The 288,358-nt window shown below is 43.0% G+C and overlaps 3 protein-coding genes across 3 annotated transcripts; all 3 read right to left on the bottom strand.

Annotated features, from left to right (window-relative positions):
• Positions 1-94,428: 94,428 nt before the first annotated feature.
• On the bottom strand, positions 94,429-110,115 carry TMEM174 (transmembrane protein 174). Its single transcript, XM_060235807.1, has 2 exons — positions 109,490-110,115; positions 94,429-94,596 (listed from the first exon to the last, which is right to left on the bottom strand). Exons 1-2 carry the CDS (start codon positions 110,113-110,115, stop codon positions 94,470-94,472), a joined length of 753 nt encoding a protein of 250 aa, XP_060091790.1. The 3' UTR covers positions 94,429-94,469.
• A 4,129-nt stretch (positions 110,116-114,244) lies between these two features.
• TMEM171 (transmembrane protein 171) lies at positions 114,245-124,494 on the bottom strand. Its single transcript, XM_060236430.1, has 3 exons — positions 123,788-124,494; positions 115,121-115,262; positions 114,245-114,488 (listed from the first exon to the last, which is right to left on the bottom strand). Exons 1-3 carry the CDS (start codon positions 124,416-124,418, stop codon positions 114,245-114,247), a joined length of 1,017 nt encoding a protein of 338 aa, XP_060092413.1. The 5' UTR covers positions 124,419-124,494.
• Positions 124,495-147,980: 23,486 nt separating this feature from the next.
• FCHO2 (FCH and mu domain containing endocytic adaptor 2) lies at positions 147,981-275,158 on the bottom strand. The gene is made up of 26 exons (XM_060235809.1): positions 274,995-275,158; positions 247,021-247,112; positions 241,537-241,611; positions 238,277-238,418; positions 238,049-238,201; positions 235,364-235,468; positions 234,019-234,117; positions 231,429-231,525; positions 219,211-219,255; positions 217,699-217,771; positions 215,151-215,175; positions 199,600-199,657; positions 199,323-199,501; positions 197,831-197,842; positions 196,199-196,223; positions 189,835-189,877; positions 185,505-185,599; positions 181,651-181,754; positions 181,434-181,563; positions 179,447-179,558; positions 178,871-179,026; positions 164,921-165,053; positions 162,536-162,735; positions 161,215-161,279; positions 150,805-150,969; positions 147,981-150,281 (listed from the first exon to the last, which is right to left on the bottom strand). Exons 1-26 carry the CDS (start codon positions 275,025-275,027, stop codon positions 150,259-150,261), a joined length of 2,439 nt encoding a protein of 812 aa, XP_060091792.1. The 5' UTR covers positions 275,028-275,158; the 3' UTR covers positions 147,981-150,258.
• Positions 275,159-288,358: the final 13,200 nt, after the last annotated feature.

Here is a 288,358-nt window from a genome sequence, read left to right as displayed (position 1 = left end):
AGAACACGGCACTTGAGCCCGAAAGATTCTACAAACCCTAATATTGTTATGTGCTTATACATTATATCTTAATATAGATATTTTCTGCTTATTAATATTTAGAAGCGTCCCTTGTTCCTTCTTGTATCTCCATGCTAGGAAAATGCTTCATTTGTGGATTTTCCACCTGCTAAAGACACAGCTCCTCTATCTGGCAGGCTCTGGTACTTTGAAATGGCCTTTGATTACTCTGAATTGCTCTTAGCAACCAGTGGGTCCCTTCCTGAAGAGCTAAAGCTGGGAGATCCTACTTGAAATAACTTACACAAGATTATGGCTGTATTGAAGATCAGGGTGATTAAAATGAAGTTTAAAAGGTAGTCTTTCACCTGGCCTTCATTGGTCTTCATTGATTCTAAACAGTATTGTGATTGTCTGTGGTAAAGTGTGTTTTTTTGTTTTTTAAATAATGTTCTCATTCAACAGCATAACCCCATGTATTGGCACTTCACATTCACTGGAATATAAAACTAGCCCCTTGAAAGTATAGAAATAAACAGTCCTATTAAAACATTGAAAACCACTGAGCTGTAAAACCCAAAAAATAGTTTGATGTTATTTTTTAAATTCTCATTTTAAAAACAAAAAGCAGCTACCCAAGATTCCCTTCCATGTATTCCTTTTTTGCCATTCAACTGAGCAAGATACTGATGAAAACAGCTATGTTTCTCTCCTATTCCTGCCTATTTCACTGTGGATCACCTCTTTGCTCATCAGCCCATTTCACATAATGCATTCCCAGATATATGCATTCTGAATGACTCAATCTAAAGCCAGATATCTAGGTATGTAGATACTGTGAGAAAAATGGGACTATTCCTACACTAGTAATGGTAGGATTAACTTGTACATAATATGTTTTTGTCCATGATTACAGCTGCCGTGACCACATTTTTCCCTGAACTGGGCCAGATAGGATGACATTCCAATGTAAATCCCACTCAGCTCTCTTGCTGTTTGGTCAGAAGACATGAGGGTGAGAAGGAATCAGGGAGGGAAGCTCTTTCTTTGGCTAGTCCTCTCCCATTCAGGACATCCACATCTGAAAATAATACCTCTACTATTTATGCACGTGGTCCTGTCGTGACCTCGTTGACTAGGATATATTAAGGGAATTTATCCAGTGTTTTCCTTTCTCCCTGATGGCTGCTATTGACATGGTTGTGTGAGGAAGGCTTTCGAAGGAGCTAAGTGTGCATCAGCACATAGAACTTAATGGCATCTGAACTCTGGGAGTGAGCAAGAGCTTGTTTGGAGAGCCTTCAAATGTGATTTCATGGCTGTAATCAAAACCCCTGAAAGGCTCAGAAAGGACTAATAAGTAAACCTGCCTTGCAGACCCTGAACTGGGTGAAAAGGCAGCATAGAAATGTTTTAAATAAACAAACAAAGTGGGGGTTCTTTTCTTGTAAGTAGAAATGAAAATGAATTTCTTAGAAAATACATCACGGGTTTTTGGGTCAAAATAGAAGATTGCCTCATAGACACAACAATTGAAATCCTGAAGTTTACCTTGAAGAGATCATTTTTATTATTGGCTCTTTAACAATTTATACAAATAAAGCAATGTGATAGCTCTGGATGATACTCTCTAACCTTCTATGAATACAAATTATAAATGTATGCATTCTTACACACCAAATGAAAGCAAAAATTATTACAGTTAGTTGGCAGGACAGGTTTCTTTTCTCATGGTTTCTTTAGAACCTAAAAAAAAAGTTCTATCAAGAGCAAAAAAAGAGAAAAAAGCTACAAGAATTCATTCCAGTAATTACAAAACCAAGAGGACAATATCTTCTCTTGCATTTGGTTGTGTTTTTGTTTTTCTGTAACTGCTCCTCCTTTGAGAGAGAAAGGCAGTGCATTTCCACTGTACTATGTCTTTCTCTGCCATCCTTTCTGCCCAGGTCTCTGTGGTTGGTGTGTCTGTATGTCCACTTGGGCGTGTGTGTGCTTAAGATGGGTGCTCCCGTGTACATGAGATATCCAGCCTGTTCTCTGCTATTTGGTCAGATGGCCAAAAAGTAGACCTGCCTTATTGCCATCATTCCTCTTAGTGAATACAAACAGAGAACACAGTAAAACTACAAAACACCTCATTAAAAAGGCAGTCTTGAATATATTCTGGAAGCTAACAATACCTATACTTCTCATACATTTCAACTCATCATTGTAACAGCTTTTTTATACATTATAAACTTTTAACTTTTAAAGGATATACATTCATGCATGTGTCATTTAAACAGGTCACTAATATAGAGAATATTGCTGTTTGCCACGCGGATGCCTTTCCGCAGTTAGCTGTTGTGGCATTGACAGGAACACTATTAATGTGCAGCTATGTGATCTCTTCTTGCTGCCCTAGTCTCTGCTTCCCCCTTGCCTGGTAAAAGTTGATGCTCCGTAGCTCCTGCCTTACCACCTGAAGACCCGCACCCTTGCTCAGTCCAAGGTCTCTGCCATCCTGTAAGGAGTGCCTCTGCCAAGTGGGCTGCAGAGACATGGTGTGTGTGTGGTTGTGTGACTCTGTGTGTGACTGAACTGGCCATGTGTCCTTCCCTGAGTTCACACCTAGCAAAAAGGGACATGGTTGCAGAACTCAAATCTACATCCTTGGCATCTGTTCATCCCACTCTTTCCTACTGGTCATTTCACAGTCCTCCTCACAGTGGGAGGGGTGGGCTGTGTTTCCTTTCCCCTCCACCATTGGTGAGATCTGTATGTGGGCAGTGGTGAACTGACATGGTGGGGAAAGATGGCTGCCTGTCAGTATATCATAACTAGTGAGTTAGGATAGGATTGCTATGAACTCTGATGCAATGGCTGTATTCTTTGTATGAGGGACCTCATCTGCAGAATAGCCTAGGATACTACTTCATGGCACTGCTGCCGCTCCCATGTCAGATGTGCTGGCACTGGAGTCTTTGGAAGAGGCTGCGGATCTGTCTTTTGATTCAGCCCTATAACATTTATAGCTGACTCTGCAACAAGATATACTACATGTCAGGTATGTCTAGCAGATACTTGCCTAAAATAAAGGAGTCCAGTAACACCTTAAAAGCTAAAAAATGTATTCCAGCATGAGTTTTCATTACTCAGAGCTCACTTATTCAGATGCTTATGGGAAGGAAAACATTGTGGAGATTTTTATAAGAAAAATCTCAGAAGGAAGAGAAAGAAAAGGAGTTTGCATCTGAAGAATGCACATGTTGGTGTAAGTTTTGCTGATTTTGAAGGTGCCACAGCTTTCTGTTATATTTTACTACCATAGACTAATGCAGCTACCAGTCCAAATGTTTGTCCAGCCTTTCCTCCAGCCTCCAAGGAAGAAGACATTTCAGCCACTGAATTCTGACTGTATTAAATGTTGGTTGGCTCTTGCAAGTAGTTTATTAAATGACAATCACAGGATTATTGGCAAAGATAAAGGGTTTTTATTTATCATCCAGATTTGCTTTAAAGAGCTTAGAATAGCTTTAATGACTTCTTGGTAATAACCCTTCAAGGTAGACAACTGAGAAAAAGAGATTGGCCCCAGTATTTGAACCCATATTCCTTGGGTGCAGGTTCCAAAATTTTTCTGATATGTGGTTAGATTTTGATGGGCTGGGAGCATGAATTTACATGAGTTTTCCCCTTAGCAACACATGGATGACTTTGTCTTTTCTCACAGTGCTGGAGTGAGTCCACCACTAACTGCTGATCCTCACTAGATTCATGTCAATCCCTTCCCGCAAAGACCAGTTGTAGGATATCTCCCTATCTACCCCCATATGTAGAACTGAATCTAGAAAAAAAGAATTGCATATCAAAGCTTATTGCTTTCATGTGAGGATCAACTTGGTTGTATCAGATAAACATTTATTTTGTCTAACTGACACAGATAAATAATTAATTGTTTGGAAAATAATTATTTCCAACATATTGTTTAAATCAAGAGATACATTCAGATGGTTTACCACAAATGCCATCATTAACCAACAGAAGGGACAGTTCCAATTAAGATGTGACTAAAAATCTGCATTTCAAAGCTGTAATTAATGGATCAGTCATATCCATTAATGCCTTCAGTCTTGATCAGCAGCAGGGAATAGAAAGCAGCAATCATGGGTTGTAAGAAATTTAAAAAGATTTCTTACAATAAATGATCCCCAGAAGTGATGATCCACATTTTCCCCATTAAGGGGCTCAGGACATTAGGGTGACAAGCAATATATTTTGTAAAACAACAGGGATTTAAGAGGCAGACATGTACAGATGTTGCATTTTCCATACATTTTTGTGGTCAGAGAGCAATGTTTGAAGATATATGTGTGAGGTCATTTGAATGCACTCTGCAATTGGTCCTTCTTAGACACACAAGACCATCTGGTGGTCAGATGTGGATGGCAGGTAGACTGATTTGTTTTTCACTGAAGTCACTGAGGAATGGAAATGTCAAGTACCCTAACAGGGCAGAGGAAAAATGGTAATCACCACCCGACACAGCAGCGCCTGCTTAGCAAGCCTCCAGAAAAGTAACCCAGTAAATGAAGTATGAAATTACAGGCATTGTTGTGTTTCTTTTTCTTCTGTGTAGAGGAAGGAGCATGCCAAGCCCTTGTTGGAGTGGTTAGGAAGAGTGATTGCTGAGTATCTGCTCATGGTGGTCTATATGAGTTGAAAGAGGGGTAATTGGAGAAATTGCTCTAAAATCACTTAGCCAGGAGGTTCTGGAGAGCTGTGATGAGTTTCTTGACATGTTCATAAATGCTACTTTTGCTTGTTATTTGAGGCTTACAGTAAAGTCTTTAAACTGGCTGCTCTGTTGGTGGTTTCAGGACTAGAAGGTGGGGATTGATGGTATGCATTTCCCAGGCTCTGAATCTAGTTCCTAAGAACTTCTCTCTGAGGACCAGACTACTTGGCATGCTGGAATTCTGTGACTGGAATTCTTGACAAGCAATTTGGTCCTAAAAAGCAAAAGGTAAGGACGGTGGACGTGGCACTGGCGAAAGCTGTGTTCCTGATCAGAAATGGCCTTCCCCTGGGTCTAGTTTGGGAAAAAGAAAGGAGCAATATTGTGTCTGTCTTTCCCCCACATCAAAATTTTAAAAGCCAGGGAAATCACACAGGACAGTGACCTTGAGCCACATCAATCCACCTCCATCCCTACCACTTTAGTAGTGTTTTAGGGTCATTTAGTGCATCAGGCATTCCTGTCTTGGAATTCCAGCACACCTCACAGTTTGGTTCTTAGACTGTGATGGAGACAGTTGGATGAGACAGTCAGCTTTTCAAGCCATAGGAAAGTTCCTAGAGAAACTATTACTATGAGTTACTGCCCACTTCACTTCTGCACAATTCCTTCCCTGGGAAGAATATGTAGGGAAATCTGTTAATTTTCCTTCTGCTGCTAAAAAGTCTTAATGACAAGGAAGGGAAAAGAAAGATCTACAATAACTCCTATGAGCACAATCATGGCTTTTCATGATCCAGCCTGAGAGCAGGCTCTTCTGCCCAACTTTTTGTGGTTAGACCTTGAGTGGCAAATCTCCTTCCCCCCTCTCAACCTACCCAGTGTTCCTTTCCTTCTCAGCATTAAATCCTTACATTACTTTTTTTAAAAAAAAATGTAGGCAGGGAGCAGCAGGGGAACCTGGAAGTAAATTTGCTGGGATGGAGGATAAGGTTTGGAAAGCAGCAGGCAAACAGGAAGTGCCAACTGCAGGACAGGCATTGGAAAGAGAGAGCAAGGCAAAGGCTCATTCAGGGCCAGCCCCTCCACTAGGCAAATTAGTCATTTGCCTAGGGCACCGGCCCTGGGGGGGGTTTGCCAAATTGAGTGCCCCCATATGACCTGTAGAGGCCTTCCCCTCCTGCCTTGCTGCCTCTCACACTGGCTTGCTCGCTTGTCACTCTTCCTGCTTGCCAGCTGCCTTCCCTGGGTGCCTGCTGGCTTTCCTGCTGGCTTGCTGCCCTTCTCGGGCCTCTGCTGGCTTCCCCGCTGCTCTTCTTGGACCCCTGCCGCTCATCCCATATCCTTCAGGCCTGGAATGTCTCACACATGCTGTGGCTGTAGCTTGCAGTCAGTCAGGGAAACCCAGAGCCTGCCTCCCTCCTCCCCCTTAAGGAACACTGTTTGTGTTCCTTAAAAGAGTCAGTTTGGTATAGTGGTTAAGTGTACTGACTCTTATCTGGAAGAACCAGATTTGATTTCTCACTCCTCCACTTGCAGCTGCTGGAATGGCCTTGGGTCAGCCATAGCTCTGGCAGGAGTTGTCCTTAAAAAAGCAACTTCTGAGAGAGCTCTCTCAGCCCCACCTACCTCACAGGGTGTTTGTTGTGGGGAGGGGAAGGTAAAGGAGATTGTGACTACTCTGAGATTCAGAGTGAATAGCGGGATATAAATCCAATATCATCATCATCTCCTCCTCCTCCTCCTCTCTTTGCACTCATATTAGGAAAAAGTTGTCTGACTAGCAGATGTGAAGCAAATGAAACAGAGACTACTAATAACAGCAAAAGAAAAGAAAACCATGGGAAATTTGTTTCATTTTTCATTTTAATTATGATAATTACAAAACACTCCACTTCCTTTTTAAAATGTGTTTCTATTGTAATATATACCGTAAATGAAAGGGTGCAGAAAAAGAAGGGGAAAGGATTTTTAAAAAATCATTAATCAATAAAAGCTTTTACATTCATAGAGGACAGAATCTAATATATAAAACATAGAGTAGAATAATTGAAATAGTTCTCTTCTCACCTTAGTTACCTAAATTTCTCATAATATCTCTATACTTTTTTTTAGATGTATCCCTTTTCAATGAGGAGGAGGAGGAGATTGGATTTATACCCTACCCTTCGCTTGGAGTCCCAGAGTAGTTTACAATCTCCTTCCCCTTTCCCTCCCCAGACGCTCTGCGAGGAAGGTGGGGTGAGAGAGCTCTTCGAGAACTGCTCTTGAGCAAACAACTCTGAGAGAACTGTGACTGACCCAAGGTTACTCAGCAGCAGCTTGTGGAAAAGTACGGAATCAAACTTGGTTCTCCCAGATAAGAGTCTGTGCTCTTAACCACTATACCAAACTGGCTCTATCTAATAATCTTTTCATACCATTTATGACTTTAACTTCAGAAAAGGGATTTAACATTAATTACTTAATATTATATTAAACCTTATTAATAAAATGGACATATTACACTAATGAGTAACTAAGAATAATTAAGATATAGTTAATATTAATGAACTACTATAGTTTCTTGCTAACTCTTTAATTATTTCAAGAGGTACATACTTATTATCAGTTATCATCAATTATTAGTTATTAACATTTACCCATAATATGAATAATATGCTTTCCATTTATGCTGAAATTCTTTAATTGGACTTTTGTTTACTTGATTTGTTAACTTTGCTATTACAGTATACTCCACTAATTTGTCACACCAAGCTTCTTTTGTTGACAGTTTTCTGTTTTCCATATAGATGCAAACTGTGCTCTTGCACGGTTAGCATGTATCTGAATAAGTCTTGTGATGTTTTTTCAACATTGTCTGGAATCATTCCCAATAATATAGTCTCTGGATTTAATGGAAATTTAGTTTTGAGAATTTTCTGGATTTCTGCAGGTATTTCAATCCAGTATTTCCCAGTGTGTGTGTGTGTGTGTGTGGTTTGCAAGTCCCCTACATATGATAGGAAGTGCCTTCTACTTCTTAACATTTTCAGCAAGTTCCTTTATCATTCTTGTCCATTTTTAAAAAATTAATTGTGGTAAGATACCAACAGAAGAACACCTTATACAATTCTCTCTTAAGTACTGACAAGTTCTAAATCTTATGTCTTTCATCCATAGATTTCCCCAGTGTTGGAAGGATATCTCTTTGTCAACATTCCACATCAATTTTATTATACACATTTTGACTTGTTTTGTCTCCTTTTTTAGTATTTGTGTGTGTGTGTGTATGTGTGTGTGTGTATCTTTGCACCTCGAAGTCATGTTGACCTCATGACTGACCCCCTACTTGGGGCCTGGAAGAGAAGCAGCTGAATAGAGCCTGCCCCTATCCTCTTGACTGGGTATTTCAAAGAAGTCTCCCATCCAAGTACTAACCACAGTCGACCTGCTTAGCTTCCGAGATCAGACAAGATTGGGCTTGCCTGGACTATCTAGGTTAGAGCAGGCTGGTTCTTTTTCTTAAAGACCCCCAAACACTCCATTTTCTTAGTTATTGCAATTAATAATGAAAAAAACGCACAAATCCACTAAGGAGCCATGTGGTACTTCCTGTTACTTGGGGTGGGGGGAGACTTGGCATGCTCACACTTTGCATTCACTGCTCCTAGACTCCCAGCAGTCCCTGCCAAGGAAGCAAGAGGAAGCTGCTAGCAGGCAGGCAATTTCATTGCAGAACTGATTGGGGCATGAACATGTGTGTTGTTACACGTTGTAACTGCCTCACAAGTGGCCTGCTTTATTTAAAGTAATCACAGCCCTGGGTTTTCTACATATACATACATACAGAGAAAGAAAGAGAGAGAGAATTAGCATTCCCATGGTATATATCAAGAGCAGATTTGTGAATGAAGAGGGAAGGAGAGCTCTTAGGGTTGCTGCTTTGAAGTTTGAGCTGAAACACGGCTCTGACACCTCTCTACTGACAACTCATTTGAACAGACTTGTGTCTGATGGCTTATTTATAATTTCATCAGAACAGCAGTTCCCTGGACAGAGTATGCTTTTGCTCAGGCTTGCTCCTTCCTTGCCCCAACCATGCTGCAAAACAATTTATCAGGAAGACGTCTCATAGGAAATTAGCTGAGCCGTTTGACTTATGGGGAAGGAAATGATGAGTTACAGCTCTCTTTCCCCATGAATTGCCCCAAGCATTGACTGAGCTAAAGTTTGCCATAACTTTCATAAAAGTGACTTGGGTTCTTCAGTCACTTTAACCCTGTTTTATATCACAATAGATCAAGCTCAGCAGAAATGGTTCACTATACAATTATCAGCTACAAGATGCCTGGAGATGATTGCATGGCTGATAACAAAAGACCTGACTCCCAAGGTCTGTCAATATTGTTCCATGAGGCTTGATTTGCATTGAAAAGCTATGGCTATGTTATGTATTGTGAAGACTTCATGCAATAAGAACAATGGCCATCTACCCTGCATGGTTGTTAAGGAAGCAGATTTTTTTAAGCATAAGTGACTCTACAAGTTTGGAGAGCCAGTTTGGTGTAGTGGTTAAGTGTGCGGACTCTTATCTGGGAGAACCGGGTTTGATTCCCCACTCCTCCACTTGCACCTGCTAGCATGGCCTTGGGTCAGCCATAGCCCTGGCAGAGGTTGTCCTTGAAAGGGCAGCTGCTGTGAGAGCCCTCTCCAGCCCCACCCACCTCACAGGGTGTCTGTTGTGGGGGAGGAAGGTAAAGGAGATTGTGAGCCGCTCTGAGACTCTTCGGAGTGGAGAGCGGGATATAAATCCAATATCTTCTTCTTCTTCTACAAGGACACTGAAGGGTACGTTGCAGCCTGGTAGCTACAGTGGCATCTTGTTGGGCAAGTAGGTCAAGTCTGTGGATACGTTTGTGCTGATGTGGCAGGCTTTGTGAAGGCCAAAAAGCCTCTAGTTCCAACTAGTAGTTCTGCATGCCCCTGACTTGCTGCATCTGGCCATGATGCCCGTGCCAAGTGCTATGTACTGTCCTGGGAGTGCCCAAATGTCACAAGTTGTCATGTTGCACTGGAACATCCATCTTGGGACTCTGATCTACCTAATTTCCCATTGTTTGCACATCAACTGATAAGACTGACAGCAAAAAGAGTATAGAACTTAGGTGTAATTGGCTCCCCAGTAGCAGCACAATACAAATTGGTTCCAATTATTGTGGGGCCTCAAACTAGGAAGCCCTATAGCTATTTGGATGTGGGACAGGCTTATGAGTCTTGTAAGATAAGGAAATATCTGGATGAGTCCCCTGCTTTAGGTAGCAGCACTCTTACTTAGGGCAAGTTTAGGAAGGTCACATATCATCTCAGACCTGGTTAGGTCAAATACTGACTGAGAATTAACAGTTCTGGCTCCTGATAGGTGGGCAATAGCTTAATACTACCAGCTTCCAGTGTCAATCAAGCAGGCTGATCACAATATAGCAAAAGCTGTTGGACTATAAAATGGGATCAAGCCAATGTGAGAGGGCCTATACTCCAGTGTGCCCTATACATATGAGAATGATTAAACATGGTTGGCTGTGGCTAAAATTTGATGAGGCTGAATAGGGACTAGTGCAAACTGGTTCATGAACTGAAATTCAGCCTGAACTTGGGCTGGTTTAGAGTTTGCAAACCAATGTCTGGGGAAAGATGCTTTGTGACTTGCGGCTGGTTTGGTTCAGCTGTTCGGGCCAGCCATTTAAATCTGAAATCTGAGTGGTGTGGGGTCTGCTGGTCAGCTGTTAGATTTAAATGGCTGGTCATCAGCTACGGACACTGGCTACAGGGCTGCCTGTGATGGATTGCACTTTTTGGTGTGTTTTTATTTTTCATGTGTGTGAACCTGGAAGTCATGTTGACCTCTGGTGACTGACCTCTACTGGGGACCTGAAGGATATTCAGGGAGGTGGCTGAATAAGACTGCTCCTGCCTCCTGGCTGGCTGTTTCAAGGACAGTCTCCCATCCAAGTACTAACCACAGTTGACAGCCTGCTTAGCTTCTGAGATCTGACAAGGCTGGGTTTGCCTGGGCTATCCAGGGCAGGACATGGACTGCAGTTTTCAATAGGCTTAACAGTGCTGCACATCAGTGCCGGATTAAACCCTATGGAGGCCCCTAGGCAGTCAAAATCTTGAGGGCCTCCTCGAAATTATCTGAATTGGAGCACCCACCCCACCACCCACAGCACCTGCTGCAGCCTGCAGGCACCTTCTCAAAAGCCCCTTTGACAAAGCTGTGGGGGAGGGGCAGAGGAAAACTTGGCAATGATGCCAGCAGCTCAGTTGCTGGTTGTGCATGCAGGCAGGGAGGGCTGCAAGCAGGGGAGAAACCAGGAGAAAAACTGGCCCGGAGCTCCTAAAGGCATGGGGGCCCATAGGCCAGTGCCTATTTGGTCTAATTGTTAATCCAGCCCTGCTGCACATACAGCTACAGGACTGTGAAGGGTTAATTCTTCATAAAGCCAGAGAGCCTTGAGTGACAAGCCACTCCAGGCAATCTGATTGAGCAGCTGAGCAGAAAAAAGTCTTGTGAGAGCTGTATGCTGAGGTGGATGAGTGAGATTCCTGTTTTAACTGATAAGAGATGTGTGCTGAGATCATCTGGGAATAGCCTGACAGATAAGAGTTTACTGCTGACAAGGTCAGATTTCAGCCATGACTGAATACAGTTTGAATTCAGCATTAGATGAGATCAGTTTGAGCGCTGACAGAGAACTGCGGGAAAGTTTGGCAAGGAAGTTTGGGTAGTAGAGAAGACTCCCATTCAGGCCAAAGGAAAGGGGACAGATCTTTTAGGGGGAGAAGAAGATTCCCTACCCAGACAAACAGGGAGAGTTATCTCTGAAGAGTACAGAGTTATCTCTGAAGAGAACATAAGAACATAAGAGAAGCCATGTTGGATCAGGCCAATGCCCCATCCAGTCCAACACTCTGTGTCACACAGTGGCCAAAAAACCCCAAGTGCCATCAAGAGGTCCACCAGTGGAGCTAGAAGCCCTTCCACTTTGCCCCCCCCCCCACCAAGCACCAAGAATACAGAGCATCACTGCCCCAGACAGAGAGTTCCAACAATAAGCTGTGGCTAATAGCCACGGACCTATGTGGTGGCTACAAGCATAGACACTGAAACTGTCTATGCTTATAGCCACACCTCCTGTGGCAGTGAATTCCACATGTTAATCACCCTTTGGGTGAAGAAGTACTTCCTTTTATCAGTTCTAACCTGACTGCTCAGCAATTTCATTGGATGCCCATGAGCTCTTATATTGTGAGAAAGGGAGAAAAGTATTTCTTTCTCTGCCTTCTCTATCCCATGCATAATCTTGTAAATCTCTATCATGTCACCCTGCAGTTGACGTTTCTCCAAGCTAAAGAGCCCCAAGCGTTTTAACCTTTCTTCATAGGGAAAGTGTCCCAACCCTTTAATCATTCTAGTTGCCCTTTTCTGCACTTTTTCCAATGCTATAATATCTTTTTTGAGGTGTGGTGACCAGAATTGTACACAGTACTCCAATGAGGCTGCAGCATCGTTTTATACAGGGGCATTATGATACTGGCTGATTTGTTTTCAATTCCCTTCCTAATAATTCCCAGCATGGTGTTGGCCTTTTTAATTGCAGTTTCACGCTGTCTCGACATTTTCAGTACCACAACCCCAAGATCTCTCTTTTGGTCAGTCTCTGCCAGTTCACACCCCATCAACTTGTACTTATAGCTAGGGTTTTTGTCCTCAATGTGCATTACTTTGCATTTGGCCACATTGAACCTCTTCTGCCACGTTGACACCCATTCACCCAGCCTCGACAGATCCCTTTGGAGTGCCTCAAAATCCTCTCTGGTTTTCACCATCCTGAACAATTTAGTGTCATCTGCAAAGAGTACAGAGATTGCTGGTCTGGTATGAATAGAAACTTCTTTTAGAACTCTGTTAACAACTCAAGAAGTATACTGGTGTTTCAAGAGAAGGGATTTGGGTTCTAGGAAGAGGACATGAGCCCTTCTGGGCACTGAAAAGGTCAGTGATTATTCAAATAAAGTATATTAGAGTGTTTGGGAAAACACTGGAACAAAAGCCTCTCAATATAATACCTTTACCTTTTTATAAGAACAAATGTCTGTGCTTGTTCTAATTTTACCTCAGTATTTTCAGCCACTGATTTTACCTGACCTTTTCCCCTTATGTTGAATAAAATCTTCTGTTATTTTTGAATTTTACAAGCACCTCAAGTGCCCTTTTCAGTGGTTTAAATTAAAGGGCAACCCTACCCCCTTCCCTCAGGTTCCTGGATTGAGAAACAGCCATAATATTTTATTGACAGAGATGAGGTACAGTAAGCAGAGTCACATATAGCTGGTGGGGTTTGGAATGCCAAGTGGTACAATGCCAAGGGGTCCAAAACACAGAAAGATCTACAAAACAACTATAGAGCAACTGTAAACACAGAGAGATCTTCAAAACAACTATGGAGCAACTGTAAAACCAGAGCTAGAAGATCAAAGATAAAGTTTTAAAGGGGTCGCTGCAAAATTGAAAAGGGGAGGAGCTCCGTGCCCCCCGCTGGCTACGACCCTGATCACAGGGTGTTTTTGTGAAGTTTTGTGGCATTCCTGTTTGTTTGTTTTTTTAATGTAATTGTTTCAGCAGCTTCTACAGAAAATTTCTGGTTAGGTTTTAATAATAATAATAATACTTTTTATTTGTATCCCGCCCTCCCCGCACAAGCAGGCTCAGGGCGGCTCACAACGTATAAATGCAATACAATACAATAAAATCATACATAGCAATAAAATAATCATAAATCAATATACAATTACATTAAAATTAACATTAAGGTGCTAAATAGGTCTTCATAAGTTCAGTGGGAAGAAAAAGAAAACATACACAGCGACATTATCTTAGCTCGGTATGGGCGAAGGCTATTTTGAAGAGGTATGTCTTACAGGCCCTGCGAAATTGGTCTAAACATCGCAGGGCCCGTACCTCCTCCGGGAGTTGATTCCACAGCAGTGGGGCCGCAATGGAAAAGGCCCGATTCCGGGTGGTCTTTAATCTGGCCTCCCTTGGCCCAGGGATATTCAGCTGGTGCTTACCAGCTGACCTCAGTGCTCTCTGGGGCTCATATGGGGAGAGACGGTCCCTCAGGTAGGCAGGCCCTCAGCCATATAGGGCTTTAAAGGTCATGACCAGCACCTTGTAATGAACTCGGTAGACCACTGGCAGCCAGTGCAGTTCGCGCAGCCCTGGCCGCATGTGCTCCCATCTTGGGAGCCCCAATAGCAGCCTAGCCGCCGCGTTCTGCACCAGCTGCAACCGCCGAGTTCGGCACAACGGCAGCCCCATGTAGAGGACGTTGCAGTAATCCAGTCTCGAGGTGACCGTAGCATGAATCACCGTTGCCAGGTCCCGGAGCTCCAGGAAGGGGGCCAACTGCTTTGCCCGCCGAAGATGAAAAAATGCAGACTTGGCAGTGGCCGCTATCTGTGCCTCCATTGATAATGAAGGCTCCAGAAGAACCCCCAAGCTCCTGACCCTGTGGGCCGCTTTCAGTGGCACACCGTCAAGAGCTGGCAAGGGAATTTCCCCTCCCGGAGCACCGCGACCCAAGCAAAGGACCTCCGTCTTCACTGGATTCAACTTCAGCCCACTCAGCCTAATCACAGTTAACCATACATGAGGGTTTAGGTATTTAAAAATAACACAACTTTGGTTTATCTGGGACTCTCTGGTTTGACATAGTTCCTATTGGGCTTGCCATATTGGCCTCTGTTCTGGCTGGATTTCTCTCTGGTTTGTCGTTGGTTCTGTTGGGATAGTTGGTTCTATTTGCATCTGGAGGCTTTTGGGCAGTGGTTGCTGTTGTGTGTTTGGCTATTCTTTGAATTCTGCCTCTCTAGCAAAAATGGAGATAAGTAGGAAGAAGGTCATGGCCTTGCTCCAATTCTTCTTGTGCTTTGTTATGTTATCTTAGAATCAGGGAACTGAAAAGTACAAGAGGGCTTTTTTTGTAGCAGGAACTCCTTTGCATATTAGGCCACACACCCCTGCTGTAACCAATCCTCCTAGAGCTTACAGTAAGAGCCCTGTAAGCTCTTTGAGGATTGACTACATCAGGGGCGTGTGTCCTAATATGCAAAGGAGTTCCTGCTACAAAAAAAGCCCTGAGTACAAGTATGAAAAACATAAAATGTACAGTGAGGAGGGTTCCTTCATTATGCAGGTCAGAGTCCCTGCTCTGCTATGGAAGTTTACAGGGTAAGTTATTCCTCTCTCTCAGCCTAACTTACCTCACAGGATTGTTGTCCTAAGGATACTGGAGAAAAGAGGAAAACCTTGGATGGATCCCTGTTCTCCTCAGAGGATGAATGGGAAGGATAGAAAGGTAATAGGCAGGTAGAGAAAGTTAATAACCTGTCCCTCCAGAAGGACTCTGTTGGAAAATGCTCTACTACTGAGTCACAGTCCCTCTGCAAATGAGCATTCTTGATAACATGGGCGGCGAGAGGGGGTGGGGAGGAACCACTTTTAGTTTTCCATGTAAAAACACTTCCAGAGCTTTCCCACACCAGGGTTTTACTCCAACTTGGCTTCTTAACTGCATTGGTTTTCTCCCTCCTTTACACATAGAATTGTTTGCCAGTCATTGCTCTCCTGTCCCCACCCCCTCACCAAGTTTTTCACATTATTTTCAGATCACCACAAAACTGGTCTGAAAAAAGGGGGGAACTCCAAGGAAACCAGGACAGCATCAACCAGAAAATGGTATTGTGTATAAAGGAGAGGGGAAACAATGCAGTTAAAAAGCCCAGCTGGATCAAAAACTCGGTATGGAAAAGTCCTTTGCTCTCAATATTTTCTTAATGCTAGGTTGGAGAGGCACAAAATTGTGAACAAGATGAGTTCCTTAATGCCAGGCAATAGGGGGAAAATCTCTTTTGAAGATGGACAAACTCTTCTACCTCCACAGACCTTGTTAAAACACACAGGCACGCTTCTGTAAGGCCCAGGACTGAAACTGGTAACAGGAAAGATAAAAGGGGAATGGGGGGAAGGACTTTTTGATATTCAGTTTCCTTCTGGAAATCAAAACAAGACATTAAGCAATGGGGGGTTTCTGCACTTGGTTGACTTAGAACAGCTGCTTGCCAATTTTTCTAGTGCTGGGAAGAAAAGCAGATTGCTGCCTTGGGTCTGAGCAGCTTTTCAGAAGCAATCCAAGTCAAACTTCCATGCAATGACTTCATTCAAAGCTGGTTTACATCACAAAGAGAAACTCCGTTTATTTATTTGTAATAACTTCAGGATTTTTTATGGACCCACAAGAGGATGTAATTTAAGAAAACATCAGCAAACTTTCCCAAATACTGGGGTTTCAAAATGAACTGTGCCAAAAAAATCCTTGTCGATGGAAAACACCAGTGATTAAACATTGAAAGTGGTGGCTAGAGGCGTTTGCAAGGGACCCTGGAGTGAAGGGCTCTGAAGTAGATATTTCCATGCACAATAAACATGTCTTTATATGGACAAAATGCAAGGCCAGGTAAATTGCTATGTATCTCGTTCTAGCTGAGTGCTTTGGACATTCCCAGCCTACTTAGATAAATAAGTTTGCACTCTAATGCTTAATTGTTTGTTTCCTTTTCTTTCTGGTGCTTCCCTCAATATTTTGAAGGAATACATTTTCCCCTTTTAAAGAATCTTTTCAAATTCAAATGATGGTTGTTATTTTTGTTGTATTTTTTTTTTTAATTTCTAGTCTAGGGACAAGCGCAGCACCAACTTTTTAAAGGACTGTGGGCACCAGAGAATTGCAGCAACAGGCCACTTTCAGCAGGTACTTTACCAGTTTAGTGTTATTTTCTGTTCAGTTGCTAAAGTTTTCCTTTCTGTCACAATCCTAAACATGAGCCCTCGGAGCTGAGCTCTGATCCTAGGAATGAGAAAGAAGCTTCTGTGTCTGCTGCTGGTGCCTTGTGTGTACAAGCACTTCCAAGCAGAGCTGATCTCAGCTTAGTGTTTCCAAACATATTTTAAATTTGGGAAGAGTCAGGCATTTTTTCTCTTGGAGTTTCAAGCCAGGCTTGCAGATTTTAGACTTTTGCAAGGCTTTGATATGACATTTCACTGGCTGACATCCTCCAATATACCCATGAGCCAGTGCTAGAATGTGTTTCCTTCCCAAGGCCATCTCCTGCTGGTTTGAGATCGAGTGTACAAGTTTCCCACCAGTATCAGTAAGGAAACGGCCTCACTTGGATTCACTGGTTGAATTGTTTTCCCAACAAAGCCTGAGCTTTGGCTGAAGGTGGCCAGAGCATTCCCAATTTTTCCAGGCCTCCTCCCTCCCCCAGCAATGGAGAACACATCGCCCAGTGTCTGTAAGGCTTCTGCTTCTTGTTTGACATCCCTTATTTACAAAGTAAACAGAATGTTCCTTTTAACACACATCGTGCTAACTTTATTAATGAAGAAAACAATCCCAGGGGGTCAACCCAGGAGACCCTTGGAACCTGCCAGCAAAAACTCTTCAAACACTCAACGCGTCAGATCCTCCAAAATGATATTTCACACAATGAAGTAAAAATAATATTTTCCTTTCAGCCTTTCCAGCCGCTTTTGTGGACAGCAGACAGAAATTATTTTCTTACTCTGCTCCCAGAGCAGAGATCTGTATGGAGCTGCGTTTATTTGTTTAACATGATGATTTCATCCTAAACGTCTCGACAGCAAATAGTTGGGGGTTTAATAAAGGCTCTTTGAAAAGAGGGTTTGAGCGGTTATTTGTAGAAGGAAAATGCAAAGTATGCAGCTCTCAGGAGGAGAGCCCAAAATGGCTGTTGTGATTGGGGAGGGGGGGGTTTGAGGAGGACCCTGATCAGTGCTGCGGGGGCCTGCCAGGAGAAAGCAGGAATTCCTGGGGTGCTATTTCCTCTCACCGATCAAACTCATCTGCTGCATCAGATCCTGGCAATGGAAAGAGGGCTGACCTTTGCATTCACAAGTGACTGATAGTCTCTCCCCACCCAAGAGGAAAAGCCGCAAAAGAAGACAAGGGGCCCTTTCTTTAGTCTCCACCACCAGACTTTGAGAGTGATCAACCAACTTGCACCTGACTCGCAGCAGGCTTGCAGTAAGTAGTCCATGAGACTATACTGATTCGTGCTTTATTTATCAAAGATCATTTTGGAGCAAATTCCTTCAGAGAGACAGCCTTCCAAATGACATGTGCACCTGTTTCATTTGTCAACTACTAATAACTTTTCCACAGCCCTCATGGGAGCAGCACATCCATACAAATAGGGTTCCCAGCTCCAGGTAATGCCTTGAGGAGGGGGGGGTAGGTTTTGGGAGAGAAAGACCTCAGTAGGGTATAATGCCATAGAATTCACCTTACAAAGTGTCCATTTTCTCCAGGTGAAGCTATCTCTGTCGCCTGGAGATCAGTTGTAATCCCAGGAGGTCTCCAGCCACCCCCTGGAGGTTGGCAACCCTACTAAAATTAACTTAATTTTTCTTTAATTTACAGCCCCACTGATTGAAAATGGCCTTCATGCTTGATACAAAGGGCAAGCCTAAGAGTTATGTACACAAATGTCTGGTGCACCTGTACTGGTGGCAATAGCCTACCTGGCGATGCAGAGTATGCTGACATTTCTGCCCATCAGAATGGGCAGAGGTCCACCTTGCCTTCTTCCACACTCTCACTTCCGTACCAAGGACCACTACTTGCTTTTTCCTCCTTCTGCTCTCCTCCCTGTCTTTTGAACAGGCTCTAGTTTGCCAGTCCTATTCATTTACCCAGCAATTCTTTGCTCTCCTCTGCTGATAAAACAAAACCAGAACAATGGTGGTTGCTGAAAAAATATAAAAACATAATTGTCCCACTAAATGTTGACCCTTCAAAATACTCCTTGGCATCTGTGTGGAGTGGCAGGCCATGCACTGAATGCTTCCTTAGTGCTCAGGCTCATGCATTTCAGGCACATGCATTACAACTACTCTTTGCCCAGAGACTTAACTTTGAAAGAGCCTGAAAGAGAGCTGAACACTGAAGAGGGAAAATTCTAGCAAATCACACTAGCAAAACATTACAAGGCATTTCCAAAAGGCAAAAATTAGATTGGAATATATGTAGCAATAAATGAGAAACAGGTACAAAAACACACAAATAGGGCTAGTTGGAGTATATGTTATTTTCCACCACTCACAAATACACAACAAAGAAGGAGGACAGATCTAATTCAGAACATGAAAACATTGCTTTGGTACTTCTCTGCAGAGACCCTTAGGAATAGAGGCAGGCTGATGGCATCACCTACCACTGACTTTAGGCACTGAGCAAACTCACTGTGACAATCAGCTGGACCTATAGCAAGTCTTCCTATTCAAAGCTCAGTGGTCATGGAAACCAGTTTTATATACTGTATAGGTATATATATATTTAGATTGTTTTTGTAGATGTCCTATAATACATGAGAATCTTCTTCTCTTTGGACTTATACAATTAAGTGATTAAATATCTAAACAGTAAAAACAGAATACTATATTTATAGGTGCCTGTTTACATGCATATTTAAACACATATATGTATGTATTTAGATATGTGTATATGTTTGTGTGTGTGTATATTTCATTTTATATTTCATATAAAATAGTTTCATATGAATTATCTAATAATATAAAATGTGTTTTACACACACAAACACATACATGGTGATAACTCTGATTTTTGTTTACAATCCCATTGTGTGCGATGCACAGAGTTAATATAAAATGAAATATTTTCTGAATCAAGCACTTAAAATAAAAAGAAAAAGGAAGCTACTGTATCGCAGAAGAAAACCTAAAAGAAAATACTTTGTTTTCATTACTATTTGTAGTTGATCAAACAACTACATCCAAACAGTGGAGCACTCCCTTGCAGCTCTCATTCTTTTCATTGGTGCTCTTGTACAGCAAATTCCCAGTCGGTTGCACTCTATATGGTCAGTCAGAAATGCCTTCTGGAAATGAAATATGAAACAGTGTGCTTGGACAACTTGCTAAGAGTAAAAGTAAAATCTTCAGTATGTTTCTACTTCAATAATTTATACAGCACCATTTAATTCTACATTTTAAACTAATATTGACAGATTTAGAAGACATTGTCCACTTGGGTAGCAGTTTCAGAACCAGCAAATACTACAATCCACCTTCAGCCCCAGTGAAGAAGGCGAAAGACAAATAGGATGATTAAGTAAGTAGCAAGGGCAATATAGCAGACACAGGAGAGAGTATGATGAAGTCAGAGCAAGAAAAATTCTGACAGCTTGGGCCAGCTGGATAATTTGCTGCTAGTTATTGAATAAAGTGATCATTTATTCCATACATCAAAAATAGATTCTTTGTAAATCTACAGGAGCTATGCTTTATGCACATTTATCACAGATAGCCATGTAATGTGTGTCTTCTGTACATTTAGTTGTGTGCCTTGAGATGTTCTTCTTGTGGTACTACTAGCAGCAGCCTACACAGCAGCACAGCATTGCCATCCTGCTGCTCTATCCCACGAGCTGCTTTCTGGGGTCACATCATGTTCCCACCAGGCCCACAGGACCTTTGCCTAGTCTGAGCAGAGGAAAACATCCATAAGCCTGGATAACTGGAGTATTTCTTTTTGTTTTGACTTCAGCCTTAATGTTAATAATGCTAATAAATGGAGGAACCCAACCATCCCACACAAACCTATATGGTGTCTCAATCATTCCTGTGGGAAAACTACCCAGAGAATGGCACTGGCAATGCATAGCAAATGCTATTGTTCCCACCATTTCTATGAAAAAGTCCTATATTCTGGACTGCCATCTACTGGCACATTTTCTAGTATTGTAAGCAACCTGAACAGTGAGAAAATTCAATGGCCCCATTTCTGTATCAGCTGCCAAACAATTGATTGCAGAGACGTATATAGTGATCACACAGACACAGGTATGTGTGGAGGAGAAAACTAGAACCCCCACAGAGCTGTGAATGTGCTGATTACTGTACTGTGTTCTTTAATATAAAAAAAACCCAACAATCCAGTGAAGGGGCTGGAGTTGCTTCTAAACAGCCAAACTGCTTGATGACTAATCAGTTCCCTGCTGAGTCAACAGGTACTGAACATCCCTTGCTGTAGCCGTTTATTATGTGTGTTTCTGGCATTAAAAATTTTGTCACAAAACCAGAATTAACTGTCACATTTTTATCACACCTCATCACCAGGCAGCATACATAAGATTCATTTTATCCTCTCCCAGTAAGGATGGTTGTAGAGCTTTGGGAATATGGGCTGCTGGGTGGAGCAATGAAACTATTCAGTTTGCATGCTTGGAGGACTGTGTGTAGGAGTGACTGGAAGGAAAAAGAAAACTGAGTAAGGTGTGGAGCATGAGGCCTTATCTCTCCAAGGAATGGATTGCTGAAAGGCCTGGGCTGAAGAAGTTTTTGTCTGGTGTGGACCCTTCCTTGATGGAAATCACTTCTTATGGAGGAGGTTAGCCCCCAGATCATCTATTTCTGAACTGAAGCTGATTTCTTCTCTCGGATGGTGAGGTGGGAGGCCCTGAGAACTTTCCTTCCTACTAGAGGTTTGCTTCTGAGGGACTGCAGCAGGACCAGCTTCAAAAAAAAAAAAAAAAGAAGACAGTAATTCTGGGATACTGACTCAGGGATGTCAAACTCATTTGTTAGGAGGGCCAGAGCCCTCCTAACGTTGTGGGGCTGGGCCATATGTGTCATAAAATATAATGTGAGGTGGTGGAGATATAAACTTTATATAGGACACAAACACAATTAAATATATTATTTTAAAACTTAATATACAAACCTGCTTAAACCTCTTGCAATATTTTGTTTAAAATGGTAAGGTGGGGGAATAGTGGAATTTGGCAATGCAATGTTTAGAATAAAACATCAAGAAAAAGCACAAGGATCACAGCAGAAACTAAAAATAAAAAATGCTCTGAACTTGGGAAAACAATGAAATGGCATTGCAAGCTTTCCCCCACCCTGGGTCTACTCAGATGGCAATGGCTCTCCAGTGTAATATTTCCCTTTGGCTGTGGGCTTCCAGGTTAGAGTACTCACTAGGTCAGATCCATTGAGCAGAGACAAGCTAGCTCAAAGCATCAACCCTTTTTTTGCAAGGACACTCCACAAAGCATGAGCTTCAGCTGCCTATAGGAATGCTGAAAGTAAAACTGATTTCCAGTCAATTGAAACACATTACAAAACAGACAAAGTTACAAGAAAAACATGGAATGGATTTTCCATTAAGGTCTATGGACCCTATCTATCTGGGCACAGAGACCTTAGTGGAAAATCCATTCCATGTTTTCCTTGCAGCTTTGCTTCCTGCTTCAGTTGACAAAGATAAGGTAGAAAGAGCAGGGAACTTTATCAGCCTTGGAGTTTCAAAGGGTGAGGGAAGGGGGCAGGGGGGAGAAAAGAGTCCCATGGGTCTGATTAAAGCCCTGGACGACTGGACCTTTGGTTTGGGAAGGGGAAGAAGTTTGTGCATACCATACAGTATGCACAAAAAGTGTATTTTCCCTGTTGTAATAAATAGTTACTTTGCTTAAACCAAGGTGTGTGAATGGAAGGGGGGGCTTTAAGAAAATGAGGCCCTAAGTCTTGAACGTGCCATTATTTCCAACACCTGGGTTACATGGTTTGGCTAAAAGAAAGTGAGGGATCTGTTATCACCTGGTAAACTAAGCTTCATGAGCCTCTCTGGATCTAATTTAGGGTTGCCAGTTCTCCTCTCCATCATGATAGGGGGATCTGAGGGGCATTCTAGGGGTGGACAGGACATTGCCAGAAGTTTCCCCCCTCCAGCCAGCTGGCCAGTGGTGGATCAAAGCCCCTAAAAGCGGGGGAACTGCTGCTGGGACCTGGGAGCTACAAATCAAAAATACACTACTCCAGGCACATCAAGAATTACAACTTAGTAACAGCCAGTCATTTGTTTACAAATATACAATGCACATATCCCAAATGTAAAGTAAGGGCTGCAGTGGGTGCGTAGATCCAGTACACTGTTTCAAATCTTCCTCAGGTCCAGGGATGAATAGATTGAATCCAAAGAACTGATAGTCCTATTTGTTGCTATCACTTTGAAGTGGGAGCAAACCAGACTTCAAAGAGCTTACAATCTTAATAACAAGAAGTTGTGTTTATTTGGGAATCACCGCAGACATTCACCAGTAGCTGAAGCCTACAATAATTACACAGGGAAAGATTGTCCCTGGACCTGAGGGCTGGCAGCCCTGTATTGGACACTGTAAATTTGTCATACCACACTGACTTACTGTTCGTTCAATACATGTAGGCAGGGCTTTTTTTGAGCAGGAACGCACAGGAACTCAGTTCTGGCTGACTTGGTGTCCGGGGGTGTGGCCTAACATGCAAATGAGTTCCTGCCCGGCTTTTCTCACAAAAAAGCCCTGTGTGAAACAATAGTGATGTCAGGGGGTGTGGCCAAATATGCAAATGAGTTCCTGCTGCTGCATGCAGGGTGGTTTATTCTCTCTTAGTTTAAAAACTATGGACACATACTAGCCTGGGACTCCTGAGATAAATCAGTGATCTGCTTCTGATTCGCTTTGGCAACTCTACCTCCTAAAAGGTCATCTTCCTGATATACCATATACATCACATCTTTGTACCCCATGTTAATTAATTTAGAAAACTGTCACTCTTGGTTCTGTACTCACAATGGCTAAAGGACATACCCTTTTACCACTCTGGCTGCAAGATTGACTTTAGAGGCTTTGCAGAATATTTAATCTATGATACATGATCTTGAGTATGCACTATTAGAAAATTGTGTTTATGCAGTCCCAATAAGGACTGAAATGTAATATAGTTTTGTGCCGCTGAGAGTTAAAGGATTTTGGCTGCATGGTTCTGGGAATAATTAGCCTCTTGAAGACCAACTCTGTAGTTCATGAGAACTTTTCCTGTGAAAACACATGACAATTTGTCACAACCCTTATATTATAATAATATAAAATTAAGCTAGTACTCTATACACCACCTTAAAGAAAATCAGCCAATTTATAATAATGGCTGGTATCTTTTTGATTCTTGCATACTCTTAGCTGTGTAGACCCCTCTGCAGAACTACATAGCTATGTCAAGAAAACCACAGAACAATAAATACTTGCAGCATAATCCAATAACTCTATTTACAATAATTGACTCTTTTAATTAGACACAGAGAGCTGCAGTGAAGTAATGGTTTAAGGAGCATGAAAGCTGTTAAAGGCTGAAAATGGTTTCCAGAGCATTAAAAAAAAGCTTATGTACATTTTGCTGAAGAACATAATGTGACAATCTAATTAAAGGGTTACATTTTCCTCAATGAGAAAAGCATGGGTGCAAGATGCAACAGAGACCCCACACAGCTCTGCTCCCACTTACCTAGTTCCCACTTTTTCAAAACTGCTTTTTAAAATAGGACTCCCCTCATGGTATTTCTTTATTCAGCTAAATGAACACATTTGAAACAAAGTTTTGCATTTTGGAGCTTGTACTATATAATTGATTACTCTGTGTGTGTGTGTGTGTGTGTGTGTGTGTGTGTTTTGTCTTTCAATATGCTATCAGTACCCTAAAATATAGTGAGTAATTAACATTTTAAAATCCTAAGCATATGCAGTAAAAATAAGAATATTATTTTTGTAGATTCACTGATTTGAATAGAATGCCCCCATCAAGTGCTCCTGTGCCCGCCATGTTCTCCCCTCCGTTGTGTTCTTCCTCTATATGTGTAAATAAAGCAAAATGCTATAGGTCTCCAGTCTGTCTGCCAAAGGGAACCAACCAGCCCAGTTGAATGCAATACCTGGAACTTCTCACTGCTCAGAAAAATAGGGGTGCATCACAGGATGCAAAAAAATGCTATACCTCTTCTTAGGTTTGCCAGCTGTCTGGGGAGAAATGCCCTGTCCCTATAAACAGAGGCTTACTGGATGCTATTTACCAGATGAGGTCATTTACCTCCATGATACAAAGGCTTTAGCTGTGCATTTGTACACTTGAAGCCTTTATTAGAAGGACAGGACATTTTTTTCTCCAGGCCTGTTAGCAGCACACACACACAAAATACAAATCCAACCACACTCAGAAAAACTTTTGTCCCATTGATTTAAATGGGAAGAGTTTAAAAATGAGTTTCAGATTGCAGTCCTAAAGGCACTTTTATGGGAATGAGATGTATTGATTAATATGGGACTTGATTTTGAATTGATTTTATTAGGATTACTCCCTCAATCTCCCAATGTCCATTTATGTCCACTACATTACTTAGTTCAGAAACAACACACACACATTTGCAAACAAGTTTATCATATTATCCAGGTATACTCACGGCAAATCTTTTCGAGGCTACATACTTTTCTAAGATTTTTTAGGAACCGGTGAGTCAAAATGTGGGCATATCAAATTGTAACAAAAAGTTTCTGAAATATCAATTACAAATTCAATTTGCTTGTTGTATTGACCTCAGCATTTTAAAACTTGAATTTGAAAATAAGTCTCAGGTCCTAACAAGAGCAATGTATCTCACATTCCCATAAGTAGTCTTACAGAGCAATCCTGTGAAGAGTTAATCCAGTCTAAGCCCATTGATTTCAGTGAGTTTTGACTGTAGTAACTCTGCATAGGATTGCACTGCTAGAAACGTAATTGTATACCTAATTCTAAACACATTGTGTTAAATTCAAAGCCTTCCTTTCAGCGGGTGAGGAGCCTTGCTCTTGGAGAACACAGTGAAAGGGATTCATAGGAACCATCCTGTTTACTTCTAAATATCTCCCACTCATTCCAGTGGAACCTACTTCAAAGTAAAATGCACTTAGAATTGCAGCCCTGAAAATAACTTTTATTGAAACCAAAAGGGCTTCCATCTAACCAAATGTGTTTAGAATAAGTGTGTCAATGATAAAATGATTGTTACATGAACGTTCCTATGCCTGGTGGTGTGGGGGTGGTCACATCTTTGAGGCAAAAGTTAAACATTAATGTTTATTATCAGTACTCTTCACATTAAAACACAAAAAGTTGGAAAGTGAGACGGGTCAAAGGGGAATATGAACTTAACCCAGCAAAAAGCAAACCTACGATCATTCAGCAAATGCTTTGTCATTCCTTGTTCCCAGAGATGATGCAGTCCTCTATTTTCTGTCACCACTTTGACTGGCCTCTCTCCTCCCCACCCCTCTCCAGGAAGAGAGAGTTGACATGAGACTGTAATAAACAGATACTACCCCTTGGCTCCAGTTAGCACCAAGTCTGTTTATGCCCTGATTGTATTTAGCTCCCACAGGGTTAGTAAAAAAAATATTTCCATTAAAATACAGTAATATTCTGCTTCATTTAAATCAATTAGAGTCTGTTCATTGGCTTCAATGGAATTAAAGAATTTCTTAAAATCTAGAAATGAGCGAACTGGCCCTGTAAATAGGCCTCTTGACTCAACAGAACAGGGTTAGGCTATAATTTTTCCTCCTTTTCGCTAAGGATGTTCAACATGTAGATTAGCATGTGTGCTCATCACCCCAATAAACAGGTTACTGGCAAACATCAGCCAGTTCTTATCATCTGCTCTTTCCAGGGCACTTCTCAACTAAATATCATTTCTGTTATTATCTATATACTGTTTCCCAAGTGTGCCACCTATCTAGGGATACCTAAATCTGCAGATCAGGGCCACACTTGGCTCTAAACAGATTTTTCTGCAAACTTGCCGGGGGGAAGGGGGGCTAGGTTTGCAGAAAAATCTGACTTTTTTTTTTAAAAGGGCAGGTAAATTTCCCCTCCACCAAATAAAGGAGTATTCTCTGTACAAGTGCAGTGGACACACCTACCTGAGGCAGTGCAGCCACATCCAAAGGCCACATCCCATATTACAAAGAGGCAAATTGGGGGGGGGGGGGCAACAGCCACTATTGCACTGGGCTGTTTGCATACTCCCTTGCCAGGGAGCCTCCTCCCCCCTGGTGGGGATAAGGCACACCTGTAGTTTGGGGTGCCTGGCAGATGCCCCACTGTCCTCTGTGGATCAGCCAGACAAGCAAAGATGGGGCCATTGACTTGCAGGATCAGAGCTCTATGCAGCAGCAGCAGCAGATAGAGCAGCTTCAGTTGCAGAGCACTTTCTCAAGAGACCAGGAGGTATTTGGAGGACTACAGCATGCACCTGGGGGAGGGGGGAATTCTCTGGCAAATGGAGTTCCCCATGGGAGTGGAACTGCAGACCTTGCTGGGGCCCCTCCGGCACAGCTGTGGCCACCATGCTGTCTGTACTGTTTGCTATCATTGCACATATTTCTGTTTAGCATCTGTGCAGGTGCTGATTCAATAGGAAGACTTGGGAGCTTGACCAGTGCACTTCCTGCCACTCTGCTCAGTCACTTGTTTCAGCCTGGCTCCTGGAGCATCCTAACCTTGGACACCTGACCAGTGAATCTACCTCTCTCAGATGTGTGCTGTGCTAGGGACAACTCAGGTTGTCTCCTCATGGGCACTGGGAGCAGCTTGTAAAAGCACAGGTGCCATACCAGACAGAGGGATTTGGCAACCTGATATCACTGGATTTCCTTATGATTTGCTGTTCAGTAGTCTGGGGTGTTCTACAACTCTTCTTCAGCTGTGAGGCTTTTGTTGCCAAACTATTCCAGTGCCTTGCCACTGAGCTACACCTGTCTGTACAGCAGTCTCCACCTGAGCCCATGTGGCTGGAGGTGATGTCAGAGCTGCAGTGGAGTGCCAAATGCCTGCCGGCAAGCCTCCTTGGAACTTACCCTCTTAGTCCAGGGGTTGAAATACTGGTCTTGGGTCAGAGGTGTGGGTTCCAGCATGGCCTCTGTCTTTTTTTTTTTTGGGGGGGGGGGAGGTCTTTTCTCTTTTTTTCATTTTTCATGGCAAGGGTGTATGAGGCTTGGAGCAGGAATAGTTGCACATGGGAAGCACTTTTGGTGCCAATTAGGCCCATGTTGGGGAAGGAGCGGGCATCCTGTCCATGTTGGGGGGGGGGACTGCTTGAACCACAGTGTTGATGTTGCATTGTTGCTGGTATTTTCCCTCTTTCTGCTGGCTCGGGTGAGGTGGCATCAAAGGGCTGTGGCTATATCAGTGAGCAGTGATTGGCTGCACTCACCACTCACCAGGGCATCATCAGCTGCTGTTGTCTGATCTGTGGATGTTGTTGAATGGATCTGGACTCCGGCATGCTTGCTATGCCATCGGTACCATGCAAAGAAGCATAAGTTGTTACTTCCCCCTGCCTGAAGGCACCCTCACCCCAAATGCAATTTTTAGAATGCTAATATGTACCATGATTTTTCTGAAGATTTGAATTGGCTCAAAATTTTGGCTGCATAAGATAGGAAAGATAGGGAGAGGCCCTTTCTTTGTTCTTTTTTCTTTTTTTGCAGGGTTACTGTGACTACTTATCTCTTGGGGCTCTTAAATGCTTGTAACAGAAATAAGCCCCTGCAGTTAAGATAGTTGTTTTATGGATGTAGTTATTTTTCTCAGTGGGCCTCCTGTTAGGAAACTATGTGGGGCCTCTTAAGTTTGGAAACTTCTGCTTAGGTTTTGTACTGCAGTAAAGATTCATCTGCCTAGCTATGGTTTCCCTTGGCTTACAAGTCTGCACAAATCCATTTTAAAAGATTTGAAGAATCTTTCTTCAGATACACTATTCTACCATTGCTTGCCTTTATCTTCATTTGAACTACTCAACCCTGCCTCAAACCCCAGTCAAGAAGACAGCAAGCCTGTAGGGGTGTCAAATATGCATTTCAGGGGCCGAATCAAGCCCCTGGAGGGCTCCTATAAGGCCCCCGAGCAACTGGCTGTCATCTGCTTCCTTCTCCCTCTCTCTTGCTGCAGTCACACACACATAGGAAGAACAGCTCCTTTTAATTTCTCCCTAGTCATGACCACCTTGTAGGCAGAAGGTCCTGGCCCATCTGGGTTCTGGATTCCAATGGCAGAGCCTGCCTTAAAGCAGTAGCCAATAGTCAGGTACCCCTCATATCAGAGGGATTTTCTGTTTTCCTTGCAGGATGTGAAAAAATATTGATCCAGGAGAGATGGGATTTTCCTGGCCAGGATGTCTCTGTTCTTCCTCATGAATGTCAGTCCTTCCAAAGAGTAAAAGGTTTCTCCTGTACTCATCCACAACAATCACAAGCTTTGATTCCTTCTGCAACTGGGCAGAAATTTAGGATCTGGGCTGTCATTGGGGAATATGGGTTGTTTTTTGATTGGAAAAAAATTAGAATCCATGCTTTTGCTTGGGGATGTATCAGTCCAAGCTGTTATTGGATGATTTGAAATTTTAGTTGTGTGAGATGCTAATGTGTTTAGATGATGCAATGGGCAGGGTAGCTGAGTCTTGCTGAGATGATTGAAAGTTGATTAATACTTTAATGTTATTTATTTGTACCCCACTTTTGTCCCAGTGGGGACTCAAATAGGCTCCCATCTTCCTCCTCTCCTCCATTTTATCCTCACAACAATCTTGTGAGGGAGGTGAGGCTGAGAGAGTGTGACTGGCCCAAGGTGAGTTGGCATGAGGGAGAATGGGAATCCCAGTCTCCCAGATATTAGACACTCTTAGCCACTCAACCACACTGGCTCCTGACTCATCAACAGCAGGCCAGGAGATGGGTAGATGGACCTATTTGATTAGGTTTCCAGTGAAGTCAGCATTGTAAAAGAGTCCTGAGAGGTCCGGGAGTGTAAGTTGTTGTCCTGTTAGTCCCAGCTATTAACCGCAGCCTGGAAGCTGATGAGTCTCAGAGGAGCACAGGAAAGACAGAGCCTTTGAATAAGGGGTCTGAGTTCTCATGGGAACTTGACTGCTTCATCTTGCCATCATCTTGATTGCACACAGTTTCATCTTAATTCCCTGAATTCAATATCAAAACATGGCCCATTCCTACAACTCAAGATACCATGGAGTCTGTGGTGTTAAAAAAGAGAGACTTTCCTGACCGGGCATCATTGACTCATTTTAGTCAGAAAAATTCTTCAATGGAATTTTCAATTTTTTTAAAAAATTCCTATGTATTTATCATTCAGGCATGCATCCCTCCTCTGCTGCATCCTCAGGACTGCCCTGCCTTACAGGGTAGTTGGTGTCAAGCATGGTAAAATTCCATTGATAATTGATTGTTTTAGGATCCTCCATAACACTGGTTTGTGAAGTATCTTGGACGACCAAGGTCTGTTAGCTCTGTTATTCTTTCCCCTCCCCCTTCCCCCTTCCTGCTTTATTGCTTGCAAAGTAGAAGTAAAGAGAAACGAAACTAACTTGAGAAGAAATAATCAGTACCTTCCCATACATTCCTGTTAGGGAGTGCGACACATCTGAGGAAAGCAAGGACAGAGACCTGATAATACTATGAGAATGGAGACATTTATGATAGTTTATGTGTGTAAGCTATCCCTTGCCCCCACCTTTTGGAATCCTTTTGAAGTAAGCCTTAAAAGTATTGTATCAATGTATTTGCAGCATCACTCTCAAGAATCTATTACTCTGAAAGTATCGGTTTATCAATAAACGTAGTTTTGTATCAACCTCAACTCATCATTGAAACCGCATGCTTGACATTTTGAGAATGATCCTATAAGCAGTTTCACTGCCCTGGCAACTTTATAACCGAATGGCTGAAAAGATTCCAGGGAACAGTGAACTTCCAGAACCTGAAAAAGGGGTGAGAGCACCAACACCGCAGTGGCACGTGCTGGACGCCCGGAGAGTCACTGGAAAGGGCTCCCCTCTCCATATTCAACAACTCTTGGTCACCCCGCGCCAGTGGCAACTGCATACCTCCACCACCACAATGGATGAGGCCCCGGTGTGCAGAGATGCCATCCTAACCAGGCACATGTGCCAGGTGAAGATGGCCAACGAAGAGGGCGAGGTGGCTGAGCCTGGAGAGGAGGGGAGCGCAGCAGCGACCAGCGCGGAAGCCGACCCACCTCTGGCCGAGGTGGAAGCAGTTGGGACCCACGAGTTAATGGGCCCGAGAGAGCAGGAAGATGAGATTGCTCGAGAATTCCAATCGATGGTACAAAAGGTCGCCAAGGGTTTGCGGGATGAGATGCAAGCGATGACCACCATGATGGCCGGAGAGTTCAACAGGCAAGTCGACCGGATTCTGAGGACGACTGACCTGAGAAGAGCCCTGCAACCGTCTGCAGCTAGACCCTCAACAATACTGCCACCGGTGCAGCCGACAGCACCCCTGGCCCCTCAGGAAGGGGGCTGAGGAAGGGAGTTGGAAGCCACCTTTGATGGGGACCCTAAGGAGGTGGAGTATTTCACAATCCAGGCTAAAAGCTACATGCATTATTGGGGGAACACCTTCCCTGATGAGTTCAGTCGTGAGGACTATCTGGGATCGAAGCTGAAGGGGGCTGCCCAAAAATGGTACGTGAGTCTGTACGAGGCCATGAGCCCGGAACTGGACGACGTGGCCACTTTCCTACAAGCCTTACTGGCCCAGTATGAGGACCCCCTACAGGAGATTCGTGTGATGGCCACCCTGAGGGACATACAACAAGGCTCTAAGTCGATCCGTGAGTATGCGGCTGAGTTCTGCATCAACGCGGCCAAAGTGAGGGGCGGGGAGTGACCTGATGAAGATTGATCATTTCACCCGCGGGCTGAACGCTAGTGTCCTGGATCGAGCCCTGCAGCAAGCAAGGCCAACCACCCATTATGGAATGGGTGAACGCACTTTTAGAACAGTATTTACAGTGTTACAGTGTTATGTGAACCACCAACAGTCTAATTGGGTGGACCTCTTGCCGTTTGCCAACTATGGTTACAACAACAGTGTGCATAGCTCAACCAAAGCTTCCCCATTTCAGATTGTAAATGGGTATGAAGGCAAGCCTGTCCCATCGTTGCCGGGGGGAGAGCGAACCCGAGACCCCACCTCTTTCGAGCAATGGCGGGGCAAATTGGAGGGCAGCTGGAAGGGGATCCAAGAGAACCTGGAATTGGCCAAGGAAGCTTATAAAAAGCAATATGATAAATCCCATGTGCCCGTTTGGGATTTCCAAGTAGGGGATTTTGTGTTTGTGTCAACAATAAACCTTCCCCTGAATCAGCCTTCAAAGAAGCTGCTTTATAGATTTCTGGGCCCTTTTAAGATCAAGAGGGTAATCAATAAAGTGATAGTAGAACTGGAGTTGCCCAAGATGTTTAGTAAAATACACGCTGTCTTTCATTGCAGTCTTTTGCAAAGAGACCCGGGTGGTACTCCTTGGCACCCTCAACCACCAGCTCCACAGCCTATCCAGATTGGAAATCAGAGTCATCATGAAGTACAAGAAATTTTAGATGCTAAAGTAAAACGTGGAGTGTTGTATTATCTGATTAAATGGAAACATTTCCCGGGCAGCGAAAATGAATGGGTAGCAGAACAAGATGTTTTAGCCCCTGATTTGATAAACAAGTTTTATAAAGCATTCCCTCAAAAACCCCGACGCTGATGTTAAGGGGGGCAGTATATCAAGCATGGTAAAATTCCATTGATAATTGATTGTTTTAGGGAACTCCATAACACTGGTCTGTGAAGTATCTTGGAGTATTCTTTCCCCTCCCCCTTCCTGCTTTATTGCTTGCAAAGTAGAAGTAAAGAGAAACTAAACTAACTTGAGAAGAAATAATCAGTACCTTCCCATACATTCCTGTTAGGGAGTGCGACACATCTGGGGAAAGCAAGGACAGAGTCCTGATAACGCTATGAGAATGTAGACATTTATGATAGTTTATGTGTGTGAGCTATCCCTCGCCCCCACCTTTTGGAATCCTTTTGAAGTAAGCCTTAAAAGTATTGTATCAATGTATTTGCAGCATCACTCTCAAGAATCTGTTACACTGAAAGTATCGGTTTATCAATAAACGTAGTTTTGTATCAACCTCGACTTGTCATTGAAACCGCATGCTTGACAGTTGGGTTGAGAGAGAGTGACTGGCCCAAGGGCAACCAGTGAGCTTCATGCCTGGTGTGGATTTGAACCCTGTAACTGCTACACTCCCCCCACCCACCCCTTCACTCTCTAACAACTCATGTCAGTTAAAGGGTCTAGGGGGTGGCCAAATTTGCTTAACATAAGAGCCACATAGAATAAATGTCAGATGTTTGAGAGCCGCAAGAAATGAATGTCAGATGTTTGAGAGCCACAAGACAAGAAGGAGGGAAAGCAAATAGATAGGGGGCAGGGAGGGAGAGGTGAAAAGAAAGCAACTTTATTTTAAAATGCATTCTCCGAGATGCTGACTGGCTTGGCTTGAAGAAATTATTTAGAGAAAGAAATGCCTTCTCGAAGCCGGCTAAGGGGGCCGTGGAGGCTTCAAGAGCCACACAACATGTGTGAAAGAGTCACATGTGGCTCCCCAGCAGCAGTTTGGCCACCCCTGTACTTTGCAGTATTGTCTCCATGCTGGGACCTTCTGCCTGTCCCTCTACTCAAATCAAATTGCGAAAGAACTCGCAACTTCAATTCAACTGGAATGCTGGGCTTTAAATAGCCCTTTCCCAGATTCAACCTAATCTAACATGGCAAACCACCCTGTAAAAAGTCTGCCATGAAAAGGTCGTGATGTAACGTCACCCCATCGGTCGGTTACGACTCCGTGCTTACACAGGGGACTATCTTTACCTTTAAGGTCACTCTGCTTGTTCTACATCAGTTTCTAGCACATTGGCTCTATGAATAATGTAGGCAAATATTCTAAACGACCACGCACAAGAACGGCATTTGGAGAAATTAAAGATCTACAGGAAATAATTAAGCGACGGAAGAAGTGGTTGGCTGAGATGGCACAACGTCTGCTTTGCACGCAGGCTGTCCCCTGTTCAATCCCTGCCACCTCCGTATAAAAGGGTCAGGTGGTGGGAAAGACGGCTGCCAGCTTGAGGAGAGGATGCTGACCTTGGCTGATCCCAGTTCTGACTCGGGGCAAGGCTACTCCAAGTGCCCAGTTCAACGAAAATAGAACTACTAACACCAACTTAATCAATACTCCTGTCTCCTTTAGGGGATTCGATTCGCCACCATCCAATTCAACGGGAATGCTGGGCTTTAAATAGCTTTGTGGCCTGATTCTAAACATCCTTCCTTACGCTGCAATCATGAGTGGAAATCAACGGGTTTAGAAGGGTTTAACTCTGCTTAGGACTGCATTGGTAGAAGACCGGTTGTTTTCCTTGCCCCTTATTTCCTAGTTAGCCTGCTTCCGTCTTAGCCTCATCCGCGACCCTTCAGCGCGGAATGTTCTCTTGCGCAAGAATCATTTAAGCAGGGCTTTTTTGAGCAGGAACGCGGCTCCGGCTGGCCTGGTGTCAGAGGGTGTGGCCTAATATGCAAATGAGTCCCTGCTGGACTTTTTCTATTTGAAAAGTCCTGCATTGAGATGACGCGGAGCTCCGCAAGAGCACTGCCTTCCTCCTTCCTTTGAGTCGACCAAGAAGTCTCCTACTGTCTTGGCAAATGGCATCCATGGGGCCAAAATTAGGCGCCTCTGCAGTTCTGTTGTCTTTCGTTTCTAGCCCAAGAGGCGCATATTTGTCCCCTTAAGAACCCCTCGCTAAATAAACTAATAATCCGATTTCTAATCAGAACCAATACATTTCCCAGATCGATCCTACGTACTTGTAGGCGAGCCTAACTCCCTTCGTTTCATAGACTGGGGGTGGGGGGCAAGCGCCCCAAAGCGAGAGATCAGCCTGCTTGCGCCTGTGCCTTCCTTGCGGGCTTTCACTGAGACAGTCCTCGTGGAGTAGCGGCGGCAGGAATCAAATTGCGAAAGAACTCCTGGCGTGATTCACAAGGCTCGTCGCCACCTCGTCCGAAAGTGCTTTTGAAGACGTTTTGTACACTTCTCGGGTAGTGATAAATAATCGATGTTAACGTCTTCGTTGGGAGATGTCCTTGAGAGATTTCGTTTTCCGGTTCTGTTGTTGTGACCTTTCCAGTGACGCAGATGTCTTCCACGAGGTTTCCAGGTTTGCCCTCTTTCTTAGAGTTGCCGACATTAGCGCTGCAAGGATGAGGTTAATAAGCTCATGTAATACTCTAAAGCTCATGTAAAAAGCTCCGGTAAAACATGCTTTGTTTGGCGGGGGTGGGGGGGCAAACTGCTCGTCGGATGGATGGCAGCAGGGCAGGTTTGGATTCCGCCCCAGCTGCCGCCATATAAACGAACCTAGTTCGAGCGGTTCCCAGTGCTCTCTGGATCCATTCCATGGCCATTAAGCTAAAGTAAGTTAAAATACATTCAGCTCCAGATTTACAAGAATGTCGGCCTCTGGGTTCCCTCTCGACCCGACAGCCTCCCGGTTGCGTTCCTCCTCCTCTGCGTTTGCTCGCTGCTGTCCGGTAGCCCGGAGTCGGGCAGAAGAACCTCGCTGCTCCGGTGGTTTCGGGTTTGGCAACCGTGTTGGTCTGAAGCAATAGAACAAAGTAGGAGTCAAGTGGTACCTTTAAGACCAACGAAGTTTTATTCAGAATCAGAACGTAAGCTTTCGTGCGCTAGAAGCACACTTCCTCATGATGAAGTGTGCTTAGAGAGCACACGAAAGCTTACATTCTGAATAAAACTTCGTTGCCTTAAAGGTGCCACTTGACTCCAACTCTTTTCTCGTTAGTTCTCGTTCCAGCGGGGCCCTTTTCCTGCGCTTTGGAAACTGTCCTTGCCCAGCAGCCGGTGCCGGGAGCCGTTTCCCTGGGACTGGACTGGACAAGGCTGGGCTCCTCCCTCCCTTGAGCATTCGACCGCCGCCTCCAACCAATTCTCCTGCGTGGCCTTCAGTGGGTCCCGTCCAGACTCAGCCCCGACTTGGACACAAGCCGGTGCCGGGCATCGCGGGATGGTGACAGCCCCCTTGGTGCTAGGAGGAGCCCGTCTACGGAGCCCTCGCTCAGCAGGGTCGGTCGGTCGGTCGCCAGTGCTCCCTCTAAGCTCTGGAGTCCTGTGAGCAAAAATTCTGCTTTGGGAGTGAGCCACTGGCATTCGAGTTCTGAGCTTCTGCATGGATTAGTTTGCTCTGGGGCCACATTTCCTGAGCGAAGACAAAAAGGTGTGAGCCAGAGGCTAAAAAAACTGTGGGCTAGCTCACGCTCACTCAGCCTCCAGAGGGAACACTGTGGGTCGCCTGTTCTGCGGTCTGGGCGCGGGTGCGCCTTCTTCATATGGGCTGCGAATGTCTTTTCCTCTCCGGTTCGGCTTTGCCCCACTTTCTCGGAAGCTGTATCGACATCAATAAGATCTGCCTGGAAGAAAACGCAATGGCGGAAGAAGCTTCCCATCCCAGGCCATATCGCAGGCTGGGGGCTTCGAGGGCAATCCTGAACAGAGCTGTGCTCTTCTAGCCCTCCCCCACCGCGCGACTTCAGTGAAGGTAGAGGGTGCCCTTGCATTGCCCTGTAAAGTCTACATTCACTCCAGGCTGCCTGGGCCTCAGGCCTTTTCATGGGAGGGGGGGGGGGGGGGCTGGCTGGCTGCGAACCCCTCAGTGGTCAGGAAAAGGTACTCTGCACGCGCTCAGAAGCCCTCTCCGTTTTCTTATTTGGTATGAACCTTGGCACAAATGAGCCCTGGAGCCTCTCCTAACTCGGCGGGGGTGCCCTGTTTAAAGCAGCTGTTTAAAGTTCTCAGCTGCTTTAAACAGGGCCCATTCAGCACTAGGCGCACTTATTTGAGAGTAAGCCCCACTGAACACAGGGGAGGGGCTGCTTTCGGAGTCAACGTGCTTAGGATTGGGCTGCCCCCCCCCCCCCAAGTCCGCGAGAAACCCACCGGATTCTTGGGTTTTACTTGTCTCCAGGTGCGGGGGAGCCAACGAGTCATCCCTTCAAAGGCCCTTGGCTGCCCGAGGACTGGAGCCTTCCTCCTCGGACGAGGCCTGGCTGGGATGCGCCCCGCTTGGCTGCAGCCTTCTCCTGCTGCTGCTGACAGCTGGACGGGGGGGCGGTGTCCGACGCCCCCTCCACGCCCGACAGAAGGAGCAGGATCTCTCGCCTCTCTTCTCGCGTCAAGAACTTTGCTCCGCGGGCCTGAGGCGCTGGAACCCCGGAGGAGCCGCCTCCGCCTCGCCCCCTCCCCAGCCTTCCACTTGGGGAAGCGCTTCGGTCCTCCTGGCTGCGCCGGTCTCTGAAGAGGCAGCCGCTGCTCCCAAGCAGGCAGGCAGGCAGGCAAGCGCGCCCGAGGAAGCGCCTTTCCCTGGAGCCCGGAGCGCCCACCCCCATCAGCTTCTGCCCTCCAAAGAAGCAGCAGGGCGTTGCTGGTGGAGCCAACCCATCAGACACTGCGCGGCATTGCTAGGAGCAGCAGTCCGGGCCCTGGCGGGGATTACGGAGACCCCAAGACTCAGGACCCGCCCCCCGATTATTTCTGCATTTTAGAGGACGGGCCAGGATCTGGGAGGAGACCCGAGTGCAAATCCCGCGGGTGCCACTCTCAGCCGACCCCACCTCACAGGAGCAGGAGAGGTCGATGTCTGTCTGCCGCCCTGAGCTCCGGGGACCAAGGGCGGAATAAAAATAGGTTGTCGCCCCTGTTCTCAATGATCCTAAACAGGCCCAGGACTCTCCTGCCACCTCCTTCCTGCCTCAGAGCCGCTTCCCTGTCCCTGAATGAAGGCAGATGGAGCCTGCTTTTCCGGGGCGGTCGATCCTCCCTCCCTCCCTCCATTGGGAGCCTCTGGCAGGGTCTGTCGCTTTCTTCTTCCTCCCCTGCCAGGTTTCTGCTAAACACATTCTTCCCTGACCTTGACAGGCGAAGTCCCTCACCTGCTAGTAGGTTTTCATCCAGAAAACGTGGCCTGTGGTCCCGCGCCAGAATCCAAATGGCACCACCAACACAGCCAGTGGTTGACCTCCATTATCCTCTGCTCCCATCGTATTCCCCCCCCCCCATGACAGGAAGGGTTGAAGAGAACTCCACCTGTGCCCCCATTCCCTCCATTTTCCTCCAGAGACCTTCACCGTCAGTCTTCACTCTTTCGATGGTGTTCACTGCGGCGGGGTTGGTTTCCACACGGGCCATCTGGAGTGCCTAAAGCTCTATAGGTTTGATGAGTTTGGGACCGGTCTATATCTTTAATTTTCGCCCGAGACAAACAACACACCTATGGGGGAAGGAGGCCAGGCCAGTTCCACGACCCTCAGCAGGGAGTCGCCGAAGACCACACCTTCCTTTTCCTTCCCTTTCTTCAGAAAGGCATTCCCGTGGAGTGAATATAAAGTGGAGTTTAAAGTAGGCTTCATTCATTGTGCAAAGTGTGTGTGTGTGTTTTGCATTGTGCTCTGATTTTTGTAATCCATTTTTATCATTCTGTTTATTGTAGGCAATGTCATGTTCTCCAGTCTTGCGGCTGTTGCTTTGCTGTCTGTGGGGTGTGTGTTGTTGGTTTGTTGGTCGCCTGTTCCTGCTGCTTAGGTTGTAGCCGCCATCCGCCTGGAGACTCGCGGGGAAAGGAAGGTGGACCACAGACGCCACTTGGCAGGGCTTCCAACAAGGAAGGAAGGAAGGAAGGAAGGAAGGAAGGAAGGAAGGAAGGAAGGAAGGAAGGAAGGAAGGAAGGAAGGAAGGAAGGAAGGAAGGGGTGGTCCCTGCCCGGAGGACTTTACAATTTAAACGTCCACCGGCTAGAAGAGAGAAAAGTTTAGAATTGTTAGTTGTTCCTATCACATGACAAAAGAAAAAGGCATTTTAAATAATAAGCGAAAGGGCGAAATAATGGTTGCAAAGGCGAGAGGGCGGGAGGGGGCGGGTGAGCAGGTTGCTTGGGTGGAGGCCGTTCCCGGGCGCTTGTTCTGGAGTACGGAGGGCGCCTTTCCCTCCCTCTTGCTGCCTCCCAGGGCGGGCGGTGTTGATACAGGGGCTGGCGGCTTCCCCCGGGCCGGCCGGGCCTTTGCAGTCTGCGGTGGTTCGCTGAACCCGCTGACCCCGGCCATGTGGTTTCACTTTCTCGTCTGATCTCCATTCCAGGACCAGCGGGGAATAAGATACAAATTGAATAGTAACCATTCACAGACCCTTCTTGGCCAACGCCTCTTAAGCCCTCTTTGTCTTGCCCGCAGCAGCAATTGAGAGATAAATGCCTCCCATTTGGTCCCATTTGCCTCGCCCCCCGCCCCCGCCTTCGCTCGAGGTGGGGTCCGCCGGTGGGGGGGGGGGGACAAAAAAGAAAACAATGTGCCCCCCCAGAGCCCCACTCCCCTCCCCTCAAGCGCTTCTCGCAGCACCGTGCGATCGCACGCACTAGATAATGCACTTTCAATCCCCTCTCTATGAACTTTCCAACTGGGTTTTACTGTGCGAACTGGCAAAATCCAGCTTGAAAGTGCATTATTTAGTGTGCGTGATCGCAGCCAAACATTCCCCCCTCCGCCACACACACACATTTGGCAGGTTTGCAAGGGGGGCGATGCTAAAGGTGGGATCTTTTCACTCAATCCAGGGGCGCGTCTGAGGGGGCATTCCCACGGCCTCTTTCTGCACAGCGGAAAGTGTAGACCATGTGGCCGAAGGGGAATCTGTCCCATTCCCCTGGCAGGCCCCCCTCCAGCTTTCTTGCCGCCGCCGCCAGTGTGCTTTCTGCCAGGGCAGGACTAGGGGCCGCTTTTGTGCGCCAACGAGAAGCCAAGGCGAGAGAGAGGCTGCCCTGCAGCAGCTTCTAGCTCTAACTAGAACTGCGGGGGGGAGGGGGGACCAGCTGCCTGGGCCGCGAGAGCGAAACCTCCCCTCCCTGCGGCACGTGGGAATCTGCTCGGCTGGAGTCAGGTGGTGATTTCTCGGGCGCCGAATCCGGCACGTTGCGGGCGGCTGGGCCGTCAGATCCACGCTCCTCTTCTTCTTCTTCTTCTTCTTCTTCTTCTTCTTCTTCTTCTTCTTCTTCTTCTTCTTCTTCTTCTTCTTCTTCTTCTTCTTCTTCTTCTTCTTCTTCTTCTTCTTCTTCTTCTTCTTCCTCTTCTTCCTCCTCCTCCTCCTCCTCCTCCTCCTCCTCCTCCTCCCTCCCAGACAGACAGCATCGCGTCTCCTGGGGCTAGCAGGAGGCTCTCCCCGGAGCTGCCTTTCGCTTCCCGGCCGCTCTCAAGCCCAGGGTTGGCAGCAGGGTTAAGGACGCGTAAAACGTGTCTTTGGGTTCCGTCTAAACTGACATTGATCTGGCTTCGGAAGTGTTCATTTTGTTTAGCTGCTACATTCGTACCGGGGGCTTCCAAGTCAACTGCAAAACTGACATTGATTTGAATGGTCCTTAGAGGCTCTCTCGGGAAACGGGGTAAGTGATTTTTCTCTCTCCCAAAGAATTCAGGGTTTATGAGAAAGAAACCAACAACTTAATAACCGCCGCCCCAGGCATCGGACTGTAGAGTTACATTCATTTACAACCTCTTCTAGAAGGCGTTTCCACAGATTTATCCGGAAATGTTCCTTGTGAAAGATCCCTTCTCATTAAAACCTTTGGGTGTTTCTGATGGATCCTTCTGCCTTATCTCAGCAACTTCCAGCGAGACCTTCCTTCGCGGCTGCTCTCCGGGAAAAGAGCTCTCCTCTGCTCTGGACCGTCCCGGCCGCAGTCTGATTAGCAGCACCTCTTTGGGGGGGGGGGGCGGAGGTCATTGGGCTGGCAGCTCCCCCACTGGCCGTAGAAGCCGGCCTGGCCTTTCCTGCCGCTCAGCACAGATATGGGCCGAGCTCCTTGCAAAATCCCGCCTGCCCAATGAGGGGGTTCAACAGGTCCCGGCGGATAGAACCGGGAGCGAAGAAGACCCGCTTCGGCGGCGGCATCCGATTCAACACGTGAGTGCCTGGAGGGAGAGCAGAGCAGACAACGAAGCGCTCAGGCTGAGGCTGGCTGGCTGGCTCGCCCACTAGTTTAACCGCAGCGGCTTGATCAGGCGGAGCCTTAATCCGGACTCACTCCAGAGACCTGAGAGAGGCGGATGGCAATTGGAAAGGGGAGTAACTCATCTGTCCGAGGGAATTATTTCGCTTTTGGAAGAAGAAGGCGTGCGAGTTGTCCTTTTAAAGGTTTGTGCCTCGCCTTTCCACCACGTGGTCGCTGAGACGCCTTGCAACAACTCCGTGGAAGACAACTCAGAAGACCAGACTTGCGTACGGTTTTTAAAAACCCTAAACGGACAGGCTCAAGGACAGTATAAAAATATAACTGGGCGGATTTACAGCCCTCGAAGTCCCAAAGAAAGATTCCCATCTAAGCACGTGGCTTTGGAAGCCAGCGGAGCACGTGGCAGGCAGGCAGGCAGGCACTTTCATTGGCACGCCAGGCGGAACAAGGGAATCCCGAGGCCGAGCAAGCGACGCCGTCGAAATGCCGTCTGGGAACTCGAGCTGGGAGGCTGAGGAGGGACTGACATTTCCGCAGCGATGTGTCCCGTCTCGAATATGAGCCACCGCCACCTTCCCCTGATCTCCAGAGGCTTCACTTCCCCGCCTGCTCCAGCCCTCTTTGAAAGGGGCGTCAGTCCGAGAGGAGGAGGGGAGCCTGCTTCCCCAGGAGCGCAGGGGGGACAACCTCCTTCTCTCCCGGTCCTTTGGGGAAGAGCCAGCCCGGGGGGTGCGGGGGAGTCGTGCCCATCGCGGGGATCCGGGCGCGGCCTACCTGAGGCGGGAGCGAGGCCCTCCAGTCCCCACCTGCTTCCCATTAGCGCTGCGCTCCCGGGCGCTCTTGTGCCGCCGCCGCCGCCTCCTCCTGCTGCTGCTGCTGGCGGGCTCTTCTCAGCTTCCCTTCGTTTATTTAGCCTGGTTCTCATTGGGGCCGTCGTGCCTGGCCGGCCTCGCTGTTTAGTTTATTAACCCACAGGGTTACTTTAACTAAATATTTGGGCGGAATGCTTTGGGATTGGATTTCAACGTTTTCTAACAAAATTACCCCGCTTTTGGAAGGCGAACAGAGCACGCGGTCTTGACTTCAGGAGGCAGTTGAGCGGCCGGTGGGGGGGAGTCGGGCTGGGCTCCGAGGGCCCCCCCTGCCCCCGGAAGGGCAGAGAGGGGGGACGGGTCCCGAGGCCAGCGGGGCAACCTCAGGGCCGCCTTCAGCCACAGCCCCGGGCTTGGAAGGCAACGAGGCAGCCTGGGGCGGGCACAGCCTCCCCCCCCCCCCCGGGTCAGAGCTTCCCTGCTTCCCCTCATGGGCTTCTTCGCGCCGGCTCCCGGGAGAAAGAGGCTGGAAGAAGCCCCCGGACGTCCCCTCCATACTAGAGCTGGAGCACAAGTGGAAACCCAGGAGTTCCCCCGTGCTTTTGCCCGGGTTCTCCTAGGGAATAACTCCTTAGAGCCGACTTTGTCCTCCCTGGCTCCTGAAAACCAACCAACCAACAAACAAAGCCCGAATCCGAATAGTCGGAGCCCCGGCAGACCTTCAAGGACTCCGGGGACAGCAAAAGACGACCAAAGCAGCGTTTGCTCTCCAGTGAAAAGTGGCTGGGAAACTTCAGCAGACCTCGAAAAGGCACTCTTCTTTCTATTATTCTTTGCCCGGTGTTGGTTACGGAATTAGTTTATGGGCGACATCTTTGTCTTTTTTAAAACCAGGCCTCCTTCTTGCCAAGATGCGACACTCAGCACCTGCAGAAGAGAAGGGGCGGGCGAGGCGGGCCAGCCAGGGCGGCACCCGCAGGCTCAAGCGGGAGAGAGGCCAGCCAGGGCGGGGCGGGGGGGGGGGGCTGCAGGTTTTCCTTCGGCCAGGCAGAGCGCCGCCTCGGAGAAGCAGCCAATCGGCTTGAATCGAAATGCGGCGGCATCGCCAGCTGCCCTGGGGTCAGACCGACAACACGCTGCGGCCTCTGCCACCTGAGCCAGCGCTGCACCTCCTCGGAAGACTCTCGGGCTGGGCCCCAGGAGGAAACCCCAAGCCCTCCCAGGGGCGGTGCCGCTGCCAGCCCCTCCTGCACCCCCACGGCTGCCTCGGGCGGGGCTGGGGACACAGAGAGCCTCCTCCGGGGCTCGCCCCTTCCCAAGCTAGAAGAAGCCCCACCGGGGGACGCAGGGAGGGAGAAGACGGGGAGGGGGTCCTGTGAAGAGAAGAATCAGGGACAGGCGACCCCTCTCCCGAGAGACGCGGGGCAACAGCCCACCTTTCAGGGGCAGGCGCCGGCCAAGAGAGCCTCTTGCTTGCTCATCCTGTCCTTCAAAGCCCCCTCCCCGCTCTCCGGCGCGGCTCTCTGCTGCTTTCCTCCCCCCCCCCCACTCTCCTCTGCCTTGCTCCGCTCTCCAGCCGGGCGTGGGCGGCGCCCCAGGGGCAGAAGGAAGGTGGGGCACTGAAGGGCAGCCATTGCGATGCCGCTGCTGGACTTCTCTGCTTCCTTCCCGCTGACAGGCAGGAAATCCTGAGGCTGAGAGAGGGAGCTGGCAACGAGCGAGGGGAGAGCTGGCTTCCCCCGAAGGCCGGCCATGCTCCTGAAGTCCCTCTGGAAAGCCTCCTCTCTGCCTCGGGGAGCACCAAAGGTAAAGGCCAGCCCAAGCCAAGCTGCCTCCCTTCCTCTCCCCCCCGCCCCAGCCCCAGGATCATTTCGCCAGGATTTCTTGCAAGCAGCTCTGCGATGGTCCTATAAAGCAGGCACAAGACTTCACGAGGACTGAAGAAATTGCACTCCCCCCCCACACACACACCCGGCAACAGGGATTTTGATCCGAGTCTGTCAGGCTTGAGTTGAGACCGTTTTTCTCTAGGACTATCAACCTACCACTACAAAGAAATAGTTACCTGTCTGACTTTCAGTCCATTTATTTTACTCCTTTATACTCCGCCTTTTCCCCTATGGGGACCCAAGGCGGCTTACATAATTCTCCTCTCCTCCATGTTATTCTCACAACACCCCTGTGAGGTAGGTGAGGCTGAGAGGAAGTGTGGCTGGCCCAAGGTCACCCAGCGAGCTTCCATCGAAGGGGTGGAGATTCGAACTCGGGTCTCCCGGCATACTTAACACTACACCACAGCAGCCGCATAAGACTAAAATGAAAGTATGGCTCTGCTTATTTTAAGCAGCAGAAGGACTCCAACGGTCATCTTTAGGATTTCCCTGGCATCTTTCGCCCTTCCATCTGCCACATCGTCCACTAGAGAAGCTCTGAGGCGGCGGCTGGGGGGAACTCAGCCTCAGCGCCTCCTTCCTCTAGCTGTGGCCGAAAGAAGAGTCTCCACCATTCAGCAGTCCATCAGCAAGGCAACTGCAAAAACGTCGGGTCATTTCAGCCAACAAGAAGAATGCCTTTGCGAGAAACTGCAACAAACTTGGCCGGGTGACCTTGACCGAAGGGCTGGAGTCGCCATCACCCCGAGGTCTGTGAACAGCAACGGAAACTCATAACTGGGCCTCCTCCTGTTTGGGGATGGGTTCTCTCCTGTCTTGGCTCACCTTATGAATACCCAGACATGCCCTTAAGCCTTCTGGGACAGTCTGTGAAGCAAATACATTGCCAGGGATGGCCCGGATGGGATCTAAAGGCCTATGGGAGGGATTCTACATCATGACCAGGGGAACTTTGCCCACCTAGTTCTCAAAGCAGCCTTCCTGCCTGCCCCCTCCAGCTTCCATGCTTTCCTAGCCTTGACTTCCCTTCTGGATTCTTCTTGGGTGTTCACTCAGATTGGTTTGAGAGGAGGTAATGTGGTCTCAGGGGAGGGAGAGCCTCTGATTTCAGTCATGCCTCACTCAGTGGGTGTCATTTTCTTCTAACCAGCATCACTGGAAGCAGGAGAAATGATGGGTGGAGGCAGTCATGCATACCATGCTGAGCACCTTGAAGGAAGAGTCCCCCCACCCCCCAAAAAGCCATAAATTAGATTTAGGGAGCAGCTCAATGCTATTCAGCATCAAGCTCAGACAAGATGGATTTCCCCCTGACTCCTAATCTCAGGGTGGAAAAAATCATGTATATCTCTTTTTAACCTGTACTTATTAACTGAGAAAATTAATCAACACTTTCCCCCTAATAATAATTTGAGATAGCACAGCTTAATTTTTTTATATTGCAGGTATGCTAGAATATGTCCTGCTCCTTTGCTGATGATGTCCAGTTGGCACATAGTTTATGAGTAGCATTGTTGTATGATACTAACTACACACATTTAATATCCTACTATCACACTTGTCTCCAAGACAAATAAGCTTTCATGGGACAGAGCTCACTTCAATAAATGCATGGAGAAGATCCTCTCTGGGTAGACATGCATGAGATTATGAAGAGAGGAAAATGGAGACAGTGGGGTTCAAAGTTTAGCAAAAATCAGCTTAGCCAAAGCTAGGAGTCTTCTGCTGTTAGCTAGCTTAACAGAACTAAGGAGAAAGAACTCTACTTTTCTTGATTATGTTTAAATTTTGTATCATTACATCTCATCTGTGCATCTTGCATTTTTATTTGCTGTACTTCTAGTTGTTGTATCGCGGGTGGACTGTCCAAAAGTGAACTTGTTCAGATACTTGCCCATACTCCTCTTAGCAATCCTAGTTGCACAAAAACCCATTCTGGCATTCTAGCAGAAACTTCAATGTAGTTGGGCTTTGGGAAAGCCTGTGTGAAAAGCAGCTTCAAATCAGGTTTTGGAATCAACTGCTAACCATGCAGGAAGACTGATTTACGATTGCATTTCAACCTTCCTGCGTTTTACAATGCATATGTGATTTGGGTCTCAGTCCTCAGGATTCTCTGTGCTGAAATTGCTCTAACAGGCTGGATGAGCTAGCCAAGACTGCAGAGTGCATTCCTGAAGTCACGCTGTTTATATTCCATGTGATTCTGGCTGGACTAATTCAGACTTTATAGCAAATTAACACACCTCTGGCAGCCTGTGTTCATCCCCCACAATCCAGACTCTGTTACCTTCACTCATGTCTTCTTCTGACTTACTTTTAAGATTTTTCAATGCTATAGGCTCACTTAGAATATTTGAAAAAATGATTACATCCAAAATTTAAAGCAAGTTGCATATTCACATTTTATAAAATATTTGATTTTTCTCCCCCATCCACTTCTCAAGCAGGTACATGCTACTGGTAGAACAGCCATGGCAGAACTGAAATTTCTGCAGCTACAGTTTTTCCTGAAGTTTCCAGAAATGTTCTTCCTGAAGTCTCTGTGGTATTGAATTCCTCCAAATCTCTGTTCCCTGCTTGGGAGGGGGGAGAGCTTGATCATCCCATTGTCTCAGTCTATTAGCATTTGTATAATGGTGGGCTGAGGTAATTCTGGAAAGCAACTGAACTAACTTCTCCCACTCTTGCCTGCTGTCTTCCCAGAAAGGGAAAAAAACTTTTAAAACTCAAAGTGAAAGCTTTGTTCTTTTCAAACCACCAAAGAAAACATGCATTTCTTCACAGTCTCTAAGATGTTTGTAGACTCAAACCTAGTTTATCTTAAAGAAAGCTCATTGTCTGGCAGAAGCTTTATTTCTAAAAGCTCAGCAAAAGCAGATATGAAGATGTCTTGCTGTCAGTTGTATCAGTAGGGATGATCTCTGTTTTCCTGGAGCCAGCTGCAAGGTGGAATTACTGGGAATATGCACATGGCATCCAATATTTTCTTATAAATTTTGCAGCCATCCCAGTCCTTGTTCACCCAGAAACAAACTCCACTAGATTACCAAGACTGCAGAAATACCCAACTGGAATATGGTCTTCAGCATCCCATTTCCCATGGTGGCCAAGTTGGTGTCTCCTAAAAGGGTCTATGGACAGGGGCCAAAGTTTTCTCTCACAACCAGCAGTCAGAGACCTCAGCAGGCTCCTCTGAACATGACTAAATCAAAAGACTACCTGTTTCATTGCCAAAGTTACTAGAGTGGGGCCTGTAGGTTTTGAGCTATTCACCCTTCCTTAATAATGATCTTCTAAGAATTTTTTCCTGGAGGCAGTGAGGGGCTCCCAGCTGAGTGGGAAACAGCACTCACTACCAAGGGATGGAGGCTTCCATCCTGCACCCAGTTAAAGTGCCCTTCCTTCATTGCTGACTTTACTAGGACTTGAACATGTGCAGTTGGCTGCAGGCTGCTGCAACCAATCAAGACTAAATTATGCACTTAAAGTGGACTTTCTTTAATGTCTAATTTGGAAAAATCTAAAAACTGCAAGCTATGCCACATTTAATAATTTCAGCAGAAAATGAAAGGTGGGGGGAGAACCCCAGCCTGTTTCTTCCATCACGCAGCCACCATGCTTAGCTACTCCTGCTGCTAAGTCCTCCAGCTTTTTCCTTGGCATTGTTTGTGATGCAGTTAGGCAATTTCCACAAAGCTTAAAAACAGAACATGTCAGCAGAACATTAAATACATTTAAATTCCAAAGCAAATGGTGCAGAGCTGCTGGGCTGACTGTATCTCTGAAGTTCTACAAGTGATAAATGAAGCAACCTCTGTGGCACTGCTTGGCACTTCTCAGAATAGGAACAGCTCCTGTCAAACTTCTCAAATGAAGCTCTGCAAGAAAGTACTTCTCCATAGCTCAGAAAAAGCCAACAAGCCAGAGAACAGTGAAATAGTTGGGATTACATTCACACAAAGAAATGCAAACAGCATTACATTGGGCTGTCACGTGGGAAGTCTCCCTTTATGGTAATTTTCTCACAGACAAGCACCTCAGGAATCAAGGTATATACTCAACATTAAAACATATTTGCTCCATGCACAGTGTGTTCTGATAGCCAGGAGTCCTGAGAAATAATTGTGTGGTACTATTAGCCAGGTCATTGAGGCAGTATGTGCCATACTTGCCAATAAACGGAGAGAGGCCATCGCTTGGAGACCTGTGTAGGAGTTTGCAGAAACATTTTACTGGTTGCAATTGGCAACACAATGCTGGAAGAAGAGAAAAAAGAAAGAAGATTTATACCCTGCCCTTCACTTAGTCTCTGAGCAGCTTACAATTTCCCTTCCCTTCCTCTCCCCACAACAGACACTCTGTGAGGTAGGTGGGGTGGAGAGAGCTCTGAGAGAAGAACTCTTGAAAGAACAACTTCAAGAGAGCTGTGGCTGGCCCAAGGTCACCCAGCTGGCTGCATGTGGAGGAGTGAGGAATCAAACCCGGTTCTTCCAGATTAGAGTCTATGCACTTAACCACTACATCAAACAGAATAAAATGAGGGTTAGTTCTGAGTAGACCTGCTTAGGCTTGCTCTCTAAATGTACTAGGCAGGTCTACTCAACAAAAGCACATTTTGTGTTCTTATGGGCTTCATTCTCTGTGGGGAACAGTAGTATCTATAACCTCCAAGTCTGCAGTGAAGCCCAGAATTATCCTTCCTCTGCAGCCACTCAAAAAGCTGGGGAAATTGAAAAGATGCAATACTGGACCTAACCATATGATTTGACCTCAGGTACTTATGCATGTTGGCTCTAATTAGCCTTTCCAGGCAACTAACCCCACCAGCTATATGCAATGGTTGAGGAAATTCTGTTTCCCTGTATTGAAGATGTGTGCTTGCACATGAAAGCTTATACACAGAATTAAATGTTGTTGGCCTTAGAGGTGCCACTGAACTCTTATATTATCCCTTAGTGGTACTATTAACCACTGCAAACATTCACACTCTTAACCAGTATGCCACACTCTTGACATTCACATTCTTAACATTCACATTCTGAACCCTTCTGCCACACCAGCCTTCAGCTTGTCCATCTACCAAAGTCATGAAACCTCTTTGGCCCATTTGTCTCAGTGGCTCCTTTTAAAATAGCTTTACCAGCCTAACCAGAAATCATAGAAGTAAATAGGTGGGAAACGTGGGTAAACAAGAAGTGCCTGGAATCTAATTGGAAATGCTGGGAACATTCCTGATTCCCCTGAATTGTACTTCAGGCCCTTGCTTGCTTTGGTCATTGGTTTTTGCAAACCCTCTGTGGCTGCTGCATCTGTGGCTGTTGTGTGATGCCATTTCTTCAGCAGAGGGAAAGCCCAAAGAAGCAAAAGGTTGTCTCTAGGCATATATACTCTCCCTCCTTTCCACTTTCGTGTCATTGGCTCAGTTAATTAAAATTGCAGTAATAAGGGTGGCTGAACAGTTTAGCTGATTGGTAATAGGATATATAGCCTTTCACCTCCAGGTCACTGGTTTGATTGCAGCACAAGTAGGTAGTGACTAAAAAATTATTACCATCCAATTGCTTTTCAGTGACCTCTATGAAATCTGTTGGAGACGTTCAGTTCTCTTCCTAACTGGGTAGGTGTCTGCATTGTAAAAGCTCCTCATGCAATTGGCACTAATTGGCACCTTGGCTGGCAGGCTTAGTGGAGGATGAAGATGAACCGAGTACGAGGAATGAGGAATGCATCACACCTTCCCGAGTGCTCTCCTCTTATGAAGGATGGAGAGATACAGCAGGCCAGTTGCAAAGGGAACTACAGATGAGAAGAATAGTGGGCAGCACTCATCATGAGGAAATGCAATTATTTTAAAAAACCAACCAGAATAACTCCATATTTGCCAAATTATTAACTGTTTGTGGAATTACTGGTGCTTCCTGTGCTATTTTTTTAAAAAAACAAAACTTTGCCAATTAAATTAATTTGATTTTTACCCACAATGGTAAAAATTAATTTGATTTTTACCCACAATTTGATTTTTACCCACAATGGTTGCTTTTCCTTTAGCAAAGTGAAAAACATATCCTATCCTTTAAAGCTGAAATCCTGAACATCTTGCTTGGAAGTCAGAAGTTAATGGAATTTATCAGTAAATATGTTAAGAACTGGTCTTTGGAATATCGGTGTGCTATTTCTTCTTCCCTCTTGTTTCTGCAGGATTTATGTAGGACCTTCAATTGCTACCTGGGGTTCTGGGTAATGCAAAAGAGATTGATCCTACAGACTGGTTTAAACTGCAGCAGCTAGGGTTGCCAATCTCCAGTTGGGCGCATGGGATCCTCTGGTTTTTTGGAGGCCCTTCTCCACTTCAGGGTTATCAGAAAGCAGTGGGGGGATGTCCACTGAGCACTCCATTATACCTTATGGAGACCAGTTCCCCATAGGGTATAATAGAGAATTGCTCCGTGGGTATCTGGGGCTCGTGTGTGTGTGTGTTTTTAGTAAAGGCACTAAATTTTCTGCATAGCATCTGGTGCCTCTTCTCAAATCCTACTCCCCAGATTCAAACAGACTGGACCAGGGGATCCAATTCTATGAGCCCCAAAAGAAGATGCCCCCGTCATTATTTCCAACGGAAGGAAGGCATTTAAAAGGAATGTGATGGCCAGAATTCCATCGTTCTTGTCACAACCTTGCTGCTGGCTTCATCCCATAAGTTTTCTGCCTCTGCCCCCAAAGTCCCAAGATAATTTCTGAGTTGAAACTGACAACCCTAATAACAGCACAAACAGCACTGTGATCCATCATAATGTGATTCTGTCCCAGCTACCACTGCCCAAATTCCCTGGAAAACAAAGCACTATCCTCCACCTTGTAATGGAAGCATTGGTGGAGTGGCCTTGTCAGTTCCTACAAGACAATGAGTTGTCCCCTATAAAGTTATGCAAACTGGCAGGGGTTATCTTGCCTGTCCTGGTTAAAGCATTGCAATGGCAGCATTTGGTATGGAAGCAGCATGAAATGTAGCTCCTCTCTTCACCCTTATGTTATGCCCAAGCTAGCATGGCCACAAGAGGATGCATTGCTGCTTTGCATGGTTAAGAACAAAGTTCTGTGGCCCTGAATATTAGAACACTGTTGGAACTGTGAGAACCAAAGTTTCTCTCTCCCTCTTTCTCAAGTGCACATATGTATTAGAAAGGGGGAACAAAACACTGGAAATGTAAGAAATTCTCTCTAAGAAAACCTCTCATTTATACCAGAAGTGCCATTTATACTTGGGTGATTAACATATGGCATTCACTGTCACAGGAGGTGGTGGCGGCTACAAGCATAGACAGTTTCAAGAGGGGATTGGATAAGCATATGAAGCAGAGGTCCATCAGTGGCTATTAGCCACAGCTTATTGCTGGGACTCTCTGTCTAGGGCAGTGATGCTCTGTATTCTGGGTGCTTGGGGGGCTCCATGGGAGAGTTTCTAGCTCTACTGGTGGACCTCCTGATGGCACTTTTTTTTACCACTGTGTGACACAGTGTGCTGGGCTGGATGAGCCATTGGCCTGATCCAACATGGCTTCTCTTATGTTAAGTCTGTGCTAGGGCTCTTATTTAGGCTTCCTGTTTCACCAGCAGTTGATTAAACCTCTGTGCACAGAGTTTTGCTTTAAGCATTGGAAAAGAGAGTCAGGAGTACTAACACTAACTTATTGTTTTTAGAATTTTAATAGTTTTTAATTACCTGCTGGTTTATATTGTTAATTATAACTTAATGTATTTTAACTCAATGTATAACTCAATGAATTTTGTTGTGAGCCGCCCTGAGCCTGCTCCGGTGGGGAGGGCGGGATATAAATAAAATGTGTTGTTGTTGTTGTTCTATAGTTCTGGAATCAGACTAGATTCCAGGAACCATTTCTTACCCAGGAGGTTGGGGCTTGACAAAAAGAGGGGAAGGTCCTGGTTTAGGGTGGCCAGGTCTGGCTTGGGAAATGCCTGCAGACTTTCAGGATGGATCCAGGAAAGAGCGGGGTTTGGGGAGGGGTGGAGCCTCAGCATAGTACAATGCCATAGAGTCCACCCTTCAAAACAGCCATTTGCTCCAGGGGAGCCGATCTCTGTCAGCTGGAGATCAGTTGTGAAAGTGGGAGATCTCCAGGCCCCACCTGGAGGCTGGCAACCCTACTTGAGCCTAGGCTTCTACATCTGTAGATTGACACAGCTATGAATTCCTGGTTCCTTAGTGTGCATAAGTACTGGGGGGGGGGGGGGGGAGAAAGGAACCTGCTTCTTCTCCCTGCATTTGTGAAACCAAGGAACTCATTCATTCATTCATTTGTTCGTTCATTCAATAGGCCGCTCTTCCCTGTGAGCAGGGCTCAGGGCAGCTGACAGCAGAATGAAATACAATATATTAAATTAAAAACAAGTTAATAAAACATTTATTAAATTACATTACAGATGGCAAATATAATTTCTTCAGTGCCTCCTGGGGGAGGCTTATGGGAATGGGGGGTATGAAAGTGCCAGACTACTCAACCAAAAGCCTGGTGGAACATCTCTGCCTTGTATGCCCTGCAGAAAGAAGTAAATCCCACAGGACACGGATGTCCTCTAGCAGAGAGTTCCAACAGGTCAAGGGTCAAGAAGACCCTAGTTGAGGACAGCCAGATCTCTCTTGGGCTAAGGACCACCAGTAAGTTCTTATTTTCGGAGTGAAGGGCTCTTCTTGGGGCAAACTAGGAGAGGCAGTCCCAAAGGGCACTGACACTCAAGCAGTCAGACTGTGTATGTGAATGGGTAATGATAGGTGTATTCGCTTGATTATGGTGAAGGGGTTTTTTTTGGGAGGGGAGTGTTGTAGCATCAAGGAAGGACAAGAGAAGAAACAGATGTCACATGTTGCCCTAGGCCCAAATGCAAGTCATGCAGGTTTGCTGTGAATTTCTGGGCTGGTGACCCCATTTAAATATGATGCTGCCCACAAGAGACCCTCCAATAGAGAAAGGATTTCTCTGTTTTTAACATATCCAGTGTTACTTGGTAACTGGCCCTTAAACTGATAAGTTTGCTAAAATTAGTTTTAAAAATACATGGGGGTGGGGGACAAGAGGAATCTAACCTCCATTCTGATGTTTCAAGTTTTCATGCTCTAAATGCATTTAATACAAAGTTAATGAAAATATTTCCTTTATTAGCCCGAGTTTCGGATCTGTTTCCATTTTGGGTTTTCAAAAAATTATTTTCCACTGTTCAGACATTCTTTTATTAGCTATTGTTCTAATTTGGTAGCTTTCCCCTCTTTTATGCTTCCCTTCTTAAAGCTCTTCCATGTTAATTTGAGGAATCCTTTCTAGTTTAATTGTAAACATTTTCTTCCTCCCAATGTTTTGGCAAAAGGCTTAAAAATGCTGAAGATTTTGGAGGGTCAAGCTAGTGGCTGCCACATCACTGACATGCTTGCTGCTTTCCCTTTTATTCCCTGATTATTTTTCTCCTTCCCTTTGTCTAATGGTGCCATTTCAACTCAAGTGCCTCATGGCTTTCTGGAAAGGTTGTCTGGGGTTTTGTTTTGTTTTGGGAGATATTGACTGTGTCTTCTTTTGAATATTTCCCCCCTATTCTTGAATAATCTGTCAAACCCTCCCCCTCCAACTGCCTGCTCTTTAAAAACAGGATTTAAATAATCTACTTCATGTATGACTACCAGTTTAATTCATTTGATGTCCAGTGCTCCTAATTGTTTGTTTTTCTGCTTCCATCAGCTATGGAAGCAGAAAAACAAACAGCAGGAAGGCTCGTCTGCAACTTTCCATATGCTGTTATTGTTAGACTTTGTTTCTCAGCCTTCCTCTGAGGAGGTCATAGCAGTCTTGGAAGCAGCAATCTTCTGCGTGCCTTCTTGGGAGTAAGTCCTGCCAGATTCAGTGAGCCTTTCCTTCTAAGGACATATGCCCAGGCTCAGCACTAAGCATCACAGTGGCTCTGCATGCCTATGCCCTGATCTGACAGGGTTGGTGTAATAAGCTTTACTGCCAAGAGTAAACTACATAACATGTCAAAGTTACTGTCACTCTTTTAATGAAAACTCCCCCCTTAATGCTATGGTTTTGTATAGAGGGTCAGTGGGAGAGTGTCTGTGCTTAACTTTTTTGTAAATTATGTACAGAGCAGCATCACCATGGTTGGATCCATGGTATTTTGATGTCAACATAAAATAGCACACAAGGAAACAAAGGCTGCTCCCTCACACACAGACAATAGAAGTGCTCTGGTGTATGCCTGCTGGCATCCTACGCTTTAATATCTGGATTGCAATTGATTGATCAGCTGAAGCTTTAGCTGGTAATTGCGGATTGCCTTCCCAACTTCTCAGCTGGCCTCCATAGCTGTGGAGAAGCCTGTGCATCTTGCAGTAGAAGTCAGCCTTTGGTCTGAGAAGACAATGTTTGAACTACGGTGATGAGAGTGAAGGGCATCTGTGCTGATCGGGGGAGGCTGCTTTAGTTCTTGTGTTTTGGTGTAGAGGGCAATGAAAAATCAGTGATTCAAGGTGGTCTTTTCTGTTTTTAATTCCAGTGGTTGGTTGACTTATTAAATCGTGACTTATCTCTCACTTCCTCCAATGTCTCAGAAAGACCCCCCCAATCTGATAGTGTTTAAACTTATATAAAATTAGGAAGACAATTAAAATTAGGCCTAACTGAGACATATCCTGAATGCATTTTGCCCAACCTGTCCATGCTACTTCCTTCTCTTCCAATAGTATGCCAAAAAGTTATTGTAACTGGACAGGTGTGCTTGATACCAGACAGGTATCCTTTTACTTACTCATGTACTTTGCTCACACTATTACACATTAAGACTTTACAAATCCTGGCGAACAGTTCTGGGGAATCACAAGACATGAGTAAGTTTTGAGTGTGCTAGTTGGTTCATTTTTAAATGGGGTGAATTAGTATATGACTGTTTATGGAAGTTTTCCCCTAAGAAGCAACATAGATACGGATAATCTGGCAATATATCAGAGTGGTCCTTATAATATCCTTGTAAGCCACTGCTATTATCATTGTGCTGCAGATGGGAAGGAGGTTGAACAAGCCTGGCTTGCCTAAAGCCACCTAATGAGCGGATTGCAGAAAGGAGATTTGAGGGGGGGGGGGTCTTCCTTATTCACAGCTCAAAGACCCACCCCACGCTACACCAGCTCTTGAAAAGCTGCTCTTTTATGTGGAACTATTTAATGAAGTGCTAAAAATCTATAATTCACGACAGATGTAGATGGATTCTGCACTGATGGTTCCCAGCTTTTAAAATATCAGATCTTTTGCCTGGTAAGTTTCCAGCAGACTCCCACACACACAGATCCTATCTTTTTCTTGCCATGATACTCGTGTATTGACAAAATGGGGAGTAAGTCAGGCATTATTAGCTTGACTGTAAGACTTGCCTCACACTCCTCCTGCTGTTGATTTAAAGTGTCTGGGTTTTCTGCTCTATAATATAAAGTATTCAGGTGAAAGGTTGACATAAACTCTTTGTATGTAGCCTGAGAACCTTACAAATTCTGAATATTGGCTGAGAGATTCCAGAATGAAGTAGCCCTCATTGTATCCTTCCAAAGCAGTTTAGAGAAGACGTAAACCCTTATCAGACATTCAAACAAGGTTGACTGGAATATATATGTACATTCAATTTATTCAGCCTATTTGGGTACACATGAATACATGCAAGACTCTCCTCATCTTACAAAGCCATATGTGAGTACATGTAGGATATTTGTTTTTACATCAGAGGTGATGTGCATGCTTATAAAAAGAAAGTCTACTAGTATAAAACATCAAGGGAAAGGAACTTGGGATAAAAGAAAATAAAACAATGCATTCTACATTATTTACTACATCCTTACAGGTACATGGCTACTTCACAATCTTTTGTTCCTGCCTTTCTTGTTTGCAGAGAGCACAGGGACTGGATACTGACCTGCTAAGCTTGCATACAAGATCAAAGCACAAGGTGTTAGCTAAGTAACCAATACTGAGGTTACATGTCAGACTATTTACTTCTAGATTTTCCTGGGCTTACAGCAGCCAGTTTGTAATTGGATATAAGCTACAATACATCGTACCCTATTTTCCAGTAAACAACGTCTGTTAACTCTATAACCCTGAAATGTAAATAACTTGAATTCCAACAGTACACCTGTTGACCAATGTTCCCTCTAAACTGCAGAGTCTTGTGAGCAAAAATTCTACTTTGTGAGCTATTGGCACTAAAGTTGTGAGCTACTGGCATAAAAGTTGTGAGCTACTGGATAAATTAGTGTGCTCTGGGGTCATCCTTCCTGAGCTAAGACAAAAATGTGTGAGCTGGAGGCTAAAAATCTGTGAGCTAGCTCACGCTAACTCAGCTTAGAGGGAACACTGCTGTTGACCTTGCCCACGCAAGAAAGGAGAGGATTGGCCCTCTAAAGGTTAGAGCTATAGGGGTATTATCACCATGTCAGAAGTCACTTAGAAATGACATGCATTGTCCTGCTGTTCCTCTTGGTATGCAGCCAAAGACAGGCAGGAGGCATGGTTTCCCTGGCTATCAACACATGTGTACTAGGAACAAGTCCTTCCACAAAGCAGCAAGACAATGGCTTTATAAGTGCTTGTGACTCAGAAAGTGGGCTTCTGTAGCCCACCTGAGGGTCTCAGCCCATGCACTGAAGATCATTGCACTACTGGATTGCCTCTACTAGTCATAAAGCCCCCAAAGATCTGTATGGTATTTAACAGAAGAGGGCAGGTCAATGCTTCATGGAAATTACACAGCAGTCCTCTCACAACGTAGCTGTGCCTTCCAACACCTGAAATGGGCAAACCCGGAAACACAGGAGACCTAAAGCAACATCTGCCCTGGGACTTTGTAGCAATATATACCGTAGATGTCTTTTGTTGGTGACATGACCCTTATGCCAGATGCTGAACTGTTGCCAAAGAGTAGGACAAGGAGAGCTTTGAACACAAGTAATGTTGTACGTGGCGGATACCTATCCCCAATATAGTATTTGGGATTCTTTCTCTTCCCATTTATATTGAGCTCTTACAAGGATATTTTTCCTTCCATGTGAATATAAAATTACAGTGACCAGAATGCTCATTCCCATCACAAATGTCTCTGCTTTCTTTTCTATGTTAACGGTAAACAAATGTTCACAATCAGTGATTTAAGCTTCACATATAAAAACTGAACCTACCTTTCCTCCCCTCTGTGATGTACCTACATTGGTAAACACCAAATAAATAAACAGATCTGTAGAGGGAGCATAGAAACCAGTAACAAAAGATTCTAAAACAGAAGCATATAGTGCCCTCCTAAACCCATTCACTTCAGTGGATCTGAAAAGGCATAATTCTGTTAGCATTGCACTGATAGGCACCTCCTGTGTGTAAATCCATAACAATAACATTGGCATATGAGTTCTCATTAAAGGCATTTCTACTATTTTACAAATATGTATTTTGTCGTTATTTCAGTTTGTTCCAATCACTGTATCTGAAATGTAAGACATGAAATGTGTTTTGTTAAATAGCAAGATGTCTGAAATGTAAGCAGGCACCATGCAATGTTCAGACCCTTACAGTGACACATGAAGTTGCCTTGCAGTGAGCCAGAGATCACTGGTCTGTCACTGTGTGCTCTGACTGGCAGCAGCTCTCCTGTGTCTAAGGAAAGAGGTCTTTCACATCACCTGTTACCTACGTAATTCATGGAATTGTAGGTCTGGATAATGAATATTCTATTGGATATTCAGGGAAGGATCCCAGGAAGCACAAAGCTAGTTCCATGAGCCCATATAAGCTTTGGATTTATTTTCTGTGCCCCCTTTGAAATGGAAGGAAGAGTTTGTGATAGGGTATTTTTAAGAACACTCCATGTGCCAGAACAAGTCTCTTGCATGAACAATGGTATAATGCTCACTAGGCAAAGTAGCATGGCTGCCCTGGTGCCAGAGATCTATATTAGAAGAGTGGGGGCCATAGACTTCTGCGGTCTGCTGTTGCTGTAATACTAAAGTTCTTACTGTAATTCCCTCCTTGAGTGAAGCAATACCCTGCAGTGACTCTTCCCCACCACTGGGGGTGCCGCACAGCCTCCCCTGCTGTCAGCTGAGTAAAAGGAAACAGAAGTCAAGTGGCAGTTTAAAAGGTGAAATTAGTTTTTTCAAGGTACCACTTGATTTCGGTTTTGTTTTGCAGCAACCAATTAACATGGCTACTCTGAAAACATAAATGAACAGAAATGGGACTTGCCAGCAGTAGTCCTGACAAATTCAGGCCTGTGGTCTCTCCAGGAACAAAGATTTGCATTAAGCAACCAGAAGTTGTTCTGGGCTTCAGAAAGGTTACTACAAGCTATCATAGAGTTGCCACCTCTAGGTTTGGAAATACCTGGAGATTTGAGGGTGGAACCTGGGAAGGTGGGCTTTAAAGAGGGGAGGGACCTCAGTGGAGTATAAAGCCATACAATTTACCTTCCAAAGCAGCCATTTTCTCCAGGAGAAGTAGAATACATGTTTAAATAAATAGATAAATTGCAGACAAACTATGTAGTCTGCAGATTAGTTATAATTCCAGGAAATCTCCATTCTCTACCTGGAGGTTGGCAGCCCTAGTCTATCAAAAGGGTAAGAGTTGTTTTATTTATTTGTTTACTTTTGTGTGATAAGAAATGCACTGTGCTTGTATTTGGAAGAACATTAGTGACATTGCTGTTTAAATTTAAATCTCGTTGGAAGGAAGGTGAAATTTAAATAAGGAGTTCGATATGCGCTCTGGTTGGACCTAATGTATCCACTTTATGTGAATGCAATATGAAGGTGCAGGGGTGGGGCAGCAATAATGGGCCCACAAATTCTTGTTACTCTACTGTGTGTGAGCCCTAAATAGCTGATCCCAGTCTGAACTGTGAACAAGCTAATTGAAGACAGGTTTGGACTGAAGACCAAATCCCTCAATATAATTTTTGACCTGTTTATACTTAAAGAAGTGGGTACAAAATGTTTGTTGCTGCTTTTCTCTAATAAATCCTTTCAAATACACAAACTTCAGTGAATATTCATGTTGTTCAGAAAACTTAGCTAGTAGTTTGTTTTTATATGGATACATACTGCTGAGAGCTACTTCTAACTGGAAATTCCCTGAAGAGTCTATTGATTGGAATGCAATTTGGGGGGCTTAAAATCTGTTTTTGCGTGTGCAATACAGGTACACACTGGAAAAATGTAACACAAAATTTGGCCTTACAAAAGAGAGATGAGGATGGGGGAGGAATCCCCTGATGTCCACAGATCATCTGGTACAGGGATGATTAAGTACGAACTGGAGGCGGAGGCAGATAAACTGCATCCTCAGCACATAAATCAACTTTCCTTTTCAGCTTGGTGGCAGAATTTTGATAAGGAGCACCTGGAAGTTCTCATGGGGTTCCTTCCAACATTGATACAATGAAGGTTTATGCTGTCTGCTTTTTATTTCTTTTCTACACTTGTTAAAGTAGACCAGTGAATGACAAATGTTGCCAGATTCTTATAGTATAACCTCCCACTGTAAAACTGGTTCAGCTTGAAAGTCTTAAAATAATGATCATTTACCATGTGTTGGCTATAACTTGAGGTTACGAAATGTGTCTTTGATTAAGCGTACAAATATATTCCACGACACACTGCATGGGAGTTGTTCCACTGAAGAAAAACAGCTTCACTCTGGTTACTGCTGTTACAGCAGAGTGGGACTTTCCCTTTGGGCTCGATCAGACAGCAGATCAGGGGTGGGCTTTCCGTGTGGTCTTTTCTGAACAGAAGGTGCTCCTTCTCGAAGCAGGAAGGCTGTTCCCACCAGGGAAGTGTAATGAGGTCAGTCAGAAGGTCTGGAAAGACTGACTTCACTGTAAAAGGCTTCTGCTGCAATATGTGGAGGGTTTAATGTGTGGAAAATGAGACTGTCTATGCCTTTTATATTCTTGATGTCTCTGAAGACAATGGGCTGTAGCTAACTGACCACAAATGGAATTCTGCTTGTGGGAGCAGAACTCCCACCTCCCCACTGCAAGCTCCCCCAAATACTCTTCTCCATGGTTCAGGGGACCCCCCGAAACAGCACTGGGAACTTGATCCATAACAGACCCCTTGCACCAGAGAAAGTCCCTTCTGCTGGGAGAAAGCCACTGCTGGGTACAACCAATTGGCTCTCAAGTGATTAAAGACTTTTAATTAATTAATGCTTAGCTAATTAATGTGTTTAAATAACTTTGCATATTGCCAAATTCTCAGCAAAACATTTTCAATTAGATCTCTGTATTTCATATTCTCTTATCTGAAAAACAATTACTCAGAAGTATGTTATATTGATTTCAATAAAATGTACCCCTAAATAAGTATATTTAGGACTGCGCGTCCTTAATTCAAATTAGGAGCTTGTTTGATCAGCTGTATCCAATTAGGAGCCTGCCATTGGTCCCTCTAGCCTTATACTGTATATTCTAATTGGCAGCAGCTATCTGTGGTCTCACTCAGTCCTGCTCTCTGAAAGTCTTTGGGTAAAGCTACACGGGATACTGAGTTCTGTGACATTTTAAAATACGTCTTCATGCCTTTTCTTACTGTAGCCTCTGGGCTTCCATTGGGAAACATGTGTGTGCATGTGCACTTCCCATTGGTGTACTGGATCCATTGCTATTTGCTTCCTCCTTACCTAGAGCTTTCACCCAGTCCTGAAGAAGTCATTCTACAAGTTCATTCAGTAACTATTATATAAGTTATCAGAGAGTTGATATCCAGGGTTTCTCGGCTTCCTTTTTGCTTCCCATCTCTCTCTTTTCCTTTCATATTGTATGCATAAAAAAGGTAAAGGTAGTCCCCTGTGCAAGCACCAGTCGTTTTCGACTCTGGGGTGATGTTGCTTTCACAACGTCTTCAAGGCAGACTTTTTATGGGGTGGTTTGCCATTGCCTTCCCCAGTCATCTACACTTTCCCCCCAGCAAGCTGGGTACTCATTTTGCCGACCTCGGAAGGATGGAAGGCTGAGTCAACCTCGAGCCGACTACCTGAACCAGCTTTTGCTCGGATCGAACTGAGGTCCTGAGCAGAGGGCTCCGACTGCAGTACTGCAGGTTACCACTCTGTGCCACGGGGCTCTTTTATTGTATGCATAGCAGGTGATAATTTGAAATTATAACTTGCCTTGAATGCAGAGGCACAAAGATGGTATATAAACGTAGCTGATACATGTGCATGCAATAAATTTGAGAAATGGTGTGCATATATTTGTAAAAGACATATTCAGATCCATTGGGTTAGATCCAGGCTAAACCAGCAATTTCCACCCGTTTTTCCTCAGGGTCTCCTATCCTGCAGGACTTGGAGCAGCCCTACTGTGGGTCACAATGGGAGGGAGGAGGCAGGAAAGTTCCGTTCTGCCATTGGAAAATGTAGTCAGAACCCAACCTAATATATTTTAACAACAGAGTTGAGTATCAGTGGAGTAAAATGGGTGGGAAATATCTATCAAGCTATTTTAGAGAGGTGCTGTAACCTGCCAAAGCAGAACTATTAACACAAATGTGATTTTTGCTGGAACCCAATTTGCACACAGCACCTTGCAAACTAATCTTCGGACCTTGGTATAAAAGTCAATGCTGTTGAAATCAATGAAATTTATTTCCAAGGAATATGTTTAGGGACTGGTACAAAGAGCCAGATCTGGTATAGCTTACAATGACTCAGAGTATACAGAACAGGCTGAAAACTGGCTATTGTCCTTTGCTTGTTGGTAAATCTTCTGTCAGACAGTAAGCATTCTGTATAAGAAAAATGTATTTGCACATCAGGGGATTCTTCATTTCCCCATTTAATATGGCAACCCTTTCTTAGATGTTAGGAATCATTCCTGCCACCCCCTTCATTTATCACCACTGTCATTCCACATGTAGCCCTGATTGGCAGCTAGCATTATTGGGGGCCACTTTAGATGAAGGGAGTGATGGCCAAGTAAAAGCCTTTAAAAGTATCCTCTAAGCAAGTCCAGTCTTGCTTTCTACCACCATTCTCTTCTCTTCTCTCCTCTGCCTCTCATCAGCTGGCAGGATTGGGAGATGGTACAAAGGTGAGCAGACAGGACTTCTCCCTCTTCTAATCTCTGTGCACCTTATACAGTCTCCTTGAGGACATAAAGGCGAATGTGAGATGAGGCAAAAAAAGTCCATCTTGTTCAGAATACTGTTTCCCACAGTGAGAAGCAATAGACCTTCCCTGCTGATGATCCACAGCAATTTATTTTATATTCAGAGAGACACTGCCTTTGAACATGGATGATTCCATTCAGCCATCACACCTACAAAATTAATATATGATGCTGCCTTATACTGAATCCACCTTGACAAGCATCACCTGTTTTGACAGGCAGCAGCTGTCCAGGCTTTTAGGCAAGAACCATTTCTCAGCCTGATGACCAGGTTCTTTTCTATTGAAGATACCAGGAGTCAAGCTGAGGACTTTCTATATACAAAGCATCCATTCCACTGTTTAACTTGACTCATCCATTTGCAGTACCCTGGGACATCAGCTTGGAATCCTGGGAAGGGTAGAAACTAAGACACATGAAAAGTTAACAACAAGGGATTCCCACCATCCAGGCCAGAGGTGGTCAAATTGTGGCTTGGGAGCCACATCTGGCTCTTTTATACATATTGTGTGGCTCTTGAAGGCCGCACTGCCCCATTGGCTGGCTTGGAGAAGGCATTTGTCCCTTTAAATCACTTCTCCAAGCCAAGCCAGCCAGTGGCTTAGAAAATGCATATAAAGTCAAAGCTGCTTTCTTGTCACCTTTCTCTCCCTCCCCATGTATCTTCCTTCCTTCCTTCCTTCCTTCCTTCCTTCCTTCCTTCCTTCCTTCCTTCCTTCCTTCCTTCCTTCCTTCCTTCCTTCCTTCCTTCCTTCCTTCCTTCCTTCCTTCCTTCCTGTCTTGTGGCTCTCAAACATCTGATGTTTATTCTATGTGGCTCTTCCATTACACAAGTTTGGCCACCCCTGATCTAGGCATTCCACTTTCTATCTTTCCTCCTCTAATATTTGATACTAAAGTTTGGGATAATGGAAGTGAAAACTCTGGCGATTTTCAGGGCAGCAGCAGTGTTGAGGGGGCTGGACTCAAGACCAAACTACTGTTACCCAAATAGGTACCCATGCAGGGGCTAAAGTATGCAAAGCATCCTTTACATGTGTCATACTGAACAAGTATCACCTGGGCAATTAACTTCAGGATGTGATTGATTTATAACAAGAATCTGGGATGTCAGTGAGATGCACTTAGGCTGGCAATGGCTGGGGCAGGGCTTGATGTTTATAAAAAGAAATTTATACAATTATGTACAACAGGGTAAAGAGAGCAAACAGAACTTTTTCCCCCTCTCCCAAAATAATAGGACAGGGCTTCCAGTGAAGCTGATGGGCAGTAAATTCAGGACAGAAAAATGAATTATTAAAATGTGGGATTCCTTGTCAGAAGATGTAGTGATGGCCACAGGTGTACACAGCTTTAAAAAGGACAGGTTCATGGAAGGCACGTCTATCATTGGCTTCTAACCATGGTGACTAAAGGCAGCTTCCAATGCTGAGGCATTAAACCTCTGAATACCAGTGCCAGGAGGCAACATTAGAGAAGGCCTTGATCTCTGTACCCTATTGACCTCTATACCTCCAGAAGAACTAGTTAGCCACTGTGTGGGAGAGGATACTGGACTAGATGGGCCTCTGGTCTGATCCAGTAGGGCTGTTCTTATATTTAAGTTCTTCCTAGAAGCCTAATTGAATTAAGTTGGGGAACAGAGGAGTTTTAGCAAGGTTGGGAGCCTCACTTATTGTAAAGCAAACCTGAGTCAATTATTCATAGCCAGGGCACGAGGGAGACAAAAGACCCTTTTATCAGTGGACTCCATCAAGCATTCCAGCTGCTGGGCTACTCTCTTCTTAGAGGGTTCAGTGGAATTCCTGCCACTTTCAGAGGCCCACAATTTAATATCAAGTGAGATATTTTATCCAGGTCTCTACTGGAAAAGAGTTCTGTTGGGAAAACAGTGCAGTGGTGGAAAATGGAACATGTTCCCTCACCTTGTCTTGGATACAACTCCCCAAACCCCCTCCCCCCTTTTAAGTTTAAATACACATCAGGTGATCTGATAACAGATCCGTAACATAAAATGTGGTTTGGCCTTTTAGTCTCATGGCTTCAGTTCTTAATCTCTAACATACAGCTGACGGGCAACCAGCTAAACGACAACATTTGGATTTAAGCCTTAAATCCTTTTCTGGGTTGTGGGCACCACCAAGAGATAGGAATTTAGCAAGGTTTGCTCATTGTGATCCAATTTCATCTGTATTTCTACTCCATTGGCCAGCTGAGTTATCCTTCCTTGGTTATTCAGAATAACTGTTTTTCAACCTGCTGGATCCAATGCAGATTCAGAATTCTTCTAGGGAAAAGACTCTGACATCATGACAACAGTCTGTAGTAACAAAAAGGGAAAAGTCTTCCAGTTTTCTACAAGATTTTCAGGAAATGAGAGAAGGTAATAAGAGTTTATATACCCCAGCAACCAGCAGCTGAGGTAATCCAATGTTGGTAGATCTCAGGCAGCTCAAGAGCTAAGGGTCTGTGTAAAAATTACATGTTGGGTGCATTAGTATATTGTGTGTAATGGCCCAGGCAACATCAGAGGTCATTCTCAGAGCATGGAAACAGGCTCACGGAACACTGAGCATTTAGGTCTTTATCTTCAAGACCGTTCTGAAGACACAAAGGGCATTGCTCAGTGTACAGAATATGTGCATCCGAAGGTTTGCATGGAGTAAAAGAAAGGAATCACAGCAAAATCCACCAAAGAAACAATAGTTTATGTTGTCTACACATGGTCTGATCAAGAAGGACTTTCTTAAGAACAGCCTATGCAGATTTTGCGGCTCATATTATTGCTACACCTAATTGTTTTTTCTTAAAATATTGTGTGTGCAATTCTAATCAAGCTAAAGTGGGAAAAAATTTTTTTTGCAGTGTAACAACCAAGCCTCCCATCTGAAATGTGCTCCAATGCATACATTATGATGAAATGCAAAGTGTGATTTCATTTCTTTAAAAGCCTCCTGGCATTTGAGGCTATTTGAGGATAACAAACGTCTCATCATGTGATGCTAAAGAAGCTGACATGTGAGATGCCCTTATCACACCACAGCAAAGGCTTAAGGGCAAACTTGCTATTTTGAGTGGGAGAAAAAATTAGTTCCTTCATTGAGGCAAAGTGAAACTGACCCTCTTTCTGTGTATCTGCCCCCCCACCCTCCAAATGTACTTACAATGTTTTTTTTAGCAATGAAATATGCAGGTAGGAAGTTTGGGGCAGTATCAAAAGCTGGTACACAGAGGATTAAGAAGGATTTTTACAAATTTCATCTAAAGCCTGCCAAAAAAATTACTCTTCTAGAAGAGCACAGATGTAAGCTGCCTCTGGCCTGGCACTGTGTTCTTTTCCAAAACAAAATGATGGGCTGAGAGGCAACAGTGTCATGAGGCATGGTGAGACAGTCACTTCAGTAGTCAGGGTGAGAGACACATTTGAACCAGGGGGCACTCTCCTCTTCTTGCATGGTAGTTTTCTTGTGGGATTTATACAGAAGAAACTCCAATGGATTGTGTCCCATGCTAATTACTTGGACAGGCGTGTGGCTTTCATGGGAATTTGTCATCCAACTGTCTTAGGCTGTTTCTGATGGCATTGCTGATTAAATATATTACCTTTCATCATGAAATGATGCTTGCATTCAGAAAGGGCACAATGTGCTAGTCCCTAAAACGTTAATGGTCAGAAGTTCCAGTTATTTCCATGTTCAGTTCTTTGGTAGAACTGCCATGGTAAAAAAGATAAGAGTTTGAGATTGGGGTTATTATTGCTACATCAATCATATTATACTGTTTACAGTACACCCTGCATTTGAACTAGTGAACATTGCTTTGTTATAAATGCTCAATTTAGCCTCCTTGGGATCTCTTAATTCCTAGAACCATAGAGTTTACAGGATTGAAAGAGCCTTTAGTCCAAACACCTCCTGGAAGGTGGTACTGAGAGCCAGCATATTGTGGTGAGTCAGAGTATCCAATTAGGACCTCGGAGACCTATGTTAAAGTCCCTTCTCCATTAATCTATAAAATTCACTTCGGCACTCTATCTCACAAAGTTGTTGTAAGGATAAAATGGGTGGGGAAAACTCATATATACCATTCTGAATTTCTTGAAGGAAGGGTGGGGTGAAAATGCGCTAGTAGAACCACTCATACAAATAAATCTATGTGATCCATGCTTCAGGATAAAAGACAGGCCTATACTATTTATTTATTTCTTTTTTTCCAATAAAGGCCTATACCATTTCAATGGTAAATCTTATGTGGAAATTAAGTCATCACATGAGCAAACCTTTTGGAGGGGATGCTACAGCATTCTTTGGAATTTGGGTGGGGGAGAGCTCTAAACAAGCAGCACTTTCAGTCTAGAGACTACACTTTTGTCTGTTGAGGCAAAAGTGGCAGGGAGAGAAATAGAGCCTGCCCAGCAGATCCAACCCCTTTGGCCAGCATATGAAGAAGTAAGAGGGGAAAAAGGAGGGACCATCAAGAGGAGGGCACTGCATTTGATTATCTGTGTGGAAGCTTGTTTCTGACATAAATGCATATAGGTCAAAGGTATAATATCCCTAATCAGCAGTGTCCTTTTGCCACTTTTGGGAACAGACATTCTGATAGAGAATTGTATGTGGTGTCTCTCCTGGGGCTGCCACAAAGCATCATAGGGAAATGTGTTGGTTTGTTTTGGGGGAAAGTACATACAAGAGCTTTCTAGGATAACAACAAAGGTAAGAAAGAAGGTGGAATCTGAGAAGCCAAGAAAAATAATGGAACTAAATAACAAAAAGGAACTCAAGGAGTATAGTTTGAAAAGAGAAAGATGAGTAAAGAAGGATGAAAGGGATTTGTCAGCACAGCAAAGCAGAAACATATGGAGCTTTGTACAGATTTTATTTAAACATGATGGCAAAGATGGTGGAAAAATGGCAGACGGATTTAAATTGATTGTGAGCCATGGCACTCCACACCTGTGATAAAGGCCTTGAAAATATTACCTACCATGTCTACACTCATGGCAGCTGCAGTAGGAATACAAAGGGCCAGCATGGAGATTAGCTTTCATTGGGTTTTGAACTGGAGGGCTGAGGAAAGACAGAGAGAATTCAACCTACCCAAAACCACTTGGTGGAAAGGGCTGTCAAATTGCTATGAACTTTTGGTGATCCAGTTGGGTTTTCAAGGCAAAGATGAACAGAAGTGATTTGCCATTGCCTGCCTCTGTGTAGCAGTCCTGGACTTCTTCCATCGTCTCCCATCACCAGCACTGAGCAGGACCACCCCTCCAAGATTTTACAAAAGTAGTCTACCTACCACCACTTGTCTCTGCTCAAAGTAGGAAACTACAGAGAGCCACAGAAGCCTCTTACACCGACCCACAAAGCTTGCCTCATGGTACTAATTCTGAATCTCATAAAAGTTTCTGGATTGTGCATTCTCACTATTCTAAACCTGCATGTTAAGACTTGCTCTTCATAAGCTTATTTACAGATCACCTTCTCAGGAGCCAAATCTGACACTTTCACATTAGGACACAATGGGCGTTTTCGCACTGACCTTAATCGGCAGCGACGTCCCTCTTCACCGCGCAGGATCTGCGCGGATTTCGCACCAATTGCTGCGGAGCACCCGGAAGAGCCGCAAAGTCCCGCGGCTTTTGCGGCGCAAATGGAAACTGGCAGTTTCCATTTGCGCCGCAAAAGCCGCGGGACTTTGCGGCTCTTCCGGGTGCTCCGCAGCAATTGGTGCGAAATCCGCGCAGATCCTGCGCGGTGAAGAGGGACGTCGCTGCCGATTAAGGTCAGTGCAAAAACGCCCAATGTTTACCTTGGCCCTAAGAGGAAGCTAGTAAAAATAGCTGGAGAGATATGTAGATTTTATGATGGTATATAAATTTACTCTACACACAAATACCAGAATCATACCAAGGTAGCTCTGTCACGTATGCCAAATGCATTGCAGACTTACTCTGGGCTCTTTCACAATTTGTGAAACCACTGGCTCATTGATAAGTAACTTGTATCCAGTTACTGTGTTCTGTTAATGCTGCCATTTTCCTCTGATACAAGGATCTTTCTGACAGTACAAGGGGTTTTTCCACATTTGAACAATGCAAGAGTCTTTTCTACCAATGGACAAGCCTGGAGTGTAGGTGGAAGGCATCAGAGAAAAATGGAGGCAATAGTGGAATGGAATTTTAGGATCTGACCAATGGCAGCAGCATATTTTTTCAGGAAGAATTTGTTGAGGACAAAATGAGAAGCCATCAAGTAAGATTTTGTACTAGTTAAAGCAACCAGACAGTCAACAATAGGAACTTAAGTACCCCAGTAGATATTACGGTTCTGGAAATTATTACTGTACTGCTCTCACAAAAGCAGTGAAATGTAGTCAAATAATTGTCATTGTTGTGATTAAAATACAAATTTCAAAAGAGTTTTTAAAAGTTAAATGTGGTTGTTTTTCTGTCAAAAGCAATCCATCTGCTTTTCTCTGACTCTTTTCTCTTTTTGCCCCCCAAAAAGAGCTGCATGAAGTTGGATTTTGTAGCTCAATAGGTTTTTGTGGTTTCAACAGTAAGGCCACTTAATAAAACATGCATCTTAACTGATTTTTTGTATTTCATTACAGATTATAGAACACACATATATTTCATATTGAACAGAAATATTAAAGGGCAGGAAATAACTTTGTGGCTCTGGTCAGGACAGATATTGTGAACATCTGTGATGCTGACCATAAAAAAGTAGAGACTTTAATTATTGATGTTTGCCCCAGTGGATGATTCAATACATTCCAGATGGAAAAGCTCCATGGAGTAGAATGAGGGTTTCTTTTGAAGACACTTTCTAGCCCAATCAATTATAGAATCAAATAAAACTACAGTATAACTATAACCATCCTTTTGATTACAAGGTTGATGTGTAAATTACTTTTCAGCCAACAGTGATGTCTCTCTTCATAGCTGAGTTTCTTCACTGTGGATGGAACTGTTCATGACAGAACATGGTCATTTTTTTTTTTTAAGTGAGTTGAAAGTGACAAATAAAGTTCTCCGACTGTAGGTTGCCAGTCTGACTGTGGACAAAACAGTTATCAGCTATCAAAAGGGCTCAGTGGTAAAGGATGAGTTTTTGTATGTAAAAGCTCCCAGGTTTTATTCCTTCCAGTTAAAATGATATCAGATAGCAGGTTTGGGGAAAAGATGGAGTCTGGAGAAATACACCACTGGGCTTGGCAAACTAATGGGTCACATGATCACGAAAAGCAAATGCTGTCCCTGTCAAAACCGTTTTGTCCCCCAGATTTTATCCCTACTGTAGCTTAATGCCTGTGCTGTTAGCTGGAGCATCTCAAATTTAGATCTCACCTTGACCATGGACAAATTCAGCGGACATAGACAAGCCACAGTGCCCAGCCTCACTGCCTTCTGCACCTTCAGGATAATAGTACTGACTTATTTTACAGGGATCATAGAAGGGATTGATATGGAACACTTGTGGGAAATGCCATTATAATCATTGTTGTTTATTGAGATTATTTATATCCTGCCTTTCTTCCCAATGGGGCTTATGTTGTTCTGCTTTCCTCCATTTTATCCTCACAACAACCCCATGAAGTAAGTTAGGTGGCTGAGAGTGTGTGAGTTGCCAAAGATCACTCAGTGTCAGAAGCCAAGGTCTCTAGGGCAAAGTTCCATGGATGTGGTAAGTGAGCAGTTCAGAAGTTGGTCTCTTCATGGAGCAGGGTTCAGTTCAGAGGGGTCATAGACAGAAGCATAGTCCAACAGTCTGAAGTCAAACACAAAGCAAACAGGGAATGTTCGAGAGCCAAGAGTTGTGGCCACTGGATCAAGGATAATGACAGTTGCTTTCATGCTGAGCAGCTCTCCAGCTTTTATCGAGGCCCCATTTCTGACTGGCTGCTTAGAAGCAGTCCTGCAATCCAGACTATGTGTTAAGAGTGGTTAAAAGTAGTGGTTAAAAGTGGTGAACTATAATCTGGAGAACTGGGTTTGATTCCCCACTCCTCCACGTGCAGGCGGCTGGGTGACCTTCGGTCAGTCACAGTTCTCTCAGAGCTGTTGTCTCAAGAATAATTCTCAGAGAGCTCTCTCAGCCCCACCTACCTCACAGGGTGTCTGTTGTGGGGAGAGGAAAGGAAAGAGATTGTAAACTAATTTCAGACTCCAAGTGAAGGGTGGGGTATAAATCCAACTCTCCTCCCCCTCCTCCTTCTCAAGCAATTGGCAATGGGCCAGGAGGAGATGTGTGCTCTGCCTTCTTTCTTGAAGCTCTGCTCTGCGCTTTTGCCTCCTATGTTTGTAGGGTATGGGTTACCTGGGAGGACTGGTATTAACCACCTGGCCTTCCAAGATGGAGGGTTAGAATATGCTGGTGAGTCAGCATCACCTGTTGACAATGAGCTCTAACCATCCTTCACCTTGTGTGCTGGTTTCTGCCTGCCCAGTGCTGCTTTCCTGAAGTTCCTTTTCCCTCCAAGCAATCTTCTTCTCTTAAAGCATCCTCTTCATTGCTCTGTTCCAGCTGGAGTCCAGGCTGTCCCATGACAGTAAGCATCCATGTCAGAATGAAGATTTGAACCTGAGTTTCCCAGACACCAGTCTGACACTTTGACCAGAACACCACCAGATGGAAAAGGGGGAAATGATGGTGGAAAGAAAGTGGAGTCAATAAATTCATGCCATTATTTATCTTCTGTTAAACCAGTTGGTACTCTTTGTGTTAGATAAGGAAACCGATAGATACATTTGTGTGTCGTTTATCAGAATCTATTTGATTTGAAATAAGGACAGTAAAGGACAGGGATGGGAAGGTAAACCAACTCTTTCGCCAATACTCCCTCAAAGCTGTGGAGTTTTGTGAGCAAAAATCGACTTTGTGAGCTACTGGCATTAAAATTGTGAGCTACTGCATAAATAAATTAGTTTGCTGTGGGGCCATTTTTCCTGATCTAAGACAAAAATGTGTGAGCTGGAGGCTAAAAACTGTGAGCTAGCTCAGCCCAGCCCCAGCTAATCTATATCATCACAGCAAGTGTTTGTATTTCCGGCTGCAAGTTCTGATCCCTGCATTTGTTCTTAATAACAATACTGTTATTAAGCAATGAACCTTAAGGGAGTTTACAGTGCAGTTGTCCTATTCAAACTCCACCACTCCACAAACATGTTCTCCTTAGGCCACCCAAATGCAATCTGGCAGCCTGTGAAACAGGAAGCCCACCTACCCCACAGGCTTGATGGCAACCACAAATGCAAAACACATTTACGCAAAATGTTGTCACCAGATACTGGGATTCATCTCATGCCTCTTGACATCTTCCGATTGTGTCATCTGGTTGAGATGGTTCTGTTGCTGTGGAAATAGCAGAGATCCACTGCACACTTGCTTGGGATGCTCTTGTGCTTGAATAAAGTAACCATTGCATAACACAACACACACACACACAGTTGCCCTCTTCCCATAGTTCACAGGTCTTCAGATTCAAGTGCTTGTGCTCTGTGATGCAAAGGTGACCCTCTATGTACATGAAAGGCAAAATGGACGTCTCCATTGTCTCTGCTCCATATTGCAAAGTCACACTTCGTTGGTGGTACTACTACTAGATGGTTATTGTAAAAGGATTTAACTTCCCATTTAGGAGTGGAAAAGGGTCATATGGTTGGGGTGAGGAATAGCTTTATTTTATGATTTAAAAAGCCAGGCTTGTCTCATCTCTGTTGAAATGCAATCCCTTCCCCTCAACAGGAAGTTTAGATGCCAGATGTGGCACTGCAAGGAACTGTCTAGGCAGACACTCTTTCTTCAGGTCAATCAATCAGTGTCATCTTTAATCCAGGGCTGGACAACAAAGGGACTCCTCCAGTGAGGATAAACATCACCTCCATCACATCCCTTTAGACCAGCATCTGCTTCAGTTCTACACCTGAAAGGTTAGGTTTGTAGAAGAGATGATCAGTGAAGAGAATTATGGAGGGAAGGATTAAAGTTTGACCACAATTCCTGTTACATTTGAAACACCTGTCCAAATAAAGGGGATGTGATACAGAGAGAGCTCCTGTCCCAGAATGGAGCTGGATTATATAAATTAGGAAGGGACGGTGCTGTTGGAGGGTATGTTCTCATAAGCAGCCTGGCAAAGCTGGATCCTGTGGAAATGTCACAAACTAGAGGCAACTGGCTGTTGCTATCCACAGACAGGGAATTTGCTATTCCTGATCTACCACTAATCTAGAAGAGAAGTAGCTTCTTTTTAAAAAAAAAAATCAAACTTTATTTCAGAATCAATACAGCAATATAAGTAGCTTAATCGAAAACAAGACATTGGACTAATGGCTTTTCAACCTGAACCAACAAATTAGTTCTTAATTATAGTATTTCGTTTTTAAAAGCACTTTAAAAGTGCCAACATCAACATGATGTAGTGGTTAAGAGCAGAGGACTCCAATCTGGAGAACTGGGTTTGATTCCCCACTCCTCCACATGACACCCATTGGGTGACCTGGGCCAGTAACAGTTCTCTCAGAAGTCTCTCAGCCCCACCTACCTACCAAGGTGCCTGTTGTGCGGAGAGGAAGGGAAGGAGATTGTAAGCTGCTTTGAGACTCCATAGGGTAGAGAAAACTGGGGAATAAAAAACAACTCTTCTTCATCAGTGCCACATACATAAAACCACCTAGACTTCGTGCTAATCAAGCCAGAGTTGGAGCAGCCACCCACTGTTTCTGTGCTCATAGTCACTAAGGCAGACTGGCATGCCCCCCTTCACATTTGAACAGGAATCAAGCATATGCATGAAGGGAAATCCACCCTAACTAGGAAGTGTGATGTGGTTGCTATTCTGTATTATCTATATTAGCAATCAAGCCTCAGTGTACTTTAACAACATGAAAGAACTGGGGGCGCAGAGAATCATTCCAATACCAATGCAACAATACAGATAAATGAAATTTGAAGTGTATTTGTGTGTGTGAATGTGCAGCATAATGAAATTTGTCTGTATAGTATAATGTACAAAACAGTCATCCTTCATACAAATTAATGACATTTTTTCTTTTATCATCTGTAGTAGATTTAAATTAGAATATAAATTTTAATATCTAAATGTTACAGCCGGAACTGCACAACTAACTACCCCCCTCCACATACAGATTCTTTTGGAAGTAACTTCTGAAACCAATTGTTTGTAATGCAGATCGTGAGGGTGAGTGTCAGAAGGCTCATGAGTAACACAAACCTTTAAGCAAGCCAAAATGAGCTCTGGGGATAGTGCTCCTTGTATTTGCAGATGGCATTCAAGCATCATAACGTGTTGAGCTCTCCTTTGGATTATTGCTCTGTGCCATTTTCTAATAATTTTAAATTTTCTTCCAAACAGCTGCATTTTTCCCCAAAGAAATGGACCATATACAATTTCCCCCTACTTTTACTGTTTTCCCTCAGAAAGAAACAGCTGATGGCAGTCAGTTGGAGTTTTATCTGGGATAACAAGGTCTGACAATATTGACCGACACCATTGCACCAGCATCATGAGCACCATGGCCACCAAAGATTTGTAATTTATTGATTTTATTGTATATTACTGTTTTAAAGCTTTATATTTTGTTGTTTTGATTGGTTGTTAGCCGCCCTGAGCCCAAAACAGGGAGGACAAAATACAAATTCAATAAAATAAAAAATACATTAAATAAATTAAGAATGAAATTGCTAAGTATGACATTCTTACCTTTCTGTTAAACTTTGCAAGTTTATAAGTACGGATACAACGAACGATTTTGTCATAGAAATGATTTGGCATAAGCTTGCCTGAGTCAGAGCCCCTATTGTCAAATGCATTGGTCAGAGTCTTATGAAAGCTTTTGCCATGATAAATCAGTCTTTAAGGTACTATGAAACTATTTGTTAGTTTGGCTAACAAAGAGTTTCATTGTACTAGACTAACACAACTACCCCTCTGATATAGATAAATCAGCTATGATTATAAATCAGCTATGATTATAGGAGCCAAATTCAGATACAAGCTAGTGCAGCTTATGGAATTCATGTGATTTAGGAAACAGATAGCATTTGATGGGCACTCAAGAGCAATGTGGAAAATGAAGAAAGGCTAGATCTGGATTTGTACAAGGATAAAAGAGGGAGACCACTGTCTCAATGCATCTCAAATTAGTAGATGCCACTAAATTCAATTATCTTTACTTTCAAATATGCCTGGGTTTGCATTTGCCTGGAATGTTCCTGTATGTTTCTTCCGGTGGGGCAAACAGCAGCTCTTAGAATGTAAGGTTAGGAAAGAATTAAACTCCATTCCTTGCGCTACAGGCTCAGCTTGAATTGGGGTTTCCTGTGACTGTTTCTTTTGAAAAGAAATGAAGTGCTGGAGACCCAGTCATAGAACTTCCAGTGTCTCAGCAGTAATCCTATGTATACTTAAGATATTGGAAGAAGATATTGGATTTATATCCTGCCTTATACTCTGAATCTCAGAGTGGTCACAATCTCCTTCCCCCCACCCCACAACAGACTCCTACAAGAGCTATGGCTGACCCAAGGCCATTTCAGCAGCTGCAAGTGGAGGAGTGAGGAATCAAACCCGGTTCTCCCAGTTAAGAGTTTACACATTTAACCACTACACCAAACTCTCTCTCACTTACTTGTAAAGATGACCCACTTAATTTAGTGGAACTTATCTTCTCAACCAGACATGGAGGATAGCATCAGACTGTATATCATCACACATATCAGATATGCAAGTCATAAGTAGCTTGTGCCATTTTTTAAAAATCCCATGACAAAACAATGTGGGGGGTGGTAATATACTTTCTTTTCTAAGTCACAAAACATCCAGAACTTTTTGGTGTTCTTTCTGTAGCTTTTTCACACAAACAATCTTGAAGGGTAACAGTACTTCATAACAAGGAAAAGCAGACAATCTAATAAAAATCCAAAGCCCTCTTCATTGTCCCAGGCTAAAATCTTCCCCAGAAGCTCAAGAGTTCCAGCTATTACAAGCTATCCTGAAAAAGAAAACTCCTCTGGCATTTCTATTAACAGGGCAAATAGTCTGCCATGCATATAATATTCATGCATATCTGCAGTGTCACTATTAAATGTTATATATTAGTGTATTACGTATTGGGAGCAGTTGGAGTTTCCTTTGTGATGGAGGGCTGCCCCAATTCTGATGCTGTTTTGTCTGAGAAGTATATTTGAGCTTGGATTTTTCTCTTTAGTCTAGAGTCACAGGAAGACTTGGGAAGCAGAAGAAGTGATCTAAGGGAGATAAATGTGAACATCAGTATTTCATCAGCTACAGACCACATGCTAACAGCAAGAGAAACTGGAGAAGCATCAGCTTCAGTTCTGAAAAACGTCTAGGACCCATTGATTTTGTTAGCACTTATGAGCAATTGGCTGGTTTTGAGTTCTCAGATGTAAATTAATCCAGATGCTTAAATTATAACTAATTCTGGTTGCTCTACTCTCATTACAGTACAGGGAACTCTTTAGAACTTGGCTAGAATTAGTTAGCCTTTGAACAAGTGAGATGAGAGAGCTCAAGTTGAGGGATTCCTAAAATCAGTTTTTTCAATGGATCTCCAAATTGACTAAGCCAGGTACATATACCAGGAGTCCAGTGTTTGATCTTCTGCTTAGCCAACAGAGACTTTAGATTTTTCCTGATCTAAGAAGCACCTACCTAATTGCTTCCCCACCTGGCTCTGATCCTGGAATTGTGTCTAACCTGCTATGGCCCACACCTAGTTACTCTGCCATTCTCAAACCAATTTACCCACTGCATGGTGCTGATCAGGGCTTTTTTCATAGAAAAAGCCCAAAAAGAATTCATTTGCATATTAGGTCACACACTCTGACATCACCATTGTTGCACACAGGGCTTTTAGTAGAAAAAGCCCAGCAGGAACTCACTTGCATATTAGGTCACACACCCTGACACCAAGCCAGCTGGAACTGCATTCCTGCTAAAAAAAAGCCCTGGTGCTAATGGCACAGTAAAGGTGGGGGGGTGGGAATCCTTCCTGTTCTCATTTTGCATTGTAGAATCTTTATAGCAGGCTTTACCAAGACAGGCAATTGTTGGAGTGTACTAGCACCCTTCCCTGCCCCCCCTGGTTCTTCTGGAGTTGGTGGGGAAGTGGAAACAGCCCTCAAGCAAGCCAAAATGAGCAGCTCCTCTAGGGCTACAAGCCCCACTGGTCACTCATCTCAGCAACACCAACTGTGGGCAGGTAAATAAATTAAATAGTTCTGATGCCTCAATAGTGACATATGCCAAGTGTTCAAGAATAAACAAGTGAATTTTAATTATTAGTGCAACAGTGAAAGGTAGAAACAGTAAAGGTGATGTAAAGAAAACAATAGCCCTGACGTTACTAACTAAACGCTCTTTTCCTCTAATGTCAACAAACTCACTATCCCTTGGGTGGGGGATCTCTTCCAGCTGCAACCACTCTCCAGCCCAGCCTTTCCAGAGAGAACACTTCCTTGTCTGTACTTGGTCTTTTATTTCCTTCCTTCAAGGTCCCTTCCCTCCAAATCTGCTGTCTACCCAATCAGAGGGACAGAAGTGATCCTGGGAAATGTTAAATGCCAATACAGACTTCCCTGGTGTCTGTAGGCCACACTAGGTAGGCCTAGGATCATAACAGTGCCACAAACACAGAATATGCACAGGCCAAGGGAAATGCCTGTAGAACACACAGGTACAAGTAGCTCAAGCCAGTGAGCCAAGTCACATGTGCAATTCCAATCCTTCAAAATCATCAGGCAATACAAGTGAGAGGGAAATTCCTTCACTGCCCCAAATATGAATAGAAAAGAGTAAGAGTCCAGTAACACCTTAAAGACCAACAAAATTTGTGGCAGGGTATGAGCTTTTGTGAGTCACTGCTCACTTCTTCAGATATAGCTAGAATGTGAGTCCATCTCTATACGTAGGAAAGTAGAGTGATTTCAGATGCCAAATGACAATAGCAGGTGTGATTGGATTAGGTGTAATATGTAGAGAGGTAGTAGACATGGAGAAATCAGCATTGGTGATGAGACAGGAAACCCATATCTTAGTTCAGTCCAGGTGGATGCATTGTCTTGAGCTTTGTTATAAGTTCCAGTTCAGCAGTTTCTCTTTCTATTCTCCTTTTGAAATTCTTTTGTAAAATAACTTTTACTTTTAGGTTAGCAGCTGAATGTCCTGGAAGGTTAAAATATTTCCCCTCTGGTTTATAGAGAGCCAGTTTGGTGTAGTGGTTAAGTGTGCGGACTCTTATCTGGGAAAACTGGGTTTGATTCCCCACTCCTCCACTTGCACCTGCTGGAATGGCCTTGGGTTAGCCATAGCTATCGTAGGAGTTGTCCTCTCAGCCCTACCCATCTCCCGGGGTGTCTGTTGTGGGGGGAGAAGATATAGGAGATTGTAAGCCGCTCTGAGTCTCTGATTCAGAGAGAAGGGTGGGGTATAAATCTGCAGTCTTCTTCTTCTTCTTTTTGAATGTTGTAGTTTCTGGTGCTAATATGTGGATTCTGGTGCTAATATGTGGACACCTGCTATTATCATTTGCCTGCTAATGTCATTTGGCATCTGAAATCACTCCAGTTTCCAATATATAGGACAGAATGCCTCACATTCTAGCTATATCTGAAGAAGGGAGCAGTGACTCACAAAAGCTCATAGCCTGTCACAAATTGTGTTAGTCTTTAAGGTGCTACTGAACTCTTGCTCTTTTCTCCTACTACAGACAGACTAACACACCACCCATCTTAATCCATCTCCAGATATGGGTGTCATGTGTCAGCAAAGCCCAGGGACAGCTCTGCCACTGAGCCAGGGCTCTTCCACTTTGCCATCAGGGCGGTGGCACAGCCTCAGATAACCCAGCTGCCTTGCATGAAGAGAGAAAAGGGTGGGGCAGACTGAACACTGAACTTAGAGGGGAATTTCCTGGTGGGCTGCTGAAGGCCAGGAGCAAGCAGAACAAAACAAACTCTAACAGTTCTCTAGGAGTGATTTGGCCTGAAATCTTCAGGGGCAACAATATCCAGTGTCAGCTGTCGTATGACTTCCTTTGACTGTGAGTTTACTGTATTTATGAGAGAAGGCAAGGGGTGAGCCACTGCCCACAGCTAGTGCTGCTGAGAGGAGTGACCTGTGAGGCTTGTAGCCCTAGAGGGTCTGCTCGTCTTGACTTGCTTGAAGGCTGTTTCCACTTCCTGACATCTGGGGGGCTCTGAGGTTGGCCTACTAAACACCAACAATTGCCTGTCTTAGTAAAGCCTGCTATAAAATAGTCAGCTAGAAGTGGCAGAATTGTATGTGCCCAAACTTGGCTTTTCTGTGCAGACTATAACAGCTTCTACAGTGCAAAATGTTGACAGGAAGAATCCCCCCCCCAATACACACACTTACCACTTCAGGAAGTGGTACCAGGAAGAAAGTGGAATTAGGAAATAGAAGAGTTGAGAGCAGGTCAAGTGAGAGCCAGTGCAATGATGAGGGTGTGTGAGGCCCAGGCCTGACTCCTGCTCTGCCTTGGTCTAGCCCCCCTCTCTCAGCCTCGCTTTTCTCTCAGGTTTGTTGTTTGGATAAAATGAAGGAGGGGAGAATGATGCAAGCCACTTTAGATCCTCATGATGAAAAAGCGGGTTATAAAGAAACAAACAAAGGGCTACGACCTTCTTAGCTGATGTAGTGAAATGGGTAATTCACCAGATGTCACCACCTCTGGCTTTGGGGCCCTGGATTCCCCATTGTTTCCCAAAGTGAGTTGGGTGGGTGACCATCAGTGGAAGGGGCCAAAGGGAAAGGTGCATCTTGCAACCCCACCGGCAATTATACCCACCACTGAATGAGAGCAAAGAAAGGGTCAGAGCCAGAGGGCCTGTCCCAATTCAATGACGCTTTGATTTAACAGCTCCAATGCCTTTGAAAACATTTTGCCAAGAAAAGTTTGCCATCAACCCGTATAATCTCTTATCAGAGGCCATTGAAAGTCTGGGCTCTGGGGTTAATTCTCCCATCGCAAAGCATTTGAATCAGCCCCTAAACTCACATTGAGATGAAAGCCATCAGGCCTCCCCCCTCGGCCGGCTTGTCCCACAAAACCCACTGAGATCAACCGACTGGGGAGGATTAGGGCATGTTCATCTGCTGGCTCTCCAGTGGGACTGGCCAGCTCAAAAGAAAAACAATAATTAGGGATAATTGCTTGTGTCCAAACACAGGCATTAAAGCCCCTTTCCCCCCTTGGTACTTTGTGAGCCGGAATGAAAGAGACACCCCCTGTTTTGACAGCTGGGCAGGCGAACAGAATGGGTGACAGATGAAGTGAGACGTCTTCAGAATTGGGAGGAGGGAGGAGGAAGAGAGGAGAGGAGAGAGAGGCTCCCAGGCAACCAGAGGATTCTCCCCATCTAGGCCTGTGATTGAAGGAGGGTCTCACCCGCCTGGCCACCGTCCTGCCCCAGACAACAGGCTCCCGGTGTGGACATTCTCAGCCACCCAGAAAGAATATTTGTCTTGCACAAGCAGCGATTTCCCTGAGGCAAGCCCTCTAGGGCAGGACCTGGGGACGGTTTCTTAAAGGGCTGCCTTTGCTTTTGTGGATTTCTCGTCTTCTTGATTAATACACTTGATACCGCATAACCACATAAAGTTTTGTGTTTTGTTTTATGTCAGCACCAAAGAAACCAATTGTTGCTCTGGTTAAAATAAAGCAATAAGTGCCTCATGGGAAAACTGGTATCAGGGGTGAGAGACTGTGATCTTGATTCTGGCCTCCTTTTCAGTCTTTGTAAATGGGGATGGAGGGATGGTTAAAAGAGGTCAGGCAGGAACAGACACCTAGGAATGAGATATGCTGGAAACCCCAGAAAGGAAGGGGATTCTACACAGCCTTGGTAGGTGGAGGAATCAGATATAGTGGTAGACCAAATATTTGGATTTATGACTTACAGGCAACAGAACGAAGTTTGAGTCGGAACAAGTTCCTTTTCAATGCTACTTTCAGCATATGATGAAAAGTAGGAAATAAGTTTCAAGTATTTTCAAAAGGAAAAAAAAGAATAGAATACCAGAAGAAAAAATTAAGTCAAGAAAAGATAAAAGAATAACTAAAACAAGATTGCATGTCAAAAATATTTTAAGAGGAATCAAGGAAAGAACTTTTTTAAAAAAATGGTGAAAAAAAGAATTTAGCATTAAATTGCCAAATTAAGAATTTAACACAAATCAAAATTTTAGAGCTTAAATGTAGGGTTTGATATACCAGTAAAAAAATGTAGGTAGCAAAGGGGGGGGGGGAGGTAGCAGGAATCCCCTAGGATGGATCTCTCATTTTTTGGGTTAAAAGTCCCAGGTCTGATCTGGATTGGTTTGTTAGCACTTTCCTTGGTAGTGCTGTTCAGAAGTTGCTGTACTGTCCTTTGGCAGTGCTTGGGTGGCAGCACTTGGACCTAAGACTAGGGATGTTCATTTGATATCCAGTATGAATATACGTACATCTGGAAAATACCTAATATGTTATTTCTGATACATTTGGGTGTCTGGATGGTATCTGGGATTTTCCAGGATACTAGGAAGTGGGTCATGAAAAATCCTGGAAATATTTGGAATAAACTGGGAATAATGGGAGCCGACAATTTTTTTCTTTAGTTTTATTGAATGTCTGTTTTTCCAGGCCTTGGTATTGGATTGCCATGCAGGCTTGGCCTTGAGTTTGTCGTTTGAAATTAACTTTGTTGGTCTTGTGACATTGTGTTCTTTGATTGGGTTGGTTTGTGGTGGATTCTTGGGATTGGCATTGCCTTGGATTTTCATTTTGTACAATAGCATGGATTTTCTGATTTTACATGTGTTGGACCTGCAAAGGCATTCCTATTTGGTTTTGCTTGGAGGGTTCTTCAAATTGACATTGGCTTGGATTCTCAGATTGTATATTTGTTATTTTCAGCTTGCCTTATAGTCTGCTGCTTCTGCTGGGGACCCCTGGTTCTGCATTGGTTCTTTGGGCTTATTAGTTCTGTCTTCTTTCAGACGTTTTTGGCCAGTTTGCTTTCCTTGCTGTTGAGTGTTTAGTTGCTGTTTGCCTGTGGTGAAAGTTCGGAGGTTTTTTTTCTTCCCCCAGGAAACAGTGGAGGATGGCTGGGCCCATAGAATTGGAATTTTGGTCAAGTTGCTAAGACGGCCAAAAAATACGCCCCCCCAGCCTTCTGGAAATATTTCCCATAGGGAATAATGGAGTCAAATATTATCAAGATCCTGAGGAAAAGTTGGATCTGAATACTAAAGTGGTATTTGGAAACTGGAAAACTGGGAATACTTATATTTTCCAGCTCTCTAATATCCAGATCTGAAACATACTGATCCTGCCCGCCCCCCCCTGCACATCCCAACTTGAAACCATTTGATTGCCTGGCCACTAGTGCCGTTTCCTTTACATGCTCCACAAATTTTCATTCTCCAGGTGGCAACACAGAAAATGTAGCAGAAAGGATTGGAATTGGAGCTATGGTGTCACAGTCATTCCTACAATGAGATGCATGACGATAAACAGACTTATGGTGCAACCAAAGCAGCCTTCATCTCAGGGCGGGACAAGCTAGTACTGCAGAACAAAACTTGGCCAGTCCCTGTCCTGAGACTTCCTTATTCTGAGCTCCCAACGATTTTTTTTTTTTAAGTTTGAATTTTAAAGAAATAGAAAGATAGCTGAGATATGGGATTCCCAGTCAGAGAACGTCTGGATTGGCCATCGTCGCGACGGGATGGAGCGGCTCTCTCTGGGCCGAGGGAGGCTTGAGCGGCGCTTGGGTCCCGCTGCCAGGCCTGAGGAGCAGACGGAGCGCTCCCTCTCCATTGGCCCCGGCGTCTGCGTGCGAAGGCGAGGCTGGCCCGTGGGAAGGCTCCGAGGCCCGCGCGGTGGAGGCGTGTCCAGCGGCCCCGCTGCCCTGGGCGCCCGGAAGGAAAGAGGCGGCGGGAGGAGGACTCTCCCTGGCCCTCCCCTGCTGCTGCCACCATCGCGGCTGCTGGGGAAGGAGGGAGGGGGGAGCCGAAGGCAACTCAATGGCGGGCTGCGCTCTCCTCTCCTGCGTGCGGGCAAATGCGGCTCAGATGGGACCCATGAAATCCATCAAAACCACGGACTGACTGACATAACACTCCGGAGCGGCAATGTATACCGGGGGGGGGGGGGGGCTCGCCAGCAGCCTCCTGGAGGGGAAGAAGCCACCTCCGACTGGGACGGGAGCCCCTCGCAGGGCCTCCTCCCCGCCCCCGCCGCTTGCTCGGGCGGGCCTGGCGAAGAAGGGCCCTTGGCCTGAACAGCTGGGCCTCGGGATCGCGGGCCAGGCAAGCGGCTGGACTGCTGGGCTCTTCTTCTTGCCGCGGGGCGTGGTGTGGTGGGTCGCGGCTGGAGGGGCTTCCGCCGCCCAGAGAAAGCGGCCCGTTTCTTCTCCTGTGAAGGACGAAGCTGTTGGCCCAGGAGAAGGGTGCCGGCCGTGCGTGCCTTTTGCAAACATCCTCTGTAACATCTTGTTTGTTAATCGGAAACGGATGCCTCCCTAACACAAGACAGCAGGCTGCAGGTGGGGGGGGGGGGAGCTCTTCTGTGAGGGAGAGGAGGGGGCTCCAAGGGGGGGGGGGGCAGCGGGCCCACAGGGCTGGGAGCTGGACTTCCTGTACACTCTCTCTCTGCTCCCCCTCCCACTTTTGTACAACTACTGGAAATAATCGGGCAAATGCAGGGCACAGGAAATTCGAGTTAGTAATTCATTTATTTGATTCATTTGTACATCACCTTTCTCCAGGGGGGGGGGGCAAAGCAGTTTATAGCAGTCTCCTTCCTCCATTTTATCCTCAGAAGAACCCTGCGAGGTAGGCGAGGCTGAGGAAGTGTGACTGGCATCCAATGGGCTTCCATGGCATGAGTGGGGATTTGAACCTGGGTCCCCCACCAGATACAAGGCTGACACTCTTAACCACTGCACCATACTGGATTTCACTGGCAGAGCCAGCCCTGCCACTAGGCAACCAGGCAATTGCTTAGGGTGCCAGCCTGCTGGGGGCACCACATTGGCCATCCCCATGTGACTTGGTGACATTATCAGTGCGGGGGGGCGGGTGCCAGAAATTAGCCTTACCTAGGGTGGCAGACAGTCTAGCCCTGCTCAGTGGGATGTTGAAAAAACATTGCCCCACAGACAGCAATATGATCAAGAGCCGCTACACTAAGGCATTCTTTCTGTGGCTTGACTCCTGATGTTTCAGACTTGTGCACACCTCCTTGAACTTTGCGGGATTTACTCCTGAGTAAGCCTCATAAGATTGTGCAAAGTGTGCCTGAGAAAAGAAAGAGACAGAGGTCTATGACAGGAGGAAAAATTATAATTCTGTTATTTGTTTTCCAGGCATCCAAGATGCAGACTTGTGCCTTTGTGAGAGATCTGCTATGTGATTCTCGAAGACTCCCAAGGGCAGCTTTCTGGCAACATTATTTTAAGGGGACAATCGCTTTCCCTCATAAATTCCTTTTGTAATGGTTTATGGCCAGTTGTAATCCATTGACAGCCTCCTCTTTTACAGCTGCAGAGGGGGAGAGGGACAGCTCCTGGGCTCTCCTCTCTATCAGCCAGACTGTCACCTCTTTTTAGTGTTTTCATTCATGAAACAGCCCATAAATAGTTCAGTCAAAGAAATCACTCTTAAAAGAGAGAGAAGCCAGCAGCCTCCCTTTGGTCCTTTTTGGCACAAGCACATTCCACATGGGGCAGTCCCATGTTCTTACAAGCCTAGGAGCTCACTGGCCAGGGGATAGAGAGATTTACTGTAGGTATTCCTACCCTGCACATTAAGCCATTGACTGCTCCCCAGATCAGCAGCTGACCACACTGCTCTCCATCTTATCTTTGCCACAAGCATGTGAGAAGCTGGGTATGGCTCAGAGTGTCTGTTTGGCCCCAGGCCACCAGGCAGAGCAGGGGGTTGGACCTGGGTCTCCCAGATCACAGGGCAGCATGTGTTGGAAGGGCATGGAGGCACAATGCTGGCACGACTGGGGGGGCGGGGTAATGGATGCTGCTGAATAGACTCCCCGTCCCAGCTCCCTGCCTCAGCTGTGGCCATGACACTATTCATGTAGGGTACCCGTTTTTGTCTTTTTTTCAGATACACCCATCAGCATTCTCCACTACCAAAAGTTTAGCATACAAATCTGTATAGACCACCTATTTATTACAACATGTGAACAGCTGGTTTGCTCTAAACAATTCAAGACCGTGCAAAGCAACTGGGTATTTGACTGTAGAATTCTGTAGAACATTGTAATGCCCATAACCGGAAGGGAAAAGTGTGTGTGTGTGATGTCTGGAAAACTTCAGGTTTTTAAAAAATATCTCAATTGCTAAATATCCAGGTAATATCTTTTAAAAACCATGTGCCACAGAAAACCGTAACAGGACATAGTACTCACAGTATTACCAGCCATATAAATCTGCTTAGGTCAGAGGACCAAACTATACATTATGTGGAGACAGTCTGATTATGTTTTCTTTCTGACTAAAATGTAGCCCCTGAGCTGGGAGGGGAGCAGTGATCACAGCGCTGGAGAACAGCTTTGAGACTTTGTCCTCACCAATTCCCCAGTAGAAATTCCTCCTCTGAGTCTGCCATGACAGAATTTTTTAAAAGACAAGCACAATATGGGGCCTGTTCTTTTTCCTTTCTGTGGCTAATAACAGTTTTAGAGAACAAAGTGAGTCCAGTGGCACCTTTAAGACCAACAAAGCTTTGTTCATGGTACAAGCTTTCGAGTGCCTTATACCTTGAATAAAACTTTGCTGGTCTTAAAGGAGCTACTGGACTCAAACTTTGTTCTGCTGGCCACCTGAATTTATCTTTTTGGAGAACAAGATACTGATGGGAGGAATGGCATTTGGCACCACCATGGTCCAAATCCAGTCTCTTAATCTCTCCCTCAGCTGCTTTTTAGCATGAAATATAACAAAGAAGATCCATGATTGGACTTTCCATTTAATGTGTCATTTGATTCAGAGAGAGTGACAAAGACTATATTGACAGTCATTGGGTCATCTGATAAAGGATTTCACTCCAGACAATGCATGGTGCTAACATTCAAACACAAGGCAGTAGGACTTCAGCATCCCAATAGCAGCAGAAGCTCCTGCTAGCAGCGGGCATAGGGAAATCAAGCTGCAGGACAAAACCTCAATGTGCTAGTCCTCACTGATAGTTCTGGGGGAAGCCATTCCAAATGGCAGGTGCAGACTCACATAAGTGGATGCTCTTCCTCCATACAACATTCCCAGCACATAGAAAAATAGCGGGGGGGGGGGGTGGTGGTGCAGCATTCCACATCTACGTAGTGCTAGATTTGAGTCCAGAAGCTCCTCAGAAATCAACAAGATTCTGGGGTACAAGCTTTTGAGAATCAGACCCATCTGTGCAGTCTGTTGTGTAGGCCAGATACAGATAGACCCTGTCATTGAGAAGCAGACCAGGCAGGCTGGCCATGACCATAGAATTCTTGGCTATCCTTCTTGACTTCAGTGAAAGTGATGCTCTTGGGGAGGAGAACCCTGTATGATGTGCTCCTCTTCCTAGTACTCATGTGGATATTAACATCACATTAATGAAGAATTGGTACGGAATGTCTAATGCTGTTTGCCTAGATTCACTTGAATGCAGCACTTCCACAGAAGCAGCCACATACCCTGTAGTAGGATTTCCCCCCACATGTGTATTGATGCATTTCCCCAGATTTTTTTTTATTCAGCCACAACTCTCAGAAGGTTAACATGGAACTCCTTCGCTGTCAAGCTTCATACCATGGCAGCCAGCTACATTTTTAAAAACAGTTGATTCCTTTGCAATCTTCTCTGGGGACTCCACTCCCCTAGGATCATTCATGCGGTTGTGGCATTCACACACTGAACAGCCATGTGGGATTGCAGGGCTCCTACCCGGCTGCGGGTTTGTGTTAAGGGGGCCCCTGTCTCCTTCTGTGGGACCAACAGGCCTACACCCAAGAAAACACTCTGATTGGCCCAAACAATGAGACTTTGTTGTAATCTCCCAACTACACTGGGAGTTAGAAGCTAGTGCAACCCATATGCGACCAATCACTCTGATGATCTATTGCTTGTCTATTCATTAACTTAAAATGCCACATAAGAATTTGTAATCCACAGTAACTCATCGCACAGGAATGATTAAATGTACTACCGACTAATGTAAAACAGCCTACTTTCCACAGTCCATCGGTTGCCAAATATTGTTAAATAGGATGGGGAGAGATGGGGCAGAAGGGAGGAAAAAGGAAAGGAAGGAGAGGATTTGTGATCTAACATGATATAAATTACAAGAGTTGTAAATCTTTAAATACATCAGTGGCGGCTTGCAGATTATTGGGTTTAAACTATAGGAAGATGAAATTAACTATCAGGAGGCATGCCAGGATTTGTGAGTGTTTCAAAGGGGGATGACTTGCAAAAAGTGTGTCCTGACGGCTTTTTAAATGCCCTGCTGTGGATCACCCTTGATGGCAGCCCTGGTTGCCCTGATTGTGGAGCATGGCCTTCAGGAAGAAGGGGAAGGGAAAGAGGGGTCCAGTTGCATCAGGCTCCTGGGTGTTCCCTCTGCAGGATGCGCACAAAAAGCAGAGGCAATGTACATTTTGACTGCAACTGTGGAGGCTAAGCCCAGTCTTGTATGTGGCACTTTTCAACACAAACAGAAGCAAAGACCATGACAGAATGAATCATCTCCTCTGGCCACACTGATGTGAGAATCTGGGAACTGCTGCTGCTGCTGCTGCTGAGATGCTCAGGTCCTTCAAGAGCTCTGGTGAGCCAAGCCGTGATCAGGGAGAGGGCAGCCGCAGTTCAGCCTTGCTGTGTTTTATCCTCGAAAAAGAGAGCCCGGGTGTCTCTCTGGAAACGCCACCTGCTGATCTTCCAACCTCCCCTCAATATCTGCAGGTGGGGGAAACCCTGCAGTTAGTTGTTGCCGAGGAAAATTCACTCTGTGTTTGCTCAGGCATACTTTGATCTGTTTGTGTTTCTCACGTTCCGAAACTAAAAATACAAGCACTGAAAACACACACTGGGTCTAAGTCCTGGTTAGTGTCAGCAGAAATGAAGCCTGGCTTCCAGGTATGAAATGAATGTGCACATTGCAGCCACTGAAATGGGAGGGCCCTCGAGAACATGGGGAATGATTAATAAAAGGTAACAAGAAGAATGCCCTGTTGTTGCCCCTGTTGGTAACCATCCAGAGGAATTGATTGGCCCCTGTGTGAGACAGGATGCTGGACTAGATGGACCATTGATCTGATCTAGCCGGGCTCTTCTTACGTTCTTAAGAAGCAGGGATTTTTTTTAAAAAAAGTCCTCTCCCCCTTTCCCTAATATGACATACAAAACCCGGAGGGTAGCAACTTGGGAAGAACTGGGCTGGCAGTCACCCTTGACTGACCATACAAATGCCATGCTGGGAATATTTTATCTTGGATAAAATTGCTCACAACCTGGGTGGTAGGATGAGACCAGGTTGCAGGAATAACCTTCTTCTTAAGTGGTTCCCTTTTCTAGATTATTTTGTTTGTGGCACTTTTTGGACAGGGCAAGTCTATTTCCAGTTTACTGGTTTGACATTAGAACAAAGTTTTATTCAGAATGTAAGCTTTCGTGTGCTCTAAGCACACTTCATCAGACAATAGTAAGGAATGGCAAGCAGTCCTAAATATAGAGAAAGTGGGTTGTGGATTAGTATGCAGATTCATGGAAATGTTTTTCAGCATATTAAAAGAATCATGAGTCGGGGTCTGGTGTTTGTTAACTGGGCTGAAACAACAACAAAAGGTGATATAAAGCAGATTGATGTCCATGTACTAAACCCATTAGTTATCCTGAAGTGAAGTGCAATAAAAGAGAGACTGTTGTAATGTTTTTGTTGTTCAGTCTCTGCGTTAAAATGAAGGCATGGGTTACTTAGAGATTTGATTTAAACATGTAACACACATATAAACGTAATTCTAGTTTGCCATTAAAAATGGGATTCATTAAAATATAGTGGAAGATGAGTTAGTATATATAATGAGATAGTATCCCTATTCACAAAGTACTTGTCACCTGCTGGGAACAAGGCAAATTACCACAGGACTTTCGCGATGCAATCATCATCACCCTATACAAGAACAAAGGGGAAAAGTCAGACTGCTCCAACTACCGGGGGATAACCCTGCTCTCCATCGCAGGCAAAATCCTTGCCAGAATACTCCTGAACAGACTGGTGCCCACCATTGCAGAAGAACTCCTCCCAGAGAGCCAGTGCGGCTTCAGAGCTAACAGGAGCACCACCGACATGGTATTTGTTCTCAGGCAGCTCCAAGAGAAATGCAGGGAACAGAACAAGGGTCTGTATGTGACTTTTGTCGACCTTACCAAAGCTTTCGATACCGTTAGCAGGAAAGGCCTGTGGCAAATCTTGGAACGTTTAGGATGTCCCCCAAGGTTCCTCAGCATGATCATCCAGCTACACGAAGACCAGCGAGGCCAAGTGAGACACTGCAACGACCTCTCGGAGCCCTTCCCAATAGGCACAGGTGTAAAGCAAGGCTGCGTTCTCGCGCCAACTCTCTTTACGATCTTCTTTAGCATGATGCTTCAAAGAGCCGCAGTAGATCTAGATGATGACGATGGTGTCTACATCCGCTATCGCACCGATGGCAGCCTGTTCAACCTGAGGCGACTAAAGGCACACTCCAAGACAATGGAAAAACTCATCCGAGAGCTACTGTTTGCTGATGATGCTGCACTCGTCTCCCACTCGGTATCAGCTCTGCAGCATATGACGTCCTGCTTTGCAGAGGCTGCCAAGCTATTCGGCCTAGAAGTTAGTCTGAAGAAGACAGAAGTTCTCCACCAGCCTGCACCCCAGGAAGATTATCACCCTCCCTGCATCACTGTGGGTGAATCAGTTCTGAAGACAGTCCAGCAGTTCAGCTACCTGGGGTGCATCATCTCCTCAGATGCCAAGATCGACAAGGAGATTGACAACAGGCTGGCAAAGGCAAACCGTGCATTTGGCCGACTGCACAAAAGAGTGTGGAGCAACAAGCATCTGAAAAAAGGCACAAAGATCAATGTTTACAAAGCGGTTGTGATGACAACCCTCATCTATGGCTCCGAATCGTGGGTTTTATACCGTCATCACCTGCGACTCCTTGAGCGCTTTCATCAGCGCTGCCTTCGCACCATCCTCAACATCCACTGGAGTGACTTTGTGACCAACACTGAAGTCCTCAAGCGGGCAGAGGTTACCAGCATCGAGGCACTGCTGTTGAAGACGCAGCTGCGCTGGGCAGGGCATATTTCTAGGATGGAAAACCACCGCCTTCCCAAGATTGCCCTGTATGGCGAACTCTCCACCGGCCATCGAAATAGAGGGGCACCAAAGAAGAGGTACAAGGACTCCTTGAAGAAATCCCTTAGCACCTGTCACATCAACCATCACCAGTGGTCTGACCTAGCCTCAGATCGCAAAGCATGGAGGCACACCATCCACCAGGCTGTCTCTTCCTTTGAGAACACACGCATAGCTGGTCTTGAGGACAAAAGGAGATTGAGGAAGAATCGCACTGCTACAGGACCAACCCTAAATCAGACTTTTCCCTGCAGCCGCTGTGGCCGGACCTGCCTGTCCCACATTGGTCTTGTCAGCCACCAGCGAGCCTGCAGCAAACGTGGACTATTGCACCCTTCTTAAATCTTCGTTCGCGAAGCCAAGCCGAGAGAGAGAGAGAGAGAGAGAGATCCCTATTTGAGTATGTCAGTACAGAGAACATTATAATGATACACTATTCTGGTTTGGCATTAATACCAATTATTTTTATATCTTATATTAACATATAAAAATCTATTTGTAAACTGTCAGTTTTGGCTTTGTATATTTGTTATCTTGTATATGACTTCTGAAATAAAATTATTCTGAACTTAAAAAAAAACAAAAACAAAGGTAGCCAGGTTGCCTCTCCTATGACGATGCAATGTGAATGCATCTCTTGTAATCGCTCTCTTCGGTAGCCAGGGCTGAGCTGGGAATCCAGATGTAACCTCCCTCTCCTGCTCCCTAGTGGCTATTGGTAAAAATGCACCAGATTGCCCGGCTGGAGGGAACCAAACTGCAGGACTGCTCTGCCAAGCGAGACTGAAGGCAAAGGAAGGGAACGCATCACATGATTGTGAGACAGAGAAATGACAAGTCACCTGCCTGAAAACGTCTTCCTGTCACTCCGTCTGCCGGGGGTGGGGGTTCACATCTAAGCCAATCTTCTAAGCATTACCGTCATTCTCCATTCCTGCGCAAATGCTATCCAGACCAAATGGTCTTCCAACTTATTACTCTATTTTGTCATTTGATCCTAACTTTGTATCAGTTTACATTCTTAACCCACCAGCTATATGTCTTTCAACTCACTGTACCCCATCCCCTCATCTGAAGAAGTATGCATGCATATGAAAGCTTACATTCTGAATGAAACTTTGTTGGTCTTAAAAGAGCTACTGGACTCCTGCTTTGTTCTACTGCTTCAGACCAACACGCCTGCCCATTTGGATCTAAACCTTAACAAAAATACCCTAAGAAAAGTGCCACCTTGCCTCTTTCCTAGTCCTGCACATTTTCCTGTATGCAGGGAGTTTTTAACATATGGGAGCATTCAGAAGTATTTCTCCATCATCCTTCAACTGAAGATGAGACATACATGTGGTGTCACACATGGGGGAGAGGGGCTGGTTATTTAATTTATCGGGAATTTCCCCGGTGGTCTGCTGCCACGGATGGCCAGGAGCAAGAAGAATAAAGTCCCAGTAACTCTGTCAGTGCTGCAATGGCCACTTAGATTGGCTCCTTCAGTGGCAACATAGAACAAAGTCAACATTGCCAGCTTGCACTGCCAGCACTTTGCGGGAAAAGCAATGGGTCGGCCATGCCCATTGCAGGTTAAAACAGGGAATCAGCTTGGTTAGGTCCTGGGTTATGTAACTTCCCAGTCCACCCTTGGAATAACACTGGTGAAGAGAATGACCAGGATGGAGGATCTCCCTAAGTTCAGAATTTGCTTCTGCTGTAGCCTCACAACATCACAAAAATATAACTGTGAATGCTTTCTAAATATTGGTCAAATGTAATAATTATCTGCACTTTATATGAAAACATTTGTATAATATTTAAAAGAAAATAATTTGACCAATATTTAGTAACTATTCATGGTTATATTATTGTGTTTTTGTGATTTTTGTTCCATGATTCTCTCATTTCTCTTTCTTGTCGCCTCACAAGGTGGCAAGTGACTCTCTTTCAGCCTAGGTTTGCCACCTGACTTGAAGAAAAAGGTCCTGTCCTTTTAATAGAGGCTTTATTACTTACCAGGTGATGTTATTTTCCTTCATGCAGTAGATAAAGGGGTTCTGATAAAGGGACAGGACATTTTACTCCGGGTATGCTGGGAACCTTACATCAGCAACCTTAATTCTCCATCTGCAATATGGGAGTAATAACGCTGGCCTGCCTTACAGGGCTTTTGTAAGCCCTGCAGAAAGATAATGTGTCTGAGGTTCCTTAGATGCTGAAGGCATTGTATGAATGCTAATTACTGCCTTATGCCTTTTAGGAAGCATTGATCATTCATTGCACCAGGACAGGATCATTGGATGCACCAGGACAGAGAAAGAAGTCAGGAATCGGCATATACTGAGATATGTATTTTCATAAATCATATTGGCTTCTAGGGTTGCCAACCTCCAGGTAGGTGCTGGAGATCTCCTGTAATCAGAACTGCTCTCCAACCTTATAAATTATTTATTAGCTATTTATTTAAAACATTTATTCCACTTTTCCTGGTGAAAATGGCTGCTTTGGAAGGTAGACTGCATGGCCTTATGCCCAACTGAGATCCCTCCCTAAACCTCACCTACCCAGGCTCCCACCCTCAAATCTCCAGGTATTTCTGAACCTGGAGCTGGCAACCCTTCTAGATTCCCTCATCTCTCAGTGTTCTGGGAATTAGTCTCTGGAGTTGCAGTTTCTTGGCTGGAATCTTGCAGATGTACAGGCTGCCATCTGTAGCCACTTTCTGGACATGCTGGTCATTCCACTTCTACAAGGTCCTCCAGGTGTGTCAATAGCACCTCCCAGCCAGTTGTGTCAAAGTCCACTGAGGCCATGTACAGATTCTAGGCTTTGTTCAAGAGGTGATGGTGGCATGATGGTAGTCTTGTTGCCTACAGCTACATGGCTTTGTGTCCTGCTATGTTCTTTGTTCGAACAGGTGGTGCAAGATGTGGAGCACTTCAAGAAACTGAGAAATTTGCAGCTGAGCAAGGAGAGCATATGCATCAAAAGGCCATGCCAATTCTCTCACCAAGTGTCTGAAAAATTATTGTAAGGCACAGCCTGCTCAACTTAACATCCGCAGCACTAATTTATCTCTAGGGGTGCCTTTCTCACTAACTCTGATGAAGGGATGCAACCTACACTATCACATGCCTGGTGGTCACTAATTGCACTCCAGTGTATTGGGTTTGCTTAAGGTTTGGGGTTTTTTTTTCCCCTTTTCAAAAAGAGCTAGCTTTTTGCACAGTCCTTCTCGCCAGCTGTTGTCCTTGTGGTGTATTTACTGTACACATTACAATGGAACAGTCTGTTCCCCCTCCCCCACATTGATATTTGTTTGTGTTGGTTTAGTCCCATGGGGTGGGGTTTCTGCTCTTTAGTTTTGTTACAATTGTAGACTGCATGAGCTCCCTTGTTCTGAAAGCAGCTGCTGCTATCCCTATACCTTCTTGTCAATAAATGGATTTTGCTTGGTACACACAGGTCTCTGCTCTGTGAACCGAAGAGCAGAAACTTCAGCGAATCCCCTATTCCTGGTCTGCAAGCAAAAGGGAACACTGCAGTCTTTTTTGTTCATCATTATCCGAACAATTGAAAAATGTGTTTCTAGGATTCCATGTTTATATCATTGTGTAACCTTTTTTAGCAGATGGTAACCATGGTGATTTTACATTTCCTGAGTCCAGCTTCATAGTTTCATTCCAAAATCTTTCCCCCATCATATTCATCAGCTTGTGATATCTGGAATCTTTTGGTGCTGAATTTCATGTAAGATCAAGCTGGTAGAGAAACCCGTCAGGTAGTCTTTCAGTCCAACAGATGGTCCTGTACCAAGGATGACAGGAATATCAGCCTTAGCAGGAGGCAGGAATAACGCAAAACTCAACATGGCCTACAAAAGTCACCCACTAGGCCAGATGTGGAGGTCACATGATGACATGCCTTGTCTTGTTTACTTCTGCTTGTTTTTCTAACAATAAAATTCCACGAGATGTTGTTCCACGAGAGAGTTCCATGAGAAAAATTCTATGAGAAAATACTGCAAGATACTTGGTAGAAAAAATATTACATTAATTGCTAAATCTTGGGGCAGGTGCATTATCCTCAAACAGCACAACTACTGGGCTGATTTACATAAATGGCCTTATAAATATGATTATGAGATCATTTCTAACTAATCTCACAACATTTCTCACATTACTTGATTTTTTTTAAAACTATCAGCAAAAAATCTAAACCAGGCATGGCCAGAGGCAATACTCACTTAACAGTTTACAGACAAATAGACAATACCAACGGTGGAAGAGAAGACAGGAGAGCTAGCATGTTCAGTCCTGGATAATTTAATGTTAGGTCTATACAACAATACAGAAAATTTTCAGCTGACTTAGCTGAGATAGTTCTTGGCATTCAAGTGACTGCTAATGGATCAAGATGCCTGCCAACCAGGCCAACAGCATGTATCCTATGGATGTTTTCCACTGATGAAAGTGCCCTTCCTTTGGAGGAGGAGTGGGTGATTTTTGATATTCCCCTCTCCTCCTCCCCCCTCAAGACCACCCACTTTGTCCCCCCTGTGGTTCATGGGTGGGGGATCGATGAGCTCTGGTGTGATGGAGAGGTGGAAAAGGCTGTTCCACAACCTTTTCACCACCTGCTGCTTGTTGGATCTGAGCCATTTCTTGAGGCATTCCTAGCAACTGAAACCTTCTTTAGTTTCAGTAAAGTGCAATGACCTGTGTTGATTTCTAAAATGGGATTAGGGCCTGCCTAGGATTCACCCCTTTGCATCTGAATGCCCTAATCCCAGATGTCTAGGAGACTCAGTGGCTGGGTGGACAGAGACATTTCCCTTTGTTCATTAACTTCATATTTTCCACAGGTGCTGAAGACAGGTTGCAGGACTGAGCCCAGATAACAGGAACTGTTATCATTATTTCCCCCCCTGCCCCAATGTGATCTAATAGAAACTAAATACCCAAGAAAAGTCACTCACACAAGGAAACAAGAAGCGTCTTCCTGGATCAGATAATGGTTCACCTATGTCCTACTTCTCATAATGGTCAACTAGACACCTGAGAAGACCCAAGAGCATAGATACAACAACCTCCCCATGTTGTGGTCCTTCGCAAACACCTCTGAATGTGGATCTAGCTGTTGATGAACTTATCAGAAAGAACATAATTTATGTGACACTGTCCATTAGAGCACATTCTCTTCAACTCCTGGAACAGATCCCATCCAGAAAAATTAGGTAAGTAGGTCTAGATGCTTTAAAAAGATGGGCCTGAGTTCAAAATGTTCCACACATGGAAAAATGGCTTCACATCTGGAACAAGGATCCAGAAAATGAGTGGGGCCACAAGAAAGCATCCTCAAGCTAAAGTCTTGAGACACATTTCTCTATCATATTGTTGGTTCATACTTGCTCAGTACATATAAATATCTCACAGAAACAAGCACAGTCCTTATGGAGTGTTAGGTAGACTTCCCTTTTAATATGTATGATGGCAATGAAAACAGTTTCTCATATGGTGGAGGTGAGAAATCACAGTAAACATCTTCAAACAAAGCTCCCTTGGGTTCGTTGAAGCTATCAGTTGACCTGGAAATGTGAAGGTGGGGAGAGACACATTTTATAAGTGCTATAAACATAAAGTGCAGGAAGCAAAGAAAGCTGGCAGTTTACAAAAGCAGATATTTTTAGAATTAAATACCATGTGCCGCTTCCAAAATCTCTGTTAGGCACAGATCATCAGTGAGGACATGTATTTGGATATTAACTATTTAAAACCTGATCCATAATGCCTGGTGTGTTATATAGCCCTTATAATTAATCCAAATTTGGTGGAGAGGAGTTAACAATAACCAGTGGTGGGATTCAAATAAATTAACAACAGGTTCTATGTCCTAATGACCATTTTAACTATACCAAAAGATATACTGAAAGGTAGTTTAATAATTCACGCATTAAATACTGCAATAAGAACAGTAAAAGAGGTAAAGACAACTAAACTGTTGTTAATTTATTTGAATCCCACCACTGCATAAGACCACCCACTAAATTCATTTATAGGTGAGATATGAACCTGGAGCTTTGTGGTTTGTGGCTGAGCCACTAAACTATACCAGCACTGCAAGTTAGGGAGCGCTCTGAAGGATTGTGTAGAAGAGCTCTTTAAAAGCTGCACCCTGCCACAAAGATTCCAGTTGTATATCGTTACAGTTGGATCAGTGTTTTTCACTCAGTGGATTGGAAGCCACATGTGGCTCTTTGGCATGCTCTTCTGAGTATTGTTCCCCAGTGCAGGACCTGGCCCATGTTTCAGGAAAGTAGACCAAAGATTTTGCCTAATGGGGCTTGTGGCTGATAGCTGGTTCTCACTTTGAAATAGCCACCAGTGGAACAGGTAAGCTGCAATCCTCCTTAAAGTGCAGTCCTCCTGCCAGGGATGGAAATAAATATGGCTCTTTTGGTTGATGGCAATCGTAGATGTTGCTCTCCATGAACTACTGAATGAGTACCACTGAATGAACCACTGAATGAGTACCACGGAGTTAAAGAGAACACCTTAAAAGAAACTTTTGCTTCACACTGAAAGAGACAGGGTGGTAGGGTTACCAACAGACCTGGAGGAAAATGTCCTGTCCTTTTCAAAGAGGCTTAATCTGTTATTTGTTATGACATGCAGGTAAACCACATCCTGTTAAACCTCTGTTAGAGGGACAGGGCATTTCTAGCATCTTTTTTCTCCAGGATGTTGGCAGCTCTAGGTTGGTCTTAGCTACAACTCAGTGCTTTCTGTCTAACCAGTCTCTTCATTTCTTTTGGACCACACACCTTATCTGGAATATCAAGTGGAAATGGAACTAGTCTTTATCTAGAATCATTTTGTATTTGTGGAGCTATTAAAAGGTGTTCTGAATTCATACATTTCCTGGCAAGAGTGACTCATGGGAAGACATAACAAACTCTGTTGTAAGCCAAGTGATAAAAGATAGATCTTTCTTCCCAAAGTGAATGTCTTCGCAGTGATAACGATGGGAAAACCACCAACCCATTTTGGAGAGTTCTACCCCTCCTTCCTTTCCTGAACAATTAAGACATGTGGATTTATTTAGCTATCCCTTTGCAAATGTCCCCAGGTTAAAAGACTGGCCAAACAAAAACTGACACAAAGAAAGTTTTTGACAGAGAGTGGAAAGCACTTTGGCAGTTCAGTAAAGCTATCAAAGCAGATCTCTTTACCCCTTCAAAAAACTTGGTGAGATAGAGCGGCTAAAACTGTGAGGCAGAAGTTCTTCATTCATATCTAGCTTTAGGTGTGCCAGGTCTGTGTTGGAAAATACCTGGAGACTTTGAGGATGGATCTGGGAGAGGGTGGGGTTTGGGGAGGGCAGGGGCCTCAGCATGGTCCAATGCCATAGAGTCCACCCTTCAAAGCAGCCATTTCCTCCAGGGGAGCTGATCTCTGCCAGCTGGACATCAGTTGTAAAAGTGGGAGATCTTCAGGCCCCATGTGGAGGCTGGCAACCCTGCAAAGTCACAGCAACTGCACTGGGTAGCTTAGGCAAGACATTTCTCCCAGCTCCTATGTGTAAAAATGTATAATAAAGAGGCCTACTTTATAGGAGGGTTGTAGGGGTTACCAAGATAACAAGCCTTGAGCTTCTGAATGTGTCATAACATTCAGCAACACAATTCAATGAAATTATGGGCCAAACTGGACAAGATGTGGAAATATTGGAAATGAAATTCCTAGTGTTGTCTCCCTCCCCCCCCCCCAAAAAAAGACATGTGGGGCCCGAACTTGAATTAACCATAACATGAAAGGAGTAGGTATCTGTCTCTTGCCATTTTCCTGATCTGAAATGGCCCCAAGATGTCCTGACCTGGATAGACCAGCCAAGCCCAATCTTGTCAGATCTCAGAGGCTAAGCAGGCAGTGGTCAGTACTTGGATTGGAGACTCCCCTTAAAATACCCAGTTGGGAGGTGGAGACAGGCTTATTCAGCCACCTCTCTGAATATCCTCCAGGCCCCCAGTAGGGGTCAGTCACCATAGGTAGACATGACTTCCAGGTGCAAACACATGCAAAAAAAGAAGAAGAAATGGTTCCAAGGTATTCCTATGGATATCATTTCACAGTCACTCCTCTGACTGTACTGGCTGCCCATCAGCTACCAGGGTCAATTCAGGGAAGTGGCCATCACATAAAGAGCCCTTCCGCAGGGCCTGCAAGACCACCCTTTTTAAATTAGCATACTCGGACTGCTAGGAAAAACGGTAACCAAGGGTCCGCCAATGCGGTCTAAAGATCTATACCGCATCACAACTGTATTACTGGATTGGTTTTAAGTTAATATTTTAATGTTTTATTGCTCTATATTGTAATTTTAAGGTTTTACTTGTTATTGTATGATTGTAGAATGTTGTTAGCCGCCCTGAGCCTGCCGTGGTGGGGGAGGGCGGGATATAAATGAAATAAATAAAATAAATTCATGGCCTGGATCCCACAATCCATGAGTCTGCATCTCCCCCTATGCTTCACCATGAGCAGGGCATTCTGCAGATGCTCCCCTTCAAATAGGCAAAATCAATAACTGCCTGAACACGTATATTCTCTGTTGTGACCCCCCACACAAACACACGCCCCTTATAGAATGGCCTGTCTGGAGACGTCTCACCCACCTGGCTAAACTATGCAAAAATGAATTATTCAGCAGAGCTTTTTACGTGGATAATAGGACAATAGTTTAATGAAATGTTTTTCAGAATTATATTTTGGTAAAGGAATAGGTGCTGTGGACCTATAGTATCTAGTACATACTATCTGTTGCTGCAAGTATGATCTTACCTTTAAATGCTTTGGAGAGGAAGTGGGGGGGGGGGGGCGACACACACCTGCAATCCAACCTGCAAAATCACAGCTTGGAGTGCAAATGCATGTGCATGCTCCACTTCATCCCAAGCATTAAAAGATACCTTTAAATACTTTGGGCAAGAACTGGGGGAATGGCATGCGCATGCAATCCAAACTATGAAATCGTGGTTTAGAGTGCAAATGCATGCAACCCCTCTTCTCCCTCAAAGGATTTAAATGCTTTGGGGAAGAAGGGGGGGGCATGTATGTTTGCACTCCAAGCCACAGTTTCGCAGCTTGCATGCACTTATGCTGGGAATCCCCTCACTTCTTCCCCAAAGCATTTAAAGGGAAGCTGGGGGGTAGGGCGCCTGCCTGTAATCCAAGCCGTGAAATCATGGTTTGGAGTGCAAATACATGCGTGCAAAGGATGCTGGTGTTGCCCCTCTTGCTCTTGCACCCGGGGCAGCTGCCCCCTCTGCCCCCCCTCCCCGATCCAGCCCTGTCTTCTGGATACAAAGCTACTGAGCCTAACATCAGCAGCATGACCTGTAAATTAGGTATTTTGCAGTGCCACCCTAAGCAAAGTTACACCCTTCTAAACAAACTGACTTAAATGAATTTAGATAAATGCAACTCTTGTGGTATTTCGCGTCCTGGTATGTGTTGTGCCGGTTCCTGCCTACAAACTATCCTGCATTCACTGGCGTTTCTCAAGGATTTAAGGGTGGTCGTGGTAAAAAGCAAACCGTGACGCTTCTGGGGGACGTTGATGTCATGAGGGGTCAGCGCGAGGTGACGTGGCCTTGCGGGAGCAGGCTGGGGAGGGCCGGCAGCGGGTGCCAAGAAAGAGACAAAAGTTTACTGTGGTCGCCTCTTCGCCCCTCTCCTCCCCCCCCACCCGAAGCGCCTGGTCTCGCTGCCCTATGGAGCCCGCCGTTTCCTCCAGCCTCACCTTCATCGGGGTGCAGAAAGCAAAGGCGACCCCTTCCTCCTCCTCCTGCTGCTCAGCGGTGAAGGGGGAGGCGGCGGTTAACAGCAGGCGCCCGACCAACAAACGGTTCTATAGAACTGATAGCACATTAGGTAACGGTTCCATAGAACTGGTGCGAACCTGCTGAATCCCACCACTGACAATAACCATAAATACTTGAAAATCTTTAAATCTGGCCTTTATTCTGACATCTGTCCGTCTGGTTTAAGTCAAAGGGAGAGGTGACAGGGAGGTAAGAGTGACTCTGCGCATATTTACCAGTCAGCAGATTTACCCACAAATCTCGCTGCCAATTGTGCTGGCAGGTTTCTCTTTCCAAAGTGGTGTTTAACCTGTTTATGCAGATTATATTGCTTGAGAAGAGCTGTGATTTGATTCTATATAAGCACTGGCTTCTATATGGTTTTATAGTCTGTTCTCTGTCATACTATGTATGCCAGGCACAGGGATAAATGTTTTGTTGCAAGCGCTGGCCTACAGGTAAGCAATGCTCAATAGCTATTTGGCTGACTGCTGTGGTTAACTGGTGAAAAGTGAGCAAATTGAAATTAAACCCTGAAGAAACAGAGGTAGTGGTTGGAAAGATGGAAGCCTTGAAGGACATTGTTCTCCTCACTTCTGATGGAGTTCAACTGACTCAGTTAAAAGCGTTGGGGTCATACTGGATCCAGATTTATTACTGAAGAAGCAAGTTAATGCAGTTGCAAAAAAAGAAGTATTTCTACCAACACAGCCTGGCTTGTAAGATGGCCCCTTACTTTGTTGTGGCTGACCTGGCCTCCTGGATCAGCACCTCAGTAACATTGAAACTAGATGCATTGGTCTCCCCTCAGAACCAACTTGGAAACTCCAGCTAGCCGCCAAATGCCATGGCTTGGTTATTAACAGGTGCTAGATGGAGTTGTCAGAACTTAAGAACTTCAAACGGATCCCATACTTGGTTACAAAGTTAGGATTTTATTGAAGAGAACTAAGCACCGGAAAAGGCAAGATAACAGTGATGGCGAGAGCCAGCACCAGCACAATTTTATACACGTAAAGCAAACATCTCACAAAGCCACAATTCACACCGTTACAGGCACATCTGTCTTCTCACCATCACTATCAGTAGAGAGGATGCCTCCCTACTCCGAAGGCCATGCTGCTCGGCTTCAAAGGGTCCAGTGTGAGAATGTGCAGAGACATAACATAACTCATTCTACAGCCCCAAATATTTTGGATACCAGTGGGACAAGGTTAATTACTATTCAAGCACTTTGGGTCAAGCAAGGGTTACAACATGGAGTCAGTTTGGTTCAGTAACAAAGCAGCTCTAAGCCACAGTAAAAGTACAATACAGCATTGGTCACATTATAGGGAACCAGCAGTAAAGACACAAGTTCTGACATACTGCCCCCCCTAAGCGCCCCCTCCCGCGGGGCCAGCCTTGGGCTTGTGCGGGTACAGTAGGTGAAACTTTTTCAGCAGTTGCGGAGCGGCTACGTTCTGAGATTCGACCCACTCGTCACAGCTCGGGGGGAAGTGTTTCCACCTGATCAAATAATACAGTTTCCCCCTTTTGACTTTGGAGTCCAGGATCTCCTGGACCTCATGGTGACTCTGACCCCTCACTGTCGTCGGAGGGGGCGGTGGGGCCCTGGGATGGAAGGACGTAGCACCAGGGTCTTTCCGAAGCAAGCTGCAATGAAAAACAGGATGGATCTTACTTAGAGATTTGGGTAGTTCAAGTTCCACCGTTACTTTGTTTATTACCCTTTTTATTTTGAAAGGCCCAAGAAACTTCAGTGCGAGTTTGCGACAGGACTGGGGAAGGGGAAGGTTTTTTGTGGACAGGAAAACTGTATCCCGCACCTTTAGGTCCCACTCTGGGGAGTGTTTTTTGTCAAACTCCTTTTTGTAGGCTTTTTTCGCTTCCTCCAGGTTTTCCTGAATACCCTTCCAGCCTTCACGGAGGCCCTCCCACCATTGTTGACAGGATGTGTATTCGGACGGGCTGGCGGGGAGGGCGAGAGTGGGAAACGGCTTGCCCTCGTAACCATTGATGATTTGAAAAGGGGAGGTTTTGGTCGAGCTATGGAGGCTATTGTTGTAGCCATATTCTGCAAAAGGGAGGAGATCCACCCAGTTGGACTGTTGGAAATTAATGAAGCAGCGGAGGTACTGTTCCAGAAGACCATTAACCCTCTCCGTCTGTCCGTCCGACTGGGGGTGGTAGGCAGAGCTTAGTCCTTGCTCGATGCCAGCGAGTTTGCAGAACTCCCGCCAGAAGTTGGCAACGAACTGCGTCCCGCGGTCGCTAATGACCTTGTCTGGGAACGAGTGTAGGCGTACAATGTGGGTGAAAAAGAGCTGGGCGAGTTTTTTGGCCGTGGGTAGCTTTTTGCACGGGACGAAGTGGGCTTGCTTTGAAAATGTGTCGACTACGACCAGGATGACTGTTTTGCCCTGTGAAGGTGGGAGTTCGACAATGAAATCCATGGAGACTACCGACCACGGTCGGGTGGCTGTAGGGAGGGGAACCAGGTGGCCCGGGGGTTTACCCCCCCTTCGCTTTGCCATGAGGCAGGTGGGACATGAAAGAACAAACTCCGACACATCTTTTTTAATTTTTGGCCACCAGAACTGGCGGGTGAGTAAGTTGAGGGTTTTGACATAGCCAAAGTGGCCGGCCAGGCGACTCGAGTGGCAGCGCTCCAAGACTTCTTTTCTGAGGGGAGTGGGCACATAAATTTTTTCATTGTGCAGCCAGAGCCCGTTTTCGGCTTTAACCAAGTTAGGGGGGCGGTCGGCCTCCTGGTTATATTCTGAGAGGAATCGAGGCAGCAGATCTGAATCCGGAGGGCTGGTCTGCTTGCCGGAGCGGGTAGTGACCCCCCCCCCCCCGAGATGGCTGAGGGGGAAATTAATGAGTCCACTACCTCCTCCCGGAGACTGTCGTGTTGTGGCATGCGAGAGAGGGCGTCTGCTAAAAAGTTCTTTGAGCCTGGGATGTGTTTCAGCACAAAGTCAAATTTAGCAAAGAAACCTGCCCACCGGATTTGTTTTGCAGTCATTTTGCGGCGCCCGGTGAGGGCTTCAAGGTTTTTATGATCGGTCCAGATTTCAAAGGGCACTCTCGCTCCCTCAAGCCAGGAGCGCCAGGTTTTTAGGGCAAACATGACTGCAAACGCCTCCTTGTCCCAGACCGACCAATTTCTTTGTTCGTTGGAAAATTTCCTTGAGATATAGGCGCATGGTCGGAGCACCCCATTTTCCCCTCTCTGCATCAATATGGCTCCCACTGCGGCGTCGGAGGCGTCGCATTGGACCACGAAGGGTTTCAGTTCATCGGGATGAGCCAACACGGGTTCGGAGGTGAAGAGGCGTTTCAGTTCAGTGAAAGCTTTTTGGCATTCCGGCGTCCACGTTAGGCGCGCGCCTGGCTTTTTCGCCTCGTCACCCTTCCCTTTGGTTTTGAGGAGTTCCGTGAGGGGGAGCATGACTGTAGCAAACCCCTTAATGAAGTCGCGGTAAAAGTTAGCGAACCCGATAAAACTTTGTAATTGTTTGCGGGTTCGAGGGGGCTCCCAGTCTAGTACCGCTTGGACCTTTGCGGGGTCCATAGCCAATCCCTCCCCCGACACCCGGAAACCCAAATAGTCCAATTCGGTCTTGTGGAACTCGCATTTCGACAATTTGGCATACAGTTTGTGTTTGCAAAGGGTGCTTAACACTTTTCGGACCAGGGGCACATGAGACTTTAGATCTTGTGAATAGATAATGATGTCATCAAGGTACACCACCACCCCCTTAAACAGGAAGTCCCGTAGCACTTCATTGATAAAGTTCATGAATACACCAGGGGCTCCTTGCAGTCCGAAGGGCATGACTAGGTACTCAAACTGTCCCAGGGGGGTGTTGAACGCTGTTTTCCACTCGTCCCCCTCTTTGATGCGGACGCGGAAGTACGCGTCTCAGAGATCAAGCTTTGTAAATACTTTTCCCTTTGCTACGGTGTTCAACAAATCCTTTATCAACGGGATCGGGTAGGCGTTGGACATGGAAATCCCGTTTATAGCACGAAAATCTGTGCAAAGCCTAAGAGACCCGTCCTTTTTCTTTCGGAAGAGGACGGGGGCGGCATGGGGGGCAGTGGCCGGTCGTATGAAGCCGCGCTTAAGATTCTTGTCCAAAAACTTTCGGAGTTCAGCTTTCTCCGCCCAACCCATGGAGTACAGTTTCGCCTTGGGAAGCTGTTGCCCTGGGATCAGCTCAATGGCACAGTCCGTAGGGCGGTGGGGCGGTAGCTCGTCCGCTTCCTTCTCGCTAAACGCTAGTCTTAGATCCTGGTATTCCTTGGGGATTGAGGCGACTTCCTCGAGAGTGAGGCAAGCCCGCATGTTTTGGGGGGGAGCATGCGGCCCCCATTCGGGGCGCCAGTGGTGGTGCTCACACCTCCAATCCGGGAACCGGACGATTTGTTCCTCCCACCTTATGTCTGGTTGGTGGCGGGCGAGCCAAGCCGAGCCTACCACCACGTCAAAAGAGCAAGAGGGGGCAATTACGAAAGTCTCGATCCCCCAATGCTCCTCGGTTCCCACCGGGACCGCCTGAGTCTCTAAAGTACATGGTTCCCCCCTCATGGGCCCCCCGTCCATCTGCTGGAACTGCATCGGTTGTGGCAGGGGTGAGGTGGCTAGTCCCAACGCCTCAACTAGGCGGGGGGTGATCAGGTCCCTGTTACACCCTGAGTCGATCAGCGCTCGGGCGTGCATGAATCTCTTTAGGTTAGGGTTAAGGAGGGTAACGGCCATAAATAGTAAACCCCCTGTTGCTCTCACCGTGAGGAGTGCCGGCTGTTGTTGGACCTGCTTTGCGGCACCCATTAAAGCAGGTCGCTGTCGTTTCCCGCCGACTCGGTGTCGTCCGACTCCTCGGTCGATTCTTCCACTGTCGCCAAGTCGGTGGTAAAATCCTCGTCAGTCGCCAAGGAAGTGGCGACGGAGCCCCGGCTGGGCTCCTTCGAGCGGCTGCTCTTTTTCTTTTTCGGCCCCGGGGTGGTTTGCTTCGCCGTGGGTGGGGTGGAACCTGCTTTCACTGGGCAGTTGGCAGCGAGATGATTTGGGTCTCCGCATTTGAAGCACTTGCGGGCGGGAGACGGGGTGGAGGTCGCCGGGGCCTTCTTCCCTTCGGATTTAGTCGGGGTGAGTTTTGCCCCCTTCTTCGCCAGCTGCTGTCGTCGCATCCCCACATGTTGGAGGTTGGTCTCCACTTCTCCGGCCAGTTGGATCCATCCGACCAACGTGTCGGGCCTCCCTTGACTGTAGCAGCGGTCGAGGATGTTCGGGTTCAGACCATTGATGAACGCGGTATATTTCATGACCTCGTTCCATCCCCTCGCTGCTGCGCAGTACCCCAGGAACTCGGTGGCATACTCGCGAGTGGAGCGGTTGCCTTGCTCTATGCGCTGAAGGGCGGCGACAGCCTTCTCCTCCCGTAGAGGATCGCCATACTGGCGGAGCATCGCGTGCAGGAACCCCGCCACAGTAGCTAGTTCGGGCTTTCTCCCCATGAAAAGCCCCACGTACCACTTGCGGGCCGCACCTCTCAGTCGGGACGCGATGTGGTACACTCGGCTGGCTTCAGTCGGGTAATCTGCACCCCAGTGGGTGAAGAACGTGTCGCACTGTATGGTAAAATACTCCACGTCCTCCGGATTCCCATCGAAAGTAATCTTCAACTCCCTTCCTCGACCCTCGGCGCCCCCGGCGGCGGCGCTGGGCCCGGTAGAGCCGGCAGGATCGGGGCGGGTGGCGCCGGGGGCCCCGGAGCGGGCAGAGCCGGTGGCGCCGGGGCAGCCGGGGCCAGCGGAGCTGGTGGTGCCGGGGCAGGCGGAGCCGGCGGCGCCGGGGCGGCCGGAGCCGGCGGGGCCGGGTCGGCCGGAGCCTGCGGGGCTGGGGCCGGCGGAGCCGGCGGGGCTACGGGCGGTTGCCCCAGTGGTAGCCCTCCAATCGGGACTCCCAGGACCGCAGTTTGCAGAGTGCGGAGCTGGTCGTAGATCGCGCCCAGGTTCTGCTGCAACTCCTCGGCCATCGTCACGCGGGATCGATGCACATCGTCGTGGATCTCCCGCACCCAGTCGAATAAGTCGTTGCGGAGGGTCCGGATCTGGTCGTCTCCCCCTCGGGGCTCCGGGCCCTCCGCCTGGTCGTCGTCGCCGTCTCCGGCTCCCCCTTCGCCCAACATGCTTCTGTACCGTTGCTCCGCGGCGTCGATTGCTGCCGTGGACTTCCGCGGGCTCCAGGTTCGCGGGGCGGGGAACGCGGCGTCGACCGAGAAAGGCGCTGGGACCTTAATTTTGCGCCGAACCCCCGTCACTTTTGGGTCGAGCGGCGGGTCCTCTGTTGGGGTGGTGGGCTCTCCGTCGTCTGGCACTTTTGCCGCCATCAGGCCAAGCCTCCAGTACAGATAAGCCACGAACAATGGGATCACTGTTATAATGTCAGAACTTAAGAACTTCAAACGGATCCCATACTTGGTTACAAAGTTAGGATTTTATTGAAGAGAACTAAGCACCGGAAAAGGCAAGATAACAGTGATGGCGAGAGCCAGCACCAGCACAATTTTATACACGTAAAGCAAACATCTCACAAAGCCACAATTCACACCGTTACAGGCACATCTGTCTTCTCACCATCACTATCAGTAGAGAGGATGCCTCCCTACTCCGAAGGCCATGCTGCTCGGCTTCAAAGGGTCCAGTGTGAGAATGTGCAGAGACATAACATAACTCATTCTACAGCCCCAAATATTTTGGATACCAGTGGGGCAAGGTTAATTACTATTCAAGCACTTTGGGCCAAGCAAGGGTTACAACATGGAGTCAGTTTGGTTCAGTAACAAAGCAGCTCTAAGCCACAGTAAAAGTACAATACAGCATTGGTCACATTATAGGGAACCAGCAGTAAAGATACAAGTTCTGACAGGAGTGAAGGACCAAAACATTACTCTCATTCTGCAGACACTCACAATCTTCTTTATCTTCCTCCCCCACAACAGACACTCTGTGAGCTGGGTGGGGCTGAGAGGACTATCACAGCAGCTGCCCTTTCAAGGACAACCTCTGCCAGAGCTATGGCTAACCCAAGGCCATTCCAGCAGGTGCAAGTAGAGGAGTGGGGAATCAAATCCGGTTCTCCCAGATAACAGTCTGCACACTTAACCACTTCACCAAACTGGCAAAAGGTGTACTATAAATAATATAAATAAAATAAATGAAACTAATGCTAGCACTTGACTGCTCCCCCAAAATAGGCAGCACGGTTGCCGAGGTGTACATGTTGCTTGCACTTATTGACCTTACATGACTTGGGAGTGGGTTATCTGAAGGGCTGTTTTGTCCCATGCATTCCTTCCCAGGAATTAAGATCACAGAGAGAGGCCCTCCTGAATGTCCCTCCAATCAAAGAAGCTCATCTGGTGGCAGCCCCACAACATTTTATGGGTTTTATAATTGTTTTGTTGTGTTTTTAATAACATTTCCATTATATTGTAAGCTGCCTTGAGTCCCGCAAGGGAGAAAGGTGCCTAACAAATGTTTTAAATAAATAAACTGGCAGACCGCGTGGCAGACTGGGCAGGGAGATGAAGTGAATGCTGTATTTCTCCTCCTTCTCAGCATAGGCAAGACGACATTGTCTTGTGTGTGCATTGCAGTTAGTAACACAGAAGAGAGATGGAGAGACACAAGCTAAGGGCCAAACCAGACAAGATGCAAGTAATAAAGATCTGAGAACTCTTGACGTCTTCAGTGTTCTTAAGTATGTGCATGCACATGTATGTATACTTTTAACCCTTTCTGTCTTCCCTATACAATTTCCTTGAAGAAAATTTCCCCTGATGCTGAGTGGTAAGGGACCAGTGAGGGAGATGTTATAGGCCCATAGAGATTGTGGAAGTGGGATAAGCACTAATGTGCATCTGTCCTGCTTTGCCTTCACAACTGCAGCAGAGGAACCAATTTGCAAAAAAGCAGATCATGCATAAAGGCCATGAGGTTTCCATAGGACCACATAATTGTATTCCTCATGCATTAAGAGGCAAGGAATGCATCTACTTCATGGTAGATGCCTTTGCAAACACAGGCAGACTGCATGCTTAGATACAATCAGTGTCCCTTTGTTGCCCATAATTGGAATCAGATTTTGTTATGAAGATAAGTCTGAACTAGGGGAAAGAGGCTGGCAGATGGTGCAATGTGCTGCTTATGCTCAGACTTGTAGGTGGGGAGAGTACAATATTGCTTATTATGAAAAAACTGCCAAGCTGCAAAACAGCTCCAGGACTTGCAAAGAGAGAGCATGCTTAGTATTCCTCATTGTAGTCACTTCCCTTACTTGCTCACATCTGGCTCTCCAAAAAAGCTGCCTTCAGCAAAAGCAACACATTGAGATATAGCTGGGGATTATGATGCAACAGTATAAAAGGAAAGCAAATAGTTGTAGATGTCTGAAGAGTCCCTACTGCAAAAGAGCCCATGCCCAGCTGTACATTTTCCAGAATGGTCACAGAGTGTGAAAACTGTTACTTTATTTTCCACCTTTTCCAAGATGGCATAAGTATCTGCAGATATAACTCTCAAGAGTTGGGTAGAATTTATTCACTGTGCAATCCACTTTTTAATTCTGCTGTCCACTTGATATGATATGAGCAGGGAATTACCTACTGATCCCAAGCAAGGTACAGATTTCTGACAACATTTCATGCACCAAGTCTTACTGCCCATTTCCTGCCACTGTATGTGTGTTTTTCTGAAGCCACAGGGCAGGTTGGAGGAAGGGGAATAAAGTTTTGTCCCTAAATTGTCACCATCATTTTTGGTGCCAGTGAATTTTTCCAGAGGTGGAGGGACACTACTGGAGCCTGTTCCTGTTAACTGAGAGAGAGAGACTATAACTGTATGCAGCTGCTGGTGCAACCTTGGGTCAGTCATAACTCTCGTCTCTCTCAGAGCTGTTCTCCCAAGAGCAGTTCTTGAAAGGGCTCTCTCAGCCCCAGCTACCTTACAGGGTGTCTGTTGTGGTCAGGGGAAGGGAAAGGAGACTGTAAGCCACTATGAGATTCTGAGTGAAGGGCAGGGTAGAAATCCAACCTCCTCTTCTATTGTTGAAATTGGCTAATTGCATTAGGTTTCACCTATTATTTACTGCAAATAATGTTCTGTTGGTACTTACTCAGTCCTCCAGTATGGTTTGGTTGTGCTTTATACTACTTGGAGTGCAGAGCTGGAAGATGCTCCAAGCCATGAAAATTCTGGTTTCCCTTTTCTACACACTTCCCAGATCTGTTGTATTTTTTTAAAGCAAGGATGACATGTGTGCAAAAGAAAATAACTGCTTAACACTCTACTGATAGGGAAATCTGGCAAGTACATGTTTATGATAAACTGGGCAATAGAACATGCTACCCAACATTAGGTACTTTTTAGAGGTAGACATTTTTGTTGACCTGATCCAAATAATGCTAAGGTATACATTTTTATTGCTGCATCTGTACTTAAGATCTTATAGAAGTCATATTTAGCCCTAACAGCAGATAAGTGCCCATGTCTGGATATGACTCCCCAATATTACAGGAAGTCAATTGGAACATGGTCAGAGTCTTACTCATCTTTACCATTAATTTTATTAATGCATTTATTTCATTTGTTGTCTTTGTCCACAATGGGGAAATAAAGCAGCTTACATCATTCCCCTTCCTCTATTTTATCCTTACAACAACCCTGTGAGGTAGGCTAGGCTGAGAGTGTTACTGGCCCATGGTCACCTAGTAACTTTCCATGGCAGAGTGGGAATTCAAACCATTCTCTCAGATCCCAGTCCAGCATTCTAACTACTGCAGGACACAAGCTCTTACATCATCCTGACATTTTTTTAAAAATCTGGAGCTAAAACTTGAGTGTAATTTAGTTACTTCATTTATACCTTACTTTTCTCCATTACGGTGACCCAAAGTAGCTTACAATATTTTCTTCTCCATTTTATCCTCACCACAGTCCTGTGAGAAAGATTAGGTTGAGAATGACTACCCGGAAGTTACCCAGAAAGCTTCCATGGCAAAGTGAATATTCAAACCTAATTGGATCCTCTTCCTACTACACAGCACTCATTCAAACTTCTGGCTCTAATACAAGCAGGCCTCAAATTCAGTGGGAGCTCACAGGAGCACAGCTCCTGAACCTTCCTGAGAGTTCCACCTCTGCCTTCTGAGAGTTCTTCCTCCTCCTCCTGAGAGTTCCACCTCCTTGTCAATTGAATAGTAGATGCAGCTGCATAACAATCCCTGGAAGAGCTCCACCACCTATTTTTTCTACAAAATGACCCCTGAATACAAGGGAAGTATCTATTTAAATCCATTCCTGATCCACTATTGACAAAACTAGTGTTATTTCAGACCAGGGATAATAAAGATGCAAAATTAATGGGGAAGATGGTAGTGAGTTGAGAAATAGAATAACATTTTGAAAATCTAAAATGTGTTATCTGTTCATTCATTAATTGGAACAAGTTTCCTGTGAACCAGCTGGGGCCACTGCAGTCTTTAGGCAATGATCTCATTTAAAATCAGTAATTCTGTCTAAGCAAGAATCATGAGTTTCTTACCGTTCACTTCTGGTGTCCACTGCAAGACAAGCAGAGTGATCCTCATCTGCAGAAAATGCAAGGTTATCCAATGGGTAGGCATTATAATACTGGGGAGGGTTGGGATCAGGAATGATTGATCCAGAAGACAGAGGATGTCCATGATTGCTGCAAACTTGGTGGAAATTTGCAGAATTTATACCCAAACCTTCCTGGGCTGGGTAAGAAGGGATATATTGTACCACTGTTGCCCCATGGAAAGTTATTGGCTGGCTAATTCCAGTGAAAACAAATGACTGTCCACAAGTCTGGTCCACGCCTGATGTGCCTTCCTCTCTTTCACTGCAAGGCTTACAGGTGAGCATTTTAAAATTGCTCATTGCAATAAGCAAGAAAGTCACACCAACTGAAAGCAGAATCAGTCCTAGCAACTGAGTCCATTCAAAATGAGAGACTCCTTCATATTTTGCCCATCCCATTACAGTGAAAGTAATTCCTACTAGCCCCAAAAAGACACCAGAGAAGAGCAAAGTGGCACCAGTCTTGTTGTCATCAGATACCTGGGCTTCAGAGTTGTCTGGCTGATGCATAGCAATGGAGAAGATATTGATGGAGTAGTCTTCAATGGGATTGCTATTCCTCTCCATTAAAGCAGACCAGGACTAGAAAGCCCCAGATGAAAAAGAGGTTAGTACGTGTCAAGTCAGAGGTCCACATGAGTTATATAAAAACGTTGTGCATGTAGAGTTAATAGATAAATCATGTGAAACTTGGCCTAGAATAAAGTTCTGAGAAACGAACCATGAAGAGCCTCTATTCAGGGCTATAGTTCAATTCTGCCACCGTGTCAGAAAGTATCTTTTCTGGGCTGCTGGACTTCCTGTGGTTGATAAGTTACAGACTGGATCCAGTGGACTGCAGCCTTATCTGAAATCAAGAATTATTACTACTTTAAAAAAAAATCTTCCTTCCTTCAAGAGGCTCAAGATGACACACAGTGCTATCTGTTTTTCTATTTTGTCCTCAGTATTTTACACGGCACAATAATGATGTGTAGTAGCTTAGCCTCTGAGAGGGAATGACTGGCCCAAGCTTCATAGCTCAGGGGGATGGGGGGTTGAACCTGGGTCTCCCAGATCATAGTTTGGACAAGGTAACCCTAACGCCATGCTGGGTCTTGAGATCAGTTGCTGTAGCTGGAGATGGAAATACCTGAATGCGGCAAACAGAATGCTGGCTATGCATTTATACTAGGAATGCACAGTCTTGTTCTTTCTTTCTTTCTTTCTTTCTTTCTTTCTTTCTTTCTTTCTTTCTTTCTTTCTTTCTTTCTTTCTTTCTTTCTTTCTTTCTTTCTTTCTTCCTTTCTGTTTTTGCAGGCTTATATTCTGCCCTTTCCCATAGATGGGCTCAGGGCAGATCACAACATAATTTAAATTACAATTAAAAACCTACAGATTAAAACCAAAAACAATACAATAAAACCGGTATATCAAGAGGCAATAAAATAAAATACATCATAGGCGACAAAGGCACATCCTACAGATTAAAACAACTATCGGCCCAAGAATGGGATAAAGATGGTAATAATAAAATAGCATATCTCACTTTTCTCCTCAATGAGGACCCAAAGCAGTTTAAATCATTCCCTTCTCTCCCGTTTTATTCTCACAACAACCCTGAGGTAGGCTAAACAAAGACTGTGTGACTACACCAAGATCACCCAGCAAACTTCCATAGCAGAGTTGGGATTTGAACCTGGGTCTCCCAGATTGTTGTCTGATGCTCTAACAACCATACTACAGTGGGTCCCTCTTGTTTCCTTCAACTTTAGTCCTGATGTGGAACCTAGAAGAAAAGGCAGAACTGGTTTAGTGAGTCAGTTGTACTTAAAAAATGTATGTGAAAGAAGGGGGGGGGGGGAATAGGGTGTTGGACAGAGCCTGAGAAAATATCTGCCAACTTGTTAAATAGCTGTCAATGCAGTCTTTGGGTGTTTTTACACTGACTGTGACTATCACCTCATTGGAAACTCACCTTTTACATTACCTAATGTTCTCACAACTGTTTTGCATCGTTGCTGCCCGAAGCATCTACATTTGTTTTGGTGAGATGCTTTTTGGAGCTGCTCCTGCAACGTTTTTCTGGACACTAGTTTTGATCTGGTCTTGGCATTTCAAACTTGTAGAAGTTTTCATGCGTTTTAAAAGACTCCTCCAAAAGCCACAAGGTGCAGTAATTTGCATGAGAACTGACAGCACTTGAAATTTTTACATATCATTGCTTGCCTCATCTAGTAAATTAAATTTGTATTGATATTTCTAGGACAATCAAGTACTAACCACAGTCAACCCTGCTTAGCTTCTGAGATGTGACAAAATCAGGCTTGTCTGGGCTACCCAGGTCATGGCAATAGTCAGGATAGTTTTAAAACTGAAGTAACATATAAATGTATTAAGCAAATAACTATTTATTCCCGGGCCACTGAAAACACTTGGGAGTCAACAAGAAGTCTGAAAAGGAATGCAGTACAAGAAAAAGTGAGCAGAGAGCACATCTCCATATGATAACTTTATGCTTCATTACTGTTCTCTTTCAAACATCAAATACTTTAAAAGCTTGCAAAGATAACATCGTGGAAAACCCTGTCAATGTCCAAACAAACTCAAGTCTAGCATATCAAAGGAATTAATCATTCATTAGAGCCCAGTCTTTGTAGGACAAGCTGCCCATTAAAAGCAGCCTCCTTCACTTGCAATCTCCTGTGGTAATTCCTGCTTCGCAGATGAGTAAATAACAGGCTGTAGAAAGACAGCTCACTCTCTCAGAAGAGGCCAAGTGAAAAATAAATGGGTCTGGTTGGTATAAGCCCTGGACTATGATTTACACTAAGTGTGATTCCCATGAAATCAATCATTACGTCACAAGGGTTAGAGCTTTAACTCTCATCATCAGCTCTGACTTAGAGCTCTTAGCTGCTGACTAAAACTGATTTTCATGGGGATTACTCCTTATGTAACGATCATAAATGTTCAGAATTACACACCACAGCGCTTGTCAGTAGACAGGGGCTGCTTACAGATGAGGGTGCAGCCGTCCCACAGCTTCCCCGTTACTTTACAGAAAACGAGGTGTGTATTTTCTCTGGAATATCAGGGGCAGATTGGGGCGGGGAGAGAAATGGCAGGCAGACATCATCCCTTCTAGACATGCCTCTTTTCTGCTGTGGAAAATCCACTTGGAAGCAATCAGAATTTTGTTCTATAATAAACAATTTTGTCAGTATTTATACCTAGGAAACTCATTAAACATTAACTGTTCAGAGGGTACTATAGCAGTCAAAGTATCTGTAGATACACATTCTAATTGGCTCTGGTGGAGCTTAATGTGCAGACAGCACAAAATATGGCACAGGTCCTGCACTCTGCTTGAAATCTGGCTGCTGGAGACGCAGATAAAAATAGGCCTCAGAGTTTCAGTATATTCCATCATTTCCGTAGCTCATGGATAACTCGGGGCAAGTCCCATATCCTTTTTTCAGCCATGGCCAGTCAGATGCTTCTGGGATGTCCACAAATCATAGAGATTTTATTTAGCTGCCAGGACTAATTACTATTGATAGATCTGGCCTGTGAATTTATTATCCTATTTAAAGCTATCTATTTCATGGCCATATTTCACTGAAGTGAATTCCAGAAATTCATCATGTATTGTATGAAGCAATTATCTGCCCTGAACCTACTGGTAATAAATTTCACTGTGAAATTGCATTCTGGTGTTATAAGGGGCAAGGGAATTTCTAAAGGTAACCTTTGATAAAAGAACCAAATGATGTCATTATGTGGACAATTCCCTGCCCACACAAGAAGGAACCAGTGAATGTAAGCAGGGAAATAATGAGCGAGATGGTATCATGTTGCACGTTTATGTTTTTTAACTAAACAGAGATGTGCAGTAGTTATTGACTCCTGTACTTCTCCCACAACTCATATTAAGCTTTTATTGCTATAATGACAACTGGTTGCACCAGCTAGAGAATGCAGACACCACAACACTTGGATTTAGTACTACATTTTTTAATAAACTTAATTTTCACATTCACAACTTCATACTGTTAAAGAGTGTGAGGGTCTGCCCAAACACCAATAAAACCAACACCTCAGATTTTTAGTGTTTTTAAAATTTGTCAACAACCATTAAAGAAAAATAAATATGAAGCCAATGGAATTTTTTCCTCTGTGATCAGTGAGTGCCCTAGAATGTTGTCCAAACACTGCATGATTTCAGTTGATGATTTTGCTTGGGATATTTGGGTCACACACAAAATGTGGGGTTGTCAACTATAGGAACAGTAAGGCTGTCTGGTCTTCCACATCTTGAATATTTACCAGGGTGATGTTTCACATATTGGACTTGAATTGTCAGAGAGTTTTGTCTGTAATATAACTCTTGGCATAGCCAAGTTTCTATTGCAGCACCCATTGCTGTCTTGCTTCTCTTTGAGTCAATGTTCCATCTTCCAGCTCCTTTCATCATGTTCTCTCATGGTCTTTCCACCCTCTTATGAACCACTCCCTTCACTCTGGTTCAGAGCTGCTAACACCTGGTGATACATGGATGACAAGCACAGTGACAAGCAGAGTATAAGGGAGAGAAGCTACCTCTAATACAGCTACAGATTTTTGCCAGCTCTCTCTCAGATGAGTGATTGTGAAGCTCCACAGAACCTTCTGGTGTTGGACATTTTGCCCCAGATGGCAGATATGCATACAAATTTTAGCTCATAATTTGTTCAAGGGAAGACTCAGAAGAAGACAAAGACATATAAGACAGTGAGGGAGAAGACGACAAAACACATTCATTATTTACAGCTGCTTCTTTTGCCTTGTATTTCTGAGATGGTTCAGAGTCAAGATAGAGAATGGATAAAGTTTCTGAAGGTGAATCACTTCCTGATATTGTATGCAGCAGGTCATTCTCTCTGCAAGTAACTGAGCCAGACAGATCAGTATTCTGTGTTCTGCAACATAATAATCAAGAGTACATATTAGCATATTTTAAGGGAACAGAATTAAAGCCCGCATAGATATAAACCAGTTCCAGATCTCCTTATTTTAACAGCCAGATGCCAAGGCTTCTTTGCATATGATAAATATGCTACAGTGATGAAATTGCCCTTCTTCCTGAAATCTTTCGGGGGGGGGGGTCACAAGGTACTATGGGGGGAGGAGCAACAAGGAAAAATCAGAGTTTCATAAGTCTAGGAAGGATATGTGCTATGATATATATTGCTTGAATTCTGTTCAGATGGATAAAATAACCCCTCTGTGGCACAACCATCAGCAGATCAGCATGACAGGCATTTTTTACAATAAATTAAAGTGCAATAGGGGATAGAGCTTTAGGAATTTTAGAGGTTATCATTGATCTACTGCATTTATATCACACCTTTACTCAACAGTGCTCACAGAAGCATTCTAACTAGTTTCCCTTCTAGGCACTGATTGGACACCAGTCTGTAGCTTTAGAAGGGTTGCTGTAGTCAGACATCTTCAGATTCTGCCCAGTTTTAGAATGTTACTTGACGAATATCTAATAGCCCTCATACAAAACACTTAGAAGGACAAACATGAAAAGTAAAAGCAGTCTTACTGGTGAACAAAAGTGCTGTGGTAAGGAGGAGGATTTTCCCCTAAATGCAAGTCACTTGTCACAAGGCTAGGAGTTATTGTTTGCAGAGAACAGTCAGCAAAATAAGGTGGTGGAGGAGGTGGGAACACCATGACAGTATCACCTATGAAAGAAGAAAGCACACAGCTTTAAAGTTGGATTCCTCTGTGACTCTCTGGACCAGGGGTGTCCAAACTGAGGCTCAGGATTCACATGCAGCTCTTTCACACAATTTATGCAGCTCTCAAAGCCCCTGCTGCTCCATCAGCCAGCTTGTCTCTTTAAATCCCTCTCCAAGCCAAGCTGGCTGGTGGGGGTGGGGAGGGAGAGCTTGGAGAGCACATTTAAAGTTAAAGGTGCTTCCTTTCCACCTTTCTCTCCGTCCCCTCCATCTATTTGCTTTCTTTCCACCTTTCTCTCTTCCTTTCTTCCCTCCTCCCTCCCATTCAGTTTTTGTTTCTCTTTCTCTCTTCTGTCTCTTTTCCCCTCCCTCCCCTCCATTTGCTTTCTTTCCATTTTTCTTTCTCTCTCCTTCCTTACTGCCTTCCCATCTATTCTCTCTCTCCCCCCTCTCTTTTTCCACTTCTTTCATTCTTTCTTTCTACCTCTCTTTCTCTGTCTCCTTCTCATTTGTTTTCAATTGAGGGAGCTAGAGAATGCTTGCCAAAATATATCACTTTCAAGAAAAACTTCAAGAAACAAATAGTTCTAGTTATCTAATAGTTCAGTTTATTTAAAAAAAATCAATTAAAATTGAAATAAATAAGATTTGCCAGCAGTTCAAGGCTGCTTTTATTCTTGCCTTATTTTTTCTCTCTCTCTCTGTATGTGTTATAATATATAATTCCACAGTGAATCAGATAGGGGTGTGGTTGGTGTTTCGGGAGCTGGTGGGCCAGAGCAAGTCCAGCCATGTTCATGTCTTGTGGCTCTCAAACATCTGACATTTATTCTACGTGGCTCTTACGTTAAGCAGGTTTGACCACCCCAGCTCTGGACCAATATGCAAGAAACCCTCTACTTGTAAACCATCATATCTGTATGTATCAGGTATCATGACACATTTGAACTCTTTCCCTGCAGCATCACTACTGATATATGGTAGGGAAAAATGATAATGTCTGTTAATGTATATTAGCATGCAGAATACTGCTGACAATAAATACAGCCATTAAGAAATTACATCCCTTTTTTTGCCTACTGCAGTCTATGGAAGTTATCTTTGTATACCAAGTAGGATGCTTCTGTAAATAATATTCATTTTTGAAACGACTAAATTATCTTATCAAACTAAGCTCTGCTGGTTGTTCATGTGATTCTAAAAATACAATTATGACTTCTTTAGTCAGTGTACTGCTGAGGAGAAAACAGGCAACACGTCACCCACAACACAAATGTCATTCATTAGCCACCAGAGACTCAATAAACTTCTTGTTTTTTGGATTTGCCTAGGACTACAAAAAGATGGAGGAGAGGTTTGTCAAGCACCTGCCAGGCCACAACATACTGCGGATGTGCCATACTCAGTGACTAGACGTCACACTGATTTGGGAAACAGCATCCAGTTTGGATATACAAGAACCACCTCTGCAGTAAACATTTCTAGGTAGTTAAGCAACTAGTTACCTCTCCACCTAAATGAATTGTTATGGGGAGGGATGAGACAAAATTAACACAATTTTAACACAGAAAATGGATACAACTACATTCCTTTTTTCTCCTTCAGTCTCCTGTGCAGTTACTGTACATGCATTGTTTAAACATTAGTACAGAAATTCACAGTTAACAGTGTGCCATGGTAAATATGCAGCATGCAAGCTGTTTTATACTTTACTAGTTATCAAAAAGAAATTGGTCAACCCTTCAGTTTTTGCTCTGTTACATACCAATTACCCATTTTCCTTCTTTAGCTTCCAAAATATTTTTTCAGGCTTTGTGAAAAAGTGAGTTTTTTATTGCCTTAACAAAAGTTTTCCTTTAATGTTCAGCCATGTTTCATGTGCTTTATGACTTTTATAACACAGGAAAAGGAGGGAGAGTGCCCTGCAGACACCAAGTTATTCCAAAATCTGTTCAAAATGCAATTTCAAAACGTTCAAAATGTGGCTTTATTTCCTTTTACAACTTTCTAGCCAAGTATTAGTGTGAGCTTACCTTCCTCATGCTGTGATAGAGTCAAAGCTGACAAATCCTGAATTTCTCTCTTTAAGAGTATAGCTGGTATGCCAGTGACTATTGGGCAGCTTCTTCTCTATTAGTCATTTTCTATCCAACAAGTTACATAATTGTTTAGCACACAAGTATAGATAAAGACAGGTTGCTTACCTGTAACTGTAGATCTTCAAGTGGTCATCTGTGCATTCATACTCATGGGATACAGCGCCTGCGCCGATCCCCCGAATCAGTACCTAAAAAGCCTGGGATTTTTTTCACGCTTGGCACCAGTGAGCATGCGCAGGCGTCCCAGTACGCATGCTCACTGGAGCCAGCACGAGGATCCCGCCAGTTCCTTCTTGACCGCTGGAAGCCCCTAACATAGGGAGACCGTCAGTAGTGGGGAAGGAGGGCAGGTAGTGTGAATGCACAGATGACCACTCGAAGATCTACAGTTACTGGTAAGCAACCTGTCTATCTTCTTCGTGGTCTCTGTGCTTCACATTCATGGGAGATTAGCAAGCAAGACATATCTGGAGGCAGGAAGACAGTCAACCAGAAGCGACAGCTTGCAGCACCGCAGCTCCCAGATGAGTCCTCTGCTGAGCATGCACATCCAGAGCGTAGTGCTTCATGAAAGCATGCGGAGAGGACCAGGTGGCAGCCTTGCACACATCCGTCTAAGAAACGCCTTTCAGGAACGCCACCGACGTTGCCATCGCTCTAGTAGAGTGTCCACGAATGGGCCCAAGCAATGGCTTCTTTGCCAACAAGTAGCACAGTTTAATAGTCTCAGTGAGCCACTTTGAAAGCCACTGAGATGAAATTCTGGAACCCAACTTAGGAGCAGCATAAGAAACAAAAAGATGCTGGTCCTGACGAAAACTCTTAGAACGACTCAAATAAAACAATAACGCACGCTTATCATCCAAAGCGTGCCACTGACGTTCCAAGGAAGGCATGGGATAAAACGTGGATAACCAAACTTCCAACTTAAGGTGAAACTGGGAAATCACCTTGGGAGGAATAGAAACTTCAGGAGCCAATGACACTCCGGACTCCAGAAAAACTAGATATGGGTAGTCACAACGCATAGCCATGAGCTCCCATGCATGGCATGCCAATGTGATTGCTACCAAAAAAGCAGTCTTCCAAGACAGACGCTATAGAGAACATGTGGCCATTGGCTCGAGGGGACGCTGAGTCAACCTGTCCAATACTAAAGTCAAGTCCCACAACTGTGGAGGTGATCTGAGCAGACCCTTTAGAAACCTCTTTGAATGAGGGTGCGCAAAAATTGAATGCCCCTCAACAGACTCATGGTATGCTGATATTGCTGATAAATAAACTTTAACAAAAGAGAAGGAAAGTCCAGCATCCACCAAAGATAACAGAAAATCAAAAATCACCAATAGACCCACTCGTTGGGGTGAGACTGTAGGGTCAGCCAAAAACTGAAGAAACTTCCCCCACTTCCTGTCATAGGAAGCACGGGTAGACAACTTTCTGCTATTTAGAAAGACGTGTTGGACTCTGCTGGAGAACTCACAGGGTTTATGAACCACGCCGTCAGTTTCAGGTGAGGCACGTTGTGATGGAACATGTGACCGTCCTGGGCCGACAGAAGGTCCGGTTCCGCCGGAAACTGATAAAAAAAAACCCTCACTAGTTGAAGCAAGATCGAGAACCAGTTCTGCCGAGGCCACCATGGTGTCACTAGGATGCAGCGCAGCCTTTCTCTTGCAATTTTGTTGACAACTCTTGTCAGCAGCAGCAGAGGCAGAAACAGATATAGGAACCAATCATTCCACGGGAACATCAGGCCATCTCCCAATGACTCTGGGTCCATGCCCCCCCGGAACAGAACAGAGGACACTTCTGATTCCTGGCTGTGGCAAACACATCCACTTGAGGATACCCCCAGAGCTGAAACACAGGTTGAAGGATGCGCCACTGCATCTCCCACTCATGTGGAGATGCTGCTCCTTTGCTCAATGAGTCCACCTGCAGATTGAGCACCCCTGGAAGGTGCACAGCCTTTACATAGATGCCATGCTCCAGACACTCTGTCCACAGTTCTATTGCTAGCACACAGAGCCATTGAGAGACTGTCCTGCCCTGCCTGTTGATGTAACAAAGTGCTGTAGTATTGTCCGTCAACAGGGCCACCGCCTTTCCCGCTCCTATGGGACGGAAAGACCGAAGGGCAAAATGAATTGCCAACAGTTCCAGATAGTTTATGTGGCAATGAGTCAATCGTGGAGGCCAAGGGCCCCCCCCACACACACACACAGAGTCCATGTGAGCACACCAGCCTCACAAAGACACATCTGTGGTGATCGTAACTGTGGTTACAGGTAGATGGAAGGGAGCTCCCTGACAGATGTTGTCTCTGGATTTCCACCATTGCAGGGTACGGAGGATCAAGGGTGGAATTGTAAACCTCTTCCGAGGTGAGTCCCCATAAAGGCCGAATCTGTCTGAGAAACCACAGTTGCAAACCTCTCATTCTCAATTTAACAAACAGCAGCACACTTGTAGTTGCCACCATCAGCCCCAGCATCCGCTGTAGCTGCTGTGCCATGCCCCATTTCCAACTTTGGAAAAGATGGATGAGATTGATAATGTCCATCGCTCTCTGCTGAGGCAGAAAAGCGCGGTGAAGGCTTGTGTCCAGCAAGGCCCCTATAAACTGAACTGTCTGTGAAGGTGTAAGATGAAACTTTGTCATGTTGACCTGCAGACCTAAGGTGCGAAGAAGACGAAGAGTAGTTGCAATATGGCTGGATAGACGTTCTTCTGACTCCGCCACAAGGAGCCATTCGTCGATATATGGAAAGACGACTATGCCTTGAAGCCGGAGATGTGCGGCTACAACACTCATCATCTTGGTGAACACCCGTGGTGCAGTGCACAGGCTGAATGGAAAGGCTTTGTACTGGGAATGGTTGGAACCTATTGCAAAACAAAGGAAATGTCTGTACGAAGGATGGATGCTGATGTGGAAGTAGGCATCCTTGAGATCCAACATTGTCATACAGTCCCCTTGGTTGATGAGGGGAAGAATTGTTTGAAAGGTGGACATTCTGAATTTCTGGTACACGATAAACTTGTTCAGATTCCGAAGGTCCATAATTGGTCTTAATCCCCCATCTTGTTTGGGAACCAGGAAATAACAAGAATAGAACCACCCCGTTCTGGTCTCTACTGGGACCGGTTCTATGGCTTGTTTGTGCAAGAGGTTGCTCACCTCCACCAGCAGAGGTGGGGAAGGGGGTGTGGTGACAATCATTGACTGAGTCGGAACCTGAATGAAGTCTATCTTGTATCCTTCTGCTATGATGGAAAGAGCTCACCTGTCTGTGGAGATGGACTCCCAAGCCGGAAGGTATTGATGAAGACGGATAAGTGATGAAGGAGGGGTGGCAATGCGTGCTACAAAAAAGTCAAAGGCCCTGCTTCTGTGGGCAGGCACCCTTAGATTTGCCAGTGGATTGAGATGCTGAAGCAAACCTGTTCTTGTCATTTCCCCTATAGGGAGACCTACTCTCTGGTTGCAAAGAGCAAGGTCTCCACGGCTGATCGAAGGAGAATTTCTGGTAGGACCTCTTGGGCCAAGATTTATGCCATTGCTTAGGCTTGCCAGCCCTAGAGGAAGCTGGGACACCCAGGTTTCTTGAGGTCTTTATGCTTTTGTCCATCTTTTGAAGGACACTGTCCGTGGTTGAACTGAAAAGACCTTCACCTTCGAAATGCAGGTCTTCTACATAGTCCCTGGTGTCAGGCTGAAGAGCTGTAGACCTTAGCCAAAAGTGACAATGCAGGGAGATGGCAGAAGTAATGGTTTTGGCCAATACATTCACCATGTGCTTTGCTGTGGCCAGTTGTTGCTTAGCCACAGCAAAACCCTCCTTTTGCAGCTTCTTAAAAGAAGATCGCTTCTCCTTGCTCAAGGAAGACAATAGCGGTGTGAGCTGCTCCCAAATGGAGTATTGGTAGCGAGCCATGCATGCAGCATAATTGGAGACCTTTACTCCCAATGCCCCAGCTAAATAAAATTTCCTGCCCGCATTGTCTAGTTTCTTGCCCTCTTTGTCAGATGGGGAAGAATCGGTCTTGCGCGTCTTAGATGATGAGGAGACCACCACTGAGTTGGGCTTGGGGTGGGCGAACAAAAACTCAGCACCAGCCTCCTGGACTTGATACATATGGTCCAGTCTCCGGGAAGAAATAGGTGTAGATGCCGGTTTTGCCCAGGGCTCCTTCACCGCCTGCAGGATAACTTTGGTTACAGGAAGGGCCACAGCTGTTGATGTGTCTCTCTGCATTATATCGAAGACCGTGTCATCGATGACTGGCTGCGGTTGAACCACTGCGAGGGAGAGGGAGTGTGCCATCCGCTTCACCAGGTCCCCATAAGACTTCAGATCTTCCGATGGAGATATGGGAAGGTCCTCAGCAATATGCGACTCTGGCGAAGGTTCCACTGTGCTGTCAGGATCATCAGTACCGACCTCAGAGTCTGAGGACGAGGAGTCTCTTCTCACCGAGTGCTCAGAGAGTATCGGAGTTGATGCTCGCTCGGGTGACCGCAGCGATACTGACGATCGCGGCTGCACTTCCTCCATCCTCTCTTTGCGTCTCTCGGGGGGGATTGACACCGATGCTCGATGCTTGGAGTGATGTGAAACCCTTGAGAGATGAGAGGCTTCCGACCGCTGATCCCATTCGGGGAAGTCACGTGGATAGTACCACTGGTATGGCGGGTATGGGTAACCATAGGAGCAGGGCCACTGACGCTGATCCCACGGTGGAAGTGGCGCGAAACGTTGAACCATAGCGGCTGGTTCAAGCTCTCTCCGTCCCATAGTCGGGGCAAGAGATGCCAGGGGTTCATTTGGCACCGAAGCCTCAATTTCCGATATCGAACCGCTGTCACTCCGACAACGCGATCCCGATGAGTGGGTGCGCTGGGCAGGTCTATCTCCTGCTCAGATCCCGAAAGGTGGATCGGCTGTGAGCCTCTGCTTCTCAACATTGAAGGGCTCCTTGGACGTGGAGACGCCAGGATCTTCCTGGGTGGAGCAGCTTGTGTCGATACCAAAGCATCCTGAGAAGGAGAAGGAGTGCGGGAAAGTCTGTTCTTCAGCTTCTCCTTCGACTTAGACTTCTTTGGGAGGGACGATCGGGTCCCCGAATCTTGACGTTTCTTGGCCGGAGTCACCACTAACCCTTCAGAGGATCGTTTCGTGGGTCGGCCTCGCTCGGTTGGCATATCGGTCTGCACCGATGACGATGGATTGACTGATATAACCGTCGGGGCTGGGGTGGCTTCCCCCATCGATACCGACGGGCCCGTTGCCATTTTCGGCAGACGAAGAGCCGATTCCACAAGTGCTGCAGATAGCCTTGCTGCCCAATTTTTGCGGGTTTGCTTAGAAAAACTCAAGCAATGCAGGCACAAATCAACTCGGTATCCCTTGCTCAGGCACAGTAAGCAGAGGGAGTGACCGTCAGGAGGTGCAATTTTGCTACCACACTTGCAGCAACGTTTTAAAAAACCCCAATGCCTTTCCATAGGCACTGGAACCCACACAGAACGATTTCTGAGGGAATGGGGGAAAAAATAAAGCCCCAAGGGGCAAAGTCCGACAACAACAGTCTTTTTTTTTCCAAACAACAATAACTAACTATAACTATTTAACTACTATCTAAGAAAACAACAAACGGGCTATATAACAATGAGAAAAATCCAAAGGATTACAGTACCGACCGGAGCAATCGAAAGGAGATCCTCTCAGCGCAGCGGTCAAAAAGGAACTGGTGGGATCCTCGCTCTGGCTCTGGTGAGCATACGTACTGGGACGCCTGCGCATGCTCACTGGTGCCGAGCGTGAAAAAAATCCTGGGCTTTTTAGGTACCGATTCGGGGTATCGGCACAGGCGCTATATCCCATGAGTGTGAAGCACAGAAACCACGAAAAAGATCTTTGACTTCAAATGTGTATTTTCTATCCATCCCACATCCTCCCACCAATCCTGTGCTCCTTAGATACAGCACACATATGTGTAGAGATAGAAAGTGTATAATAACATTTGTATTCATTTAAATATAAATTGTGGGACATCACTGAAAGGAAGGTCAATAATACTGTTCTCTGGATTAAATGGATAATATGAGTGAAATATTTAATGCTATTCCTGTCATCCTTCATAAAATTTATTCCACTGTTCCTTAAAGCCAACAAGGTTCTTTTGTACCAGAAATTACTCCAGGAAGACAGTTCAAAAGCAGCAGCCATTTATACGTCCACTGCCAGATTTTGGAGTTTCTGGGCCCAGGAGTTCCTCCTTGCTATTCCCTCAACCCAAGATGCTGTTGTCACCTTTCCCATCATGCTCTCTTCCCCCCTCCCATGCAGGGGATTCCCTCCAAAGCTGTTCTCACTGCAGTTAAAGAGCAGCCACTTAGAGCTGCCTAGATCATCTGCTTACCTACTGTAACTTGAAATGATTGAGGGCTCAGGTGCTCCTCTTCATGTACAGAAGACTCTTGGATGAGAGTTAAATTTTGTTTCTTTTTGATGTGAGCTATCACAAAGAAGCACAATCCAATAAGCACAATCAAAGGACCCATGGTTTGAACAGAGAGAAATCCACAGTCTTGGAATTCGATATCAGATGTACTGCTCTGGTTAAATGGTTGGTAGTGCCACCCAGGGCTACATCCTGGAATCCAAATGCCCAGGACACTAATAAGCATTCCACTGGTTAAAAATAAAAAGCCAAAGACAAGGAACTGGGCAAACTGGCAGTTTCCTCGGCAAAAGACAAAGCCATACACCTGATCATCTTGCAACTGCACCTCTCGGAGATAGCCTTTAGCCTTTGATTGTGCAAGAATGATACACACGAGGCCAACCACAGCAAGCAGAGGTCCAATGATTTTAAGGGCTGCTTTACAGTCCCCAAAAGCTCCACTTGGACACGTCTGTAAAACAAACATTGAAAGCAGGAATCCAGAGCATAACAATGAAATGCCAAAAACAAAAAGGAAAGAAATAAGTTTCCTAGGATGTCCATTATTTCCCTCTGCTCCATGCATGGAACCAGGAACAGGATACATCTTTAAAAAAAAATCCCTCTTCAAGTCAAGGAGAAATATGTTTCTCTTCAGTGGAGATCAGAATGACATTTCCACAGGCCTGAGAATTAAAAAAAAAAGATGTGTGTAATTAAATTAGAGGGCATAAACAGAAAACATATGACATGATTCTATCTCCAATTTATACCTGCTGGGTACAATAGGATCATTCTCTTGTCCACTTATGCACAGGGAAGTAAAAGATATGGAGAATTCCAGATGGAGCATAAGCCTTGGTTTTTAAGGTGACAGGAGATGGGGGCATCTACTAGCATAGACGACTTCAGAAGGGAACTGGATATAGAGCAGAGGTCCATCAGTGGCTATTAAGACACAAGGTATACGTGGAACTCTATCTGGGGCAAGTGATGCTCTTGGTGTTTGGGGGACAGCAACAGTGGGAGGGCTTCTAGTGTCCTGGCTCCACTGGTGGGCCTCCTGATGGCACCTGTTTTTTTGGCCACTGTATGACAGAGTGTTGGATTGGATGGGCCACTGGCCTGATCCAACATGGCTTCTCTTATGTTCTTAAGATAGGAGTGCTACCAGTTTGGTAATAAATCATCATGGGTTTCAGTGATGTTTCCCCCTTTTAAAATGACTACTGTTTAAAATATGCTACTTTAATGAGATGCAAAAAAGCATCTTTGTGCCATAGGAAATAAATTCATACCTGCATTCTCTGCAAATGTAGAAACCTGCTTTTGTATTCAAAGCTCCCATGCTGGCAGGGCAATGAAACTATAATAAGAACAGGAAATTTAATTCAGTAGAATGTTACAACTAAACTCTGAAAATAAGATGCAAAGCAACGGGCTAACCTATGAACAGCAAGACATTATAGCTAGAATATGGCATTTTGCCTGTGAAAACATGAGTTTGCCCTCTCTCAGCTATGTGGTTCCATGGGAGACATTGTGCCAATCACTCTGACTGCATTCAGATTTTTAACCAACATTAACCAACTTTTTAACCAACATTAATCTGACATATGCATGAATCTGGTTTACTGCTGAGTTTGCTTTCATGCCTTACTCCTCCCTCCATGTGCAGAGAATTCTGGGTACAGATTAACTCTGGTTACTCACGTTGTGCACAGATTACATGGAGATATTCAGGAGGTAACTTTTTGGTCTGAAGCAACAGAACAAAAGTTCAGTGGTACTTTTAAGAACAACAAAGCTTTATTTAAGGTATAAGCTTTTGTGAGCACACACATTTCTTCAGGTACATTGAAATGGAAGTTACCATACATATAGGGCTGGCCTGAAGGCCTGCAGCGCCCCAGGCAGCCTTGCCGCCAGTCACCCCCCCCCCTCTGCCGCCTCCCCCACTCTCCCTGGGAGGGAGGGCAAGGAGAAGAGCCAACAATCGGGGCTGAGAGGAAGGGGGGGAAGTGGTGGCAATTGGGGCTGGGAGGGAGGGGAAGGAGGCAGGGAGAAGAGCCGGCGATTGGGGCTGGGAGGAAGGGTGGGGGAAAGTGGCAGTGATTGAGGCTGGGAGGGAGAGGAAGGAGGCGGAGAGAAGAGCTGGCGATCAGGGATCAGCGGCGGTGATCGGTGCTCCGTCGCCGCCACACTGCACAGAGGCTGATCCTTACTCACTTTGATCGGCTGGCATGGCTTCTACTTCTTTGAGCAGCCCACAACCCAAGAGGAGACTTCGCTCCTCCTCCTTCCCAAAACCAGAAGTGAGGGGGAGCGAAGTTTCCTCTTGCATCGTGGGCTGTTCAAAGAAGTAGAAGCCACACCTGCCAATCAAAGTGAGTAAGGATCAACCTCTGTGCGGTGCGGCTGCGGGGAGGGTGGCGGCGGTGCTGCCTGGCAACCCCACTAAGGGAAGGTGGGCAGCAGTGGCGGGAGGCAAACTAGCCGTTTGCCATGGGCACCGGGAGGGGAGGAGCCCAATTCGGCACTCTCTACTTCCCAGCGCCCCAGGCAGCCACCTAGTTTGCCTAGTGGGCGAGCCAGCCCTGCATACAGGTAGAGGGTGAGTAGTAAATTAGCATACAACATAATGAAGATGCAAGGACCAAACAGGAATAATAAGTTTAGTTTATATGGTCACTATTTCTTTGGATTTAATTCTGGAAGGAAACATAGCAAAGCAAATAAATATATCAAAATTGGAGACTGATGTGTAAATGTACCCTTCTTAATTGTGGAATGCTGAGAGAAATTAACAGTGACGCTGTTGTTATGCTCCATCCGTCATGTAATTCAGCAAATTCCCTTTCCAGTATGTTCCTGAAGTTCCTTTGCAATAAAACAGCTACTCTGAAGTCATCAACTGAAAGGCTGAAATGTTTTCTTACAAGTTTCTCAGTCTTGTGATTCTTAATGTCGGATTTGTGTCCATTTATCCTTTGATGTAGGGTTTGACCTGTTTGCCGTATGTAGAGAACGACAGGGCACTGTTGGCATTTACAATGTTAGAAGACAAGCAAGTGAATGAGCCTGAGATGGTGTAGTTGATGTTGTTAGGACCACATTGCATTGTCTTGGGTGTATGTGGCAGCAAAGCTGGCATCTGAGTTTATTGCAAGTTCTGCAATATTGCAAAGATAAAAGTCCAAGTTAGATGCTTTATTATTGCAAGTGAGGAGTTAAGACTGAGGGGCTGTCTGTGTGCAAGAAAAGGTTTGCCCCCCGGGGTTTGTGAAAGAGAACTGTCATTATTCAGTAGAGCAGGGGTGGCCAACAGTAGCTCTCCAGATGTTTTTTTGCCTACAACTCCCATCAGCCCCAGCCAGCATGGCCAATGGCTGGGGCTGATGGGAGTTGTAGGCAAAAACATCTGGAGAGCTACCGTTGGCCACCCCTGCTGTAGAGGATATAAGTCTGATAATGCATTGAGATGTTTTGAATTGAGAGCTGTATTTGACTACTAGCGGTGTTCTGTTATTGTCTCTTTTGGGCCTGTCTTCTAATAGGTTTTCTCTGGGTATCATTCTGGCTTTGTTAATTTGTTTCTTGACTTCAGCAGGTGGATATTTTAGTTCCAAAAAGGATTTGTTGTAGACCCCTCAGGTAAGAATCTCTGTCTGTAGCACTGCAACAGATGCAGTTGTAGTATAGAGCCTGGCTGTAGACAATGGTTTAGCATGGTAGCTGGATACATGTTTGTTGATCAGTAGGTTTCCAGTATAAGGTGTTGTCTATGCCTCTATAATGTATTTGTACAGTGGTGTATAGAGAATGTATTTCTTGCACAGATTTTTTCATTGACAGGTTGATGGTGGGGTGAAAGTTATTGAATGCTTGGTGGAATATGTAAAGGGCTTCTTTACCATGTGTTTAAACAATAAAAATATCATTGATGTAATGCAGGTATAGGAGAGGTGTGAGTGGTCTTATACCTTGAATAAAACTTTTGAGTTTAAAGGTGCCATTGAACTCAGATTAAATGGAGTTAGTGTTCCTCCTGTGAAAGAGGATTCTTACAGTGCCATCCTAAGAACACTTTCCCAGGAGTAAGCCCCACAGAATAAAGCAGTAGTATTTGAAGTAGACCTGTTTAAGATTGCTCTCCAAGTCTGGATTAGACTGTGGTTTAGAACCCTGGTTTGTTGAGCAACAGCTAACACTAGTTAATGCGAGCCTGAATTTATATCTTGCAGATAGCTGAAGTTAGTCTTTAATCAAAAAACTGAACAGGTTTGTTCATGTGATTTTGGTGTTGCTTAAAAGTGTTCCTGAATGCAGTGATTTCTGCATTATTTTTTACAAAAAAAAATGCAATAGTTTCATGTATGCTACCCTGACCATATACTAGCCCCATGCTGCAGAGTGGTAAAGCTGCAGTCCAAGCTCTCTGCTCACGACCCGAGTTCGATCCCAGCGGAAGCTGGTTTCAGGTAGCCTGCTCGACTCAGCTTTCCATCCTTCCGAGGTTGGTAAAATGAGTATTCAGCTTGCTGGGGGGGAAGTGTAGATAACTGGGGAAGGCAATGGCAAACCACTCCATAAAAAGTCTGCCATGCAAATGTCGTGATGCGACGTCACCCCAGAGTCGGAAATGACTGGTGCTTGCACAGGGGACTACCTTTACCTTTTACCCTGACCATCCTGGGATACAAATTAACAAACAGAACAATAAGCAGGAAGAGAAACCACTGCATATAGGAAGGGGGAAATGCAAAAGAGGGAAATGCAAAGTCCATAACCTGATGTGTGAAAACTGTAAACCCTTCAGTTTGTAAAGAAGTTCTGCTGTTATGCCCCATTCATCTCCTCTCATGAATGGATTTTAAAGAAAGATTAATATCTGCAGAAGTTATAAAACAAAAGTCCAGTAGCACTTTAAAGACTTATTCTAGCATAACCTTTCTTGAATCAGAGCTCATATCATGAGATGCCTGGAGTCTACATCCATAGGAGATCTATTTCTACTCAAAGTTGCAAGCAACAGAAAGGTGGCAGTGGGTAGATGTAACAAAGAGATGATGATGATATTGGATTTATATCCCGCCCTATATTCTGAATCTCAGAGTCTCAGAGCAGTCACAATCTCCTTTACCCTCCCCCCTCCACAAGAGACACCCTGTGAGGTGGGTGGGGCTGGGAGAGCTCTTGCAGCAGCTGCCCTTTAAAGAACAACTCCTAGGAGAGCTATGCCTGACCCAAGGTCAGGTGCAAGTGGAGGAGTAGGGAATCAAACCCGGTTCTCCCAGATAAGAGTCCACTACACCAAACTGCCAGTATAGTAACCAATAAAAGATCTCTATTGTTATCTTTAGATCAGCAACCTGAAAGATTAAAAAAACCCTCCCCCAGCTTTCTGGATATTGTGATTTAAGTGTTCAATTTGTGTCCATTTAATCTTTTGCCTAGGGTTGCCCAATGTAGAGAGCTTGCAGGTCATAAAGCACCTGGGCCCAGCTGGCATGGATTGTTTGCCTGCTCACATGACAGGTACAGATATTATAACCACACAAGAAAGAATGCTGTTTATATTCACATTGTGCAAAGCTTGACCATTTTCTATAGGTGTGATCCTGAATTGCAGCAGACAACTCCCTGCGTAACAACAATCCACTTATTAATCACAAACAAAAACCAGTGCAGTCTCATTTGGAATTAGATCCATAAGACATGTATTGATAGATTTGAGTGCCACATTAGGTGCTAAATCACATTTCTGGAGTTTCACTCATCTATGACTATTTAACCACACTTGCTCCTTTGTTAATTTCTTTCCAACCACCACAGTCATCTTTGGAGGCCCTGCTTCAGGTGTCCCTGCCTTCTGAAATTAGATAGGTGGCAACCCAAGAAATGGCTTTCTTGGTTATGGCACCAAAGCGCTGGAACTCTCTCCCCAGGGAGATTCATTTGTCTTTTTTTGTTGATGCCTTCTACCAACAGGTGAAGATTTTTTTTTGTTTGATTGGTATTCCTTCAGTGAGCCCTCCTTCTTAACCAATATTTTAATTGCTATTTTTATGTCTTTGTATGTATTTTAACTGATTTTAATTGTTTTAATTCTACATGTTGGGCTAGTTGATTTGAATGTTTTTAAAATGCAATTTTACCATGTGTGTTTTAAATTGTTAGCTCTCTTGGTAGCCCTTGTAAAGGGCAGAAAGACAGGCTACAAATTTTGTAAATAACAATTCACATTGGCACGTATTTAGAATCACTCATCCTCTTATCTAGCCTCTATAAAAATCTTTTGCAACTTATAATATATCTTGTTTCACACTTGACCAGACTACCAGCCTTTCAATATGTCCTGCCACTGGGAATGTAAGGTGACCGATGTGAAGGTCCATGGAAAAACACACACAACACCTCTTAGTCTTTCCCAAAGGATATTTCTCCAGTTTTCCCAACAGAAAAGCTGGAAGTCTGGGTAAGCATTGCAAAAAAACCAGAAAAACCCAGTTAAACAATTTCTGTTTTTAGAATGATTGAAATGTTTGGGGGTTTTGTGTGTGTGTATTTGTGTGTGTGTGCACGCGCACACTCCTGGAAGTCATGGTGACCTCTGGGGACTGACCCCTACTGGGAGCATGGAGGATATTCAGAGAAAGCCTGCCCTCACCTCCAAACTGCTGGTATTCCAAGGAGGTTTCCCACCCAAGTACTTGCCATAGTCAGCCCTGCTCAGCTTCTGAAATCAGATGAGAACAGGCTTGCCTGGAATATCCAGGTCAGGGCGGTTTAAATGTTTGTTTGTTTTAAATATTACTCCCATAATATGTGTAATATCATATGAATAATAATAATATAAATAATAATTTTTTATTTCTATCCCACCCTCCCCGCCGGAGCAGGCTCAGGGCGGCTCACAACATGAGTTTTATGCTCAATCTACAGCATTAGATAATAATTCCTATGTAGTGCAGAGTTAAGCAACATACTTTCAAGGATGTTTCTATATAACAAATTTTGTTCAAAATTAATTTGCTACAATTTTTATAATGCCCTGACCTGGATAGCCCAGGCTAGCCCAATCTCACCAGATCTTGGAAGCAAAACAAGGGTGGCCCTGGTTCATACTTGGATAGTAGACCATGAAGGAAGTCCAGGATTGCTGTGCAGAGGCAGGCAATGGCAAATCACTTTTGAATGTCTCTTGCCTCAAAAACCCTACAGGGTTGCCAAGTGACTCGATGGAATTTTCCATCACCACCACCACCAATTTGTATCATGATACACTATTGGGAAGAGTGTATCATTCATTATTGAATTTAACTTGATATTCAAATATTCTGCTAGTCCTATTGAGACTGTAGGACATGGTTTCTGTTCAAATAATAACACTTGTGTTTGCCTTTTTTCAAGTGGTAATTATTCCTACTTCTCTGAATACTAAGGTAGCACAGAATACAGCAGTTTGCATCTCTCCCTCAGCAGTACTGGATATATTCTCAATTTTGTTTATGTAAAACGGAGACATTTACACTTTTATATTTTATTTTATAAATATGCCAAACAGTAAATTTCCATATGCTGAGTTATAAATGATGCATCGTATGTTATTAAAACAGTGGAATAAATTCACATTTGATAAGAAAAGGAGAGCCAGAATTACATACATTTTAATTGCCATGAATTTCCATTTGTTCCAATCCACCATTCCTGGAAAAAAAAAAAATCTCTCTGTGGCTCCAAAATGTCCAAAAATTCCACTTCTCTATATTTGGCTGGATCAAAAAGTGTCTTCTTCATATGGAATGTGTCTCCTGCTCCTGGGCTGTTTTACTTATCACAGGAGAGTCCATATTACAACTGTGTTGCTTACTCTGTGTCTCCCAAAGAGCTACATTCACAATTATCATCAACCAAAAGAGACACATATTTATGCCCTGTGTACCACACACATAAAATAGTACTAGATATAATTATTAATATTAAATAATTATTTGAAATTACCTTTGAAATTACCAGAGTAGATTTGTGCATCTAGGGTTGTCTCTCCCCATCACTGTTGAACCTTAGCTAGTCTTTGGAATGAGAGAAAGGGCTTCTCTGTCTGCCCTCCTCTTATACCACAACAGGGCACACAATGGATTGGGTTATTGCCAAGGTATCTGGAACATAGCCAGCTGGTTTTGGAGGAAAAAATTGTAAAATCATCCCATCCCCACGCACAGATATACTGTGGCCAGCATTAGTTGTCATGGTGCTGGTTTTACACTCTTCTGTGTAGCCATTTTGCTCTCTTCGCGGCAGCTAAGTGCTGGTATGAGAGTACTGAGGCTGTGGAGAACAACGGGGAGTTGCTAGAGAGGATGGGCCCTTTATTTCTATCCATGGCACAAGACCCACACTTCAGGGAGACACACAGCTTACTCCAGTCCTCCCAGCCGCAGCTGTTTCAAGGTGCAAACCACCTGCTAAACACAAGGCCAAATAGGCAATGGCCTTGCCCACTTTCCTGAAACATGGGGTGAGTGCCACATTGCAGAATGTAGCTCAGAAGAGCCACTCTCAAGACACAACCACTATATTAGGAAATCAAACTTGTGTTAAAACATTTTATACAAGCAGCATGAGAGCTGTTATAGAATCTATCTATTTTTACACTGCACAAACTGTGGCCCAAGCATTTGTAGACTGCTGCTAGTTAAGGTTATTGATTTGCTTCTTGTGATTATTTTTTCTATTGCTTCTTGGAGCTAACCAAGTTATAATAGTCCTGCCTCTTCTACTTCAGGAGGACTGTATTCTAAGTAGAATACATTTTTTAATCTACTATAAAGAGACTTGACAACAACCAAACACTATAGTTGATTCTGTAGATTAATTAGCACAACAGTTAAACCAGATCCAAAATCTGATACTTCCATCTCATCAGTAACAATTCGCCAGGATTATAAATCCCTTATTCTATGGCAAGAAAAATATAATGTAGAGATTGTACCATGTATCTTTCAACTTCTTTCACACAGTATGTTGATAATTTACAGTTCAAAGCTGGAAACAGAATGCATTAAATAAATGTTTATATCTTTAAAAGCGATAGAAATTAATAAAACCAGGACAACTGGAAATAATTTGAAATTATTTAAAATCTGCTTTTCAAAGTTTAATAAAAGAAAAAGAGGAAACTTATTACTTTTTAATCATGAGCACCTTTTCTTCATCACTATTACTGCAATGTAATTAAACAGACACACACATATATAACAGAAGTGAGACATATTTTCTTAATTCTCTGAATAGTACAAAAGAAGAACACTATGTTGTGGCTCTCTTAATGAACAACGCAATTGCTATCCTGCAAAATTTAGCTACTTTAATCCATTAAGAACTTTAATAGTCAAAGCATTGCACAACTATAATATATTTGGTTCAAGTTCTATCAAACCACATTCAGAAGATTCTTGGTTTGGCTTTTAATCAAGCTTTGCCACCAGCAAACAAATCCTTAAATTTACAGTACAACTACATTGGGATGTGTATTGTGCATGATATGGCGCTGGAAGATGAGCCCCTCAAGTCAGAAGGTGCCCAATATGCTACTGGGGAAGAGCGTTCAAGTAACCACAGAAAGAGTGAAGTGGCTGGGTCAAAGCCGAAAGGACGCTCAGCTATGGATGTGTCTGATGGTGAAAGAACAGTCCGATGCTGCAAAGAACAATACTGCATCGGAACGTGGAATGTAAGATCTATGAATCAAGGTAAGCTAGATGTGATCAAACAAGAGATAGCAAGACTGAATATCGACATATTGGGAATCAGTGAACTAAAATGGACGGGAATGGGTGAATTTAACTCAGAGGATCACTACATCTATTATTGTGGCCAAGAGTCCCGTAGACGAAATGGTGTGACCTTTATAATTAACAAGAGAGAGAGGAAGGCAGTAATAGGATACAATCTCAAAAATGACAGAATGATCTCGGTCTGTATCCAAGGCAAACCATTCAGTATCTCAGTAATACAAGTCTATGCCCCAACCACTGATGCAGAAGAGGCTGAAGTGGACCAGTTCTATGAAGATCTACAATGCCTTCTAGAATTAACACCAAAAAAAGATGTCCTCCTCATCATAGGGGACTGGAATGCCAAAGTAGGAAGTCAAAAGGTGACCAGAACAACTAACAAGTTTGGCCTTGGAGAACAAAATGAAGCCGAGCAAAGGCTAATACAGTTTTGTCAAGAGAACAAGCTGGTCACAGCGAACACCCTCTCCCAACAACCTAAAAGGTGACTCTACACATGGACATCACCTGATGGGCAACACAGAAATCAGATTGATTATATATTCTGCAGTCAAAGATGGAGAAGCTCCTTACAGTCAGCAAAAACAAGACCTGGAGCTGACTGCGGCTCAGATCATGAGCTACTCATTGCAAAATTCAGACTTAAACTGAAGAAAACTGGGGAAGTCATTAGGCCATTCAGGTTTGACCTTGATCACATCCCTTATGAATATACAGTGGAGGTGAAGAATAGGTTTAAGGAACTAGAGTTGATAGACAGAGTGCCTTATGGATTATGGAGAAAGCACAGGAGTAACAGAAAAACGTCTATTTCTGCTTCATTGACTATGCTAAAGCCTTTGATTGTGTGGATCACAACAAACTGCGGCAAGTCCTTAAAGAAATAGGAATACCAGACCACCTCACATGTCTCCTGAGAAACCTGTATAAGGGTCAAGAAGCAACTGTCAAAACGGGATATGGAACAACTGATTGGTTTAGAATAAGAAAAGAAGTTCGACAAGGATGTATATTGTCACCCTGCTTATTTAATTTATATCCAGAGTACATCATGCGGAATACTGGCCTGGATGAAACACAAGCCGGATTTACGATTGCTGGGAAAAACATCAACAACCTCAGATATGCAGATGACACTACTCTAATGGCAGAAAGTGAGGAGGACCTAAAGAACATCTTGTTGAGGGTGAAGGAGGAGAGCACAAAAGTAGGCTTGAAACTCAACATCAAAAAAGCTAAGATCATGGCATCTGGCCCCATCACTCCTTGACAGATAGAAGGGGAAGACATGGAAGTAGTGACAGACTTCACATTTCTGGGATCCAAGATCACTGCAGATGGTGGCTGTAGCCATGAAATTAAAATACGTTTGCTCCTTGGGAGGACAGCTATGGTGAACCTGGGCAGTATAATAAAAAGTAGAGACATCACCCTTCCAACAAAAGTCCATATAGTCAAAGCGATAGTATTCCCAGTAGTAATGTATGGCTGTGAGAGCTGGACCATAAGGAAGGCCGAGCACAGAATAATAGATGCTTTTGAGATGTGGTGCTGGAGAAGACTCTTGAGAGTCCCTTGGACTACAAGAAGATCAAATCAGTCAGTCCTAAGGGAAATCAACCCAGACTGTTCCCTGGAAGGTCAGATGCTGAAGCTCAAATGCTTTGGCCACCAAATGAGAAGGGAGCACTCCCTGGAGAAGATCCTGATGCTAGGAAAGACTGAAGGCAAAAGAAGAAGGGGACAGCAAAAGATGAGATGGCTAGACAGCGTTACTGATGTAACAAACACGAATTTGAGCAGACTTCGGAGGATGGTGGAAGACAGGAGGGCCTGGTGTGACTTTTTCCATGGGGTCGCAAAGAGTCGGACTCGACTGTGCGACTGAACAACAACAACATTGTGCATGATAGTATGATTTGAAGATCTGGCATTTGCAGACAGCATGAATCTATACTTAGTTGTAAGAGATCACAGTGAAGGCCACAAAATGTCTCAGTGGATACAGCAGCATGTCACTGGATACTGTAGAGTTAAAATAACAGGAAAGGTCATGAAATATATTGCAGCTGTAATTCTTGCATACTTATTGGAAAGTAAATTCTATTAAACCCAGTGGGATTTACTTCTGACTAACCAAATAGGATTTTTCAGCAAATCAAATAAGAATTTGTATAGCACAATATGCCTAAAGTCTATTTCCAATGTGTGAACACAGACACAACTATCTACACCAAAAAGTCACCAATCCAGCTAAAGTTACTTGAGATTAAGTTTCATTCAAGAAGTTGGGTCTTTATTGTTATATTACCTCCAACAGGTTTTTTTCCCTCATATTTTCTCAGAAGAAATAAGTCTAAATTAGTTTGTAGTTTTCTCCAAAAGAAGCATACATAGGTCTGCAGCATTAGTCGTAAGTGATTTCAGCTAGATCAGGATCCCAGTATGAAATATTAGGCATCCGCAGACTAAAACAGAAAAGACACAGGTCTTTGGAACTTGGAGCCATAACTTTGAAAGAAAATCTGGAAAAATAGCAAGAGCTTATTGCCAGAGGAGTTTTCAGTTAGGATGATATTTTTCATATAGTTTTAGCTTCACAACAGAGCTTTAAAATTATGTCCTATTTAGAAAAGAAATTTTCAACCACTCCAGACCAATGCTCCCTCTAAGCTGTGAAGTCTTGTGAGCAAAAATTCTACTGTGTGAGCTACTGGCATTAAAGTTGTGAGTGAGCAATTTGGCTACTGCATAAATTAGTTTGCTGCGGAGCCATCCATCTTGAGCTAAGACAAAAATGCGGCAGCTAAAAAACTGTGAGCTACCTCCCACTAACTCAGCTTAGAGGTAACACTGTTCCAGACAACTCAGAAGTGATTTTCTTTGACATTCCATACCATGGGGAGAAAACCTCTTCTACAAACAGCCAATAAAAGTGGCACACATGAATGAGTAATTCAGACTCCACCTACAAAAGAAGTAGGACACATCCTAGAAGCAGTGTAAATATATTACAGCAAAATTATTCCACCATAAACTTTCACTTTATCTTATGCTGGAATGAATTTTGTTAGTCTTTTAAGGTGCTACTAGACTCCTGTTCAGCACAGCATCTAAACATTCAACAAAATTAACGTAATTTTACATCATTAAAGCCTAGACAAAGCAGCTTTAGATGTTATTTGAAGCTCTGCTGGGCACATACATAAGAAACTCTTGCATATAGGGTAATATCCATATCACACAGAAGAAACATGGAGACTGTAGCTGAAATTACAAATCCAGCCTTAGCAAGTAGCCCTGCTCAAGTCAAGAAAATTTTTACAAGAAAATATGTGGTGAACAGCACTGCTTCTTTAATGCCTGAAACCACTCCTAGTAACTCTGGTAATAAAAAGATATAGTTGCTTTACATTAAATAAACAAAGGGTTTTTTTTAATGAGCACACCATTGCCAAGGAAAATGTCCCTCCCAAATAACCGTTGAAATATGTCTTTCTACTGCCTGTTTCCAAAGATAATTTGAGTATGTTTGCATTTATGTCCTTCCCAATGAATTAACATTATAAGCATTTCAAAATTTACTGCATGCACGAGTAAAAGCTGCAATATATAACAATCTAAGTCCAGTTGGCAGGTAACTTGCTTGATAGAGAAAGCTATACACTAAGGTCACACTGAAATGAAGCTTCCTATAGTGACAGGTTCAGAACTAAGTTAGATTTAACTTTAATTTAATTTCCACAGACTCTGGAAACATGTTGCATGGACTTGTGTGTGGGTGAGCTAACCAAAAAGGTTGAAACAAAGAAAAACTAAAATAGCTATGCTATGCACATAGTGCTAATGTACAAAAGATCATATATAATTTAATAGTATCTCACACTGTGATAGGACATACAGATAAGGACAAGTTCTGGGTCATAGAAAAGCAGCAAATGCACTCTTCACAACAAATTTGACTTTTGAAGAAAAGGGAATCCTTCTGGATCTTCATGTTGGATACTCTGGTGCCAAGAGGTCTGAATGAAAAATTGATTGGCTGTGTCTGATGGATTTGGTTGCTTTTTAGATTTATTTAAAAATATATATTTAAAAATAGATTGAGGACTGCAAGTAGGCTGATACAATTTTCCACTCCTAGGTGCTGCTGATTATCTCTGGATCATAATTTCCCTCTCTTCTGTGGAATCACATTTTCCCCACCCCCACCTTTTCCACATATTCAGGGTGGTGGACTACCATAGCGTCGATCCTTTTCTATTTGTATCTTAGCACTGCATTGGCACTTCGAGCACTGCAGATGGGGCCTAAGTAGGTAAATATTGCACCATTTAGGTTTTTTCTTCAATTAGCCACATACCTTTTTTCTAAAATTTAGAGACTTTTAAATTTTCAGCTGTTTAGTCTTATGGTTTATGTATATTTTAGATCCAGGGGCATATGAAATATTATACAACTTGATGAGTTGCTCATGTTGCATCTCAAGAATATTTATCAACACTTACTCCATAGATGAACATCTCAGTGTGAGGTAGTTATCCCAGTTTGTATATTTCAAAATATTTGAATTTTTTTGGTTGCTTAACAGACAGATAATTATTTTTCTCCTTCCCCTCCCTTTTCATTTTAGATCCATTCTGTGTATGAGCTTTGTGTTGTTTTTTTAATTTATGGAGTGCTCAGTTTGAATTTTACCACTGAAGAAGACTGTTAGCTGAAACATATTTGGAATTGGTTCTTGAATATGGATATATTTTGTACCTTTTAACCTGTATTGATATGACTGGACATTTGTCTTTATATTAGGATTAGGTACTCATATGCAGAACCATAGGCTTGAGGTTTTAAATATTTGAACACTTTTGAATTTATACATTATATATGATATTTTGTACATTAGCACTATGTACATAGCTATATTTTAGTTTCTTTTTCTTTGTCCCAACCTTTTTGGTTACCTTTTTTGTGTAGGATTGTGTTTTTCTTCCCTTTTTGGTTGCACATGGACTTGTGTGTGACATTGTTCTACACTGGCTGTATAGCCTATACTGAATAAGCACATCGTTCTCCTCAGTGGTAGATCTTATGACACATATACCCCACATTTTTTCCATCAGGGAAACAAGTATCCAAAGGAGATATTTCAACTCGTCCAAGTGAAAGGCACACACATAACAAGAGGCATTATAGGTTATTTCCTATGCATCTTTGTCCGTTCATAGCAGAGCATTTGCTCCACATGCAGAAGGTCCCAGATTCAATCCCTGGTGTCCCCAGTTAAAAATGCCAGGCAGTAGGTGATGTGAACAAACTCTGCCTGAGTCCCAAGAGCTGCTGGCAGTCTGAGACGACAGTACTGACTTTGATGGATCGATGGTCTGATACATTATAAGGCAATTACATGTGTATTCATGACTGGCAATTCAAGGCAGGTTAGCATTATGAAAATGAAACAGGACCAAGATTATCTGTCATATTAAGGGGGGGGGGGAGTGAACCTGCAATAAATCATAGGGGGGGGGAGGGGGCTGTTCTATATCTTCATTTTCTGAAAAAAAAAAGAGTCTTGTAGCACCTTAAACATCAATGTACCAGAGAGTTTGGTAGATTCCAGTCCTGTGTGGCTCAAACGCTTATGCAACAATAAGCCCTAGTCTCCAAACAGGAATGTTGTATTTTAGAGATTAACAAAATGTGATAAGGGCAAAAGCATATCCTTACATCTGATGGTGGGCTCTAGTCCATAACAGCTGGCGCTAGAATTCTGCTAAGTGTTTAGCATGCCACATAACATACTCTTTTGGTCCTTGCTGTAATACCAGTACCGCTACTCCGGGATTTATCTCCCTCCCCTGCCCGAATGCATTTGAGAAGAGCTCTACGGACAGGAAAACCACAGCGGAAATTTGGAAAGGGAAGGTGAAGCAGCAGCTTCTTCTGGCTCAGGCTCGGCGCGACCGCGTCGCCATTCCGGCCTCGGGCTCAAAGCACTGCGGCGGCAAAAACCACCACAGCTCCCTCGTCTTCGCCTTCCCCTGCCAATCCTTCAGTCCTACCTTTATCCCCACCTTAAGCGAGAGGGGTCGCGCCGGCGCTAGGGCGACAACAAAAAAGGTGCGTGGTAAATACCTTCAAGGACAACTGCTGGTCCTGGATGGGAGCCACCTCTTCCTTCTACTCTGAGGGACGGAGCAAAAGCGCTGCGTCGGAGGGCGATGGCTGCCTCTCTTCAACGAATGGGCCTCATGGAGCTGGCTTCGGCCCGTCCTCAGTGACCTTGAGCGAGAGGAGCCCGGGAAGCCTTAAAGTTCCCTCCCCACGGAGCCTCACGCGGCAGCCATTCTAACCGCCCGTCCTCCATGCACCTCTCCTCCGAGCAGGCAAGCGCGCCCTCTGTGATGGAGCCCCTAACAATCAAGCGGCGAGCGCTCCTCCATTCACTCCTGCAGGGGCGGGTGGGAGCGGACGCCGAAGAAGAAAGGGAGCCTCAGGCAGCTGCGATGGAGAGGGCCCAAATGCGCTGCTTTTCAGGTGACAAGCAAGAAGGATACTTACTTTAAATTGTGTGATGCACACGAGCAGGTCCGAGGAGATCGCTTCGCAGGAGCACCTTGAGATTTCCAACGGCAGGAAAATCCACTGGAATTCTTTAGTGCAATTGTGCCAGCTTTCAGATTTTGTTCAGGTTTGCTTCCTGGTGGAAGATCAAAATAAACAGTACATCTTGAGTTGCTGTATCAGCTTACAGAGTTCAACATAAATTCAGTCAGTTGTCATTTTTGTGCTGATCCCCTGATTGGTTATGCATCGCTGTACCTCTTATGTAGATTTTATTCCCCACCTTTCATGTCTAAATGAGTTATTTTTATTTAAGGAAGGCTAAATGTGGATCATGTCAGGGGCCTTACATTTGCCAGAATTTAGAAATGTGCTTTTCAGAGATGACTTGACGTTTTCTGCCACTAAGAACTCAACCAAATAGGCTCCTTCCACCACCCAGTGAGCTTCCTGGCAGCATGGTGATTTTAAGCTGGGTTTGTGAGATCCTAGTTCAGTACTCTAACTCTAACCACTAGACCACACAGGCACTCTCATATCACTTGACAAATGCCAGAGTGACAGCTGTGCTGCCCTCCTCGGAAGAGCTTATCCAGAGAACTATAGGAATACCCAGCCAAACTACAATTCATATATAAACTAAACTCAACTCAATCAGACTTTTACCACCTGAGAGTTTATGGTGGGTTCGGGTCTCTTGGGAGAAACATGGCAGTTCATGTTCTCAGGTGATATATATATATTAAATATGAACAACATAGCTGAAAAAACAATCATGTGTTACTGAAATTTGGTTTTCAGTTCTAGAGCTGTGCTTTCTTAGAAGAAAAGGTTTGAAGATCTATTGATAAAAACAATTTAGTAATTTTTGTTATTTACAATTGAAACATTCACAGTCAACAGGGAAAGAAAAGTGTGACAGTCTCATACTGATTTAGTGTTTTTTAAAAGTTCCTTTATTATATAGTATTGCACATACTAGTTAATTTAATTTCTGCTAACAACCATCAGTAAAGTTATTCTCAATTCTTATTAATATGAATTATTTTTCCAAATCTGTTATCAGCAGATTTCATTACTGGATCACAAAGCATATACTGATAAAATAGCTCTCAGAATAGGTGGGCATATTTTAGTACAGGCACAGGTCATTTTGTAGAAAAATAGATGGTGGAGCTAATAACAATCCAGGGATTGTTATGCAGCTGCACCTACTATTCAATGGACAAGGGGGAGGGGGAGGAGGGGGAACCATCAAAAAGGTTCAGGAGTTGTGCTCCTGTGAGCTCCTGCTGAATTCAAAGCCTGAGTACAGGTGATTCCTGCATCACCCTGACCTGGATAGTGCAATCTTGTCAGATCTCAGAAGTTAAGCACAGTCACCTGGACTTGGATAGCCCAGGCAAACCCAATCTTGTCAGATCTCGGAAGCCAATCAGGATCTGTCAAGTACTTGGATGGGAGACCTTGGAATACCAGGAGTCAGGTGGCAGGGGTAGGCTTTATTCAGCCACCTCCCTGAATATCCTCCAGGCCCCCAGTAGAAGTCAGTTACCGGAGGTCACCTTGACTTCCAGGTGCACATACACACATATCCCCCAAAATGTTTTTTTTTTTTTTAAGTTCAGCACTTGGTCAGTACTTGGACAGGAGACCACAAAGAAAGTCCAGAGTTACTATGCAGAGGCTGCCAATAACAAACCACTTCTTGTTTCCTTGAAAACCCCATGGGGTCACCATGAGTCAGCTATGACTTGACAGTAATTTTTTTTTTAATCTTGCTGTTAGGTCAGGAGGCAGTCCCGTATTTAACAATGTCTTCATTGGTGGACAGCATCTTTCTCCTTCAGTCCATTTTCTGCTTAAGAAAGAGTGTGGGCTGTTAGAAGACCTGTTATTCAAGTATCTCTGTATTCCAGACTTATCTTACTCTTTATTTTTTATTTATTTACAGAAATTATAGAAAACCAGACCCGATGTTTCTGACATAGCTTCAGGGCTCAATGATTACATGCGTCAAAACATTACTATGAACAAGATTCCATAAACTTCAGTGGATATACCAATTTAGCAATATGAGATTATGGAGAAATCAGTGTCCCAACTTCTCTCTGGCAAGGCCTGTGGTGGTAGAAAGACTTCTAGCCTTTTCAGAAGGAAATTCTAAACACATCTGGAAATCCAAGCAACCATTGGCACAAGCCTTCAGGTCTACAGAGCACAGACTAGGAAATGTCTCTTCAGGTCTCTAGGACAGCAGAGTCAGGAACAGCAGCATAAATTGGATGAAACTAAAAGCACATCATACTACCTGTCAATCATTGTCTTCTATTGATCCATCATGCTCATGTCCTCTTCAGAATGAATAACACAGCTGCCAAGTACATGTCAACAATCAAGAAATCAAGTCAAGATCTCTACAGAGAAGTATCTTTCTTGCAGTTGTGGACAGAATCATCATCTGTCAATCTAAGCAGAACACATACCCATCTCGAGGTCTCTGGAAAGGCAGCATATAATTTCCCTCAATAAATAAGATTGCCATAACGTCTAAACCCATTGGCTCAGATTCTATATTGTCACATTCGCCTACCTTCCTTATGTATGCCTACCTCCCTGCTACTATCTTTCATATCCAGACCACTCCGGTGGGAAGGGTGGGATACAAATCGAAATATAAATAAATAAATACTAATAAAGAAACTCGGGGAAGAAAATGCCATGAAAGAGATGTTGATGTAAAAATCCATGGAGGATTCCCTGACCTCTTAAGGACCAGCACAACATCCAGACCCAAGCTGCTTGTATGTAACCATTTGGAAATTGAACTGAGGCACTTTCTAGAACTGGGATATATAGAAATAGTGATCTAATTTATGGTGTCATTCAGTAGAAAGCAGAAAGCCTTTGCTTAATGAAAAGAAGATGAAAGAAAATCTATGTAACTTAAAGCCAGTAATATGAGTTTTCCAGAGAAATATAAATTGGAAAGATTTATAGAAAACATTCAAATGCCTTAGGTAAAACAGTATCAGATCTAGCAATTTTTTTAAAACAAAATTTCAAGTGTCCCATTCTAATTATAAAATGTCCCTTTGCAACAGTTATTTGGTTAAGAAAAAATAATCAAGTGTGGTTTAAATGTCATATTCAAACAAATTCAAAGCTGCCTGTGGAAACAATATTTCTTGGAATAATACTTTTTAAAATGAAAGACAGTACAGTACCTACTTCCCTTACACTGTTTAAATTTAAATGGGGGGGAGGGAAATAAAGGCATGATTGATGCACTATCTTTAGCTCACCCAAATAAATGTGTTTTATGTGCTATGAACATGGTTGTTCTTTCATCTCTAGCAACAAAATTAACTCACTTCCATGAATGCTACTGGGGCACCTCAGTTTCAGTCACTTGATAGAACATTGCTTGTTCATAGGTTCCATATCGGATTGATTATTACCATATCCCTTTCACATAAGGACAGAAAGGTGGGATATAAATTCATAAATAAATATAAAAGATAATTTTTTTATTTGAACTGAGCAATAAATTGGGTGAATTTGTAACTTATTGACATTATTTTATTTTTATTATTATATGAATTTGTGGTTTTTATCCTCCCCTAGCTATTTACAAATCAGTAAAAATACATGTACTGTCTCACATAGTTCCTAAGTATTATCACCTGAAAAGTATTAATTACAACTTTGAAACTAACAAGGTCACCTAATATAGTGTTGACACTGGTGACCATTCAGTGATACTAACTTTATGAAACAAGGAATGTTTACAAATGGGGAACTTCCCATGGAAAAATAAAGCATTGGAAAATTTCACTCCCTCCTTCTACCTAAAGCTTCAGTCCAATGTATCACCTGATAGCGATCAGAAGCTATGTCAGCAACTATGCAGACAAATAGCAGACCTGATTATAGTAATGCAGCTAGTTGTTGCCATGATCATTCTGTCTCCATTTTGTTGGCTTCAGTCTCTACTTCTTTGGACTGTAAGGGAAATATGCTATAGCTGGCACGATAAAAGGCACTGTGTGCCACAGACCCTCCAGCCAGAGACAAGGATCCAGCAGTACCTCAAACCTATAAACCTTCAGGGGAAAATGCAACCCCATCCTAGACTGGGTGATTCCACAGCCCTTGAGATTTGTCACTGACCAACAAAACCTAAATCATCTCTGGATTAAACTTCAGTTTATTACTCTTCATGCACTCCATTACGTTTTGCAGGCATAGACCTGTCCATAGACCTGTCAAACTCAGGCAGATACAGATCTAGGTATCATCAATGTTCTGGTGGTACCTTACTCCAGATTCCTAGGTGGTCTGTTCCAGCAGTTTCTTGTAGATATTAAGCAGCATTGTGGATAAGATGAACCCCTTAGGGCCACATTGAAGATCTGATATATTGATAAGCAAGAGACCAGGCTTTATTTGATATATTGACAAGCAGGCCTTGGGGGGGCATCTCATGTTCCCATCCCCTGCTATTTCCTCTTTGTCGTCCTTGGAATCCCTCGTAGCCCTCCCCCCCCTTTTTTGCTGCCTTCTATCCTTACCATCAACCAGCCAACCAAACTTTATCTGCCCTTGGCTTCAGCTTTCCTTTCTTCCCTCACCCTGGTAGCCTCTATCTAGGAGAACAACAGGCCAGTTGTATGGTACTAGCCATCAGGCTGTATCCAGTTATGTGGTGGGTTCTCTCTCATCCTATTTTCCTCCTCCTGTTAGTCCTCACATCCTCAAGGTTGCCATTCCAAGGCAGAATGGGGATTCAAGGTCCTAGTCTGAAACTCTAATCACCACAACACATTGGCTTTTGTGGGGCAGCTGTTGTTGAACAGTAGCAAGCAGCCAGCCCTAAGTGATCATATGGTGCCACGTTGTCCACCCTCAAAGGCCAAAATATTCTTGGACAAAAGGCCCTGTTCCTTTCCCTGCATTATACTGACAGAAACCAAGGCTGTTGTGGTTGCCTAGCAATGGCCACGGAAGACATCCTTTTTATCATTTATCAGACACTCCTTTTATTGTTTTTTGACTCCTCCACTTTAAAAAAAACCCAGAATTTTCTGCAAACCTAGGTCACTGTTCAGGTGCATCAAAAGATCTCTCATGGCCCTTCATGGGTCCAGTCCCTGGATTTAAGCATCCTCAGATCTGGTGAACTTCACTATTAATAATATACAAATGGGAACTTGCAAGAAACATGTGGGAGCAACTATACCATTCCCTCCACCTTTGCTTCCTCTCTTCTCCCCCTATTTCTCACACTCTTTTTCCCTCCTGACACTCTCCTCCATGCCTGTCACTTTCTTTTTCTGCCCCTCTCCCATCACTTTTTTGTCTGCCTCCCCTACCCCATCACTCTCCCAGCCTCTCATCTGGTTCCTTGCCCCCACAGTGGTGATGACAGCTCTCCAGGGAAGCCAGTAATCTCAGCAGGGTATGCCAATAGACTCTACCATTTTCTCCAAGGAAACTGATCTCTCATCTGGAGATCACTTGTAATTCCAGGTGATCTCCAGCCCTTCCCTGGAGATTGACATTAATTTCCCTGGAAGAAATGGCTGCTTTGGAAGGTGGAGTCTGAGATCCCTCCCCTCCTCAAACCCCACCCTCCACAGGCTCCACCCCTCAAATCTCCAGAAATTTCCCAACTTGGAATTGGCAGCCCTATTTCCTTCCCACTCAACAGCCAACCAACATATATCTGCACTTCTTTCTTAAACTTTCTGTCTCCTCCACCCCTGCCACAGCCTTTACCTAGGCAAACTAATCTAATTCCCATCCTGGATCTGGGAACCCTAGCCAGACCTGGACCCAATAAATCCTCCTTCAAAAGCCAAAATAGGCTTGGAAAGGATCCTGCCATCTTCCCATGCCTTTTAGGAGTGTCCACCTGGAACAAAATCTAATCAGATCTATTCTTTGAGAAAGCATGTGGGAAATGTGTTCTAATAAGCTAGTATTCATGCCAGAGAAAGAAGGAAGATCTGTATGGTGAAGATTTTTTTTTTTGCGGATTAAAATTTAACACTTAAGGAGTTGTTCCTAATAGTGTGACTTGGAACTACTATACTCCTTTATGTCCTTTGAAGAAGATAATTTGTATATTGATCTGTATGGTACAGTCTTTTTGAACATACAGGATTGTGTACATTAATTTGTTTGTAATACTATAATTTAGATTTTATGTGCAATGTTGGTGCACAGTTCTCTTGGATTACTGTTCTTGTTACTGTATAGCTCACTTTTGTGTTGCTGACTTTGCTATTAGAACATACAAGTTGGAACCCACAATTTGTCAGGAACATCTAATTTCCTCCTTCTCCACTATTTTTATCCCTGAGAGCTCCTAGTTTTTTCTCCTTTCCCCTGCTTCCTTCTCTCCTTCCCACCAGTCAACCCATATTTATCTGCTCCCTGTCTTCAGCTGTCTCCCTGCAGGTTTGTAGAAAGATTTGTCTTGCCCATTCATAGCTCCAACCACCAGATTTAAATATCCTGAGATTCAGCTGACTTGGCTATTAGTATATAAATTATATGATTGAACTTTGAAGGGTTATCTTTCAAAGTGGGGAAGATGGGAACCTACTGAAGTTTTAGGGTGCCTCCCACTGGTGGACATGGGAAAGGACTCACCTATCCTCTGTATCTCAGAACAGAAGGGACAGAAGGTAGGTCCATGTTTCTATTCTGTGAAAAAACCCTGCTACTTGCAACTTAAAAGGTTGCCATTTATGCACAATCCTGTCTTCCCTCCCAACCTGCCACTCACAAATATACCTGTGATATGATTAATTTCTTTAAAGTTTTTGTCAATTGTATTTGAAAAAAATATATCTGCTTCTGAGGAAAGAGTAATTCCTGGAGCAGACAAGTGGAAATCCTACTAATTTCAGAGTTTATGAATAAATCTGCAGATTTGTAGCCTTTCAGTCTGTTTAGAAGGGACTGTTGTGATTTCCTTTTCCCCTTTGTGGTTGGGTGGACTAATTACCATCTCTTATTGAGCCTAACTTTTTCAAGAGACAAATGGAAAACCAGCAATGATGTCAACTATTCAAAAGAATTCCAAGCTTCTAATGCCTTCTCCCCTTCTTATAATCAAGTGGGGGAGATATGCCAGGTGATAGCTGAGAAGAGGTGGAGAGGCCAGAGATACTCTTTTAAAACAGAATCTGATCAGAAGAACTTTTAAAAACTGAATGAAATGTCTTTGATTAAACAATGTCATACTTTTGACCTTGCTCTGGAATAGATTTTTTCAGCAAAGGGTGTCATGTCATGAAAATGACTGCATAGACATAGAAGATGAGTGGGTATACAGTGCACATCATCTTGCAGATCCTCCCTTCTATGCCAGCAATTTTTTTTTTAAAAAAAAATTGAGAATAGGGTGAGAAGAAGGAGCAAAGAAGAGTTGGCACTGCATCAAAATCAAGTAATGTTTATATAGAGTTGGGCAAAAGGGACCTATATACTTATAGCATAAGGCTTGATTAAAGCACTTTCCCTCCTAAGCACTGCAAGTACCTGTGCTTTTCTTTTAATGAAAGTGGTAAGAAGATATTACATAGCTTCCCTTCCTGATCAACCTTTGTGCAAAGCTAGAACGGAATGCACAGATGCGTCTGCTACAATACTGAATTTTTAGCAAAGTACATACTTTACTAAAATTCAGGTTGATTAGTTCAAAGCATAAATATACTTTATGTGAGAAATCCATCCTTGGATAGAATATTCCGATGCTTGAGAATACCAATGAATATATAAGCAGAAAAGGCAACTTGTAAGTTATATATTACATGTTTATTATGGGGTGCATTTTTTTACATTTTGTGAAAGTTCAGATGTATTTACAGTTTTTGTAAAATAGATTTATAGTGCTCTAATTTACAGTTCATAGAAACCATAGACCCTTTAGAGTTGTTTACAAATTCTTTCACAAGAGGCAGTTATGAAGATGATCACTTTATATAGAAGCAAGATCCAGCTTGCTACATTTAAATCTGATATTTGTATTTTTACAAAGTTTTTAGATTTTAGATACAAACATTCGATATAAACTCATATGGCTTCAAAATTGTAACCTGCACCCATTGCTAATAAATGTTTGAGAATACTTGGTAAGAAGTCTAGATTAAAAGTGCTAACTTTTAACTTTCTAGAAATACACAATTAAATGATTAGATAGAATTTCAATAATGAAGAGTTAAATTGCCCAAAAATATTTGATTGCAAAAGCAGATTACAATTAAGATTCCAGTAAGAGACTGAACCATTTGAAATGCCAATTATTTAAAAGCTCTAGTAATACTTAGCAGAGACTAACATTTTAGAATATGAACATCCAATATGCATTGTTTCAGGGAAATTTAGTTTAAATTTAAAAGAACAATCTTTAAAAGTAACCCAATAAAGCCATTTGACCATAATTATATGTTCTATTGTTAATGCAGAAATTAATTTGAATCAGTAAAACGTGCACCTTGTATTGGTTGCAGCCTTCGTAGAGTTTTTCACCAAAATTTAAGACTCTACAGGCATCATATCTCAAGCTGCCCAACAATTCATTAGCGGTTTCACAAAATATTTAACCATTGCTTTTAAAATATACTTTTCATACACAAATGGAATTCAGAAGTGTAATCTAAAATTCTCAGCTGTTGGTTATACACTTTAAGTACTCCACAACTTTTGAATTCAGCATTTAATAATGTCTTAACAGCATAGTACATAAACTCTAAAAATAGTAATTGACATTAAAAATTATCCCAGTGGATCACTTCAATCGTTTACAGCCACTATTGCTACTGTATTTAAAAATGGGGAAAAGAGATCAGAGACCAATCCAAAGATTTAAACAATTAGTTTATCGAAATTAAGACAAATAGCAATTCTTGCCCAGCTTAAACCCTTAAAGAAAACTACTTCCTCACAAAAAACATTTACATTCACATCACATTTCTGAAAGCACTTGAATCTTCGAAACTGTAGTCAAAGGGAAATGCTACAACTGCTCTTTTTATAAATTAGTTTAAAATATTTAATGCACCTTCAGAATTTTAGACATCTTTGGTGACAATGAAGTTAAAATTTTGAGCATAAAGATGTTTTTCTGTATCAAAATTAGGTTATTCCCTTTACAGTGGTTGCATGTATTGCAAATAACCCATAAGGAAGTCATCTAATATTAGCTGATCTATAACTATTGTACAGTTCCCTTCACATCCCTGCATAGGGAATTATATAAAGTTGTTCTTATTACACAGAAAAAACACCATGTTTTTCTATATGGAAGATCTAGACACTGAAAAAAGAAACGAGAGGCACATTAACAATATTTTGACAGGCACAGTTTTTTCTTTTAAAAAGGCACAAATGTTACATTTTCCATATAAAAATAAATTAATCTACAGCATTAATTCAAAAATTACAACTCCCATAAATTTAACTAATGGCAGAAGTAAATATCTCTGCTGTCTGTGTTTAAAACATTGCACTTTACAATTTTAAAACAATCTTTAACAAAACAATGTATACAATCTTTAATAAAACAACGTAGACTTAACATATAGTATGTAGAAATCAATTTTTGTATACATCTCTCTAAGATATGGCACAGGACTATACAAGAGTGAAACAAAAACAAATTTGCCACTATGTGTATGGAATGGCAATAAGGAGACTGAAAAAAAATATAGTTGAGTAATATTTAAGAAAGCTAAAATATTATATAGTTTATGGTGTCAGAGTACCATACACTCTAAATACCACAAAGTTTGCTATTTTGGCTCTTAGGCTACATCTGTACTAAACTTTTTGAGTACTCTTGTTCCTCAATATTGCAATAGATCTTTTATAGATAGTGTTGGGAGTTTGTTTCAGTGCTATTATAAAACAAAGAATATCTTTAAAATGACTTATTTTTAAAAAGTGCATTTTTGTTGTGTAATAAACTGCTAACACCATCAACATTTTTCAAAAAATGTGTGTTAACAATAGTGTTGGAAAGGTAGTAAAAATGTATTGATTGAGAACTTTCCCCCCCTCCACAGGGGTTAATCAGCAATCTGCCATATATCGTCCTGAAAGACACAAAAATTTCAATTAATACATTATCAGAAAAGTGAGACCCAAATAGATAACAGAGGCTTATAAATATTTCTCTTCTATTTCAATACAAGAATAATTAAGAATAGGTGCACCAAACAGGCATATACTTTTATCCCAAAATGTCAAATCAGTGCACATCACTGATCTGCATTTTATGTTAACAGATGCTATGGTGAACCCAGTAAAATGCTAAGAGGAGATGAATATCTAAACCTATGAATGACATGCACCAGGACGCCTGGTCCAAACAGAATTCCTCAGGGGGCATCCACTACAGATTTTAGCATTTGCATAACAGACTAGCATATTTAGAGTGCTGACTGAGGCAAACACTGGAGAGAGACATAATAGACAAGCCTGACTGTCAATGGCCCTACAGTGATTGCATCTCGCAGATATTTAAAAATAATGACAGTTGTGTAATCTATCATTATAACAAATGACACTTAAAAAACTAACACATTTAGTCCACTATTGTAACTTTATGTTTCTTACCAGTAGCAAATCTCTTCTTTACTAAGGAAAGTCGATAGCCAGTGCCTATTAGTTCAATGTCTACTCCTGAAAGGGTGCTTCCTTCACTGATAAATTGCACTGCAAGGGTTGTGGGCTTACTAGGTCCTTCTGAAAGATCAAATTTGGCCCTGAGGGAGCCAGAACCTATCCAGGGTAAGAAAAAAAGAGAACATAACCCAGTGAAGATAGTAAGCAATTTGGACAAACTGTTCACCTGGCAATATGGACTCAAGAAGCATATTTCAGTATAGCAAAATGCAAGGGTCTATACAGAGAGGCAAACAGGAAATATATCTGCTTCCTGTAAACCCTGCAAAGAACATTCAAATGATTGGATGTATTAAAAAGATTTAATTGAAGTCTACTTTCAAGCAATATGGTCAAATAAATTATGTAAAATGTATACACTGCATATACCTCCCTTTCTTAGCAAGTACCAATGTTATGAATTAAACCTGGCAACAAACTGGAAACCAATGCAGTACTTGCAGCACAGGGGTTGCATATTCCTTGCAATGTGTCCCTAGTGTTCTGTACTTTAATTTCATGCCCTCATTAACCTTTCTATGTTCACAGCAGGTAACTTAAATATCACATAAATCCTCTCAGACATTATCTAGATTTTTACTAGAACAGAAAGTATAGCACAAACGTGGGAAAGACTTTTGTTCTGTAAATGGTCTGTGGATTGCAGCCTGTAGATGAAACAAAACTCAAACCTTGTGATAAGCTGCAGTGAATGACAGAATTTTGTCTCCTGCATGCAAAGAGAAGTATATCTCCATTTTTATACAGGAGAGAAGAAGGGTATGCCTTTCTGTTGTCATACTAGGTGAGAGCTAGTTGTATCTGTGTTCTGTTCTGAGTCTTTTGAGAGCTGATCTCTGATTTATTTGTCTATCCAGATGCAAGTGAGAGCTGGTATCTGGACTGGTTGTCTGTCTTGTTTCATCTGCTGGCTGGGGATGTGTCTGGGGGAGCAGAATGGGGTGGTGGTGCAATGTTCAATAGGATGTGGGGGAGATATGGTGGTGGAAGAAGAGTAGGCAAGGGAAGGGAGAACAGGCATTTGTGTGCTGCTGTCCTTTCTGGTTCTTCTTTCAGTCACGGTGATGTTGGTGACCTTATGAACATAACATAGGAAGAGCCCTGCTGGATCAGACCAATCGGTTATCTAGTCCATATTCTGCCTTGCACTGTGATCAGCCAGTTTCTCTGGAGGGCCAACAGCAGGGCATACAAGGCACAGCCTTTCCCCTGATGTTGCCACCTGGCTCTGAGATTCAGAGGTTTAGTGCCTCTGAATGTGGAGGTTCTTCTCAAGTCACCATGGCTAGTAGCCACTGACAAACATATCCTCCATGTACCTATCTAATCCCCTCTGAAAGCTCTTTATTCCTGTGGCCATCATTACATCCTCTGACAGTGAATTCCACATTTTAATCACTCTCTGCGTAAAGAAGTATTTCATTTTGTCAGTCCTGAAAATGCTGCCCATCAGCTTCATTTGATGCCCTCAAGTTCTAGTATATTGGAAGAGAGAGAAACATTTCTGTATGTCAACTCTCTCCACCTCATGCATAATTTTATAAACCTCTATTATGTCCCCCCTTAGTTGTCTCGTTTCTAAACTGAAAAGTCCCAGATTCTTCAGCCTTTCCTCATAGGAAAGGTGCTCCAACCCCCTAATATAATCTAATATACTCTTGGTCCCTCTCCTCTGAAATTCCTCCAGCTCAGTGAGGTCTTTTTGGAGATATGGTCACCAGAACTGTACACAGTATTCCAAATGAGGCCACACCACAGATCTATACAGGAGCATTGTATATCAGCCATTTTATTCTCAATCTCTTTCCTAATAATCTCTAACACAGAGTTTGCCTCTTTCACTGCTGCAGCATACTGGGTTGACAGTTCCATTGAGTTATCCACTTTAACACCAAGATGTTTTCCCCTCTCAATATCAGCAAGTTCAGACCCCATTAGCTTATACTTGAAGTTGGGATTTTTTTTGTCTTATGTGCATCAATGTACATTTACCAACATTGAACTTCATTTGCCAGACTGTCACCCACTCACCATTTGTGGAGGTCCTCTTTGAGCTCTTCATAGTCAGCCTTGGTTTTCACTATCCTGAATAATGTGGTGTCATTTGCTAACTTGGCCACTATACTAATCCCTAGTTCCACATCACTGGTGAATACATTAAGTAGCACTGGTCCCAATACCGATCTTTGTGAGACCCCACTCTGACTTCCCTCCATTGTGAGAAAGACAGGTTGCTTACCTGTAACTGTAGATCTTCGAGTGGTCATCACACTTCGAGTGTGCATTCACACTCATAGAATATAGCGCCTGTGCCGATCCCCCAAATCGGTACTTAAAAAGCCCGGGATTTTTTCGCGCTCGGCACCAGTGAGCATGCACGGGCGTCCCAGCATGCATGCTCACCGGTGCCAGCGTGCGGATCCCGCCAGTTCCTTCTTGACCGCTGGAAGCCCTTAATATAGGAAGACTGTCAGCAGTGGGGAAGGAAGGCGGGTAGTGTGAATGCACAGATGACCACTCGAAGATCTACAGTTACTGGTAAGCAACCTGTCTATCTTCTTCGTGGTCTTTGTGCTTCACACTCATGGGAGATTAGAAAGCAAGACATACCTGGAGGCGGGAAAACGGTCAACCAGAAGAGACAGCTTGCAGCACCGCAGCTCCCAGATAAGTCCTCTACTGAGCATGCACATCTAGAGCATAGTGCTTCATGAAGGCATGCAGAGAGGACCAGGAGGCAGCTTTGCACACATCCGTCAGGGAAACGCCTTTCAGGAATGGCACCAACGTAACCCTCACTCTCGTAGAGTAACCACGAATGGGCCCAGGCAATGGCTTCTTTGCCAACAAATAACACAGTTTAATAATCTCAGTAAGCCACTTTGAAAGCCGCTGAGACGAAATTCTGGAACCCAACTTAGGAGCAGCATAAGAAAGAAAAAGATGCTGGTCCTTACGGAGACTGTAGAATCAGCTAAAAACTGGAGAAACTTCTGCCACTTCCTGCCATAGGAAGCAAGGGTAGACAATTTCCTGCTGTTCAGGAAGACGTGTTGGACTTTGCTGGAGAACTCACAGGGTTGATGAACCACGCTGTCTGCTTCAGGTGAGGCACATTGTGATGGAATACATGTTCGTCCTGAGCTGACAGAAGGTCCGGTTCCACCGGAAACTGGTAAAACACCTCCCTCGCTAGCTGAAGCAAGATCGGGAACCAGTTCTGCCGAGGTCACCATGGTGTCACTAGGATGCAACATGGCCTCTCTCTTGCAATTTTGTTGACAACTCTTGTCAGCAGTGGCAGAGGTGGAAACAGATATAGGAACCGACCTTCCCACGGGAACAACAGACCATCTCCCAACGACTCGGGATCCGTGCCCCCCTGGAGCAGAACAGCGGACATTTCCGGTTCTTGGCTGTGGCAAACACATCTACCTGAGAGTACCCCCAGAGCTGGAACACCGGTTGCAGGAAGTGCCACTGTATCTCCCACTCGTGTGGGGAAGCTGCACCCCTGCTCAACGAGTCCACCTGCAGATTGAGCACCCCTGGAAGATGCGCACCCTTCACGTAGATGTCGTGCTCCAGGCACTCCAACCACAGTTCTAGTGCTAGCGCACAAAGCCGTCGAGAAACTGTCCCGCTCTGGCTGTAGATATAATACAGGGCAGTAGTATTGTCTGTTAGCAGAGCAACTACCTTTCCCGCCACCATGGGGTGGAAAGACCAAAGGACAAAATGAACTGCCAGCAGTTCCAGGTAATTTATATGACAATGAGTCAATTGAGGAGGCCAAGGGCCCCTCACACACAGAGAGTCCATGTGAGCACCCCATCCCCTCAGATGCATCTGTGGTGATCGTTACTGTAGTCACGGGTAGGTGGAAGGGAGCTACCTGACGAATGTTGTCTCTGGATTTCCACCACTGCAGAGTCCTGAGAGTCAAAGGTGGGATTGAGAACCTCTTCCGGGGTGAGTCTCGTAAGGGTCGAAACTGCCTGAGAAACTACAATTGAAGGCCTCTCATCCTCAATTTCGCAAACAACAGCACGCTTGTAGTTGCCGCCATCAGCCCCAGCATCCGCTGCAGCTGTTGTGCCTTGCCCCATTTCTGACTCTGTAAGAGGTTGACCAGATTGATTATGTCCATCGCTCTCTGCTGAGGCAGAAAGGCGCGGTGAAGGTTTGTGTCCAGCAAAGCTCCTATGAACTGAACTGTCTGTGATGGAGTAAGATGAGATTTCTCCATGTTGACCTGCAGACCTAAAGTGTGGAGAAGACGAAGAGTGGTGGTAATATGGCTGGACAGACTTTCTTTCGACTCTGCCACAAGGAGCCAATTGTCAATGTATGGAAAGACGACTATCCGTTGAAGCCGGAGGTGTGCAGCCACAACACTTATCATCTTGGTAAACACCCGAGGTGCAGTGGACAGACCGAACAGAAGAGCTTTGAACTGGAAGTGGTGGGAACCTACTGCAAACCGAAGGAAATGCCTGTACGCAGGATGGATGCTGATGTGGAAATAGGCATCCTTGAGATCCAATGTTTTCATCCAGTCCCCTTGGTTGATGAGGGGAAGAATTGTTTGCAGGGTGGACATTCTGAATTTCTGGTACACGATAAACTTGTTCAGATTCTGAAGGTCTATGGCTGGTCTTAGTCCCCTATCCCATTTGGGAACCAGGAAATAATGAGAGTAGAAACCTCCCGTTCTGGCCTCTACTGGACCCTTTCTATGGCTTGTTTCTGTAAGAGGTTGCTCACCTCCGCCAGCAGAGGTGGGGAAAGGGGTGTGGTGACAATCACTGACTGAGTCGGAAGCTGAACAAAGTCTGTTTTGTAGCCTTCTTGTATGATGGAAAGAGCCCACCTGTCTGTAGAGATGGACTCCCAAGCCGGAAGGTAAGAGCGAAGATGAATGGTTGATGACATAGGAGCGGCAATGCGTGCTACTGGAAAGTCAAAGGCCCTGTTTTTGTGGGCGAGCACATTTAGATTTGCCAGTGGTTTGCGCTGAAGCGAATCTATTTTGGTTATTTCCCCTGTAAGGAGGAGACCTGTTTTCTGGCTGGGAAGATCGAGGTCTCCACTGCTGATCAGAGGAAAATTTTTGGTAGGGTCGCCAGGATTTGTGCCACTGCTTTGGTTTAGTCATCTTAGATGAGGCCGGGACACCCAGGTTCCTTGAGGTCTTTATGCTCTTATCCATCTCCTGGAGGACACTGTCTCTAGTTGAGCTGAAAAGACCTTCACCTTCAAAGGGTAGATCTTCTACGAAGGCCCTGGTGTCAGGTTGGAGAGCTGTAGACCTCAGCCAAGAGTGCAGACATGATGGTTTTGGCTGAGACGTCAGCCATGTGCTTTGCTGCAGTCAGTTGTTGCTTAGCCACAGCAAAGCCTTCCTTCTGTAACTTCCAGAACGCAGATCTCTTTTCCTCACTCAGGGAGGTCAAAAGGGGGGTGAGCTGCTCTCAAACTGAGTATTGATATCTAGCCATGCAAGCAGCATAATTAGATACCTTTACCCCTAGCACTCCCACCGAATGAAACTTGCGACCAGCACTGTCCAATTTCTTGCCCTCCTTTTCCGGTGGTGAGGAATGGGTCTTACGGGCCTTGGATAACGAGGAGACTACCACTGAGTTGGGTTTGGGGTGCACAAACAGGAACTCAGCACCAGCCTCCTGGACCCAGTACATATGATCCAATCTTCTAGAAGAGATAGGGGTGGAAGCCAGCTTCACCCAGGGCTCCTTCACTGCCTGCAGGATGACTTTTGTTACAGGCAATGCCACAGCCGTCGATGTGTCCCATCATCATTGGCTCTAGCTCTCTCTGAACCGTAGTTACTGCAGGTGCCAGGGGCTCGGTCACCTCGATATCAGAAATCGAGCCACTGTCGCTCCAATGGCACGACCCCGATCTCAAGGAGTGGGTCCGTTGGGCCAGGTCTATCTCGTGTTCTGATCCCGATAGCTGGAGCTGTTGCGATTCTCTGCCTCTGGATACCGACAGACTCTGTGGCCACGGAGACGCCAGGATCTTTCAGGGTGGAGCGGCTTCTGTCGACACCAAAGCTTCCTGAGAAGGAGAAGAAGTGCGGGAGGGTCTCTCTCTCTTCTCCTTTGACTTCTTTGGGACGGACAATTGGGTCCCCGAATCGTCCCTACGCTTCTTGGCCGGAGTCGCCACTGACCCTTCAGAGGGTCGTTTAGTGGGTTGGCCTCGCTCGATCAGCGGATCCGTCTGCACCAGCGAGGGATCGGCCGATGTAACAGTCGAAGCTGATGTAGCCTCTTCCACCGGTACCGACGGGCCCGATGCCATTTTCGGCGGAGAGCCGATTTTACCAGAGCCACAGATAGCCTCGCCGCACGGTTTTTGTGGGTCTGCTTAGAGAAGGCTAAGCGGTGCAGGCACGAATCCACCCGGTGTCCCTCGCCCAAACACAGTAAGCAAAGGGAGTGACCGTCCGGAGGTGCAATCTTTTTACCACATGAGCAGCACCTCTTAAAAAAACCCCACGCCTTTCCATAGACTCCAGAAAAAAACACACAGAAAAGTTCTGAGGGAAAAAAGGGGGAAAATGAAGCCCTGAAGGGCAAAGTCCAACAGGTTTTTTTTAAACAACAATAATTATCTTAACAACTAACTACACTAAGAAAACAACAAATGGGCTATATACAATGAAGAAGAATAATCCAAAGATTACTATACCGACCGGGGAAACGAAAGGAGATCCTTTGAGCGCCGCGGTAAAAAAGGAACTGGTGGGATCCGCGCGCTGGCACTGGTGAGCATGCATGCTGGGATGCTCACCATGCTCACTGGTGCTGAGCGAGAAAAAATCCCGGGCTTTTTAGGTACCGATTCAGGGGATTGGCGCAGGCGCTATATCCAATGAGTGTGAAGCACAGAGATCACAAGAGGATCTACAATTTATTCCTCCTCTTTGCGTTGTCATTTAACCACTCATCCCGTGACTGCTAAGTTTACTTAGGAGACTTTGGTGAAGTACTCTGTCAAAAGCCTTTTGAAATTCCAAGTATTTAATGTCTACCAGGTCACCACTGTCAACATGCTTGTTCACTTTCTCAAAGAACTTGAAAAGGTTGGTGAGGTGGGATTTCTTTTGGCAGAAGCCAAGCTGATTTTCCATCAGCAGGCTATGTTCCTCTATGTACCTAGAATCACAGAACTGGAAAGGACCTCCAGGATCATCTAGTCCAACCCCTGTACAATACAGGAAATTCACAAATATGTCCCCCCCACACATACATCCCCATTGACCCCTGCTTCATGCCCAGAAGATGGCAAAAACCTTCAGGATCCCTTGCCAAACTGGCCTGGAGAAAAATTGCTGACTGACCCCGAAGTGGCAATCAGCATTTCCCTGGATGTGTAAGAAAGGACCACCAGAACTAAGCAATGATGCAACCTTTCCTGCCCTTTTCATAATCTGCCTCAGGACCCTTTGGATAATCTCTTAAAATATCTATATTGGCTGAAGCTGATGACCCAGGTTTTGTATCCAAATGGTAGTTACGAGAGGAGAAAAACACCTTTTTTAATTTCTGGAAATATTCTGGCTGAAAAGGCCTAGAAGAATTTTACTAGGAAAGGCCTAGGAGAATTTCCTGACCATTTCCCTTCCTCTTTTTCAGAGCTTGTTGCCACAGACCCTATTGTTGAAGAGAGCCCCTCCACTCCTGAACCTGACATGGGTAGTGAGGGAGAAGGCGAATAGCTCTTTTTACTAGTTCTCAATGCTACTGATGCTAGCTAGCATTCTTAAGGTGGTAGCATCATTATTGGCAAGATCAGCCACAACCACTGCTTTGTCAGGTACCCCTAGCCATTGGAAGACCAACATGATTCCCAGTTGTATATGCATGGGGTATGGGAAGGCCCAGGCCAGACTAAAGGATGGCATCCTCCAATCTGCAGCTGAAAATATGCGGGAAAACCTGGAATTTTCTAGACTGCTGAACCTGCTGGGAAAGGCCTCAGAGAGGCTGGGGTGGGAGCACTGCGCTACTGCTGCCCCTGCTTGGATCAGCCCCTTGTTCACTTTGGAGGTCCTTATCCCACTGCCCCTGTGTATCTTGGGAGAGGGGGGATTTGACCTTCAGCTCCAATCTTCTCGCTTTCTGTAGGCCTGGAAACCTCCAAGCCTGTATGGGGCAGGCCACCCATTGTGATCTCTTCATGGACCCATCAGAGCTCTGCCAGGCTTTTCCAGTAGTTGGGGGCCAGCTACAGAATGACCCAAAGTCTTGGGTCTGCCAGCTGCAACAGTGGTCCATGCCACTGCTGATGCATCCGCTGTTGGTCAGTCTCCAATGCCTGAAGTCTCAAGTGGGAGAGGCCATCTCCCCATTCTAAGACTGGCAAGGGGACCCCTTCCTCATTGTTCCCATTCTAAGACAAGCAAGGGGGCCCTTCCTCAAGGTCTTTCCATCTTCCAAGATAAGAGACTCCAAGAGAGCGGGTCCAGGCTTGGGCCTGGTAGATCTCTGCTGGGCTTTTCCAGAGGTTGACTGTGGAACAACTCGAAGCTTCAGGACTGCCAGTATTGATGGTGATTAGTGCTGCTACAGAGACATCTGCTGTTGGCCAGTCTCTGGAACCTCAGGAGGCAAAGGCTTGTCTTAACAGGCCTTTTTTCATTTTAAGACTGGTGATGGGAACTTCTTAAGGCTTTTCTGTCTTCCATACCAATAAGGCAAGAGTCTCCAGAAAAGTTGAGCTAGGCTTAAGTGTTCCACTGGTCTGGCTGGGCTATCGAAACTGGAGGGTCAAGCCTCACTCTGAGCCAATACCAGGGGTGTCAAACATGTGGCCCAAGGGCCGGATTGGGCCCCCAGAGAGCTCCTATCAGGCCCGTGAGCAACTGTCATCTGCTTCCTTCTCTCTTCTCTTTTGTTCCTTTCTGCATCATGGCTTGCTTTGCCAGGTCTGCTCAATTGCACAGGAGCTACAGAGCAAAGCCTCTATTTTCTCCATGGGCTGACTAGCACATGAAGCAACATGTACAAAAGCTCACAATGCTCAGCCATTTCACATTTTCCCCTGAGTCTTAGGCTCAAAGCATTGACCATGAGATTTCTGTAATGAATGTCAATAAATCAAAAGTAGGTGTGCAACTTAACAGAAGCACACCTGAGCAGCATACTCAAGATTGCTACAGCACAGTCTCCAGATTGTGATGCAGTAATTCAGAGTAAGAGGTGTCAGTTATTAGAAATTGTTAAATAAACAAGATATTGCAGGAATGCTAGTCTTTTAAACATATTTTATTTTTTTAAAAAAATCTTTTGTGTTTGTCTGTGTCCTTTATGAAGTTTACGTATCTACTGCCTGGCATTACATTTTATTACACCCATGGCCCGGCCCAACAAGGTCTCATTTATGTCTGATCTGGCCCTCATAACAAATGAGTTTGACACCCTGGTCTGCACAAATTTGCATAGCCCTGCCTTGAGCAAAAGGAGACATGACCTAATCATTTAAATTCAGACCTAATCCACTGAAGGAGCAAGACAGGCAAAGTACCAGTTTTTTGTCTGCTAAGCCTGCTCAACTGGATCTGACCAGCAGCTTCAAAGTCTGCTCTGCCTCTTGCTGGAGAGGGAGAACAAGATGGCAGAGATATTGGAAGTAAAGAGTGTTCAGGCTTCCCACTGTAGAAACTTGCTTTGAGCCAGCCAGGAGCATTGTAAAGCTTCTCTTGACAAGAAGCCTGTGTACCCTTCTACTTCCCTGTTTGCCTTCATGGTCCCTCCCCAGCTGCTATGATGGTGATTTTACTCTTTTCCATAGCCAGCTTGCTTACTGTTCAGGTGCTGGAATGAGAGTGCAGAGGCAGCAGAGAAAGGAGAGGGCCTTTACTGCCATCCTTGGCATGCAGCCTACCCGTCCTCCAGACTGACGCTGTCTGTTTCAGGGCAGGAACCACCTACTAAACTCAAGCCCTATTGGGCAAAAGCTTACCTATCTTTCTGAAACATGGAGTAGAATATTGATAAATGGTGCCGAGATGAGCTGCAGATGGCTTGAGAGCCACAGAGTATGACCAGATTAAGATAATGACTGCATGTAAATCTGAAGTTACACTTTTGCAAACTAGTTGTTAAGGACTTCTTTCATGTTTCCTGTACAATGCCAACTACAAATGACCACTTCCACCAAGAAAAACCTTAGTGATATAAAAATGTGAAGTAATTATGAAAACAAAAAAATTCTAAGAATGCTAAACTCAATTTGAAATTAAAACCAGTGATTAACAGATTGTTCTTATACATTAATCTGAAATCCATGTAAAAATCAAGCTTTTACCTCCATTTTCTGATTTTTCTGAAACAGCAGATAATTTCCAAAAAGCTTTCATCTGTTCTGCATTCCTGCAAGAAGTTTGATTACTAAATTTAATGTAACTTCAGATCTAAAGAAATAATACTACAGTAAATTTTCTGTCAGGCCTGTTATAACTCATGCTGGACGGGGGAAAATTAAAACTACTTGCACAAAGTTCAGCTCCAAGTTATATATGATTTGGCTGTTTCCATGTGATTAATGCATCCATTTCTTGATAATGCAGAAAGAGAAGAACAAGTTGATGGTCCAGTTTTAAAACCAAAGGAGAATGTGGATGAGAAGGCACGATCCACATTCTTGCCTGCAACTTCTCTACCCAAGCCTTGGCGAGAAGGTACTAAGGTACAGGTAAAAGAAAGGTTCTCATCTCCTCCACTGATATACTGTTTTTGTTTGAAAACTGGGTCCCTCCTCAACCCGTTCTTTCTATGTGATTAAGTCACTTCTGTGTTTACACATGAACTGCCACATCACCTTTACTTTGATTTCAAGTCAATGGACAAATATACTGCTGGCCCATCAAACAGAACTCAATTCAAAACATACCTCTTTTAGCATTTAACCAGTATTCTCAGTATGTTTTAATACTGATTAAGCAACTGTACCTTCTTTAACAAAGCATAACCCTTAAACGCAAGAGGTGCTGGAAGAATAAGGAAATGATATAGTGCCTTACCAGAAGCTTTGCAGTGTAAATATCTTGAAAAATCCACTGGTTTAAAGCTTATTTACATTTCCAACAAGCTACTGCCAAGACTGCAGTCAGGAACCTGCATGGCAGAGGAACCGCTACCAACTAGGCCAATCTAGTGCCTGACAGCAGCAGAGGAAGTGCAGCACAATACAACTGCATGCTGTGCTGACTTCTCTAGAAACCATTCTTATCAGAAAATGGGGATCACTCTGTTGCATCACAGGGGCAACTTCCTGCATCCTTAAAGGAGCAGCATTGTAGGAAAAGAGCCCCAATCTCTTTCTTTGATACCTGCTAGTTAAACACAGTGCAAAAGAGTTGCACTCTGCTCCCTCCACTGTAGCCATGATTGGAGAATGGGAGAAGGGGCCCATGGACAACTTGTCCCCAACAGTTCATAAAGACTTGCACAAGACCTTGGATAACACAGAAGAAATAACAAGACTAGCTTAAGATTTCAGGACTATTTTTTTAAAAAAGTAAAGCTTTTTGCAAACTTTTTTTTAAAAAAAACAAACACTGTACATCACCATCACCAGTGTGCTGGAATGAATTTCATGCAGTGAAAGCAAATATAGATAAACTTACCATTTTGCTAGTGGAAGTGACTGCATGTTCATTACACCTCCATCAACTGGTACCATGACCTGTATATTAGATAGTGTACTTGGCACAGCCATAGATGCTGGGTTGTATTTGTAATCAACTCTTACGTCAGTAGTTTTGGCATCACACTTCCAATATGTGGCAAGATTCAGAGGTGTAGACTGAATGCCATTTGAAGATACCTTTGAAAATAATCAAACAATGACTTAAATGCTACCCTGGAAACACCATGGGAGTTCTGCAGCTCAAGGTCAAAACCCATCTATGACTGGGTCTCAACATTTCCTTTAAAATAAAATGTAGAAATATAGGGTGGAGGTGAAATCAACCTCTGGGAACTTTGGTAAGGAGAATCCAGGTTCCCCAGTACTGTGGCTGTGATCCAAGTAAGAACATAAGAGAAGCCATGTTGGATCAGGCCAATGGCCCATCCACTTGTCACACAGTGGCCAAAAAACCCAAGTGCCATCAGGAGGTCCACCAGTGGGGCCAGGACACTAGAAGCCCTCCCTTTGTTGCCCCTCTGCCAAGCACCAAGAACACAGAGCATCACTTGCCCCAGACAGAGAGTTCTATCTACACTTTGTGGCTAATAGCCACTGTTAGACCTCTGCTCTATGGTTATCCAGTCCCCTCTGGAAGCCATCTATGCTTTTAGCCACCACTACCATCCTGTGGCAGTGAATGCCATGTGTTAATCACTCTTTGGGTGAAGAAGTACTTCCTTTTATCCATTCTAACCTTACTGCTCAGCAATTTCATTGAGTGCCCATGAGTTCTTGTATTGTGAGAAAGGGAGAAAAGTGCTTATTTCTCAGCCTTCTCTATCCCATGCATAATCTTGTAAACTTCTACGTGTCACCCCTCAGTTGCCGTTTCTCCAAGCTAAAGAGCCCTAAATTTTTTAATCTTTCTTCATAGGAAAAGTGTCCCAACCCTTAAATCATTATAGTTGACCTTTTCTGCACTTTTTCCAACGCTATAATACCTTTTTTGAGGTGTGGTAACCAGAATTGTACACAGTATTCCAAATGAGGCTGAACCATTGATTTATACAGGGGCAATATGATACTGGCGGTCTCTGCCAGTTCGGACCCCTTATAATTAGGATTTATGGCCCCAATGTGCATTACTTTGCACTTGGCCACATTGAACCCCAAGTACCTCACATTATGCAGTTGTTTTTAAATGTGAAAAAACCCTGATCTTCTATCTAATGTGCTTGTCTGTCAATTTCCCCAGAAACATTCTCTGACCTCTGAAGAGCTCATCTGTACTTGAGTTAATCTAGCAAAATACAAATAATTCAGCATCTATTTTCACTATAGTCCTCAACAAGAAAAGAATAATTTATTAATTGCATTATCATTTAGTATACTTCATGGCAGAGTGAGGTTCTCAACCAGAACCTCTCTGAGCCTATACTGATTTTCTTTTATACCTTTTTTTGGTCAAAATTGTGCATTTTGGAGTTACTTAAAAGAAAGGGAATTATCAACAGCTGAACGAAAGAACAGATGGTTCAAGAGGATGGTCTGTTCTCATTTCAGCTGGGGAGCCATCAGAAACGTGGTAGGTAGTGATGAGGCCTGCTATGGAAAAAAATGATACCGAAGGGGAGATTTTTACTTGCAAGAAGGGGAGACAATTCACACCAGTTCCCCTTATGGCACATCCTGTACCATTCTCCAGGTTCCCCTCTTGGGAGCAGTTCTCAGGCAGTAAGTGGCTACCCTGAGAAGGGAGGACTGAAAAAACAAAAACCTTTCTGCAAATTCTTGTTCTATCATATTTTGGGTTTAAGCCATTATGATGACTTCTAGATCCAAAATATCTGTAATGGCCTGCACTGCTCATTTTTTGTGCAGTGCTGCCTGTTTCATCCTCTCACCTACTATTCCACCCAGCAAAAAGCCACCAGAGCACTACAGCTGAGGGGACAGCTAAGAGCAAAGTTATCAGCAGGGCATTTTTTGTACTCCTTTGCATATTAGGCTACACCCCTCTGACGTAGCCAATCCTTCAACAGCTTACAGTAGGCGCTGTAAGAAGAGCCCTGTAAGCTCCTGGAAGATTGGCTACATCAGGGGGGTGTAGCCTAATATGCAAAGGAATTCCTGCTACAAAAAAAGCCCTGGGTATCAGGATTTCAAATATAAATATTACAAATCAAATACTAGAAGTTTCAATAAGTGCCACGCATAAAAATGTCATAATACATTAATTAAGGAAAGAGTCAATGGCAACATAGTTCTATGAGACAAGTAAGGGTAACTGATGGCACGTCTAACACAGACAATACATCTAAAAATACTTAAAATACAATACATCTTTAGATTCTACAACCAAAACAAAACATAAAGTTACCTGATATTTCAGAACATCTACATTGTAATAAGATGCAGAGGGATTCTGTTCTGATAATTTCTTGAGGTAGACTGTGACAGCTTGCATGTTCATCCAAAAAACTCTTGTATTGGAATCACTTTGTGATGCATCACTGTTGTGCAAATGAAGTGTGAAAACACAGGCTTTAGCTTGTTTTATATATTGGAGATGTTTGCAAAACAAACTATAAATGCAAAGAATTTGTGTATATGAACTACTGCAGAATCTACTTATAACACTGCATGAATCGTTGCATAAGCTTTCATTTCAAGAATAGTACTAGGACCTGGGAATGCTGAGCAGGGTCAATGTGTGTGCTCAGAGACAGGCTTTGAGCATCCCCACTGCTGCGCCTACCCTGCTCAGCCTTTCCAGGACCTGGGAATGCTGAGTGGAATCAGCAGTATGGTGCAGCAGAGGGTGTGCTCAGAACCAAAGCTCCCAGCGCACCTGTTACTCAGTGGCCTTGCTACATTCAGCCCCTCCCCCCCTGCTCAGGTGCACACTAGGGTGAAGCTTTGGCAGTTGGGGGGGGGGAAGAGTATGCCATGTTGGTGGCAGGGCTGAGGTGTGTGTGGGGGGCGTGCTTGGGTCATCAGAACCCCTAGCACCAGTCCTGTGCACTTGGCCACATTGAACCTCATTTGCCACATTGATGCCCACTTGCCCATCCTTGACAGATCCCTCTGGAGTGCCTTACAATCCTCTCTGGTTCTCACCACCCTGAACAATTTAGTGTCATCCACAAACTTAGCCACTTCCATCTCCAAATCATTAATGAACAAGTTAAAAAGCATTGGACATGCATTACCCCACTACTTTCCACCATTCACTGTGAAAACTGCGCATTTATACTCTCTGTTTCCTATTAATTAGCCAGTTATTGATCCACGAGAGGACTTGTTCTTTTACCCCATGACTAAATTGTCTATCAATTGTAGGACTTCCTCTATCATCACCTCAATCTGACTCAGGTATTTGTATACCCCTCCTGAAATCAGTGGTTCTGGAGCGGGCAAGTACTTCTCATCTTCCACAGTGAAGACAAGAGGCAAAAAATGCATTCAGCCATTTCCCTATCATCCTTCAGTAATCCTTTTGCCCCTTGGTCATCCAAGGCCCCACTGCATCCCTGGCTGGTTTCCTGCTTCTTAATGTCTTTGAAAAAAAATTGTAATAACTAAACAATTTAATTTCAGCCTATTGATAAATTAAAGTAAAACTAAGATTTCATTAAAAATTATTAGTATTTGGCCTCCATCATCCCCATAGCCAGCCACTGCACAGCTTTTTATTGAAAAAATATTTTTATGAAGATAGGACAATATTTTCATTATTGCATAAAATTTAAGGCATAAACGTATTCCTTTTTAAAAATAACTGCAGGGAGTCTATGACCAACACTTTTCTTTTCCTTCCCATGCCATTTCTTCCTCTCTCTCTGTCCATCTCCCTCAGCCTTCCTTGTGTTTGTGATACTTCTGCTGGCAGTGTTTCTATCTCTGTCTCCATCACAAGGGCCTGGAATCAATTCCTTAGTTCTAATAGCACTAAGTGCTGTCTTGCTCAATACCTTTGGGGTCACAGGCTATAGCATTCTGAGAAGTAATGAGACAATCAACCACACTGCTGTCCCTTTGACTGGTCTCTCCTTTCCCTATGCAGGACATCAAGACTTCTGCTAATAAACTCCTCCCCTTCCTTGATTTCATGGACAGTAGTAATCCTTTCCTCTAGGCTACGAAACTTCTCTTCTAAGAGTACTATCAACTTACACATCTGACAAGTGTAGTCTTGATGACTACTATAAATCAATCACTAACCCAGCCACTAAAGCTCCGATAGCTTTAGCTGATGACCTCTGCCTGAATGTAGATAAATGTTATACTTCTTTGTTGTTCCTCCTGGATTTATCTGTAGCTTTTGATATGATAGATCACATCATTTAATTGAGGCATTTAGGGGCAGAAGAAGGTATCAGGGGATGTGCCTTGGACTGGTTTAAATTTTTCCTCATGAACTGGAATCAAAGGGTTGCTTTTGGAGACCAGCTATATTCAGTTTTGGACTTATCTTGTGGAATTTCATGGAGTGTAATCTTAACCCCCATATTATTCAACCTCTTTGTAAAGCCTTCAGAAAAAAATCATCCATAGCTTTGGAATTAGATATCATCAATATGTGGATGACACCCAGATTTATATCTCTCTATCAAAATCCCCCTGGTGATGCAGTAGAACTCCTGAGCTAATGCCTGACTGCTGTGGTCAAATGGTTAAAAGAAAAAAATTGAAATTGAGCCCAGGTAAGACAGAATTGGTGCTGGTTGTGTGATGGATTGCACTTTTAAGGAGGCTTAGAAGTGCTGTACCAACAACTAAAGGACTGCAAAGGGTTAATTCTTCATGGAGCAAAACCGCCTTGAATGACAAGCTGCTCCAAGCCATCTGACTGATTAGCATCAGCTGAGCAGAGAAAGTCTTGAGAGAGCTGCATTCTGAGGAGAGATTCAGTCAGATTCCTGCCTTAACCAAAAAGAGACATGTACTGAGACAGACTGAGAATAGCCCTGACAGTCCAAATTCAGCATTAGCTGAGAGCAGCTTGAACACAGACAAAGAACTGGGGGAAAGTTTGGCAAGGGAGTTTGGGTAGTAGAGAAGACTCCCATTCAGGCCAAAGGAAAGGGAATAGATCTTCTGAGAGAGAAGAAAATTCCCTATTCAGTCAAACAGGGAGAGTTATCTCAGAGAAGTACAGAATTCCCTAGTCTGGTGTAATTAGAAACTGCCTGTAGAGACCATAGAAATCAGTAAAAAAAACCTCAATAAGAGTACTGGTTCTCCAAAGAAAAGGAATCTGGTACTGGGAAGAGGGATCCAGCCTTCTGGGCACCAAGAGAGTTAGCAATATTCAAAAGAAGTCTACTGGAATGTTTGGGAAAACATTGGAACAAATTCCTCTCAATATAAAGATCTAAGCAATTGTGAATAATTTAAGAACCTCTCATTAGGCTGATATATAAGAACAAAAGTCTGTGCTTGTACTAGTTTTACCTCAGTATTTTAAACCCCTGATTTTACCTGACCTTTCCCCTTGATGTTGAATAAAATCTTTTGTTATTTTTGAATTTTAAAGCATCTCAAGTGCTACTTTCAAAGGTTTAAGGACAATCTTATCCCTTCCCTCAGGTTCCTGGGCTGAGCAAATAGCCAAAATATACCTTACTGACAGGGTGGGTCACCCAAAGTTTCTTCAGGGGAGAAGAAAACAAGCTACCAGGGCTGCTCAGTCAATGAAGGGATAGAAAACAGAGGGAAAATTTCACGTCTAAGGGAGGCAAATGGACGAAGTGCATCATAGGCAACCTGGATGAATGCCACGGTAACATTGAGAATAAAGTACTGTAATGCATTGTACATAGGTCTCTCCTTTATGTCAATTTGAGGACTTCAGTTAGTTCACAACGCCACTGTTAGGTTATTATTGTGAGCTAGGCAGAATACGCATATCACTCCCTTTCTGCAGTCACTTAACTGGGTACTTGTTAATTACAAGGCTCAATTCAAGGTACTGACTTATCACATATCTGTAGGGCCACCTTTCTCTCTATGCTCTGCAACAACAGCTTTGCTCATTGCAACAGGACCTTCTGCAGGTATCATCCCACAAATGGACAAAAACCGATAACTGCCCATGCTCATGCATTCTCTGTTGTGACCTCCAAGTTATGGAATGGCCTCCCTGAAAACGGGAGGAAGATTCTCACTTTCCTAACTTTCTGCAAACTGTGCTAAATGGAATCATTCAAGAGGACTTTTTGTATAGGTAAATAGGATTGCACTGCAAAGAAGTGATCAGAAAGTTGCACTGGTAAAGGGATATGGAGTATGGTCTATACTACTGTTTGCTACCTATCACTAACTAGGTAGTTCTGTACTGCTTAATGCATCATACTTTGTTTCAGCTCTGTTTCAGATTTGTTTTAAATTTCTATAGTCCAAACATTATTGTACATTATTGTACAGTCCCTTTCCTGTTGATTATATATGACTTCCACTAAGTAATCTGCCTAGAGTCTCCATGACAAAGGCAGACTAAATAATAAGTTGTTTTATTCATAATAATATGGGAGAAATACAGTCTCCACAATCGTTCTTTCAAATATCATGCTACTCATGACAATATGTTACACAATTTAAAATCAAGCTTTTCCTGTGAGGTTCTGTGCTATTCAACCTCTCTGTAAAAACCTTAGCTGAAATTAATAATGTTGTGATTGGATGCCATCCGTATGCTGATGACTCTTTATGCCAAAATCTCCTGAGGATGCAACAGATATCTTGAGCCACTGCCCAACTGGAAGCAGATTGAAACTGATGAGACAGAGGTCCTAAAGGACACTATGCTTCCTGATTTTGATGGGGTTCAACAGACCTTTGCTCACTGGTTCAAGAATGTAGGGGTTATTCTAGATCCACCATTAATGCAGTAGACAGTCACAAAAATGCTTTCTTTTAACTGTTTAATGTGGAAGAAGATCCTCTTCTTTCATTTGACTTACCTGGCCAAAGTGGCCATCTAGATCTACACATGGTAACACTGAGACTACACTACTGTAATAAACTCTACATAAGTGTCCCCTCAAAATCAAATGGGAACCCCAGTTATAGCAGAATGCCACACCTTGGTTATTATCAGGAACTAGGCAAAACATGCATATTATTCCCATGCTGCCATCACTCCACTGGCTGCCTATTAGTTACCTGGTTCAATTTAAGGTACTGGCTATCACATACAAAGCCCTTTGTGGCCTTGGACTCTCATATCTGCAGAACTGCCTCTCTTCCTATGCCCAGTCATGATAACTTCACTCATCTGAACAGGTTTTTGTTCATGTGCTACCCTATAAATAAGCACGACCAGCAACATCCCATACAACTGCATGTTCTGTAGTGGCTTACACTTTATGGCAGGGGTGGCCAACAGTAGTTCTCCAGATGTTTTTTGCCTACAACTCCCATCAGCCCCAGCCATTGGCCATGCTGGCTGGGGCTGATGGGAGTTGTAGGCAAAAACATCTGGCCACCCCTGCCCTATGTAATGGCCTGCCAGAGGCGTCAGGAAGGCTTCTAACACTTTTGATTTTTCACAAACTATGTAAAACAGAATTACTTAGGAGAGTATTTTTATAAAGGAAAAATAGAATGATTCAAGAAGATGTTTTAGCAGAGGGAACAGGACTGTGAAAAACAGGTTGCTTACTTGTAACTGATGATCTTCGAGTGGTCATCTGTGCAGTCACAAACATGGGTCTTGCCGCAGGCAACGGATCCATACCTCGGAGTCTCCAAAAGCTCGCCTAGAGCGTTTTTTGGCACGCTTTCTGCTCGCCCTGGGGAGCAGGCATCGACTGCGCATGCCTGGAGCGAGCGGGAGGCGCCATTCCCACTCAGTTTCTTCCAGCCGCTATTGATAGTCTACAAAGGTAAAAACCAGGCAGAAAAAGCCAGCAGAGGGGAAGGCTGGGTGGGTGCGTGTGACTGCACAGATGACCACTTGAAGATCATCAGTTACAGGTAAGTAACCTGTTTATCTTCATTGTGGTCTCTGTGCAGTCCCACACATGGGTGACTAGCAAGCTGAAAGTCAAAAGGAAGGTGGGTGCTGGCAAGAAAAAAACATTTTCATACTTACAATGTATGTATGCACTCTGGGGTGATTTCAGTGGAAGATGGACCTGAGGACTGCTTGGCCAAAGGAGGCGTCCCGTCTGTCATAAACCTCCAAGGATGGCGAGGACCATGATGCAGCAGCACAGACGTCCTCTAAGGAGACGCCCTCCAGGAAGGCCGAGGAGGTCCAGACTGCTCTAGTCGAGTGAGCCTTAAGGCCTTTAGGTAAAGGTTGCTTAGCAACTTTGTAACACAACCGGATTGCAATGGATACCCACTTAGAGAGTCTCTGGGTAGAAATCTTGCGTCCTCTTTGAGGATTGCCGTAGGCCACAAATAAGTTAGGGTCCTTACGGAACGATTGTGTACGAGAGAGGTAAAAAGACAAAGCTCTTCTGATGTCAAGGGTGTGTAGAGTTCATTGTCTAGAGTCCTTAGGATTAGGAAAAAACGTGGGCAATGAAGTAGAAGTTGAAAGATGAAATTAAGATACAACTTTGCGTAAGAAAGTAGGATCCGCTCTCAGGACCACTTTGTTCCTATGAAAAACTGTATAAGGTGGGTCAGAACGAAAGGCATACAAGTCACTGGCCCGCTTGCCAGAAGTGAGAGCAACCAACAGGGCAGTCTTCCAAGAGAGAAGATTAAGGTCCACAGTGGCCAAGGGTTCAAACGGGGGTTTCATAAGTTGTGAAAGAACTAACAACAAACTCCAAACCGGCACAATCGGTTTGATAGGAGGGTGAAGGTGCAACATGCCCTTGAGGAATGATTTAGACAGTCTATGGGAGAAAACAGTCTGACCGTCAATAGGCTCGTGGAAAGCAGAAATGGCTGAAAGGTGAACCTTTAAAGAAGAATAGCTGAGCCCCGACACCTGTAGAGACAGCGGGTATTCCAGGATCTAAGGGAGAGTACAGACTCTGGATCAAGTTGCTGAGAGGATACAAAGGAGCAGAAACACTTCCACTTGCACTGGTATGAGCGCCTGGTAGAAGGTTTTCTAGCATTCAGGATAACTTCCGCTACTCTCGGTGGTAAAGATGTGGCCAAATTCTCCAAGCTGTAAGTCCTAGAATTTGGAGGTTGTAGTGCCATACCTGGCCGTGATCTTGGGTGAGGAGATCGTCTGTCAAGGGAAGGCGGCGATAAATGTGATGGGACATTTGAAGGAGTCTCATGAACCACGGTTGCCTTGGCCACCATGGCGCTATCAGTATGCAGTCTATACTGTCCCGAGCAATTTTGAGTAGAGATCGGGTAATTAGAGGGGTTGGTGGAAAAAGATAATGAAGAGGACCCCTCCAGCTGTGGAGGAAAGCATCGTTGCCTCTCTTGGTATAAAGGAGAGGGCATTTCGAGTTGTCTTTTGTAGCAAAAAATCTACTTTTGGAGTCCCGAAGCATGCAAAAATGCGATGCAAGTAGCATGGATTGAGGGACCATTCGTGGTCATCTATGCGAATCCTCCTGAGAAAATCGGCCAAGACATTCTCTATCCCTGGAAGGTGAATGGCAGTCAGGTAGATGCTGTTTTTGATGCACCATTCCAAAAGAAGTATGGCTATGTGGCACAGACGGATAGATCTGGTACCACCCTGCTTGTTCACATAGAAAACTGTGGCCATATTGTCAGTTGTGATCTGGAGATGTCAGTTGATTACAGACGGAAGGAACGATTGAAGAGCCCTGTGAACAGCTATGAGTTCTAGGCAGTTTATGTGCATAGCCCTCTCGGGCGCAGTCCACAACCCCCTGATAGTCTTGTCCTCTAAGTGGGCTCCCCATCCCCACTTGGAGGCATCTGTAGTCACGATGACAGATGGAGGAGGAAGAACAAAGGGCATTCCGCAAAGTAAATTGTCTGGTACTGTCCACCAAACAAGGGAGAGCCGAACCCTCTGAGGTACAGTGAGAACGGTATTCTGTGGTGGTATGTGTGGATGGTAGGCACGAACAAACCAAAGCTGGAGATGTCGCATGCGCAGTCTTGCGAATCGAAGAACCGAGGTTGTTGCGGCCATGAGGCCCAGAAGATGTTGGATGGTGATTGCAGGTTGCGTTGGGGTACGTATGACCTCCTGGGCCAGGGACAGGATGGTGTGGGCATGATCCCTGGGAAGAAAAACTAGATGAGGAGATGTGCAGAGACAAGCACTTATGAACTGTAGGCCATGAGTTGGGGTGAGTTGAGATTTGACAGCATTCATACACAGGCCCAGGGAGGCGAGAAGAGAGAGTGTTGTTTTGAGATTCTTCGCCAGTTGATGTGCTGTGGGAGCGAAGAGCAACCAGTCGTCTATGTACGGGAACACTGGAATGTTGCGAAGACGAAGAGCAGCTGTGACTACTGCCATGCACTTCGTAAACACTCTGGGGGAGGTGGACAGCTCGAAAGGGAGGGATCGATACTGAAAGTGATGTTTTCCCATGGCAAAGCGAAGATATTTGTGGTGCTGAGGTCTGATGGTCACATGGAAATAAGTGTCCTGAAGATCCAGGGATGCCATCCAGGAATCCTGCGGAATTAGGGGAAGGATGGATTGGACGGAGATCATTCTGAATTTCTTGTAGACTATCTGCTTGTTTAGTCTCCTGAGATCCAGAATGGGTCACTTGCCCCCGTCCCTCTTGGGCACCAGGAAATACCATGAGTAGAAACCTGTCCCCCAATGGTGAGGAGGAACAGGTTCTATGGCATTTTTTTTGGAGCAAGTCCAGAATCTCTTGTTTGAGATGAGGGGAAGGTGGAGTAAGAAGAAGAAGAAGAAGAAGATGATATTGGATTTATATCCCGCCCTCCACTCCGAAGAGTCTCAGAGCGGCTCACAATCTCCTTTACCTTCCTCCCCCACAACAAACACCCTGTGAGGTGGGTGGGGCTGGAGAGGGCTCTCACAGCTGCTGCCCTTTCAAGGACAACCTCTGCCAGAGCTATGGCTGACCCAAGGCCATTCCAGCAGGTGCAAGTGGAGGAGTGGGGAATCAAACCCGGTTCTCCCAGATAAGAGTCTGCACACTTAACCACTACACCAAACTGGCTCTCCACAACAGTGAAGTAGTGGTGGTGAGGTGGCAAAATGAACTCGATTGCGTAACCTAGGTGGGTTATGGTGAGCACCCAAGAGTCCGTGGTGATTGAGCTCCAGGTTGGATAGAACGGGAGAAGACGTGTTTGATAGCAGGGATTCAGCTGTTGAGTGAGATGCAGAGGGGAGTCAGAGACTGCTTGGCTGGCTGAGAAGACTTCTTTGTCTGCTGAAAGCATGGCCTCTGTTGGAAGGGTTGCTTTTGTTGGGGGGGTTTCCTCTTCCAGTAATCAGATTGCTTAGGAGAGCGCTGATGCCTCTGAAAAGATGGTCTCCAGGGCTTAGGTTGATTGAACTGCTGGGAGGCTGGCTGAGAGACTCCAAGGCGCTTCGCCCTCTTGCGGCCGTCATCTACCGAAGTGAGGACTTCATCAGTGGATGCATGAAAGAGGCCAAGGCCATCAAAAGGTAGGTCTTCGATTTTTTGTTTAATATTGGGTTGCAGGTTGGTTGACCTCAGCCAGGCGTGTCAACGCAATGCCACCGACGAAGCGAACACTCTAGATGAGCAGGAAACAGCATGTCTGATGGTGTTAATCTGCTGTTTTGAAACTTGTGATAGCTCAGAGACTAAATTAGATGTAGCTATCTGAGAAGTCTCAGGCAGAGAAGGAATGAGAGGAGTAAATTGGTTGGCGAGATTAAATGTATATGAAGCAAAATAAGCCAAGTAATTATTAAGCTTGGAATTAGTATAGGCAAGGTTGTAAATCTTGCGAGCCAAGGTGTCCAACTTCCGACCCTCACAATCGGGAGGAGTAGGGTGCCTGGATGGAGTTTGGAGCAGGATGAGAGGCTAAAAATTTAGAGTCAGGAGCATGTACTCTGTACAGGGACTCAAAGCGCTTTGAAGTAGGTGGAATCGAAGCAGGTTTGTCCCAGGCCTCACGCAGACCTTCCAAGTGCACTAGCAACATAGGTAGGAGAGACCCCGCTGGGAAATCTGCCTGAACCAGATTGTGGACTATGTCAGAGACCTTGGGTGAGTCGGAAGGAAGAGTAACATTCAAGGCTTCAGCCAGAGTAGTAATCAGGTTAAGGTAGGCCTTCGAACCGTCCGATGGAGAAAGACGGGCTGGCTGCGTGGAACCCGAGGCAGGAGAGCCAGGAGGATCTTCAGAGTCAGAAGAGCCTGAGCTGTCCCCGTCGGATTGGGATTCCTCGGTTGCAGGAGAGATCAGAGGCTTGGTAGGTGCAGATGTGGATGCACGTTCCTTGGAAGGTTTAGACTTATCTTGTAAGGCAGTCAAAGTCATGGACGATGTAGAAGTCATGCCTGGAGCAGCAGATATGGTGGCGGAAGCAGTGCGGGGTATAAAAGGTTCTCGGTACCGAGGAGGTTCACAGACTCAAAAAGCTTCATAGTCTCGAGAAGAGAGATACTCCGGGTCTCAGGTTCGAGAAGGCTCACGATACCGAGGAGATTCGAAGTCACGGATTCGAGGTGTTGATACATCACGGCTGTGGGATGCGACCTTGAATTCACGGTACCGAGACCGACGGAAACCCTCATCCGAGGGGGAACGGGAGTAGCGATGGTACACCCGGCGATGTCTGGGAGATGGTGATCTGGAGAGTGACCCCTCTGGTAATAGTCCTGGTATTCACGGTAGACTGGAGAGCGTGAACAGAAATCATGACGTCGAACCGGTGAGTGGGATCAGACATGCTGGGTGGAAACCCGTGTCGACGACTCTCTGTAGAGAGAAGAAACTCCAATGTCTCGAAAGGATCCAGCCTGTAGCAAAGACCGGGGATGCTCCTGAGAGAAAGTCGGATCCGAACGGGGGTTGGGTTCGAGGATGTTGAACGGCACCACGCTATGGACCGAGGGCGAGTGAGATCGAGCCGGTATAACCTCGACTGCAGCTGGGGAGTGAGGAGTGAGATAAGGCATATCGGAGATGACGTCGGAGGGTGCCAAAAGCTCTGGTGGAACAAGAGGTTGGATCGGAGCCGAGCGTGTGGAAACTGACGCCATCGATGTCGCTATAGTGGTCAAAGTGGTGGCCCTTGAGGAAGTCGTCAGAGTCGATCTTGTCAGATCGCGGGATTTCTTCGGGGCTGAGGCGGACGAATCGGTATGGCGAGACTTCTTTGAAGCCTTGTGGCTGGTGTCGGAGTGCTTGGATGGTCTCTTGTTGGACTTATGCTTCTTATGAAGTTGAGGAGCAGCCGATGCAGCCGAATCTCCCGCTCGGTGTGGGGGAGGAGGCGAATCAGAGCTGGGCATAGCCCGGAGAGATTTTTCGAGCAGGAAACTTTGAAGTCTGGCCACTCGGTTTTTTCGCGTCTGTTTACCGAAGCTGGCGCTATGAGGGCAAGTACCTACCCGATGAGCTTCACTCAAACAGAAAAGACAGTATGAACGTCTGAAGTAGGGATTTTAGATCCACACCTCTGACACTTTTTGAAAGTAATTTTCCCTTCCATATGCTCCGGACAAGGGAGGGGAAAAAAAAAGGAAAGGGAAGCACAGAAACAAGGGCTTTTTAAAAAAACAAACAAAAAAACACAAATTTATAAGGATGAAAAATGATAGAAGAAAGGTAAGAGAAAAAGGAGAATATGATACCAAACAGGAGAAGACGAGCTGAGGAGAGAGGAACGCAGCAAGGTAGGTGTTGTCTGGGCGGCGGAAAGGAAGAAACTGAGTGGGAGTGGCGCCTCCCGCTCGCTCCAGGCATGCGCAGTCGATGCCTGCTGCCCAGGGCGAGCGGATAGCGCCAAAAAATGCTCTAGGTGAGCTATTGGAGACTTCGAGGTATGGATCCATTGCCTGCAGCAAGACCCATGTGTGGGACTGCACAGAGACCACGATAAAGATCTATACTACTAACATGCATTACATATTGCTTTATGTTCTTACCTTGCTCTTACTGCATAATATTTTCATTTATGTAATACCACTGATATTACATAATACCATGGTATTATGTAATACCAATAATATGATTAATACTTATGCCTGGTGTCAAATTTCTGCAATCCTAGTCCTACTGCACTGTTTATTAGATGTCTCATCTTAATGACTGCATTGATCTACAGCAGTGTTTCCCATTTGCAGGGTTGTGACCCGGTACCGGGCAACGGAAGCCTTACTACTGGGTCACAAGAAAAGCCAAAGCTAGCCCGACCCCATCTCTGTGTTGTGCAGAGAGGAGCTGGGCTGCGTCTCCTTCTTTCTCCCCCGCTCCCAGTGTTTGAGAGAAAAGCTGGCATCCACTGGCACTTTAGACCCATGAAGTGTTCTTCAAGGTATGAGCTTTCATGTGTCTTCCTTTGGGAAGATTTCCCTGGAAGGCCTGGGCAGCAAAGAAGGGTATGTGTGTTTCTTTCAGCCGGGAGGGGCGGGGAGTGGGCATTCCAATAGCTATTTTATTTTACCAAACAGCCCCTGGGCAGAATTTTTGCTGGCTGGGGTCATCTGATGGTGAGGAAGGCTTTTTTCCCCTTTCCCTCCCTCTCTTTTTTTCCCTGCAAGTGATGCTCTGTTTGTATTCTTGGTGCTGGGAGGGGGGGAAGCAACAGTGAGGGGGTTTCTAGTGTCCTGGCCCCATTGGCGGACATTCTGGTGCTTTTTGGGCATTGTATGGGGGAATTTTGGACTGAATAGTCCACTGTCCTGATCCAACATGGCTCCTCTTACGTTTATGTTCTTTCCTTCCATGTCTTTCCTTTCCTTCCATGTCTGTCCTTCCTTCCTTTCTTTCCTTCCATTTTTACTGGATGAAACTTTTCTGTTCATCATACTGTTGTTGCAGACATAGGAGCTCTGTCAATGAAATGTTGGCACCCCCAATTATAACCAGGTGGCCTTCTATGAGATTTCTGTGTGAGTGAGTGAGAGTAAGAAGTGTGGGGCAGAAAGAGACTATTGGAGATTACGGCGGTATATCTCAACAGCACTGGAGGAGATGGTACTATGAACTTGGCACCATTTTACTGGTCCTGCTTTTAACAGCTGTCTGACACCAAAATTAAACTCCTCCTGTAGATATTACAAAGGATGAAAGTAGTTCACTGGCTAAGTATCTGCACAGCAGGTTGCTTTTAAAGGCGTGGGAAACACAGCCAGTAAAAAGCTGCAAGCCCCTCATAAATATCCTTTTTGGAATAACTGCAGAAAAGCTTGTATGGACGTCATATAACTTGAATTAATTCATTAATTACAGTACAATTCTCTGCTATCTTTCACAGCAGTTTTCCAGTGTTTCAACCAAAGAAATGTATGAAAAATAGCTGTTGAAAGATTTTAGCTTGAGGCAGAGGTTCCAGTAGTAGAAAGGTTGTAGCTTGAGGCAGAGTTCCAGTAGCAGCAGCTGAAGTAAGGGCCTACTAAATGTGTCAGCATATTTTGAGGTATAGCAGCTGCCACGGCCCAGTGTGGGTGGTACACAGTGCTGGCATTCCTGATGGCAATGGCAACAGTAAGTAAACAGGACTCTTAACTGCATACACTGGCCATTGCTGTTGAGGAAGGGATATGTAGGTGGTGCAGGCAATTGAACATGGGCATTAGAAGTGCTTGCAAGCTGGAGAAGAATACACAAACAGATAGGTGCATGCAGGTGTGGGAGTGAAAAGAAAGGACTGCCCACTTTCCACCCCCATTTTGGCTCAGCATGAGTTTCAGAGAGATTTTTCTGAAAATGAATTTACTTCCGAAGTAGAGGCAGGTTTGGGGGAGTGTCCTGGAAGTGACATCACAGGAAAAGGTAGAGTTTTGGTTCAGTGTGCCCCGAAAGTGACATCACTTGGTCCTTGACACCAGAGGAAATGACATAATTCCTGTCTCCCAGCTCCACCCCCAAAGTCTCCTGGCTCCACCCCCAAATTTTAATGGGCCATGAAGGAGAAGTGTAAAAATAACCGGGCCAAGGGAAAGAAAAGTTTGGGAAGTAATCTACCCTGAATTTCAGGGAGAAATGCGGACTGCAAATAAATAAATATTTTCTAGTGCAACTATACTGGAAATACGCAACTTTCACATAAGCAATAAGAGAACTAAAACAAGGACATTGAAAAACAAAACAAGCAAATATACAGTGCAGTTTAACAAAACATATTCAGAACGTGAACAGGACTGCAGAGAGAATTTTTATGTAAGATACTATTATAACAAAACACATTGATTGTTTGCTATTATATAAAAAAATACAAAACCTGTATACAAGTTGTGCATTTGGAAGAATCTGCTCTAGTTTGCTTGTGTTTTTTACCCTGAAGCAGAGCACAGCTGGAGATGGATTGCTGGTGAAGACTTTAATAATCCCACTTGGGAATGACACTGTCATATCACCAGTGATCTTCACAATACATCTAAAGATAGATATGAAAACAAATTTTTCTTTTACAATCCATTAGGTAGGCTGCATTCAGAAAAATAAAAAACTGATGTTAGAATACATTTCAATTGAAAACTAGTATCAGATAGTGTGTGATTAATTAAATGTGTTAATTTATTACATGGTATTTAAATTAGGCAAGACTAAAACAAAAATGTATCTAAGAAATTAAGTGGTCAACAAAGTTCTGTTGGATTTTTTTTCACGAGACAAGAATTTTCAACAAGTGCAACTTACAAACTGGTATTTCAAAGCTTTTGCAGATATAGGCATAACAGTTCACCAACATCCCACACATTTCTTAAGTTTCTTCCCCCTCACCCCAAGTAACACAGCATTCTGTTTTTTTAAATACGAAACAAAAAATCCAAAATAGTAAACATCTTAAACTAACTTTGTAGGATCTGCTCCTTTAAAGTAGGCATTAACAGACTCAGTAACAGCTACAGCAACAGGTAAGGTGTCCTGGTTTCCAAGACTGACAGGGCTAGGCCCTCGTGAAACACCTGCAATACGTACAACACAAGTGGTTAATTTCTGATAGTACTAGTTGGACCCAAAAGTGCAGATCAAGTTATAGTATAGATACAAAATCTCGGGAGCTAAATTCCAGCCCCACAAATGAAACGTCAGTTACTTCTGTTTTTATCTGTGATGGTTTCAGAAAAATAATTTGGGATTTTGTTATTTTACCAAGAATTGTTGATTTGTTATTAGTTGTGCAACTTGGTCAACATACCCAAAAGAGATTCAGCATGTTCTGATAAGAACATAAAAGCAAGCACCCCAATCTATACTAGAGATCTGTGTCTTAGATACATACAATGATCTCTTCCATTCATGAATAGGCCTTCATTAATTTATATTCCCTTGCATTTGTATCTTTCCTTGAAAGAACAGGGAAACTGCTCTGGGCACTGCAGCTGCATAAGCATATCAGTGCTCCTGAAGCCAGAACAGATAAACAAAAACAAGTAAACATATAACAGTTAACAGAATAAACTTTTAGATCACCGTTACTATCTTCAACCTCTTCAAGCAACTGGGACTGATTTTGCAGTAACCTTGCTCCGAGGCAGGCTTCCGTTTTTCTCTGGAGCAAGCTAGCAATTTCGCGCAAGCTGCTCTTTGCTGCCATTTTTCATTGCGGTAACCCCTGATTTGATGCGCAGCAACGTAAACCTGCTTTTTAAATTTACATTGCTGTGTGTCAAATCAGGGGTTGCTATGATGAAAAATGGTGGCGTGGAGCAGCTTGTGCGAAATTGCTAAGCTTGCTCCGGAGAAAAAGGGAAGCCTGCCGTCTGGGACTGTTCATGTAATGTGTTACAGATTCAAGAAGAATATGTTCAGCTATCAAACATAAATGGTAATATTTCTTAAATATAGGACATTATCCAGACAATAAAAATAAAACATGAAATAACACACAGAAATAAATTTATATGATAATCCTCAAGGGGTCTGTTACAGCAAAATGAAACAGAAGCCCAGTTGCACCTTAAAGGCTAGCAAAACTTATTCCAGCATAAGCTTTTATGACTCAGAACTCACAAGCATGAAATGTACATGCGCAGTGAATATATTTACACTGAGACCATTTCTGTAAACCTTTGCATTGGTGTTATTAAACAATCAAACTTTCTGCACAACTTTTTGCCTTCCTAAGAGTCGATCCAAATTTAGCGCTCCATTACCCTATATTTTCCAAGTCTACTTTTCCTGCATTTTCCTCCTTTTGGATCTGAACTCAGTTTTCTAGTGAGGAATTCTCAATTTTGCTGACAAAGTACATGACAATTCGACCACACAACCCTTTTCAAAGGAAGTGCGGAACGCATGAGGAAGGTCAGATCTGAATTCAAAAAGAACTTCCCTGAAATGAATGCCCTTTTGTGGAAGGGTAAGCTGCAAAATCAGAACATCAGCTGGAGATTCAACTTGCTGGGAATCAGTGGCAACACTGATGTGAGGAAAAGGTCTTAAAACAACAGAAAGATGAGAGTGGGGAAATGTTACACAGTGAGTCCAGTTTGAAACAACTGTTTAAAATCACTGATGCTTCATTGTAGTTGGTAAAGTCATAATTCCTTGTAGTTGTTAAAGCCATAATTCATAGGTGGTTCCAAAATCATGCCAATGCAAGAACTATCATACAAGAAGTTTTGCTGATTGTAACAGTACCACTATATATAAATTCTGTAACCAGGTAATGTGACACTTTCAAAAACAGTTCTAGTTTCACATTCTAGTTATATGTGAAGCAAATAGATATCTGCAATAAACTCTTCCAAAGAGTAAGCTTATAAATGATATTTTTTTCAAAAGCTATAAAATATTTAGGTGCTACTATGGGGTTAACAACAGGTGAAGTGTCTTACCAACTGTGGGTGTATTTGCTGCACTTAATGATGCAGAAGATGATATTGAGGAGGAACTCTCTGCACGTGCCAGTGGAGCTGGAGGAGGTGGGCTGGAGTTGGAGGTCAAAGGAGGACTGAAAGGCCTTGGCTTAAAATAAAATTTAGAATAATTAATATATGTAGTCAAATGGATAAGAAAGATGAAGATCATACAGGTAAGGCTGAATGCACCTACAATTTCATTAATTCCACTGAGTTTCCCTGTGGGCAACTTTGGTCTGGAAGCTGGTCTTGGAGGAGGCACTAAGGCACCCAGAGAAAGAGGGGTTGTGGGTCTTGCTGGAAGGAAATAATGAGATGTCAGCATATTGTTGTCATCATTACACTGAGGTAAACAAATAATTAATTCATCATGAATCCATGTTAGGCACTCTGTACAATCAGTTCCAACTTAAACAGACTAACTCATAAATGTTTTCTACCCACTCAGTCTAGTCCATACATTCATATAGCTGATTCTGGCTATCTGGATCCATGCCACAGTAACATCAAGACTGGATTACTGTAATGCACTGTACATTGGTCTCCCTTCAAAATCATTTTGGAAACTTCAACTGGTGCAGAATGCCATGGCTTGGCTATTAACAGGAGTTAGACAGAAAATGCATTGTACTTCCATTCCACAGATACTCTATTGGCTGTCCATTTGTTAGCAGGCTCCACTTAAGACATTTATTTTATTTATTTATTTTATTCAATTTTTAGCCTATCCTTCCCATAGAACAGGCTCAGGGTGGGTTACATCATAAAAACAACCAACAGTAAAAATCTACTGTATTTTTCGGACCATAAGACGCACCCCCCCCCAAAAAAGTGGGGGGGAAAGTGTGTGTGTCATATGGAGCGAAGGGACGATAGGACGTACCTTCCTCCTGGGGTGGGTGGGGGTGGTGGTGCGATCCGCTGCCTCCGCCTCCGATCCTGGCGCTTCCCCCACGCCTGCCTGCCTGGCTCCAGCTCTGCTTCCAGCAAGCGCTGGGATCGCTCCACGCTGCCCCCACTGCAAACCCAGTGCTTCGCGAGCACCGGCTGCGGAGGGGGCAGCGTGCTTCCTCCGTGCCTGTCTGCCTGGCTCCAGCTCTGACGCTTACAGCAAGTGCCAGGATCGCTCCCTCTGCCCTCCGATCCTGGCTCTTGCTTTAAGCATCAGAGCTGGAGCCAGGCAGACAGGCACGGAGGAAGCACCCACCCCCTCCGCAGCCGGCGCTCGCGAAGCGCTGGGTTTGCGATGGGGGCAGCGTGGAGCGATCCCAGCGCTTGCTGGAAGCAGAGCTGGAGCCAGGCAGGCAGGCGCAGGGGAAGCGCCGGGATCGGAGGCGGAGGCAGCGGATCGCCCCCCCAGGAGGAAGGTGCATCCTATGGTCCGGAGCGTCTTATGGACCGAAAAATACGGTAATTTAAAATATATAAAATCTAAAATTGCAGAGTAACAGTACGTACTAAAATGGCAAATTCTACCTCACAGACATGGCCTATTGTCCAGGTCCAGCAGGCCTTATAGCACTGGGATGGAATGAATTGTGCTGAACTGGAACAATTACCAGAGGCTCAACAGATTTGTTTATAGAATATTTACTTACCTATCTATAAATACAGAAAAACTGAGACCTAGGATCCACACACTGTGCCTGACTGCATGGCTCTCTTTCTCTGAAGCACACAAAGTACATGGGGAGCAACTGCCACGTTGTGTGTCTCACAGAGAATCTTGAAGCAATGAACACAGCACAGGATCTTAAGATGACCACTACAGGTGTGCATCAGGGTCTACCCAAACTGAAAATAAAACTGAAATACACCTTATTGATATTTTTCCAGGTATATTTTAGCTTCCCAAATGAATCTGGGATTTTTTTGGGAGAACTGAAATGTTTTCAGGTCCAATAACACCTGAATGAAAAAATACCAAGAAAAAAAAATCCTGCCCACCCTCAATGACCATAAAAGATGGCTCCAAGGAAGTCTTTCTGGGAAAATCAGGGAGTGCCAAGAGTACAACAGCAAATTAAGCTCCAGCAGGCTAGAAGACAAAATATGCCACTTCCCATATTGTTTTTTAAATGATATGCAATCACTGACCATTAACACAAATTGAACACTAAGTGTCCTACGACAGTCTAGAACTTCCAATTCAAATCTTCCCATTTTCCCAAAAACTCCTGCCAAATATATGACTCAGCTTTATGTCTCCAGCTTCTTATCTTGAATTATAATTCAATCAACAACTTTCCTCCCTGTTGTCCTTCCCTAGTTGTGTTTAGTCAGTTCTATCATTTTCTCCTGATATACTGTTCAAGTCTCCAGTATTCCTTTATCTTCTATTGTAATCTTTTGTTTCTTGAAAAGAACCCATGGGCCAAAAAACAGTATAACTGGCCTGGCTTTAGAGCCAGCAATTGGAGTCTAACCCTGCATACCAACAGAACTGCAACAGACTCTCACACAAACACACTGGATCTCTCCTTCCATCTGATTTCGTTGCAGAACAGGACAGGTAATCTTTGCTCTCTTTGTGGTTTAAAATATCTAGCATGCACAACATTTCAGTACCAACCTTTTTGCTTACTATAGAATGTGTATTCCTCCACGCCTGAGAGAAGACGGACGGAGAGTAATGGTGGGTCTCAGTTACTTTTTACTTTTAGCATTCTACAATTAAGGATACATCTACCTATCAATCTCCAATTTTGACATATTGATTTCCTTCACTATAATGTAACTTCATTATAAGATAATTTCATTATGTTGTATGCTAATTTACTGCTTACCTATATTTATTGACTGGTAATTTCTGTTTCATTTTATCTGAAGTGTGTGTGCGCACATGAAAGCTTATACCTGTAATGAAACTCTGTTGGGCTTAAGGGTGCCAGTGGACTCAAACTTTGTTCTACTGCTTCAGACAAACATGGCTACTCACCTGAATCTATATTCCTTACTAGCTGACAAATTCTCATTTTTACCAGAAGTACCGATGACATTTGCTATACAATCTTTGGACAGGATTCAAGGAGGACTTTTAAAGAAAATGACTGTGCTACCTCAGCTATCAATGGCAAAAAGCAGAGGAATTATAGAAAGTTCCACACACCTTCTCCAATACTCCCTCTAAGCTGTGGAGTCTTGTGAGCAAAAATTCTACTTTATGAGCTACTGGCATTAAAGATGTGAGCAAATGATTTGGCTACTGCATAAATTAGTTTGCTCTGGGGCCACCCTTCCTGAGCTAAGACAAAAATGTGTGAGCCAGAGGTGAAAAAACTGAGCTAGCTCATACTAACTCAGCTTAGAGGGAATGCTGAGCTTCTGACTACATTCTGAGCACAAAATGCAAGCATTAGTTTTATTAGAAAGTTATTACAGAAAACAGTTTTCAATAAATAATAACTAAGGGTGTTTCCTTAGTTTCTGCATGTTTCTTCCATATGCTGTAATGTCATGCTTATCTCCCCCCACTTCCATCATTAGCTCAAACAGACAATGGATTCCCAGGCAGATGCGGCACACGCATTAAAATGATCTTCAAATGTAGTTACTTGCTGGGTGAGGATTTGAGGAACTACGGTAGGTGCAACAGGAACAACTGGATGCTAAATTACACTGCAGAAGGTGAAAGTTGCCTTTATTTTTCAACCAGACAGTGTTTGCATATTGATCACACAGTTATCTTTTATAGGACATAAACTAGCATGGTGACTTTGGACAGAAGTGTATTTGATATCCGTTAAAGCCAGTGCCATTAAAGACATGTAAGCTTGACGTTGATTGTTCTTGTATACATTGTGTATACTGATAATATGCTCTTAAACGAAAGGTTTAAGAATTCTTTAAATCAAACTTTTAACAATTGCCACGAAGAACCAACAGAGTATGTTTACAGAGTAATATTAACACAAATTAGCAATGAACAGACATTACTGTGATTGTGTGCATTTTGTGTGTTTATTTACATGGCACACTTATCAAAAGAGATTTCTGTTAAAATATAAGACACTTCCACAAATTATTTTCAAGCAGCAGTAATTTTACCTGATGAGGATGATGACATTGTTGAGGTCAAGGACGATGAGTCACCAGAGTTTCTAAGGAGTGGGTCCCATGTCCAGAGGTCACTGGTCCCCTTTCTATTTTAGAAGGTCATCAAATAATGAATTAAGTCTCACATGTAATTTGCATGTTACTGAAGTGTTTTCAGAGCTCTGATAACAGGTATGATTCAACATGCATATTTTCAGACAGAATATTTTCTCATGTAAATTATTACAATGAAAAGCAAAAACTAGCAAGTCTTTCAAACTCTTATTGGTAACTAAGAAAAGGAATGATGAACCCTTATCTCTTAACAGACATTCTTCAAAAGGTTATCACCTCCAGACAAGTTCTGCACCTATACTGAATCAGTTTTGAACCATTCTAGAGCCTGAGCCTAGAAGAGTACTGAAATCCCCTTTTGCAAGATATTTTTGCCTTTCTGCACATGCTGAAGGATGTGATGAGTTGGATACCTTGATGAGGTATCAGGCCACAGCATTCAGATGGAAGGCCCAGGTGAGGAAGATACCACAGGTCCTGGCCTGAATAATTTGTTGCAGTACCAACAATTCAGGGACTGTTCAATGTTTCAGCCATTCTTTCTCAAGCTGTCCAGTTCAGGAATGTGGACAGCAACCAGGGAAATGTCTCCATAAATGAACTCTTGTCAGAGATCTACAACCACTGAACACAGTATTCAGAAAGCAGTTTCTCTTTTGCTTCATGATCTAGAACTTCGTAGCACACTATCTGTTCTAGAAAGCCATTAGGAACTGGTAAGAAGAAAGCTAGTACCCTGTACATAATAAGTTTATGTGCAACAGATGGAATGCAATACCTAACCCCTGGAGATTTAATTTATTTTAAATATTTATATTCTATGCTGTCAGTCAGACGATGGCTTCTAAGAAAGTTAATAAGATAAGAAGTACGGCCACCAGAATATGGGCTACTAGGAATAAGGCCTGTTGTGAAGGGAAATACAATGGGCTCTAGAAAGAGGCTCTGGATGAGTGCCCCCTCACCCTTGCTGTCTTCTGACTCACTCACCCTAGTGGAGGCATTCACTCCCCCCGACCCTGGTGTCTTCCCACCCACCCAAGATAGCTGTTTTCTGCAGGGGAATTGATCTGTCTTAAGCCTTCCATCTCCTCCCCTTTTCTGCAGCCTCTACCTAGGAAAAGTACGTTCTTTCTCCACAGTGTAGACCAAAGCAGCTTATATCATTTTCCTCTTTGCCTTCTACACAGCAATCCTGTGAGGTAGGTTAGGCTGAAAGTATGTGACTAGTCCAAAACCACAGTGTGCACCAAAGCAGAAGCGAAGCGACCTCAGCAGGGTATAATGACACAGAGTCCACCCTGCAAAGTCCACTTTTTCTCCATTGAGCTGATCTTTGTAATCTGAAGAGTTGTAATTTGTCTCTGGCTCTCACCTGGAGAATGGCAACAATGTTTACTCAGGAGGAAATGGTTGATTTGGAGGATGGAGTATATGGCATTGTACCTGTCTGAGGTCCCACCCCTTCTCAAATCCCACTCTTTCCAGGTTTCACCCTCAAATCTTCAGGAATTTCCCAATCTGGAATTGGCAACCCTATCTCCAGACAACAGACCTCTCTCTCTATCTTCCCAGGAGAAAATAACTGCTTTGGAAGCTGTATTATTATTATTATTTTATTTATATTCTGCCCATTCCCCCATAGGGGCTCAGAGAGGAGTACAACATAAATAATAAAATCACAGTAAAATCACAACAGCATGATAATAAAAAAAACAATTACAATATTCAGTACAACAGAATGGTCCAGCAGGGTAATACAATAAGATGCTGTAGCAGGACAATACAGCAAATCAGCGCAGTAGGATAGTACAGTAGGGGAGGCCAATCGATCTAATGAAGACTTGGCGAAACAGTTCCGTTTTACAGGCCCTACAAAAGGCTAACAAGCCAGGTAGGGCCTAAATCTCCATAGGGAGCTGATTCCACCAGGCTGGGGTCAGGACCGAGAAGGACCTGGTTCTGGTAGAGGCAAGACGGGCATCTCTTGGGCTGGGGACAGTCAGTCTCTCTTGGGAGGCTGATCGAAGCGACCTCCGGGGCATATATGGGAAGAGACGGCCCTGCAGGTATGTTGGTCCCAGGCCGCATAAGGCTTTAAAAATCAAAACTAACACCATGAAACAGATCCGGTACTCTATAGGCAGCCAGTGCAGGGTGCGGAGCACCGGCCACATGCTCACCTGTATAGGTGATGCAGTCAGCAGGCGAGCTGCCACATTCTGCACCCGCTGCAGTTTCTGGATCAGTTTCAAGGGCAAGCCAGCGTACAGCGAGTTACAATAATCTAGTCTGGAAGTGATCATTGCATGGGTCACTGTGGCCAGGTCTTGGGGGAGGGGATAGATATGGTGCTAGCTGCCTGATCTGCCATAGATGGTAGAAGGCAGACCTGGCAGCCGCCGTGACCTGGGCCTCCACAGAAAGTGAGGCATCCAGGATCACTCCCAAACTCTTCACCTGTTGAGTCAGCACTAAAACAGCGCCATCCAAGGCTGGGAGTTGGGTGCACACCCACCCACCCACCCGAGTCAGGCACAGGACCTCGATGGCATTCTATTCAGCTGAATGCTCTCCCTTTACTGACTGAAGCAACCGCAGTTGCCTAGCAACAGCCTTTGGCTAGCAGCTTCCCCAGTGGCCCAGTCCTCATCTATCTTGGGGTGAGGCTGAGGGGGAGGGTGGGAGAGAGGGAGTGACAGGAAATAGGTGTCAGCCATGGCACCTGAGGAAATGCTCCCAGTAGGGTCAGGCCTTGTTGCCTAGTCACATTGTGGCAGTGGCGGTGGCTCCCTGGCTTTTTCAGTGGCCTTTGGAGGCTGCGTATGCTGGGAGACCATCTGTGTAAGCTGTTGATGTGGTGGCAGAGGTCTGTTGCTGGTAGCCGCCATGATGCCTTTTGTGAGGCCAAAGTAGAGCAGCAGCCCTTTCTGAGGCCGGATGACAGAGAGGACACAGAGAAGCGTTGGAGATGTGTCTGTTTCTGAGGTAAGACTGTTTGGGCAGTCGGCTCAACATACCTGAGCCTGCAGTAGGTGGGGGCAAGGGAATCAGCCAATAGGAAGCCAGAGGTACTGACTGATGGGCCGTGGTTTATGGAGTGCATGGAATGTACCCCTCAGCCAATGGGAGACCTGGATTTGGCCACTCCCATAGAGCTTTTATTTATAAAGGATACCACTGTAAAAACTAGGACCACCTACTTTAATATAATATTTTAAGATGAGATAAATCTTTGGAATAGTCTCAGAACGACTACTACTGTGGCGATCAGCAAAGGAAAGTCCTTGCCTCTCCTCCTAAAGCACACTCACAAAAGGCAATACTCTCCCACAGGGGAAGCCAATACTTTGGCTAGAGCTCCAAAATATTAAGGAATTGCCTTTGCATAGCACAAAACCCATGTGTGAGAAAGCACAGAGACCATGAAGATGAACTATTTAGTTTCAAATGTTGCACATTTCTGTTCTGGTATGTTTTGTCAAAAGAAGATTTAATTATGCCCCTTCTGAAAGCAATCACTCCAAGTTTTGTTTTACTATGATATGACAAACATTCTTACTAACATATATGAACATATGAAGCTGCCTTATACTGAATCAGACCCACGGTTCATCAAAGTCAGAATTGTCAACTCAGCCTGGCAGTGGCTCTCCAGGGTCTCAAGCTGAGGTTTTTCACACCTAACCATTAAAGAAAATTAGCTACACAGTAAAATTATCCATACTCTAAGTCATGATACAAATTTAAAGTATAAGTTTCAGATTTAGCTTTTCTACTCATATACAATTGCATGAGAACAGTATTCTTGAAATAAAAGCTACGTACTGCTAATAAGTTATTTTCAATCTTGGCCGGCAGCCATGTTGTTGTTTTTTTGCCTGCATGACCCTGGATGATTCAGACAATTTTAAGTGCAGGCGTTTTTATATATGGTTGGCAATAAGAATCTTTGGGCTTCAAAAGGTAATACCAGCTGCAATTCAGTGTAGAGATATACACTCTAGATTTTCCCCCTAGGTGCTATAGACATATAAATGATTTTAGGACAAAGTATTTCTCTCCTGAAATTATTCAAATAAAAATAATCACAAAAATGGAAGAACATTCAGTAGTTGATTGAAGAGGAATCCACTGAGCTTTAAAATAAATTAATTAATTTAAATACTTTGGGTCACAGAAACTCAGGCCATCAGCTGTCTGGGAAAAACAACCACCAACAAATGTTTCATCACCTTCACGTAAAAACAAAAAGAATGAAACTTACTCATTAGATGGAACAGAAAGTTTCAATTTTGTTAATTCTTCACCTAATCAAAAAGATATGACAATTGACAACCATTATATTTACCAAAATCAACAAACTTAAAGGCAGCTCCGAATGATAAACTGCTAATAGACATAATTAATTGAGAAAGTAGAGAAAGAAGTACTTTTCTCCCTTTCTCACAATACAAGAACTCGTGGGCATTTGATGAAATTGCTGAGCAGACAGGTTAAAACGGATAAGAGGAAGTACTTCTTCACCCAAAGGGTGATTAACATGTGGAATTCACTGCCACAGGAGGTGGTGGCGGCCACAAGCATAGCCACCTTCAAGAGGGGGTTAGATAAAAATATGGAGCAGAGGTCCATCCGTGGCTATTAGCCACAGTGTGTATATGTGTGTGTGTGTGTGTGTGTACATATATATATATATATAACATGGCTTCTCTTAAGTTCTTATAATTCAGAAGTAACAAGGTAAAGTAGACAAGCACATATTTTCTAAGATCTGCTTATGGTAAAAAATACAATCTTTGCTAAATGTTGCCGCCCTGAGTCCGCTTGCGGAGAGGGCGGGATGTAAGTCGAACATAATAAAATAAATAAATAAATTGCCAAGATCGTAGTCATGTTCTTTGTTATGCTTTTTCAAACATTGCAATTTCCTGTTTCCTATTCCAGCTGCAGCTACCTATGTTTATTTACGAAGCTATTCCTGAAACTCAGAGAACTGCAATCGGGAAAAAGTCCAGGAAAATTAAGGTTTATTCATGCAAGAACTTGGGGGATAAAAGTAAAAACCCACATGTAAAATTTCACTTGTGGTGATCATATACAGCTGATGCAAGTTCTTATGCAAGAGTTACTTCCATATGGAACTGTGTCACATGAAAAGTAGTCCTAACAGATAACTCTAAGACAAACTACTCATGTTTTAGAACTGAACACCCTCCAGCAAAAATTACTACAGAATTGAAAAGTTTTGATCATCTTCTGGCAGTGTATCAGTGCTGTTTCCAGCCCTTTAGTCAAAATTTATACAGCACAGTAAAACAATGGAATATTGTTTAAAATGCATAGACTTCACTCACACCTTTTATGCATTTTGTTCCAAGTGAAGACTAATCCTGTCCACAATAACCAGGAACCATTCCCAAACTCAGCCTAATATTTCACTATAGATGATCTGTGCTAAAAGGTTTGTAGGCAGATTTTTTTTCATCCTCTTCTTAGAGCAAGGTTTTGAACAATAAAAATGAAAAACATAAATAAAACCCACGTCTAAAAACACCTCCCTTGGACACTTCTCTGCAGCCTCTAGAAATTGAGCAACAAAATAAGTACGTTGGGAATCAGAATCCTCTAAAAAAGGACAAGAAAGTGAAGCTGTAACAGATGATGAAGAGATGGCAGAACTGCTCAATTCCTACTTTTCCTCAGTCTTCTCGTGTGAGGAAAAAGGTGCTCAACCTGGCAAAAACAGAACACGTGAAAGGAGTTGCAGCCTAGGATTGGCATACAGGTAGTGCATAAACAACTAGTTTCTTAAAATGAAACTAAGTTCTCAGGGCCAGATGAACTGCATCAAAGGGAACTTGTGGATGTAATTTCTGAGCCTCTGGCCGTTTTTTTTTTTAGAATTTCTGGAGAACAGGTGAGGTGCCAGAAGACGGGAGGCAGGCAAATGTTGTCCCCATCTTCAAGAAGAAAAAGGAAGATCCAGGTAACTACCAGTCCATCAGTTTGATGTCTATACCTAGAAAAGTTTTAGAACAAATCATCAGTCAGTCCTTGAGCATTCAGAAAAAATGGCTGTGACAGCGAAGAGTCATGGGTTTCTCAAGAACAAGCTATGTCAAACTAACTTTATCTCTTTGAGAAAGTTACTACCTTGCTGGATCAGGGGAATGCTGCAGACATAGTTTACCTTGATTTCAGTAAGGTTGCTGATAAAGTTCCACATACTATTCCTGTTGACAAGTTGGTAAAATGTGGTTTGGATCCTGTTACTGCTAGCTGGATCTGTAACTGGTTGACAGGTTGCACCCAAAGAGTGCTTCCTCATCGTCTTGGAGAGGAGAGACAAGTGGAGTGCCTCAAGGATCTGTCCTGGGACCTGTTTTGTTCAACATCTTCATAAATGGATGAAAGGAATAGAGGGAATGCTTATTCAATTTGCAGATGATACTAAATTGGGAGGGCTCGCAAATACATTAGAAGACAGAGATGATCTTGACAGGCTGGAAAATTGGGTTAAAACCATAAAATGAATTTTAACAGGGATAAATGTAAAGTTCTGCATTTAGGTAGGAAAAATCGAATGCATCATTATAGGATGGGGGAAACTTGTCTTGGCAGTAGTTTGTGTGAAAAGGATCTAAAGTTCTTAGTGGACTGTACAATGAACATGAGTCAGCAGTGTAGTGCGGTAGCTAAAAATGCAAATTGCAATTTTGGGCTGTATCCACTGAAGTGTAGTGTCCAGATCACATTAAGTGATGATATCACTTTACTGAGCTCTGGTTAGACCTTACCTAGAGCTCCCTTGTTCAGTTTTGGGCATCACAATTTAAGAAGGATATAGACAAGCTGAAACATGTCCAGAGGAGGGCAACAAAGATGGTAAGTGATCTGGAGACCAGGTCCTATGAGGAAAAGTTAAAAGAGCTGGGTATGTTTAGCCTGGAGAGGAGATGACTAAAAGGTGATATGATCACCATCTTCAAGTACTTGACAGCTGTCATACAGATGATGGCGCAGAGCTGTTTTCTGTCGTCCCAGAAGATCAGACCAGAACCAACGGGTTAAAACTAAACCAAAAGTGTTTTTGGCTAAACATTAGGAAGAACTTCCTGACAGTTAGAGCAGTTCCTAAGTAGAAAAGGCTTCCTCACGAGGTGGTAGACTTTCCTTCTTTGGAGGTTTTTGAACAGAGGCTAGATGGCCATCTGACAGCAGTGCTGATTCTGTGAACTTAGGCAGATCATGAGAAGGAGGACAGGGGGAGGTACTTGTGATTTTCCTGCATTGTGCAGGAGTTTAGATTAGATGACCCTGGAGGTCCCTTCCAAATTTATGATTCTATAAGAGAAATTGAAACTTTCATTCTAAAATCACCAGAGGAAGTATAATCCATTTATCAAGGCATGGCATAATCTATTTCAGCTGAAATTGCAGCACATAAGGACACTGAAGAATAACATGTACAAGAGAGTCCAGATTGGAGGGGACAGGGACATAATTGATCTGGAAAAGGGGACTTTTAGTGGACAACCCAGCAATACCATTGAAAAGGGGCAGTTGAATCATGACTACATAAAGATCCTACATAACTTAGGGCTAACCAAGGACTCTAAATAAGAAGGGAGCCTACCCTTAGATGGAAGGCTCAAGGCAAGTGGAGAACATGTCCTCTGAGCATCAAAATGAGTATAACTCTTATTTCTGGCATAAATCAGTTTGACCACATGTTTTTTTCCCTGAATAAAGAAGGGGGGGGGGATATTCTCTACCTTAAGATTATAAGAGATAACTTCTGTTCAAAAAGTTGGAGCCTGGGAGCCTTATAAGATTACCCGAGGGTTAACTATCCTCAGGGACCTTGAAAAATAGATGAAACAAAAAAATTAAATGTACATATCCAGGCACAGGCTTCTGTGGAGCTTAGACAAAATTTATATTGAAGGACCACCAATGAAATGTACGTGGGGAGCCCTCTGATTGCCTGAAGGAACAAGGACTGTACTCTACAGAATCATCCACAGAAAAAATCTGTATAGGGACATCATACCAAAGTTGTGAAATCACCACAGAATTAGAAACTCTAATAGCAGCTGGAATATAATGTGCCTCGTTAGAAAAAAAAAAGAAATGCAAAATTGCCTTCATAGTAGTCACAGATTTCCACATGACTAATTGATTATGACATCTCCAGAATAAAGCAGAATGAAATAAAACACCAAAATACCTAAGACAAAACTTGTGAGATCTTCCACTCATTTACTATCTATATCTGTCTTTTGGTCAAAGAGAAAGGTGCAAAGGACTGAAAAGTCCAATAATTTAGGTGAATGCAGAAAAGGAACAGTAAAAAAAACACCTGGCAAATCAGACAAATACAAACTAAATAATGATGATGCTAAAAGGCACCCCTGTTGCCTCCCCCATGACAGGAAAAGGAAGTAGTTAAGTGACCTTCACTATTACACTGCACTTGGGCAGTAGAATCAGTATAAAGATTTTTAATTAACCACAACAATCTCCTATCAATTATTGTTTGCTTCAATTAAGCCCACAGATGGGTTCTAGATATGGAATCAAATGTATTGGAAAAAACTAGAAAGACTGCATATTAAAAACCCTTCCTCAAAACAGCATACTTACTAAGTGGGATAACTGGTTTTTTTTTCAAATAAAAATAAAAAACCCAGCAGGCACTCATTTGCATATTAGGCCACACCCCTGATGCCAAGACAGCTGGAACACCATTCCTTTGTGTTCCTGCTCAAAGAAAGTCCTGGGGATAAAACATGAAAGTGATTGAGTGTGCTGTGTTCCTTATGAAATCCCACCTGTTCTGGGCCAATGTTCTTAGAATCAACCATCCAAGACTGAAGTCTGCTCAAAAAATGTTCCATAGATCTTACATTTGACTGACAACAAACTAACAGGTTGAACGTTCTTAAGACTGTCCTCATCTCCAGCCTTATGGATTGGGACAATTATAGTAGAATGCCCTTCAGGAAGAATCATGCCAGTAGAGTTCACTCTAGTAAAAAGATCAGCCAAAAGAGGCACACACTAGTCCATGTTATTAATAATAAATTCTCCTGGAATATCAGCAGCAGCCTTCTGCGTATGGAGTCCTTTAATAAGGTTCATTATCTCTGAACACAGGACTGGCTGCCATTCAGGTAGATCAAGAGACACTGTGGCATCTAGACTGTCATCATGAATCAATTTAGAGTATAACAATTAAAAATGTGATTCCCAAGTCTGAGCCATAATAACATGAGACTACCTCTACTTTTTAAAGAATAGACCAGAATCTAAGGACTCATTATACTGAGCAGTCTTGATTAGCATCCACCAGAATCTCATTCTGACAGCAGCTTTCTTTTCCTTCAAAATTCATTTATAAGCACCTGTAGCAGCCAGGGGATCTTTCAACAAACTATTGGTCCAAAGACATCTCATAAGTCACATTTTATGGGATACTAGATGTTAGCAGCCCTACAAAATCTGTCAAACCAATTATTTCTTGGAACTGCTTAGCAACAGATGGCTTAAATAAAATCGAAGAGAAATTTCCATCAATCTGGAAAGAGGCCACTCCCCTTCTTATGGTCAGTGATAGTCATTATCAATGTATAAAAGTGTGACATTCTTTTCAGTCTGGGACTACTTTCAAAAGAGAAGCTAGGGATGGGGACCAGAGAACAGCTCTCAAACCCTTCCCTTATGTTTCTAAATGGTCCTTTGGACCTTTTGCTAGTTAAAAGGGACCATATAGGTAAAAGAGTAGGGGCAAAAATAAAATAAAAATAAAATAAATTGCCCCAAGGACAAAGCACAGCACCGGACGATCAAGAGGACAAAGGTTTAATATTGTTTTGTATGCTAAATGAAATAGATATAGCCAGGGATTTTTATTTTTTATTTTAGCAGGAACGCACAGGAACACAGTTCTGGCTGGCTTGTTGTCAGGGGTTGAGGCTTAATATGCAAATGAGTTCCTGCTGTGCTTTTGCTACAAAAATGCCCTGCGCAAAACAATGATGATGTCAGGGGTGTGGCCTAATATACAAATGAGTTCCTGCTGAGCTTTTCCTACAAAAATAGCCCTGGATATAGCTAACATTGTAAATCCAGAGAGTCTCTGTTCCTAAATCCAGAAACTAAGATTAGCACTAGATGTGCAACAGTACTTCTAGTGTCAAAATATTTATGAGTCTCATTGCCAGGGCTTTTTTTGAGCAGAAACGCACAGGAACGCAGTTTTGGCTAGCTTGACATCAGAGGCGTGTGATCTGATATGCAAATGAGTTCCTGCTGGGCTTTTCCTGCAAAAAAGCCCTGCTCATTGCTAATACCATAATGCTAGTTTATTAAACTGATTATTACAGAGTTCTAGATTTTGGAGAACATGCCAAAAAGTAGACAAAATTTTGCAATTATGGGAAAAGGACAGCACCCTTTGCCATAACATTTTAGAAAAACTTCTCACACAGGAAACTCGGTTTTGAATACTTAGATTGCATATTATATGCTTAATTTCACTTATAAAAACCATGATTGTTCATGCACATTTTAACAAACAGCATGAATTTCATGTAAATATGAAATACCCAAGAATTCATACTTACTAGATGAGTTTCGGTTCATTTGTGCCTGAATGAAAAGATAACAGTAAACAGTGCTCAGCAAACTACTATTTTCTTCTTAGGCTAGAAAACTTCTACTATTTTCTTCTTATGCTAAGACAGAGGTGGCCAACGGTAGCTCTCCAGATGTTTTTTGCCTAAAACTCCCATCAGCCCCAGCCATTGGCCATGCTGGCTGGGGCTGATGGGAGTTGTAGGCAAAAAAACATCTGGAGAGCTACCGTTGGCTACCCCTGTGATAACAGATTAGCTGAAGCTGGAAACAGATTTAAAACTGATGCCTGATACTGTGATTAACATAAGAAGGAATTTATAGAGATATATGAGTTAGATCTTTGGGAATTTAGTTTGGAAAATGACTTTTTGGTTGATATAATAGACTGAAAACTGTTTCCTGCAGGATGTCCTTATACTGGTGGTTGCTTGCAACTGCTGAAAAAATGGTTTAAATGACTTGCCAGTTGGATCAACCATTCTTCTTTGGTTTTTCTCTACTCTATGACAAACCACAGTTCATAGCAGCTTGCAACGAAGAGGAGACAAACCATGCACCTGAGGTAATTTGCCATGTACAACAAAGAAGAGGGGCGAAGGGGGAGGAGGAGAAAGAGAAGAAGGAAAAGGAGGAGGAGAATGGATTTATACCCCACCCTTCATTTGGAGTCTCAGAGTGGTTTACAATCTCCTTCCCTTCCTCTTCCCACAACAGACACCCTGTGAGGTAGGTGGAGCTGAGAGATCTGCTGAAACTTGTGACTGACCCAAGGTCACACAAGCAGCTGCATGTGGAGGAGCAAGGCTTTCCCAAATTAGAGTCCACACACTTAACCACTACACCAATCTGGGTTTGAGTGCAGGGGACCAAACAGTGAGAATCTACCATAAATAGACCTGTACTGAGCTGACATGAAAGTAGACTGTTGATAAACGAGAGATAGGAAAGGAAAATAAAGGTGAATTAACTTCTCCTGTACAACTGAGAGGATTAATTCATATGAACATTTAGCAAATGTAGTGTAAGTATTGTGGTTGATATATATTTTAACGAGCTTGATTTCACCAGATATGACCTTACCTCAAGTAAGCAGTGATAACAGTATCACAACCTTTTTCATTTTTGCTTACATTTTTAAATATAAATGGGGGTGTAGTAGGGAAGAAAAAAAGAAACCAGGAAGCAAAAAAAAAATCAAAGAGAAGGAAGAAGAATAAAAAAGGTGGAAGACAAATATATATGGTAAAAGGTCCCCCCCCCCCAATTGAGATATATTATTGCAGACTGAGCTTAAAGATAAGTTTAAAATCATGGAAATTCAGCTACATCTTGGAAACCTGAGATTCCTTCAGCTATTACACAACCCAAGCCAGAAAGTGTCTTCTAGTGCAGCTAGGGATGTGTTTTCTGTCTGAATGTCAAGACAAGGAGAAGTTTATTATAGGTCAAAATTTCAGTTACTTTATGACACCAAATTAAATTAACAAGTTTAATGTATTAGATTTAGGAAAACTGCACATTGCTATGGAAAACTGCACAGATCTCAGTATAATCATCAGCCCAGACTACTAAATCTTTATTAAGGTAATATTGTCAGTTAAATGCAGTTTAATACTTACAGGACTGTGTCTCTGATGTCAAAAAAGCAAGAGGGGAGAGAACAGAGTTAATTATGTCAGATTCTGTATATTTACGACCACTATAGAATTTGAAATATAACAATCCTAAACCTAAATCACAGGTTTAAGCCTTAAAGAAGGTATGCTCAGAAATTTCAATGACATCCCCCCCACAGTAAATCTCCCATACCACAACACTAGATCATCATCTACAGTCCATTGGTCTTACTAATGGGAATATTCAAATAATCAAGGTATTTGTTTAACACTAGAGCAGCTAAAATTTGACATACAAGCAATTCAATACACATCAATTACTAACAACACTGAAAGATGGGAATTTTAAACTCTTATCTTTAGAAAAAAAAATCATAAATAAAATCTGCCTCACAAAAGGGACAGTTACTCAAACAGAAAGAAAGACAAGGGACAGAATGGGATAGCAAAATCTGGGTTCTGGGATTTTAGCTTTCCCTAGTCTGAAGCTACCTGAGATTGAGATGAGAGATTCCTAGTGGCAGCCAGGTACTTGTCCAAATCAAGCTGTAACTGCCATTGAAAATATATGATGGTATACATGACAGTAACCTGATTCTTTTTTGGGGGTGGGGTGGGGTAGGGGTTGTAACTTTTCAGAGGACATTTTTAAAAAGTATAGGAATCCAACAAAGCACATCAGGCAAGGGAAAGGACTATGCCAGACAAATGTTCTGTTATGTCACACAGCATTATTTATACAATAAAAAATTAAGAGACAGAATTCAGCATTCAAATTAGTATGATTAATAAATAAGAACCTCATTTAAAGTCCATTTCCTACAATCTTCTGCTCATTAGTACAGAAACACTGAACAGGAGGCTGCATAGCACAAATCTGTAGAACATATGTTCAGAAACTGGGGGACTGGTTTTTGAACAGAACTTCTCTTGCCAACATATATTTGATTTTGTTATTTCTTTCAGAACAAAGACAGCTTTACTGAACTTTTTTGGGGGGTGTATTTGTGAACTTTTTTTGCCTGCATACACAGCTGGAAGTTATGGCTGATTTCTAGCAGCCCCTAGGAGGCTTGGATGTTTCAGAGAAGTGGCCTGCTTGCTTGCCGCTGTGTTCCAGCCCTGGTATTCCTTGGAAATTTCCCATCCAAATACTCGCCAGGATTGGCCCTGCTTAGCTTCTGAGATCTGACAAGACTGGGCTTGCCTGGGCAATCTAGGTCAGGGCACTTTACTCAGCTATTGTATTCCTAATATGTTATATGAAAAGGACAATTACGGAAGCTTTGCTTCTGCTCCAGAAGCCTGATATCCAAAAATATTGTCTTTGTTCAATGAAGCTCATTAAAATCCAGTTAAGACAGAGGAATGCTACAATTCATGGAGCAGGTAATTTCTTGTTGAATGTAAACAAAACAGATTAAAATGCTTGCAGAATAATTATTATAATTATTTAGTATCTTTTATATGGACTACTTGTGCATGGATTACTTACAGATATTGCTGGTGAAAGTGTGATGTTTCCTATTGATTCTTTTAGTTCATCCAATGAAGGCATAGTATAATGAGAACTACTGGTTGGCTGTACAGGTTTAATTTCCACATGGAACTTCCTTGGTTCATAGTCTTCAGAGTCAGAATCACTTGATGAATAGAAGTCGTTCTCTTTGGTATGTTATTCCCAGTTAAGGTAAAAGTATATTTGTCAATAATATTACTGCTCTGTGCAGATACAAACACACAGCAATTACAAAGCATAACAATCAAAAGGATATTCTGACTAGTTTCTGGTTTAATGCTATATCCTTCTTCATCAACAACTGGAATGTTCTGGGAGGAAAAATAATATATTGGAATATAGCTCTGAAAATATTGTTCATTGGATATAAATAAAATGTATTATTATTATTCTTAATTAATTATCCTGGTACTTTGCAAGAATTATAAATACTCATCTTTACAACTTCTCTCAGGGCTTTGTAGAAAAAGCCCAGCAGGAACTCATTTGCATATTAGGCCACACCCCCGATATCACCATTGTTTCATATGGGGCTTTTTTGTAGAAAAGACCCAGCAGGAACTCATTAACATATTAGGCCATACCCCCTGACACCAAGCCAGCTGGAACTGCGTTCCTGTGCATTCCTGTTCAAAATAAAGCCCTGACTTCTGTTAACAGCTGGACAGTCAAGACAGATTGATAACATTTTCTCTGAACTTAGCTATGGAATCTAGAGCTAAAGTAAACTTTTAATGATCTGTGTCCCAAACTTTTTCAGAGTGAGAGATATCTGCTTGGATCCAGCGATGTGGAAGCAGAAACATAAATGAATATAGTACAATTCTGCTTGCACAACACATTGGTTAAAGGCAATTGGTTCCATCTAAACCTTGTGACTAATAATCACAGATGGACAGCTGCTCCATATGTTAATTCAATCTCCTCTTGAAGCTGTCTGTGCTTGTAGTTGCCACCACCTCCTGTGGCAGTTAATTCCATGTGTTAATCACTCTTTGGGTGAAGAAGTACTTCCTTTTATCTGTTCTAACCCGACTGCTCAGCAATTTCATTGAGTGTCCATGAGTTCTTTGTATTGTGAGAAAGGGAGGAAAGCATTTCTTTCTCTACCTTCTCTACCACATGCATAATCTTGTAAACCTCTATCATGTCACCACTCAGTCGACGTTTCTTCAAGCTAAAGAGCCCCAAGTGCTTTAACGTTTCTTTATACGGAAAGTGTTCCAACCCTTGAATCATTCTAGTTGCCCTTTTTTGTACTTTTTCCAACGCTAGAATATCTTTTTTGAGGTATGGTGACCAGAATTGTTCACAATATTCCAAAGGAGGCTGCCCCATCAATTTATACAATGGCATTATGATACTGGCCGATTTGTTTTCAATTCCCTTTATAATAATCCCCAGCATAGTGTTGGCCTTTTTTAAATGCAGTTGCACACTGTCTTGACATTTTCAGTGAGTATCTACCATGACTCCCAATTCTCTCTCTTGCTCAGTTTCCGCCAGTTCAAACCCGTCAACATGTATTACTAATTGGATTTTTGTCCTCAATGTGCATTACTTTACACTTGCCCACGATGAACCTCATTTGCCACATTGACGCACACTCACCCAGCCTGGAAAGATCACTTTGGAGTGCCTCACAATCCCCCCTGGTTCTCACCACCCTGAACAATTTAGTGTCATCTGCAAACTCAGCCACTTCGTTGCTTACTCCCAACTCCAAATCATTAATGAACAAGTTAAAAAGCATTGGACCCAGTACTGAGCCCAGCGGTACTCCACTGCTTACCACCCTCCATGGTGAAAATTGCCCATTGATACTCTGTTTCCTATTAATTAGCCAGTTTTTGATCCACAAGAGGATTTGTCCTTTTACTCCATGACTCTTGAGCTTACTTAGAAGCCTTTGATGAGGAACTTTTGACCCATTTTACCTTTCCTTTCAGTTTCCTCCTCACGCGCCCCCTCATTTCAGGGAAGTTACCCCTTTTAAAGTTAAAAGTGGTTGTGTTGGTCTTTTCGGGCAACTCCCTAGATGCTAAATAAGTGTTGAACTCAATAACAATATGGTCACCGTTCCCAAGCATGGCAATCACTTTTACATTTCTCACCAGGTTTTGGGCAGTACTTAGGACCAAGGCCAGGAATGCCTCTCCCCTGGTAGGTTCTGTGACCATCTGCTCCATAGCACAGTCATTGAGTGTCTAGAAACTCAATCTCTTTCTCCCAACTTGAACACAATCAATATGTGGATAGTTAAAATAACCTATTACAACACAGTTATTTTGTCCAGCTGCTATCTTTAATCCTTTCGTCATTTTATAATCATCCTCTATCTTTTGATCTGGTGAGCTATAACAAACTCCTAGAGTTAAATTTTCTTTTGGGCCCACTAATTCAACCCATAGCATTTTCAGAAGCGAATCTAATTCTCTTACCCTCTCAATCTTACTGGACTGTATACCCTCTCTGAGATATAGAGCCACCCCACCTCCAACCCTTCCGATATAATCTATATCCATGAATTAATTTGGGGCTCTGGGAAAGCTGTTTGTTGAGGTAGAGGCACCAAATTTGCAGCATCAAATTTGCCTCTCAACCCCCTCTCCCCAAGTTTTAAAAAGATTGGACAAGGAGGTCCAATTCTGTGGGCCCCCAAAGGAGGTGCCCCTATCTTCTATTACTTTCAATGCAGGGCAAAAAGGCTCTTCTGAGTTCACTTGCCCAGTTGTGCCACCACCGCCATGGCAGCAGCATGGCTTGGAGATCCTCTTTACATCCCTTCTCCAACGCAATGAGTGAACTCACCAAGTGAACTCTGCAAGCCGTGCCTGAATAAAAGCTGAATAATATCAGCATTTATTCAAACTTAGGTTTATCAGTAGCCAAAAATAAACACAACATAAGAACATAAGAGAAGCCATGTTAGATCAGGGCAATGGCCCATCCAGTCCAACACTCTGTGTCACACAGTGGCAAAAAAAAAATTACACACACACACACACACTGTGGCTAATAGCCACTGATGGGACCTCTGCTCCATATTTTTATCTAAACCCCTCTTGAAGGTGGCTATGCTTGTGGCCGTCACCACCTCCTGTGGCAGTGAATTCCACATGTTAATCACCCTTTGGGTGAAGAAGTATTTCCTTTTATCCGTTTTAACCTGTCTGCTCAGCAATTTCATCGAATGCCCACGAGTTCTTGTATTGTGAGAAAGGGAGAAAAGTACTTCTTTCTCTACTTTCTCCATCCCATGCATTATCTTGTAAACCTCTATCATGTCACCCCACAGTCGACGTTTCTCCAAGCTAAAGAGTCCCAAGCGTTTCAACCTTTCTTCATAGGGAAAGTGTTCCAGCCCTTTAATCATTCTAGTTGCCCTTTTCTGGACTTTCTCCAATGCTATAATATACTTTTTGAGGTGCGGCGACCAGAACTGCACACAGTACTCCAAATGAAACCGCACCATCGATTTATACAGGAGCATTATGATACTGGCTGATTTGTTTTCAATTCCCTTCCTAATAATTCCCAACATGGCGTTGGCCTTTTTTATTGCAAACGCACACTGTCTTGACATTTTCAGTGAGTTATCTACCCCGACCCCAAGATCTCTCTCTTGGTCAGTCTCTGCCAGTTCACACCCCATCAACTTGTATTTGTAGCTGGGATTCTTGGCCCCAGTGTGCATTACTTTGCACTTGGCCACATTGAACCGCATCTGCCATGTTGACGCCCACTCACCCAGCCTCAACAGATCCCTTTGGAGTGCCTCACAATCCTCTCTGGTTCTCACCACCCTGAACAATTTAGTGTCATCCGCAAACTTGGCCACTTCACTGCTCACTCCCAACTCTAAATCATTTATGAACAAGTTAAAGAGCATGGGACCCAGTACCGAGCCCTGTGGCACCCCACTGCTTACTGTCCTCCACTGCAAAGACTGCCCATTTACTCACTCTCTGCTTCCTATTACTCAGCCAGTTTTTGATCCACAAGAGGACCTGTCCTTTTACTCCATGACTCTCAAGCTTTCTAAGGAGCCTTTGATGAGGAACTTTATCAAAAGCTTTCTGGAAGTCAAGGTAAACAACATCTATCGGGTCTCCTTTGTCCACATGTTTGTTCACCCCCTCAAAGAAATGTAACAGGTTAGTGAGGCAAGATCTTCCCTTGCAGAACCCATGCTGAGTCTTCCTCAATAACCCGTGTTCATCAATGTGCCTACTCATTCTGTCCTTGATAATGCTTTCTACCAACTATCCTGGTATTGAAGTCAAACTGACTGGCCTGTAATTTCCCGGATCTCCTCTGGAACCCTTTTTAAAGATGGGGGTGACATTTGCTACCTTCCAGTCCTCAGGAACGGAGGCAGATTTCAATGAAAGATTACAGATTTTTGTTAGAAGATCCACAAGTTCAACTTTGAGTTCTTTCAGAACTCTCGGATGTATGCCATCCGGACCCGGTGACTTATTAGTTTTTAATTCGTCTATCAGTCATAGGACCTCCTCTCTTGTCACCACCATGTAGGCCTTTTCTTATGCCTGTTTGTGCCTCTCCTAACTTGCGGTATGTATTTTATCTGAGCTTCTAGGATTATAGTTTTAAATAGTCTCCAAGCTTCCCCAAGGGTTTTGACTGTATTTACCTTTCCTTTCAGTTTCCTCCTCACCTCAGTGAATTTACCCCTTTTAAAGTTAAACATGGTTGTGGCGGTCTTTTGGGGCAACTCCCTATTTATACAAACGGTGAAATCAATAACATTATGGTCACTGCTCCCAAGTGGCGCAATCACTTTTACATCTCTCACCAAGTCTTGGGCATTACTTAGGACCAAATCCAGGATCGCCCCACCCCTGGTAGGTTCTGAGACCATCTGCTCCATAGCACAATCACTGAGAGCATCAAGAAACTCAATCTCTTTCTCTCGACCAGAACACATATTGACCCAATCAATCTGCAGGTAGTTAAAATCACCTATTACGACATAGTTTTTATGTTTAGCCACTATCTTTAAGCCTTCCATCATATTATAATAGTCCTCTCTCTTTTGATTTGGTGGGCGATAACAAACTCCCATAGTTAAATTTCCTTTTGGGGCCTCTATTTCAACCCAAAGCATTTCTAAAAGGGAATCTAATTCTCTGACCTCAGTCTTACTGGACTGTATATCCTCTCTGACATACAGAGCCACCCCATCTCCAACCCTTCCCTCCCTATCCTTCCAATATAACTTATATCCAGGAATCACCGAGTCCCACTGATTCTCCTCATTCCACCAAGTTTCTGAAATTCCCACAATGTCTATGTTTTCTCCCAACACTAAACATTCCAATTCACCAATTTTACTTCAAACACTTCTAGCATTTGCATACAAACATCTATAATTTCCCAGGCAAGCTAGGCCCGCCACCTTCCTCCTGCCTCCTCGAGACTCTGGCAGACAGTCCATATGTTTGCCACCATCACAGTGGACAATTATGATCCGTTACCCGGTAGAAAAATAGCAGCCAACCCTTCATCTCTTTGAGACGAGTCCTCCCGAACCAGAGACATTTCATCTCCTGTCGGCTTTTCAAACTTCTTTTCAGCTTAAAACTCCCCTGAAAATTACCAGTAATGGGATTTCATTCTCAGTTAAGAGCATGAGAGTTATATTAGATCCAACATTACTTCTGGAGAAACAAGTTAATACAGCTGCTTTCTTCTAACTCTTTTTAGCCTGGAAGATGATCCTTGAGTTGGCCAATCTCCACCTAGATCCATGCCATGGTAATATCAAGACTAGACTATGGTAATGCATTCTACATACGTCTCCTCTTAAAGTCAGCTTGTTGACTACAGTTGGTGCAGCATGCATTGCACAAACTGAACAAAACTGGATAATTCAGGAGGGCAGTTTTACACAGATATTGGTGCTGTATGATAATTGGATGGTTCAGAAAGATGTTTTAATAAAAGGAAAATGACTGTGGACTATACTTCAATGTATAAAACATACTATCTGTTGCTGTATGTATTATAGTACTGTCTAATTTCTATATCATTTAACGTGTTGTGCAAATATTCATGCTTTCAGTTTTATTTCAGATGTCTGCAATCCTGATCCTATTACATTGCTTATTGGATGTCCTATCCTATTGATTGTATTGACTTATATAATGCATCTTGAGTCTCAGAGAGAAAGTCAGACTATAAACAACGTAAGTAAATAAACAATGGTACAATAGGCTGCCAGTGAATTACTGCTGGATCACCATCTGTCCAAGATGCAACATCAGAACAGCAAGGGCAGTAAAGTAGTTTAGTATTGAAGCTATAAAAACTGGAGTAATAAGTAATATTCTGCAGGCAAATAATATGCTTGATTTAAAATCTTTTGTTTTTAAAGTGTTACAGTAAGAGACTATTTCACTGATAAAGGACATGCATACCATCTATGCCAGATAGTGTTTGGATCCAGCACAAAATTTCTGCTTGTGCTAGAGTAGTTGTGCAAGTAGAAATCAAGAAAGAGACTGCAGTAGCTGCTTGCTCTAAGTTGGTCTTAACTGTACTCCTACTTAGGTTTCTACTTGCACTAAGATTTGAGCAACCACTGCATACTGACAATACTAGATATTGCAGAAGATCTTGTGCAAGCAAAATTTTTAAATTATTTTAATTTTTCAAAACTTTACAATATTTTTAATTTATTTGTCCAGCACAATTAGTAATTTCTATTATCTTAATTTAGGTTACAAAACTGTTCTTTAAAAATGTATCATATTGTGATAAGAAGCTTTAGCTGGTATTTGTTTTTACAAGAATTGGAATGCTTAGTGTTGGGAGAAAACATAGACATTGTGGACATTTCAGAAACTTGGTGGGATGAGGAAAATCAGTGGGACACAGTGATTATCCATTATGCCCTATGGGCACCAATGGCCCCATCCACATAGGGGATATACTTTTTTTTTTGGCACATCCCTACTGCTTACTAGAGGGATTACCTACCTGGCACATACTTCTGTTTTGAGATTTCTGCATTGGTTGCTAGTTTATTTCTGAGTTCAATGCTGGCTGCTGCTTATGAAATGTCATGGCCTGGGGCTCATGTACATGTAGAACTGCATCTCCTAGTATCAAACTATGCAGCAATTCTGCTTTTTGGACCAATTGATACTTTCCTCCTGTAGGGTACTCAGGATGATTACTGACAGCTCTAGTGCCCTCTAACTCCAGCTGCTGCTATTTTATGAAACAGTCTTCTCAAAGTTGTGCAAGATGGTATTGAGAGTTTTTGGTACCACCATTCCATTTTTAATTATGTATGACTGCCAATTTATATATTTTTAATTTTTTATCATTTGCCTTGAGACGTTCCAGTGAAAGGCAAGCTAAATGTGCTCGAAATAAAAAAAAAAAAACTATGAGTTTTGGTTTCATAACTGAACGTGGTTCTAAAAGAATCAGCATCACACAATTCAATGCCGTAGCTCTATCTGATGAAAATCAAGAAGCTTTAGTTATGCTTGACCTCAAGATGACCTTGTTGACAGAACATTTTATTTTAACTGGAGCTGACAACAAAGTAAGTAGAACAAATACAAATAGCTAGAGGCCATGTGCATTCCCATATTATGCTCCATATTATACTCCAGTCAGACATCTGAAGTTATACTGTTGAAGTTGCAAATGCTGTTTTGTAATAAAAGTTAAATGCAGGTATTGTTACTTTTTATTTCTTCTGGCACAACTTGAGAACAGGCTTTTGAAAAGCTGTGGCTAATAATACTATAACAGCTGCTGGTAATCCTGACTTTTATGTGAATATAAACTATAGTAATATAAAATGTGATAATATTTTGTGGTAATTTTAAAATCAATATTTTAAAACTTCAGAATTTTGTACACATTTAATCATACCTAAAAGAAACTTTCCTTTAGCAATTATTGCTTGGAACTTCAACCTGTCTGTGGATGGTGGATTGTCCCTTTCCCACCAGCAATTTTTGGCTCACTGAAATATTATTCTTGAAAGTGCCAGACCCACATGGGAAAGCGGTCATACGGATGAGGGAGCTGTAAGAAGCAGCCAGCAAAATTACCCTGCCCTTCCTTCTGCAGCGTAGCTCTTTAAAGTGGCAGATCCACATGCATTCCATGACTCCTGTAGTGGAGGAGAAAGACAGGGAAAGTGTGCATTCTGAATCATGTCTAATGCTCTGCTTGTTTCAGATTTCTGTAAACTTAGCTCTAGCATTCAAACCTGAAATCTCCGAAGAAGCTAAAATGACTAAATTGAGGCTATCATACTTTGGTCACCCTATGACGAAAACAAGAGTCACTGGAGGAGACAATAATACTAGGAAAAGTTGAAGACAATAGAAAAAGAGGAAGACCTAATGTGAGATGGTTTGACTCAGAGAAAGTCTGTAAGGCCTGAGCAAGGCTGTCAATGACAGAGATCATTGTTGCCATAAGATGCAAGCAACTTGACACACACATAACTCGCACACAGTTTCCCAGTAAGAGCAGAAGGTGGGATATAAATTCTGTAAATAATAATAAAATAATAGTACAAGGGTTATCACATGTCTCATCTTACTGACTGCAATGAGTTACACCAAGGGTGTCAAACTCATTTGTTATGAGGGCCGGATTTCATATAAATGAGACCTTGTTGGGCTGGGCCATGTGTGTCATAAAATGTAATGCCAGACAGCGGATATAAACTGTATAAAGGGGGCTCAGGTAAACAATTTTTTTTCTTACTTAAAACATTAATACTCTTGCAATATTTTGTTTTACAGTCTTATGTCATCTCTTGCTATGAATTATTGCATCAAAAACTGCAGACAATGTCTGTGCTGTATTAATCTTGAATATGCTGTTCAAGTGTTGTTCAAGTGTGCACATCTATAAGTTGAAAACCTACTTTTGATTTATAGACATTCATTACAAAGATCTCATAGTCAATGCTTTGAGCCTCAGACCCAGAGGAAAACATGAAGCAGCTGGGCATTGTGAGCTTTTGTACATAAGTTGCTTCATGTGCTGGTCAAGATTATGTGAAGATACCATGGCACAGACTGAGGGCTATGTGCTTGTCTGTAAAACTATAGTCTTCTCCAGAAAAATAACTACAACTCCTATGTGGCAGTACAAGAACAGAGACAGCCATGTGCAATGATTATTATCAACCTACTAACTGGGAAGTCTAAATTCAAAATCCCCAATCAAAGGAAAATGTGAAAGAAAAATCAATGGAAATTTCCCGGGTAAACCTGGACTAGACACACATACTCTCAGCCTAATGCTAGCTTGCTATTTCTCTTCTAAATAGTTCACATACTTTCCTATTGAGAAAGACTGGAGGGCATGAATACAATGAAAAAGATGAGGGGAACCCAGCTGGACCTATAACAACCCCAACAAATCTCCCTCCCTTCCTCTCTCTCTCTGTAGCAAGGCAAAAAACTCATACCTTCAATAAAACCTCATTAGTCTTAAAAGTGCTCTTTGTATTTCTTCTGATGGTGAGGACTGGGTAAAGGTAGCTCTGCCTCTTTCCTTCCTTCCCCCAGGGCACAAGGAGAGGGAGGAGCCTCAGCCAAGAAGGAAGAGGGACTGGGCTCAGTAGCTCTGCAGGGTGATTAATTGAGTCTGGCAAACTTAATCACCCAGCAGAGCTATAGAGCTAGGCTCTTTCATTGGCTGAGGTCCCTCCTCTTTCCTCCTCCCTTTGGGAAAAGGGAGGGGGGGAGATAAGGAGCCATGAAAGGCTGCTTTGCTGGCTGACTGCTGGAGAGAAACACAAAATGGCGACCGAACACAGCAGGCAAGGGAGAATGAAGCAGACCACAGTCAGTTGCTGGAGGGCCTGACTGGAGCCCTCTGCGAGCCGGATCCGGCCCACAGGCCGCATGTTTAACACCTGAGTTACACTTTCTCATTGTCTCGGTGAGAAGGGCAGACTGTAAACAAAGTAAAATAAAATAAATAATAACCTGCCTTTGCCAACACATTCTGCTAGATCCAAGCCACCATTTTCAAGAACAATATGCAATGCATGCTGAGTGACCCTTAGGTATATTCCTGTTTCTGACTCAGTCTAGGATCTCTTCATGCCATTCTATCTAAAACCTTTGTAAGAGCAAGCATGACATGACACAGCTCAACCCTTGTTCTCTCTACTCTGCTGAAAAGTTAAACTTGGTAAATGAAGTAGAACAGTTAGATTAAAACTTGGTTAAACAGAATACAGAGAGGAGGATAAATGGACAGTTCAGCAGACACCAAAGCAAGCCTTCCACATGGACTGCTATTGGGACTTTGTTGTTGTTCAGTTGCAGTCAAGTCCGACTCTTTGCGACCCCATAGACCAAGTCACACCAGGCCCTCCTGTCTTTCACCATCCTTCGAAGTCTGCTCAAATTCGTGTTAGTTACATCAGTAACCCTGTCCAGTCAACTAATCTCTTGTCGTCCCCTTCTTCTTTTGTCTTCTGTCTTTCCCAGCATCAGGATCTTCTCCACTGAGTGCTCCCTTCTCATTTGGTGGCCAAAGTATCTGAACTACAGCTTCAGCATCTGACCTTCCAGGGAACAATCTGGGTTGATTTCCCTTCGGACTGAGTGATTTGATCTTTTTGCAGTCCAAGGGACTCTCAAGATTCTTCTCCAGCACCACAGCTCGAAAGCATCTATTCGGCGCTTGGCCTTCCTTATGGTCCAACTCTCACAGTCATACATTACTACTGGGAATACCGCTTTGACTATACAGACTTTTCTTGGCAGGGTGATGTCTCCTTTTTATTATACTGCCTAGGTTCGCCATAGCTGTCCTCCCAAGGAGCAAACATCTTTTAATTTCATGGCTACAGTCACCATCTGCAGTGATCTTGGACCCCAGAAAAGTGAAGTCTGTCACTACTTCCATGTCTTCCCCTTCCATTTGCCAAGGTGTGATGGGGCCAGATGCCATGATCTTAGTTTTTTTGATGTTGAATTTCAAGCCTACTTTTGTGCTCTCCTCTTTCACCCTCAACAAGAAATTCTTTAGGTCCTCTTCACTTTCTGCCACTACAGTGGTATTATCTGCATATCTGAGGTGGTTGATATTTTCCCCGGCAATCTTAATTCCGGCTTGTGCTTCATCCAGGCCGGCAATCCGCATGATGTACTCTGCGTATAAATTAAATAAGCAGGGTGACAATATACATCCTTGTCAAACTCCTTTTCCTATTCTAAACCTATTCTATTCTAAACCAATCAGTTGTTCCACATCCCATTCTGACAGTTGTTTCTTGACCCTTATATAGGTTTCTCAGGAGACATGTGAGGTGGTCTGGTACCCCCATATCCTTAAGGACCTGCCACAGTTTGTTGTGATCCACGCAATCAACGGCTTTAGCATAGTCGATGAAGCGGAAATAGATATGTGCTTTTTCCATAATCCAGAGAATGTTGGCAATTTGATCTCTAGTTCCTCTACCTCTCCAGAATCTCGCTTGAACTTCTGGTAGTTCCTGATCTACATACTGCTGAAGCCTAGCTTGTAGGATCTTTAACATGACCTTGCTGGCATGTGAAATGAGTGCAATGGGGCTATACATTCCTTGGCATTACCCTTCTTTGGGATTGGAATATAAATTGACCTTTTCCAATCCTGTGGTCACTGTTGCATTTTCCAAATTTGCTGACATAATGTGTGCATCACTTTAACAGCATTGTCTTTTAGGACTTTGAATAGCTCAACTGGGATACCGTCATCTCCACTCACTTTGTTGTTAGTAATGCTTTCTAAGGCCCATTTGACTTCACACTCCAGGATGTCTGGCTCAAGATCAACGATTTCACTGTCATGGTTGTCAAGGACATGGAGATCCTTTTTGTATAATTCTTCTGTGTATTCTTGCAACCTCTTCCTAATCTCTTCTGCTTCTGTTAAGTTCCTATCATTTTTGTCCTTTGTCATGGCCATCTTTGCACAAAATGTTTCTTTGATTTTTCCAATTTTCTTAAAGAGATCCCTTGTCCTTCCCATTCTGTTATTTTCCTCTATTGCTTTGCATTATTCCTTCAGGAAGGCCTCCTCATCTCTCCTTGCTGTTCTCTGGAAATCTGCATTCAGTTGGATGAATCTTTCATTTTCACCTTTGCCTTTTGCTTTCCTTCTTTCCTCAGCTATTTGCAAAGCCTCGTCAGACAGCACTTTGCTTTCCGGCATTTCTTTTTCTTTGGGATGGTGCTGATTGCTGCCTTCTGTACGATGTCATGAACCTCTGTCCATAATTCTTCAGGCACTGTCTATCAACTCTAGTTCCTTAAACCTATTCTTCACCTCCACTGTATATTCATAAGGGATGTGATCAAGGTCAAACCTGAATGGCCTAATGGCTTCCCCAGTTTTCTTCAGTTTAAGTCTGAATTTTGCAATGAGCAGCTCATAATCTGAGCCACAGTCAGCCCCAGGTCTTGTTTTTGCTGACTGTAAGGAGCTTCTCCATCTTTGACTGCAGAGTATACAATCAATCTGATTTCTGTGTTGCCCATCAGGTGATGTCCATGTGTAGAGTCGCCTTTTAGGTTGTTGGGAGAGGGTGTTCGCTGTGACCAGCTTGTTCTCTTGACAAAACTCTATTAGCCTTTGCACAGCTTCATTTTGTTCTCCAAGGCCAAACTTGTCAGTTGTTCTGGTTACCTTTTGACTTCCTACTTTGGCATTCCAGTCCCCTATGATGAGGAGGACATCTTTTTTTGGTGTTAATTTTAGAAGGTGTTGTAGATCTTCATAGAACTGGTCCACTTCAGCCTCTTGTGTCAGTGGTTGAGGCATAGACTTGGATTACTGTGATACTGAATGGTTTGCCTTGGATACGGACCGAGATCATTCTGTCGTTTTTAAGATTGTATCCCATTACTGCCTTCCTCACTCTCTTGTTAACTATAAAGGCCACACCATTTCTTCTACAGGACTCTTGGCCACAATAGATGTAGTGATCCTCTGAGTTAAATTCACCCATTTCCATCCATGTTAGTTCACTGATTCCCAAGATGTCGATGTTCAGTCTTGCCATCTCTTGTTTGACTACATCCAGCTTACCTTGATTCTTAGATCTTACAATCCATGTTCCAATGCAATTCTTTGCAGCATCGGACTTTCCTTTCACCATCAGACACATCCACAGTTGAGTGTCCTTTCAGCTTTGGCCCAGCCACTTCACTCTTTCTGTGGCTACTTGTACTTGCTCTCTGCTCTTCCCCAGTAGCATATTGGGCACCTTTTGACCTGAGAGGCTTATCTTCCAGCGCCATATCTTTTAGCCTTTTGTTACTGTCCATGGGGTTTTCTTGGCAAGAATACTGAAGTGGGTTGCCATTTCTTTCTCCAGTGGATCACATTTTGTCTGTGTTCTCAGCTGCGGCCTGTCCATCTTGGGTGGCCCTGCATGGCATAGCCCACAGCCTCACTGAACTGTGCAAGCCCTCTCGCGACATCAAGGCAGAAATCCATGAGAGAGCAATTGGGACTAGTGCTATTTAATTTGTTCATAACTGATCGGGATATGGAATGGAGGGGGTGTGATCAATGTAGTGGTAAAGTTTGCAAATGATACCATATTATTCAGGATAGTGATAATCAAAGCAGATTGTGAATAGATCCAAGAGGATCTCTCCAATTTAGGCGAGTTGTCAACACTGTGGCAAATGAAATTCAATCTCCATGATATACAGTGAGGAAAAATCATACTTTAAAAAATATGATGAGGTCTGAATCAGCAGTGACTAAGAAAGGAAGACACTGGTTTGCACTATCAATGAAAACATCAACAGTGTGCAGCTATAGTTAAAAAGGCAAACACTATGCTATGATTATTAGAAAAGGGACTGAAAATAAAACAGCCAATAACATAATGACATTGTATAGATCTATTTATATATACAGTTCTGGTTACCGTACCTCAAATGACACTGCAGAACTGAAAAAAGTGCATAACTGTGCAACCAAAATGATAAAAAGCCTGGAACACCTTTCCTCAAGAAAAGAGGCTGAGACCTTTCAGTTCAGAGAAAAGACAAGTGGGGGTGAGGGACACACAGAAGTCTATGAAATTATGCTTGGTGTAAAGAACATGGATAGAGAACTTCTTCTGTCTCTGCCATAATACCCAAACTAAGGTCACCCAATGAATCAACAAGCAACATAATTTAGGACAGATAAAATGAATTGCAGTACTTCACTGAACAAGCAACTGAATTGTTGAATTCACTGCCAGTGGGAATATACTAGCCTAGATTGTTTTAAAAGAAGATTAGACAAATTCATGGAAGATTGGGGCATCAAGGGCTATGAGCCATGATGTTCACACCCAATAAACCTCTGACTATTAGCCACTTTATAAAACAATTTGCTAGACTAGATGGACCAACAGTCTGATCTAGCTGGATATCTCTTATTTTAAACAAATAACTATTTAAATATTTTGAATATTTATTTTTAGCAGCAAAGGACTAACTGAAGTCAAAGACTGTTATACCATAATAATAAGTTACTAGATAGATTTCTGGATATCCACACTAAACAGCATACATTGAAAATACAAATGTGAAAATACAAATCAGGCAAAAATACAAATTTGAAGTACAGTTCATACCCATACTCTGGAGGGAATTTGAATTTATAATGGTGTCCTCAATCTAGTTGAGCCTCTGAGCACTTTTAGAACTGCGAGAACAAGGAATAGGCACCACCAGAAAATGGGATATTGGGCTGCAAAATTTTAGGAAGCTGCAAGCCAAACAACCTTCTGCTATGAAGTTATTTCTGGGTTCTCCTGATTCAGTGGGGTGGTTAAAAGCCAGGACTAGCTCCTTGCTTTAGGGAAAAGATACTTTGAAGCAGCAGTAAACAGCCACCAGAAAACTCTTCAGCAAACAGCACAGTGCCCATGAGCACCGTATTTGGGCTCAATGATTTATATAAACCTTTATGTTAAAAATGTTATATTAAAAACTGTGCAAAGTGAAGAATACTCTTGTATTCTAAACCAGAGGTCTGAGAAGCCATGCATGACACTCTTGGAAATGCTGCAGAAAGAAAGATCACATTTACACATGAAGTATGAGACTTAACTATTCCATAGGAGAAAAAAGATATGTTTCCAAGTGTGGCTAAAAATAACATGCCAACAAATTTACACTAGAATTTGTTTCATTAATAATTGAACACTGAGTACCAAAACAAACAAGTCAAAAAGTAAACACTGTAAGTTAACCCCAATTATGTTCCACTTCACTGATTTATTCTTGAAACTGTCAAAAGCCATTAATTAGATGAATAGCATGATCATTCCCATGATAAATGTATAAGCTCCTTTGGCATATACTCATACAAAAATGAACATTTAATTTGCTCAGACGTCTTAAAAAGATGTCTGTGTGGGGAGGGGAAAACAACTTCAGCATGCATCCATGGTATATTAGTTAAAATGAATATTCACAGTTTAATACTTTTTTGAGTAAACAAAATAAACAAAAGTAAACAAAACAGTATTCTTTAGAATACTGGATGTCTAACAGACAGACTGAAAATATCTCTGCCTGCAAGGAAACTTTTCAGAGCATTTTGGAAACCTATTCTTCTGCTTCTACCGCAGGGAGTTCTACCTTTGTCATCTTGAATTACATATTGTTAAAATGACCACAGGAAGCCAGGAATTAAATTAATGAAAAAGGATCACTGTACAAATTTTTTCTGAAAGCAAAGATCCCAAAAGGTATTAGCTATATGCAAAGTAAGACTACTTACAACTGAATCTGCATCTGGACATTCTCTGTTAAAAAAATAGTAAGGGTTATAATGTATAAACACAGAATGTATATACTAAAAGCCATGTTCTCTTTTGGTTCCCACTGAATATATCACTCTTTAGAAATAACTGTTTCCTAATTACTTTAAAGCACTATATAGGACTGTATATATTAATGTCGGTGTTTTATTTTTTATCCAGCCAAAATGCTTCACTAAACATCCCAGGTTCTGAACTGCGTAAAATACAAATTCATTAATAGATATGAACAGTTTGAGATCTGTATTTATGCACTGTATAGCCTTATTTTCAAAAGAAGTTTTCCACAGCAGTTTTCCATTTTAGGCTTTTATCTTATTACTACAATTATTATTTTTAAATTAGGTTCTCTAACCTAATTTAAAAATAATAACTGGCCCCTAAGATGGCTCAAACACAAAAGCTTTCTATACAATTTTATTTTACTCAATTAAGAGCTATAAAAAACCAGGCGCAGACCAGTTTAAAAATCAATTTAGAACAGTAACAGAGTATTAAAATATAAACAAGCAGCACCAAAATCTTATAAAATGCTTAAAATTCAGACTACCAGTAAAAACAATAATAGCTGTTTAATAACTATTAAGTCAACCACAAACTACTTAGAGGCATTAAGAGTGAAAACAGAAATTTTTACTTACCGCAGATTCCTGTACTCAAAAAAGGCCAAAGAGCAGTTTCCACCTGAAGGAAAGTGCTTCCCTCCTGGTGGACCCCTGGGTCAGCTACTGCCTTGAATGGAGGCCTCCCTGACCAGCCCTGTTCTTTATATAGGTCACAGATATTTTTCTGGAGCTTTCTGGAGGACCAGCAGCTTCTAGTTTTGTTTTGTTTTTTAAAACATTTTTTTTTACTAATGTACTATTTATCTTGCAGGAAAAGCAAGTTGTGTTGGGGAAACTCAGATTCTGCTTCCCTGTTCTCCCTCATCCAAATGACTGCTACATCCAGACACTGGTTTAAGACAGACAGTGTTGCAACTGGGAGGTTAGTTAATGAATTATAGATCTGAGTGTTATCAGCATATTTATACCTTAGTTTTCTTCCCAGTGTAGACTCAAAGTGGCTTAAAACATTATTTTCATCCTCCCCCCACATTTTAACCTTACACCAACCACTCTGAGGTAGGTTAGGCTGAGTGAATGACTAGCCCCAGGTAATTTAGTGAGCTTCCATGGCAAAGTGGGGATTTGAACCAGGGTCTCTCTTTGTCCAGCAATCTAACCGTTACTAACACCCAGCTACAGATTCTGAGTAATCTAATTTAATGCTTATACTAAACACAGGTGATGGAAAGGATAGCATAATTAGGGGCCAGGCAACTGATTCTGCATGCTAGTGGAAACTCTGCTTCCTATTTGACAAAGAAAGACAACTGGAGGGTCTTGTCTGTAACTTCTATCCTTTTTCCAACTGCTAATAAAATTGAACAGAGACAAACAACAACAATGAGAATATACTGAGAGCCAGTTTGGTGTAGTGGTTAAGTGCATGGACTCTTACCTGGGAGAACCAGGTCTGATTCCCCACTCCTCCAATTGCAGCTGCTGGAATGGCCTTGGGTTGGCCATAGCCACAGCTCTCACAGCAGTTGTCCTTGAAAGGGCAGCTTCTGTGAGAGTTCTCTCAGCCCTACCTACCTCAGAGGGTGTTGGGGGGGAGAGAAGGTAAAGGAGACTGTGACCACTCTGAGACTCTGACATTCAGAATGAAGGGCAGGATATAAATCCAATATCATATTTTTCTTCTACATTCAAGATAGATATATGAGAATATATCTGTAATATGACATCATTTACCATCACAACTAATACTGACCATTCCCTAATTAGGCCTAAAAGCTAGACTGAAATGGGTCAAAGATATTTAGATAAGCCTGGAGCTGCTCCTGTTACCACCTGCTCAATCTGCCTAAAATCAGAAAATGTGACATAGGCCAGGCACTACCACCTTTCTTTGTCAAAGAAGTTTTTTTAAAAAAAAATAAGGCACACCACCCCGTAAAAGGTCTGCTGTGAAAACGTTGTGAAAGCAACATCACCCCAAAGTCGGAAACGACTGGTGCTTGCACAGGGGACCTTTCCTTTCCTTAAGAGTTTGGGGAAATTCCCTGCTACAAGACAGTATAATCAGTCCTGACCAAAGGAATCCAGATTTTATCATGAAAGTTTTAAGAATTGGAAGGAAAACAATCTGTTTTAGACATGGTGGCTTTCACAATCCAAAGAATCTTGTCCACTTCAGAAAGGAGAGTAATCTGACTAGTGAAACAGTACCAAGAGAATGCTTATGATATTTCACACACTGTATCTGCCTTAAATCTGGTGTCCAAATTAGATTAAGATTAGCAAGGAATCAAACTAAACACCACAAACAAACAAACAATTTTTCTTTCAGCAGTTCAGATTTACATGTCAACAGATTTCAAACACTGTTTCTACAATATTATGCTTTTAAAAAGCTTTAAAATGGTTCACTAGAAGTTAAAAAAAAAGTTAAACAACTTACACAGATTCTGTATCTTTTTCCTTCTTTATAATCCCTGGTAATCCGAAATGCTTTCTTCTTCTTGGCTTTATCCCTGTGAAGAAAGTACTTCATTATTAGAACAAGATATCTAACTTTAATCTAGTTGTGAATTTCCTGTACCAGGTTAAAAGTTATCAATATGTGAGTTCTATACACATACAAGGGCCTGTCCATCCACTACCACGAATAAACAGTAATACTGAACTACCACAGATGGAAAGAAATCTAGCCATGATTGAGATAAGAATACCCTTTAAAAAAACTACCAGTTTCCAGACTGAATTAGGCCATTAATATTTCCACATTTTTTAGACCAAGGTTCCATTTGCTGTCTTTAATCATTACAAGTATCTGCTAAGCTTTCCACCATGTCATACGGTAAAGCAGAAATGAAGAACAGAAAAAATTAAATGTTGCTGCATATTGATGACAACTTACCGCAGGTCTCCCTACAATTTCTCATTTTATTTTAGAGTAAACATTAAAAAGTATTGGGACTGAAGCATGAGTAAACTTTAAGCTTTATTCTCATTTCCTGGATCCTGATAGGTAATTATAGAATTAAAAGCTGAAGAGGAAAAAAAAGTAAACAGTGCCTCATTTCCTTGATTTGTTTGATCAGGCAACCTTCTGTCCCTCAACCACCATGAAGCCAGATACTCCTTCAGTGCCAGTGAGATCAGCAAGATGTTATTAGGAGAAACTTTTTTACAGTAAGAGTTGTTCAACAGTGGAATCAGCTACTGAAGGAGCTCTCTTTCACTGGCAATCTTTAAGCAGCAGTTGGATGAACACTTGTTGGGAATGCTCTAGGCTGATCCTGCATTGAACAGGGGTTGGACTAGATGGCCTGTATGGTCCCTTCCAACTCTACGATTCTATGAAATAAACTTCAGCGCTTGGTAGAAACACCACCAGGCATTCTTCTCCTGCTGTGATATCAAAATCACATATAAAGTTCATTTCATCTGAACTTGAAGAATACAAGTCACTAAACTTTTTAGATCTTAACATTACAGGCATCACTTAAAAATCAAGCTGTTTGAGAGTTCACCCAAGGGTCAGGGCTGCTTGGAGCAGAGCCCTTTGCCAGGAGCCTTCAGGAGCAACTGCAGCACCCAGAGGTCAAGACTGTTTGGGACTGGAATCCAGATTTAAGGGCTCCTGAGCTGCAGATAAGGGCCAACAACCAGGAAGGCAAGGAGGAATCCTGGCCAGTTGTGCAGTTGGTTGTGCAGCAACCAGACACTGAGAAGGAGTGGTGCCAGGCCACTCCTCCAGGTCAGACCCTACAACACCTGGTGAGAGACTTGTGGCGGTTCGTGGGGCTCATGCCACTTGAGGGAATGCAGCATGGGATCCTGTACCTGTGACAGAAACAAAGCACTCTTCAGCTGAAACCCCCAGGACTCTCTTGGTCTTGCTTGCCACAAGCTAGAAATAATGAGATTTATGTTTTTATGCCATTCTTAAAATGCAAAAGAAACTCACCTTCAACTGCACTGGCTGTATTACATTCTTCAAATTCAATAAGTCCTTGCAAAACAAAAACCAAGGCAATTAGTTCTCTCAAGTATTTCTGAATACTTATAATAAAGCCTACAGCAGTTAATAAGTTAAAGTAGTCAACTGAAAATATTTGAATTAAAAATGTGCCCACAGAAAACATGGATGGCAATTACCTTAGAGGCATGAATGCACGCACCAGATTGCCCCCAGGAAGCATATCTCTCAATCTGGCAAGAGAAGGTCAGCATGAAGAACCCCTGACCTTCTCTTGGCTGAGAAGAAGGGCAGGGTCTCAGCTCTCAGACTGCATTGAACTTTCAGAGGCATTTGGAAAAGATCGAGGCTCTCATCAGTTCCTTCTATGCTCCTAAAAACTCACGTATCATCAAGGGCAAGACTGTGTTCCTCCCCCTAGATGGGGGATGGGCAGAGTTGGTAGCAAGTGAAAGTTTTGGCTTAGCTACAAAAGTTAGCCATAACACATGGACACCTGCTTTTCTAATGTACTGTTCATATGCAGTGCAGCCAGAATTATCTAAAGAAAGCATACTTCCCTTCAGAATTATTTATTCATTTGCAATTATAAACAGATTGTATCAATTTACCCTCATATTATGGAATAAGATTTCTTATGTGTTTTTATCCTAAATAAATGAATTTTTAAAAATTGGATTAATATTAAGGAATATTGTGGAAATACAGTATACGGTTATTAAATTAAAACAGAAACACAACTGTATCAAACAGTTAACTATTACTCTCATTTTGAACAAAAATATAATTAGCATAAAGAGGTTAAGATGGGCTTCTTACAAAAACACTCAAATACATCATACTGGAGGGGAATGATACTGCCACAAGAAGTAGGCAGTTTCTACATATTTAATTACATCCAATGACTCAGGAACAGACATCTGTATGTGCAACATACCTTCTTCATCTCCCAAACGCAGGGTGGGGACTGGAGATTTCCTGAACTACAACTATACTATACTACTCTCCAAGTATGGCCTGACAAAAAAGACTTCATCAGTCTCCTCACACCTGTAACTAAGGGCCAAACAAGATGTTATTGGGGGGAGGGGAGGAGACAAGATTGCCTGGTGCTGCTGTGTTCAATAAGGATTGGGCCCTCACAGCCTTTTTTAAGTGGCCATATTTTTCTGCAAAATGGTGTTGACAATTTTGGGTTGGACCCATGGCTGCCATAACATCTAGTTTAACACTAATTCTGTCTAGTCAAAGAACAGGTTTGTTACTGCATAAAAGAGCCAATAGCACCAACTGAAACATGCATTCTTCAGCTACATTTAATAAGCTGCATTACAGGCTTAAGACAGTTTTGTGTCTATACATAGAAAGCTATATTTCATAATCACTTCTAATTTTAAGAAGCAGAGACAGCAATCAGCTTCAACTTTTAAAATCTATAAATCCACTTTTACATTTGTGCACAGTAACTGCAAGATTAACAGAACTCCAGATGGTTATTTCTCATATTCCAATATATATTTGAGTATAATATCAGAGTACAAAACACTCACACAGCTTGACATACTGGAACTGAATGTGCCTGGAGTTTTAACTGATTGTCTTTAAAATATATTAGCAATAAAACATGAAAGCTTGTTTGTATTGTAAAGTACAGTCGCTGTTTTGAACATGATTTTTTTGTATTTTATATTCAACCAGTTCCAAGTACAAAATAGCTTGTTTGTTTTGTTTGTCCTTTCCTGCTATTACTATTGAATGGTCCACTGAAATAACCTGATTTCGAATTCACATCAATATACAAGTGGTTGAAAAGTGCAGAGGGGTAACCATGCTAGACTATTGTAGCAAAAATAAGAGCCTTCCAATGGCCCTTAAAAGATTTTAGCTTTTGTGAACTAGAAACCATTCAAGCAATGCAATTTATCTGCAATGCAATTTATCTCCAAAGGAACATTTGTAACAATAATCCATGTGTATGATATATTAGAACAGCAGATATAATTGCTGTACATTTTCATTTTTTAATCTCCATAAGGTAAAAGTCTATGCTGTTTAAAAATTGAGACCCCCTATATTGGGTGGCCAAACTGCAGCTTGGGAGACACATGTGACTTTTATACATATTGTGTGGTTCTCTGAGCCCCCACTGCCCCATCAACTGGCTTGGAGAACACATTTAAAGTTAAAGTTGCTTTCTTTCCACCCCCTCCCTCAATCTATTTTCCTGCCTGCCTGCATTCAAACATCTGATGTTCATGTCTTGCGGCTCTCAAACATCTGACATTTATTCTATGTGGTTCTTGCATTAAACAAGTTTGACCACCCCTGCACTATATCCAGTTCTTAGCTGAGTATGCTGGATTACATGCACATGCTAGCTTACTCAATTCAAAATTGGTTTCTAAATCTCCACACTCAAAATTCATTCGATTGTTAAGTCACATCCCTCCTGTACATTTGTCCTTGACAGGCAGAACTTCTTACATTGCCAATTGTAATCTAGGACACAACTAAATAGCCTATACTAAGGCACAGAGAGTCCAAAGAGATATTATTTTTATGTCTGGTAACTTATTATGCAGGACTTCTAGCAGATGTACAAATGAAATAAAACAGGAAAAAAACGAAAGTCAGAACTCTGTGCTACTACACCCTACAGAAAATTAACACCCCTCCCACCTTCTGACTAGGATACAAAGACAGATCTTCATTCCTATTAGTATCTGTTAAAGGAAGTGTTGACTCTTGCTTATACCCCAAAATCCTGTTGGTCTGTAAGATGCTACTGGAATCGAACCTAACTGTTAAACAAGTCAGCTCAATGAGAAAAGCCATTATGTTGAAGAAACCCTACCAAATATAGCAATGCACTTAATTCCATCAACTTCAGGTTTTGACTCTTTAAGATAAATAGTTTTAAGTGATATAACTGCTTTGTAATTAATTCTCTCTCCAGAGGGATGACAAACTTTTTACAATTCAGTCACTGGCCACCTAATTAATTGGTGAAATGGCACTCATGGCCTTAAACATCTATTGAACAGTTACAGAAGCGTGTCAAGATCAGTCAACTAGTGGGTGCTCTGAGGAAGAGATAGGCCACTCTCGACAAAGACGCTTATGCAACTGAATTTTTTCCTTAAAGACAATGGGAATACATACTGGCTATGTATGTCAACAGGAATAGAGAGAAAAGAGGGCACAATGAAAATTCCTGCTGTATTGTAAAATAATTGCTAAAATGAAATGTACTTTTAAAATGAACATTAAACCCACACAGAACATCTTATGAATATACGAGGAAAAAAGAACTTTATTATAGCAAAATCAATAAAACTATGCAAGCATTACAAAAGTAGCTTAAATTTACACTAGTGCTAAAGCTACTTGAAGTTGCAAATATTATAGCAGACAGTATGCTTGGTTTTAGAAGAAAACAAAAGGGGTTTCCTGCCTCCGGCATTAAATCACGCATGAGAGGATGACAATTTTTTCAAAACTGCATATGCCTCGCATGCTGCTTTAAAATGGCAAAGCTTTGCGTGTCTGGCTCAGTGCCAGTTGACAGCTCAGCTGGATATCAATGCACATTCTGACCCCCCTTGCAGCGTGTCACTTCTGAATGGTTTCCGCAGTAGAAAGTTTATTCAACCTCTCTCTCAAATGCAGTGGACCGACCATCAATCTGCTATTTAATCATAGCAAGACAGGTTATTTTTCTGACAGCACTAAAGCCAGAGAGCAATTCCTAATGAACAGCTTGATACAAGTGGAATTTCAACTGTTTTAGCCTCAATTAATTCTGCTGTCAAAACAAATGATTGCTCTTAGAGCTTAGATGTTGAGCTAGATCACAAAGGTCAATTTTGTATATACAAAAATACAAGCAATCTTTTTCTTACTAACATTTGATGCCATTTCATGTTTAGCATCAACAAAAAAAATTTCAAATTGAAAAACCGGAAAAACGCAGTGCTAATCTTTAGTATTCTGTAACAGGAATGTTTACACTGATTGATAAATTATAAATGAAAACCAAACCCACTAGATAATCTATTGCCACATTTAGTAATGTTCACATCTCTGCAGAAAAACAGGTTTCTTACCTGTAACTGATGATCTTCAAGTGGTCATCTGTGCATTCACACTCATGGGATGAAGCACCAGCGCCGATCCCTGATCGGTAACTCCAAAGTCTGGGATTTTTTGCAGCTCAACCCCGGTAGGCATGTGCGACAGCCCCAGTGCGCATGCCCACTTGGTGGGCGCGAATATCCCGCCAGTTCCTTCCCACCACCACATATCAAGAGTACCGTGACCGGCAGCAGAGGGGAAGGAGGGCGGGTAGTGTGAATGCACAGATGATCACTCGAAGATCATCAGTTACAGGTAGGAAACCTGTTTATCTTCTTTGTGGTCTCTGTGCTTCACACTCATGGGAGATTAGCAAGCTAGGCTTACCTGGAGGAGGGAACTGGCAGTTATGCAGAAGTAGTGGCTTGAAGGACCAAGGTACCCAGCTGTGCTCTGCGACACTTCCGGACATCCAGGGCTTAATGTCGCATGAAGACATGAGGAGATGCCCAGGTTGCAGCCAAACAGATGTCCGCCAAGGAAGCACCCTTCAGAAACGCTGTGGACGTAGCCATAGCCCTAGTGGAATGCGCATGGAGCAGCCCTGGCAAGGGACGCTTAGTCAACAGGCAGCAGAGTTTAATGGCTTCCATGATCCACTTAGAAAGCCTCTGTGCAGAGATCTTGAAACCCAACCTAGGAGCCGCATAGGAGACAAATAGATTGGGATCCTTTCAAAACGGCTTGGTACAATGCACAGAAAACAACAATGCCCTCTTAATATCCAGGGCGTGCAGATGTCTTTCTTCCACAGAAGAAGGAGAAGGGTATAATGTAGGCAGAAACACTTCCAAATTGAGGTGGAAACTAGACACCACTTTGGGTAGGAACGAGATGTCCAGGGCCAAGGATACCCCATCGTTCTGAAAATAGATGTATGGAGCATCACACTGCAGAGCCACTAACTCACCTGCCCTCCTGGCCGTAGTGACGGCCACTAAAAAGGCAGTCTTCCAGGCGAGAAGATGCAATGGGCAGGTAGCCAAGGGTTCAAAGGGCTGCATCAAGAGCCGTTCCAGGACCAACGGCAGATCCCAAGCAGGAGGAGGAACCTTAGATGGCGGGTGAAGCCGTAGAAGACCCTTCAAAAAATGTTTTGTATGCTGGTGTGTGAAAACCAATGCATGATCCACAGGATCGTGATGAGTTGAGATTGCAGCCAGATATACTCGAATCGAGGAATGATTAAGCCCAGCATCAACAAGAGTCAGTAAGAACTCAAACACAAGTTCAAGACCAGCATTACGTGCACTGATACCCTTGTTTCCCAGAAAAGTCAGGAACTCAGACCACTTTCCCGCATGGGAGCGGCGAGCTGACAGCTTTCTACTGTTCACATGTTTCACTCTGTCAGAGAATTCTAGAAGCCATCAGTTTGAGATGAGGGATGTTGTGGTGAAACAGGCGACCTCCTTGAGCCAAAAGGAGGTCCGGTTCCGACGGAAACTTGTGGTGACACCCCCCCGCCATGGCTAGGAGGACAGAAAACCAGTTCTGTCTCGGCCACCACAGAGCAATTAGGATGCACCCTGGAAGCTCCTGGGCCAATTTGCAAAGCACTCTGGTGAGAAGAGGCAAGGGTGGAAATAGGTAGAGGAACTTGTTTGCCCATGAGAGTAGAAGACCATCCCGTAGGGACCTTGGGTCCGTCCCTCCTCTGGAACAGAATTGTTCACATTTTCGATTGTTTGCCATGGCAAATATGTCTATTCTGGGATGACCCCAAGCCCGGAACAGGGGTTCAAGGTGTCTCCAGTTCACCTCCCATTCGTGATGGGAAACTGCCCCCCTGCTCAGGAAGTCCGCTTGAACACTGAGCTCTCCCGGCAGGTGGGTGGCTACAACGAAGGTCTGGGAGGCTATGCAGGCCTCCCAAAGCTGCATCGCCAACGCACACAGTTTTCTGGACACAGTCCCCCCCTTGATGGTTTATATAACTTACAGCTGTCGTGTTGTCTGACATCACAGCTACAGTCTGACCACTGATCAGGGGTAGGAACGACCTTAAGGCCATGAAGCTCCAAGAAATTGATGTGATGGTGAGCCATTGACGGGGGCCATGGGCCGCCTATGCAAAGATCTCCTAAGTGCGCTCCCCATCCCCACAGCGAGGCATCTGTTGTTACCCTGACTGAGGGGAGTGGGAGATGAAATGGAGTTCCTCCACAAAGCTTGGACTTCATCCTCCACCAACCCAGAGAGCATAGCACCAGCGAAGGAATTTGCAAAATCTTGGATGGGAGATCTCTCACTGGATTGTAATTCCTGATAAACCAGAGCTGAAGGGTTCGCATCCTCAACCTCGCGAACCGCAGGACATTGGTAGTAGCCGCCATGAGGCCCAAGAGACGTTGGATCTGCAGAACAGAAGTGCATCTCACCGTCTGAAGGAGTTGAACCCGGGAGATGATACCCAGCGCTCGGGACTCTGGAAGAAATGCTAGGTGCTGGGTAGTGTCCAAAATTGCTCCTATAAACTGAACTCTTTGCACTGGGACCAGGTGAGACTTCTTCTTGTTCACCAGAAGTCCCAGTGCACTCAAGAGGCTGAGAATCACTTGTAGATGCGCTCTTAGAGAAGCTTCGGACACAGCAACCACCAACCAATCATCTAAATAAGGAAAAAGGATGATACCTTGGAGACGAAGGTAAGCCACCACAACAACCATGGTCTTTGTGAAGACCCTGGAGGCCGTGGAGAGCCCAAAAGGGAGCACCTGGTATTGGAAATGGTTCGTTCCAATGACAAAACGAAGAAATCTCCTGTGACTGGGGAGGATGCTGATGTGGAAATAGGCACCCTTCAAGTCCAGGGTAGCCATCCAATCCCCCTTGTTGATGAGTGGAAGGATGCTTTGTAGAGTCAGCATTCTGAACTTCTGATAAGCAATGAATTCGTTCAGTCCCCTCAGATCCATAATCGGATGAAGTCCCCCGTCCCGCTTGGGAACCGTGAAGTATCTGGAATAAAACCCTAACCCCTGAGATGGTCGGGAACAGGTTCTATTGCTTGCTTGCTGAGATTTTGAACTTCCTCCAGTAGAACAGCTGTAGGGTGTGTGATCACTAATCTGGGATGAGAAGGGGATGAACAAATTCTATCACATAATCATCCTGTACGATGGACAAGACCCACTTGTTGGCGGTAATCTGCCGCCATGCTTGCAGAAATCTGTGGAGGCGGGTGAGTCCAGAGGAGGGGGGGGGGATTCCACCTGGTGACCTTCTCCAAGGCACAGCAAACAAGGAGGGTGTCCATCGGGAGGAGGAATCTTGCTCCCGCACTTCAGGCACCGTTTGAAAACCCCCCAACGTCTTTCCATAGACAAAGAATAATGGGAGGAGGGGGGGGAACCCTGAAGGGTTGCAACAACTAAATTAACAGTCTCTCTCTCTTTTTTTCCCGATAACAAGAAACGAAGAAAACAAAGAGAAACCCGGAGAAGCAAAAAAGGTAAGTAACTACCGACTGGAGTGACGACAAACGTGTCTATCCAACGTGGCGGTAAAGAAGGAACTGGCGAGATATTCGCGCCCACTGGGTGGGCATGCGCACTGGGGCTGTCGCGCATGCCTACCGGGGTTGAGCTGCGAAAAATCCCAGACTTTGGAGTTACCGATCAGGGATCGGCGCTGGCGCTTCATCCCATGAGTGTGAAGCACAGAGACCACAAAGAAGATAAAATTTATTTTCCCTTTAGCATTGTACAATCTGAGTCACAGGAAATAAATATAAAATATGCCAAGCACACAAAACTCTCATTCCATTTTATGTCTCTCAGGTTTAATCAAACCATTTGAATAAATTTTTAGTGTTGTTATCACAGCCAGTCCCATGCTATTTGGTTCCGAGTACTTGGAGCGCCATCTCCACCCAAATTATCCAACACAGAACTTGAGATAGTTTCTACAGAGACAGAATCAGCTTTGCTGGCTGGCAACTATCACTCAGGCAGGAAAGAGGAGTGGACTCAACCAATCACAAACAAGTACTCTTGACTAATAGTTTGATGGGCCAAAGGCTGATAAACCACAGTCTTACCCAATCCCAACCAACTGGGCTGCTCAGTTTTGCCAAGGTGAAAGGGCTTATAAAAGAGATAAAAAATCTGCCATTACAATCAGTGAGAAAGGCAGGCTATAAATAAAGTAAAATAAAACATAAAATAAATGGCATGGGGGACAGAAAGGGAGTGCAAAACTAGATTACCATTCATTTTGAGAATTACAATAAAATAGCTGAAAGAAGATCTAGGAGACCGTTTAGACTTATTTTTCAGCAAAGACAATGCTATGTAAATTTCATGACATCTGCACAACATAAATGTATCTCCTGCATTCCTTTTTAAAGAAAGCTTGAGATATACTGGCAGACACAAGTGAGATCACAGATACAGCTTGAGGAAAGTAGTGATTAATGCTTCCTACCTTTTCTCCTCAATGTAATCCCTCCTCCACACACACATACATTGCTATTTGCTGTGCAGGAGACAATATATAGATACAGAACTTACATGTGTCTTTGTTTTCCTGTAGTACAAAGGAGCAGGGCTTTTTTTCCCCCAGAGGCTATGTTTTTATTAGAGAAAACAGCACAGAAGGAAAAGGATACTGCTCTCATCTGGCATTATAGTCCTGATACAAATCTACTCAAGAAGCTTTTAAAAAAAAACCAAAGCAAATAAAATTGCAGCTCACCCCCCTTGCCTATTTTGACACTCAAAACAAAAATGAAAATTGCACGGTAGATCAACAATGTGAATGCTCTTTCTGATATTTATAAACAATTAATTATTGCATAAATACAGATACACAACACAATAACTGGATTGGTAGCCACAATACTAGATACTAATATTATCATAATAAAGTCTCCATCAATGCAATAAGTGAGAAAGTCTACAATTATAAACAAAAATACAAGAAGATAAGTGGGGAATTCCTCCTACAATTGGCAGTGTCCAAAAGACCTCAATAGTTTGCAGTCGAGGATATTCTCAGAATAATAGCAGCCGAAAATGCCCTTTCTTGGCATTTCAAAACATTTCTTCTTCAATAATGACTGTTTAATGGAACCTGATTTCACAAATATATAAGGCACAGTTCAAATTTACAATGGAATCAGTAGGAAGTTGAGCATGACATGGGATGGTGGGAGGGACGGTGGCTCAGTGGTAGAGCATCTGCTTGGTAAGCAGAAGGTCCCAGGTTCAATCCCTGGCATCTCCAAAAAGGGTCCAGGCAAATAGGCATGAAAAACCTCAGCTTGAGACCCTGGAGAGCCGCTGCCAGTCTGAGAAGTTTGGAACGGGCGTTACAAGCCGTGGCTGGCTGGCTCAGGCTGAGTGGGCTGAAGTTGAATCCAATGAAGACTGAGGTCCTTTGCGTGGGCCGGGACGGACCAGGAGGAGAGATCATTCTGCCGGCTTTTGACGGTGCGCCACTGATACCAGTGCGCAGGGTCAAGAGCTTGGGAGTGCTACTGGAATCCTCGCTATCAATGGAGGCCCAGATAGCCACCACTGCTAGATCCGCCTTCTTCCATCTCAAGAGGGCGAGGCAGTTGGCTCCCTTCTTGGAACGTGACGACCTAGCAACTGTGATCCACGCAACGGTCACCTCAAGACTAGACTACTGCAATGCCCTCTACATGGGGCTGCCCTTGTGTCGAACACGGAGACTTCAGGTAGTGCAGAATGCGGCGGCCAGGCTGTTGGTGGGACTACCTAGATGGGAACATGTACGGCCTGGGCTGCGGGATCTGCATTGGCTGCCGGTCGTCTACCGTGTTCGCTATAAGGTGCTGGTCATTACCTTTAAAGCCCTATATGGCCGAGGACCTGCCTACCTTAGGGACCGCCTCTCCCCATATGTTCCCCGGAGAGCACTGAGATCTAGCTCCCAAAACCTCTTACAAATCCCTGGGCCAAGAGAGGCTAGACTGAAGACAACCAGGGAGCAAGCCTTTTCAGCAATGGCCCCTCGATGGTGGAACCAACTTCCAGAGATGGTGCGAGCCCTGCGGGACTTGAATCAGTTCCGCAGGCCTTGCAAAACCTTTCTCTTTCAGCTCGCATTTAAGTCAGGACCAGACCAAATTGACTAAATTGTTTTGTAGCCTTAACCATCTTATGCATAACTGTAACTGACAGTAATGATTGTATGACAGTATGTATAATTGAGATAGTAGTTATAGCACCTGTCTTATCTATTTTAATTAATTTATGTAATTGAACTGTATTTTAAATCATTGTTTATTTTGTATTTTATCTAAATCATGGCACGCCATGTCTGTGAGCCGCCCTAAGCCCGCCTTTGGCGGGGGAGGGCGGGATATAAGAATAAAACTTACTTACTTACTTTACAATACTGACTTTGATGGACCCAGGGTCTGATTCAGTATAAGGCAGCTTCATATGTTCATATGACATCCAAGACACTTTGGCTGGTTTGGCTGTTCCAGCTGGGTTGCCAAGTGAGGAATGTCTTAATAGGCAACCCCCCACCTCCCATGGAGAAGGACTAGTCTGACCAATGCCAGCCTGTTTAAAGACAGCCAAAAGTACAGGCCAAGGAGAAGAGGCTTGAAAGGTGAGAAGAAGCTAAATTCAGTTGACAGAAGGAAAAGGAGAAGACGATGCCAACAACTCCTTCCTTTTCCTTATCTCAGGCCAATTGCCCATGGTAGCAGACTGTACCAGGCCTTACCACAGCAACACAATGGGCAGGAATAGTATTCTACCAGCAAGCACAGCATCAGACTACTGATTGGCAAGCAACTGCAAGGTTAAGACATCTTGGATTAAGATACTGAAGAAGATATTGGATTGATATCCCACCCTATATTCTGAATCTCAGAGTGGTCACAATCTCCTGTATCCCCCCCCCCCACACACACACACACAACAGACATCCTGTGAGGTAGGTGGGGCTGAGAGAGCTCTCACAGCAGCTGCTCTTTCAAGGACAACTCCTACGAGAGCTATGGCCGAGCCAAGGACATTCCAGCAGCTGCAAGTGGAGGAGTGGGGAATCAAACCCGGTTCTGCCAGATAAGAGTCCACACACTTAACCACTACACCAAACTGGCTCGTCTAGATTAACCTTACATAACCTTACATTAGTTTTATGCTGGCAACCTACCACCTGTGAATTTTCATGTACCACCTGAAGCACAACAAAATTTAATATGATATTAACAATGTACTTTCAGCTTTACATTGTTTCAGGGAGTCAAACCTGTACCAGTAGAAAAGTTTTAGTTCATAAGGAATAATGTCATTGAGAAATAACATACAGCTTTATTGGTTTTAAATTTTTTTTATGAAAACTGAGAATGGTACACTAATACCCCACATGCAATGTCAAAGATACATCCATTGGCATTCCACTCTCTTCTACATTGCCAATTCTTAGTTTATTAATTGACCGAAACATAACTCATGAAAAGACAGGACATAAAATTCTATTGTCTTTCAAACATATCTGGTTATGAGAAAAAGCTGAACTCACAAAAGGAAAGTCAAAATCAGCTTTAAGAAATAACCATAAACTGAAGTTTATCATAGTACATGAAAAGGACTTGACCTATACCAATGGTTTTACATACAAGGATCAATACACTAAAAATAGAATGCATTAGAAATGGATCTTTGTACTCAAGGGAGAGCCAGTTTGGTGTAGTGGTTAAGTGCACAGACTCTTATCTGGGATTCTGATTCCCTACTCCTCCACTTGCAGCTGCTGGAAAGGCCTTGGGTCAGTCACAGCTCTCACAGAGCTTGTCCTTGAAAGGGCAGCTTCTGTGAGAGCTCTTTCAGCTTTACCTACCACACAGGGTGTCTGTTGTGGGGGAGGAAGATAAAGGAGATTGTAAGCCTCTCTAAGATTCAGACTGAAGGGTGGAATATAAATCCAATGTTGTCTTCTTCAATATTACCAATGTCAATTAAAATCACTCATATACATGGTCCTATTTAGTAGTTGAGACTAAGGCTATATAAGCAAATATTTCCATCTCGTGACATCAAGGGGATTCCCCAAAATAGTTTTAATTATTTTGAATCTCTTACCAGGTCGCTCTTTGCCTGTGCCTTTTGACTCAGCAAATTTTTGTATCAAACTGTCAACCGATGTGTTCGCCATGTTATTTATAAATTCTTCATGAACCTTTGAAAGAGAGAACCCTATTAATAGAGTTTGATGGCTTCAGTAGTTGATATACCTAAGATTTATTAAATTACTGATTTCTATGACATGATATTATAAGCTAAGCATCATCAGCTCAGGAGCCAAAGAACCATTAAACCAGCTTTGTGAGCCCATGAGGGCTTTATCTCTGTTTGTCAAACAATATTTTCTATAATGCTTGGTTTTCAAAACTAAGTATCAAGAGCAGTTTTAGTATGATATGGTGGTCAGCTCTTCAACAATTCCCCCCCCCCCAGAGAACTAACACAAAACTCAAACTAATCTAGTTAGCGCCGAGACCTGGATATAAAACAAATATGCTCATAAATGTTTATCTATTACAGCATGGTCATATCAGACATCTACAAATAGGGAGGCTGATGTATTACAATATACTCTATCTTCAATGCTTACTTTCTTGTAAAAACAGATACCAACTAAAACTGTAACTGAAATATATACTATATCTTAATATGAATCTGATAAACTAATATTTAAACACACTATTGCAAAATACTCTTGGCAACAAGCGTTGCTCTGAATTCAGACCTTGGTTGAGAATCCAAACCACACTTCTGGAAATGAAAAATCAAGTTCTATTTGGTTTTATTTTGCAATTGATAGCTGTGAAAGATCACAAATTTTTGATTTAAAAAGAATATTTGTTATATATATAAACAGTTCATTAAGAAGCATGTGATAGAGGTCAGCAGATGATGTCATTCCTAATTAAAAACATTCCTAATTAAAATCAGTGTAATAACTGTGAAGACTACACCACAATTAGTTGTAATATGACAGTTTTCCCTCCAATAGATGAGCCAAAAACTAGGATCTATATTACCAAGTCATTTCTCTTCTTGGTTAAGCAGCATCCTTAGGATTACCTAGACGTTTCTCTTCTTGGTTAGGATCCTTTGAGTGATGGAAAGCTAATGCTGATGGAAACTTACTTCTAGTAAATACATTTTGAATCAAGGTGTAAAATATTCTGTCCATGGTAAAAACGCTGACCAATGACCCAAAAGGTTCTATGCTGTCACTGTAGCATGTAGTACAAATCTTAACTTTAGGGCACGACAGAAAGATAGAAAGTGATCTGGATTTCTTGAAGTCCTTTGCATGAAAAATTCAATGACATATTTGAATTTCCAGTCCCACCATTATGAATTGGATCAAAAATACTGAGATTTGGATCTAATTGGTAATCAGCTCAATTTACTCAGCACCAGCTAACAAGCACTCTTTGCTACCAGATATCCCTCACTTTTCAGATGAACCCTTGTGAGGCCAAAGCAGAGGCCTCAGTATTACTCTGTACCCTGAATATATTGAGCAGAGGAACTGCAATAGCTTTTCCAATATTGTCCTGTATCAGGAGATGCCCAAGACCTGAGAGCACAGCCTCCCTCCCTTCAATGAGAACTCCTGCCTTTATACTTTCCCTATGCCCTAGTCAGCTTTAGAAAGGGGAAGGTCAGGCAGTGTAGAGAGCACCTAGTAAATTCAATGGGCCCAAATGTTAAATGCTTTCACCCAGGTCCAAAATGAATCAAATCTATCTTAACTGAATCAGGCCCATTATAAATTAAACATGAAAAAATTTTCCCACCTGTGTTTTTAATACGCTTATTACTTTCAAAGTTTCCCACAGGCATATTTAATTTGTAACACATTATTTACTCTTGTTTTTAGCTTGTAATGTGCAAATCTGTTGAAATGTCAGACACTGCAGAATGTTGGAAAGACACTTAGGTCTCTTCTAAATCTGTTCTATAGATTTGTATAAATAGTAGTTTTCTATTAACAAGTTAAAAGAGAGCTAACGGAGCCAATGAGCTTGGAAGGCCTGAAATTTTAGGTTGGTTGGTCAGTCGGTCAATTGGAAGGAAAGAAGGAACTTTAGATATTAAGTACACATATACTTCCTTTCATCTTATTTCTTGCGATATCAGACTTAGATCTTGCCAAACACAAAACAAAATATGACTATCTGCTATATTATGATTTCCAGAGCAGCAAAAAACATGGAAGTAACTCATTATGCATTTTGAGAATGTATCATTCACATTTCAACATCTAAAATAATTTCAGAACTAGGTTCTCATAGCTTACTCATCTGCATTTAACAGGAAGTATCCACTGCTTTTACATTTTTTCTTTTTCTAGATGTGCATAGTTAAACTACCTTTATTTCTAGATGCAGAAACACTACAGGCATAATATAAACTTCTCTACAGTTCCCCTTTTCCACAGTGCCTCACAGCTGCAGATCTACAGCGAGCTAAATGCAGTACTTTGTCTGAAATGAGCAGACTAGCAGTCTCCTGGGATAAGCCTGCTGAACAGATTCAAGTAAGATTCCCAGTAGACCTGCTTAGGCTTTCTGCTATATTATGTAGCAGAAAGCCTATCTGTGAGCCTATCCAAATTCATGGCCTGATTGATTAAAAACCACAACCAAAAACTCACCTCACCAATTTGTACGTGAACTTCTTTTACAGTACTTGAAAAAGACTCTATGATCTCTTTCATGTGGGAGAGATGCATTTCTTCAATATCCTGGAACTTCTGCATCACAAATAAAAATTTAGTTTAATACAGTGAGAGGAACATTTTGAAAAGCAACAGAAGTTAAAGCACAAAATATGCTGACCAACATGCCTCCCCCACCTCTGCTTTTCTCCCAAAAGAGCATGCTTTCCAGTTTTGGATTATGGAAATTATATTTTAATAAAGATGTGGCATTTAAAATATCATTTATAAAAATACCCTTATAAATAATCTTTTATATGTAGCTTTTAAAATGCCTGTTGGAACTGAAAAATCTACAGGGCTTATATTCACCAAAACTTTTCCATAGGCAGGATTTCTGCTCTTGTAGCAATGACTTTCTTGCTGTCCCCCTCTCCTTGAAATACTGTTCTTGTTCTTAATTTTCCACAGACCACCTCTTAGAGATTTCATATTTCTTTGCAATTTCCATTACATTTCAAACATACACTTTCCTATAATTTTACAAACTACAAGCTGTTTTTTAAAGTAGATCAAATACTAAAATCCTCTAACTAACCATTTCACCAAAAAAAAAAAAAAGTGCCCAAGGTGAGAGCCAATATGAAGATAGAAGAAGATATTGGATTTATATCCCGCCCTCCACTCCGAAGAGTCTCAGAGCGACTCACAATCTCCTTTACCTTCCTCCCCCACAACAGACACCCTGTGAGGTGGGTGGGGCTGGAGAGGGCTCTCACAGCGGCTGCCCTTTCAAGGACAACCTCTGCCAGAGCTATGGCTGACCCAAGGCCATGCCAGCAGGTGCAAGTGGAGGGGTGGGGAATCAAACCCGGTTCTCCCAGATAAGAGTCCAGACACTTAACCACTACACCAAACTGGCTCTATGTAAAAGATTAATTCAGGGTCCTCTGTTTCAGACCCACCTACAAGTGTCATATCTGCCAAAAATCTGCATCCTAGAAAACAATATTTATCTGTTTATTTTGGATGCTGACTTATCAACTCATAAATCTATCAATATCAATAATGTTCCAAATCTGGAAGATGCTGACTTATCAACTCATAAATCTATCAATATCAATAATGTTCCAAATCTGGAAGACTCTAAAAATGTTTTTATGGAATACACATTTTTCTTCAAAATGAAGCTTATCATTTATTATTCATTTTGGAAGGTTGATTTTTTCCCTATCAAATTTCTTGTGACATAACATAAGAAAAAAGAATTGATGGCAAACTTGAAAGGAGATTAACAATCAAAATGCAGTGTTTGTACAAGTTATATAAAATACACATTTACCTGAGCAGTTTCAGTCATTTTCTGTTCAAAATCAGATTTTGCTGCAGCATATTTTTCTACATACAACTTGTATGTATCAGTAGCCTTCTTGGATTTTACTGCTGCCTTCAAGAAGGAATTACAAAAAGAAGGGGGGGAAGATATGGCAAGGTAAAAACATTTATATTCTGTGTAATTGGAATTCACTATACTTGTCTTCAACCCTTTGCTCTGATGAAAATACTGGCTCTTGCCACATGAGGGCTCAAGGAAACAACATAACATAAATTAGTGTGACAAATCCCACTGGATGATTTTACTATGTTCAAACCTGGTAAGTGAACATAGCCTAGGTAAGTCAATTGCAAAAAAGATGGCAATATAAAACACAGGAACACAACTAAAAATGCAAACTCCAAAATTATTTTATTTACTTCACTTATACACTGACTTTCTCCCCATGGGGAACCAAGGCAGCTAATATCATTGTCCCTTCTTCCATTTTATCCTCACAACCATCCTATGAGGTACCGTAGTTTAAGCTGAGAATGAATAACTGGGCCAATGTAATCCAATGAGTTTGTATGGCAGAGTGAGGATCTGAAACCATGTTTCCAACATTCTGGTCTGACATTCTAAGTACTACACAACACTAGTGACAACAAGGCACAATCAAGCTATATCAATACTGTCATAAATCTGGAAGAGTATAAATAGTGTTCTTGTGGAATACATACTTTTCTTCAAAATGAAGTGTGTCATCTCAAATACACCTTTGTATGGTTTTCATTATCATTATGCTTAAGGAGGTCTGGAAGGCCTCCTATAATTTCAAAGAATGTGCAAAACAGAAGCACATTCTTTGAAGGAATTAGAAGTGTAGCAGAATGGAAGAGCCCAGGACAGAATCTTTATAATGGAATAAGATCTATTGCAATTATTATTCTAGGTATTATCCTGCTTTCATTGCATTGTCTTTGTAATTTCACTTACTACATTGGCTATACTGTACCTTGCTTTAGGCAGTTTGTTGCCCACTGTACATTGTTCTAATTTGTAACCCACCTTAAGTCCCAATGCAAAAGGCAGGCTATAATAATAAATAAATGAAAACACTACTTAGCACTCAGAGTGCTCTTAAACTTTTTCATTTTTTGCAATGATTTCTACAGCTAAATTTGGCATGATCCTAGCAAAATCAAAATGTCCAAAACAGTAAAAATGCATGCTGGTTTCAAATGCCACTACACTTTCAACAGTATGAAAAATCTTGTCAGCAACATCGATTTCATATCGTATATCCTTAACACACCTGAATATACAGTAGGTGGTGATATTTTTCAGTTGTCCAAGACATATTATACAGCCCAGATATTCTTGAAGAAGTACTGATTGTAGATCAAGAACTCAAATACATAACACACAACTTCACTCACAAACAGAACCATGCAAGCAGGGGACCACCTGATTTGCAGGGAAGAGAAATATCTCCCAATTTCCCTCCATTCTTTCCCCCCAATCCCCACGGGCCACTTTTTCTCCCTCCCACCTCTGCAGACCTCCACTTCTCTCTTTTTCACCAGTCATTGCCTCCATTTCTTGCTGACCAGACCCCTAATCAGCTGGATACCACAGGGGATGCTGCAGTGAAAGAAAAGGTGTATCCTTGGTTCTTTCTTCTTCAAGCTTCTTACCATTGCCTACCTGCCACTGAATGTGGTACTGGGAAAAGGAAACTGATCCCACACACATGAACACACACAAAGCTACCTTATACTGAATCAGATCACTGGTCCATCAGGGTCCATACTGTGTACTCAGACTGGTTCTACCTGGTACTCAGGTAGAGGTCTTTCACATCACCTACTGCCTGGTGCTTTAAACTTGGAGATACTGGGGACTGAACCTGGGACCTTCTGCATGTACTGAGCCACCTTCCCCCTCCTTCCCCTGCCCCACTTCTTTCTGCTCCTTTTGTTACCCTTAGCTGCCTTTATTCCCCTCACCCCCTCCTAAGTCTTTCATTCCCTCCCTCAATGGCTCTGCTTCCTCATTCCCTTTTGCCTCAATCACCATCACCAGCCTGTCTTGTTTTGCCACAACTTCCTCCTTGCTGTCTGCAATGCCTGTGCCACTGGCAGCTCCTACCTGTCTGGCATGCTCACCCATGCCACTGCAGGCTCCCTTTCCCACTTGTTCCTGGCCCAGAATTACTTTCTCCTCCCTGCTTCCTCACCAGTTCCTGCTGTCATTGACTGTTTATAAAATTGTTTTTAACCCCCCTCCCTCAAAATGGCAATCTAGATCTTACAACATCACTTTTTGAAACCTCATTTTCACCATACCATAATTTTGGAGATTTTAAGAAGTCCACTCACTTTTCTCCCCACTCCTTTCTGATCCCCCCCCTCCCCACAAAAAAACAACAACCTGGAAGCTATCCCAGGTTTGTAGAAAAACCCTGCCTTATCTGAATGTGACGCCATTGTGTGGATTCTTTGATCTGCACTCTAGGGCCATTACTCAGAATTAGATAAATCATCTTGCTATTAAATTCAATCCGTTCTGTTTCACACAAGAGGTATACTGATCATCACTGCTTTATATTTAAAAATTCAAACAAGCATTGCATAGAAAGTTTCACATTTTGTGATAAGGAAATAACAGAAGTCATCTACACTTGAAATAAAATTTTGCAAAAGGTACCTTGTCTATTTCTCTCTGTGTTGCCCCTTCTTTTTTTAAACGTTCTTGCTCCACACATTTTGAATTGTAGTTTTCCTTTGCTTTCTGGAGAGCCTGGATTATATTTTGAATACTCTGCACTGCTTCCAAAGTTCCTGAAACTTCTTCTTTTGTCTGTTAAATATTACATTGTGTCAATCTACCAGTTTCATGTTTTTAATTTTACGTCTTAATAAAAATATACATAACCTTTTTATGTGCTTTTATCTGTTCATCTCCATACTTCTGTACTTCTTTTATTAGTTCTTGCAATTTCCGAACAAGTTCTAAATGACAGCTTGCTAATTTTTCACTTGATGACTTGAAAACATCCCAGACTGGAGCAAATGACCTAGGTATAGGAAAAAAGATTGTTGAAACAACATGAATGTTAAATAATATGTTAAGTGTGACTTTCCATTAGATGTAACTCTAACCATATTTTGAAGAGCTCTACCAACTTACCTTACAAGCAAAAATTAAGCTTCTTTCTACCCTGTTAGCATGTAGAACCAACAGAAATAAGTCTCAGTAAATTTGATTATATCTTGTTAACCAGAAAAACAAACAAGCATTATTCTTCATGACTTACACATACAGCACAGAGAAGGAAAAAAACATGGCTCAGTAGAGTCTACTGGAGTGGCTTCTAAGAGTAGTGAATACAAAGCTCTGAAAACTTCCAAATGCTTCTTAAGTTTATACAACGGAAAGACATATGTTCTAATTCAGGAACTTCAAATCCAAATTCTGGCGCATAGAAACTTACCTATCAGCATGAGCTGCTGGCTGTTAATGTCAGAGTAAGTAAATTTGCATAATAGATAAGCATTTCAGGTGAAATGAATAGTAAAGCCAATATGCTTAAAGCACAGTGTGTGAATAGCACATTTCAAATTTTCAAAACGTCCTATCTATGAGCTATCCTTTCAATAATTTTCACAGCAACCTTGTAAAGTCAGAAAGTTTCTTAATCTCACATTCTGGGAATTAAAGAGAGAATAGCATTTTGGTTAAAACCACTTGGTTAATTTGCCACTGTAAATTTGCATGAGGAACTGACTGACTTGCAGCTCAAACCCTCTATGTGCCAGTTTTAAGTACACATGAAAGTACATGCAAGGTTCTCTTCAGATTGCATAAATCTTTTGCCTTTTACTTAACTACATGCAAGGTTTTGGACAGCAGTGGTATATTATTTCAATGGATTCAAGTTAAAAATACAGCACCTTTGGAAACATGCTGGTCAGCTATAAAAGAGCCTTTACCTCCCTTTTCATATGTTAACAACCAGATTTTTAAAATGTATACATGCAATTAGTAGTTTTAAAAGAAATTTAATTTACTAGTTTATCTCCTAAAAGCATTCACTTGTAAGTCCATGTCAATGGGAGTTCTAATTTAAGTGGGAATTAATTTGCAAATAAAAGGTTTAAGGCAATTTTTTTTAAATGAGCACTTTCTTAATGCTGTACTATAAAGCAGTTACTCAAATATATCAGTACAAGAACAATAATGTAACTGGAAAAATTATCACCAGAAAAGGGGAATCTCTCTTTTGCATTCAGTAGAGATATTGCAATATTCCTTTCCACTTTATTATATGACAACATGAGGTAGGTTAGTTACATATTACTATTATTCAAAAGTCATATAAATATATAATACTCCAACAATTATTTGCAGAATACACAAATTTTCTTTAATGCACATATGCAATTTCATTGAGAATTCAAACCAAGTGCATAGTAGAGACAAAAAAAGTAAAGAGATGAAGAAAAAAGATGAAAAAAGTCATGCTAATACGAAAGTTGCATATATAGTTCTGAACATGGTTCTATAATACAGATTTAAAAATGAGCATAAAAGGATCATGTACAGATTAAGACTTTTTCTGCACACTTAGGAAGAAATCCCAAACTTAATGAAAAATAATTGGAAGATTACTCCCTACCTGAGAAAACTGACTGAGATCTCACAAAATCAGGGGACAGCCTCAGCCTCTATGCCTGAATGTTAACCATCCAGAGGAACTGGATGACCACTGTGTGAAGCAGGATGCTGGACTAGATGGACCACTGGTCTGATTTAGCAGGGGTCTTCTTATAGCTCTTATGATCACAGCTGGCAATATGGAGTTGCTCAGCACCCAAGGCAGTCGAGCATGGGCCTAGTCAACTCCATTGTGATTCAGCTCTAGGGAAAGCAACAGGAGCAAGTAGAAGGAGGGATGTGGTGAGCAGGGGGTGGGAGAGACAAAGCTGGGAAGACAGCATGGAGAGGTTAGAGGAGAAGAAGAGCTAGAAAGAGAGCTGGGACAGTGCCCCATGGAATTCTCCCCATGAGTTCTGCAGGTCCCCATTTTTTGTGTGTGTCTCTGACTAGATGGGAAGCAGCAGGGGCAGTCCTGGAGCCTGTCTGGGATGTTTTGTGCTCCAAGCCTCTCACTACTGCTATCAGTTTGCTAGTGGAAGGAGGGAATGGAGGGGAAGAAGAAAAGAAGAGACTGGATTTATATCCCACCCTTCACTCAAAGTCTAAGAGCGGTTTACAATCTGCTTTCCCTTCCTCTCCTCACAACAGACACCTTGTGAGGAAGGTGAGGCTGGGAGAGCTCTGAGAGAACTGCTATTGAGAAAGCAGCTCTTTCAAGAACTGTGACTGACCCAAGGTCATATGGAGGAGTGGAGAATCAAACCCAGTTCTCCCAGATTAGAGTCCACACACTTAAACACTACACCAAACTGGCTCTCAAGCTGTTCCAGCCTCACTCCCATCAGCAGGCTGACAGCAGCTGTAAGACACCTGGAGCACAAAGTGCCTTACTCCAACTCTCCCAAGTGATCATGCTCTTTCACTAACCTCTTACTCTTTCTTCTGCCACCATGCTCCTGATTCTTCCTACTGCCTCTTTCCTTCCTCAATTTAATGTAGTCTCTCTTGCCCTCCCATAAATGCCTCATCTCTTTTCCCAACACTGCTCTTCTGCCTCCCTCTCCTACTCCCAGGTTGCCACTGCATGTTGTAGGATTATTTCTGGGGGGCTCCTAGGCAGCCAAAATCTCACGACTAAATGTTTCAATATCCCAACAATAATTTGGGGTTTTTTGGGGGGGGGGGGGTTCAAACCCCCACCACTACCAATTTCAGAGTTTCTGCTAATCTTGGGGCTGTCACAGGTTTATATAAAATAACCCTTCTCTGGACATGGCCACATTGTACACATTTTTAGATCCACATTATGTGGCCATGCTCAGAATTAGACTTTGATTTCTAAGCCTCCTGAAAAACTATTTATGTTTTCTAATCATGGTTTAACCTTGCGCTATATACATCCATTGGAACATTATTCTATTATTAAAAAGAAGACAGAAAAGGCTTTTCCAACAGCTTAAATACTTCTTTCCAGCATTTCACCAAACCTCCCCTCTGAGTGAACTGTAGAGTTTTGCTTTTACAGAGTAACTCACCCAAGCTGTGAATAGTTGCTTGCTGATTTGGCTAGCTTTGTCATTGACCTTGAATATGCCTCCTCTATTGTAGCCCTGTTAATAGCAAAAGACAACACTAATGTTAATCAAGATACATAAATCAATGCAGGCCTTAGAGCACATGAAAAGTTCCACTGTATTAACTGCAAATAAAAACAGATGCTATTTAAGGAAGTTGATCTGATATTTTCTATTTGAGCACAAGATATAACAAAATGTTTAAAGCACTGATATACTTGCTCAGAGGCATGTATCCAAATAAAAGTTCCGTAAGTAGAACCATTCAGGTTCTAGGATGGTGTAATGAACAATGCAACACACACAAAAAAACACACACAACTCAATCTGTACTGGTGATTTTTAAACAAAACCAATTTTACACTAAAGTTTGCAAAGTAGGAACATCATGGGAGTTAGCAGAGTTCCCCATCTCCAAGTGCAACAGAAAGGAAAAATTCTGGGTGGTCATCCAGAGATTCGGGCTCAGATGTCAACAATATGTGGATGAAATGAAACTCATCTCTATTTGCACTTTCAACTGATTCCAAAACAGGGATGCAGAACTTTGGCATAGATGCTAGCTAATAAACTGAAGTTTAACCCCAAAAAGACAGAACAGCTACTGGAAAGCTTTTCCCAGGATTTAAGGAGTTCTAGATGAGTTGCATTCCCCTTGAAGGAACAGGTCCATAGCCTGGGGGTACCCTGGTCCCAAGCCAACTGCTGGAGTGGCAGCTGTGGACTGAAGTGCTTTTAAAAACTTCAGCTGGTTAGCCAGCTGTGGCCTTTTGTGGACAGAAAAGCTCTGGCTCCTGTGGTGCATGCAGTGTTCCCTCTAAGCTGAGTTAGTGTGAGCTAGCTCACAGTTTTTTAGCCTGCAGCTCACACATTTTTCTCTTAGCTCCAGAACAAACTAATTTATGCCATAGCTCACAACTTTAATGCCAATAGCTCACAAAGTAAAATTTTTGCTCACAAGACTCCACAGCTTAGAAGGAGATTACTATAGTTCTCTCTGTGTGAGGCTACTCTTGAAAAGTGTTTGGAAACTTCAGTTGGTAAGGAATGCTGCAGCAAGTATGCTGAGCAGAGTGGATAATAAAGAATATATCACTCCAGCCCTGACCTGGATAGCCCAGGCAAACCCAATCTCAGAAGGTATACAGGGTCAACTGTGGTTAGTGCTTGGATGGGAGACTTCCTTGAAATACCCAGTCAAAAGGACAGGGGCAGGCTCTATTCAGCCACCTCCATATGATATATGAATGAATATATCACTCCAATCTTGGCCTACCTATCTGGCTTCCGATTTGTTCTCCAGCACAATTCAAGGTGCTAGTGTTGACCTTCAAAACCTTATAAGGTTTGGGATCAACATATCTGAAGGATCACCTAATCCCTTATGAGACTGCCTGACCATAGAGTCCTCTGCTGAGCCACTGCTTCAGGTGCCCCTGACTTCTGAGGTCAGGTGGGTGGCACTCCAGGAGGGGGCCTTCTCAATCATGGAACTCTCTCCCCAGGGAGATGCGTTTGTCCCCTTCTGTTGCCATCTTAGAATAACAGAGTTGGAAGGGGTCATAAAGGCTATCAAGTCCAATCCCCTGTTCACACACACACTGCTATCCAGAAGTGTATCCCCCATCTAGTATGCAGGATCAGCCTAAAGCTTCCCTGACAAATGTTTGTTCAGCCACTGCTAAAGATTGCCAGTGATTCCACTGCTGAACTACTCTCACTGTAAAATAAGTTTTTCCTAATATCTAGCTGGTACCTTCCCACCCTTAATTTACTTCCTAGTATTACTGTGAGTCCTCGCCTCATCTCCAGACTGAACATTCCCAAGACCCTCAGCCTTTCCTCATAGGGCATGGTCTCCAGATCCCTCATTGCTCTCCTCTGCACCCGCTCCATTCTGTCCACATCCTTATTGAAGTGAGGCCTCCAGAACTACACACAATACACTAGGAGTGGCATGACCAATGCAGTGTACAGCAGGACTATGACCTCCTATGATCTGGATGTTATGTCTCCATTGGTACAAACCAAGATCACATTCACCTTTTTTATCGCTGAATCACACTGGCTGCTAATATTTAACTTATGGTCCACCCATACCCCAAGATCTTGTTCACACACACACACACACACACACACACACACAGAGCTATTCAGAAGTGTATCCCCCATCCAGTATGTGTGTTCCTCATTTTTGTTACCAAGATGTAGAACCTGGCACTTATCCCTGTTAAACTGCATCTTGTTCACATCTGCCCACTTTTCTAATGTGTTCAGATCTCATGCAATTCTATCTCTATCTTTTGGTGTGTTTGCTGCTCCTCCCAATTTGGCATCATCTGCAAATTTAATGAGTAGTCCCTCCACACACTTATCCAGATCACTGATAAAAATATTGAAAAGTATTGGGTCCAGAACTGAGCCTTGTGGCAGCCCACTGGACACATCCCTCCATTCAGATGAAATGCCATTGACAACTACTCTTTGAGTGTGGTTCTCCAACCAGTTCCCTATCCACTGAACTATCCTAACTACTGGTGAGTGAAGACTTATTTCATTTGACATTCCCTCAATGATCTCTCCTTCCCAACCAATGTTTTTCTGTTTTGTTATTTTAAGTCTTTTAAAGTTGTTTAAATGATGTATGTTTGGGAAGAGGGTTAATGGTTTTATAATGTAATCTTTTACATTTTACACTATTAGTTGCATTTGTAGCCCTTATGAGGACAGAAAGGTAGGATATGTTTTGTAAATAAATAACTGAAAACCAAGGCATCTCTCAAGAACTGTTTTGGGACAACACATGCATGGTGAGTGAAGACTGAAATGGCTGCTGCATGAAGTTACAAGGAGGAAACCTAGTCACAGCCATGGCAATGCTCCAAATATACCAAATAAGGAAAACAAGTAATTTACAAGCTGTTCCACCAGAATAAAGTTGCAGAAAGTGGATTAATTCATAGTACTGGAAGCTCTAGAGGACAATTTAATCAAGGATTTTCAAATACTCAAGAACTGACCAGGATTTGAGTTCCACTGAGAGTCCCTGGTAGGCAAGATCATCCATGCTGCTAGGCATGGTATTGGAAACACCAGGACAAATCTATCTCAACCTTGGGAAAAGTGAACTGGCACTCTAGGACATAGAATGGCCCCAAAGCGTAAAGACAAGACTGCTCAATAATTCTGTCAGACTACTATCATAACCTGGTTTCTGGTTACTATAATATGTCAACCAGGACGGACCAATGTGTGATACATTCTATCCAAAAAATAAGTAGCCATGGATGACCATATTCAGGATCCTACTGTTCCCCTTTGTTTATACAAAATCAGGTTATCGGTGACTGCCAGTACTATCTTATCCTCTGAAAGCAGAAGAATAGCGTGTAGTACTTTATGGACCACACAGAACTTGAAGGCACTGATGTGGGCTTGGAACTCCTATTAGGCCCAAGTCACAGTGATGACTCCGGTCACACAGGATTCTCTCATTTCAATAGGAAAATATTAATTGCCAAAGAGTGATTCAGAAAGAAGAGTGCAAAAGGAATTTTTTTTTTTGCTGTCAAGTCATAACTTATTGTACAAATAAAGTTTTATTTTGTTTTATATTAACCTGGAGTCCTATGATTTTAAAACATAAGAGTCTCATCCTCAGAGCCACATAGCTCAACAAAAAAGCCTTAGAGCAATTCAGTGGTGAACATTAAATGAAGTGTTTGGAATTAAATTCCAAGTGGCAGCGTTACATACTTTAAGAGGGAAGTTGTGACAACAGGTGTATATTTCTGTCAAATAAATAAAGTTATGATATTGCATAGGCAACAAGATAATCCTTCTACTGCTATACATATAAAATTGAAATGTCATACACTTGGGTGCTACCTCCCGCCGCCCCCGCAAAGTGTTGATGACCAACAATAAATCTAACACTTTCATAAATAATTCCAAAGAGCCTGCTGTGATGGAAAGAATTTCTAACACTTCTGGTATTTTATTAATCATTACTAGTCTAGACTTGCCTACAAAATCCTTTATAAGATTTTGTCTTCCTTCAAATTCTTCTTTGTAACTATGGAAGCAAATAGCTTGGTCTGGATGAGTACATTTATATCTAAAAATAACTAAGTAGTTAAATGAATTTTCATAAATTTTAGTACAAACAATAAGCTAAAACAAATATTTGCATATGTCTTCAAATGCTGTAAAAGTTGAAAGTGCCGCTTTAGCACAGTTGGTGTCCTGCAGAGATGTCAGAAAGAAGATCCCTAGTTTTGCATCACATATACTAGTTACAACAATATAGCGAGAGTCAACAAGCTCTGTGGATGCATATATCGTCCAGTAAAATATAAACAGGTCAGGATTCAAGGAAAAATCAAGGAAAACAAGGGTTCACCACTGGAAAGATAATAAGGTATTGCAAGTGAGAAAGGCGAAGGGGTCATCATCATCTTTTGGAACCTGCCTGGTATTTATAATAAACACCAGTTTCATTTATTTAGAAAAGGAGAAAACTGACAGAGAATCTTACTCATCACATTAGAAACAGAGTGGTAGCAAAAGCTGACCAGTATGTGTCAATCAGTAAAAAGGATGAAACAAGAATATTAATATAGCTGACAAAGAGTGGAATGCAACATGGCTGTCCATGTTATGAAAACCAGGTTGACTAACCAAAAATCAAGATTTCCATTTAGTGCTGCTTTCTTGCTGTAGCATCCAACTCTTTATGCTGCTGCATTCCACACTAAACAAGCTATAGTTCTATGAGCTGTGTCAAAGAATATGAGCACATTTTTATCCGATATGCCCAATTTAAAATTAGTCTCTGAGAAACTAGCAAGTGCTGGGAATTTTTGGTCTTAAAGCATTTATTGTATGCTTGCCTACTAGAGGATTTCATGGAGTCTTGAAAATTTAAGGATAACTGTGTTGAAGGTTCTCTACACATAGATGGGTTTTAGTTTTAAAAATTTCCCTCAGTCATTAACTTTTATCCACTTTGCTCCTGTATGCTTTTTTGTTAACAAAAAACATTTTACATGGCTGTACAGAACCAGGGTTTGCAATTTAAGTCAGTGTTAGAGCGATGGTCAACAACATAGCAAAAAAGAGCAAATGGCATACAAAAACTCTGACCTAGTAAATCTAGCAGTAATGACAATTTTTCTAAAACAAAGTTTATATTGGTAAAAATAAAAATGCTATACAAACAATGAAAACAAACATTTCAAAGACTATTCCACTTGTGACATGTCTTTTAAACTAAAGCCAACACAGTTCACTAAGACAAACTATAATGCAGTAAAATAAGGTAGTATCTATGGAGCATCTATGGAGTTAACGTACAGTAACGTAAAAAGTTTTGGGATATAACCAGCAAACCCCAAATCCTCAAATGTTTAAATATATATGCCACAATAATGAGCTAATGCTCACCTTTCTCTTATAAAATCTGATAGTTCTTTTGTAGATACATGCCCATGTTTCATATTATGATAAAGGACATCAAAACCATTGTTCTTCTCCCCCTAAGATAAAACCAAAAACAACAAAGTTAGAAACCACAAAATCAGGACATATGAAGACCAGATATCATTGTCGTCATGATTATAATCATCGTATCACTTAATATCCTGCCCTATGCTACAAATGGGCTCAGGGCAGCTCACAGCATAATAATAAAAAAAAAGAATGGTAGCCTATACATGCACTGATCAAAAGCCAAATTCCTTAAGCCAGGCTTATTTACAATACCAAGTTATTTTCAGGATTTCAACCGTCATTCCTTTTTCCTTTTCCTTTTCTTCCTTATTTGCTGGGGTTGTTAGTTTGTCCAAGTAAGTATCTTTATGTTTTCTCTGTCACTTTCCACTACAAGGATCTCACTGTAATTTTCCCTTACCAAAAAGCTATGTATTTCTTCAGCATGGTAGCCAGTTTCCCTAAATGACAAGATCTACCTTTCCTGCAAAAATTTACAGCCATGTTCTGTGATGGAATTATAATTTGGTAGCATCACAAAAATTAATTACAGTTATTCACTAAATAAATGTTGTATCCCTATTTCTGAATCAATCAATCAATCAATCAACCTTTAATGGCATGTAAAAACAGGTTAAAAGAACAATGGGTTGAAAAACAGAAAATAGGTTAAAATACTGGACATCAGGATTAAAGTACATTTACATAAGATCACAGTTAAATGGGACAACAAAACTGTTCCTTGTCTTGACGAATCATTTTGGCCCAGTACAGAAATAAGGCAGTGTTTACAGTTATGTCAGGAGTAACATCCTTCAATAGAAACTGGACCTATTTCTGAAACTTGGTTCATTTGGAAAGGCAGACGAATAATACAATCTGACACAGAACCTTTAACTTTTAATCTGACACAGGACCTTTTACACCAGATTGTTAGTTTCCAGAACCCTCTTTCCAGCAAAAAAGAACTCTTCCCTACACAACGTGAACAAGCAAACTGCATCAGTTCTAATATTTTGCAAACTCTTCCCACAATAGCTCTGGCCCTAGCAAAGAAAAACTGTTTCCCTGCAGTCATATTTGAATGGTTTTAAGAAAGTACTCTATTACTTGCCCATTCAACATTTTTTAAAAAGCAAAAATGCTGTTACAATAACTGGCACTTCTGTACTTAAGTACACAATAATTACTAAGAATGCAACTAAAAGATCACAGGTTAGAATGCCTAACAAAACGCACTTATGATCTAGGCCAGGGGAGTCTAACTCATTTGTTATGAGGGCCAGATCTGACATAAATGAGACCTTGTTGGGCTGGGGCAGGCCATGTCAGGTCGGACAATGTGTGTACATATTTAAGATTAGGTAGCAGAGATATAAACTTTTTAAAGGACGCTGACAAACACGCTTAAAGATTTTTTTAAAAAAACTTAAAATAAAACATGCTTAAAACATTAGCACATGTTGGACTTAAAAGTGCTTACTTTGTATTTCTCCCATGGGATCCAGGGAACTGGGCAAAGGAAGCTCTGGCTCTTCCCCTCCCTCCCCAGGGGACCAGCAGTGGAAGAGCCTCAACCAATGGAGAAATCAAGGTTTTGCTCTGTAGCTCCTGTGCAATTGAGCAAGCCTTGCAAAGCAAGTTGAGATGCAGAAGGAAGCAAGAGAGAGGCAGAAGGAGACAAGAGCCAGTGGCTCGGGGGTCTGATAAGAACCCTCTGGGGGCCTGATTTCGCCTCTGGACTACATGTTTGACACCCCTGATCTAGGCTTAGGTTACTCCTGAATATCCTAGATAATTTATTGCAAAACTGAACAGTCTGTCTCTGCCAAGTCACAATGCTGCAACTGCTGCAAAGTTGCCACCAAGCAATTACTGAAATTTTTATCAATACAGAATGCTCTCTTCCTGCCTCAGACAACATAACCAGGCAAGCATCTGCTTGTGCTGCCATCTCCAACGGCACCTGAATCAGCAGATGGCTCAAAACTGACAATTCCAACTATACACAGCTAGTGTATGCTATGACCCTCTGAAAATAGAGCAAACTGATAGGAACAGACTGGAATTCATTGGATGAATACATGTGCAGTGTTGAACAATATGCAAGAGGATCCTGCAACTCCTGTAAATGTAGAAAAAAATGTAGAAAAAAAAATGTAGAAAAATTCAGGCATGCACAAATGTCTATTAAGAGAATGAATGTGAAGTGAAAACCATGGATGCCTATGGAGTATCCAGTTCTTGACTTGAAGATTTCTTGTATGATCTAGGTAAACACGGCCTAGGCATGTATTCAAATGGAAACCCTTCAAAACCTCTGCTGTCACAGATTCTGACAATATGGAAAGGAACAACACAATGAACAAACCGATCACACTAGTTTTATGACAACAATCTTCAAATTGTTTTATGGTCTTGCTGCCGTTTGCTCAGTTTATCCATCAGGCTTGAGGGCTAAGGTTGCAGTGGTCATCGTAAATAATAGTAGTGCCTAGCACAAATAATTGACGAAGGAGAGCACCTGAAGTCAGAACTCAGAAAAAGGAGGAGGGAGACTGTTTCACATAAGATCTCTCAGACAAGATGATCACCAAGCCGACTGTCTAGGAGATCACAACATTCAGCAAAATGGCAGAGACTGTATACATAGTTTGTGATGCCTTCACTAGTTTGGGTTATGTGTGTGTGTTTTAAGTGAAGCCACTGCAGAACAACAGAGGAACTAAGGCAACCATGTGCCTTCAGCAGAGCAATTCAGCACAGGTTCAGTAGGGGTGCAAACAATAGCAAATGCTTTAGCAGTCAGTAAAACAGTACACTTCTGTTATGGTCTTGCTATCCTGCTGCTTTCTGTGTAAGGATAGTCTTCTAGTCTCTCTTCCAAGGTTCTAACTTGTACTAAATCCCACTATGTGGCTCAATGAAACCATTTTAGACACTGAAGCAGTGGGTAATGAGACAAGATAAACTATTTCTTTTCAGTGAGATCAGAAAATGATTCTCACAATTACAGGGATGTCTCCACAGCAGATTGCCCTACTACTTTACCACCACCACCCCAATACAGCACCAAGAATACAGAATAGGTATATCTGTGTTTAATTTACAAGACCCAGGTAAAGTTTGTAAAGAAAAACACTTGTGTCCAGCTTAATTTATATCTAGGTCACTTATTCTTGAATACTATATGAATTGCAGCAAAAGTAGTCTGTCTTTGAGTCACAGTGATGCAGCTACTACAATGATGCCACTAAGTACCTGCAGAAATTGCAACAAGGCAAAAAAACCCTCTGGCAGTACTACTGAAGGACTACACCAAAAAAATATTATGTACCTAAGTGAAGATATTTTAGGAAAGTATTGATAATGCCCTAGGATTTAAAAGCCTCATTATAGGTAGCCAGAGTCATTTCTTTTAAAAACAACAACGGTTGGGGGGGCGGAGCGTCGCGATATAATGGCAGACGCAATTTAAGCTAGCTCCGGTCGCCTCCTTCCCCAAACTCTTCAAAAATCAACAGAATAAACTCTGATGTCTACAAAAACAAAAGGGAAAGCCGTCCGAAGTAAGAAGAAGCAAGACTCTACAAAGAAAACCTTGGTATCGGCATTCTTCTCGCCAGAAAACGCGCTAAAGGTGGGTGGCCCGATCTCGCGCTCCCCAGACAGCCTAAACATGGCGCCCAGTCCGACTTCTCCTAAGCCTGCTGACGCTTCCCATTCAGACAGCGAAGCAGAAAGACCACTTAACAAAAAGGACTTAAAGCTATTAAAAATGGACATTCACAAGTATTTTAATGAGGCCATTATAGAACATATTAAGCCTCTGAAAGAAAAGATCAGCGAGCTATCAGAAGACCTCAATACAACAGCGAATATAGCCAAACGCTCAGCGGAGCTGGGCTTGTCTCTAAAAGGGGAAGTTACCATCTTAAAAGAGAACGAAAACAAACTACAAAACAGACTGGCAATCTTAGAAAATAAATGGCGTGCCTTAAATATTAAGCTCCACGGCTTTGAGGAGGGAGCTGAGGAGAAGAAAGACCTATTGCTTTTTGTGGCAGACTGGCTGCGGGAGACATTTTCCCTGCCTGACAACGTGGCTGCTAGCATAACTAAAGTTCAAAGATTGGGCGCCATTTCCTCGCAACGCCGTAATTTTACCAGGGACATATTAGTTCAATTTACTAACTCTCGACTGAAAGACCTTGTACTACAAAAATCAAGACAAATAGATGGTGCCACGCACAAGGGGAAGAAAATCCTAGTCCTGCTTGATCTCTCGCCAGAAACGCTTGAAAAAAGAAGGAAATTAAAGATCGTTTCAAGCAAGCTTCATGAGAGCAATCTAAGATTCAGATGGAGCCCGACCTCGGATCTCTTGCTGTTTAAAAATGGCGCCTTTTACAAGATCCATGATGCGCAATCAGGAATTACAGCGTTGAATGCTCTTGCCATCAAATACACAGAGGAAGAGGAAAAAGAGCTACGAAGAAACTTCAAAACTTCTGAAAACAACTTGCCACCTGAAGATGTGGTTTAAATCTTCATAACTGTACATAAGCTCCATTTTAGCTCCATTTTAGTTAACAAAAAATTAACTAGTCCCAGCAGCCCCGTTGGGCTTTCACCTTTGAGGAACCGTTATGAATCTGTTATGAAACTGTTAACCTATAGAACTCTGCTTTACAAGTCTTAACAGAAAAACTGGTTGCTAGGGAAATGTACTCATAGGCACGCTTATATTACTACAGAACTACTTATAATATCTATTTCTTTCGAACTAATGAAATTCTGACTCTTAGCATTTATTGTGTTTTCTCTCATTAGCTCCATAGAAAAATTTATAAGCTTACTTTTTTAAACGAAATTTATGCAAATTTGAATAATAATAACAACCTAATGAATTTATATTTGAGAAAAACCAAACCCTTTTGTAAGATCCCAATGCTGTTAATTTAACGATACTCTGGGTAATCAGTCGCGTTTATGCTCAGAATTTAATAGGGATTGCCACATATTAGGTTGTATCATTTTTAATGAGACATCATAGTAAGGCAAAAAAAAAAAAGAAAAGAAAGAAAGAAAAAAAGGGGGAATAAATAAATTTCTTGGCAACAAGCTTTTATTTCTACAACTTGCAACAAGGAACTTGCCTTTGATAATTACATAGCAACTAGATGTGTAAAGCATTCATGTTAAGGTACAGGTTATCTCTTTATAGTTTCTAAAGTTGAGATCTATATAACACCAAATGTTGGAGTTTTTAATGCTAAAACAAATGGGGAAGGGGGAGGGATGTTAGAGTGTTTGTGCTTTGATTGTAGCTTTTGCCCTCCTGGTAGGGAGAGAATAGTTTCAGATAAGGGAAACCTAAGGGTTTTTTCCCTAGCTCCCTAGTTACTGGGAAGCTGTGAAACTTCACCCAAGGATTGGGTGTTAGTGAGTAGAATATATTTGTTTATTCTTTATTGGTGGGTGTGTTGGTGCTCCCTTTTTTATTTTTATTTTTATTTTTAGTTTTCTTTCCTTATTTATTGTTTTTTATAAAAAAATTTCTTTTTGTTAGTTAGTGCAGGTTGCAGTAAAACACAGCAATCCATACTGGGATTGATCCAGTTTGCATTAGTGGAACAGCAGATTAAGACTCTCTGTGAAGTGCACTAAATCTCGCGCTCGATGCCTATAATGTCTAAAAGCCTGAAATTTTTAACCTGGAACTGCAGAGGTTTTAAACATCCAATTAAACGCTCTCGTATTTCTAACTTTCTAGCAAAGCAGCGCCCGCATGTGGTTTGCCTGCAGGAAACTCATGTGAGAAAACAATCCCCTTTTGGGTTGCGCTCTAAATGGTTCAACCAGATCTATCATGCGCCAGGTTCATCTAAGGCAAGGGGAGTGGCAATCCTATTCTCTAAAGATACTGCCTTTAATTTGCATGGTACTAAGTCAGACCCTAAAGGACGATATATATTTGTTAAAGGTACTTTGAACGGTAAACCTATAACGATTGTTTCTGTTTACACACCCAACAGCGGCCAATTATCTTTTTTGAAGGAGACCTTCTCTGAGCTAATGGATTTCAAGCATGGTGAACTCATTGTTGGAGGTTACCTCAACTGTATTGCAGATCTGAATCTCGATAGGTCAGGGGGTAAGAAGCTTAAACCTAGACACACAAAAGAGACAGGCTTAAACAGTCTTTTGCAATCTTTAAATCTAATAGACACCTGGAGAGCTCTAAACCAAAAAGTGCGAGATTTCACCTATTTCTCACATGTGCACAACTCATACTCCAGGATCGACTATATTTTAACTTCCCCAACTCTCCTAGCCTGCATCCATGATGTTAAAATCGGCTCTAGGACTATTTCAGACCACTCATGGGTATCGGCTGAATTTATGATGCAAGAGCTAGACAATAAAGGTCAGACCTGGACTCTGAATAAACTTCTTTTAACGAAAGACAGCATTTGTGACAGGGTAGACAAGCAGATACAAGAATACTTTCAATTTAATGACAGCTGTGGCATTGCACAGCATGTAGTATGGGATGCCTTTAAGGCAGTAGCTAGAGGCAACCTTATCTCTTTGGCTGCAGCTTGCCACAGAAATAGAAATAAAGACATCTTGGAACTTAAATCTAAAATCACTGAGTTGGAAACAAAACATAAAAAATTTGGAGGGAAAAAAACTCTTAAAAAATTAACTATGGAAAGAAATAAATTAGAACTAATTGAAACCTCAGACATCCAAAAAACCCTGTTATATTTGAAACAACAATACATTACCAAAACTGCAAAATCCCTGAGGTTGCTAAAATTTAGACTCCAACAGAATAGGGCTAACTCCCAGATCCACTCTATTAGATCGCCCCAAGGCACTTTGCATGTCACACCTCAAGAAATCACTAAAGTTTTCCAAGACTACTACTCTTCCCTGTATAGAACAGCTATCGATACAGATTTGGACTTTAAAAAATATTTGAGAGACATGAAATTCGACCAGAAACTGTCAACTAACGATGCTGAGTTCATGGATAGACCTATTTCAGAAATAGAAGTTCGCGAAGCGCTCTCCTCAATCAAAAATAACAAGGCGGTAGGTAACGATGGGTTTCCTATCGAATTTTATAAAAAATTTAGTTCCAGTTTGCTGCCCCCTTTAACGAAAACATGCAATTTGGCAATGACAGAAGGCATTATACCTGAGACTTGGAAAGACTCAAAAATGATAGTTATTCACAAAGAAGGAAGGGACAAACAAGATCCCAAATCCTTTCGCCCAATCTCACTCCTGAATCATGATTTTAAATTTTTTTCCACCGTGTTGGCCCGCAGACTAAACAAAATTGTTAGTTCATATGTTCATCCGGATCAGACAGGATTCATCCCTGGCCGGTCTATTTCTGACAACATTAGAAGAACACTCAATCTTATTCATCTCGGCAAATCATCACAAACAACTTCTCTTATCGCTTCGTTAGACGCAGAGAAGGCCTTCGATAGATTGGAAATTAAATATTTGAAAGCGGTGTTGGAGCAAATGGGTTTTGGTAAAAAAATTTTAAACTCAATAGCAGCCATTTACAATCAACCGAAAACACAAATAAGTATTAACAACTTCAGATCAGGAGCAATCACTTTATCTAGAGGCACGCGTCAGGGGTGTCCCTTATCCCCAATCCTGTTTGCTCTTTCACTTGAGCCCTTAGCTCACCTGGTGCGGATAGACCCCGAAATTGAAGGAATAAAAGTTGCTGGGAAAACCCACAAAATTAGTCTGTTTGCAGATGACGCGGTCATATATTTAAGCAATCCATTTAAATCATTAACTAAATTAATGCAGGTAATAGCAACCTTTGGAAAATTCTCTGGCCTTGCAATCAACGTATCTAAATCAGAAATTTTCCCAATTTGTGTCCCTTCTGAGGTGCGTCGTGACATTATGCTTACTTTCCCCTTTAAATGGGTCGATAAAACCTGGCGACATCTGGGGATACACATCACAGCAGAATGCGTGGGCTAAGGATTGCAAAATACAACTGACTGAGGAACAGTGGAATACAATCTGGACATCATCTCTATGCAAAGCTAGATGTACTAATTTTAAACTGCAACAATATAAAATAATCTCGAGATGGTATCTAACCCCACAAATGCTAAGCCATGCACAAAAAAACATCAGCTCCCTTTGTTGGAAAGGCTGTGGGACCTCTGGCTCCTTCCTTCATTGCTGGTGGTCGTGTCAAAAGGTGCAGAAATTCTGGAGCATTTTAATTACCAAAATTGAAGCAATCGTAAAGGAAACCATTCCTCATACCCCTGAATTTGTCCTTCTTAATTTGTGGCCAAAAACGGCCTATTCCAAGTTAAAATCAGAACTTATTTCACTCTTGCTTTTAGCAGGTAAACTACTACTTGCAAAACTTTGGAAGAATACCAAAATACCATCAATAACTCTCTGGTTTCAGAAGGTATGGGAACTTATAATACAAGATAAGATTGCCTCTCAACTCATTGTGGGGGACAACCCCAAAATAGGGGGAAATTTTGTAGAGAAGTGGTTTCCATTTTTAGACTTTGTAAACAGAAACACATCCAAGAAGTACGCAATGCCAAAAAAGTACCTTAACTTTGTTCTTTACTAAAGTTGACTTGTACAAACTGGGTCAATTGGTGAATGCATAGGCAACTGCTTAGAGGTAGGACTATATTTATAAGTATAGGTATTAGTGTATAAATATAGGCTCATATTTACATACATATAAGTGAATATGTATGTGCATGTATATGTACATATACATAGATCTTGTTATTATTATATATTTGTTACTCATCTATTTATTTATTTGTTTTTTCTTTTTCTTTTCCTTTTCTTAAAATATTTGGCTGTATCAACTATACTGACGTATACATAAGCAACTGTGTTTGACTCAGTCTCTTGTATTTGTATAAGAACTGTTGTTATCGTTTTTTCATAAAATAAAAAATTTTAAGTTTAAAAAAAAAACAACGGTTAATGAATATATCATTCTTCAATTAACAGTTTTTATACAACCAGCATTAAGAGTAAAGTTCAGGCTGTTATTTTTTGTTTGCTCAGTCCATTCTAACCAGCCTTTTACCTTGACACTCAAAGAGCTGGTCTCCCACAAATATTTCTGTTTCAGCACAGCACCAGAAGTGTGTGTGTGTGTGGGGGGGGGATATAGTGCAGCACAGGGCTTTGGCAGGAAGGGGTTCTTTATGTGTTATGTGCAATGTAGAGCTCACTACCCCCATATCAACGCAAACAAATTGTGATGCTGGTTTAATTTTGCCTATGAACATTACATGCACTGCAAAAGCATGCCTAAGGCTTTTTTATACTGTAAGTGCCAAATGGAACTGGGTTCCACTGGCAACACTTCAATTTTTGGCAACATTACCACACTGAGCCCTAGGAACAGGGTGTGTGTTACAAGTTTAAAACAAGTAAAATGTTTGTTTAAGCTTATTAAGATAAGTCAAAACTAAACAAAAATCAAACACTAGCATGGAAATGAAAGTGACAGTGCAAGCAGTACAAGACTAGAGTATTCTACAATCAGTACATAACAGGAAACATATTACAGGAATTCCTTGTTTTGCAAACTATCCTAACACATGTTCAATGTCTGTAAAAAGACAGTAGAGATCACTTGGTTTTCCTAGCCAGAAAATCTGAAATTTGAAACTTGTTTAGTAGTATAACATTAGATATGTAAGAAGCAAGGACTTCCATGCCAAAAATAGCACTGCTGACAAAGCAGTTTTACAGCCATATTAGCTACTTTGCTACATTTGTTCAGAATTACAAGATAAGACATCTAAAGTAAAACAGAAATTAAATGCTAAATATTGTACTGCATTATACTGCAAACATAAGCCACAACAAAAAGGCTGAGATGAAAAAATGATAGACTGTGGCTCAAATATGGACCAACTAAATTTGACAGATTGCACTCACTCATAACACATATGCATGTTTGGACACTCAGTAAGTGGGATTACTTGGCTGCATGTCCCTTCAGAATGCTATACCTCAAAGCAACTGTGCACCTGTGAAGTGGGCTTGCAAGTTATTGTTTGACATGGGAGAAAGTTTGGTGTAGTGGTGAAGTGTGTGGACTCTTATCTGGGAGAACCGAGTTTGATTCCCCACTCCTCCACTTGCAGCTGCTGGAATGGCCTTGGGTTAGCCCTAGCTATCACAGGAGTTGTCCTTGAGAGGTGGGGCTGAGAGCCCTCTCAGCCCCACCCACTGCACAGGGTGTTGTAGGGGGAGAAGATATAGAAGACTGTAAGAGCCTCGTGGCACAGAGTAGTAAAGCTGCAGTACTGCAGTCCTAAACTCTGCTCATGACCTGAGTTCGTTCTCAGTGGAAGCTGGGTTCAGGTAGCTGGCTCGAGGTTGACTCAGCCTTCCATCCTTCCGAGGTTGGTAAAATGAGTACCCGGTGTGCTGGGGGGAAAGTTTAGATGACTGGGGAAGGCAATGGTAAACCACCCTGTAAAAAGTCTGCCGTGTAAAAGTTGTAAAAGCAACATCACCCCAGAGTCAGAAACAACTGGTCCTTGCACAGGAGACTACCTTTACCTTTTTAAGCCGCTCTAAGTTTCTGATTCAGAGAGAAGGCCAGGATATAAATCTGCAATTGTCTTCCTCTTCTTCTTAATGACAAACAAAAATCTGTTGCTCTATTTCAACAGGCCACAACAACCAGAAAAGTGCTAAATATTAAGTTCTAAGCAGACAAGCAGTTCTAAACCATGGTTTGGCTGTATGTTTTGAAGCCCAAGCCACAGTTTAGCATAACATTTGAATTAAGCCAATGTAAGAAGACAATAAAAGTGTCAGAAAACCTGAAAAACACTGGAGAACAGAAATGGAAGCAGTATTTCTGCATACAGTATTTCTATACTGAAAACTCTTTGTGGAAACTTTACCAAGGATCATCCAAGATAGATCAGACAAGATTATATAGTGCTTCTGGTCCAGTGTGACACAGCTATTAAACGGCCATAGTTCCTTCAAGAAGAATTATGGTTCCTTCAAAAATCTTCAGGGAGGGAACATTTAACCTGCTGGATAGGGCCAACTTACCATTAGGCACAGTAGGAACAGTACCTAGAACCCACTATACTTTTAGAAACCCACAGAAATGTTTTGAAGTCTTTTAAAATCAGAAGAAAAAAATGAACTTTTAGGATCAAATAAAATTTTATTTTTCCCCACATCAGATGGAATTTTACGGGTCACAAAATCTGTTATTTTTTGCCTAAAACAGAAAAAAAGTTAAAGTATTTGAAGTTACAGCAACAATAATTTTAATATTGGTATTATTATTGGTGGGAGGGGCCCATGAAAGCAAAAGGACCCATAAAAGTGGCCCTACAGCTGGAGACCAAATTCTCCATATAACCTTGCTTATACTGTTTATGTACATAAAAATGCATTTTGCATTGAGAAAGTTTTCAGGTATTCTATATGTGAGATTTAGATAAAACCATTTTAATGTAGCTCTTCCCGTTCTATTCTCTTATCTTGCACACCAGAAAAACAGCTTGTAAAGCTGTCATTATCATAGTTGATACCCCTCATTTTAAAAAAAGAAAGAGCTTTAGTACAGGCTCCTTCTTGTTTGCAATAATTTAATTTTCAGCTTAGGCTGTCCCTACATGCCCCCCCCCCCAGCACCTCTTGAGCCAGCTCCCCACACTACACCTTGAACTGCAGGGGACTGTCTATATATATTACCACTGAAGTAATGAGATTTACTTCAGATTCTCAGCCACATCTCTGACATTTGCATCTGCCTAAAAATCTGGAGAAAAATGAACATAAAACTCATCTTTTTACTCTAATGTCAAAATCAAAATTAAACACAAATAATTTGAGCTGTATCTTTGCCAGTTACCAAAATAGAAACTAATAACTAAGTGCCTTCCAAGAAGGCCTAGACTCCCAAGTCATCTTGTACAAGCTGCATAATAAAACTGTTCTAATCAGTTTTAAAGCTGCTATCTGGAGGGGTTAAGGGGAAAAGACTCAAACTTCATATTAGAACAAGCATGGGTTTCTCAAGAACAAGTCATCTCAGATTAACCTGATCTCTTTTTTTGAGAACGTGACTACCTTGCTGAATCAGGGGAATGCTGTAGACATTGTTTAATCTTGATTTCAGTAAGGCTTTTGATAAGGTTCCACATACTATCCTTGTTGACAAGTTGGTAAAATGTGGTTTGGATCCTGTTACTGTTAAGTGGATCTATAACTGGTTGACAGATCGCACACAAAGAGTGCTTGTGAATGATCCCTCATCTTCTTGGAGAGGAGTGACAACAGAGTGCCTAAAGGATACATCCTGGGACCTGTTTTGTTCAACATTGTAATAAATGATTTGGATGAAGGAATAGAGGGAATGCTTATTAAATTTGCCGATGATACTAAATTGGGAGGGGTTGCAAATACAGTAGAAGACAGAAACAGGATATAGCATGACAGGCTGGAAAACTGGGCTAAAACCGATAAAATGAATTTTAACAGGGATAAATGTAAAGTTCTGCATTTAGGTAGGAAAAATCCAATGCATGGTTATAGGATGGGGGAGACTTGTCTTAGCAGTAATATGTGCAGAAAGGATCTAGGGGTCTTAGTGGATCATACACTGAACATGAGTCAACAGTGTGATATGGTGGCTAAAAAGGCAAATGCAATTTTAGGCTGTATTAACAAAAGTATAGTGTCCAGATCACATGAAGTGATGCTATCGCTTTACTCTGCTCTGGTAAGACCTCACCTGGAATATTGTGTTCAGTTTTGGGCACCACATTTTAAGGATATAGACGAGTTGGAATGGGTCCAGAGGAGGGTGACATAGATGGTAAGCGGTCTGGAGACCAAGTCCTATGAAGACAGGTTGAAAGAGCTGGGCATGTTCAGCCTGGAGAGGAGGTGGCTGAGAGGTGATATGATCACCATCTTCAAGTACTTGAAGGGCTGTCATATAGAAGATGGTGTGGAATTGTGGCCCCAGAAGGGAGGACCAGAACCAATGAGTTGAAATTAAATCAAAAGAGTTTCCAGCTCAACATTAGGAAGAACTTCCTGACAGTTAGAGCAGTTCCTCAGTGGAACAGGCTTCCTCGGGAAGTGGTGGGTTCTCCTTCTTTGGAAGTTTTTAAACAGAGGCTAGATGGCCATCTGACAGCAATGAAGATCCTGTGAATTTAGGGGGAGGTATTTGTGAGTTTCCGGCATTGTGCAGGGGGTTGGATTAGATGACCCATTCCAACTCTATGATTCTAAGTTCTGATTTCATTCTCTTACCTGGCAGTATCTGGACCCTAAATAAAGATATCTAGACCTAAAGTACTTTTTCATAAAAATATGTTTAACCAGGGCCCAGCAGGAACTCATTTGTATATTAGACCACACCCCCTGATGGCGGCATTGTTTCGTGCAGGGCTTTTTTGTAGAAAAAGCCCAGCAGGAACTCATTTGCATATTAGGCCACACATCCCTGACACCAAGCCAATCAGAATTGCGTTCCTGCTTTTTAAAAAAAGCCCTGTTTAACATTTTAATGTGAATGGTGATGAATATGTTCATATATCTATTTATATTGCATCTGACAAGAATGGAATATGTTTGCCTCACATTCACCCTTATAAGGTAAGTCACCATTATCCTAAGATAGGGAATCAATCCCGCAAAAGAAGCTGGCCATAGACTACATAGTGGTCCACAACAAATGATGAGGCTTCAATTTGGCCTACACAATCCAAGACCCATGTGCCCAAAATCAGTTCTCTTGTACTGGATTATTTACCATAAGCAGTGGATGTTGTTCTTATGCAGGTGATTCAATAGCCACCTTTGGAATAGCAGCCAAATCTATAAACTTTTTCCATTATTAATTGCCTCACTAGGCCTCATGAGAGCTGCTGTTGGATGAGACAACACATTGAAAGTTACTACTCTGAGTCTAAAAGCAATTATGAGTGAAACAAGAGTGAACAAGCGTCATCCAAAAGTTGGATGCTTGTGTTGAATGGAACTGCACTCTTAGTCTGGCCCAGGCAGTGAATGTGGCTAAAAGTGCCCATACACCAGCTGCACCTTTCCCAAGAGATGTCTGACCATGGCAATACACACATTGGTGACATATAGTCTGACATATTATAACATGTTCTCAATGGGGCTTCTATAGTAAATTTTTGAAAAACTAATCCAAAATGCTGCTTCCTTTTAAGAGTTGCTAATAACTTTCTTTGTCCATGGGTCGCAAAGGATCGGTCTCGACTGTGCGACCGAACAGCAGCAACAACAAATAACTTTGATGTCAACCTGATTTTTCATAATCTGGTGAAGACGTGTTGAGAATGGTTGTTAATCTGACCAGTTAAAATTGATCTTTTATCTCAATAATTTCAATATGAGCCTTATTTGTTGCCTTATTGGACTGTTCCATCTGGTTTTATTCTGCAGGTGATTAATAACAGTTTTTAGATTATTTATTTTCATTATGCCTCAGAAGTATTTTAAATTCATTTGATAAACTGCTTTGACAGTTTGTTGGGACCAAGAACTGCAATACTAAACATTTTCATAAATAATTACTTAAAGTGATAACACGATCTTCTAATACATATACTTACAATGAGCTCTGCAAATAGATAATGAACAAATGCAGTACAACAAAAGGTAACACTTTCTAAAATTTAGATAAAAGCATTCTTGATTTTCTACTGCATGTCATGAATGGCCATATGGGGTTTCTATTTTCTTACAAAAGCTACCATCTTTTTTTCTAGTGTAGAAAACTAAAGTACTGCACTTGGGAAATACCATGGTAAAGGCAAAATCCAAAAATGAAGAACCAGACTAGCCCCATGGGATTAATAACATCCCTATTTCCCCTGGCAGACAGTTCCAAAATTGTAGGAGAGAAGGCAGTATGTTTCTGCACGTGGAACTGCCCCAGTAAAGTGTTCAGAAACTTCAATTGGTACAGAATACTTCAGGATATGGACTGAAGTGGGTCACAGGGATGATACAACTCCAGTCTTGACCCATCTACTTTTTAAACAGGCCTATAACAACTTGGGGAGAAGGCTGCCGCTTTTATGCTACTGGGCAATTCCACCAGAAGGACCACCAATAGATAAATTGTATACTCTGTATAGCACCAATACTTTGTTTTAAATTGTTTTAAATTATAATTGTTTGTCCTATTGTTTTATACCTGAAATTGAGATGCTGATTTTATTATGATTGTTACCCGCTCTGAGTCTGTTTGGAATGGGCGGGATATAAATCGAAAGTAAATAAAATAAATAAGTAAATAAAATCTACATTAGTTCCCAATTTGTTTGTGAGCATGATTCAAGGTGCTGGTCTTGACCTTCAAAGCTCTACATGGTTTTCTGTCCTACGTCACGGTGCTGGAACTCACTATTTGGGATATCCCACCACATGTGCATAGTGGCCAGAAGTCAGGTGTCTTTCCATTAAATGCTTACATTAAAAGGCTAAGCAAAGAAATGGCAACAGATGATTGAGGAAGTCATTAGCAAAAAAGAATGGCAAACTATTTTCTCCTCTTCTGCTGCTACAGCAATATGGATGACAGAACTTTTATAAGGTCATCTATGACTGGTATTTAACTCCATATAGATTAAATATAATGTGTCATACAACTCAATATGCATATTGGAAATGTGGAGAAAAGAAGACTGATCTTATATTTTGGCAGTGTCCAGTGATGAAAACATTCTGGTTTAAAGGTCTTACAGAAATTTATTATACTATTGGGATTATCATCCCTTTAGACCCCAAGGTGGTAGGTATTACTAGGACTAGTTAATGCATATTGTCCAAACATTAGTACAAGGGTGATTCTTGACTTGATTACAGGTATAAAATTGCTATTAGAAAAAACCTGGAGAACTAGTGAACATCTCACAATTAAATATTGGATTTAAAAAACATGGGGTATGAAGAAACTATCAAAATTATCAGAACTCGTTCAATGCAGAGACTATAATATTAAAAAGTATATTTTTTCTGATTGCTGGAATTCTTTTTTTGAAATTTGGAAGCATGAATTAAATATGACATTAGATTTGTACAACTGTGCCTCACAATGGAAATGAGTAAACAGTCAAGACTGAGCATTAATTAAGCAACATATCAGCAAGCTTTAAATATTGTTTTTATAACATTGTAATAGTTATAATTTTTGTTGTTGAAGATGAGTTGTTTCAATATGAAAAATATATAATGTAACATTGTACTGTATTGTAATTTTTTTAATAAAAATACATAAATGAATAAAAATAAATTACTAGGCACAGTTATGCTCAAAGTTTAAAATTACCTACTATATTTTGAGTTATCACAAAAATTATAGGCTAACACTACAGAAAACAACAAGACTTTACTTGCTAGTCACCCTAAGCTTTACGTTCCACATTCACATCAAACTCTACAGAAAAACCGAGGGGGGGGGCAGAATCCTTTATAAATATTCTGGAAACTAGTATGAAGTTTCCAATTCAAAGCAACAACAAAACAATGTACAGTTGCTTTTCTACAGATAAAGCATGTAAATGCGATACCAACTTGAAAGCAATTATAAGAACTTATCATGAAGTTCTTGATAAAGAAAGGTTAAAACGCTTGGAGCTCTTTAGCTTAGAGAAGCATTGACTGCAGGGTGACATGATAAAGGTTTACAAGATTATGCATGGGATAGAGAAGGTAGAGAAAGAAGTACTTTTCTCCCTTTCTCACAATACGTGAACTTGTGGACATTCAATGAAATTGCTGAGCAGTTGGGTTAGAACTGATAAAAGGAAGTACTTCTTCATCCAAAGGGTAATTAACACGTGGAATTCACTGCCACAGGAAGTGGCGGCGGCTACAAGCCTAGACAGCTTCAAGAGGGGATTGGATAAGTGGAGCAGAGGTCCAACAGTGGCTACTAGCCACAGCGTATTGTTGGAACTCTCTGTCTGGGGCAGTGATGCTCTGTATTCTTGGTGCTGGGGGGGGGCACAGTGGGAGGGCTTCTAGCCCCACTGGTGGACCTCCTGATGGCACTTGGGTTTTTTTGCCACTGTGTGACACAGAGTGTTGGACTGAATGGGCCATTGGCTGATCCAACATGGCTTCTTAACTTGAAGCAACTTGAAAGAAATTATAATCCATATGATAAGTGTACACAACCACATATATATGTTTAAGGTAAACTGTATTACATATGATATTGTTTCACTGAGCAAATGGTTATTGCAGTACTTGCTGAATTTAGGTGAACTGACTGGAGTGGGTTATAGGGACCATTATCACTTGAGTCTTGTTCTGTCTATACTTGCTCCCAATTTGCCTTCGATGCAACTCAAGGTAGTGGTTTAAAAGCCTTATATAACTTGGGACTAGAATACCAAATGGACTACCTTCTCCCATATGAACCTACTCATCCACTCAGGTCATCTTTGGAGGCCCTGCTTTGGGCACCTCTACCATCTTAAGGGTAGACGTTTCTGTTGTTGTACCAAAACTTTGGAACTCCATCTATAGGGAGATGCACGTGATTCCTATTGTTGTCTTCTCTCAGCATCTGAAAACTTTTTTGAGTGCATCATACCTAGAATGAGAGTTGGAAGGGACTTCCAGGGTCAATTCATCCAACACCTGCACAAAGCAGGAAATTTACAACTGGCTCCCCACACCACCCCCCAGTGACCCCTGTGCTTCAGAAGATGACAAAAAAAAACAAAACCCTCCAGGATCCCTGGCTAAACTGGCCTGCAGAAAATTGCTTCCTGACCCCAAAATGGCAATCGGAATTTCCCTGAGTGCTTAAGAAAGGACCAAAAGAACTAAGCACTGATGCAACCCCACCCTCTCATGATGTGCCATGTTCAAAGAATCAGCCCTGTTGTCAGATGGCCATCTAGCCCCCATTTAAAAACCTCCGAAGGAGGAGAGCACACCACCTCCCAAGGAAACGTGTTCCACTGCGGAAGGAGTTGGTTTTATATCCCACTCTTCACTACCTGAAGGAGTCTCAGAGTGGCTTACAATCGCATTCCCTTCCTCTTCACTCAACAGACACGCTGTAAGGTAGGTGGGGCTAAGAGAACTCTGAAAGAATTGTGACTGACCCAAGGTCACCCAACCGGCTGCACATGGAGGAGTGGTGAATCAAACCCAGTCCTCCAGATTAGAGTCTGCCATTCTTAACCACTACACAACAGCTGATGCTACACCACAGCTGGAACTGCTCTGTCAGGAAGTTCATCCTAATAAGATCTAAATTGATATTACCAACTGCAGAACTGGAGTTTGTTTTTAGATTGTTACATTGCTTTTAGATTGTATAATGTTTTATTATATGTATTTGATTGTAATCTTGTATTATTGATTGTTGTCACCTGCCCAGAGTCCATTTGGGAAAGGGCGGGCTATAAATTGAAAATAATAATAATAATCTGAAAATTTCTAATTTCAACCCACTGGTTTTGGTCTGACTTTCTGAGACAACAGAAAACAATGCCACACCATCCTCCATATGACAGCCTTTTAAGTACTTGAAGATGGTGATCATATCTCCTCTCAGTCATCTCTCCAGGCTAAACATACTCAACTCCTTCAATCTTTCCTCATAGGACATGGTCTCCAGATCTCTCACGATCTTTGTTGCCCTCCTCTGGACATGTTCCAGCTTGTCAACATCCTTCTTAAATTGCGGTCCCCAAAACCGAACACAACACGTGAGGTCTAACCAGAGCACAGTAATGCGATACCATCACTTCACATGATCTGGACACTATACTTCTGTTGATACAGCCCAAGACTGCATTTGCTTTTTAGTCACTGCATCAATGCTGACTCATGTGCAGTGTATGGTCCACTGAGAACTCTAGATACTACTGTCAAGACAAGTCTCCTCTATCCTATAATTATGCATCTGATTTTTCCTACCTAAATGCAGAACTTTACATTTATCCCTGTTGAAATTCATTTTATTTTTAAGCCCATTTTTTTCAGCCTGTCAAGATCATCTGGTATCCTGACTCTGTCTTCTATTGTATTTGCAACCCTCCCGATTTAGCATCATCTGCAAATTTAATAAGCATTCCCTCTATTTCCTTCATCCAAATCATGCATGAAGATGTTGAACAAAACAGGTTCCAGGATAGGTCCTTGAGGCATTCCACTTGTCACTCCTCTCCAAGAGGATGAGGAACCATTCAGAGCACTCTTTGGGTATGATCTGTCAACCAGTTACAGATCCACCTAACAGTAAGAAGATCTAAACCATATTTTACCAACTTGTCAACAAAAACAGTATGTGGAACTATATCAAAAAGCTTACTGAAATCAAGAGAAACTATGTCTACAGCAGAGGTGGCCAAACTGTGGCTCGGGAGCCGCATGAGGCTCTTTCACACATATTGTATGGCTCTTGAAGCCTCCACTGCCCTGTTGGCCAGCTTGGAGAAAGCACTTCTCTCTTTAAATCACTTCTCAAAGCCAAGTCTCCTTTCTACTGGCTACAGTTTTTTGTATAATATGGCTTGGAAAATGCATTTAAAGTTAAAGCTGCTTCCTTTCCACCTCTCCATCCTTTCCCATCTATTTGCCTGCCTGCCTTCTGGCTCTCAAACATCTGATATTCATGCCTTCTGGCTCTCAAACATCTGATATTTATGTTTATTCTATGTAGCTCTTACATTAAGCAAGTTTGACCACCCCTGGTCTACAGCTCTCCCCTGATCCAGCAAGGCAGTAACTTTCTTGAAAAAAGATATAAGGTTAGTTGGACACAACTTGATCTTGAGAAACTCATGCTGGCTTTTAGTAATCACAGCCATCTTTCCTATGTGATAAAGGACTGACTGTCTGATTATTTGTTCTAAATTTTTTCCAGATATAGACATCAAGCTGATGGGTTGGTAGTTACCCAGATCTTCCTTTTTTCCCTTCTTGAAGATGGGGATATTTGCCTGCCTCCAGTCTTCTGGTACATCACCTATTCTCCAGGAATTTTTAAAAACAAAGGGCAGAGGCTCAGAAATTACATCCACAAGTTCTTTTAGTACTCTTGAATGCAATTCATCTGGCCCCAAGGACTTAGTTTCATTTAAAGACTCTAGGTGCTTATGTACTAACCAAGGCTGATCCTAGGCTGCAACTCCCTTCCTTCGTCATGTGTTCTGTTTCTGCCATGTTGAGCACCATTTTGCTTGCTCTCTCTCTCTCTTTCTCGGCTTGACTTCGCAAACGAAGATTTAAGAAAGGTGCAGTAGTCCACGTCTGCTGCAGGCTCGCTGGTGGCTGACAAGACCAATGCGGGACAGGCAGGTCCGGCCACAGTGGCTGCAGGGAAAAGTCTGATTTGGGGTTGGTGCTGTAGCAGTACGATTCTTCCTCAATCTCCTTTTGTCCTCAAGACCAGCTATGCGTGCGTTCTCAAAGGAAGAGACAGCCTGGTGTATGGTGTGCCTCCATGCTTTGCGATCTGAGGCTAGGTCAGACCACTGGTGATGGTTGATGCAACAGGTACCAAGGGATTTCTTCAAGGAGTCCTTGTACCTCTTCTTTGGTGCCCCTCTATTTCGATGGCCGGTGGAAAGTTTGCCATACAGGGCAATCTTGGGAAGGCGGTGGTTTTCCATCCTGGAGATATGCCCTGCCCAGCGCAGCTGCGTCTTCAACAGCAATGCCTCGATGCTTGTAACCTCTGTCCGCTTGAGGACTTCAGTGTTGGTCACAAAGTCACTCCAGTGGATGTTGAGGATGGTGCGAAGGCAGTGCTGATGAAAGCGCTCAAGGAGTCGCAGGTGATGACGGTATAACACCCACGATTCAGAGCCGTAGATGAGGGTTGTCATCACAACCGCTTTGTAAACATTGATCTTTGTGCCTTTTTTCAGATGCTTGTTGCTCCACACTCTTTTATGCAGTCGGCCAAATGCACGGTTTGCCTTTGCCAGTCTATTGTCAATCTCCTTGTCGATCTTGGCATCTGAGGAGATGATGCACCCCAGGTAGCTGAACTGCTGGACTGTCTTCAAAACTGATTCACCCACAGTGATGCAAGGAGGGTGATAATCTTCCTGGGGTTCAGGCTGGTGGAGAACTTCTGTCTTCTTCAGACTAACTTCTAGGCCAAATAGCTTGGCAGCCTCTGCAAAGCAGGACGTCATATGCTGCAGAGCTGATACCGAGTGGGAGACAAGTGCAGCATCATCAGCAAACAGTAGCTCTCGGATAAGTTTTTCCATTGTCTTGGAGTGGGCCTTTAGTCGCCTCAGGTTGAACAGGCTGCCATCGGTGCGATAGCGGATGTAGACACCATCGTCATCATCAAAATCTACTGCGGCTCTTTGAAGCATCATGCTAAAGAAGATCGTAAAGAGAGTTGGCGCGAGAACACAGCCTTGCTTTACACCTGTGCCTATTGGGAAGGGCTCCGAGAGATTGTTGCAGTGTCTGACTTGGCCTCGCTGGTCTTCATGTAGCTGGATGATCATGCTGAGGAACCTTGGGGGACATCCTAAACGTTCCAAGATTTGCCACAGGCCGTTCCTGCTAACGGTATCAAAAGCTTTGGTAAGGTCGACAAAAGTCACATATAGACCCTTGTTCTGTTCCCTGCATTTCTCTTGGAGCTGCCTGAGAACAAATACCATGTCAGTGGTGCTCATGTTAGCTCTGAAGCCACACTAGCTCTCTGGGAGGAGTTCTTCTGCAATGGTGGGCACCAGTCTGTTCAGGAGTATTCTAGCAAGGATTTTGCCTGCGATGGAGAGCAGGGTTATCCCCCGGTAGTTGGAGTAGTCTGACTTTTCCCCTTTGTTCTTATGTAGAGTAATGATGATTGCATCGCGAAAGTCCTGTGGTAGTTTGCCTTGTTCCCAGCAGGTGACAAGTACTTTGTGAAGTGTGCTATGTAGTATTATGCCCCCATGCTTCCAGATCTCTGGCGGGATTCCATCAACTCCCGCTGCCTTGCCACTTTTCAGTTGCTTGATGGCTTTAACAGTCTCTTCTAGGGTGGGGATCTCATACAACTCTGTTTTCATTGGTTGAAGTGGGGTGAGGTGGATTGCTGAATCTTGAACTACGTGGTTGGCACTGAAGAGAACCTGAAAATACTCCGACCACCGGTTCAGTATGGATGCCTTGTCTGTGAGGAGCACTTGGCCGTCTGCACTGCGCAAGGGACTATGAGCCTGATATGATGGACCATATGCTGCCTTCAGGGCTTCGTAGAACCCTCTTAAATCACCAGTGTCTGCACACAGCTGGGTTCTCTCTGCAAGCTTGGTCCACCACTCGTTCTGAATGTCTCGAAGCTTGCGCTGGAGGTTGCTACATACAGCGTGAAAGGTTGCTTTTTTCCCGGGACAGGAGGGCTGAGCAAGATGTGCTTGGTAGGCAGATCTCTTTTTCGCCAGTGATTCTTGGATCTCTTGATTGTTCTCGTCAAACCAGTCCTTCTTCTTCCTTGTGGAGAACCCGAGGACTTCTTCAGAGGTCAACAGGATGGTAGTTTTTAGGTGTTCCCAGAGTGCTTCTGGAGAAGGATCTGTGAGGCAACTGGGGTCCTCAATTCTTGTCTGGAGTTTTGCCTGGAAGGCAGCTTTAACTTCGGCTGACTGAAGGATGCCAACCTGAAACTTCCTCCGGGGGATACCGCCTCTCATGGGTGTAGATTTAAAGTGAAGAAGGAGATTGCAGCGTACAAGACGATGATCCGTATGACATTCTGCACTGGGCATAACTCAGGTGTGTAAGACATCTCGAAGGTCTCTCTGGCGCACCAGAATGTAGTCAATAAGGTGCCAATGCTTGGACCGTGGGTGCGTCCAGGTTGTCTTCAGACTGTTCTTCTGCTGGAAGATAGTGTTGGTAATGGTGAGCTGATGCTCCATGCAGAATTCTAGCAGGAGGCGCCCGTTATCATTGCAGTTGCCAATGCTGTGTTTGCCAAGTACTCCTTTCCAGGCTTCCAAGTCTTTACCTACTCTGGCATTGAAGTTGCCAAGGATTATCACCTTGTCCTTTGTAGGGGTCTTCCGTACGAGGTTGCATAGATCAGCATAGAACTTGTTCTCTTCTGCAGAATCTGCTTGAAGGGTTGGAGCATACACACTGAAGAGTGTTGCATGCTGCACATAGACATGATGCGATCTGAGTGACCTGTTGGCAGGTTTTCAAGTTTAGAGGCAATGGAATTCCTGACCATGAAGCCAATGCCAGAAAGGCGGCTCTCAGCCTTTGACTTACCCGACCAGTAGAGGGTATAGCCAGCACCGTGTTCTTGAAGACTACCTTCCTCAGGGAAACGGACCTCACTGAGAGCTGCTATGTCGATATTCAACCTGAGAAGTTCGTGGGCAACTAGAGCAGAGCGTCATTCAGGGCGACCACTGTCTACTGTGTCAAGCATGGTTCTGATGTTCCAACACGCAAGCTTTAGTCTTTGCACACTTTGTGAGGCAGGTGCATGCCTTTTCTTTGTTGTTATTTTTCGACCGCAAGTAAGGATGCCCGTTGACCGCAGCTAGCCAACTGGGGGGGGGGAGGAGATGAGCTTTGTTTAGGCCACCTTTTCTAGGCCCCTCTCCATACGGAGCAAGCAGTGCTGTCCCTAAATAAGGCTGCTTGGTCGTTCAGGGTGCTGCCAAAAAATGCTTTCGTCTCCGGGTCAGCATCAGGCGACCAATACCCTGAACCGCCTACATGCAGGATCGGGACTGCAGCTTCCAGTGGCATCTTCCACCTGCCGTTTCGCCCCTTGCCCATCGCTGCAGGACTTGGTATGTTGTGGGTTGTGGATGCAGATACCCTTCAGGCCTGCGCAGAGGAATTTTTAGGTGAAGCGCAGTGTGCGCAGTACTGGCTCCACCCTTTCACCATGGGGTCATCTGCCATGGCCCAATAAGCCGGGACGCCGGCAGCAAGTCCTCCATGTGGCAGATGTTACATTAACGAGCTCTGTCTGCCTGGGCTTGATGTTAGAGTTTTCCTTCTCTTGGCTGGCGAGGTTGGTGAGCCCAGCCTGCCTATCCGGTTATACCGCCAGACATTCGGGGGTGGGTGGGGGATGGGCTCCCTCTGGGTGTCCTGCCCCCCCAGGGAAAGTGCATGCGCAATACATCGCCTCTCCTTTCCCGGTGTAGTGAACGCTGCGTGGTCACCGTCTGGCTATGCCTGGCAGATGGTCACTGCAATGGCCTCTCCTACATTACTGCATCCGTGGCAACACCTTCTCGCTGGTCCCCCCCGTTTTCACAGAGTTTGCCATGTCATGGTGATTTTGCTTGCAAGACGGAGGAAAAGTAGAGATTGAGCAATTCTGCCCTCTCTTCACCTGTTACAATTTTACTTTCATGTCCCTTCAATGGGCCTACCATGTCCTTGCTCTTTTTCTTACTTTGAACATAACAAAAGAACCCTTGTTGATTTTAGCATCCTATTCAGCTACATCTCTATCAGCTTTCTGTTTGCTCATGCATACCCGATCTTTAAAATCCTCCATGATCTGAGATGAGCATACTTCAAAGACTGCCATCTCTAGCACAAATTTATTCAGGATTTTTTTGTGTACCCCAATTACTGTTATTGGCCTTCTTCCCTAGTTGTGGTGTTATGTGTGTTTATATATTTTATTGAATTGTTTAAGAATGTTATATATATTCTACTCTAAAGGCTGTTTAATGTTTTAAACATGATCATATTTGCCAGCTTACGGATCCTATTTATGTAGAAAGGCAGCATACAACAGCTTCTAAATAAACAAATGAAATGGATGCTTTGAGTCAAAATCTTCATACTAATTTCATCTTTGAAGAAGAATAAGAGGAAGAGGAGGAGGAGATTGAATTTATACCCCACCCTTTGCTAGCCAAAGGAGTCTCAGAGCAGTTTAAAAATATCCCTTCCCTTCCCCACAACAGACACCCTGTGAGGTAGGTGCAGCTGAGAGAGCTCTCCCAGAACTGCTCTTGAGCAGAACAGCCTTGAGAGAATAGTGGCTGACCCAAGCTAACATCAGCAGGTGTATGAGGAGGAGTGGGGAATCAAACCCAGTTCTCCCAGATAAGATTCCACACCTCTACACCAAACTGGCTGATGTGCTAAGTTCTGTGACCTGTAGCATCTTGTTATTCCAGCTAAAGAAAGCTAGAAACCACTTATTCCTTAGTTAGGTTACAGAAGCCATACTAAAAATGACTGAGCAAGATCCATACCACATCAACAATACTTCCTTGAGTTTTAAAAGGGCTTTATACCTGATTCATACCCAACTATGCACCCTAACCATAGTAGAGTAGGAATGATGTTGTTGGTGGCCGGCAAAGACAAATTGAATAGCTAAGGTCACCCTTAAGGCGCTCTCCCTAAAACATCTACAATAAAATGAAAACTAAGGTTATAGATGGTGATTCTTTTCAGGTCACCACTTTAAGTTAGGATACTTTATATCCTGGCTACCTCTTGCCTCTAAAAGTCTCCAGAATAGCAATTCACCTATATTCAATTTGTTCCATTCCATGCTGCCTTAATTTTCCCTATCCTGGCTCATATACACATGAGCTGCACAATAGAAGCAATCAATACCGCCAGATCAATCGAGCTGCATTTATAAGAGTTGACTGCAAATGGGCAACGGATGTATGCGACCCATGACAGTTCGCTGCAACTCTCCTAACAATATTGTTTGGATGGAATGCCAGGTGAGTCTGTCTATGCCATTTCATTTCTCTTGAAACAGATATAATCCATTCCAAAGCAGCTTGTACTATGATGGTGACAACAGTTTTATTTGTGCCATTTAAATCCATTATTTCAGATATAACTTCTTTCTCAATGAAACCCTTCAGGAAACCATGAAGCAAAATTACACAATCACAGTAACAAGAGCAGATGAATTTGAATTGCACAGGAAACTTCAAACCTGATGCTGTATATAACTTTAAGCATAGTACTTTGAAATTTTTTAATATTAATTCTGCAGCTGTACAGCCACAGCAAATTCACCTGCCACTTTATAAATAAACCTTCTATATAGACATGCATTATTTGTTTTGAATCTGGACACAGAAGAACATACAAATATTAAAACACTCACTGCTAGTTAGAAATAGGAAGTGAATGTTAATGCTAGGGGAAATTAGGTTCATCTTTTCTTTTGGAATTACCTACAAAAGCTATAATCACTACTAAAACGTGTCCTTATACACATACAATGCCACTATTTTGTTTGATTTTATCAACAGCAGCATTAATCACAAGTCTTGCATCAATACTCAAAACAGCTAGTTCAGAATGTCTATAAGACATTGCAGTGGAACCTGACAGGGCTTACACTGGTTGGCTGCCAGCAGTTAACTATTTATTAACTGCTTTACAACCTTGTGAACTTTTTGTTGGAATGCTGCAGCTACTTAGAAAAGCAAATCCAATTTAACAGAACTTGCACAAGAAATCCTAAATGCTGTATTCAATGCAAACATTATTTATATGCCACTTTTCTCCCCAATGGGGACCGAAAGCAACTTACATCATTCTCCTCTCCTGTTTTATCCTCATGACAACCCTGTAAGGTAGGTTAGACTAAGAGTTAGACTAAGACTAAGACTGGCTGAAGGTCACCCAGCAAGTTTCCATGGCAGAGTGGGGATCTGAACCTAGATTTTCCAAATCCTAAACCCACATTTCAACTACTACACTAAGCTGGCTCTTGTGGTAACATATGTAACAGTTTTAAAATAACAATGACACCATTTTTGTTAAAAGCCTATCTGTGCATTTAAAATCAAGTATGAAAAAGGAACCACCAGAAGAAACAGCAGCAGCTTGTTTATTCCTTTGAATTTGGAAGTGAGGAGGATGCGAGCAGAAGCATCTTCTATACAAATAACACAACTCCTAGACAGAGGAATTTGTTTTTTAGCATTCTGATGGGGTTTTACCAGATGTTTTAGGCTTACTTAGCACCATTAACACACTGCAATAGTTTCTAGACTATAGAACTGAAGTGCTTTATAACGCTTCAACAAATTTGTGTTTGAATAACTACTCCGGGTATCTATTATACTTTATAACCCTTCAACAAATCTGTGTTTGGATAACCTACATTCTTGCTTTGTTTTGCTTACGTTTAGAAACAAACTGGTCTATAAGTCATCTGGCAAGTTATGATTAAAAAAAAAAAACAGATGTTAAGACTAAAAAACCGTCTGCGGATTGTTTTGGGATCCAGAAAGTGCTAGGAGAATCTTTGCTGGTAAATCCAACAGGGAGAAAAAAGAGGCTTTCACAGGGCGAAACTCTAGTTTCGGGCTTTTGTCACCCAGAGATCAGCAGAGGAGAAAAGTAAACATTCTCGTCCTTGGGCCACTACGTGCGGTTGCTCATCAGGCAAGCAGCGCTTTAAACTCAGCCAAGCCCGGCCATTCAAGCGGCGGTGAGGAGGAAGCCGGAGCAGGTGTTGGGGTCCTTCGCACCCAGGCAGAGGAGAGGCACCCTCGACGGGAATCATCGAAGTATTTGGCCCGCAGATCCGCTCCCCAAACGCCCCGGACAGATGCCCGCTTCCTGCCCCAGAAGCAAGAGGCGCAGAGCGGCCGCCCCCCGTCGCTTCCTTCGGCGACGTCCTTGCCGAGTTCTCTCCCCAGGGCAAGGCGAGAGAGCCATCCCCGGCGCCCTCCCAACCGCCACAACGGCAGGCCCGAGCGGCGCAGAAGCCGGGGAAGGACTACGGCTCTCCCCCGCCCTGCTGCCCGGTTTCCTTCCCACCTCGTCGTGCCTGACACAAACCAGCTCTCTCAGCCGCGCGGGGGAATGGGGAGAACCAAACGAGAGCAGCTCCCTACCCAGAAACTTTCCACGAAGTACGCCATGACCATCCCGCCGCTTCGGCCCGGCTCCTACCGCCTCAGCCACCGGGGGCCTCCAAAGGAGGAAACAGCCGCCCAGCGCCGCCCTTCCCCTTACGGCAGGGCTACTCCCACTCCCGCTGAACTCTCCACAGAACCAGAGGAAGTACTGCGCACGCGCACTGGTCGCCGCCGTCCAGGACGCTTGACATGAAACGCCTCCCAGAGCGATCGCCTCCCGCCCTGCGAAAAGAGTGCGCAGGCGCTATGAGGCGAAGGCGAGGAATAGAGGGAAGGCGGTAAAGAAGACCCAGCTACGGGTCAGCAACAAGTACGCGGGTCCAAGGCTCTCTGGTAAAAGCGCGTTCTTGGAGGCACCAGCTACCAGCCGCTCAATACTATCCATCTCTCCATCTATTACTCCCTCGTCCTTTTAATCCTTACAGCGGGGGGGGGGGGGGGGGGAGAGTGAGAGAGAATGATTGGCCCAAATTTAGTGGTTCCATGGGATTTGAGCCACGGCCTCCCAGATCCTTGTCCAGCATTCTGCCTTCTACTCCTCTGGCTGTCTTTACATATACATTAGGTACCGTATTTTTTGCATAGGTTCTTTTTGTGGGGGAGGGCGGCTCATTTACATAGAAACTCTTCTGTTAGTCTCAAAAGCCATACAGTGTTTTTAAAGGATCAACAAAAGTAACACAAGTACAGTATGCAAACGTTAGTTCCCCAGAACTTTCGGTCAAGTCGGATTTTAAAATAAGGGGTGGTGTGGGTGAGACTGTATATAAACTATCTAGCCTGACAAAGTGCTCTGGACCATTGAAAGTTTACACACTGTGTTATAGTCATTCCAAGGCAGTCTGAGTTTTGGGTAAATAACTTTTCTTGGTCACAGACAGGACCTTCCAATTAAGACAATGCTAAGAAGAGGTTCTTCCCCTTAGATTCGCAGACTGAACCTAGATCCTGGAAAAGCCCTTCTAGAACCTTAAAGAGTCAACGATTTAAACCTGAACTTGCCCAATGGGACAAAGGGGGGGTGGAATCTGGAAAAGAGGGACATTCTACTGGAGAATAAAATACTACATCATACAGTTCTTCTACAGGACCTTTAAAAAGTGCCATATAGCAAATAGGAGTCAAACCTAACATTAAGTAGTAGTTTGATGGCCATCAGGCAGAATTTTCTCACAAAATGTATCTCGTGAGATCTGTGTATCATGTACATATAGCATAAATATACCTATTATGCATGACTGTCTTGTCTGTGGAGTGCTATTGTTATGAGTTTTTACTTGTTATAAACCTGTTAATTACCTCAGATCATCCCAGTGGTTTCTGCTGGTTGGGCACTAACTTTGAGCTGTCTGTCCGACCCCAGCAGAGCCTGCTGGTTTCCATTGGCACCTAGGATATTATGCAACATCCTCCTCACATCAGTGTACAGAGAACCTATCCTGTCTGCCTTCTGCCATTCTATTTAGGTACATGCTTTATGATGGATTTCGTAAGATTATCTGCATATCTAATAGTGATGTGTGTGCAGACTGGGGCCACATCACCCCAAAACAGATTTTTCTGCAAATAGATTTCCCCCCCCACCCCAGGTTTGCAGAAAAATCTGAAATGACAAAATACATCGAAGGAGAGTTAAATCCCCCACACACACACGCAAATGAAACCTGTAGAGCTAGCAGCAGTGGACATCAGGAGCCACTCTGGGCCCAGCCACAGAGGATGTTGGATAGGCTCTAGGTTCATGGTGGAGAACACCAGAAGCAGCTCTATGCTCAGAGCAGCTCTCATGCACTACCACTGCTGCAACTTAGAAGACGACTGCCGATTCATACCCCGCCCTTCTCTCTGAATCAGAGACTCAGAGCGGCTTACAGTCTCCTATATCTTCTCCCTCCACAACAGACACCCTGTGAGGTGGGTGAGGCAGAACCGATGCTCAACAATTGGAGGGGGAAGGATTAAGATTCTGTCCCCCATCCAAGTCTTATGGGCCTCCCTCTTGTAATGCTGCAATGTTAAGGTGAGTTCTGAGGCGCATTTTTCTTACTTGCTTTTTAAAATTTTGTCGATTGCCTACAACTCAAGATTTTAGGGGCTAAGCCGCCTTGAGCTGCTGGTGTCAGTGGGAGTTATGCCATACTTGTTTTTTTTTTTTAGGTGGGTTGGGTTCTGACAATAAAAGGTTTAGTAGGGCAGTAGAGTAGTGACTGCACCTGCTGCCACTTTACATCTAGTAGTCCATTAGTTGCAATAGCTCTGGCCATGTTTGCATTGGGTCCTATGAGTAGCTCCCAGCTTAGCAGGAGGTTCCGGAGTGATTCAAATGATCATCTGAGCGACCAGTTATCCTTCAGTACTTTGCTCTGTGGTCTTCTGTATAATCCATAGAATTCCTAGAGGAACCCTTTTTGTCATCTGTTCGCCATAATATCTATGGCTGGTGTTTGGTTGCACCATATCCTGGAGAAGAACTTGATTATTTTTTAAAGCTGCAAATAGATCGGTGCTTTCTTTTGCAAAGAGAGTGCAGATCTGGCAGAAAGATTTTATTTCTGTTTATTTACGTTATATTTATATCCTGCCCATTCTATGCAGACTCAAGGCAGCTAACAGCATAAAATACACAATAATAAGCAATATTAAAGCAATAAAACAATCAAATAAATTGCAATGATGCTGCTTCAGGTGGATCATATAATATTTTCCTTTCTCAGCTTATACAGATCCTAGGCAGTTAGTACTAAAGCACGATAGATCCAGATGTGGTGGCAGCCCTTTCCCATTAGATGTTATATGCCATCCAAAACAGTTCAGTCTTACAGGCCCTGCTGAATTGTGATAAGTCCTACAGGGCCCTGATGGCTTCTGGGAGGGTGTTCCAAAGTATTGGGGCCACAACCGAGAAGGCTTTTGCTCCAGTGGAATTAAGCCTAGCCTCTTTTAGCTCAGGGACAGCCATAAGATTTTGAGAGCTTGATCGCAGTGCTCTTTGGGGAGAATGTGGGGCAAGGTGGTCCCGCAGATAGGTAGGTCCTAGGCCAGGGGTGGGGAACCTTTTTTCTGCCAAGGGCCACATGGATATTTATAACATCATTCGCAGGCCATAAAAAATTATCAACTTAAAAACAGTGCTCCGCCAAGGGAGAACGATTCAGGCCGGCAAAATTAATGCAAATAATTGTTCTTCTATTTGAAGTCATGTGGGGAGAGCCTAATCTGGCACACACACATGGCCCGCCGCCCTAGGCAAATGCATAGTTCCAGGGCTTTTCTGTGGGAAAAGCCAAGCAGGAACTCAGTAGCATATTAGACCACATCCCCTAATATTAGCATATTAGGTCACACACTCATTAGCATATTAGGCCACACGATCTGGGATAATCAAGTGCAAACTGAACTGTGACTAACTTTTCCAGGCCCTGCAGCAATTCTCACCAGCCTGCCAGGCCCTGGGGAGGCTGCTGCACAGCACAGCTGGGCCCCACGATCCTCGCTGGTCAGCCAGGCCCCAGGGAGGCTGCCACATGGCTCAGTTCGGTCCAGCAATCCCCAAGGGCCACACCAAGTGACCTCGAGGGCCGCATATGGCCCTCGGGATGGAGGTTCCCCACCCCTGGCCTAGGCCATGTAGGGCTTTGAAGGTTAATACCAGGACCTTGAAATGGATTTGGTATGCAACAGGCAGCAAGTGCAGCGCTCTCAGCATAGGCTGAATGTGCTTCTGCCAGGGAAGCCCCATTAGTAGCCTGGCTGCAGCATTCTTCACCAGCTGCAGCTTCCGAATCTGAGTTAAGGGCAGCCCCATGTAGGGCAGCCCCAACTGATCCTGTTTCTTCTTGCTTAGCTAGCATGCTGTTGTGTGTCAGACATCTGCTGCACCTTCACCCATTAAGCTCTGTGAGTGTTGGATATAATGAACAGATACTACTAGCTGCCACTCAGTTACCCCTAACCACAAGAACTGAATGAGAGCAACAAAGGAAGCCATTCGTAAGACCAAAATGTGCAGTTAGACACATAATGTAAATTTCCAATGCATTTTCAGATTCATCCTCTGGAATTTTTCTAAGATAGGCACATGGAATTTGTCCTGGTGAAACAAATTCCAATGGATTACCAAACTTTTGGCAGAAACAAAACTGAACCTTGGAGCACTTTAAAGACCAACATGGTAAAAAAAAATCCAAGTGTCAGTAGCAGGTACATCAAGATGAGTGTGTGCTGTGTTAGAGCAGTGGACTCTAATCTGGAGAACTGGGTTTAATTCCCCACTCTTCCACATTAAGTCAGCTGGGTGACCTTGGGTCAGTCACTGTTCTCTCAGAGCTCTCTCAGCCCCACCCACCTCACAAAGTGTCTGTTGTGGGGAGTGGAAGAGAGGGCAATTGTAAGCTGCTCTGAGACTCCTTCAGGTACTGAAGATCAGGATATAAACTTCCAGGCTACGTTGTCTTGCTAACAGGTGGATTAGCAAGCTCTCCTGCTTGTGACTCCCCCTGATCGGGCAGGGGGAGGGGTGTCATGGATCTGACACCCCCAAAGAAACCCTGGGAGGGTCTCTTAGGCATGGGGCTTTCACAGTGGAACAGGGGCGCAACAGCTGTTGCTCCTGTTCCTTCTGTGTGCTCTGAAGCTCTTCCCGTCGCGACCGCTAATACAGCAACAAGAGACGAACGCTTGACTGCTTGCCTTTCTTTTCTCTAACAAGCTTTTGATCTATCAACCCTCTATCTCAAGCACGACAAATCTGCAATGCAAGTAAGTTTGCTTTCAATTGCCAAACGCTAATGGGTCTTTTAAATATTCTAATAACTTAGTAGTTCAAAGGAAGGGAAAGAGATCGATGTATCTAATTTCCCTGTGAATGAGGCCGTGGAAAGTCAAAGAACATCTTTAAACACTGGAAACAATTTGAATTAATCAGAATATGGACATTTAAATCGACCCAGATCATAATTGGATATTTGTTAAAGAGACTATTATTTGGCTGCAATATGGTCTGAACAAAATGAGATACCTGTTAGAGGGATTTTTCCTTGTTGTCTGATCTGAAATTCATACATTAACATCTAAAACTTCAGTTGGAGGAGACTGAGAAGGACAGGCTGTCTGGGACTCTGAGCTACTGTTTAATCAGGATTAATAGACTGAGTTTGCTGACAGAGAAAAATGGCTTTGCCAAGCGAAATTTCTTATAAAAAAGAAATTTTGAACAGTTTAAAATCTCTGAGGCAAGATCTTGGTTTATTGGCTGAGAAGCAAATGGCAGCTTTTTTGCTGGAAGCTAGCAAAATCTCAAATCTACATGAGCAGAGTGCTAAAGAGAACCTGGTGATGTCTGTGGAATCAAAATGGGAGACTGAGCTGTTGGGAAATCAACAAAAGAAAATTAAAATGGAATCTTGTGGCGCATTTAAAAAAGAGGACCGGAACTGGAGACTGCCTCAAGCTAGGTTGAGAGGAACAAAGGCTGTGGAATTTTTCTTATCTCCTTCGAGAAGGATGACTGCTTTAAGAAGTGAGAAGATGTATTTCAACCAGAAAATCATGATGTGGAAATCTTTCAGAAAGAAGACTCTCCTGAATTAGACTTTTCAGTGGATAGCTGGACATGGACTCTGTAAGAAATTATGATATGTGAAATTAGAAGGTTAAGCGAAAAAAAATTTTCCTTTTGTTTTTGTTTATTTTGGGGCTATAATAAGCTGTCTTGCTTAAAACAATATGGATTTAAAAGTTAAAGGGACAAAACGTTTTTGAAAAGAATTTTATGTAAAAATAATCTTTTTAGATTAATTTTTAATTAGACAGATAACGTAATTTCTTGACAAAATGCTGAACTTGTTTTCAATAGATAATGATATTAGTTTCTATGTTTGTTATAGATATGGGCAATTTTACAAGTTAATCTATAACTCAGGAGATTAATTTCTTTCTAGTAAGAAGGGTTTCCTGAAATGTTTTTATTTTGGATAGTTGCGTAGGTTATGCTCAATAAGAACAGGTTTGAGATTTTGATTTTTGGGTCATAAAAAGTTATTTTTCCTAGCCCAATAGGGATACAAGAGGTGGATTAATTGTTAAAAAGGTAGACAATACAGATGTTATGTAAACTGCTAGATTTGTTTTTGTTAATAAAGTCTCTCAGGAGAAACTGTTTATATTGAAATAGGCATAATACCAGGTTGTATCTTTTTTAGTTTTTTTTAAGAAGATATGAATTTTTCGCATCTCTGTTAATGAGACTGATAAATTAGTTGGTTTTTTTTTAACAAGGTTAAGCCAAAGTAGAAAGTTTTGTGCTGAGACTGCTCTGACTTGTTCAGATTTATATGTGTTGAAGAACTGTTTAGATTTGTATTGCAAATAATAGTTTGGTAAATATGTTTTATAATGGAAGATAAAGATGACAAAATATATGGAGAATTTTATACTTGCAGGTAGAACGAATTGGATATTTTATTTGGAGGTAGACTTAAAATTGATGTATTTTTCCTTTCCCCCTCCCGCCTTTCCCATTCTGTATATGCCCTCCCCCTCTCCCCTTTTCTTTTTCTTGTTTGTATCAGTGCTTATGCATGTCTGAGTATACTGCCCTGGTTATTTAACTATCATTAGCCTGGACCCCTTCAGCAATGGACTACAGAAAAAATGAGAATGATTTTTTTTTTACAATTTTGAAAATATAGTCTGAATAAATATTTTGAGGAAGACGGGCTCAGTGAAAACAGTTTATTTTGCATTGTTTGTGAAAAGGCATTCCCAAGAATAAAGCTTATTTCTAGCGGCAACAAAATGGCTGGGTGGCTTCTTCTAGATCTAATAAATAGTTCTCAGCCAGGCTGAAAGTCCTGTCTGCCAAGTTGCATTCTTTACATACTGTATTAATAAGAACAGGCATATTGGGCTGTGCCTTGCAAATTATCTCTCTGCCATCATAAGGCTTGCACAGATTATGCATTTTCAGAGATGTGGGGAAAACTATTACCCTGATATTATGCTCTTTAACATTTTGATTGTCTTACAAAATTAACAAGTTCCCTTAATAGTATTCACAATAACAGCAGTCTTGCAGAAATAAGCAACTTTTGAGGAAACTCTCTCTTCTCCCCCTCCTTATATTGCCTTCTCTTCTTGCCTGGACTATTGATGTTCCTCAGGTATGGCATCTGCATTGATTTCTCTTCCTCCCTTAGCTCTTCACCTTCACTGACATCTATTTGCTCTCACTTTCACCCATGTACCTCAAAGCCCCAGCTTACTGTATTTACATTCCAGTCTTCTCAGTTTCCTTTTCTCTATATATTCCCAGGGTGGTGATAGGGGAGCAAGCATCCCAGAGGCACTCTCTTAGTTGTGGGGTGCCGCAGGGAGCGGTCCTATCCCCGATGCTATTTAATATCTATATGCGCCTCCTTGCCCAGATTGTCAGGAGGTACGGACTGGGTTGCCATCAATATGCGGATGACACCCAGCTCTATCTATTGATGGGTGGCCAGTCTGACTGTACCCTGGAAAAATCTAGACCTGGCGTTAGAAGCCGTGGCTTCTTGGCTCAGACTGAGTCGGCTGAAATTGAATCCGACGAAGATGGAGGTTCTCTACCTGGGTCGAGGCGGTCCGGGGAGAGAGATCCAGCTGCCGGCCCTTGACGGGGTACCACTGATACCGGTCCCTAAGGTCAAGAGCTTAGGCGTGCTTCTTGAGTCCTCCCTTACAATGGAGGCCCAGGTAGCAGCCACTGTTAGATCTGCCTTTTTTCATCTTCGGCAAGCGTGGCAGCTGGCCCCTTACCTGGAGCGCAACGACTTAGCGACGGTAATCCATGCTATGGTCACCTCAAGAATAGATCACTGTAATGCTCTCTACATGGGGCTACCCTTGATGCTAACCCGGAGACTACAACTAGTGCAGAACGCTGCGGCACGGCTGTTAATGGGGCTGCCGCGACGGGAGCACATTCAGCCAGTTTGGTGTAGTGGTTAAGTGTGCATACTCTTATCTGGGAGAACCGGGTTTGATTCCCCACTTCTCCACTTGCACCTGCTAGCATGGCCTTGGGTCAGCCATAGCTCTGGCAGAGGTTGTCCTTGAAAGGGCAGCTGCTGTGAGAGCCCTCTCCAGCCCCACCCACCTCACAGGGTGTCTGTTGTGGGAGGGGGAAGGTAAAGGAGATTGTGAACCGCTCTGAGACTCTTCGGAGTGGAGGGCGGGATATAAATCCAATATCTTCTTCTTCTTCTTCAGTGCTGAGAGAGCTGCACTGTTTGCCTGTTGTGTTCCGAGTTCGCTTCAAGGTGTTGGTATTAACCTTTAAAGCCCTCTATGGTCAGGGACCTGCATATCTACGGGACCGCCTTTCCCCATATATCCGCCAGAGAGCACTGCGATCAGGGACAAAAAATCTGTTGTCTGCCCCTGGCCCCAAAGAAGCCAGGCTGTGTATGACGAGATCCAGGGCTTTTTCGGTGGCAGCACCAGAACTTTGGAACACCCTCCCAGAAGCCATAAGGGCCCTGTGGGATTTGTCTGCGTTCCGCAGGGCCTGTAAGACCGAATTGTTTAAACAGGCTTTTGCGGTTTGATTGAAAAAGGGCTGCCACCGGACATCCTACAGAATGCTGGCGATCATAGTCGAGAAGTCAATACCGCCTATACTGGACTGAAATAGCGCTATAGAATGGTTTTAAAGTTGATATATGTAAATTATGGTTTTATATGTTTTATTGGATTGATTGTTTTTTATGATGTTGTAAGCCGCCCTGAGTCCGCTTGCGGAGAGGGCGGGATATAAATGGAAAGTAATAAAATAAAATAAAAATTTAAATCCCTTTCCTCCTCAAGCACTTTGCATAAATAACATTTATATATATCATTTCCACAATATCAACACCTTATTTTGGACCATTCATGTACTTTCTCTGGCTGTTCTTCCTTTGAAGAAGGAAGAATTATCTGGCTAGACAAACTCTGGCAGAGACCAGCAGACACACATTTTGTTTAATGAAATTAGAAATTCAGGAGCACCTAACTACCTTGCCCAAGGAGTGCTATGTATACAGCTTTACCCTCAGCAAGGAAGTGGTATTTAAGAAATAGCCAAGGGATTACAGGGTGAAATATGATTTTCAGCTAGATGGGAAATTAATCTTTTCTTCAACTGTGTCAGCTGGTTTGAAGCCTTCTTTACGTGCACATTCAGAAGCAAAGGGACGATTTCCATGTGGTACAAAACTAGGCCGCATATGCAAGCATTACTCTGTGGGTTGCTTAAAGGCAGTTTTGCTCAAATGGCCCCAATTCCATGAGCACGCTGCAATTGCTCCACACAGAAGTGGGTTCCATCTGCTTCAGCGGGGAGGGCGGGATACAAATCAAATAAAAATAAAATAAAAACAAGTAACTATGAGGGGGCCTAAACCAGGCTTGGAATTGAGGGTCCCAACCTATCTCATTTATGCTACACTGTTCCTTGGGATTCTAGTTTACCCTCAATGTTAGTGTCTGTAGGAAACAACCAGATGATGCCATTTGGAAAGCAGTGTCAATATCCAGCTCCATTTCTGCTTTTCATCTGAACAGTGGTGGTGTATGTGACAGATGTGTTGTAAAGTCCCTTCATTCAGTCATGACCTAGACAAGGTTAAAGTTTTGTGGGTAGGTGTTCCAGTTGATCTGGGATATTTCATTCTGTTATAGACTTGAGTTCCACTAGCCTTTATGGAGAAAGCAGCTTAAGGGTGTTTTTACATCTGGCCATTCCTTTAGATGTGCATGTGACATGAGCACCTTTCATCAGTTTTGCTTGGTACACCACTGCAACCTCTCCTGAGCAGGGATAGCTTCACATTTACCTTCTCAGCAATGGTCATCTTAGATTACTGCAACATCTTAATTACTGAATATAGGTGGCTACTAATGAAGACTACTCAAGACACAGCAGCCAGTTCAAAATAGAACATCTATGCTGCTGAGATTTCTTAGTTATCTAACCACTACCGAAAGCTGTTCACAGATTTATTTCCAGTCACAGTTTGAAATCATATATAGTATTGACTTGTACTAAAAAGCTGAAAAACCACTTGTTGCATACAAATCCGCCCCTCAGTCAATAGCAAATGAACATTCTTCCAGTGCTCCTGCCCTCCAATGGCAAAGTGGGTCATAACAGGAGATGGGGCCTTTTCTGTGGGAGGCACACTTATTTCTATCTTCTGGTAACAAGAAAAGACCATCTTATTTGTCCAAGCTTTTGCCCAATTTCTGACGCTGTACTCAAGACAGTTTATACAGCAGCATAAAGGAAAGAGGAAAACCAAAACAGATGTATCAGTTCTTACGTAATTATTACAGAAAGACTAGATGGAACAACACAGAATTCTGGGAGGGCTGGAGCCAATGGAGTAGAGTTTTATCCACTGCTCATTAGCTTGATTGCTGTTTTATGGGAAATTGTCACATTTCTGTTAGCCACTTGACTAAATTAAAATTTAGAATATTTGCTCTATCTTTAAATAATTAAAACAGTTGATTCATAGACAGATTCTAAATTCATTGCTGGTTTTGGCACAACATAGTCCTGCTTTGGACCAGAGGCAAAATTTGATGTGTTTTACTATGAAGGAAAGTGGTGCTATTTTATGCTTCTCTTTAAAATGGAGTAGGCATCAACTACATTCCACAAGACTTTTAAAAGCCAAGACATGAGCAAGCACCACAGAACTACAGCTTGTACAGGTATATACTTTCAAAGGTAACAACTTAACAGTAAGATTTGCATGGGACTTCAAGTTATGGTAGATATATAAAACTCTCCCTAATTTCAGAATGTCAAAAAAACAGATACAGTTGACAAAAATGAAGTGTTATGTTTTACTCTTTTACATAAAATTCAGAAAATATCCTTCAGGAATTGGCTTAAATCATGGAATGATGGTAGATCCAACTCTTCCGCCAACAGCATCAAATCATGAAAATTGTTACTTTATTCTGCTTTCCAGTGCAGTCTCTTGAGTCTTTTAACAAAAAAAAAAAGCTACTCTTGGGGAGAAATTGTGTGACCTAAGCAACTGCCATGAGAAATAAGCTAAAATACGCACACATACATCACATGCACTTGTGATATAAACTAAAGAATGCAGGAGACTATAACCAACTTCCTGTTCTTTGTGCCTCTTGCTGCGAACCACATGCCACGTCGTTCCTGAAGGTTCATTAAGCCTTTTGAAAGGCAAAAGATGCACCGAGAAGGGAGAAAGGGTGAAAATATGTTCCCATTCATGGAAGAGGTGGACCCAATCTAATTTTAATCCAATTCTTAACTCATAGAGGGTTATTTTCCAAGATCACATTTTCTTTTTTAAACACATACTTTATTGTAGCACAGCTGAGAAAGTTTTTGCATCTCAAAATAAGTATTTGATAACTGGTGTGGGGAAAAACTTTTTTACAACACCACTGGCTAGTTTACACTTTTGCCATTGAATTAGTGCAGCATTGTTTCTGAATTATCATTGAATTAGTGCAGCTAGTGGTTCTGCCCACTGCTTAATTCAAACTTGTGCAAATTGTTGAATGAAACAAAACTGAATTCAGTTCAAAAAGTCGGAACATATGTGTTTACATGTCCATTTTAGATTTTGACAAGTTTTGCAAACAAAAGGCTAACATGTCTTAGAATTCTCATAATACTGGCAAGGTCTGTCTTCCAACAGTCATTGCCAATGAAAGCATAAATTAGCTCTATGTTCTCATTAGTTCATCCATCAGGGCAAGTTTAGGCAATTCTGAGGACAATCAAACTAGCTCAATCCAAGACAAACTTGTGTTTTCATGATCAAGTAGTTATCTTCCAATTACTCTATTCCATGTGATCATGACCCATTTCACTGCCAGATCAAATCCTGTGCAATTGCTTCTCGTTACTGCAAATGGCAATTCAAGTGGTATTTCCATTTTCAAGTATCCTTTACAGCTCAAATACTGGTTTTAATTGAACATCATGTAGAGAAAACTGTTTGGTGACACTGTAGGTACTAACAAACCTAAATCTAGGAAGATGCATGCTATTCCTTTTACTAAAGTGTTTTCCAAAATCTATGTGAGCACCCCATTACTGAGAGCCAGTGATATGTAGCAAAGTATTGGACTTGGAAGGCAAGGATTAAACTCTTTGCTCACCTGTGATGCTCACTTCAGGAAATTTGTGGTGTAAATAAAACTGGATAACTCCATGCTAAGGGGCTCCTAAAGGAAGCCTGAGATGCAAATACAATTAAGAGTTTTTAAGCACAGTCAAGGCACAGGAACCAGTCTTCCCTCATAACACAGCATGTATGCTGCAGAATTGTCAGATGCATCTGACTGCTCAAGCTGCAGTATTTCGTTGAAGGGAAGATTCTTCTTCCCTTATCCCTCCTGCTAATGTCTCTCCACTGCTTCTAGAAATGCTATAATAAAAGCACCTGCCTAGTGGACAGTTCTCTGGACACGCAACTCTCCTTTATGTCTACAACACTGTTTAGTACCTCTAGCCCTCACTGGCCTAATCAAGTACAGAAGCAAACATACATGTTTCTTAGAAAATCCACAGTAATGAGCAGACAGGCTACACTATCCTTTCTTTGCAAACTTTTACAACTCTGGACTAAATCTCCTATAATTTTATTGTTTGAAAAAGAGAAAAACAGCTCATTCTACCATATCAAACCTCTCCTGTCTCCCTTCGAGTCATAGTACATGACCACTACTTGTAACTAGATTTTGGCCAGTACAAATGTAGCCATAAAAGGAAAGGTTGGGTTCTCTTCATCTGGATAAGCTCGGTTTCCTGAATATCCAACATACTATGTCGTGACAAGTTCTGTATTGTAAATACAGTAATAAATACTCATACACTAACTTATAATTCAACTGCTAGTTTTCCACTCACATTGGCCAAATGTGTTAAGCTGAACTTGGACATCCATACAAATATATTGAGTGGCCTGTATCTCTAGATCGCAGTTCCCCAACATGGTTCCCACAGACACCATAGTTCTCATAGACAACTTTCCTGATACCCACCAATTGTTTTTAGAAAGTATGTGCTTTCGCCCAGGACACCTTCTGATTGACCACTGGAGATCTAATGGGCTGTGCATATTCTTTATAAGTTACTTCAGCAGCAGCTGCCACCACAGCACAAGGATCTTCACAATGTGACTGAAGAGAAGCTGTGTGTATGCAAGACAGTATTTCAAAACAATATGTTAATTTTAAAAGGCATTTTGTCAGACAGAGCTTCTGGCTGAAATGCTGAACAGCTACTTAGTCGAGTAGCATAACCTCACTGCCTAATA

This window comes from Heteronotia binoei, chromosome 4 (assembly GCF_032191835.1).
Source record: "Heteronotia binoei isolate CCM8104 ecotype False Entrance Well chromosome 4, APGP_CSIRO_Hbin_v1, whole genome shotgun sequence".
NCBI classification, from domain to species: Eukaryota; Metazoa; Chordata; class Lepidosauria; order Squamata; family Gekkonidae; genus Heteronotia; species Heteronotia binoei.
Note: the sequence above shows the minus strand (reverse complement) of the source record. Positions and strands in the feature narration are given on the sequence as shown.

Bases quoted from the DNA above. Each gene is read 5' to 3' on its own strand.
- TMEM171 (XM_060236430.1), bottom strand. From the start codon at position 124,418: ATGTATCCTGTTCCTGGTTCCATGCATGGAGCAGAGGGAAATAATGGA. The intron at 115,263-123,787 runs GTAAGCAGATGA...CTTCTTTCATAG, and splicing joins ATCATTTCAAGTTACAGTAG to GTGATACTGTCATGGTGTTC. The intron at 114,489-115,120 runs GTAAGACTGCTT...ATTATGTTGCAG, and splicing joins CACAGCACTTTTGTTCACCA to AACACAGAATACTGATCTGT.
- TMEM174 (XM_060235807.1), bottom strand. From the start codon at position 110,115: ATGGAGAGGAATAGCAATCCCATTGAAGACTACTCCATCAATATCTTC. The intron at 94,597-109,489 runs GTAAGAAACTCA...TCACATTTCCAG, and splicing joins GTGGACACCAGAAGTGAACG to GTCAACTGATAGCTTCAACG.
- FCHO2 (XM_060235809.1), bottom strand. From the start codon at position 275,027: ATGGTCATGGCGTACTTCGTGGAAAGTTTCTGG. The intron at 247,113-274,994 runs GTAGGGAGCTGC...GTTTTATCTTAG, and splicing joins ACTTCGTGGAAAGTTTCTGG to GGGGAGAAGAACAATGGTTT. The intron at 161,280-162,535 runs GTAAGTTTATCT...AACTTCTTGCAG, and splicing joins TCACTTCCACTAGCAAAATG to GAATGCAGAACAGATGAAAG.